At 34.9% G+C, this 202,897-nt stretch overlaps 1 protein-coding gene and 1 long non-coding RNA gene across 2 annotated transcripts; both read right to left on the reverse strand.

Annotated features, from left to right (window-relative positions):
* Nucleotides 1–2,602: 2,602 nt before the first annotated feature.
* LOC126961199 (disintegrin and metalloproteinase domain-containing protein 18) lies at nucleotides 2,603–122,300 on the reverse strand. The gene is made up of 17 exons (XM_050801321.1): nucleotides 122,222–122,300; nucleotides 121,789–121,865; nucleotides 120,643–120,820; nucleotides 102,478–102,543; nucleotides 96,905–96,976; nucleotides 96,538–96,704; nucleotides 95,713–95,794; nucleotides 88,682–88,818; nucleotides 86,411–86,594; nucleotides 65,115–65,210; nucleotides 60,800–60,998; nucleotides 49,727–49,832; nucleotides 47,015–47,204; nucleotides 33,431–33,511; nucleotides 19,464–19,578; nucleotides 8,657–8,809; nucleotides 2,603–2,765 (listed from the first exon to the last, which is right to left on the reverse strand). Exons 2-17 carry the CDS (start codon nucleotides 121,863–121,865, stop codon nucleotides 2,695–2,697), a joined length of 1,974 nt encoding a protein of 657 aa, XP_050657278.1. The 5' UTR covers nucleotides 122,222–122,300; the 3' UTR covers nucleotides 2,603–2,694.
* A 2,347-nt stretch (nucleotides 122,301–124,647) lies between these two features.
* Nucleotides 124,648–145,863, reverse strand: LOC126961228 (uncharacterized). Its single transcript, XR_007728219.1, has 3 exons — nucleotides 145,732–145,863; nucleotides 145,058–145,134; nucleotides 124,648–124,708 (listed from the first exon to the last, which is right to left on the reverse strand). It is a non-coding gene; the product is annotated as an uncharacterized LOC126961228 (long non-coding RNA).
* Between the last annotated feature and the right edge of the window lie 57,034 nt (nucleotides 145,864–202,897).

Below are 202,897 nucleotides of genomic sequence, written 5' to 3' on the forward strand. Positions count from 1 at the left end.
AGAGTAAATGTTTTCATTCTCACCATTACATATGACATTCACTGTGGATTTATTAAATACACCTTTAACTGTTTTGTGATAGTTTCTCTCTATTCCTAACTTCTTGAGGCTTTTTATCATTAAGTATACTGAATTTTGTCAAATGCTTATTCTGCCTCACTTAGGATGACCATGTGGTTCTTTTCTTTCATTCTATTACATGGATTGGTTTTCATATGTAGAACTTCATGATGTGTCTTATAATTGTATTTGATACAAACTCTATAGGAAACGAGCCAATGAAATATTCTGCATTCCTCTTTTATCCTATTGTTTGAGAATAAAGACATATATTTTGCCTTCTACATTCTGGATATCAGGTAATGGTATCACTATATACACAGTTGCTTAAAGCACAAATCTGTATTTCAACAACATAACTTACCTGCACCTTACTCATAATAACAAAAAATGTAAAAAACAAGTTTTATGTACCATGGCTAAATGCCTTATAAAATATCTCATAAAGTCTAACAACATACTCACAAGTTGGCATAACTTTACCTACTTTACTGTTAAGAAAATTAAAGATGCAGAGCAGTTAGAATTGTTTTGAAACACAACTAGAGACTTGCATGTGTCACTTCCTTTAACACTTTTCAGCTTTCTAACCATTATCATACATATGGTATTAATTTTTCAGAGCTCAAGTATCATTTGCTAAACTTTCTAAGAATTTGTATGAGAAAATCTCTCAGCATAACTGTGCACTTTTTTGTCAATAAAGGATCCATTCTACAGGTGTGCAGTGACATCACGTGCATGTGATTTTCATTGGCATTTCCCTGATGATAGTGATGTTGACCATTTTTTCATATAATTCTTGGCCATTTGGATGTCTTCTTTTGAGAAATGTTGATTCAGGTCCTTTGCCCATTTCAAAATAATATTATTTGTTTTCTTGTTATTGAGTTTAGTCACCTATAAATTTTGGATATTAACCCCTTACTTGATGTATAATTTGCAAACATTTCCTGTTATATAGGTTGTCTCTTCACTCTATTGTTTCTTTTGCTATATCAAAGCTTTTTAGTTTAAAGTAATCCCTTATTTTCTATTCTTGCTTTTCTTGTCTTTTGAGGTTCAGAATAAACAAATATATAGAGCTAGCAGGTAGATAAGTGATTGCCTGGGGCTGGTGAGGTAAAGGAGAAGTTAGGTGGAAAGTAGAAGAAAACAATGGGGAGTGATTACTAATGTTTCTGGAGCTTCTTTTCTGGGTGATGAAATGTTCAAAAATTGATTATGGTGATGGTTGCACAGTTCTGTGATCTTACTAAAACCTTTGCATTGCATACTTTCAATGAGTGAATTGTATGATATGTTAGTTATGTTTCAATAAAGCTAGTTAAAATCAAGTTCAAGTTGACTGTTTAGCCTTTTTATGTGCTAGGAATTTGGTATGCTTTCTTTTGTTTTTTCTATTTGAGACTGTATTTTTAAATATTTAAGAATTATTTCCCTAGTATGCATATATTACTTGAAGAATAATGAAAGAAAAAGTTAAGCAAACCATTTATTTTCACTCAGACAAAATGTAAGCACAAAGTAAATATGAGCACAAATATAATTTCACAGATGAATGTGTATAGATACATCGCCATTATTGGTGTCTTTCTTAATATTCTGTGGCCATACAATTTGCAGAAATGGTGTTTCAGAATCCGCAGTAAGGAAACACATGTGGGCATTCCCAGCATATCACAGCATCCTTTCTTCATTCGTCTGCTCATCTTACATCACCATACTTCCAAGCCCCAATACACACACACAAACACACACATACACACACCCCACAAAACCAGACTTTGCCCAATTCCAAGAAGAAGCTCTCCTAGAACAGAAGGAGTATTACCCAGAGTCATCCCCTACGTTCCGGGTCTCGGTGACCTCAACCCAGAATGGCAAAGGAAGTATGGGCTGTAGGTGTCAGACCCCGTCCAGCCTCCCCGCTTCTCCCAGCTCTCCAGGAAATGCACCTTCTTGAGCAGAGTCAGGTTAAGTGAGGAACAGCTGTCTGAGTTCTGGGCTGAGCCCTCCAATTAGTAGGTTCAACCAGATTCCAGTGGCACAGTGGCCCTGAAACTGGGCAGGCTCTGACCGTGTCCCTCCCCAACCTGGCCTAAGGTTCAAGACCAAGGAGGATGATGCCCGCCTGTCCTTGAGGCTCTGGGGCTCTGGAGCAACGGGCTGTTTCTTCTGTCCAGCTTGGCCTGAGCTACTGGAACAGGGAGGGTGACACATGCCTCCTCTCTGGACACTGAAATGCAGTCATCGTACGCAGCAAAATTCTTCACTTGCAATGACCCGCGGAGGTCAGCCGGCCCAGCCCTGAGAGGACCAGCAAGAGAGCAGTGCGTGGCCAGCGGCCTCGCCACAGTAATGGCTGCTGAGCATGGAAGGGGGCTGCTTCTGGCCAGGGCTGGGGAGGCCGAGCGGAGCCCAAGAACGGTGGAGTCTAGAGGGCACGGCCCAGACCCAGCTCTGTGGATCCCAGAGACTCGTGCAACTTGGAGTCAGGGGGCTCCCCACCCACAACCGGATGCATTGGAGGAGGCACATGGGAAGGCACGCAGGCTTTATTTTCCAAAAGTTTAGCATTTACAATGCATTCGGGGATAACATAAGGTTATAAAGCACATTTGTTCCTTTAGTTTATTTGCTACGGAAGTTCTGTGCAATATTAATGTTCCACATCATAGCTTTCTGATACAGCGGATGAATTACTAGAGTGAAGAAAAACAGAAAAAATAGAAATTCACAATAGGTTTAGCAGTAGCCAATGCCTATTTTAAACCATATTTACTACTGAATTTCTACTTTATAATTGCTAAAAATCAAAGATTATTATAGATAAGTTTGGTTATCTATATTATAGATGTTATATTATCTATATTATAAATAAATTTGGTTCTTATCTATATTATAGGTAACTTATCTATATTATGAGGAGTCCAACTAAAAAGCTAAACATAAAATAAATGTATATGTTTTCATACATTAGCATTGATTTATAATTTACCAGGCAAACTATGAAATGACTATGTAAAAACAATCAAAATCCATTTATTCAGTTTTATATACTTTGTTTCTTAGAAAAACCTACGGCTTAGGGAGACAAAATAAAAGGTTAGTCTTTATTTTTTCCCCATTAATATGACGTTCACACATGAAAACAATAGAATTAACATGGAAATAATTTTCATTTTACAGTTAATATTCAGGTTGCTGACTTTAATTTTTTCACAATTTCTTTACTCAGTTTATAAAAATGCTTTATGTAGTAAAATACACGTTCTAACCATTTTTAAGTGTACAGTTCAGTGGTACTAAGTACATTCATATTGCTGTGAAACTATCACCATCTGTCTCCAGGAACATTTTCATCTTGCAAAAATGAACTTCTGTGCTCAGTAAAGAATAACTCCTCATTGAATGATGCGTATTCAACAACTTCCCATCCTCTGTGGCCCACAAACACAAGAAAATATGCTCAATATCACTAATCATTAGGGAAATGCAAATCAAAACCACAATGAGATATCTCCTCACACCCATTAGGATGGCTACTATGTTTTTTTTTAAAAAAGCAGAAAATAACAATCTTAGCAAGAATATGGGCAAACTGGAACCCTTTTGGACGGCTGGTGGGAATGAAGAATTGTAAAACTACTGTGGAACACAATATGGTAGTTCTCAAAAGTATAAAAATGGAATTACCTAATTTCAATTTTGCAATTTTTTTTCTTTGGCCAGACATTCTTAAGTTGTCCTTCTGTGGAATACTCTTGCTTATATACCTTTCATGCAGTATTTAAAAACAAAATCAAATATTGATTATCTTCTCCAGTTTGTAGAAGGAAACAAAATAAGGTTGGCTTTTTTACAATTCATTTTTCCACACTTCCTTCTAAACATATAATATTTGTTTGACTTACAAACAATAATGACATAAAAAATTAACCTCCAAATAGCCAAAATTTTTATTTCACTGAAGTATTTATTTTTTAACCATGTGCTTTTGGTTGTGATATATGCTGTATGTCATATTTATTTAAATAGTCCCATACACCTTAAAGACTTTATTTTTTATATATTTTGTTAATCCACATAATTGATAATGTATCAAGATTTACTGTGTTGCTATTAAAGAATAATGACTTTCTGACTCTCTATGACCTGAACACATTTTTGAAGTCTACTATACCTCACTGAAGGCATGATAAATAATACAGTTACTCATGATTTTATTAAAATCTCTGTTAACTAAAAAGGAGCCAAGTGCTAATATCCAAGACAATGGGGGAAAGGCCTTGAAGACATTTCAGGGACCTTTGTAGTAGCTCTTTCCAAAATATAGAGACGCCATCCTTATGTTCAAGTAGGTCAGAGGCTAATAGGAAACTAGACATATTGAAGAAATGTCATAACTAGAAATACTTTACAAATTCATTTTTAAGATGTATACAACTTTCCCTGAGAATGCAGTTAAAATAATCTATCTTTCTCTATCAAAAGTAACTACAGAAAGAATGTCTCATTTGAGATTTAAGCTAATTGGGTGAGTAAATAAACTTTTTATGAGAGTAATATTAAATTATTCAAAAGTTTTAAGTGTGAGTATTAATCTTTCATCTTAGAAAGATTTTGCAAGATGGCTGTTTGGGAAAGTGGTTGTTAAATAAAATTTATGGGAGGTTATTGTTGAGCTGACTTCTTGCACTAGTCTCCAACAGAACAAACTAAAATGGAGCCATTCATCCTAAGGTGCCATGTAACCAAACTGAAACTAAGTTGTTTATCTGACTTTCCAAGAAAATCAGGAGAGGAATTAAAGCCTAATCCTTACACAGGTCAATGTCAGCTTATGTGATAAGAAAGTGCCCTCTGCTCTAACATTTGCAGGGAAATATAACCTGAAGTCACCTAATGTTAACCAGTCCACTTTTTAATGTCATACTATTTCCTCGTTTCTGCTGAAGGTACCTTATAAAAATTGCTTCCTATATTTTTATGAAGTTCAAATTTTCCTTATGGATCATGATTTGTTCTCATGTAAAATAACTCTTGGTATAGTTCTGGGTCTCCAAAAGTTTTGTTTTCTTCAAAAAGCTCCATAACTTTATCTTTACATTTATGTTCATGAAATAACTTTTTGATTTTCTGTTTTGAAATAGTTTCATATTCATGGGACATTTCAAAGAAATACACAAGAAGGTCCTGTGTACCCTTTACCGAACCTCCTTTATGCTAACATTTTGCCTAACTATAATATAATATGAAAATCAGAAAATTAATATTAATGCAATTCACAGAGATTTGTCATATTTCACCAGGTATACACGATCTTATGCTGGCATGTGTGTAGTTGTGTGCAAATGATCACATGTGTAGTAGCATATAACTATAATCACATTAAGATACAGAACTATATTATAAACACAAGACTTTTTGATGCCTTCCCCCTTTATAGACATACACATCAAACTCTCCCACAATTCCTAGTCCCTGACAATCATTAATCTTTTTCCCATACTGATTTTTTTTCTATTTCAACAACTTTATATAAGTCCAATCACACAGTATGTCAGCTTTTGAAACTGGCTTTGTTTTAGTTAGTATATGTCATAGTATGGATTTACTCTGCTTTTGGTAACCATTCACCTACTGAAGAGCATTGAAGTCATTTCTAGTTTTTCATTATTATTAATTAAAGTATTATGAACATTTGAATTCAAGTTTCTGAGAGAACATAATTTTCATTTCTTGGAGATAAATGTCCAAGAGTAAAATTTTGGTCTGTACCTTTTTGTAAGATAACTTAATTACAACAGAGGATAGGAAAGTGTGAGTCTAAGCATGCTGTCAAAATCAATGGAGACTGTGATGGTAAACAATTAAGAAAAGATGGTATATATATATACACAAATATATATATACACACACACAAACATATATATATATATATATGTGAAACAAGCTAAATTATACAACAGCTAGAAGTTTAACAAAGACAACCAAAGAAAGAGGTCACTAAGGATGGTTCTTTGGGGATTAGAGGGGAGAAATAAGCTTCAAGGGCTAGGTTCAAAGACTATTTTTGCAAAATCACTTGGATTTAATTGATCAGACTATGGAGCAATTTATGCTCCAAGGCATGTTGAAAACCATTTAGCAATCAGCCTGCAATTGGCATAAGCTAATAGGTGGGTGTTACAACCACTGTAAGAAGTCATCCTAATTAGAATGTGAGGGGTGAGCGGTGTGTGCGATAGAAGCAGAAATAAAGTGATTGCATTAAACCAAAAAGCTTTTGCATAGCAAAAGAAACAATCAATGAAATAAAAAGATAGCCTATAGAATGAGACAAAGTATTTGCAAACTATATATCTGATAAAGGGTTTCATAATATCAAAAATATGTGTGGGAGGCCAGGCACCATGGCTCATGCCAGTAATCCCAGCACTTTGAGAGGCTGAGGCGGGAGGACTACTTGAGCTCAAGAGTTTAGACAAGCCGAGGCAACAGACAAGAGACATAGTCTCTACAAACTTTATATATATATATATATATATATATATATATATACACCTACACATATATACACATATATATATTTGTCTGTGTCTGTGTGTGTGTGTGTGTAGATCTCATACAACTGAATAGCAAGAAAGCAAACAACCTGATTTAAAAATTGTCAAAGCAGCTTAATAGACATTTCTTCAAGAATACATAGAATTGAATAACAGGTATCAGAAGGTACTTAATATCACCAATAATCAGGAAAACATAAATGAAGACCACTATGCGATATTACATTCTACTTAGAATGGCTTACTTCACATCTTAGGTTAACATGATTGTTATTGAAAAAAGGGAAAAGACAGCAAGGTTGGTAAAGATATGAAGAAAAAGGAACTCTTGTACACTGTTGGTGGAAATGTAAATTGGTATAGCCATTATGCAAACAGTATGAAGGTTCTTCATAAATGAAAAATAGAACTACCATATGATGCCACAACCTCACTTCTGGGTATGAATTCAAAGGACTTGAAATCAAGATCTTGAAGAGATATTTGCATAACCATGTTCATTGTAGCATTGTTCACAATAGCTATGATATGGAAACAACCTAAATTTCCATCATGGGTAAATAGATAAAGAAAATGTGCCAAATGTATGTAATGGAATATTACTCATCCTTAAAAATGAAGAAAATTCTCTTATTTGTTATCACATGAATAGATGTAGAGGACATTATGCCAAGGGAAATATGCCAGACAAAATTTGTGTGAAATATGTCAGACAAAAGTTGCATGATCTTAACTACATGTGGGCTCAAAAATAATCAAATTCATAGAAGTAGAGAGTAGAACAGTGGTTGCCAAGGGATATGGGAGCAGAGAATGGGAAGGTGATGGTTAAAGGGTACAAAGATTCAGTTATGCAAGATAAATTCTGGAGCTCTGCTATACACCACAGTACCTATAGCTAACAATACTGTATTGTATACTTGATATTTGCTAACAGGGTAGATCTATGTCAAGTGTTCTTACCTTGGTAAAACAACAATAGTAATAAAGAGTTTGGGAGGAAATTTTGGGAGGTGATACATTTATGGCCTTGATGGTGATGATGGTTTAAAGGGGAATACTTATTTCCAAACTCATCAAGATGTATATATTAAGTATGTATACATATTTGTATGTCAGTTATACTTCCATGAAGTGGTATAAAGCTGATAGAATAACTAGACAAAAATAATCAGCAAGGATATAGAAGACTTGAACGACACCATCAACCACCTTGACCTACCTGTATTCTATAGAACTCCCCACCCACGCCGTGGGTATTCACAATAGTAAATATACCTTCTCTTCAAGTGTATTTGGAACAGTCTTCAGGACAGACTATATACTAGGCCATTTAAAAAGTCTCAAAAAATTTAAAATGATTTTAAATTTACAATGATTGAAATCATATGAAGTATATTTTGTGCTCAACTAAGTTGAAAATTAACAAGACAAAAAATATGGGAAATCTATAATATTTGGGAATTAAACAATATTATGAGTTTATTACTCATAAAGAATAAAGAATAAAGTGCAATAATTCAATACTGACCCTACAGACATTAAAATGATTACAAGAAAATACGATGAATAACTTTGTGCAACAAATTACACAATTTTGAAGAAAGGGACATATTTTTTAAGTCACAAGCTTCCAAACATGACTTAATAAAGAACAGAAAATCCAAACAGATTACAAGAATAAATATATTAAAATGGTAAGTAAAACCAACACCAATGTGTAATTAGATCTAACTAGAAGGGCACTTAAAATAATGTACCAACTATATTCTTTTCTGACCTGGTAAGTATTTGGTACAGCATAGTATACTCATGAAGAAAAGTTCTAGAACATTCAGAATTTAGGCTTGCCCCAATATAACAACAAACCATTGAAAAACAAAATTATAAAGATACCACTTACATTAGATTTAAAATAGTATATTTAAGAATTAATATAAATGTTATATAACATGCATGACACTGGTTAACGACTAGGATAATTTAGCCTAATACATTAATCCTATATCACATTTACTGCTTACACTCTGTATTCTCTCTGTTGCATAATTTCCTTATTTCATTTCTCTTAAAGATCACAATGGTGAAAATTATGAAAAACGGCAGAACAATGTAGAAACTCAGAATAAACCAGTTGTTCCAGTGTGCATTGTAGCCTTTTTCAGTATAAAATTCATCTAGAAATGAATCATATCATAAATTAGCGGAGACTCAGTGGATATTTAAATACATTTATATTTTTTTCACCTTAATCATATATGTGTATATATAAAGAGGTTTTAATGCATTGCAAACTACTAGGAAAAAATAGAACATAAATGCAAACTACAGTGCTATATTTTTCATGGATTTCTATTTGTTTACACATATTTATTTAATATTAATCTGCTGTATACATGTTTAGAGTGCTGTTTGCTGTATTCAGCTTATTTGTAACATCAATACTTTAAAAGTTAATACAGTAATAGGGATTAAGTTACAATTTTTAAAAATGTATACTTTGAGAAACCACCATCCCACTCACTTGCTAAATCAGTTTTTCCCTTAGAGGAAACCATTTATAAATGACTCATTTCTCTCCATCGAATGTCTATGTTCTAATACGTATACCTATGCTTGTATCTGCATCTATATCTATATATCTATACATTACATGTGCCTCTGTGTGCATGTGTGTATGTGTGTATCTTTCCACTCATTGACATTCTATAAGCATATTATTCCCTTTGGTTATTTTTTTATACTTAAAAAGTTGAGATATCACACAATTCTGAGAAGTATACAATATGTAAATACATTAGCAAAATGAGTAATGAGTTAACCAAAGAATATACACATTCCCACACTCCAGGTCTCAAAAAAGATCCTGTTATAATTCCAAAGCACTGTGGGACATTTCCTAATCCTTTCTCCTCTCCAAAGGTTACAAAGGTCATGATTTGTTTAATTATTTAGTGAAATTTATTAATGTATATAACATAGTAACAAAAATGTGTGCCATAAAGTTGTACCACTCAAAATACATTTACATTGAACAAGACCATGTAACCAGCAACAAATTTTGGAAACATAACTCCCCAACTTAGTTTACCAGACACTATCTTTCCCAAAGAAAATCACTAATTTTGCCTCTAACAGCATGAATCTTATTTTCCTTTCATTTTGACTTGCTATTAATATAGACATATTAGCTATACTTGTATCTTTTGATATTGCATACACTTAGAAAAATAGATGTAGGATGTGCAAGTGCAGTTTCGCTGCATGGATATGTTGTGTAGTGGTGAAGTCTAGGCTCTTAGTGTACCCATCATCGGAATAGTGTACATTGTATTCAATAGGTAATTTTTCACCCTTCATATCTCTTTCACCTTCCAACGTTTTGGAGTCCCCAGTGTCTATTATTCCACTGTGAATGTCCAATGGTACCCATTGTTTAGCTCCCACTTATAAGTGAGCACATGCAGCATTTGGTTTTCTGATTCTGAGTTATTTCACTTAGGTTAATGCCTTTCCCATGTTGCTGGGTTTTGGTTTTTTTTATGGCTCAGTAGTATTCCATGATGTATGTATAAAGAGATATAAATATAAATATGTATTCATCAATGGAGGACTGGATAAAAAACACATGGTATATATATATACACACACACATGGTATAACCAACAAAGTAGGCAGACAACCTTACAGAATGGGAGAAAATATTTTTTATATATATATATATATATATATGCGCACACCATGTGTTCTTTATCCAGTCCTCCATTGATATATATATATGATATCAACATATATCACATGATAAATGTGTGTGTGTGTATGTTCTTTATCCAGTCCTCCATTGATATATATATATATCAACATATATCACATGATAAGTGTGTGTGTGTATGTTCTTTATCCAGTCCTCCATTGATGGACACTTAGGTTGATTCCATAACTTTGTTATTGTGACTAGTTCTGCAATGAACATATGATGTATACTGATTTCTCTTCTTTTGGGTAGCTAGTCAGTAGTAGGACTCCTGGATTGAGTGATAGTTCTATTTTTAGTTCTTCAAGAAATCTTCATAGTGTTTTCCATAGTGATAGTACTAATGTACATTTCCACCAACAGTATACAAGTGTTCCCTTTTCTCCACATCCTCACCAACATCTGTTGTTTTATGACTTTTGAATACTAACCATTCTGATAACATGATAACTCACTGTAGTTTTAATTTGCATTTCTCTGATGATTAGTGATGCTGATCATTTCTTCATACGTTTTTTGGCCTCTTGTAAAGTGTCTGTTCTTTTGTAAAGTGTCTGTTCATGTCTTTTGCCAATTTTTTGATGGGGTTGTTCATATTTTTCTTTTTGAGTTTTTTTAGTTCCTTGTAGATTCTGGATAACAGTACTTTGTTAATATATAGTTTGCAAATATTTTCCCTCATTCTGTAGGTTGTCCGCTTACTTTGTTGATAATTAGTTTTTCTTTGCAGATGCTTTTTAGTTTAATTTAAAAGTCCCATTTGTCCATTTTTACTTTTGTTGCATTTGCTTTTGAGGTCTTTGAGTTATAAATTATTTGCCTATGCCAATGTCCAGAAAAGGATTTCGGAGGTTTTCTGTAAGAATTTTTATACTTTCAAGTCGTACATTTAAGTTGTTAATCCGTCTTGGGTTAATTTTTGTATATGTTGAAATACATAGTTTTAGTCTTCTGCATGTGGCTATTCAACTTTCTCAGCACCATTTATTGAATAGGGTGAGCGTGGATCATTTTTTGACGGATTTTAAATGTTATATAAATGGAATTATAGTGCATACACATTGTTTTCTGACTTTGTTCATTATTACTGACTTTTGAAATTCACAGATGTTGCTTATAGTTGTAAAATGCTTATTCTAATTGATGCATACTATACCTTTGCGTAGAAATAGCAAGTGTTAATCCCAGCACTTTGGGAGGCTGAGGCGAATGGATCACGAGGTCAGGAGATCGAGGCCACGGTGAAACCCCGTCTCTACTAAAAAAATACAAAAATTAGCCGGGCGTGGTGGCGAGCGCCTGTAGTCCCAGCTACTGCGAGAGGCTGAGGCATGAGAATGGTGTAATCCCGGGAGGCGGAGCTTGCAGTGAACCGAGATCGCGCCACTGCACTCCAGCCTGGGCGACAGAGCGAGACTCCGTCTTAGATAGATAGATAGATAGATAGATAGATAGATAGATAGATAGATAGATAGATAGATAAAAGAAACAGCAGGTATTAATTTCTGATATTCTGACAGATATTTGGGTAGTTTGAAATTTGAGATATTACGAAGAGTGCTGCTGTGAATATTTTACAGCATGTCTTTTGGTCAATATTGTGTTTGAAAATCTCTCAGACATATGCATACATGGGAAGTGTCAATGCTTGCATATTATCGTATTGAACATTAGTAAATATTTCCAAGGATTTCCCTAAGTGGTTGTAACCACTATATTCCTATTAGTAGTAAATGAGTGTCTTCATTTTTACTTATCTTAGGTATCTTTCTTCTTTCCCTAGTTATTCTTCATGTAAAATGAAATGCAAACACCACTGTACAGTTGGATGAAATGTCACAAATATAATCTCACAAATATAAACAAATATTAACCCTCACAAATATAAGGCAAACATTCTAAATATAAGGCAAACATTCTATTTTTTTTGTTTTGATGTGTTAGTTTTTTCACTTAATGTAAAGTGTTTATAAAATTTTATTTGATTAGAATAGGTTTAACTAGTGCCTAAGAGTTGGCAACAAAATAGTGTAAATTCTTTTATAAATTATTTCAATTTTGTTGTTTTAACAGCTTTACTGAGAGATGACTGACATAAAATAAATGCCCACATTTTAGGTGTATAATTTGATAGGTTTTGTTATATGTATACTGCCATGAAACCATAAAAATGCAAACAATGCATATATCCATAATCCACACACATTTCCCATGCCCACTAATCCTGCCATGCTGCCACTCCCCACACAGGCAGCCGCTAACCTGGTCTGTATTCTTTCATTATACATTAGCTTTCATTTTTTATACTTATATGTAAATAGAACAAGACAATATGTATTCTTTACAGTCTAACATGTTTCATTTAGCATAAATGTTGAGGTTCATCCATATTGGTGTACATAACAAGTTTGTTTCTTTTTCTTGTTTGATAGTATTACACTGTATTGAGAGACTACACATTGTTTAGCCATCTGTTGATTTATATTTACATTGCTTCAAGGTATTATCTATTACAAAAATTGTTACTGTATACATTTTGATTTATATGTATTGTTTCCAGATTTGTTACTGTATACATTTATACCCAAGGCTTTGTATGGGCATCAGCATTCTATTCTATTGGGTAAATAGTGTAATAGCTGTATTATATGGTGATTTATATTTACCTCCTTAAGAATCTCTGAAACTATAAATTTTGTTTTAAATATCAGTGTTTTAAATTTTGTTTTAAATATCAGTATATGGTTCCTACCCCCACATCTTGGCCAAAGTTAATGTGGTCAGCCCTTTTAAATGCAAGCAATTTTTAAAGGAATGAGTAGCATCTATTTGTGATTTTAATTTGCATTTCTCCAATGACCTATGATGTTGGGCATCTTTACATATACTTATTTTGTCCCCCTTTTCTATAGAGTTGGTTTTTAAAATTAAATTTCAAGGATTCACTATATATTCTGAATATAAATACATTATCAGGTGTATATTTTACAAATATTTGTTAAGAAGCAGTGGCTTGCCCTTTTATTCCCCTAACAGTGGCTTTTGAATAGCAAAAGTCCTAAATTTTTTATGTTGTCCAATTTATCACATTTTGGGGTCATATTTTTGTTGTCATACCTACAAACTCTGTGCTCAAAGTCACTGAGGATTTCTCTCTCTCTCTCTTTTTTAAATTATACTTTAAGTTCTAGGGTACATGTGCACAATGTGCAGGTCTGTCACATATGCACACCCATGCCATGTTGGTGTGCTGCACTCATCAACTCATCAACACCCATCAACTCATCATTTACATCAGGTATAACTCCCAGTGCCATCCCTCCCCTCGGCCCCCTCCCCATAATAGGCCCTGGTGTGTGATGTTCTCCTTCCAGTGTCCAAGTGCTCTCATTGTTCAACTCCCACCTATGAGTGAGAACATGCGGTGTTTGGTTTTCTGTTCTTGCGATAGTTTGCTGAGAATGATGGTTTCCAGCTGCATCTATGTCCCTACAAAGGACACGAACTCATCCCTTTTTATGGCTGCATAGTATTCCATGGTGTATATGTGCCACATTATCTTAATCCAGTCTGTCACTGATGGATATTTGGGTTGATTCCAAGTCTTTGCTATTGTGAATAGTGCCACAATAAGCATACATGTGCATGTGTCTTTATAGCAGCATGACTTATAATCCTTTGGGTATATATCCAGTATTGGGATGGCTGGGTCAAATGGTATTCCTAGTTCTAGATCCTTGAGGAATCGCCATACTCTTTTCCACAATGGCTGAACCAGTTTACAATCCCACCAACAGTGTAAAAGTGGTCCTATTTCTCCACATCCTCTCTAGCACCTGTTGTTTCCTGACTTTTTAATGATTGCCATTCTAACTGGTGTGAGACGGTATCTCTATGTGGTTTGATTTGCATTTCTCTGATGGCCAGTGATGACAAGAATTTTTTCATGTATCTGTTGGCTGTATGCATGTCTTCTTTTGAGAAATATCTGTTCATATCCTTTGCCCACTTTTTGATGGGGCTGTTTTTTTTTTTTTCTTGTAAATTTGAGTTCTTTGTAGGTTCTGGATATTAGCCCTTTGTCAGATGAGTAGATTGCAAACATTTTCTCCCTTCTGTAGGTTGCCTGTTCACTCTGATGGTAGTTTCTTTTGCTGTGTGGAAGCTCTTTAGTTTAATTAGATCCCATTTCTCAATTTTGGCTTTTGTTGCCGTTGCTTTTGGTGTTTTACACATGAAGTTCTTGCCCAAGCCTATGTCCTGAGTGGTATTACCTAGGTTTTCTTCTAGGGTTTTTATGATTTTAGGTCTAACATTTAAGTCTCGAATCCATCTTGAATTAATTTTCGTATAAGGAGTAAGGAAAGGATCCAGTTTCAGCTTTCTACTTATGGCTAGCCAATTTTCCCAGCACCATTTATTAAATAGGGAATCCTTTCCCCATTTCTTGTTTTTCTCAGGTTTATCAAAGAACAGATGGCTGTAGATGTGTGGTATTATTTCTGAGGACTCTGTTCTGTTCCATTGGTCTATATCTCTGTTTTGGTACCAGTACCATGCTGTTTTGGTTACTGTAGCCTTGTAGTATAGTTTGAAGTCAGGTAGCATGATGCCTCCAGCTTTGTTCTTTTGACTTAGGATTGTCTTGGCAATGCGGGCTCTTTTTTGGTTCCATATGAACTTTAAAGCAGTTTTTTCCAGTTCTGTGAAGAAACTCATTGGTAGCTTGATGGGGATGGAATTGAATCTATAAATTACCTTCGGCATTATAGCCATTTTCACGATATTGATTCTTCCTATCCATGAACATGGTATGTTCATCCATTTGTTTCTGTCCTCTTTTATTTCACTGAGCAGTGGTTTGTAGTTCTCCTTGAAGAGATCCTTTACATCCCTTGCTGGTTGGATTCCTAGGTACTTTATTCTCTTTGAAGCAATTGTGAATGGAAGTTCATTCATGATTTGGCTCTCTGTTTGTTTGTTACTTGTATATAAGAATGCTTGTGATTTTTGCACATTGATTTTGTATGCTGACACTTTGCTGAAGTTGCTTATCAGCTTAAGGAGATTTTGGACCTAGATGATGTGGTTTTCTAAATATACAATCATGTCATCTGCAAACAGGGACAATTTGACTTCTTCTTTTCCTAACTGAATACCCTTGATTTCTTTCTCTTGCCTGATTGCCCTAGCCAGAACTTCCAACACTATGTTGAATAGGAGTGGTGAGAGATGGCATCCCTGTCTTGTGCCCGGTTTCAAAGGGAATGCTTCCAGTTTTTGCCCATTCAGTATGATATTGGCTGTGGGTTTGTCATAAATAGCTCTTACTATTTTGTGATACGTTCCATCAATACCAAATTTATTGAGAGTTTTTAGCATGAAGGGCTGTTGAATTTTGTCAAAGGCCTTTTCTGCATCTATTGAGATAATCATGTGGTTTTTGTCTTTGGTTCTGTTTTTATGCTGGATTATGTTTATTGATTTGCATATGTTGAACCAGCCTTGCATCCCAGGGATGAAGCCCCCTTGATCATGGTGGATAAGCTTTTTGATGTCCTGCCTGATTCGGTTTGCCAGTATTTTATTGAGGATTTTTGCATCGATGTTCATTAGGGATACTGGTCTAAAATTCTCTTTTTTTGTTGTGTCTCTGCCAGGCTTTGGTATCAGGATGATGTTGGCCTCATAAAATGAGTTAGGGAGGATTTCCTCTTTTTCTGTTGATTGGTATAGTTTCAGAAGGAATGGTAGCAGCTCCTCCTTGTACCTCCGGTAGAGTTCAGCTGTGAATCTGTCTGGTCCTGGACTTTGTTTGGTTGGTAGGCTATTAATTATTGCCTCAATTTCAGAGCCTGTTATTGGTCTCTTCGGGGATTCAACTTCTTCCTGGTTTAGTCTTGGGACAGTGTAAGTGTCTAGGAAATTATCCTTTTTTTCTACGCTTTCTAGTTTATTTGCACAGAGGTGTTTATAGTATTCTCTGATGGTAGTTTGTATTTCTGTGGGGTCGGTCGTGATATCCCCTTTATCATTTTTTATTGTGTCTATTTGATTCTTCTCTCTTTTCTTCTTTATTAGTCTTGCTAGTGGTCTATCAATTTTGTTGATCCTTTCAAAAAACCAGCTCCTGAATTCATTGATTTTTTGGAGGGTATTTTGTGTCTCTATCTCCTTCAGTTCTGCTCTGATCTTAGTTATTTCTTGCCTTCTGCTAGCTTTTGAATGTGTTTACTCTTGCTTCTCTAGTTCTTTTAATTGTGATGTTAGGATGTCAATTTTAGATCTTTCCAGCTTTCTCTTGCGGGCATTTAGTGCTATAAATTACCCTCTACACACTGCTTTAAATGTGTCCCAGAGATTCTAGTATGTTGTATCTTTGTTCTCATTGGTTTCAAAGAACATCTTTATTTCTGCCTTCATTTTGTTACGTACCCAGTAGTCATTCAGGAGCAGGTTGTTCAGTCTCCATGTAGTTGAGTGGTTTTGACTGATTTTCTTAGTCCTGAGTTCTAGTTTGATTGCACTGTGGTCTGAGAGACAGTTTGTTATAATTTCTATTCTTGTACATTTGCTGAGGAGTGCTTTACTTCCAACTATGTGATCAATTTTGGAGTAAGTGTGATGTGGTGCTGAGAAGAATGTATATTCTGTTGATTTGGGGTGGAGAGTTCTGTATATGTCTTTTAGGTCCGCTTGGTTCTAGAAGTTTCATATTTTGGTCTGTAATTCTTAATTTTTGAACATGGTGTGAAATACAGCTCTAAGTTTATCTTTTTTTCATATAAATATATTATTATTCTAGCACAATTTGTTTAAAAAGCTAAACTTTATCCATTGTATTGCTTTGAACGTTTATTAGAAATCCAGTTTCCATATATTTGTATGTCTGTTTCTGGTTTCTTATTCTATTTTATTGACCCGTATGTCTGCGTTAATTACAGTACCACACTGACTTGATTACTGTAACTTTATAGTGAGTTTCAATATTGGGCAGTGTATTTCCTACAACATTTTTTTTCTTCAAAGGCATTTTAACTATTCAACATCCTTTGCTCCTGCCGATGCTCAAAAGCGCTCGCCCTGACTCCTGCACCCACTTACCTATGTTCTCCCTCCTTCAAGGTTTGGAACACAGCAGGTCCCAGTGTGTGGAGTTTGCCCGTGCTGGCACTGAAGGAGCCAGCTGGTTCCAGTGCTCATGCACTCCAGTTCCCGCCTCATTCACTCACACACTCCCTCCTGCAAGGAGTTGAGAACTGCAAGTTGTGCAAATGAGGCACCCCTCTCGCAAGTCCCATGAAGGGGTCACGGAAATATCCCGCTTCAACATTGCCTTCATTTATAGAAACAATTAAAGTATAAATGTATATGCCATCACTCAAAATGTGATTGATTTACTATTATTTCCTAAAAAAATGCATGTGTATTTTGCCATATTTTTCAAAGTTCATTGAGAATAAACATTGTATGGTACAGTTTTTTTTAGCAGCCTACAAAGTTTGTAATAATATGGAATGAAAAACATTTGTGTAATTTTTATTATTCTATACGTGAATTTCAAAAATTTTATTGAATGACATTTGTTGAAACTTACTGGTACTGTGTTCTAACTTATTTGAGTTAATTGAAGTTGAGTATCTCTGGGAATATCTGATTATAAATATTATGTAAGATTACAGTAGTCACTCCCCCTTATCTACAGCTTTGGTTGCACAGTAACAACCATGGGCAACCACTGTGTGAAAATATTAAATGAAAAATTCTGGAAATCAACAATTCATAAGATTTAAACTGCATGCTGTTCTGGGTAGCATGATGAAATCTCCCGTCATTCCTTTCTGTCTCACCCAGGACCTGAATCTTTCCAAAAGAATACATACTGTATACGCTACCTGTCCATTAGTCACTTTGCCATCTTAGTTATCAGGTTGACTGTTATGCCATTACAGTGCTTTGTTCAAATCACCCTTGTTTTACCTCATAATGATCGCAAAGGGCAAGATTAGTGAGGCCATCAATTTGTATATGCCAAAGAGAAGGCAAAAATTCTTTCCTTAAGGAAAAGAGTGAATACTTTTGACTTAATAAGGAAAATATATTAATACGTACATATTCCAAATATATGTAAGAAAAAATGTATATGCATACTTACAAATGTATGTGTATATTTATATTTTAATATTTACATAAACATGTTTATATTTATAAATGTCAACATTTGACAAAATATACATACAAAATATACATACATACATATTTTCCTTAATAAGGAAACTATTCATTGCTAAGATCTATGGTTAAAACAAATCTTCAGTCTATAAAGTTGTAAAGGAGAAAGAAATCTGTACTAGTTTTGCTGATGTATCTTGAACTACAAAAGTTAAGACTGCAGTGCATGATAAACGCTTAGTTAAGACAGAAAAGACAGTAAATTTGTAAGTAGAAGACATGAACAGAAAATGTGTTTTGATTAACAGCAACGTGTTGCACCAGAAAACATTTGAACCTGTAGAAATACTTCAGCATGGAATTCCCTGAAATGAGTGAGACATTTATTGCAAGTAAGAGATGGTTACACAGATTCAGAAATATGTCTGGACTGAAAAATAGAAAAATTACTAGAGAGGCTGTGTCTGCTGATGAAAAAACAGCTTCCACATTTCCAGCAGAGTTGATATTAATTAGGGAGAAAGGATATCATCCAAAGCCAGTTATCAATTGTAATGAAGTCAGTCTTCTGGAAGAAGACCAATAGAACCTACAGTAATGAAAGTGCAAAGGAGGCGCCAGGGGATAAAACATGGAAGGACAGTTAGTCATTGCTGTTACTGAGCCTAACTGATGAATTAAACTTTATCATAGATATGTATATGTAGGAAAAAACAGTACATTTAGAGCTTGGCGCTATCTATAGTTTCAGGCATCCACTGAGGGTTTTAGAATGTATCCCCCACAAATAAGGAGGGACTACTGCAATGTAGATGAAGCTACCATTCAAGATAACTTAGATTTCTTTAATTAGCTTTATATAAAACAACCTTGTATTTTGCCTTAGAAAATAAATTTCCACTTACCAGATTTCTGAAAATTTCCATCATCAATACTACCCCCTGGGGAACCAAACTGGAATTTACAATCTGGAGGTTTATGTCCAGGGAAGCATTGACAATTACCAAAATTATTACATATCTGAAACAGAAAAATACAGAAACAGTTTGAATCATCTTAGTCTTTGTATCTGATATAAATACCTAAACTTCATAGAATAATTATTTTTTCTTAAGATTATTATGACTATAAAATATGAGAAATAGGTTAGAAAAAGTAGTAAAAATTTTCACAACATAATGGCCAGATGGCAAAATACCTACATGAAAGTTTATTTCTGGCCTGAGCATGTTTAATGTCTTCCTCAATCATCTTTAAAAAATAAAATTTAATAAACTTGTAGCCTTCATATTCAGAGAGGTTAAATTTTTTTAATGACTGTTATCTTATTTTGTAATTTGAAAACATTTATTGTCACTATTTGGACATTTTCTATTCATGCACTTCAATGTCTATACAAAGTATTGTGATAAAATAAACATCAATCGACTTGGCCACTTTAATTCCTTATCCTAGTCCCTTTTCAACATTTGACATTATTGGTCAATAATGTGCATCTTATTTTTAAGTAATTATATTTTCCATAATAAAATAACATACGTGCAAAGCAAATATTAAAAATCAATGATCAAATACAACTTTATGATAAGCTTGCATTGCTAAAAGTTAACATTTGACAATGTTTCTGTATTATTCATGCCTTTGTATTAATATTTCAACAGTTTAGTATTTTCATTTTAAAATAAAACAAGTACATATTTTATAAAATTCAAACAATAAAAGTGTATAGAAGTGAAATTCCTCAGCCACTATTTCAGTACCATTTCCAGCTGCTAAAGATGTTGTGTTTCATTCATATATATCAAATGCATTTATAAATACATGTACCCACATCCACAAACACACACACATTAATAGATTTTTGCCAAATAATATCCATAACAAGATACCATGAACTTCTTCTCATACCTGTATGTATAAAGAATTCACAGGCACATTTTAAAAATTAGACTCATAATATTCAATAGTGTGAGTATTCCCTATAATTTTCCTATAGATATTGTGTCCTGTCCATTTATACTCATTTGGCTAAATTGTTTATACAGTATATTGAAACTGATTACCTCTTTTCTACATATAAAAAGAGATTTCAATAAAGTGCGTTTGAATTATAGCCCTGAGTTCCATGAAGTAGTATTCTATTTTATATATCTATGTTTTTGTTGTTGAATATTTAGTGCACAACATTTTAATATTAGAATCAGAATATCACTTATGCATTTTTTTAGATGGGGTCTTGCTTTGTTGCCCAGGCTGGTCTTGAACTCCAGGGCTCACGTAATCCTCCTGCATCAGCTTCTCAAATTGCTAGGATTACAGGTGTGATCTGTCCTTATGCATCTTTTTAACTTATTCTTTTTAACTTAATCCTCTTCTGAATTAATTCACATTTATTTAAATACCTGATGACAACAAAGGGTCTCATTATTTTATTTTACTAACTTTAAAAGAAATAGAGCAAAACAATACCAAATAAATAATACAACTTAAAAAAAAATGAAAAAAGTGATATTTTGGAGAATACATAACAATTGACTGTCAAATAGAAAAAAATAACAAGCACAAACCTCAGACACTTGCTGGCAATAATTCTAAGAACACACACACATACAAAAGACAACCTTACAATATTCTGTACAGTGTAAAGAGACTGAATATAGCATCAAATTCTTCCTTGATAAGACTAAAAGAAACTGTATAGTACAACAGAGTTTCAAAGTTTGAAGGTAAACAAAAATATGATAATTTTTAGACAACAAAGGATCCCTTATATGGAAAACCATCATTTTTGCATTTTGATATCAAGATCTCTAAATGTATTTTTCTCATATGTATTTTTTCTCTATATTTTGACAAAGCGTTATTCCACTTCCCCACCCCTCCAATGAAAGTACAAGGACATGATAGAACATTTCATCTAGGATAGCAAATCTAAATATATTATACTTTTAACTGAAAGATAATTTAAAAACCAGAATTAACATAATGTATATAATCCCTTATAATATTAGGAACTTCAAGTCTAAAATTTCCAAAAAACCACAAATTTTAGAGGTTTAAGGTAAAGGGTAGGTACAAGCACAAAAATGGTCACTCCTTAATTCCATGGGCAAGGAGAAATAGGTTTTATTTAAGCTGGGCATATAAATAGACAAATAAGGAAAAAGAAACAAATGTTTGAATTCCCAGGTAACTAGGGTCCCCTCAGTCAATACAAAGTCATATTATAGAATTTACTTTGTATTAGGGCAAGTCATGGCAAGATAAAACATTAAAAATGATCTACAGAAAATTAAAAAGTATGCTGAATTTTATCAAAAGCCTTTCTGCATCTTTTGAGATAATTGTGACTTTTTTGTCTTTAGTTCTGTTTACATGATGAATCACATTTATTGATTTTCATATGTTGGACCAACCTTGCATTCTGGGGATGAAGACTATTCTATTGTGGTGGATAAGCTTCTTTGATGTGCTCCTGAATTCGGTTGGCCAATATTTTGTTGAGGATTTTTGCATCGATGTTCATCTAAGATATGGGCCTGAAGTTTTCATTTTTTGTTGTGTCTCTGCCAGATTTTGGTATCAGGATAATACTGTCCTCATAGAATTAGTTAGGGAGGAGTTCCTTTCCAATTTTTTGGATAGTTTCAGTAGGAATAGTACTAGTTCATCTTTGTACCTCAGGTAGAATTTGCCTGTGAATCTATCTGGTCCTGGGCTTTTTTTGGTTAGTAAGCTATTTATTACTGCCTCAATTTCAGAAATTGTTATTGGTCTGTTCAGTGATTCAATTTCTTCTTGGTTCAATCTTGGGACAGTGTATGTGTCTAGGAATTTATCTGTTTCTTATAGATTTTCTAGTTTATGTGCATAGAGGTGTTTATAATATTCTCTGATGGTTGTTTGTATTTCTGTGCAGTCAGTAGTAACTTCCCTTTTATCATTTCTGATTGTGTGTATTTGAATCTTCTCTTTTTCTTCTTGGTTAGTATAGCTAGTGGTCTGTCTTATCATTTTTTTCAAAAAATAAACTCTGGATTGTTTAATCTTTTGAATGTTTTTGTGTGTGTCTCAATTTCCTTCAGAAAAGACTTCTGATAAAATTCAACATCCCTTCATGTTAAAAACTCTCAATAAACTAGCTATTGAAGGAACATACCTCAAAACAATAAGAGCCATGTATGACAAAACCACAGCTAACATCATCATCAATGGGCAAAAGCTGGAAGCATTTCCCTTGAAAACTGCCATGAGCTAAAGTGCCCTCTCTCACCACTCCTATTTAACATAGTATTTAAAGTTCTGGGCAGGGCAATCAGGCAAGACAAAGAAATAATAGAAAGAGAGGAAGCTAAATTATTCCTCTTTGTAGATGACATGATCCTATATCTACAATTAACCCCATTGTCTCAGCAGCCTCAAAGCTTCTTAAACTGATAAGCAACTTTAGCAAAATCTCAGGATTCAAAATCAATGTACAGAAATTGCTAGCATTCTGATACACCAACAACAGTCAAGCAGAGAGCCAAATCACTAATGAAGTCCCATTCACAATCGTCACAAAAAGAATAAAACACCTAGGAATATAGCTAACTAGGCAGGTGAAAGGTCTCTACAAGAAGAACTACAAAACATTGCTCAAAGAAATCACAGATGATACAAATAAATAGAAAAACATTCCATGCTCATGGATAGGAAGAATCAATATTGTGAAAACGGCCTCACTGCCCAAAGCTATTTATAGATTCAATGCTATTCCCGTTAAATTAACATTGACTTGCTTCACAGAACTAGAGAAAACTATTTTAAAATTCATTGGGAAGCAAAAAAGAGTCAAAATGGCCAGGGCAATTCTAAACAAAAAGAGGCATCAAACTATCTGACTCAATCTATACTACAGGACTACAATAATCAAAACTGCATGGTACTGGTACAAGGACAGACACATAGACCTATGGAACAGAATAGAGAACCCAGACATAAGATCACACACCAACGACTATCTAATCTTCAACAAACTTGACAGAAACAAACAATAGGGAACGAATACTCTATTCAGTAAATGGTGTTGAGGTAACTGGCTAGCCACATGCAGAAAATTGAAACTGAACCGCTTCCTTCCACCATATACAAAAATCAATATAAGATGGACTAAAGACTTAAAAGTAAAACCCAAAACTATAAAAACCTTGGAATACAACCTAGGCAATATCATTCAGGACATAGGCACTGGCAAATATTTCATGATGCAGATGCCAAAAGCAATAGAAACAAAAGCAAAAATTGACAAATGGGATATTATCAAAGAGCTTCTGTACAGCAAAAGAAGCTATCGACAGATTAAACAGACAAACTAAAAAATGGGAGAAAATATTTGCAAACTATGTATCTGAAAAAGGTCTAATATCCAGCATTGCTAGGAACTTAAACAAATTTATGAGAAGAAAAAAAAAAATAAAAACAACCCCATTAAAAAGTGGGCAAATGACATGAACAGAAACTTTTCAAAAAAATACATACATGCAGGCAGCAATTATATGAAAAAAAAAAGCCTAACATCACTGATCATTAGAGAAATAAAAATCAAGACCACAATGAGATATCATCTCATACCAGTCAGAATGGCTATTACTAAGAAGTCAAAAAATAACAGATGCTAGCAAGGTTGTAGAGAAAAAAGAATGCTTATACACTGTTAGTGGGAAGGTTAATTAATTCAGCCATTGTGGAAGACAGTGTGGTAATTCCTCAAAGACCCAAAGACAGAAATCCCATTCAACCCAGCAATCCTATTTCTGGGAATATACCCAAAGGAATATAAGTCATTCTGTTATAAAGACACATGCAGGCATATGTGCACTGCAGCACTAGTCACAATAGCAAAGACATGGAATAAACCTAAATGCCCATCAAGGATAGACTAAATAAACAAATTGTGATACTTATATACCATGGAATACTATGCACCCATAAAAAAGTATGAGATCATGTCCTTTGCCAGGACATTGATGGAGCTGGAGGCCATTATCCTTGACAAACAAACACAGGAACAGAAAACCAAATACCACACGTTCTCACTTATAAGTGGGAGCTAAATGATGACAACACATGGACACATAGAGGGGAACAACACACAGTGGGGCCCACATGCATGCAGAGATTGGGAGGAGGAATGGGTCAGGAAAAATAACTAATGGATACCAGGCTTAATACCTCGGTGATGAAACAAACTGTATCACAAATTCCCATAACACGTGTTCATCTATGTAACAAATAAGCTGTATCACAAATTCCTATGACATGTGTTCACCATATGTACCCTTGATCTTAAAATGAAAGCTAAAAATTAATTCATAGTTAATTTAAAAAAAGAAAAGAAATGTTTAAATGTGAAATACAAGAAATACGGAGCATATAATGTCAGGAACAACAAGCATCTTAATTAATAAAAGGCAAAGATTATCACAATGTATTAAGAAGTGAAAATAGGAAATAGAACAATATATATATCAGCAAATATGAGCAAAAATATACTACAATGAACATATCAAAAATAAGAATAAGAAAAATAAGATGATCGGAAATACATATATTTTTAGAAAAAAATTAAAAGATGTATAAAATCACTGATTTTCATATAAAACACAAATAAACCACACTTACATTAGAATAAATTTTAACTTACGTGGGTCAGTTGGTGGGGAAAAAGTTAAAAATATAATCAATTATTCTAAGTCTTGTAAGAACAGCAGGTCCAAATTCATTATTAGTTTTGAGCAAAAATTTTGGAAGCAAATATATTTACATCACTTAACCTTGTCAACATCATAGAAATAAAATATAAAAAGTGTCTAAATGACTCTATAATCTGAATTTTTCATGTCATGTTATACTCAGAAATTAATGTTTATAATGTACCAATTAGTTAAATAAAAAGAGCTTGGGATAACTTATTTTTATTAAATTTTCATTAGATTTCATAATTGTTTAAGAAAGATAAACTGCAAAATGTTAGGACACATATTTACTATTACATTTAGCTAAAAGTTCTACGTACAATTTTTCAAATTTCAGTGAGAGAATTATTTTGTGAATATTCTCATACCAAATTTTGTGTTTACTTTTTCACATACATCTCCTGACCAAGAAATATTAATGATAAGCTCTATAAAATTCTGAATGAGAAAACTGTTTACACAAGTAAGCAATTATGAAATGAAATTACTGTACATTTAGAATTTGTGGCAATTAAAATTATTTTAAGCTTCAACAACATTCTCTTTTATTTGTTGATAAATTTGATGTTAAAATTTCCAGTCATTATGTGATTGTCTTAAAAATCAATTTTTAATGTCGTTTTCCAAGTAATGCTATAGCTTTAATTTCTAGAATACACACGCACTTTAAGAAAAATCACCTTGTAGTTAATTTAAGTGTTATTAAAGTGGCATAAATTACACACAGATAGAATATTCTGACCAATTCAGTCCCCCATTTCACATTGTTTTACACCCTATGTTCTCTGAGTATCCAGAAAATACATTTCCCTGTCACCTTCTTGTCCCTCCTGTTCACATACATTATACAACTAATTTCTGAGAAAAATGCACAGGTAGTTGTGCACTTCTTTGGATATCCTCAGCTTATTGGGAAAGATCAGAAATTTCAAGATTTTTCTAATCATCATTGCTTCCTACTGGGGCAATAAGGTCCCATTATCACATTCTGCTCTGCTTTGTCACTCCTTGAAGATCCTTGGATGGGTTTCTCATTGAAACAATATTTACTCTATATCCAACCTCATCACCTGCAGGCCATCAGACTCAATATCTTGTGGCGCACTTGTATTCAATTAGCAGTATAAATGTGGTCCAGTTATTAGATGAAAAACTGTGATTTATAAGCATTGCATTATTTTTTATATCAAGATCATGAAACATCTCATATTAGCACAAAAAATTCTACACACAGTATATTTAAGAAAACAAATTCATATATATTATAATATTAACACAACACATCTCACTTGTGTATTAAAAAATAATAAATCAAAACTAAGGAGGGTTTATCCTAGAAATTAAAAGATAATTCAGCTTTAGGAAATTCACTAATATGATTCATTCAAGTAAATTATTAATGGAAAAAAACACATTATATAATTAAATAATAAAAAATAATTCAATAAAATTGAAGTCTTTCTTCCTAAATTTTTCAGCAAGTTAAGTAAATATTGGAAGGTTCCATTAACCTAGAATGAATATGATGTACATTATTAAACTTTAGAATAATTCAACATGCAATTACTAAGCTGAAAAAACATAAAAAGCAAGTGAGACTTGTTAGTTCTTTAAGGAATGATAATTTCAAACCAATGATTGCCCCTTTTCAAAGAAGCCCTTGCCAATTTGGCACATTTAGAAGTATAACTCCAGCTTGACAGTAATAAGGGCAATTTTTAGGATACAAATAAACAATAGAATCATTATCATTTTCTTGAAATGCAGGAGTTGGAAAGTGGAGTTGTGAAGGGCTAGATAATACAGCCATTATCTCCCTAAAGGCATTTTCCATATTCTTAAGCTAAAAGCTAATTCAAAAATTTCTGTAAAGCACTGCTGTAATTCTTAAGAGTTTCTGGATGCTGAGGAGATAAAGATGCTGCAGTTTTTTAGGTGAAAGATTTAGATACTTACACCATTGAAATATGGTGTAAAAGATTTATAAAACTGTGTCTTAGATTTATAAAGCGATGAACTTGTATTTACCTAGCTCAATCCATAAATGGATTTAAAGTAATCAGATCCACACTATTTCTGCCAAGAGAAAACTATAAAGCCTCTCTTGTAAAACTTACCATCGTTGTTAAACATTCCATTGCAAATTATGTAAAGAGGTTTGTAAGGAAATAGAAAGGTATGAAGAAGAAAATCAGGCAATTGAAACGACTGTGAGAGGTACAGAAAATTACTCTAATGTAGTCAACAAAGAACGCTTCTGTGACTCCTGATATGTTGAGGTATTTTCTCACACACCAAGCAATTCACCAAAAGGTTCTCCAGTGGACACTAGCTGGGTGTCAATACAATAAAAGAGAGTACTTAAATTAACAATACCAGGCAAAAAGTGGAGTTATCACTACAAATTATATAGACTTTACAAGGACATAAAAAGAATATGCCAAATAATTACAACTTAGACATGAGATAAATTGATTAATACATTCTAAAAATAGAGAAGACAAAATTTCCCCACACAATTGAAATCTATTAAAACTAAAGAAATTTAAAAATGGAAAAATGATATGATTAAGTCGGGAACACAATACAAGACTGTAAAAGCAAATTAGAAACAGCAGAATAACAACAGAACTAGAAAATAGCTTTAAAACTCCCAGATTGAAGAAGAATGAAAGCTTGAGATATTCAGAATAAAATCTAACATGTATTTTACTCTTTCTATTTCTTGTATTCTTTTCTATGTTTCTGTGTTTATTTCTGTTAAAAATTTTTAAATGTATTTGGAACAGAGTACAAAACCATAAATTTGATATAAATTTAATCCCAAAAGGATTGATAGAGAATATAGAAAAAGCAAAATTAAGTAATGACTTAAAAATTTCCAAAACTTAAGAAAAATAATTCTTAGTAGAATCCAGTAGCTCTGTAAGTTCCGAGTATGATGAAAACTACATTTTAGCAAATCATATGCAAACACTTGAACACTAATGTCAAAAAGAAAACATTAAAAGCAGGTGTTCCTCAAGAAGAAAAGCTAAAATGCATCTGAATTCTCAGAAGAGATCATGTAAGTCAATATAAAACAGATTATTTTTTTAAACTACTGAAAGAAAATTCTGACCTAAAGATAAAACATTCAAAAAAACACTTATCAGAAAAAATGTTAATTTTAGCCACCATACTTTTTCACGCTGAAGAAAATTTTTAACAGAAATAAACACAGAAACATAGAAAAGAATACAACAAATAGAAAGAGTAAAATATATGATTAAGCAAGAATAAATAAATGTTGACTATAGAAAACAGCAATTATTGTGTTTTGATGTTTAAAAGATATAGAAGACAAAATGAATGATGTGAAAAAATTCACTACCTTTTAAAACAACCAATTGTTCAAGAAAGAAATCACAGGGAAAGTTAGAAAATATTTTGAGAAATGCAAATAAAAACACAACATACAAAAATTTATGTTATACAGCAAAATTTTAGTCAAAACAATTAGGCAAGAAAAAGAAATAAAAGGCAATCAAATTGGAAAGACAGAATAACATAAAATGTATTTGCAGATAATATATTCTTGTATGTAGAAAACCCTAAAGATCCCACATAAACATCTTAGGCTAATAAATTTAAAAAGTTGCAGGATACAAAATCAACACGCATACAAAAAATAGCTGCATTTTAATACACTAGCTAGCAATGCATAACCCAAAAAGTAAATTGAGAAAACAATACTATTTGCAATATTATTAGAAAGAACAGAATACTACTTAAGAACAAACTTAAAACCAAGGAGAGACAAGACATATACACTCAAAATTACAAACCATTGCTGAAGTTAAAGAAGACATAAATTTAATAACATCTCATGTTCATGATTTGAAAGACTTAATATTGTCAAGGTGATAATACTACCCAAGCCAATCTACAGATTCATAACAATCTTGATCAAAATTCCAATGATGCTTTTTACTCAAATTGAAAAATGCGTCACAAAGGTCATATGAAATCCCAGTGCACTTCAGGTAGCCTTAAAAGTTTTTTAAAAGGAAGAACAAAGTTGAATAACTTATACTTCCTAAGGACAAAACTTCCTGCAAAGCCACAATAATGAAAACAATGTGGTTTGGCATGAAGATAGACATATAGACAAATGGAGAATAGAGAACCCAGAAATTAACCCTAACATTTACGGTCAAATTATTTCTGTCAAGGCTTCCATGACCATTCAATTGTTTCAACAAATGCTGGGAAAAGTGTATATCCATGTGTAAAAATATAGTTAAGACTCTGATCTCAACCATATATCAACATTAACTCAAAATAGATAAAAGATCTAACTGAAAGAAGAGTTAAAAAGTTAAAGCTCTTAGAGATAAACATAAGGGAAAAGCTTTGTGACATTACATTTGATGATTTCTTTAGTATTAAACAAAAAACCAGGCAACAAAAGAAAAAATAACTAAACATCATCAAAATTAAAAACTTTTGTACACAAAAGCATACTATCAAGACAGAGAAAAGACAATACATAGAATGGAAAAATAGCAAATCACATATATGATAAGGAATTAATATCCAAAATATATACATAATTCTAAAACTCAATAATTCTAAATAAGTAATTATTTAGAACTAAATAAATAATTCTAAAGCACAATTTTAAAATTGGCAAAGGACTTGAATAGAAAATTCTCTAAAGGTATATGGATTGCCAATAAGGGAAATAAAGCTCAATTTTGTTAATCACCAGGGAAATGGAAATCAAAACTACAGTGATATTCCATTTTGCAACTCTTAAGATGGTTACTATTAAAAAGTAAAAATAAATATTGGGCAGGATGTAGAGAAATTGGAACCCCTGTGCTTGCACTGTTGGTGAGACTGTGGCAAAAAATATGGTGACTCTGCAAAAAGATTGAAAATAGAATTACCATATGCTCCAGGAATTCTTCTGGCCATATACCTGAAATAACTGAAATGAAAACAGGGACCTCAACAGATATTTGTGTACCAATGTTCATAGCAATATTATTTACAACAGCTAGAAGGCAGAGGCAAATTCAACATCCATTGACAAATCAATGGATGAACAAAATGTGGCATATGCATACAATGATATATTTTTCAGCTTAAAAAAGAATGAAATTTTGCTACATGATACAACATGGATGAACCTTGAAAATATCATGCTAAGTGAAATAAGCTAGACACAAAAGCGCAAATATTGTATAATACCAATTATATGAGGTATTTGGAGTAGTCAATTCATAGAAACCTCAAGTAGAATAGTGGTTACCAGGGGCTAGGGGAAGGGAATAATGTAGGATTTATTTTTAAAAAAACAGGCAAAAGATTAAGATGCTTCATTATAGAAGATACGCATATTCCAAATAAGTGTAATAAAAGATGCTCAACATCATATGTCATTAGAGAGCTGTAAATTAAAACAACATTGAATTACTACTAAATAATTAGAATGCTTAAAATCTCAATGGCTGAAAACACCAAATGTTGGTGAAGACGTCAAGCAACAAGAACTCTCATTCATTGTTGATGAGAATGCGAAATGATACATCTACTTTGAAAGACAATTTAGTAACTTCCTGCAAAACTAAACAAACATGCTGCTATTATATGACTCAGTAATTGCATATAATACCCAACTGAAATAAAAACTATGTCCACACCAAAACCTGTAAATGAGTGTTTATAGCAATTGTTATTCACAATTGCCCAAAATGGAAAAAAAAAAAAAAAAAAAACCCACATTGTCCTTTAATAGATGAATGATCAAACACACTGTGGTACATCTGTAGAGTGGAATATTATTCAATGATAAAAGCAAGTAAGCCATAAAGCCATGAAAAGACATGGAGGGATCTTAAATAAATATTACTAAGACACAGTAAAAAGTTCATGGGTTTCTAGGAGTTTATGGAAAGGGATGAAGGGCTAAATATGTGGATCACAGGGCATTCTTCCACAGTGAAACTATTCTGTATGATACTGTAATAATGGAAACATATTTTTAAGACCCACATATTTTTTAAGATGCATATTTTATAAGACCCATATATTTTTAGGACCCATAGAAAGTACAAAGAATTAAACCCAATGAACCCAATGTAAACTATAGACTGTAGTTAATAATAACGTATAAATAGTAGCACAGGAATTATAGGGTATCGCTCTAAGGCAAGATGCAAAATAATAAGGGAAGCAGGGAGGGAGAGGGACCGGATATATTGTAGTTCACTATACTTGGTGCTTGTTTTTATGTAAACCAAACATTGCTCTGAAAAATGTCTGCTAATTTTTTTAAAGCTACTATAGAAAATATACAACGAAGAAGCACCACCAAAATAGCATAACCTTGATACAAAATCAGAAACATTAAGTACAAGATATAAAACTATCAAATCCATAAGATAGAAACATTTATATCAAATAAAATACTCAAAAGTTGAACTAAAAGCAGGTCATGGTTGGTTTTATTCTGGGAATTAAAGTTGGCTTACTATTTTAAAAATCAATAAATACATTTGTACATTAACAGATTAAAGGGGAAAATCATATAGTAAAGTCAATAGATGAAGAAAAAGTCTTTGATAAAATTTAACATTTATTCATAATAGAAAACAAACTAGAAACAAAAGAATTATTTTAATAGAAAATTATAATAAAAATATTCTGCAACTATTACACTAAAGTGTGGAGCCTTGAATTTTTTTCTTTCACAGCAAGAATATCCACCACTTATATTGAATCATGCATAAAAGCCTGAATTTAGTATTCTGTTATTTTCTTAACTTCTTGATATTGACGCTTAGACTACTAGTTTTCAGAGTAATAAATTATAACTGTCCATGGCAACTAATGAAAAGTATATCACTAATAAAAAGAGAATGACACTATCATAACTGGCAACATTTCATGAATAATAGAATTTCAGAACACCTACATGCTAATTCAATTGAACTGGAATGATAAATGATAAAGCTGTCTATTGAGAACTGTCATTAGAGAATCTATGCAAATTTGCCTAGATTCAGTAAGATTTCTATCGACTTATAATTATTTTTAAGTAGTTTTTCTTTTTAAACATTTTAACTACAACATATAACATATGTAGAAATATAAATTAATGTAAATACAGAAGTTTTACCTTATGTATTTCCTTTATGAATGTAATATTTCATAGTAAAAGGTTTTATCAAAAAAATCTAAAAAGTAGAAGTAAAATGACTCAATGTAAATAAAAATATATGAAGAAAACAATTGTGTACCCAATGAAATATGGTAGTAAAAATCGATAATGTATAACTTTGTGTTGAGATATTATAAAAAATAATAAGGCTGAAAACCTATAATACAAAAGAGGAAGTGAAAAACTCAAGCCAAAAATTATAATTACAGAAAGAAAAAAACAAAACATTAAAATGTGGCTATTTTCTTTGTTAACAACTGATAGCAAATTACTGACAATGTACTAGCATTTAATACCTGCTGAATCCAACTAATTTAGAGATTATAGAATTAAATATTAATACATTCTGGTGAATTTGAGGTTACTCTTATAATGTTAACTACGTCACGCACTGATTTTCTTTTAGGAAAATAATTTTTTAAAACCCTCAACTTGTAAATTTTAATAAATGGATTAAAACAGACAAACAACTCAGAAGAAATAAGAAAGCTTTTTGCGTGAAGTTGCATTTGCTATTGGAAGTCTCTCCATGAGAAAAAAATATTCCCTGATATGTCAACGTGTTTTTAAGTATACTCTGTAAAATATTGTATGCTCATATGCCTTAATTATTAAATGTATGTGGGAGAAAAAGTATGTTCACAATATAAGTAAAAATGCATTTATTTGTGTTGAAGAAGAGTAAATGTTTTTATTTAAACATATTACTAATTATTAAGTTGTGACTGCTTACAGTTCAATACGTATCTTGTACAATTCACTTAATATGTTATACAGTGTTGAAACTAGGTCAAGTAATTTTCTTTATATTAGTCTACTAGACCTGGGCAAGTTTAAATAGCTTAGACTCTCAATCCTCATAAACAGATGTTTATTTGAATTACCCACAACGATAACATGAAATTCAGATACAAAAGTGACTTACCCCTTTCCCTTTGCATTTTGTGGTGGTATTACAGTTATATCCCGTTAAATGAACTTTTCTGCAGGTTTTATTTACACAGTACTAAAATGAAACAAACAAAATTTTTACAATTCACAAATATCATATAAAACAAGAAAAAACATAAATGGTTTCATATATATGCACAAGAGATGGTTAAGTTGAAAGACTTTTACGTTATGCACATCGATACCCTAAATTAAAGTAAATTATTAAGATAAATATTAATTATATTAAAAAAAAAAAAAAAAAAACAAGAAAAAACATAAATGGTTTCATATATATGCATAAGAGATGGTTAAGTTGAAAGACTTTTATTAATATCGATATGACTAATATTAATAAACTATTAAGATAATATTAATTATATTAATATTAGTCATTAATACAAAAATCTAAACAAAGTAATTGCAAGCAAAAAAACTGAGGGTGCTTACCTTGACGTGGTTTATGTAAAGGTTACATATAGTTTTGGTTTTTGATACTTACAGCTGGGATTGGATTGAGACACTCATCATATGCGTTTTCTAAATTATGTTAATGTTTTGTTATGAATAATTGATTAAATGTTAATGACTTATCTTCTCAAAAAATGGAACAGAAAATCATTTTGTTTAGATTTTAAGTATAATTCATAAGTTATGAATCTTTGTTATAATATTCCTCAAAATAATACGGCAAGAAAAATATGTATTTCTTATAAAACTTTTTTTATTGCAAAATGGGTAATACAGTGGTGAATAATCCTCTAGATATGTGGTGTTTTGCCTCATTTATGTTTTTCTATTTTTTTTCTGACTTTGTAAGCTTCTTTTTTATTTCAAAATGTCACCATAAAATCTGCTTAAGTCATTCACAATATAACAATACCAAACATGAATAAAAATTAGCTTTTTAATTATTTCCTCAAATCTGCATGAAACCAATTTATAGATTATAAGTTGCATATGTCAACCCGGTTTTGCCTCTCATATTCAGCAAATATCAGGTGTTCTGGCCAGAGCAATTCAGCAAAAAATAAAAAGATATCCAAGACTATTTTTAGCTTCCATGTATGAGTAAGAATATATGATATTTATTTCTCTGTGCTTGGCTTAATTCAGTTAATACAATGGTCCCTAGGTTCATCCATGTTCTGCAAATAACATGAATTTATTTGTTTATCACTAAATAATGATTCTGTTGTGTGTATGTGCCACATTTGCTTTATCTATTCACCCATTAATGAGCAATTAGGTTGATTCCATAGTTTGGTTATTGTGAATAGTGCGGCGATAAACGTGGGAGTGTGACTATCTCTTCAACATTAAATACACATGGCAGAAAAAAAGTGGAACAATAGATACTGGGACTGCTTGAAAGGGGAGGATAGGGAAAGGGGCCTAGTTTGGGAGGCTACTCTTGGGTACTATGCTCACTACCTTGGTGATGGAATCATTTGTACACCAAGCCTCAGTGACAGGTAATTTACCCATGTAACAAACCTGCACATATACCTCCCGAACCTAAAATATGATACAATAGAATAACCTTGTCTAATTTAGACCAGTGTATGTATAAGGAAGGGAGATTATAAGAAATTAATAATCAAGCGATGAACTCTTAAGTTAACTAACATTTCTCACTGGATCATAAGTTTGATTTAAAGTTATACATTGCTGATCAGAATAAGAAGACAACAAATTATGCATTGTAAATAATTTTAGGAAACAGAATAAAGTACCATTCATGGCCATTTAAGTATGCATCAAAATTTATGTGAATATTGCATAGACATATTTTGAATGTTTTTGAGATTATTTTTTATCGTATTCTAAGTAGCACAAGAACTTTCTATATATAGGTGCAAAAGGCCACATGGGAATGTGAAAATAGCTTTATATTAAAATGTATACTAATATTATAACTGAACATGTTTCACTTAATATCTGTATTTCTGCAATCCATTCTGGAAGTCTAGTTGGACAAAAGACACTTCAAGTAAAAAAAATAGGAATCTATTTTTAAAAATCAATGTGGTCAACATCCTGTGATGAAGGCACTCTTAGTTAACTTTCAACAAATTCCCCTTAGATCTGTTGGCTCAATATGAATATGCACCAAACAAAGAAATGGAAACACACTTTTAATCACATAATACACTGCAAGTGATGTGCGATAACTGATAGTTCAACAAAGAAGTTTCCAATTGCACAGAGTTCTGATTCCTATGCATTTCTTAAAAGCAAATAATGAATAAAAAATAAGTCTGAAAATAATTTTTCTTAACTATTGTTGTTTTTTGTATGTCAAAAATTGTAATCATTTAAGAACAAAAGAGACAAACAAGCTATTGTCATTTTAGAAATGAAAAACGAAACACTTTAACCAAGATATTAACATGCTGTGGTTGGAATGTTTGTGTTCTCCAAAATTCACTTGTTGAAACCTAATCTGCAGTGCAATCATATTGAAAGGTGGAGCCCTTAGAAGGCAATTAGGTCATGAGGGTAGAATCCCCATGAATGGGATTAGTGCCTTAATAAAAGAGGTCCAGTGGAGCTTGTTCACCATTTCTGTCACGTGACGACATGGCAAGGTACCAACTTTAAAGCAGAGAACCAGTCCCAACCAGGCACTAAATCTGCTAGCACTTTGATCTTGGACTTCTCAGTCTCAAAAACTATTAAGTAGTACATTCCTGTTGTTTGTAAATTAACCAGTCTCAAGTATTTCATTATAGCAGCATGAATGCACTAAGACAGAAATTGGTACTGAGAGGTGAAATGTTGCTATAACAAATACCTAAAGATATGGAAGTTGCTTTGGAACTCACTAATGACTGGAGGCTGAAAAGGTTTGGAAGTGCATGCTAGAAAAAGCCTACATTGCTGTAAGTGGAGAATTAAGGATGATTCTGGTGAGGGCTCAGAAGAGGATAGCTGTAGAGAGAGCCTCAGTCCTCTCACAGGTTACCTAACTGATTGTGATCAGAGCATTGGTAGGAAAATGGATGGTGAAAGCCATTTTTATGAGGTCTCAATTGAAATGAGGACCAAGATACTGGAAACTGAGGGAAAGATGATCTTTGTTATAAAGAGGCAAATAACTTGGCTAAATTGTTTGTGTCCTAGTGTTTTGTAGAAGGTGGAATTTCTGAGCCATGAAATAGGATATTTCAGAGAAGAAGAAATATGTTAGCAGATGGTGGAGGGTGCAACATGCTTTTTTATCAGTTTATAGTAAAGTGTGAGAAGAAATAAATATTAAACATGGAATTTATAATGAAAAGGAAAGCAGAACTAAAAGATTTGGAAAATTCTTATCCCCACCATGTTGTAAAGAATGAAAAAGCACATTTTCGGGAGAAAACACCAAGGATATGACCAAGCCACCTTTTGAAAAAGAGATTAAGAAGGTTCGGAAACTAGGTGATATTCCCCAAATCAATGGAAGAATGACCCTGAAGGCATTTCAGAGATTATCAGTGCTGCCACTCCCATTACGAATCGGAGTTACAAGGCTTCAGGGACAGATCTTTGTCAAAAGAGGAGCTTCATGCACCCACAGGACTTTGGCACTTACTGCTCGTGATGTCTCAAGTCTCTGTTCCCTGCATTCTAGCAAACTGCTTCTCAAGCATACCAGGTGGGGCTCCTGTGGGCCCAGATGGGATGAGGCCCAAGGGAATGTCCTTCTGGAGGGCACATTGTATCAACCTTGGGGGTGTCTCCTTGGTGCCATCTCTACGAGGGCCCAGAGTGAACAACCAATGGAGGCGTGGCTGCCTTCATCTGGACTTCAAAGGATGCCCCAGAGACCCTCAGAGCACAGGCAGAAAACTGTCATACTAGGGCAATGCCCAGTGGAGCTGAGAGCAAGAGTGAGGCCAGCACAGATAGCCCCCACTAGGGTCATGATTACTCAAGCAATGAGTACAGAACTGCCCCCTTAACCTCAGGTCGGTTGAGTCACTGGTGTGCAACTCTAGCCTAAGAGAACCCCAGACATACAACTCCAACCTGTGAGAGGTGTGCATGGGCTGTAACCAGCACATCCATTGAGACTGGGCTGCCGAGAGCCTTGGGGGCCCAGTTGGTGCCCCAGTGTGTCTGGAAGATATGTCAAAAAATTGTTCTCCAACTCTAATAGTTAATGTTTTTTGCCTCATTGGATTTTGGACTTACTTGGAACCCTTTCTTCCTTCCTATTTCTCCCTTTTGTAATGGGCATGTGTATCCTATGCCTGTTTACTATTGTATTTTGTCAGTAAATAAATTGATTTCACAAGTTCAAAGCTGGAAGGCAAAATGCCTTAGGATGAATCATATCTTGAATTGCACCCATATCTGAGTTAGATGATATTTAGATGAAAATCTGGACTTTAGACTTTTGAGTTGACATTAGAATGAGTTATGGATTTGGGGGCTACTGGGATGGAATACATTTTACATATGAGAATAACATGAATTTAGGGGGTCAGAGGTGTAATGTTATGATTTGAATGTTTGTGTTCCCCCAAATTCATATGTTCAAACCCAATACCCAATGCAGGATTATTGATAAGTGAGGCTTTTAGGGAGTGTGAGGGTCATTAGGTTATGAGAAAAGAACCTTCATCAATGGGATTGGTGCTCTTTTAGAAGAGCTCCAAGGGAGCTTATTCACTCTTTCTCCCATGTGAGGATGCAGCAAGAAGGTGCCATTTTTGAAGCAGAGAGTGGACTCTCACCAGACACTGAATCTGTTGGTTCCTTGATCTTATACGCTTACCACTGTTATGTCTCCTAAACAGCCATGATCAAAGTTTTTGCTAATTTCAAGCAATCTCCCCAAAATTTACCATGTAAATTCAATCTCTTGTGCCATCTAATCTCTACAAAGCTACTTTAGTATACACAGAATAAGAGGACATTTATTGTCTTTACAAACACATATTTTTCTTGAGGATCCAGAATATTGAAGTGTCCAAATGCCATCAACGAACTTCCATATACTGTTTTTTAGACAACGTGACTCAACATAATTATAATTCCAAACAAGAAAACTCACATAATTACATCCAGTAACACAGAAAAAGCATGAGACAAACTTCAGTATTCATTTATGATTTTAAGAAAAAAAACCTCTAGGTAAACAAATAATAGATAGGAACTCCCTCAATGATGAAGAAACAGTGAAGGAACATCTTCAAAAACCTATAGTTAACATCACACTTAATTAAGAAAAACTGAATGTTTTCCCAGAAGAGCAGGAAGAAGGCCAGGGTGTCCCCTCCTACCAGTATTTTTCAGCATAGTAGTTATATTTCTAGTTGGTGAAATAAGGCAAGAAGAGTAAATTTAAAAAAACATTATAAAAGAAAACATTAAGCATTCCCATTTTTCATGTGATATAATTGACCACATACCAAATATTAACAAACACATCCTTAAAAACTTTTAGAGCTAAGACGTGAGTTTACCAAGGTTTCAGGACACAAGTTCAATACATAAAAATCACATTTCTCTAACAATCGTATGTGTGAAAATTAAAACATAATACCATTTAAAATTGTTCCAGTGTAAGCAAAATACTTACATTTAAATGTAAAAAGTACATACTGGATCTATATCCTGGAAATTATATACTACTGATAAAAGAAATCAAAGACTACCTATATAGTTGAAGAGACTTATCATATTCATAGATTGAAAGACAATATAGTAAAGATGTCAATTCTCCTCAAATTCATCTACAGTTTTTACACAATTTCTATCAAAATTCTCCAAATATTTTGTCTAACATAAGTTTATTCTAAAATTCATATGAAAAGTTACAGAACTTAGAATAGCCAAAACAATTTTGAAAAATAGTAATACGGTGAAGAGAATCACCCTGCCTAATACTAAGGTTTACTTCAGAATTAGGGAAATCAAGAGTATGCTAATGACAGATGAATAGACATGTAGACCAATTTAACAGTGCAGAGAACTCCAAAATAGACCCACAAAATATACCTAATTAATTTTTGACAAAGGTACAAAAGTAATTCAATGGAGAAAGAAGAGCCTTTCAACAAACAGTTTTTAACTAAATGGCCATACATAGGCAAAAAACAAACAAGCAAACAAAAAAACTCTTAAACTTCATGAAAGTGTTAACTTAAAGTTACACTTTAAGTTACACTTTAAGTTACACTTTAAGTCCACATTGGAATGTGGACTCCAATGTAAAATGGAATATACATTTTTGAAAAACACAGGAGAACAGCTTCATGATCTAGTTCTAGATGAAAAATTATTAGATTTGACACCAAAAGCATGATACATAAAAGGAAACATGATACATAAAAGCTAAACTGGACCTTATGAAAATAAAAAGTTTTTGTTCTGAGAAGAGCTGTTCTAAAGAGGACGGGGGGAAAAAGCTACAGGAATGGCGTTAGCAAAATGGAGTAATGGGAGGTTCAAAGACTGATCTGGCAGCCATTCATGCATGAAATAATCTTCATCAGAACTCTGAAATCTAAGAGAGGGAAGAAAGAACCAATGTGGAGCACAGAAATGAGGAAAGACAAATTGGAAAATGTAGGAAGAATGATTTTACTTTAACCATGTCAATTCTCGCCCAAGCCTAACAGAGCAGATTGGAGAAAGATGCTCTCCACCTGGGAGCTCTCCCATTGGTGAGAAAGAGTGAAGTATGTGTCTGAATTTGCTGCAAATTCCAGCAACAGACTCACTCCAGGAGACCACATCACCAAGCCAGTCGCCATGAACCCAGGCTCCAGATCTACCCCTGCAGACCCAGGCCCCAGTCCTGTGCCAGTGGATTCAGACACCAGCACACTGCTGCAGACTTAGGCTGCAGGATAGCCCCAGAGTCCAGTAAGCTCTTGCAGACACGGGAACCAGAACTGCTCCTGTGTACACAGGTTTCTATACGCTAATAACAAACATTCTGAAAAAGAAAATCAAAGAAGTTATCCTGTTTATAATAGCTCCCAATAATACTTATGAATAAATTTAATCAGGAGGACAAACACCTGAACATTGAAATATATAAAATCTTGATGAAAAAAATTGAATATGGTACAAACAAATGAAAACATATCTCATTTTCACAGACTGCAAATATATTTTTTGTCCATACTATCGAAAGCAACCTACAGGTTCAATGCAATCTGTATCAAAATATAAATGACAATCTTCATAGAAAAAGAAAAAAATTCAAAATTTTTATAAAGCAACAAAAGTCCATTATTAAGCAAACATAACAAAGCTGGAGGCATCACAAAATCTGACTTAAAACTATACTACAAATTGATAGCGTGCAAAATGGCATGGTACTGGCATGAAAACAAATACATGGACAACGGGACAGAATAGAGAGCCCAGAAATAAATTCACAAATATACAGTCAATGGATTTTAGAAAAATATGCCAAGAATACACAACAGGGAAATGGAAATTCCCTTCAAAAACTGGTTAAGAAAACTGGATATTATAGTCAATATCCAGGAAAACTGGATATTATATGTAGAAACATGAAATTAGACCCTTATCTCACATCATACAAAAATCAACTCAAAATGGATTTAAAAACCCATAAGACCTGAAATTATAAAATTAATAAAAGAAAACATAACAGAAAATCTTCATGACATTGGTTTGGGCATGATTTTGAAGGTACGAATTGTATATGCAACAAAAGCAAAAATAGACAAATTGGATTATATCAAAGAAAATCTTCTGCGTAGTCAAGGACACAGTTAACAGAGAGAATAAACAGCCTATGAAATGATAGAAAACATTTAAAACCCATACATCTGATGAGGAGTTAATATCCAAAATATAAGAGGAACTCTAACAAATGAATGGTAAGAAAATGATCTGATTAAAAACTGGGCAAAGTATATAAATAGAAATTTATTTTAAAAAGATACAAATCACCAACAGATATTAGAAAAAAAATACTCAAAATCACTAATAAATCATTAGAAAAATGCAAATTAAAACCACAATAAGACATCACCTCATACCTGTAAGCATAGCTATTATCAAAAAGACTAAAGATAATAAGAGTTGGAGAAGATGTGGAGAAAAGGGAACTGATATGATTTGGCTCTACATCTCCACCCAAATCTCATGTTGAATTGTAATCCCCAATGCTGGCGGAGGGATCTGTTAGGAGGTGATTGGATCATGGGGGTAGATGTCCCCCTTGCTGTTTTCGTGATAGTGAGTTCTCATGAGATCTGGTTATTTGAATGTGTGTAGCACTTCCCCCTTCTTTCTCCTCTCTCTTCTCTCTCTCTCTTGCCAGCCATGTGGATATGTACTTATTTCCCCTTTGCCTTTCACTGTGATTGTAAGTTTCCTGAGGCTTCCCCAGCCAGGCCTCCTGTACAGCCTGTGGAACTGTGAGTCAGTTAAATCTCTTTTCTTCATAAATTACCTAGTCTCAGGTAGTTCTTTATACCAGAGTGAGAACAGACTAATACAGAAAATTGATACCAGAGAAGTGCGGCATTGCTATAAAGATACCTGAAAATGGGGAAGCAACTTTGGAACTGGATAACAGGCAGAGGTTGGAAGGAAGCATTCAGCATGGGAGAAAGATGAAAGCCAGAAGACTCAGCAAGCCAGCTTATCCTAACTTCTTCCTTCTGCTTTTTTTCTAGTCGGGCTGTAAACCACGTTGAGGGTGGGTCTTCCTCTCCCAGTCCACTGACTCAAATGTTAATCTCCTCTGGCAACACTCAAAGACAAACTTAGAAACAATACTTTACCAGCAATCTAGGCATTCTTCAATCCAGTCAGGTTGACACCTAATATAAACCAACACAGGAACCCTTGTACACTGTTGGTGGGAATATAAATTCATATAGCCACTATGGGAAGCAGTACATAAGCTTCTCAAAATCTGAAAATAGAAATACCATATGATCCACCAATTGCGCTACTGGGTAAACATCCAAAGGAACTGGATTCTAAAGAGATGTCCACACTACCCTCTTCAATGTAGAATTTTTAACAATAACCAAAACATGGAAGAAATCTAATCTAAATGTCCATTAATAAATGAATGGATAAAGAAAATATGATATATATATACAATGGAATATTACTTAGCTATAAAAAAGGAATTCCTGCCATTTGCAACAACATGGATGAACCTAGAGGACAATAGGCTAAACAAAATAAGCCAAGCACAGAAAAACAAATGCTACATGATATTGCTTATATGACAAATCTTAAATAATAAAACTTAACAGAAACAGAGAGTGGAATGGTGGTTACTAGGGACTGGGGGAAGGGAGAAATGGGGAGATATTAGTCAAAAGTTAAAACATTTTGGTTATCTGAGATAAGTAATTCCTAGAGATTGACTGAATGTCACAGTTTATATAGTTAACAATAATGTATTATGTACTTAAAAAATTCCTAGGGGATAGATCATATGTTAAATGCTTCTATGAGAAAGGTAACAATAATAAATAAGTAAATAAATAAATAAAAGATTGGGAAAAAGTTTTGGAAGTTATAAATAGCTTACAACATGGAAGGTAGTGATCATTTCACAGATGTATAATTATCTCTAAACTCATCAACTTATTGTTTATTTCTTTATCTTCTATTTATTTATTTATTTGAGACAGGGTCTTGCTTTGTTAACCAGAGTGGAGTGCAGTGGTGTGAAAGCCCCAATCTCCTGAGCTCAAGAGATCCTCTTGCTTCAGCCTCCCAAGTAGCTGAGTCTACAGGTGTGTGCCACCTCACCTGGCTAATTTTTTAAAATATTATTACTTTTTTTAGAGACAAGGTCTCACTGTGTTTCCCAGGCAGGTCTGGAATTCCTGAGCTCAAGTGATCCTCCCATCTTGGTGTTTCAAAGTGGTTTTTGTATGTCAAATAAAACTATACATTCAACCAAAAAAAGTAAGTAAAGCAAACTACAGAGTAGAAGAAAATATTTGCCATCTTGCCTTTATGATATTTAAAAACAAACTGAACTTTAAAAAAAGACAATCTGATTAAAATAGGCTAGACATGATCCAATGCTTTACTCAGGAGGATATACTGATGACATATAAGTTCATTGAAAAAATATTGAATATAATTAACCATTAAAGAATGCAAATATCACTATGCACATATAAAAATGAGAAAATAATAAGTAGTGCTAACACCAAATGCCAGTGAGGATATGGAGAAACTTCTCACTCACACACTGCTAGTGGAAATGAAAAATGGTAGAGCCACTCAATCAAAGATTATAGCAGTTTCTCATAGAACCAAAAACATACTTAGCTTGCAAATCAGAAATTGCACTCTTAGAAGTTTGTCTTTGGACAAGGAAACAATACCCGTATTATCTCAGTTTCTGCAAGTGATGAAAGGAATGGCACAGCTTGGTCTTTTGCTTCAGATATTTGCCTAGACTGGTATTAAAATGACAGCCAATTTCATCTGAAGCTTTTACTAAAATGAATATGCTTCCAAATTTGTCACGTGGTTGTCAGAAGGCTGTTGTATTAACATGCTCATTTCCTCAAGGTCTTTTGGGTGGAGGACATACTCAGTTTCTTCCCATGTATTACTCTTCAATGTGGCAGCTTGTTTCATCCAAGTAAGCAATGAAGAAGGGGCAGGAGAACAAAATGAAAAATACTATCTGTTGTAACCTAATATTGTAAGTTATAGTCCACCATTTTTTCCATACTCTATTTGCTAGAAGCAAGTCACTGTGTCCATCCCTCACATAGTTGGTAGGGAAAGTGTATTATGAAGGGAGTAAGCAGAAGATGGTAAGATACTGGATCAAGCCTGTAATCCTAGCATTTTAAAGTGCAACCCCGTCTCTACTAAAAAATACAAAAAACTAGCCAGGCGAGGTGCTGAGCAGCACAGTTCAGCTTCTAATGTTGCGTATCTTTTAGACATAAAAACCACAAGAATTGTCAAGCTCTCCAGCATTCTCATTTCATTATAGCATCAGTTCAAAGCCTATTTCTTCATCTGAGTTAACTCCATCTGTGGATTAAGTTCATGGGTATACTTCCTTGAGTATTGCTCCTCCATTTGTAGATCTTTGACACTAGAGAGTAATCTGTCCCCAACCCCAACAATATATAATGGTAATAAAGGCATAGAATAACTTACAGATACTTTCATTCAAAGTGTGTGTGTTGGGGGGAGGATTAGAACTAAAAAGGAATTACTAGTCCATAGCAATTCTGAAATATCTAGAAGGGCTCATGTTGGGAGTTCCTTGATTGGCTTTCAAGGTTTGTGAATAATCTCTCTTGGCTCTCAGTTCTGCCTTCTCAGTTCTTATTTCATTAAGTATTCCTTCCTTTTTCAGGAAAGATAGCACGCGTTTGCCTCTGAGCAATTGTCTCAGCCTGCCTCCTCTCAGTAGAATTTTGGGGGTCCAACAGCCTCTTTTCATTTTGTATTTTCTTTACTGGCAGTTTCTCAAAAACTGTGGGTCTCCTGTGAATCTCTTTGGGACTCATTACATTAAACAAAAGCCATGCTCTCAAATATCTTTGAAATGAACCATTTTCTACCTTGGGCTTCTGCTGAGATGGCTGAAGGACAAAGCTCTGAAGTTTCTAGATGCTCTACTTTTTAAAATTAGAGGATTTGTGAGGCACAGTCTTTCCTTCTTGAAAGGACTTTTGTATAACTGAATAAAATTCTGAGCCTTTTATTGTAGAACATTAGTTAAGAGTTGATCTTGACTAATCTTTTGGAACTCTTAACTAGTGTTTTATAGCCTCACTCTTGACCATGGTTTCCTAATAGTTCTTGGAATCCATTTCTTTATTTCAGCATCCTTTGCTGTCTGTAGAGGCTAAGATTTTTCAAAATCATCAATGGTTATGTTTTATTTAACAGTTCCCTCAGCTTATTTCATTTCATATTATATTATAAGCTGTTAGAAGGGATCAGAAGCTAGATCACCAAGTTATGTACATATTCTACTTTCCACATACGTGTAGAAGACAATATGCTAAGCTTTCTGCCACTATATAAAAAGAACCTTACTTCCTCCAGTCTTTAATAATATACTCCTAACTACCACTTGAGCCCTCACCAGCCAGGTCCTTAAACTCCGGAGTTGTCCTTAAGGTCCGTCCCAGGCAATTTAAGCTTTCTGTACCTTGGTCTTCAACATGCTTTTGGTCTCTATCTACTTCCTTGTTCTATATTCCTTCCCACTTTTTAAGGTATTTGTTACAGCAGTACCATATTTCCAGGTATCAAATCTGTATCAGTTATCTATTGCTGCCTAACAAAATTATCACCAAAATTAATGACATTAAACAACACATATTTATTATATCACAGCTTCTGTGAGTCTGAAATTCAAGCACATCTTATCTGGGTTCTCTGCTTCACAGTCTCTTACAAGCTGAAATCAAGGTGTTATCTGCTTTCTGGGACTGTTGTCTCATCTCTTGGTCTGACTTGCAAAGCTCCTCTTCATAGCTTGCTTGTGTGGTTTTGGCAGAATTCAGTCCCTCACAGGCTGTTGAACTGAGGGCCTCAGATTTTCACTGTCCCACAGTTGCTTTCCTCGTGGGATTTTCCAGGAAGGCAGCTTGCTTCAGCAAAGCAAGCAATCTGAGAACGCAAGGGAGACAGTCCATGCAAAACAGAAGTCACTATCTGTTCTCATCTTCTTTCTTGTCTCCAACCTCTAATCTTGTGACATTCCAAAACTTTTGCATTTTATTTGTTACAAGCAAGTCATTAGATACAGCCTACAGGCAAAGGAAGGGATTACACAAAGGAATGAATGACAGAGAGTGGGATCACTGAGAGTCATTACAGGAGCAGATCACCACACGAAGGTTTCTCAAGGGATTAGGGTTGCTGACACCAGATATAACAATTAACTAACTCATCCTCTATTTCTAGGTTTTGTTTTATTTTTACACATCAAATAAGCACCAAATGACATTTAAATGCAACACTCTATTTATAATTATTGTGCGAAATTTCAGATGTCACATAGTATCATGTTTTCTGGAACATGTGCCCTTGTATTGCAAGATTAACCAAGTCTCTAAAGCCTTTTTGTCCTCTTTTTATGTTATGATGACACAGATACAAGCGTTCATATATATTCATGCATGAGCCTGTATATGCATACTATAGCAATGTTTCCCAGTATAGATTGTTTGGTTTCAAACCTTTTGTACACTTGTATTTTGATCAGATACAAATCAAATAATTTAAGAAATATGTAAAGTCAATTAATGTTCTTTGTGAAACAAGGAAAATGGGAAACTTTGTATTAGCATTTTACAATTTAAAGCTACCAGATGTCAGTTAGTAAAATCTTGTGCTTAAAATATATATATATATATATACTCTTTTTACATAAAGACTGATAGTATTTTAATCCAAAAAGCAACGTAATTGGATAATTTAGGCTTGTTTTAATTATCATTTAAACATCACATGGGAAATAAATGCCAGCACAAGTTTAAATCCATTCAATATAATTGTGATAGTCATCATGGAATGCAGTATCTGATAATCAACATAATTTAACACAGCTGAATATAAATTATCACATTTTTGTTACCATTTCTGGACCACACATGGTGCCATCAGCCACATAGGCATTGTCTGTTCCATCTGATCTCATGGAGGACCCAGTGGCTATAGATACACAGACATGGTCTTGAATATATGAATAAACTGTATATTGAATGTCACTTTTATAAGCATTTTTATGCGGCTGAACACAAGCTAATTTTCCACAGAGAACATCCCTGGAAGTGGAAAGCAAAAAATTCCTTATCAGTTTATCTCTTAATGATAACAAGTTCCAAGTGAGTACTGCATAGATGGTAACATAAGTACTGTTAATTGACAGTACAACACTTGAAAAATGCCAAACTAAAACATTATTTTATGGTGCACAACAACTAAATGCAACTGTCTTAATAGCAGAATTGAAATGTATATGCTTAACTCAGATGTGAAGACATGACTTCATTTCCTATTATAGAGCCCAATTTTGGTTCTCTAGGTTCCAGTCGTCTTAGACCATTCACATTTTACCACACTCTGGGAGAATTAGTCACTTGCCCCAGTTTGATATAGCTTGGCCAGCCTGGTCACTTATTACACAAAATTTGCTGAGAGTGGCTAATTGCATTTCTCTTTCTGTACATTTTATTGTGCCTATCATTCTTGTCCTGATGTATGGACAGTACATTTCTGCTGTATACACACCCTTCATTTTGATCCACAATTTCTCCCAACATACAGATATTTCCAGCATATTTAACTTATCTGTTAAAAATTTAAGAACTTTTAGATCCCCTCTATGCCACAAGCATACCAAAGGTTATCTTATCCCACAGATGCTTTATTTCGCCATTTGTAATCTATCATTGGGTAAAATACTGGCTTCTCTATGAGGCTAACAGTATTTCTAGACTATGCTCTGAAAGACAATCTATGTAACTTTTTTTTACTTGAAATTATTGAAATCTAATTATCAAATACCATCCTCAATGAGAATAATCATTTTTAGCCATTGATCTGCGTCTACTGAACATGTCATTATTATTTAATCAAAAGGCTCCTCTTAGGGAATTTTACCCATTTGTCCTAAAAGACCATTTGAGGCTTTTTCAGTATCAGAAGAATAAACTTAATTACATCAAGAAGTAAAGATTGAAATGAGATTAAGAGCTGAAACCTAAATTACATTCCACTTTTGTCTTCTCTCCAGCATAACTTTTCTACTTTCCCAGGTCTCGATATTTCTTTTGATTTTGGCTCCACTCTCTTTCTATAGAATGTATTCTAAACCAGACTTGCATAGTACGTATGTATCCTTCTAGTCTGGCTATCGAGTACAAATTCTTCCTCCAAGTCCATTTTCCCAAAATTTGCACTTACAGTTAAATTCTTAGAACTATTTTTTTCTTTTCTGAAAAGGAATCGCAGTCTGTTTAGATGAGATGACGTATGCTATTCAATTTTAGTTTCATCTAATGATGATATTTCAGGAAAATTCATGTACTATTATCACATAAGACAAAGTCCAAAGGAGTCATGTTTACTAACTTTCACAATTTCTTCCAGGTATCTTTTATCTTTTTTTATGAATAATCTTAAATTAAAGGCAGCAAATGTGCCTCTGAACATCAGGAAGAAGATTAAGTGGGGGCTGTCATACCACCATCTTCTGTCTTTGTGGGGATCCACTGTGGTGTAACTGAGACTGCTGGCCCCTGGTGCTCTGTATTAATATCCAATAGGTGTGGCTCATTATGCAGGGTCTCCTCCTGAGATCCCCACTCATCAGTACTTTCTTTGTGATTCTACCTTTCTTCTTTCCATGTACTAATCCTCCTGTGTTGGGGCAAGTGGGAAGTTCTGCATCTTCTCCACAGCATACATATCCATAGTAATTTCATATAAGGAGGAGGGTGATGGAGGATACTACTTTAGTCCCACCCAACTGGATACCTTCTTCATCCATTTCTCATCTTCATAAAGGAACCGTATTGTTTTTAACAGTACTGATAGTGGTGCTTACCTGAGGATTTTATTATGGTTTTTCCTGGCTATGTCTTTGAGACTAAAAGAAATGTCTGCTTCTCCCTGAATTAATTATATCTAATTTTTTTTATGTTATTCCCATTCTCTTATTTTGTGAATCTGGCTCTGTTACACATTTTTGTGACTCTTTAATTTTCAATGAAATTAAGGAAGATAAAATTAAGGAAATATTCGTTATGGGGTAGGCACTTCCTTTATTAGATTACTGGATTTCATTAATCCCTTTATTACATGGATTATAGTGACACTACGTCCCAATAGTCTGAATTTAGCTATTAACAGATACTTCCATGCTTTACATATTGATGTTTTGGACACAATCAGCAAAAACAAAAATAACTTTCTTCTTCTCAACAATTCTATGTCTTAAAAATCAAAGCTTGAGGTTTGCTTTAAGATTGTTGCTATTTACAGACTTAATACAAAACCTCATTTGAATTCTCAATATAGAGTAGCAGTTCTGATTTCTGGCACTGTGTGTCCATTTTCTTCCTCTGTTACTAAGTATCAGCATTTTTTTTTGTCCAGTCTCATTTTTAGGATGACATCAAGGGAAAATAATATAAAATCCTGAATTTCATAGAAAAAAAGTATGTATTGGTATTTGAAAATATTCCCATGTTACACAATTTAACGTTCATTACTACTTAGTATCTCTTGATAAAAATACATAATTTTTATGATTCAAATAAGTAATCATTTTCTACATACGTACTTCCTTTCACATGGTAATGGTTGTGAATTTTTAAAACCACAGTTTTCAGATGTTTCATGCAGAGAATTAACTTCTTTAAAACAGGCAAATGGAGCACCTTGAGCACCTTAAAATGCAAATATGTCAGTTGAATTATCAGTCTTAATATAAATTAAATGTCAGTAACAGACTAAGGAAATTTAATTTCATAAAGATAATGTACTTACTGATCATGCTTTTGTTCCTATGCATACCCTGTCGATGCAAGTAGAAAGAAATATTGTCTTATCTTACACACACAGAAAATGATTATATCTATTGCAGTAAGTTATTTTTTTAAAAAACAGTATGTTTCTTTTTCTGGTGGGAGCAAATACTTCCTAGTCTAATGAATATTGGGCTTGACCTTGTAACTTCCTCTTCTTAACGAAATGAGAGATTTGAAGCATGTCACTTATGGACAGAAACCTCTGGAACTTACATAGTTTTCCAGAGTCTATCTCCTGTCCTTTGTAGCACATGTGTTTTATTTGGTCCTTCCAGCATGCTGGCTATCCTTTGCTTATTTTGCCTGACTAGTATAAAATCACTGATGGATTGGATCAATGTTACGTTTTATGAGAAGTCCAAATCTCTTCTACTGTATTATGATGGAGGGAAAAAGAGCAAATGTAACCCTGGAGAAAAATTCTAAATGAATCCTGTTATCCACTCTATGTGAATGTAAACTATTTCTAATCTTCTTTTCAAATAGGGATAGAAAATAATACACTTGCCAAGATGGCCGAATAGGAACAGCTCCAGTCTGCAGCTCCCAGTGTGATCAATGCAGAAGACGGGTGATTTCTGCATTTCCAACAGAGGTACCTGGTTCATCTCACTGGGACTGGCTGGACAGTGGGTGCAGCCCATGGAGGGTGAGCTGAAGCAGGGCGGGGCATCACCTCACCCCAGAAGCACAAGGGGTTAGAGGATTTCCCATTCTTAGCCAAGAGAGGCTGTAACAGACTACCTGGAAAAATGGGGCACTCCCACCCAAATATTGCACTTTTCCCAAGATCTTAGAAATTGGCAGACAAGGTGATTCTCTCCTGTGCCTGGCTCGACAGGTCCCACGCCCACAGAACCTTGCTCGCTGCTAGTGCAGCAGTCTGGGATCGATCTGCGAGACAGCAGCCTGGTTGAGGGAGGGGCATCTGCCATTGCTGAGGCTTGAGTAGGTAAACAAAGTGGCCAGGAAGCTGGAACTTGGTGGAGCCCACCACAGCTCAACAAGGCCTACTGCCTCTAGACTCCACCTCTGTGGGCAGGGCATACCTGAACAAAAGGCAGCAGACAACTTCTGCAGACTTAAACGTCCCTGTCTGATAGTTCTGAAGAGAGCAGTGGTTCTCCCATCATGACAGTTGAGCTCTGAGAAGGGACAGACTGCCTCTTCAAGTGGGTCCCTGACCCCCGTGTAGCCTAACTAGGAGACACCTCCCAGTAGGGGCCGACAGACACTTCATATAGGTGGCTGCCCCTCTGGGATGAAGCAATATTTGCTGTTCTGCAATATTTGTTGTTCTGCAGCCTCCGCTGGTGATACCCAGGGAAACAGGGTCTGGAGTAGACCTCCAGCAAACTTCAACAGACCTGCAGCTGAGGGACCTGACCATTAGAAGGAAAACTAGCAAACAGAAAGAAATAGAATCAACATCAACAAAAAAGTCATCTATACCAAAATCCCATCTGTAGGTCGCCAACATCAAAGACCAAAGGTAGACAAAACCACAAAGATGAGGAGAAACCAGAGCAGAAAAGCTGAAAATTCTGAAAATCAGAGTGCTGCTTCTCCTCCAAAGGATCACAGCTCCTCCCCAGCAATGGAACAAAGCTGGATGGAGAATGACTTTGACGAGTTGACAGTTGGTAATAATAAACTTCTCCAAGCTAAAGAAGGATGTTCAAATCCATCACAATGAAGCTAAAAACCTTGAAAAAAGATTAGATGAATGGCTAACTAGAATAAGCAGTGTAGAGAAGACCTTAAATGACCCGATGGAGCTGAAAACCATGGCACGAGAACTTCGTGAGGCATGCACAAGCATCAATAGCCGATTCGATTAAGTGGAAGAAAGGGTATCAGTGATTGAAGATGAAATTAATGAAATAAAGTGAGAAAACAAGGTTAGAGAAAAAAGAGTAAAAAGAAATGAACAAAACCTCCAAGAAATATGGGACTATATGAACAGACCAAATCTACGTTTGATTGGTATACCCGAAAGTGATGGGGAGAATGGAAGCAAGTTGGAAAACACTCTTCAGGATATTATCCAGGAGAACTTCCCCAACCTAGCAAGGCAAGCCAACATTCAACTTCAGGAAATACAGAGAACGCTGCAAAGATACTCCTAGAGAAGAGCAACCTCAAGACACATAATTGTCAGATTCACAAAGGTTGAAATGAAGGGAAAAATGTTAAGGGCACCCAGAGAAAGAGTTCGGATTACCCACAAAGGGAAGCCCATCAGACTAACAGTGGATCTCTTGGCAGAAACCCTACAAGCCAGAAGAGAGTGGAGGCCAATATTCAACATTCTTAAAGAAAAGAATTTTCAACCCAGAATTTTATATCCAGTCAAACTAAGTTTCATAAGTGAAGGAGAAATAAAATCCTTTACAGACAAGCAAATGCTGAGAGATTTTGTCACCACCAGGCCTGCCTTACAGGAGCTCCTGAAGGAAGCACTAAACATGGAAAGAAAGAACTGGTACCAGCCACTGCAAAAAGAGGCCAAATTGTAAACACCATCGAGGCTAGGAAGAAACTGCATCAATTAATGGGAAAAATAACCAGTGAACATCATAATGAGAGGATCAAATTCACACATAACAATATTAACCTTAAATGTAAATGGGATAAATGCCCCAATGAAAAGACACAGACTGGCAAATTGGATAAAGAATCAAGACCCATCAGTGTGCTGTATTCAGGAGACTCATCTCACATGCAAAGACGCATATAGGCTCAAAATAAAGGGATGGAGGAAGATCTACCAAGCAAATGGAAAGCAAAAAAAAGGAGGGGTTTCAATCCTAGTCTCTGATAAAGCAGACTTTAAACCAACAAAGATCAAAAGAGACAATAAAGGCCATTACATAATGGTAAAGGGATCAATTCAACAAGAAGAGCTAACTATCATAAATATATATATGCACCCAATACAGGAGCACCCAGATTCATAAAGCAAATCCTTAGAGACCTACAAAGAGACTTAGACTCCCACACAATAATAATGGGAGACTTTAACACCCCACTGTCAATATTAGACAGATCAACGAGACAGAAGGTTAACAAGGATATTCAGGACCTGAACTCAGCTCTGCAACAAGCAGGCCTAATAGACATCCACAGAACTCTCCAGCCCAAATCAACAGAATATACGTTATTCTCAGCACCACATTGCACTTATTCTAAAACTGACCACAAAATTGGAAGCAAAGCACACCTCAGCAAATGTAAAAGAACAGAAATCACAATAAACTGTCTCTCATACCACAGTGCACTCAAATTAGAACTCAGAATTAAGAAACTCACTCAAAACCATACAACTACATGGAAACTGAACAATCTGCTCCTGAATGACTACCAGGTAAATAATGAAATGAAGGCAGAAATAAAGATGTTCTTTGAAACCAATGAGAACGAAGACACAATGTACCAGAATTTCTGGGACACATTTAAAGCAGTGTGTAGAAGGAAATTTATAGCACTAATGTCCACAAGAGAAAGCAGGAAAGATCTAAAATCAACACCATAACATCATGTTGAAAGAACTAGAGAAGCAAGAGCAAATAAATTCAAAAGCTAGCAGAAGGCAACAAATAACTTAGATCAGAGCGGAACTGAAAGAGATAGAGACACAAAAAACCCTTTAAAAAATCAATGAATCCAGGATCTGGATTTTTGAAAAGATCAACAAAATTGACAGACTGCTAGCAAGACTAATAAAGAAGAAAAGAAAGAAGAATCAAATAGATGCGATAAAAAATGGCAAAGGGATAACATCACGGATCCTACAGAAATACAAACTGCCATCAGAGAATACTATAAACACCTCTACACAAATAAACTAGAAAATCTGGAAGAAATGGATAAATTCCTGGACACATACACCCTCCCAAGACTAAACCAGGAAGAAGTTGAATCCCTGAATAGACCAACAATAGACCCTGAGGCAATAACTAATAGCCTACCAACCAAAAAAAGTCCAGGACCAGACAGATTCACAGTCGAATTCTAACAGAGGTACAAAGAGGAGACGGTACCATTCCTTCTGAAACTATTCTGATCAATAGAAAAAGAGGGAATCCTCCCTAACTCATGTTGTGAGGCCAGCATCATCCTCATACCAAAGCCTGGCAGAGACACAACAAAAAAAGAGAATTTTAGACCAATATCCCTGATGGACATCAATGTGAAAATCCTCAATAAAATACTGGCAAACCGAATCCAGCAGCACATCAAAAAGCTTATCCACCACGATCAAGGGGGCTTCATCCCTGGGATGCAAGGCTGGTTCAACATATGCAAATCATTAAATGCAATCCATCATATACAGAACCAAAGACAAAAACCACATGATTATCTCAATAGATGCAGAAAAGGCCTTTGACAAAATTCAACAGCACTTCATGCTAAAAACTCTCAATAAACTGGGTATTCATGGAATGTATCTCAAAATCATAAGAGCCATTTATGATAAACCCACAGACAATATCATACTGAACGGACAAAAACTGGAAGCATTCCCTTTGAAAACTAGCAAGAGACAAGGATGCCCTCTCTCACCACTTCTAGCCAACATAGTGTTGGAAGTTCTGGCTAGGGCAATCAGACAGGAGAAAGAAAGAAAGGGTATTCAATTAGGAAATGAGGATGTCAAATTGTCCCTGTTTGCCGATGACATGATTGTATATTTAGAAAACCCCATCATCTCAGCCCAAAATCTCCTTAAGCTGATAAGAAACTTCAGCAAAGTCTCAGGATACAAAATAATGTGCAAAAATCACAAGCATTCCTATACACCATTAACAGACAAACAGAGAGCCAAATCTTGAGTGAACTCCCATTCACAATTGCTACAAAGAGAATAAAATACCTAGGAATCCAACTTACAAGGGATGCGAAGGATCTCTTCAAGAAGAACTACAAACCACTGCTCAATGAAATAAAAGAGGACACAAACAAATGGAATAATATTCCATACTCATGAATAGAGAGAATCAATATCGTGAAAATGGCCATACTGCCCGAAGTAATTTATAGATTCAATGCCATCCCCATTAAGCTACCAACGACTTTCTTCACAGAATTGGAAAAAAACACTTTAAATATCATATGGAACCAAAAAAGAGCCTGCATAGCCAAGACTACCCTAAGCAAAAAGAACAAAGCTGGAGGCATCACGCTACCTGGCTTCAAGTTATACTACAAGGCTAGAGTAACCAAAACAGCATGGTACTGGTACTAAAACAGACACATAGACCAATGGAATGGAACACAGGCCTCAGAGATAACACCACGCGTGTACAACCACCTGATCTTTGACAAACCTGACAAAAAGAAGAAATGGGGAAAGGATTCCCTATTTAATAAATGGTACTGGGAAAACTGGCTAGCCATATGTAGAAAGCTGAAACCAGATCCCTTTCTTACACTTCATAGAAAAATTACTTCAAGATGGATTAAAGACTTAACTGTTAAACCTAAAACCATAAAAACCCTAGAAGAAAACTTAGGCAATACCATTCAGGACATAGGCATGGCCAAGGACTTCATAACTAAAATACCAAAATCTATGAAAACAAAAGCCAAAATACACAAATGGAATCCAATTAAACTAAAGAGCTCCTACATGTCAAAAGAAACTACCATCAGAGTGAACAGGCAACCTACAGAATGGGAGAAAATTTTTGAATCTACCCATCTGACAAAGGACTAATATAGAGAATCTACAAAGAAGTCAAACAAATTTACAAGAAAAAACAAACAACCCCATCAAAAAGTGGGCAAAGGATATAAATAGACACTTCTCAAAAGAAGACATCTATGCAGCCAACAGACACATGAAAAAATGCTCACCATGACTGGTCATCAGAGAAATGCAAATCAAAACCACCGTGAGATACCATCTCATGCCAGTTAAAATGGTGATCATTAAAAAATCAGGAAACAACAGATGCTGGAGAGGATGTGGAGAAATGCTTTTACACTGTTGGTGGGAGTGTAAATTAGTTCAACCATTGTGGAAGACAGTGTGATGCTTCCTCAAGGATCTAGAGCTAGAATTTGCCATTTGACCCAGTGATCCCATTACTGGGTATATACCTAAAGGATTATAAATCATACTACTGTAAAGATACATGCACATGTATGTTTATTGTGGCACTATTGACAATAGCAAAGACTTGGAACCAACCCAAAGGTCCATCAATGATAGACTGGATTAAGAAAATGTGGCACATATATACCATGGAATAGTATGCAGCCATAAAAAAGGTTGAGTTCATGTTCTTTGCAGGGACATGGATGAAGCTGGAAACCATCATTATCAGCAAACTATCACAAGGACAGAAAACCAAACAGTGCATGTTCTCACTCATAGGTGGGAATTGAACAATGAGATCACTTGGACACAGGGCGGGGAACATCACACACCGGGACCTGTCGGAGGGTGGGGGGTGGGGACAGGGATAGCATTAGGAAAAATATCTAATGTAAATGATGAGTTGATGGGTACAGCAAACCAACACGGCACATGTATACCTATGTATCAAACCTGCACGTTGTGCACATGTACCCTAGAACTTAAAGTATAATAAATAATAATAATAATACACTTGCTTTTAGGGGCAAGTGTATTAGAGGATACACTTTTCACACATATTTGAGGTCATGCTAATCTGCTCTAGCATGGACATACACTGGCACAGTGAATGCAATCAAGTCTACTACCTGATTACATTTGTAGTAGTTTAATATTATCTTCCAGGATGATCTTGTTTCTGCAGGGATCATATTGAATAATTTAACATGTGTATTATACAGCCAAACATCCCTTCATCCTTTAGATCTTTAAAGGTAGCACTAATTTCTTGAAGCAGACAGTTACAGATACCAAACACACTAAGGTCCCACTGAGGGAATTGCACAAACTATTAAATATGCCAACTCCAATTATATACACTAGGTCTGAGAAATAACAACCAAATGGATTTGTGGAACTAGCAGACCCACTGTAAACTGAAACTTGGCCAGGACTCTATTTAACTTTGGGTGTCTGTAAGTCCTCACTGTCACAGGGAGACCATGATCACATTGGGCTTCTGGATATTAATGCAGTCTGTGTCCACTAGTTTTTAAAATGCTTGGATATTTTCTTTTCCCCAGTCAACAGATATGTGATTAATGGTTGTAAGTCCATATGGGAACATACTAGAGGAATAGTTAACATGTATATTTGCCAAGGTGCTATGGGGTTTTTTCCTACGGCCCTTGCTCCCGCTTAAGTCAATGAGTTCTGGCTCTGAAAATTGGTTTAGATTCAGAGTGTGGACCTAACATTGAGATATTTACTGAAACAACTCTTCACAGCCTCCTAGTCATCTATTTTAATACATTTCCTTTAATGGAACAATCTGAGTAGCACCCTTATTGGCTGCTCACAAAATACAGGGAAATCATGCTGTATTAACTCTCTCCCTGACACTTGGTAGGGAAAGTACCCATATCTACTACTGTGTATCTACTGCTTATAACAACATTATTCATCTGGCTTCTGATAGTTAAGTACTGTTATTGGGTCTTGATTTTTCCAGATCTTATCATATCCATTGCTACTGGTGAGTGTACTACTATAGTGGCATTCCGACTGTGACTTGCAGAGGAGGCCATCTTTGAAATTTATAGTGAATATGGTATCCCTTTCTCTAGCACATTCCTTATGGCCTTGGGCTTTCCTGATTGGCCAAATCATTTGGCCTTAAATACACAGTATATAGATTACAGTATTCCCACTTCCCTGAGCCTTTTTCTTCTTTTCTCCACTATCTGCTATGGAAATTCTGTCATTTAAATTTCACTTAGGGTGAGTCATCATGTTTTTTCCATGCTGCTGGAAGCCATCCTAGTGGAAAGATTTTACTGTCTTCTAGGATCTGTGCCAGTATGTTAAATGCTGTACTTTGGGAGAGTGCTCCCAAAACAATAAATACCCCCCATCCCATGTTGTGTTCCTCTATTCAATCTCATGATCAAGCTCTCAGAATTCAGTCACATGTGTACTTCCCTGATGTTGGCAGTAACTGCTGGCTAGGACCAAATCTTTTTGGGGTATAGTTTCCTTACTGCTTTATAAAGTCTCTCACATCCCTGTCTCTATTATTCTGTGCCTTTTCTCCATTTTCAGCTAGTGGCCATGAGGGATAGTGGGAAGATACTGATGAGAATACACTTTATGTTATGAAGAGTGATGGGGGAGAAATCAGAACTAGATCATTCTATAGGTTCAATAGACTCAAAGAAGCCTGGAGGCTCAAAATTAGGGTGGTCATATTTTCAATTGTCTCCATCCCAAGTGTAGGTCCCATTCTTCTCCCAATTAGAACCCTAATCCTGAAAAATATACCTGATAAGGAATTCAAACTTATATAGAGTTTAACTTCTCAATTAAGTCTTCCTCATCTCCCTCTAACCTCTTTTTTAAACGATGAGGGCGCTTTATAAGTTAGCAGAGGCCCTCTAGACTCACACTTTGCTTTCAAATGCATGCCCTTTTGTTACATTTTCCTAAGTTCAATGGTATTTGGCAATAGCCATTTAATGCCATTACTCTTAGAATTACTATTTGCCCCATTAATTTCAATTGTACCAGCTAATGTATTCTCTCTCACAAGTATACTATCCCAATCTGCTGAGAGAGTGTATTCTGAACTTCCGCCAGTGATGAGGTGCTCGTTGATAGCCTGGCAGAGAGCGATTTGGATTTGAAAACTCATCTTTTAGGCTATATTTACTTATTCCACTGTCATTACCAATTAGTAGTTGGGGCCTCTAGGAGCTGACATCTAAATGAGGTATACTGTAAAGGCTATTTATTAAAGATCAGAATATTCAGAAGTGGAAGGAAGCTGGATGAAGCAGAGGAGAAGTCAAACTGAGATGCAAACCCAAAAGGTCTTGAACAAACCAGTAGGTAGCTGTTTGGTATATAAAAAACCTGCCAGTGTGTGTTTGATTGGGCCAAAATAGGCAGACCTTTTTTATAAAACCCCCACCTCACGTAATTGTTGCATGTGTGCTGGCTTGAGAAGTGTGTGCCTTTGGGCAAAGTGTCTCTTTGCAGTTGAGAAAAATTCTGAAAGAGCTGATAGTTGAAGACTACTTGATGACAGATGGTGGTATTTTCCCTATTCACTACCTTGATTTTCTTTTAGCATTCTATTTTTATTGTTTCAAATGCAAACAACATGGCTATAGGTTTTATATTTCTTTTGTTTTAGTGTCCTTTTATCTTGGTTATAAGCTCCATGAGTATAATAATCATGTGACAATGTCCATCCGGTTGAATATTGTAGGCTCTTTGCATAGACACTCAGTGTATAATTTTGAATAACAAATCTACTTATATTTCAACATTTCTTTAAAAGTTTAAATTTACTTAATAAAAGAATGCAAAATTAATGTAACTACTTGTTAGTTAACATGTCCCATATAAAATACCACCTATGGTTTTTGGTAACAGAAGAAAAATGCCTGCAAGTAAAAAGCTAAGTAAATGAATCAAGGAGAAAATGGGAAATGAATGAATTAATGGATGAACAAAACACTGCATCAGAAGATGAAAGTTTTGACGCATTCATGTTAGTTTTGTGGAGATCTTAGAACATATATTATAGGAATACACAACATTTTCTCAAACATCCTGTTGCAATTAGAACTCAAAAAGATGTCTTGTGTTAAGTAAATGAATTCTAGGTTGAAGGCTTTTTTTTAATTATTAAAAAAAAGAAGAATATATTGTAGACTCTCCTTAATGAATCTTACAGAAAGTATTATTTAATTTTACTTTTAAGAGGTATTTTAAACCCTGTTAAAAATAACAAGTAATACTATTCAAATAGAAATAAGTATTAAAAAAACAAAACATACACACATATAAAAAGTAGCATCCTAGAAACACAGCACACAGAAAATAGCATGGACTTGTGATTTAAGAAATCATAGTTCTGCAGCTTTTGTTGAATTTTGGTTAAGCCTCCTAAACTGAAATTTATTACTCAAATAATAAATTTGAGGAAGGACCTCAAGGAAGGTCCTTGAGGAAGGAAGACAAGATGGACCATACAAAATGTCATTTGGTACAAATTATATTCCTCAGTTTACCACTAGGCAAATAAACCAACTTTACTCAACTAGAAAATAATTATATTTATATGCATTTCATTGGGTAATTTTGATCTGTTTATATTATTTTAATTCCTCTAAAACTACAAAATTATATTTGGATATTATGAATAATTGCTCACCAGAAAAGCAAATATATATGCACAAGTATATTAGAATTACTCTCAAAGCTGTTTGAAAAACAAAATATAAAAATGAATTTTGATCAGGTGGCTAAGACTACCATTATCTTAGCAATTATTCCTCAATTAGGAAATATGATTATTTTTAAATGAAATTCATTCTGAGCTTTGTAAGTTTCATGCCATTAAAATTAGATCATTAATGTGGGGAGTAATAGAAAATTATATAAATTTTAGAATCTACTGATTTTAATCTTTATATAAATGATGAGCTGCAAATATGGATTTTTGCCCAGATAGCTAATCATCAAAAACAAAAATCAAACCACAATAAAAATAATGTATGGTCTTTTCTTGGAAAACCTCAGACACTTTTTAAAAACTAGCCTTCATTAACTAAAACTTAATTTTTATAAATCTTGTGGTTCAGGTTCTTCCATTTCTAGAGTTGTGTGGTATATAATGTATTCTACAGAGAGATGCAAATTTAAGGCAAAATAAATATGAAAGAAAGAGCAATACCTTTTCCAAATATCTTGGCACACTGGTTATCAGTAGTTTGACATTGTCCATTATAGCAATAGGCAGTTCCCAACTTGCACAAATGGCCATTCAATGCATAAGTGTCAGGAACACAATCACTAGAGGTTCCATTGCAGTACTCTGTAAAATCACACTCTGGATCAACACTCTTTCTACATGGAGTGCCCACTATTGACAACTGGGAGGAAAAGGAAAAATAAAATTATGTTTTGTAAATCATTTTTTTTCAATTGCTTAGTGAAAAGATTTAGCACATAAAATGTTTCTAATTATTGATATTTGAGGGAACACCAGAGTTCCCAAGTCCATGAGTTTGCCAAAAAAAAAAAAAATCAAATACAGTATTCATTGTGAACCCCAGAGAAAACTGGCTGAAAGACATGAAAGAATCTCTTTTGACAGTGAGTTTGCAGTTGCTTACCTCCTTTGTGCTCTACATTTTGAAACAAGCTGACTCAAACAGCATTAGAAAACAACTACACAGATCAAACATACCTGTTCCTTGGAACTATAGGAACACCGTCTCTACCTTTTGGTTCTCGGAGAAACTCAGGAGCCAGGCTCCCTGGTTTCAGTCCCTGTCTCTGACTCTTACTAGCTTATTTGTACGGGTAAGAAATACAATCTTTCTGTTCTACTTTTGTCAGCTTGGAATAAAAGACAAATTCTCATAGAGTTCTTATGGGTATTGAACAGGAGTAATGGAAAAAGTTCTTAGAACAATACATAGTAAACGGCATGCACATATGATAGCTATCATCACATCACATCACATCAGTATCTTTTTTCTGAGATGGAGTTTTGCTTTTTTGCTCAGGCTGGAGTGAAGGGGCATGATCTCATTTCACTGCAACCTCTATCCTCCAGGTTCAAGCAATTCTCCTGCCTCAGTCTCCTGAGGAGCTAGGATTATAGGTATATGCCACCATGCCTGGCTAATTTTTGTATTTTTAGGAGAGACAGGGTTTCACCATGTTAGTCAGGCTGGTCTCAAACTCCTGACCTCAGGTAATCCACCCACCTTGGCCTCCCAAAGTGCTGGGATTACAGGCATCAGCCACGGTGCACAGGCTTCAGCCACCACACCCGGCCTCATTTTTATATATTTATTATTATCTGAGAGCATAAAGGCCTCCTTGCATCACTTAGGTGAGGTGTACAGTTATTGTCAAAATTTTGCAGTGACCTGACCTAATAGGTTGCCATCCATAGTGAAGTTCACCATATTGAAATGGTGTCCTGCTATATATGTTGATGTCACACACATGCACATACACACACACAAAAAAACACATACACAAAATACAATCCAGTTTGATGAAATTAACACTTATATGGTTTGGTTGTGTCCCCACCCAAATCTAATCTTGAATTGTAGCTCCCATAATTCCCACATGTGATAGGAGGGACCCAGTGGGAGATAATTGAATCATGGGTGCAGGTCTTTCCCGTGCTATTCTCCTGATAGTGAATAGGTCTCACAAGATCTGATGGTTTTATAAAAAGCAGTTTCCCTGCACAAGCTCTCTTCTCTTGTCTGCCGCCATGTGAGATGTGCCTTTCACCTTCCACCACGATTGTGAGGCCTTGCCAGCCATGAGGAACTGTGAGTTCTTTAAACCCCTTTCTTTTGTAAATTGCCCAGTCTCAGGTATGTCTTTATCAGCAGCATGAAAACGAACTAATACAATACTTAATAATGAAACAAAGATGCATAATAAATAAAAGAAGTGGCAACTTAAAAGTGATGAAATTTAACAACTTTTTCAACTTAGAATTCCATACTCTGTAACTATATATTTCAAAAACGAATGAGATATAAAGGCTTTCCTAGACAAAAAATAACCAAGAAGCCAGGCATGGTGGCTAATGTCTGTAATCGCAGCACTTTGGAGGGCCTAGGCGGATAGATTGCTTGAGCTCAGGAGTTCAAGAACAGCCTGGGAAACATGGTGGAATACTGCATCTCTACAAAAATTAGCTGGGCATGGTGGTGTGTGCCTGTAGTCTTAGCTACTTGGGAGGCTGAGGTGGGAGGATGGCTTCAGCCCAGGAGGTGGAGGTTGCAGCTAGCAGAGATAGTGCCACTGCATTCCAATCTGGGCAGCAGAGCCAGACCCTGTCTCAAACAAAAAAATAACTGGGATAATTTATTTTCAGAGGACATAAATGACAAGAAATAGTAAAGGGAGGTCTTTAGGTACAAGAAATATGATAGTAAACACAAATCTGCAAAAGAAAATAGAGCTCAGAAATGAAACAAATGATGTTAATTCATTTAATTTCCTTTTTCTTTTATTTACTCTAAAAGATAAAAGACTATTCAGCAAAAATAGTAAAAATGTATTTTGTTTTTATAGTATATGATCATGTTCTATTATAAGAATTATTCACTACACATTAAATGAAATAAGAAATTAGCCTGATTAATTAATGATTTGTAAAGCAATGGTTAATCAGTAATTTGGAATCAATAATTTGTATGGATCCATGATTTAAATGATTTTTAAAAGGTACAAACAACAAATCAGTAGCAAAGATAGCATAAAACCATATATTTTATAATTTTAGTGTTTACATTCAGTTTACAAAGCAACTGTAAGTCTCATAAGTGTCTGGTGGGAACTCAAGACAGTACAGTTGCTTTGAAAGACTGTTTTTCAATTTCCTGTAAAGTGCCATGTTTACCATATGATCCAGCAATCCCTCTCCTAGGTATCTAGCTAAGTGAAATGAAACACTATGTTCATACACAAATATGCTGATGAATATTATTTAAAGTAGCCATATTTTCATCACCAAAAATGAAAAACAGCCAAAGTATCCCTCAACTGGGGAATGGATTAATGAACTGTGGTAGATCCTTACAATCCTTGCAATACTACTAGTGTGCAGTCACTATAAAGGAATGATCTGCTAATAAACATAAGAACATGAATGAATCTCAAATACATTATGCTAAGATGCCTAATTCACATTTGCACATATTGTATGATTCAATTTATGTGATATTTTTGCAAAAGCAAAATTACAGCTCCAGAAAACAGATCAATGGTTACCAGGGGCTGAGGGTGGAGTCATGGATTGAGTATAAAGAGGCACAGGGAAATGTGAGAGGGGAGTAATGACATTGCCTACCCTTGATTATGATGCTAGTTATAAGCTTAAATATGTTTCTTCTGACACTTGGGAATATTCACTAACAGAATTTTAGTATATTAAATTACACATTAATAGCTAAATTCAACAAAAAGAATACATAGAATATTTACATAGTGGTGATTTACCAGAACTGGAATAATAAAATATCTTGCTATTAAGGAACTTGTTTTCTTATCCAAATGTGTGTCTTGGACATAATACTATATTACTGCATAAATATTTAGCCCATATTTACTAACTCTTGTACAATATATAGTTATGTAACCTTTCCAATATCAATAAATACTGTTTGTTTCAATTGTATGTATATGATTTGCATTTCAGTTATCAATAAGTGAGAGTTCTTTACACATTCTATATGACGCATATTTTGTCTGCTATTCATGCTACAATTTTTTCCATAATCATTTATCATTTATTTGACTTTATAATTTATTTGAGAGTTAATAACTTTTTGGATGTAGTAATGTGTGTTTTTTCTCCCTTTTATCTGATAATTTACAAGTTGGTAAACTTTGTGATTTTAACCCTGAAGAATAGAGTCATCACTCAGAATCCATGGGCATTTTGTTCCAGGAACCCTCAGGGATATGACATCCATGGGCACTCAAGTCCTTTATATAATATCTTGTAATATTTGCATATAACTGATACACATTTTCTCATATATTTTTATTATCTCTATATTACTTATATTACCTAATACAATATAAATGCTATGTAAACAGTTACACGGTATTGTTTAGGGAATAAAGACAAAAATAAAAATAACAAACTGTGGCATATCTTTACAACATTTGCAATACTATTCAGCAACAAAAAGGAATTATTTGCTAATAGACACCACAACATGAATAAATCTCAAAAGCATCATGCTAACGTGCCTAATTCACGTTTGCATGTATTAAGCAATTCAGTATGTGGAGCCCATGCATATAGTAACTGTAACGGTACCTGTCTGAGATGACTTTTGTATTTTATAGCAATTTTCCTTTAAGCTTGTGTTTGTTCATGTACTCTACATTTTATTTCACTAAATTCCTTATATATTTTTTTATTAATTGCACATTGATTCAGTTAATACAGACTTCTCATACCACAATTCAACTTTTAATGAATGTTGGTAACTTACCTCACACTTTGATGTACAACATGGTCCAGAACCACATTTTACTGAGCCCTTCAGTTTACATGTGTTATAATCACAGCACTTCTTAAATTGACATTCCTAAAATTTTAGAGGAAGAAACATTATTACAGTTCAACCACTTAAGAGCTCTTGTTTCTTAATCTCAATTTCAATTTAATATTCTGTTCTGTACAAACTTGTAATTATACAATGTAATTGTATAATTCCAATGAAGCTGTATTAGTTTACCATTTCTTTTCTTCTTCTTCCTCTTCCTCTTCCTCTTCCTTTCCTCTTCCTCTTCCTTTCTCTTCTTCTTCTTCTTCTTTTTTTTTTCTTCTTCTTCTTTTTTTTTTTCTTTTTTTGAGACAGGATTTCACTCTGTCCCCTAGGCTGGAATGCAGTGGTGTGATCATGACTCACTCCAGCCTCAACCAGTGAGACCCAAGTGATTCTCCCACCTCAGCCTCCTGAGTAGCTGGGACCAGAAGTGCAAGCAATCATGCCCAGACTTTTTTTTTTCCTTTTTCTTTTCCTTTTTTTTTTTTTTTTCGTAAAGACTAGGTGTTTCTATCTTGCCCAGGCTGGTCTCAAACTCCTTAGTTAAAACGATCCTTCTGCCTCAGCCTCACAAAGTGCTAGGATTACAGGAGTTAACAACCGTGCCAGACCCTATTTTACTATTTCTAGAATAGCTACAGGTGCATGCAAGTATAAGAACTGCAGAAATAACATCTAAAATAGCAGTTGGTCAGCAATATTCATTAGCTAAAATATTTGATAATTAACTTGTAAGTTACCAATACCAAAATATATCCTTGGAATGAAAAGGTGGTTTTTAGGAGAATCAACTTTTCTCAAGGGTCTCATGGGTGATTTGTTTACTAAGGATTCCAATTGTAAATAAAGTTAGAGTGAGGCAATAAGTAGAGTAAAAATGTACTTAGTATTTATTTATGTACCACGTTTTACTATAATAGAAATAAACAAAAAAATGCCTATACCTATTATTTTTAAAAAGTAAATGGCAGTCAATTATTATTCAAATTAGGAGCTGGGTGCAGTGGCTCACGCCTGTAATCTCAGCACTTTGAGAAGCCAAGGTGGGCAGATCACTTGAGCTCAGGAGTTCAAGACCAGCCTGGCCAACATAGTGAAACCCCATCTTTACTAAAAATACAAAAATTAGCCAGGCTTGGTGGTACATGCCTGTAATCCCAGCTACTCAGGATGCTGAGGCAAGAGAATCACTTAAACCTGGGAGGCAGAGGTTGCAGTGAGCCAAGGTCATGCCACTGCACTCCAGCCTGGGTGACAGAGTGAGACACCATCTCAGAAAAATAAATAAATAAATTAGGTAAAAACTTTACAGAATGTTAAAAAACAAATATTATTTGTATGTAAATAACACTGCATTTATGCCATATTTTTATATTCTTAACTCTTCTATTAAACAATTTTATTTACTCAGAGATCTAGTTTCAAAGATCTTGTCCTTTAATATGAAGGTAGGATTCTTCTTCATTTTGAAATTCCCATTTGTTCATACATTTTCATGTGTATGCATGTAAATAGATGTATGCTTATACAATCAAATAATATATAAAATGTAGAGCAAAAGTTGAAATTGTAATTACATTCTCCAGATTCCCTAGGGGTAATCACATTGTGTAATTCACTGTTTAACCTTCCAAAGTTAAATAATGCTGTATGAATGTATATGTGTGTATATATATTCTTTCACTAGCAGTTAATGAAGAAGTTCTCCCTGTACCACAATACTTAGCAGTACTAATTATGACCAATCATTTTAATTTGTAACAAGGAATGGAAAAAATGAACTCAAAGCTCTCATTATTACTTCTCTGATTACCAGTTTTGTGAATAAATTTGCATTTGTGCAATTTTATTTATGAATTAAATAATCATATATTTGGACCATTTTGCATAGCAGGGCTTTTTTCTTTCCCTCTTCCCGTTAGATAACAGAACTAGATTTTATATGATATCTTGTTTTATATAGATATGTATATATAAATATAAATATATAATATATATAAATATAATATATATATACATATTTGGTTTTTTTTGTTGTTTTCTTTCGTTTTTTGAGACGGAGTCTCCCTCTGTTGCCCAGGCTGGAGTGCAATGTTGCGATCTCGGTTCACTGCAAGCTCCGCCTCCCAGGTTCATGCCATTCTCCTGCCTCAGCCTCCCAAGCAGCTGGGACTACGGGTGCCCGCCACCATGCCTGGCTAATTTTTTTTTTTTTTTTTTTTTTTTTTAGTAGAAATGGGGTTTCACCATGTTAGCCAGGATGGTCTCTATCTCCTGACCTCGTAATCCGCCTTCTTCAGCCTCCCAAAGTGCTGGGATTACAGGCGTGAGCCACCACGCCCAGCCTCTCTTTTCTACATTTTTATAATGTTTCTTTGCAGTCTATAATTGGTCTGTTAATGGTGCCTATCAATTTGAGTGATTTGTAATATTCTTGTTCCTTTAGGACTATTGGGTTTTATTATTGATTATCAAGACCTCCACCATGCCAAGAATATAAAACAATACTAGTACTTTAATCTTATATTTTATTGCTAATTTTAAGGCTTATAGCTTTACTTTTTGTAAAATGTATCGCTTTATATGCTATTGAATATTTGTTCAAATATTTATTAGCAGTTATTATATATGTGAACACAGGTACAAATAAGGTGCATGCACCCACATTTGTATGGGTGAGTGGGTACACAAAACAGAGCTTCCATTTGTGTAAAATGGAGGATATTTATGAAGATACAGGTGTCACTGCCCTTTCAACAAAGACTACCTAGAACATATCTGTAGTGTTACAAATTAGGCTTATTGCTTGATGCAGCAAAGAACACACACAAGGGGACCATGGAATACTGCAGTAGGAGGGTTTAATGATAAGATCTGGGCTTGTGTTAGGTAATTTTCAGGGAGAATTTAAGAAGTCTGGACTTTCCTCTGGACTGAATGCTGTCAGGAACCAAGGGCTAATTCTGTGACTGGAAAATTTAGTAATTCTTATCTAGAAGGAGGAAATACTGGGCCAATGCTAAAGCTGAAAGTGGTACAGTTGCAGCAACTACTCATATTAGGACAGGTGAGTGTTTAGTCATTTTGGTGCATGTGTTTTCTCTGTTTAGACATAACTGAAGAGTGGCCTTATTTCTCTTTCTTGATTCATCATAATAATAGAATTTCCTAGTCTGATTTTAACCTTTTGAGTCAAAGGTCAAAAGAGCTTTAAGAGAACACCAACACCCATACATGAGGGCCAAATCAGCTCCTAATGCCACCAAAGCCTGATTGATTTTACCAGGTCAGATCCCGGATGTCACAGGTGCTTCTCCCTTTCTCACAGGGAATGCATCCAGTTTATAAATTAATATTTATGAAATTAACCACTTCTACCCTAGAAATAAATGTTATCTCTCTATACAACTTTTACATACTTAGATCTGGTGACAGATAAAAATATTGATGTATAAATAGAAACAGATGTATAAACATCTATACTTCTTTCTTCAGCCAATGGCCCAATAACACTGCAAGTGAAATTAAAGAGCCTTATAGTGTATATTTTGATATTTTTAAGGCAAGTTTTTGCTAAAGTCAACTACTTTTGTAAAAATTCCTTTGCATTCATCCTTAGTTTTCTTTAAGAAAAATGTACCCTAGAATTTAAAGTATAATAAAAAGTAAAATGAAATGAAATAAAAGCATCACATTCAATGAAAAGTAAAAAAAAAAAAAAAAAAAAAAAAAAAACAAAAAAAAAAGTCAAACTTTTGAATAAACCTTCCAAGTCACACTATTTCTAATGGGGTATTCTGAATATACTGGAGTCATTCCTTAGTTAGTGATAAAAATGACGTATTGCTATCAAGATAATTACACTATCCTTACATTTATTCAATCAATAAGTATTTATTGAGCATGTGATATTTGCCAGACACTATTCTATGTGTAGATTATAATAACGACCAAAACATGGACTATTTCTTTCATTTTCTTTATTGTTTACTCTTTTGCCAATACCATATCTCATTAATCACAGCATTTTTTAGATGGTCATTGTTCCAAATTACTAAAAGGGATATTTGGTAAGTTTTTATTTCCAGATGAAATTTAGAATCTGCTTTTGTGTAGAAAAATAGTTCAATTTAAGGAGGTGTTTATGGGGACTTTAGAGATTTAATTGGAGGTAGTTTGATGTTAAGTATTCCCATCCCAGAAAAAAAACTATGCTTTTATTCACATCTCTGTGTTTCTTTCAGTTTTGTTGTATCGTTTAGTTCTTTGAAGCATTTAAAAATATTTATTTTAAAAGTGTTTATTAACTTTACTTGTGATTTTACATAGTTTTAATTTTACTAATGTGAATTTCCTTTTTATTTCATTATTTATTGCATTTTTGGCAATACTATTACTATTTCTCTCCCATTTTTACTACTGTAATGAGTTGAATATTGCATCTTTATTGTCTATCAGTTCGTTTAAATGGGAAGTTCTCCAAATGTATTTGGAAGATTTTGGTGGGGGGCTCAAAATATTTTCAGCAGATCTATGAGGTGAAAACAATTTTCTTAATAAAACTTAGACTTTGCCTTTTCTATTGTGCTGGCATTTGCACTGACCATGCAAATGCAACAGTAGACATAACTGCTGAGGCCATCGTATAAATTAAATCTGATAGTCATTGTATTATTCACAATCATGCACTCTAAAAAATCAAAACTGTCCTTGATAAAGCAATAAAAAATATTTGTTAATTCTTAAACCTTGAATACTCCTCAAGGATAGAAATAGTCCATAGATGCTTTAAACCTTTGTTATATATTTTTGGTAATTTATTAATATTTCAATAATTGTAACACTGCTGACTACTCTCATGAGTTAATACTTCAAATTTATACTATAAAATCACCAATATTATGAAGGCATTAGAATGTATTAATGACATCTTAAATATTCTCCATATTTTAATATCCTCTTTATCATTCCTAAATGCTCCCTACATACATCTTTAGTTTTACATAAATAACTATGCCAATGTTAATTCATCAATGTTTCCAGGGCTCCCAACACCACACACATATGTGATGATTACCCAGAAACATTTATAGGACTTAGAAGACAGTTTCATTCACATGTAAGATTTATTACAACAGCACAGCAAGAATTGGATTAGTAAAGACACCTGGATTAGTAAAGGAAAAATACATATCCGATAAAGTCCGGAGAATTCCTTACACAAATTTCATCTACCCAGTGTAAGAGAAAGTACAATAAGCATGTTCCCTTCTCTATTAGTAAAAAGGCAATATTGCATGTAACGTTTCTGCCTAGGGAAGCCCATTTGAGACTCAGCATTTTTATCTGAGTATGGTCATATAGGCATCCTGATCATGTGCTTAAATGATCAATCACAATAACCAAAATTCTAGAATCCCAAAAGGAAGCAGGCATCCACTATAAATTAAATTGTTCAACATCACAGTCTGGGAAAGCAAACCAACATTATCACCTATGGAACATTTAAAACTTCAAATTCTCAGACCTGAACTGAAGGCCAACCTTAGAAGCAGGTCTTTCTAAAGATGGCAACTTCAGGGCTGGTAGGTTAACTGTTTCTGCACAATATTGCATTAATATTTCACAGATTATAAATGTTTGCATTTGCTATTATTGATTAGAATTACTACCTTTTTATGCTTATGTTATATTTTCCTAATTTCAGGACTGGAATACTCATATTACTCTTTTAAAGTAACTCTTCCAGTACTTTCCTGTTAATTTTCTGTCTGGTTGATATGTCCATTGTTGACAGTGGAGTAGTAAAATCATCTCCCATTATTGTATTGCCATCTATTTCTCCTTTAATGTCTGTTAATATTCACCTTATAAACTTAGATACTTCAGTATTGGATGCATTTATAACTGTTATGTATTCTTCATGAATTGTACCATTTTCATTAAGCAATGTATTTTGTTGTTTCTTGTGACTGTTTGCGACTTGAAGTCTACTTTATCTGTTATTAATATAGCTGTCCCTGTTCTATTTTGGTTACTATTTGCATGAAATACAGTCTTCTATTCCTTTACTTTCAGCCTATGTGGGTCCTTAAAGCTAAAGCTAGTCTCCTGGATACAGCATATAATTTAATCTTTTTAAAAAATCCATTCAGCCATTCTGTGTCGTCTGATTCAAAAATCTAATCCATTTATATTCAAAGTAACTATTTATAGACAAGAATTTACTAATGCCATTTTTTTAGTTGTTTTTTGGTTGTTTTGTAGATCTTTGTTCTTTTCTTCTTCTCTTGTTGTTTATTCTTGTGATTTGGTGATTTTCTTTTGTGTTATGTTTTAATTCCTTTCTCATTTGTGCACCTGCCATAGTTTTTTGCTTTGTGGTTATCATAAGGCTTACATAAAATATCTTATAGTTAAAATAAATTATTGTATACTTATAACAACTTAACTTCAGTCACATGCAAAAACTCAAGACTTCACCCCTCCCCCAGTTTAAATGTATTTAAAAATAAAGCATTTCTTTTTCTTTGCAGATGAATTTTCAGGGACAACATGTTTTAAGTTAATATCCACATTTATTATGTTGTGGGAAGACATGTTTATTTTCAGATTTTTTGGTATCTATAATTATTTTCAGCATGATCTAATGCATGACTGATTTTTAAAATACTCCCATGGAATTTTGAAAATTATGTATATTCTTTTATTCATTATAAAGTTCCTTTGCTATTAGAATATGCTTTTTAGTGACGTTGTTATACATTATCTGGTAATTGATTAGTTGTTTGATAGCCTGAAAGAGGTATATTAAAGCTTTGTGGACTATGGATATGTGCATAGTCCATGTATTTTGTTTTATATATTTCAGAGACACCTCGTTGGTTATATTCAGTTCAATATCTTGCCCATCTCCTTAGTTTTTACATTTTTAGTAACTGTTGTCACTTACATACTGTTCAATATTTATAATTTGGTTTTCTTTCATAATATATCACACACATACTTGCATTTTTGTGCATTTGCTTGTTTTTTTTAAAAAAAATTATTCATTCCAATACCAGGGGATCCTTAGAAAATATGTTTGAAAACTGAGACATCGTATGCCATTTTCCATGTAAAAATCCAATCGATTCTTTTTTTATTATTATTATACTTTAAGTTCTAGGGTACATGTGCACAACGTGCAGGTTTGTTACACATGCATAATTGTACCATGTTGGTGTGCTGCACCCATCAACTCGTCAGCACCCATCAACTCATCATTTACATCAGGTATAAATACCAATGCCATCCCTCCCGCCTCCCTCCTCCCCATAACAGGCCGCAGTGTGTGATATTCCCCTTCCAGAGTCCAAGTGATCTCATTGATCAATTCCCACCTATGAGTGAGAACATGCACTGTTTGGTTTTCTGTTCTTGCGATAGTTTGCTGAGAATGATGGTTTCCAGCTGCATCCATGTCCCTACAAAGGACACGAACTCATCCCTTTTTTTGGCTGCATAGTATTCCATGGTGTATATGTGCCACATTTTCTTAATCCAGTCTGTCACTGATGGACATTTGGTCTTTGCTATTGTGAACAGTGCCACAATAAACATACGTGTGCATATGTCTTTATAGCAGCATGATTTATAATCCTTTGGGTATACCCAGTAATGGGATGGCTGGGTCATATGGTATTTCTAGTTCTAGATCCTTGAGGAATCGTCATACTGTTTTCCACAATGGTTGAACCAGTTAACAATCCCACCAACAGTGTAAAAGTGTTCCTATTTCTCCCCATCCTCTCCAGCACTTGTTGTTTCCTGACTTTTTAATGATTGTCATTCTTTTTTTATTATTATTATTATTATTATACTTTAAGTTCTAGGGTACATGTGCATAATGTGCAGGTTTTTTACATATGTATACTTGTGTCATGTTGCTGTGCTGCACCCCTCAACTCATCAGCACCCATCAACTCATCATTTACATCAGGTATAACTCCCAATGCAATCCCTCCCCCCTCCCCCCTCCCCATGATAGGCCCCGGTGTGTGATGTTCCCCTTCCGGAGTCCAAGTGATCTCATTGTTCAATTCCCACCTATGAGTGAGAACATATGGTGTTTGGTTTTCTGTTCTTGTGATAGTTTGCTAAGAATGATGGTTTCCAGCTGCATCCATGTCCCTACAAAGGACACAAACTCATCCTTTTTTATGGCTGCATAGTATTCCATGGTGTATATGTGCCACATTTTCTTAATCCATGATTGCCATTCTAACTGGTGTGAGATGGTATCTCATTGTGGTTTTGATTTGCATTTCTCTGATGGCCAGTGATGACGAGCATTTTTTCATGTATCTGTTGGCTGTATGTATGTCTTCTTTTGAGAAATGTCTGTTCATATCCTTTGCTCACTTTTTGATGGGGTTGTTTTTTTCTTGTAAATTTGAGTTCTTTGTAGGTTCTGGATATTAGCCCTTTGTCAGATGAGTAGATTGCAAAAATTTTCTCCCATTCTGTAGGTTGCCTGTTCACTCTGATGGTAGTTTCTTTTGCTGTGCAGAAGCTCTTTAGTTTAATTAGATCCCATTGGTCAATTTCGGCTTTTGTTGCCATTGCTTTTGGTGTTTTAGACATGACGTCCTTGCCCATGCCTATGTCCTGAATGGTATTCCCTAGGTTTTCTTCTAGGGTTTTTTATTATTTTAGGTCTAACATTTAAGTTTCTAATTCATCTTGAATTAATTTTCGTATAAGGAGTAAGGAAAGGATCCAGTTTCAGCTTTCTACTTATGGCTAGCCAATTTTCCCAGCACCATTTATTAAATAGGGAATCCTTTCCCCATTTCTTGTTTCTCTCAGGTTTGTCAAAGATTAGATGGCTGTAGATGTGTAGTATTATTTCTGAGGGCTCTGTTCTGTTCCATTGGTCTATATCTCTGTTTTGGTACCAGTGCCATGCTGTTTTGGTTACTGTAGCCTTGTAGTATAGTTTGAAGTCAGGTAGCGTGATGCCTCCAGCTTTGTTCTTTTGACTTAGGATTGTCTTGGCAATGCGGGCTCTTTTTTGGTTCCATATGAACTTTAAAGCAGTTTTTTCCAATTCTGTGAAGAAAAGCCATTGGTAGCTAGCTTGATGGGAATGGCATTGAATCTATAAATTACCTTGGTCATTATGGCCATTTTCATGATATTGATTCTTCCTATCCATGAGCATGGTATGTTCTTCCATTTGTTTGTGTCCTCTTATTTCACTGAGCAGTGGTTTGTAGTTCTCCTTGAAGACGTCCTTTACATCCCTTGTAAGTTGGATTCCTGGGTATTTTGTTCTCTTTGAAGCAATTGTGAATGGAAGTTCATTCATGATTTGGCTCTCTGTTTGTCTGTTACTGATGTATAAGAATGCTGTGATTTTTGCACATTAATTTTGTATCCTGAGACTTTGCTGAAGTTGCTTATCAGCTTAAGGAGATTTTGGGCTGAGACAGTGGGGTTTTCTGAATATACAATCATGTCATCTGCAAACAGGGACAATTTGTCTTCTTCTTTTCCTAAGTGAATACCCTTGATTTCTTTCTCTTGCCTGATTGCCCTAGGCAGAACTTCCAACACTATGTTGAATAGGAGTGGTGAGAGAGGGCATCCCTGTCTTGTGCCACGTTTCAAAGGGAATGCTTCCAGTTTTTGTCCATTCAGTATGATATTGGCTGTGGGTTAGTCATAAATAGCTCTCAATATTTTGAGATACGTTCCATCAGTACTGAATTTATTGAGCGTTTTTAGCATGAAAGGCTGTTGAATTTTGCCAAAGGCCTTTTCTGCATCTATTGAGATGTTTTTGTCTTTGGTTCTGTTTATATGCTGCATTACATTTATTGATTTGCATTTGTTGAAACAGCCTTGCTTCCCAGGGATGAAGCCCACTTGATCATGGTGGATAAGCTTTTTGATGTGCTGCTGGATTCAGTTTGCCAGTATTTTATTGAGGATTTTTGCATCGATGTTCATTAGGGATATTGGTCTAAAATTCTCTTTTTTTGTTGTGTCTCTGCCAGGCGTTGGTATCAGGATGATGTTGGCCTCCTAAAATGAGTTAGGGAGGATTCCCTCTTTTTCTATTGATTCGAATAGTTTCAGAAGAAATGGTACCAGCTCTTCCTTGTACCTCTGGTAGAATTTGGCTGTGAATCTGTCTGGTCCTGGACTTTTTTTGGTTGGTAGGCTATTAGTTATTGCTTCAATTTCAGAGCCTACTATTGTTCTATTCAGGGATTCAACTTCTTCCTGGTTTAGTCTTGGGAGAGTGTAAGTGTCCAGGAAATTATCCATTTCTTCTAGGTTTTCTAGTTTATTTGCATAGAGGTATTTATAGTATTCTCTGATGGTAGTTTGTATCTCTGTGGGGTCGGTGGTGATATCCCCTTTATCATTTTTCATTGCATCTATTTGATTCTCTTCTCTTTTCTTCTTTATTAGTCTTGCTAACGGTCTATCAATTTTGTTGATCTTTTCAAAAAACCAGCTTCTGGATTCATTGATTTTTTTGGAGGGTATTTTGTGTCTCTATCTCCTTCAGTTCTGCTCTGATCTTAGTTATTTCTTGCCTTCTGCTAGCTTTCAAATGTGTTTGCTCTTGCTTCTCTAGTTCTTTTAATTGTGGTGTTAGGGTGTCAATTTTAGATCTTTCTAGCTTTCTCTTGTGGGCATTTAGTGCTACAAATTTCCCTCTACACACTGCTTTAAATGTGTCCCAGAGATTCTGGTATGTTGTATCTTTGTTCTCATTGGTTTCAAAGAACATCTTTATTTCTGCCTTCATTTCGTTATGTACCCAGTAGTCATTCAGGAGCAGGTTGTTCAGTTTCCATGTAGTTGAGCGGTTTTGATTGAGTTTCTTAGTCCTGAGTTCTAGTTCGATTGCACTGTGGTCTGAGAGACAGTTTGTTATAATTTCTATTCTTGTACATTTGCTGAGGAGTGCTTTACTTCCAACTATGTGGTCAATTTTGGAATAAGTCTGATGTGGTGCTGAGAAGAATGTATATTCTGTTGATTTGGGGTGGAGAGTTCTGTAGATGTCTATTAGGTCTGCTTGGTGCAGAGTTAAGTTCAATTCCTGGATATCCTTGTTAACTTTCTGTCTCGTCAATCTGTCTAATGTTGACAGTGGAGTGTTGAAGTCTCCCATTATTATTGTATGGGAGTCTAAGTCTCTTTGTAAGTCTCTAAGGACTTGCTTTATGAAGCTGGGTGCTCCTGTATTGGGTGCATATATATTTAGGATAGTTAGCTCTTCCTGTTGAATTGATCCCTTTACCATTATGTAATGGCCTTCTTTGTCTCTTTTGATCTTTGTTGGTTTAAAGTCTGCTTTATCAGAGACTAGGATTGCAACCCCTGCTTTTTTTTTTGGTCTCCATTTGCTTGGTAGATCTTCCTCCATCCCTTTATTTTGAGTCTATGTGTGTGTCTGCATGTGAGATGGGTCTCTTGAATACAGCAAACTGATGGGTTTTGACTCTTTATCCAATTTGCCAATCTGTGTCTTTTAATTGGAGCTTTTAGTCCATTTACATTTAAGGTTAATATTGTTTTGTGTGAACTTGATCCTGTCATTGTGATATTAGCTGGTTATTTTGCTCGTTAGTTGATACAGTTTCTTCCTAGCATCGATGGTCTTTACGTTTAAAATCCAACCAATTCTTTTAGCTATCAAACAATTAATCAATTATCAGATAACATATAACAACAGCCACTGAGAAGCATAATCTAATAGCAAGGGAACTTTGTAATGAAAAAAATAATATACACAATTTCAAAATTCCATGGTTTATTTTAAAAATCCGTCATGCATTCTAATTGTTCCAAATTTCTCTGAGGCATTCTATATTAAGACTTAGATATTTTCATTCCCCAATACTATTTTAAATGTTTTCTAGCAAGAGATCAAGTTGGAAATGTGAAGTGCTCTTTACATTTATTATTCATCTTGTTCTCAATTTTGAAAAATATATTACTTTTTAAATGTTGATTAGAGAATATAGGAAGTACTCCTCTCCACAACTCAAATAAGAAATGTTGTAATAGAACATCTGCCCTCCAACATTCAGGTTACAATGAAGAGGGGCATGTGAGGTACTCTTCAGAAGCATTATTCCGTTTTCAACCCTCCCTAATGCAGTGTTATTTTTACTTAGATTTCTGGGAAAGAAATCTCCAGTGGTATACTAAGAAACTAGCATAAATAAGCCCTACTTATTACTTACTTTAATTGTGTTTGTTTCGTCTTACTGCTGTAACCTTTAACAGGTTACCACAAACTTAGTGGTTTAAAACAATACAAACATATGATCTAAACTTCTGTAGTGTAGCAGTCCAACACTTAAAATCAAGGTGTTGGTGGGCTTGGATTCTTTTCTGGAAGCTTTTGGGTAGAATCTATTTTCCTGCTTTTTTCAGTTCATAGAAGGCCCCTCAAATTCCTTGGCTTATGGTTTTTTCCTCTATCTTTAAAGCCAGTAAAGGAAAGTCAAATTCTTGTCATAGCACATCACTATCAGCTTTTCTTCTCCTTCCTCTTCTGCTTTAAAAAATCTGAGCCATTGGATGCATCTGAATAATGTAGTGTACTTTCTCCCTCACAAGGTCCTTAACTTAATCACACCTGCAAAGTTCCTTTTGTCATATGAAATAACATGCACACAGGTTCAAGGATGAGATGGGGGCACTTTTGAGAGGACAATATTCTGCCTACCACAATTGTATTAATGAAACAGTTTAAGGGATTTGCCATAGATTCTTTTAAGTTCTTTTTCTTTGATTTATAAATGTTTCATTTCACTCAGTTAATAAAAAGCAACAAATTATTAATATTCACCAACAAGACTGACATCAGTAATCTCAGCTCAAAGATTCCCAAAACAATTCCCTATGTGTTTCGATTGCTGTAGATACGGAAATGTAAACAGCATATAGCTGGATATTTTATAACATAAGTGTCTCTCTTTTAATAGGAAAATATAACCTTTTAATAGTTATGTCCATTCCTGAAATGTTATGTTCTTACTCTGACATCATTATATTTTAATATTTTGAGGTATCATAGGTTTTATTGTTTTGTTTTGCATTTCCTCTCTTCTCATTTTAAAGACTATCAAGACTTTGTTCTTCTATGTCTTTTTCATTGAAAATGCAATTTCCAATATATTCCTTTTTAGATGTACTATTTACCTTTAAAATTAACATATGTCTACAGTTATATGTTGAATACACTTCTAGAAGAGATTGAAATCTACAACATTTCCCCAAAACAATGTGAACAGTGTCATCAAGTCTTGAGACGATTCCTTAAACTCCTTTTTCGTAACTAGGCCAGGCACCATGGCTCATGTCTGTAATCCCAGCACTTTGGGAGGCGAAGGCAGGTGGATCACTTGAGGCCAGGGGTTCAAGACCAGCCTGGGAAGCATAGCGAAATCCCGTCTCTATCAAAAATACAAAAAAAGAAAAAATTAAATAAGCTTGGTGGTGGGTCCCTGTAATCCCACCTACTCAGGAGGCTGAGGCAGGAGAATCACTTTGACCCGGGAGACGGAGGTTAGAGTGAGCCGACATCAAGCCACTGCACTTCAACCTGGATGATAGAGCAAGACTGTCTCAAAAAAAGAAAAAAAAAAAAAAGCAACAAAAACACACTTTTTAGTGACTACTAACCAATAAAGGGAAATGTCATCTTGCCTTTTAACAGTTTATAATAGTTTTATTTTTTCAACTTACTATAATTTTCTTGGTCTAGGTTATCTTGCTCAAAATAATGTTTATTGAATTCAACCACTTTGTTTTGTGCAGCATACTTTATTTTATTGTTATAGCACAATTTGTTTTTCATTTTGCTGAAAAAGAATATTTGGGCTATTTCTCTGTTTGCTTTTCTTTGCTATTACAATATGTTTTATGTTTTATATATACCTGAGAGTGAAATTCTGGATCACAGCTATGAATGTGCTCAACTTTACAATAAAATAGCACAACTTTTCACTTCTTCTGCCAATTTTCACTACCAACAGCAGTGCATAATAGCTACAGTGACTCATCCTCACCAATTTTTTCTTCTTTGCCATTCTCATGGTGTTTGGTTGTTTTCAAATTATGCTTTCAATCTGCATTTTGGGATGTTGAGCATCGATTCACAAATTTATAAGCCATTAGTATATCCACTTTAGAAGTTTCTGTTTAAGAATTAGGTCAATTTTTCTCTCTGAAAGTCTGTCATTTTCTTATTGATTTATATGTATTCTTTATCTAAGTACGTATCTTCTGCCACATTTATGTGGAGAAAACAATCTCCTATTGCATAATCTACCCTTTAAATGTCTTATCTGATATTTTATTTTATCAAAATTCAATTCGTAAATATTAGGTAATTTTGACTTTTAGAGAAAATTATTAGACTACATATTCACTTATGTTTCATACTTTGTTTTGGTTTTTCTTTGCCTTTACACATTTATCAACAATACATCTGGAATTAGGTTCTATATATAACCCAAATAGGTAAAGACTGTTTCTTATGTATATTGAATTGTCCCAGCATCATTTTTTGTAAAGGCATCCTTTCTACACTGCATTCCTATGTCCTTTTTGTCACAAAGCAGTAATTATATTTATGTAGGTCTATTGGAAGTTCCATTCTCTTTCATTTGTCTGTGTCTGTCCAAGCACGTATGCCATACTGCCTTAATAACTATAATTTTATAATGAAAATAGATTTCTGAAAATTTCAGTGGACCAAGTTTGTTCTTTTTCGAGATCACTTTGGCTAGCTTTGTGCCTTTCATGTTTCCATTTAAACTTTAAAATCAGTTTGTCTATTTACACACACCAACACATATACAAACAGAATTCCTGCTAGCATATGAATTGGAATTGCACTTGGGGATGATGAATTTGGACCAAAAATTACATCTTAGTAATATTAGTTCCTCTAATTTTAAAACATGACATATCCTTGCATTGATTAAGTACTTCCATAATTTTTCTCCTAATGATTTGCAGTTTTATATTTAGTAGTCTTATACATGTTTTATTATATATATTCTTAAGTATTTTATGTTCCTGGATATTATTGTAGATGTTGCTATTTTAAAATTTTTTCTTCTAATCATTTATAAAGAAGTATTTGATTTTTATGAATCGACTATGTAACAAGTGACCTTGATAAATTCATTTATACATGCAAATAATTTATTTCTAGATTATTTTGGGTTTTATGTGCACAATGATATGACTATAAATAAAGAAAGTTAAATTCCTCTCTTCCAACTATTATGCATTTTCTTTTTGTTGCTTTGGTGGCTAGTTTATCACATTCAATAATAAGTGTGAAAGATGACAACAGATCTTTCACTGTCTCATTTCTGACCTCTGGGTTGTTCAACTATTATGTGTGATGTTAACTGTAGATTTTATAGATACACTTTCTTAAATATAACGAATTTCCCTCTTGTAACTTTTTCTCAAAATTTATTATCTATCCATTGAGATGATCACTTTTTTTACATTCTGTAAATAAACCACAATATTCCCAACAATAGAACATAATGTTACTGTTTATGTATATGTTGTATCATTATTTTCAATTTGTTAATCATTTAGTGAAGATTTTGTGTTCATGAGAAATACGGACATATCCAACAACATACATTGGGAAAAGAACAGTCTCTTTAATAAATGGTACTGGGAAAATGAACTATCTATATGCAAGAGAGTGAAACTAGATCTCCATCTTTCATCATTTTCAAAAATTAACTAAAAGTGAGTTAAAGACTTAAATGTAATATCTGAAAATATGAAACTAGTAGAAGAACACATTGTGGAAACACTACAGGAAATTGGTTTGGAGTAAGTTTTTTTTAAGCAAGACTAAAAGCAGAAGGAACAAAAGTAAAAATGGATGGGATTACATCAAGCTAAAAAGCTTCTGTACAGCAAATGAAACAATTAACAGAGTGAAGACATAACCTAAATAATGGTAGAAAATATTTGCCAATTACACATTTGATAATAGCTTAATATAAAAGTATATAAGGAACTCAAACAACTGAATAGCAAAAACCAAATAATCCAATTTAAAAATGGACAAAAAGCTCCTGCACTTCTCAAAGTAAGACATTCAAATGACAACAGATATATGGAGAAAATGTTCATCAGTTATCATCAGGGACATACAAATCAAACCCACAATGAGATATCATCTCATCCCAGTTAGAATGGCTATTATCAAAACAACAAAAAATAACAAATACCAATGTGATGCTGAGAAAGGGAAACACTCGCACACTGTTAATGGAAATCTAAAATATTATAGTCATTATGGAAAGCAGTATGAAGCTTCCTCAACAAACAAAAAATAGAACTGCCACATGACCCAGCAGTCCCACTGCTGGGTATACATCCAAAAAAGAGGAAATCAGTATATTGAAAAGATATCTGCACGCTCATGTCTGCTGCAGCAGTATTTACAATAGCCAAGGTGTGGAATCAACCTGAGCCCATCAACAAATGAAAGGATAAAGAAAATGTGGTTTATATACACAATGGAATATTATTCAGCCATGAAAAGAATGAAATCCTGTCAGTGGCAGCAACATGGATGTAACTGGAGGACATTATGTTAAGTGAAATAAGACACAGGAAGGCAAATATCACATGTTCTTAATCATGTGTGGAAGCCAATAAAGTGGGTCTCACGGAGGCAGAGAGTAGAATGGTTGTTACCAGAGGCTGGGAAGGAAAATGGGATGAATAGAAGTTGGTTAATGGGTACAGAAATACAATTAAATAGAAAACATAAGTTCTAGTGTCCAGTAGCACAATAAGTAAATTATAGTTTAAAATTATTTATTGCATATTTTAAAATAGCTAGAAGAGAATTGTAATGTTTCCAACACAAATAAAAGATATCCCAGTTACTCTGATTTGAACATTTCACATTGTATACATGTATCAAAATATAACATGTACCCCCAAAATATGTACAACTATGATATATCAATTAAAAACACATAAAAACTATTCTTGAAATATCTTCATCAGATTTTCGCATCAAGATTATTTTATCCTCAAAGAAGTTAGGGCATATTAGGTTTTTTCCTAAGTCTAAAATCAGTTGAATTCCTTAACTTTTAAATAATTACTTGTAGAGTCATGTGGTATGAACTTCTCTCTGATGAGAGGTTGTGAAATATAGATATGACTTCCTTTAAGGCTATTTATTCACTTTTTAAATATCGACTCATGTTAGTGTTTATAAATACAATTTTAGAATAATTTGTCAATTTTATCTGATTGTTGTTTACTTATATAATGTGTGTGATATTATCTTACCATTTTTTAATATCTGTATAAGATCTTTAGTTATATTTCAACTTTAATGACCATTATTGTTGATTTTTTAAAAAATGCATTTTTAAAAATGAAAAACAAAAATTTATATATTAATGATATACAGCACAATGTTTTGATACATGTATACATTCTAAAATGGCTAAACCAAGCTAACACACCCATGCCTTACCACACAAACTTGTGACTATTTTGTGGTGAAAACACTTAAAATCTACTTTCTTAGCAATTTTCAAGTATACAATCCATCTTTATTAACCATAGTCGCCATGAACTTATGTCTCCTACCTCATTTAAATTCTGTATCCTTTGACTACCGTCACCCCAGTTTCCCACACCCAGCCCCTGGTAGCACCATTCTACTCCTGGCTGGTATATGTTTCACATTTTTAAATTCCACAATAAGTGAGAAGAAGATGTATTTGTCTTTCTATGCCTGCCTGATTTCACTTAACATATGTCCTCCAGTTTTATCCATGTTGTCACCAACTGCAGGATTTTCTTCTTTTAAAAAAGGCTGAGTAGTATTCCATTGTGTATCTCTACCAGATTTTTAATCCATTTATTCACTGATAGACACTTAGGTTCATTCCTTGGCTATTGTAGATGAGGCTGAAATTAAAATGGGAGTGCAGACATCTCTTCAACATACTGCTATTATTTCCTTTGAATATATACCCAGTAATGGGATCACTGGATTATATGAAGTTTTAATTTTTTTATGAACCTCCATACTGTTTTTGTAATGGCTGTACTAATTTATATTTCCATCATAGCATGCAAGGGTTTCCTTTACTTCACACCCTTACCAACATCTGTTATCAGTCATCTATTTTGATGATAGTATTCTGACAGATGTGAGGTAATATCTCTTTCTGATTTTAATTTGAATTACTCAGATTATTAGTGATTTTGAGCATATTTTCATATACCTTTCATCCATTTGTATGTCTTATTTTGAGAAATGTCTATTGAGGTCCTTTGCCCATTTTTAACTGGATTGTTTTCCTGCTATTGAGTGGTTGAGGTTCCTTATGTATTTTTATATTAATCTGTTATTAGATGTATAGTTTGCAAATATTTCCTCCAATTCCTTAAGTTCTCCCTTTAATCTGTTGACTGTTTTCTTGTTGTGTAGAAGCTTTTTAGTTAGATATAATTCCATTTCTCTATTTTTGTTTTTGTTGTCTGTGTTTTTGGTGCCATATTTATGAATCATTGCCAGATCCAATGTTGTGGAGCTTTTTCCTATATTTTCTTCTAATAATTTTATAGTTTCAGGTCTTAGTTTTAAATCTTTAGTCTGTTTTGCATTGGTTTTTTATATTTTGTGAGACAAGGGTCTAATTTTATTCTTCTACATGTGAATATACAGTTAGTAAACTGGATAGTTAGTAGACATCCTTTATTGTCACAAATCAATTGACTATAAATGTGTCCATTTATTTTGGGGCTCTATACTCTGTTTCATTGGTCTATGTGTTTTTATGTCATTATCATGCTGTTTTGATTACTACAGCTTTGTAGGATATTTTGAAGTCAGGTATTGTGATGCCTCCGACTTTGCTCTTTTCACTCAGAATTGCTTGGGTTTTAAGGTCTTACGGGGTTTCTTACGAATTTGAGAATTGTTTTTCTATTTTAGTGCAAAATGTTACTGGAACTTCGATAGAGATTACATTGAATCTGTAGATCACTTTAACCGCTATAGATATTTTAACAATATTAACTTTTCCAGTTCTTGAACGTGGTTTATCTTGCAACAATGCTTTATAGTTTTCAGTATACAGATCTTTCATCTCCCTGGTTAAATTTATTCCCAAGTATTTATTTTTTGTAGATATTGTAAATGAGACTGTGTTCTTGATTTCTTTTTCATACAGTTTGTTGTTAGTGTAGGAAGAGCTACTGATTTTTGTATATTGATTTTGTATCCTGCAACTTTACTGTATTTATTAGTTCTAATTTTTTGTTGGACACTAGGGTTTTCTATAAATATGATCAAGTCATCTGCAGAGACAATTTAACTTCTTTTCTGAGTTTGATACCTTTTATTTCTTAGTCTTGTATAAGAAATTTTTTCTTCACTGCTGTTAGTAGAAACGTATAACTTTATTTATTTTACAAAAAGTCTACAATTGGTTTTCAAAGTGACTGGATATAGAATCTGTGATAACTGTAACAGTGTTTCAGGGCCTCTGGTGTCAGGGGTGTTATTACAGATTCTGTATAGAATCTTTCTGAAATGTCTTGGTTTTCATTTCATTTAACTTTCATATAGTTCAAATTACTCTCTAAATTCCCTTTCGATTAACAAACATTTTTTGTAAAAAATCAAATAGTTTTTCCAGACTTACTTGTCATATAGTATCTGTTGCAACTATTTACCTCTGCTATTATAGCACAAAAGCAGCCATGGACAACATTCAAACACATGGGCATGGCTGTATTTCAATAAAATTTCATTTACAAGAAGAGGCAGGCAGCAGCTGGATTTAACCAACTGGCCACAGTTAAAGAACTCTGATGTAGAAAATGCCTCAGAGAATTCCCTCACAAGGAGAAAGGAATCTGGGACTGACCATCATAATTATCTGATGGCTGATCATTTGTTTCCAAGCACACTGAGCTCACCGTGCTAATGGATGCGCATACCACTGAGGTAACAGGAGGCACACTCCAGCAGAAAGTCTCTGATACTTGAAACAAAAGTACTGCTGGAACAGCAAATATAAAGGGAATACTGATGGGACACTGGCTATATGTGCTCTTAGTGTCAATCTGCCTACATTCTATAGTTGTAGAAACCTAAAATGTGAAGACCTAGACCCAGATTGTATTGCTTTATTTTATGCTTCATAAAAAATAGCTAGTATTTATTGGCAGGTAAATGATACCATATTTAGGGGTAGCAGACTGCAGGATGAGCACAGTACAGCTTATCAGGAAACTAAGATAGCATGGGAAAATATGAGATAATTGGAAACTGGTATATATATACACATATATGTGTGTGTGTGCTATGTATGTACTACATACATTTAAGTGTGATATATGTGTGTGTATATACACATATATAGACACACACAGACTCTTACATATAGGCTTTACCTTGTGAAATATAGGATGACTTAAGAGAAATTGAGAGAATTTAACGGTGTGTTAAAATGTGGTGACAGCTGTTTATGTAGGGAGGAGGAATTCATGTAACTGTTGGGGGATAAATCATGAAGAAACTTTATTGAAATAGAGACAAATTGTTAAATATTATGGGACAACAATTAAAGTGGATTAAGTATGTCATCTCACCTGTTGAAAATAATGTTCATTGAACATTTGATTGATGAAATTATAATCAGGTGTATGCATATATTTTTAAACGAATAAATAAAACAAATTTTGGTCATTCAAAAATTTGCAAATGCAGGAATGCCTGAGAAGGATTTAAAAACCTCATTACAATGTTTAGCAATTCTTGAAAGAACAAGAGATAGGACAAAATTTGGACCAAATTTAGTAGAAGTTTGTAGAGAAAATAGAGAATGAAGCCAAATGAGTTAGGAACTGAGATGTGGATAATAAAAAGGACTTCATTTAGCCAATATATTCAAAATCAATCTGCTGGCATGATTGGAAACGATATGCAAACCTAGTGTTAACGACATACTTGCCTTCTCAATTTAAGAAGTGTGGGAATGTGATTTATACATCTTAACTCATCCTCTTTCTCATATTTCAGTTATAAATTAATGGCATAGTTGCATATATTATATATACCATGACAAACATGTCTTATGTTTTATCAGAAACATAAAAACTGTGCTCGCGTTTCAATCTTTGTTACTCACCTTTTTATTACCACAGTCACATTCTTCATTGGATTCCAAAATCCCATTACCACACACTGGTTGATTTTGATGTAATGGTTGCAAATTTGAAAGCTTCTGAAGGCATTTAGCCTCAAATTTTGAAACAAAATATCTATAGTCATGCATGCTGCAGTTGCTAAAAATCTTTATACCTCTGGCACTCCTAAAATAAAATAATATTCCTCAGGCAAATAAACCTTGCTAATAAAACCACATCTAAACAACACTCCATACATAATCATATAAATCACAAGATGGCCACCCCAAAATCTATACCTTAGCAGAGATTAAACCAACGATAATTCAATTTTAATATTGCTTATCTTTAACATTCTCTTTAAAAATTGCATTGAAAACCTATTTTCAGTGGGGCGCGGTGGCTCACGCCTGTAATCCCAGCACTTTGGGAGGCCGAGGCAGGCGGATCATGAGGTCAGGAGATCCAGACCATCCTGGCTAACACGGTGAAACCCCGTCTCTACTAAAAATGCAAAAAATTAGCCGGGCGTAGTGGCGGGCGCCTGTAGTCCCAGCTACTTGGGAGAATGAGGCAGGAGAATGGCGTGAACCAGGGAGGTGGAGCTTGCAGTGAGCCGAGATCGCGCCACTGCACTCCAGAGCGACAGAGCAAGACTCCGTCTCAAACCAAACAAACAAATTAAAAACGTATTTTCTCATCAAAGTAATGCGATAAGGTATGGTGGTTAAATCTATGTATCCATGTATCTATGCATTTACATATCTCTATATCTAAACATCTATCTATTGTTCCCTTTACATAGTGTTCTCTTCTGTTATACAGTTCAAGCTTTCTTCCTTCATTTCAGTCAGATGTCTGCTCAAGTGTTACCTCCCAGAGAGATCTTTCTTGACAACACTATCTTAAATTGTGCCCCCTCTTCATTTTCCTTCCACTTTCAATATTTTTCTATATAGCACTTTTGCATTATGTAAAAATAAGTTTCATTACTTTTAATTTTCAAAATTTCATCTCATATTACCTAAATTTCACACCAAAATATAAGTCCTGGGGAGATCTTTATTTACATGTTCACAGGTATATTTCCACTAGTATGTCTAGGAGAAATGTCTAATAGATGTACAACAGACATTTCAAATATACCATATGTGGTACTGAACTACTTATCACAACCATGTCTGTTCTCAGTTGCTGAATACTCCATTCTTTCAGTGGCTAAGGCTGATAACATTGGTGTGACCCTGGACTCGGTTCTTTCTCCCACAATCCATACCCAACACAAATACACATCTACACTAGAATAGAACATAACGAATTAACAATTTTTATTTTGGCTACTTGTTAAAGTGATAATATTTTGGATCTACTGGGTTACATAAAATACATCATTAAAATATATTACTGCAATTAATTTCTCCTTGTTAAAGCTTCTAGAAAATTTAAAATTACATATGTGACTCATATTTTATTTCTATTGGACAGCACCATGTTAGACAATCATTTATTAGATGGCACTATAGCACTATGTTAGACAATCATGTCTCAGATAGCAAATACTTAAACTGCAAAATCTGAGATGACAGAGGTTCTGGGTAGTCCTTTAAGCCTCCAAGGAAATTAATGTATAACTTCTAAAGTTTCAGAGTTGGAAGTTTAAGAGCAAAAAGAAATGCTTTCGCTTGTATTAACACCCATTTGTTGTGGAACAACTATGAAAAAGTAAGAGAAATATTACACAGAATAATGTTATTTAATCAAATTGTCTCTACTATTTTAAAATACTTTGTTTTAATAAGAATAAGCATTACCATACCTTTGCAAGACGCTCATGCAAAAAGCTACAAATACTGGGCACTAAAATCTCTTCACACAAAATTAGGGGATAAATAGATAGGGACTCAGAAGATATCTTCTACTTGGACCATATAATTTCCAACTGAAAATTAAAAGTATTGTTTACAAAATAAGACTTTTGTTTAAGATGGGTACAAAGCAATCAAGTTTTGAAACCTCTGCTTAAAAGTTGGGCATGACAAGAAAGAATATGAATGCGATGTCAGTGATGTGTATGTGTGTGCACAGACGTAGATATAGATCAATCTATAGTATGTATCCCTAAGTATAGAAAATTTTTGTGTGATAACTTTTCAAGCATGATATACCTTTCTAGCCATCAATGTGGTGTGGAATATAAAAGTTTAAAAACTTTATCACATTTTGGAAACAACCTTATAAAAATATAAGTGAAATTAATTAAGAAAACATCTTACACTGCTTCATGATTCATGATGCATGTAGCTCTCAGACAGAAACACTGAGTGATGTCATCATATGTTAATCCTACATTAAGGCCAAGCAGTTGAGCTATAATAACCGAAAATCCCTCCAAATCTATTGCATCTGGATACTAAAATAAAGACATTAAAGAGAAAACTATTATGTGTGAAAACAAAAGCAAGTAATAACTTGAAATATTTTTACTATCTTATTTTCTATTTTAATACTTTTTATATCGCACATACTTCACAAAAATTATTTTGGTATACCATTTATTTATCTGCCATAATTTACTGATTAAGAAGCATGAAACAAGTAATCAAACTATGATAGTCTCTGATTTTAAATTTTGCATGCCAAAATTCTAGAGCTTTGAACAGGTGGTATTTCTGATACAATAAAACACATTTATTCCACTTTCTCATTAAATCAGTTCATTCAATGAATAGATATCAATTCAGAGTACTCATGTGTCAGGCATTATGATAGATGGTAGGAATATAATGGCATGTATGAAAGAAAAGGACTTTGTTCACATCTATAGCTTATATTATAGAAAGACAGACAATTAACAGTTATCTGCAATAAACTTTCTATATAAAAATAGACTGTTACAGATGCTTTTAAGTAAATAAAGTACTACAGTAGAAAATTTTATGGAGGGGTATAAAATAAGGCAGTTAACTATGGTAGTTAGAAAATCTTCTTTGTGAAATTTATATTTAGGCTGAGATATAAAGTATGGGAAATGACCCAACATTATGTATATGTATAGGGGGCTTGAATGGGGACCTACCGGAAAGTTAGGTATAATGATTAAAGTGAAGAAATGACAGGTCAGAAGCCAGAGATTCAGACACAATCACAGTGAAGAAATTTGGGCCGGGGCAGTGGCTTAGGCCTGTAATCCCAGCATTTTGGGAAGCCAAGGCAGGAGGATTGCTTGAGGCCAGGAATTCAAGACCAGCCTGGGCAATATAGTGAGACTCCGTCTCTACAAAAAAAAAAAAAAAAAAAAAAAAAAAAAAAATGTAAAATAGCCGGCAAGGTGATGCACACTTGCAGTCCCAGTTATTCGGGAGAAGGCAAGAGAATGACTTGAGCCCAGGAGTTTGGGGTTGCAGTGAGCTGACTGCACCACTGTACGCCGGCCTGGGCTACAGAGTGAGACCCTGTCTCAAAGACCAAAAAAAACAAAAAATAAATTTGAAGTGAGAAGATATTTAAAAATGCTTGCTAACGGTGTGGACTCGAAGTGTTTTTCATATTATTTATCTTTGATATTTATTTAAATCATGATATATTTCTTAACTCTTTAAGCATTACAAACAAAAATCTGAGAACATATCTAATTTTTCTGTATCAATTTAAATGTGTAACTAGAAAATTTGTGTAATGCACAGCTAAAAGAAAAAAAATTGTTTACATGTTTGTTTGTATGTGACTGAAAACAGAATTGGCAGATGAAAAAATAAACTAATAACTATCCTTTCCTATTATCCTGTAATAAATATGTTTAAAAGTTACAGTGTCAGAATTTGAAAGAAGTTAAAGCCAGAACAGAATATGAGGAATGATATCTAGGCTGACCATCATGTTTTGGGGCAAAATATAAAAACCAAAAGCTAGACTTTTGATACTAGGTCAGAGAGGGAAATACGGTCTTGTACTTCCAGTATAAATGGTGCTCTTATAAAAAGAAGATATTTAGATAGTGTGACAGAGACACAGGAAGAACTTCATGTGAACAGAAAGGCAAATATTGGGGTAATGCATCCATAAGCCAAGAAACGCCAAAGACTTCTGGCAAACCACCAGAAGCTAGGGCAAAGGCAGAGAAGAGATTGTTTTCCACAGTCCTTAAGAGAAGCCACTTTGTTCATATTGATTTCAGAATTCCATTTTATCCAGAACTGTGAAGCAATACATTTCTGTTGATTAAGTGCTCAGTTTGCAGTATTTTGTTATGGCAGCCCTGGAAATCTAATACAGATCCCCTAATATATCATAACCCAAAGTAATATATCTTAAAAGTGCCCAGGAATGGGGAAGACACATTACATAGTGAGGAAAAGGTAAGAATTACAGCAAAATTGTCATCAGAACAGTGCAAAAGAGTAAACAGGAAGAATATCTCCTTAAAAGTGGCACTAGATAAGGATGCCCTCTCTCACCACTCCTATTCAACATACTATTGAAAGTTCTAGTACGGCAATCAGGCAAGAGAAAGAAGGCATCCAAAGAGGAAGTCAAACTATCCCTGTTTGCAGATAACATGATACTATCTCTAGAAACCCCACCATCTCATCCCAAATGCTTCTTAAACTGATAAACAATTTCAGCAAAGTCTTAGAATACAAAAGCATATGCAAAAATCACTGGTATTCCTATACACCAATAACAGCCAAGTCAAGAGTCAAGTCATAAATGGACTTACATTCACAACTTTCATGAAAAGAAAAAAATACCTAGGATACAGCTGACTAGGGAGGTGAAAGATCTCTACAAGGAGAACGACAAACCACTGTTCAAAGAAATCAGAGATGATAAAAACAAATGGAAAAACATCCCATGCTCATGGACAGAAAGAATCAATATTGTTAAAACAGTCACGCTGCCCAAAGCAGTTTATAGATTCAGTACTATTTCTGTTAAACTACCATTTATGTTCTTCACAGAACTAGAGAAAAGTATCTTAAAATTCATATGGAACCATAAAAGGACTGAATAGAAAGGTAATTGTAAGAAAAGAACAAACAAACAAAAATCAAAAACAACAACAAAAAAACAAAGCTGAAGGCATAATGGTTGCTACCTGACTTCAAACTATACTACAGGGCTACAGTAACCACAACAGCAGGGTACTGATAGAAAAACAGACATCTAGACGAACGGAACAGAATAGAGATCCCAGAAATACTACAGGCCTACAACTATCTGACCTTCAACAAACCTAACAAAAACAAGCAAAGGGGAAAGAATTCTCTATTTAATAAATGGTGATGAGATAACTAACTAGACATAAGCAGAAGAATGAAACAGGGCCCCTTCCTTACACCATATGCAAAAATTAACTCAAGATGGATTAAGGACTTAAATGTAAAACCCAAAACTATAAAATCCCTGGAAGACAGAATGGTACTAGGCAGTACCATTCAGGACATAGGCAGGGGCAAAAGATTTCATTATGAAGATACCACAGCAATTGCAACAAAACCAAAAATTGACAAATGGGATCTAATTAAACTAAAGTTTCATTCATTAACTAGGAATGGATTAACAGGAAAAGGATTGCCTATTTAATAAATGGTGCTGGGAGAACTGGCTAGCCATATGCAGAAGAATGAACAAACTAAAGTTTCTTACTCTGCACAGCATAAGAAACTCTCAATAGAGTAAACAATCTACAGAATGGGAGAACATGTTTGCCAACTATGCATCTGACAAAGGTTTAATATCTAGCATCTGCAGGGAACTTAAGGAAATTTACTAGAAGGCAAAAACTAACAACTCCATAAAAATTGGGCAAAGGACATGAACAGGCATTTTTCAAAAGAAGAAATACATGTGACCAACAATCATAAGAGAAAAAGCTCAACATTAGAGAAATGCAAATCAAAATCACAGTGAGATACCATCTCACACTAGTAAGAGTGGCTATTACTAAAAAGTAAAAAAATAGCAGATGCTGGCAAGGTTGTGGAGAAAGAGGAACACTTATACACTGTTGGTGGGAGTGTAAATTATTTCAGCCATTGTGGAAAACAATGTGGTGTTTCCTCAAAGACCCAAAGACAGAAATACCATTAGACCCAGCAATTTCATTACTGGGTATATACCCAAAGGAATATAAATCATTCTAAATACTATGCAGCCATAAAAAGGAATGAGATTATGTCTTTTGCAGGGACATGGATGGAGCTGGAGGTCACTATCCTTAGCAAACTAACACAGGAACAGAAAACCAAATACCACATGTTCTCACTTATAAGTGGGAACTAAATGATGAGAACATGTGGACACCTAGAATTATGAGAACACATAGACACCTAGAACACATGGACACCTAAACACATGGGACAACACACACTGACGCCTATCAGAGGATGGAGGGTAGGAGGAGGTAGAGGATCAGAAAGAATAACTAATGGGTACTAGGCTTAATACCTGGGTGTTGAAATAATCTGTACAACAAAATATATAACAAAGCTACAGTAACCAAAACAGCATGGTACTAGTACAAGAACAGACACACAGACCAATAGAACAAAGTAGAGAACCCAGAAACAAGACCACACACCTACAACCACCTGATCTAACAAAAACAAGCAATGGGAAAAGGATTGCCTATTTAATAAATGGTGCTGGGAGAACTGGCTAGCCATATGCAGAAGAATGAAACTGGACCCCTTCCTTACACCATATACAAAAATTAACTCAAAAAAAAAAAAAAAAAAACTAAACTAAAATCCCTGAAAGAGAAGCTATGCAGTACCATTCAGGACATAGGCATGGGCAATGATTTCATGAAAAAGATGCCAAAAGCAATTGCAACAAAATTGAAAAATGGGATCTAATTAAGCTAAATAACTTTTGCACAGCAAAAAAATGATCAAGAGAGTAAACAGACAACCTACAGAATGGGAGAAAATTTTTGCGATCTACTCATCTGACAAAGGTCTACTATCCAGCATCTACAAGGAACAAACAAATTTACAAGGAAAAAAAAAAACATTATAAAGTGGACAAAGGACAAGAACAGACATTCCTCACAAAAAAAATATATGTGGCCAACAAACATGAAAAAAGGCTCAACATCACTGGTCATTAGAGAAATGTAAATTGAAACCACAATGAGATAGCATCTTACATCAGTCAGAATGGCTATTATTAAAAAGTCAATAAACAACAGATGCTGCCGAGGTTATGAAGAAAAAGGAATGCTTTTACACTGTTTATGGGAGTGTAAATTAGTTCAACTATTGTGGAAGACAGTGTGGCAATTCCTCAGCGACTTAGAGGCAGAAATACCATTTGACTCATGAATACCATTACTGACTATATACCCGAAGGAGTATAAATCATTCTGTAATAAAGACACATGCACACATTTGTTTATGCAGCACTAGTCACAATAGCAAAGACACAGAATCAACCTAAATGGCCATCAAGATAGACTGGATAAAGAAAATGTGGTACATATACATCATGTAATACTATGCAGCCATAAAAGAAATGAGATTATGTCCTTTGCAGGGACATGGATGAAGCTGGAAGCCATTATCCTCAGCAAACTAAGGCAGGAACAAAAAATCAAATACCACATATTCTCACTTACAAGTGGGAGCTGAATAATGAGAACACATGGACACATGGGGGGAACAGCACACACTGGAGCCTGTTGGAGGTTGGAGAAGTGGGAGGTGGGAAAGGATCAGGAAGAAGAGCTAAAGGATGCTGGGCTTAATACCTAGGTGATGGAATGATATGTGCAGCTAATCAGCATAGCACACTTTTAACTAGGTAACAAACCTGCACATCCTGTACATGTACCCTTGAATTTAAAAGTTGGAATTAAAAGAAATTAAAATTTTTTCTATCACACAACTTTCGCACAATTTACTTCCCATTTTTCTTTGTCAGTAAATTATAGGAGCTCATTTCTACCAAAATGAGCAAAATATGAAAGAGGGATACATACAATACAAAGGAAACCAGATTGAAAATTCTCAAACCCTGTCTATGCATCAAGTCTAATATAGATTGGTAAAACAGACAATCTCTCCAGAATGTCTCCAAGAAAGGAAAAAGAAATTTCTGAAACAAGGAGAAAACTAGAAGCAATGTATAATTTTATTAAGCAATTGTTGTGCAAATCAGTATAATGCACTTATTAAATTTAGGAAGAACGAAAAGGCACACAATAAAGGCAATTTAATCTTAGTTCATTACTTGGCTCATTAGGGAATAAGACACAATTCAAATGAAGTATATAATTACAGAGGGGAAGTAAAGGAGTCAAAATACGGATATGATGAACTATTGGGATGTTACATTCTAACTTCAATAATAGGAAGTCAATAGATAATACTCACATTTGAATAGTCAGGGCATATTTTTTAGAAATACATAGTAAAAGAATAAATAAACTATTCCTACCCATAAAAACATAAATGATTGTTACAGGCATAATATTGAGCAAAATAGAGCAGACAAGAATACACACTGTTCTGCTTACATAAACTTCAAAAAGAAGTAAAATTAAACAACGGCAATGGGATTGTGGTTTCCTTTGGTACAAATAGTAGGTGGGAGGACACATGATTCACAAGCACCTTCTGAAGTGTTGATAATATCTTATTTCTTGATCTTTGTAGTGTTTACACCTATGTATAAACTTGATAAAAATTAATTGTGCTATATACTTTGACTTGTGGAATTTTATCTATATGCTATATTTTGTACTTCAATAAAACTTTTCTTTAAAAAGAAATTAACATGGAGTTATATGGTTACAAAGATGAAATTTTTTAATTGAGAAAGATGATTTAGTCGTAGATTATGCAGGAAATATTTTTATCAATATACAAATTTTCAATATCCCAAACCAATATATATCATTTACGCATACATATATTTATTATAATAGCATAAAGTATGTGTAAAATTGCAAGCACAAATTCATGATTTTTGCTATTTATTGAACTTGGAGGAAATATGCAGGAGGCTTTAACATTGCTCTAGTGCTTTATTTATTTAAAAATCTAAAGCAAATATTCGTGTCCATTATGACCAGTTGGTGAGTGGTTACACTAAAGTTTGTTCACATAATATTCTTTGTGTTTGAACTTTATAAATAAATAAACTTTCTGAGATTCTATTAATTTTGTCCCAAAAAAATAATAATGAATATACATATTCAGAAAAGATCAAGTGATTATACATTGTTTACTTAAATTAATACTTATAAAATATAATATACAGCTTAAAAATAGTGATGTAACAAAGAATAAAAATTACGTACCATAGCAATACCTGCGTCATAGCTTTCATTGCATATGGTGCCTGGAAATGTTGCTCCCACATATTTAGGATGTTTCCTGTAACTACATTATTATAATTTTTTTATTAACATAGTTAGGCAAAACAATTTGTAAACTTATTTATTAAATTAAACCTTCTTTACATAAAATTTTAAAAATGACTTTGCAAATATATAAAGCTTCAAACTAGGTAATATCCAGTAAACTATACAAAATACTAAAATCATTGACTTTAATCAATTCACTTTAACACCAATGTAATTTCCTTTTGCATCTCCTAAAATGGATATAATTTTATTAGCTCAAATTTAACTTCATTTGGTTACCAAAAGTTAAAGAGAAAATAATTTTTAATTTGTGGAAGAGGCAATCTTACCACTCCTAAAGATAAGCATTTTAACATATTAAATAGTGAAAAGAAAAAACCCAAATCCCTCCTAGTAAAAAGTAGACATGAAATGTATTAATTTATCATGGATAATTTTAACTGAATAGTCTCCATTTTTACATCATTCATAAACTAAGGATTATATGTTTTCTATAGTAAAGTCAATATTGTAGAAGTTCATGAAATGCAGGTTTTTGAAATAATACTTACACTCCAAACTATTCTAATACAAAATTGATTATTGTTACTTTTATTATATCTTTAAGTACACCAGTACCTCCATGGCAAAGGCTACTAATTTTTAAACACTTTCAAAGGGGCTTACGAAAAGTTGACGAACACAATAAATTCACTAAATTACCAATTTAAAATAATTATTTATGCAGATATCTTTATTAATGTAGAACACTGTGCTTACACAAGTAAGTATGCTATGTCATGGGGCCGTAGGATGAGATAGTCCCGTTTCCACGCCAAAAATCTTTGTAATATATCATCAGCATCCCCACTGGTGGAAATCTGGTTTTCATTTGACCACAGTTCCAAGGAAGACAGTGTAACAGTCAATCTGAACTGGGTAAACATCTAAAAATAAATTTATTATACATTTTTAAAGTAACAAGTTATTACATTTAGAAGATACACTAAAAAATAAAGAAAATGTTCCAGTATTTTGAGTATTGAACAAACAAAAAGTATTTAAGTTATTCATTGGCCAAGATAGAACCGAAATTATATTAAAGAAACTTTCATGAAAATGGAAATGTGAAAAAGTAAAAACTTACAGTGTTGACAAGCCCAATAACCTGGACAATTTTATGTGTTACAGCCATCATTTCAGATCCCATATAATCATACTGAAAAAGAAATTTCATTTTTCATAAAAGTATTATTTTGAATCATGTGAATGAAATATTTAGGCATTGTATTAGGTATTATAAGTAATCTAGAGCTGTTTTAAAGTACATGGGAGAATGTGTGTAGATTTGAGCAAATTCTACACTATTTTACATAAGGGACTTAAGTTTCTATGGATTATATATTATGTATATACATATATCTACAATACACACACACCCAGAAATATTATTAAGCCTTGAAAATGGTTGTCCTGTCATTTGTGAAAACATGGATGAGTCTGGAGGACATTATGCTAAGTGAAATAAGCCATACACAGAAAAGAAAATCTACATGATCTCACTTACATGTGGCATCTAAACAAAACAAAACAAATATATTCAGATACATAGAAACAAAGTGAAAAGGTGGTTGTCAATGGGCAGAGGGCAGAGTGTGGGAAGAAATGTGGAAATGGCATTCATAGGATACAAAGTGTGGGTTATGTAGAATAAATAAGTCTAGAGACCTAATGTACAATGTGAGAACTGCAGTTAACAATATTGCTTTATATACTGAAAATTTGCTAAGAGACTAGATTTTAGGTACTTTTACCACAAAAAGGTAACACTATGTATACAAAAACATCATGATGTATACATCTTAAACATATATACTTTTAAAAAGAATAGGCCGGGCGCGGTGGCTCAAGCCTGTAATCCCAGCACTTTGGGAGGCCGAGACGGGCGGATCACGAGGTCAGGAGATCGAGACCATCCTGGCTAACACCGTGAAACCCCGTCTCTACTAAAAAATACCAAAAAAACTAGCCGGGCGAGGTGGCGGGCGCCTGTAGTCCCAGCTACTCGGGAGGCTGAGGCAGGAGAATGGCGTAAACCTGGGAGGCGGAGCTTGCAGTGAGCTGAGATCCGGCCACTGCACTCCAACCTGGGCGACAGAGCGAGACTCCGTCTCAAAAAAAAAAAAAAAAAAAAAAAAAAAGAATAAAAGGTTACAGAGAAGATATAAATTGCCAATATCAGGAATGAAAGAAGATTACAATATCAAAGGATGATAATAAAGTATGAAAATACTGATGTCAAACACTTATTACATTTTCATAAATTTGAAAATATTACTTAAAATGGCATTTGCCAAAATGGCCAAAGGTAAAGTTCAAACAACATATAATCATGTAACTATTAAAGTGGATTCTATAACTTTAAACCTTCCCATAAAGAAATATCAGGTTGAGAGGACTGTAAGGGTTAATTGTTGGGCAGGTGCAGTGGCTCATGCCTATAACCCCAGCTCTTTGGGAAACTGAGGCGTGGACAACATGGTGAGACTTCGTCTCTATAAAAATTTTTTAAAAATTATCCAGGCATTGTGGTTCATGCCTGTAGTCCCAGCTACTTGGAAGAATGAGGCAGGAGGATTGGTTGAGGCCAGGAGTTCGAGATTGCGGTGAGCTATGATTTTGTCACTGCACTCCACGCTGCATGACAGAGTGAGGCCCTGTCTCTCTCTCTCTCTCTCTAAAAAAAGTTAATGGTTACCGATATTTAAATAATAAGTAAAGAATAAGTAAAGGTATTTGTACAAAAATCATTCATTCAGAATGTAGGAAAAGGGCAGACATTGTAATTTGTTTTATGAAACCAACACTACTTTAACAACAGCTTAACAAGAAAAGGTCTTTTTTGGATATTCTCGTCAGACATAAAATGGATTATCAATGTCACCACAAGAAAATTCAGGCAAGTCCAAACTGAGAAACATTTCTACAAAATAACTGGCATGTATTCTCCAATCGTGCCAAGGTACATGAAAGACAAAGATCATAGTAATGCCACAGATTGGAGTAGAAAAAAGAGACATGTCAACTCAATGGAATGTACGATCTTATAATTGAGGACTGAATTAGGAAAAAGACATTTGTGGGAAAAATGTCAAAATTTTTATAATGGTTGATAATAATGTAGAAACATTAACTTTTAAGTTTTGATTACGATATTATGATTATAATAAGAGGTTAACTTAGGAGAAGCTGTGAAAAGAATCTCTTTACTGTTTCTTAACTTTCATGTAAGTCTAAAGTTCTTTCAAAATAATAAGTTTAAAATAGTAAAATGCAGCTAAAAAGCAAAGAGGGATATCCCACCAATATCACTGGTGAACATTAGAAATGCTGATACTACAAATATACCAATTTCTAAAAGACAAAAAGAATGTGTTACAAATTCATTCTAAGAAATTTGATAATTTAGATCATTTTTAAAAATTACTTGAAAACCTATGCCTTAGTCCATTTGCCTGCTAAAAAGAATAACACACACTGGGTATTATAAAAAAGAGAAATCTATTTCTTCACATTTCTGGGAGTGGAGAAGTCCAAGAGCAAGTTGCTAGCATCTGGCCTGGTGAGGGCCTTCTTGCTATATCCTCACATGGCAGAATGCAGAAGAGCAAGCTACACAGTGCTTTTATAAGGGCCTTAATCTCATCCACAAGGGAAGAAGTTCCTCATGCACTAATCACCTCTAAATGGTCCCATTCCTTAATACCATCACCTTAGCCATTAAGTTTTAATACCTGAATTTTGGAAGGAACACATTCAAACCCTAACATTCCATCCCTAGTTTCCCAAAACTCATATCATCCTCACGTACAAAATACCTTCATCCCATCCAAATAGTCCTAAAAAATCCTAACTTGTTCTATCATCAGTTTTTAAGTCTAATTTCAAAATCTCACCTAAACATTATATGAGTAAGACTCAAGGCAAGATTTATCCTGAGGCAAATTAATTTCCAGCTGTGAGTCTATGAAATCGAACAAGTTATACGCTTCCAAGATACAACGGTGGGACAGGCATAGGACAGACATTCCCATTTCAGGCAGAAGAAAGAGTCAAGAAGAAGGGAACAGCAGGTCCCAAACCAATGCAAAACCCAACAGAGCAAACAATATTAAATTTTAGGGCCTGCAAATGATCTTCTTTGACTCCATGACCCACCCATGAGACACACCGGGGTGGGATTTGAGCCCCTAAGGCTTTGCTGTGTGCAGCCCATGCTTCAGCTCTCACACATTGAAAATGCATGCACGCCGCTTTCCCAGGCTGTCGTTCCTTCCTGGTTGCTCTATAGTTCTGCAGTGTTGTGGGTGGTCCAGCACCTATGTCTCTGCTAGACATTGCCTTGGTGGGATCTCTCTGAAGCATCCTTTGAAATAGAGGTGGAGGTAGCCATGCCACCACAGCTCTTGCACTCTGTGAGCCTGGAGAGTTAGCACCAGGTGGACACAGCCAAGGTTCACAGTCTGCACCCTTTGAAATTACAGTCTGAGATGCACCTGGGCCCAGCTGAGCTACAGCCAGGGCAGCAGAGAAGTGCCTGGCTGTGATGCAAGGATCTTAGACCTGAGGTGGCCCCGGTGTGTAGTAAGTCTCAAGGTCCTATAAGCATTCTGGCTTCTCTCTTTAACTTGTCTTGCTTACAAATCCCTAGCACGCTGAGCTTGTAATGAAAGGAATGAGGCACATCCCCCATATATCTCCCAACTTCCTGAGTCCAGCTTTCAAACTTCAGAAAAACATCACCTGGGAGATCTCCGATAAGGAATGCTAAATGTATAATGTTAACCAATTGTAATGCTGTAACCGAGAGAATTACCTTGTTCCCTGTAACTTTACATATCCTGTTTACATCGGGCTATAAAAAGCAAGCACTCACATTGTTCGAGGCCCTCCCGTATGCTGTGGAATGGAGGGACCAAGTTCGAACTTGTAGTAAAGATCCTTGCCGCTTGGCTTTGACTCTGGACTCTGGTGGTCTTCTTTGGGGAACAAACGGTCTGGGCATAACAGTAATAGGAAGGCAGCCTTGAAGATCTCTAAAATGTCTTTGGGGTTATTCTCCTCTTGTGTTGATAAATAGCAGCTGACTTCCTCTATCCACATCAATTTTCTTTAAAGGTCACTTGACACACTCTTGCTATTCTACCATACATACTTACCCCACCCCCACTCCTGCCTCCACCGTTTTTTTTGTTGTTTGTTTTTTTTGTTTGTTTGTTTGTTTGTTTTTACAGGGCCAGGCTGCGAGTTTTTCAAATTTTTACATTCTTCTTCCCTTTTAATTATAAAATCTATATTTAAACCATTTATCTTGTCTCAAATTTTACTATAAATAAGTAGAAAAAGGCATGCAGCATCCTGAACACCTTGCTGCTTAGATTTCTTTTGCCAAATACCTGAGTTCATCATTCTTAAGTTCTGTCTTCCATAAAGTTCAACGGCATGGGCTTAACTCAGCCAAGTGATTGGCCACTTTATAACAAGAGTGGTCTTTCTCCCAGTTTCCGGTACCTTGGACTTCACTTCCATCTGAGCTCTCATAAGAATAGCCTTTACTGTCCATATTTCTACCAGCATTCTGTTCATGACCACTTAAGTAATTTCTAAAAACTGTTCATAACCACTGATCTCTAAAAAGATTCACAACTTCCCTAATTCCCTTCTCTTCCTCTGAGCACTCATCAGAATCACCCTTCATACTCCATTCGCAATAATACAAGCTTTTTCCATTATTTACTTCAAAACAGCTCCTGCTTCAACCCATTGCTAGGTACCAAAATTACTTCCACATTTTTAGACACTTGCTATGGCAACACCTACTCCTGATACCAACTTCTGTGTTGGTCCATTTGTGCTGCTATGACAGAATATGACAGATTGGGTAGTTTGTAAAGGACACAAATTTATTGTTCATAGTCCTAGAGGCTGAGAAGTCTGCGATCAAGGCACCACAAACTGGTCTGGTGAGGACCTTTTTGCTATGTCCTCATAGGGAGGAAAGCAGAAAGGCAAGCTACAGAATGCTACATGAAGTCTGTTTTATAGGAGACTTAATCCCATACATGAGGGAAGAATCTTTCGTGGCAGAATTGCCTCATTCCTTAAAGCCATAACATTGGCCATTACGTTTTAATACATGAATTATGAAGGGAACACATTCAAACCATAGCAATCTAGCTTGTAGAAAGTAAAACAAGTTTAAAGAAAATCTAAACTTCCCTATGTATATCATATGTAAAGAAATTTAATATGTACTTTAAAATATTTACCCAAAGAAAACTTAAGGTCTACAGGGTTTCAGAGTAAATTCTTTCAACTATATGTGGAAGGAGTCATACTCATAACATCTAAATTCTCAAAGAGACTATAAGAAGAAGAAAATTCGTTAACTTATTTGATGAGGCTAGGATAATCTTCATAACAAGGAGAAGAAGGGGGGGGAACAAAGGGAGAGAGTGAATGAAGGAGGGGTAGAGGAAGGAAAGGGAAGACAGAGGGGAGGGGAGGAAAAGAGAGGAGAGGAAGAAAATAGGGAGACAATGGAGGAAGGCAAAGGAGGAGGAAGAGAGAAAAGAGAGAAGACAGGAAGGCAAGAAGGAAAGTTCTTTCTTGAAAGCATACTTAGCTCCTTTTTGAAAGACCTCTTGAAAGCATACTTACCAAAGCTTTTTCCACTATAATGTATATTTCCAGATATTGGGGTAATAGTTTTGAAAGATTTTTTTTCTGGAAAGAAACAACAACACGGATTTATAAAATGTTAACATGTATTGAATTTAACAGAAAAAATGGCATGTAAAGACAGCAAAAAATTGCATATAAAATTTTCATAAGGACTTAAATATAAAAATTAATTCCAATGTAGAAAATTCTACTTCAAAACATATTTCAAGCTTAAAATATTTACAATGAACCTACTAGAGTAATGTAAGGGTCTAGTCTCTGTTAATGCTGAATGAGGAGAAAAAAACATAAACATAAAGATACACCTTCTGCTGTCTTCATCTGCTGACAAATCTACACTTTGAACATTTTTCACTGACTGTCTTATGAAGGACTAAGCAACACTAACTGTGGCATACTGAAAATTGTCCATTCATAGAGATATAGGAAATATTTGAGAACACATAGTCTATACTGAAATTCAAGTAAATACTGTGAATTGTCTATTAATAATAATTGATGATTTATAGATTATCTTCTTACACAATCAATAATTATTGCATTACATCAAATGACACACAAAGCCTATGCTCTGGAACAATTGAATTATTTCTGATATTTTATATTCTGTTCTTCCCTGTGTACCCATATGATTATCTCCTATAAATCATCACTTATTACATCCTCATTGAACACTTTATTGATAATTTTACATGAGCTTTATTTCTAACAAACTGAAGTGCCTTCTCACACATAGAAACTTCAGAGAAATTTCTTCTTTCATCTAAGCATATTTACTGGCCACCAAATACAAGAGTAAAGAGGGTGTTGAATCTGCAATAGAATAGTCCGAGTTAAAATAAGTAAACAAGCAAACGAATAAGCTGACTGGATAGAGCCTCTATTTAAATAGGTTGGTTTATATTTCCATGGGAAAGTAAAGTATGCCTCATCTCATATATCTATCATTGTTTATCTATCTATCTATCTATCTATCTATCTATCTATCTATCTATCTATCTAATGGACCTATCAGACTATCTATTCATCATCTAAATCTATCAGTCTATCATCTATCAAGACATATATGTTTATTTATCTATCCATCTATTTATATATCCTCTCCTTGTGTATACATGTATATATGCAATTTTGTAAAAAAGGGGACTCTCATTTTTTTTCAATATTCTAAAATATGTGAGTTTTGTCTTTTAAACTTTCTGTTATTGGTGTGTTTTTTGTGATCATACTATTGAATGACCATGCAACTTATTGCTCAAACTGAAATAACGTTGAGTGAGAAAAGGGTGCACTAAAATAATCAAAATTATAGAATTATTAAAATCGATACTTAATGACTAAAAAGTTTAACTTTCTCAGCAGCAACCTTGCAAACAAGAAGGGGTGACATTCATCTTTAGTCTCTTTATAAAGAATAACTCTGCCAAGAATTTTGTAGCCAGCAAAACTAAGTTTTATAAATGAAGGAGAAGTAAAGTCTTTTTCAAACAAGCAAATATTAAGCGAATTTGTCACTACTAGATCAGCCCTACAAGAAATGCTAAAAGGAGTTGTACCTCTTAAAACAAAATTTCAATACACACCAGAATAGGACCTCTTGAAAGCATACAATGCATAGGACCTATAAAACAATAACACAATGAAGAATACGAAGTATCTTTGTGACAATCAGCATGACTGGAGCAGTGTCTCACACCTCAATATTAATGTCGAATGTAAATGGTCTAAATACACCACTTAGAAGATACATATTGGCAGGATGGTTAAACAAATTCACAAATCAAACATCTACTGGCTTCTAGAGACTCACCTAACATGTAAAGATTCTTATAGACTCAAGGCAAAGGGGTGGAAAAGACATTCCAGACAAATAGAAACTAAAGGCAAGCAGGAGGTGCTATTCTTAGGTAAAATAGACTTTTAAGCAAAACAGTTTTAAAAGACAAAAGGATGTTGACATGCTTTGACTGTGTCCCCACCCAAATATTGTAATAACCCCCATCTGTCAAAGGTGGGGTTAGGTGGAAATAATTGAATCATGGGTGCAGTTTCCCCCATACTGTTCTCATTGTAGTGAATAAGTCTCATGAGATCTGATGGTTTCATAAATGGGAGTCCCTGGCCCAAGCTCTCTTGCCTGCTGACATGAAAGATGTCCCTTTGCTCTTCCTTCATCTTCTGCCATGATGTGAGGCCTCTCCAGCCATATGGAACTGTGAATCCATTAAACCTTTTTCCTTTACAAATTACCTAGTCTCGAGTATGTCTTTATTAGCATTGTGAGCACAAACTAATACAGATGTCATTATATAATGATAAAAGGATCAATCCAACAAGAAGATATTACAATCCTAAATATATATGCACCTAACTTTGGTGCTCCCACATTCATAAAACAATGACTACTTGTCCTATGAAAAGAGATAGACAACAACACAATAATAGTGGATGACTTCAACACTCCAGCGACAGCACTAGACAGATTTCAAGGCAGAAAGGTAACAGAGAAACACAGGACTTAAACTGTACTCTAGAACAAATGGACCTAACACATATTTACAAACTATTCTACCCAAGAACTACATTCTTCTCATCAGCACATAGAACATTCTCCAAGACAGATAATATGATGGGCCACAAAATAAGTCTCAATAAATTTTTTTAAAATCAAAATTATATCAAGTATCTTTTCAGATACGATGGAGTAAAACTAAAAATCAACTCCAAAAGGAACGCTCAAAACTATAGAAATACAATAAAATTAAACAATTTGATCCTGAATGATTTTGGGGTTAGCAATAAACTCAAGATGAAAATTTAAAAATTCTTCAAAATGAATGGTAATAATAATACAAATTATCAAAACCTCTGGGATACAGCAAATGCAGCGCTGAGAGGAAAGTTTATAGCACCAAATGCCTACATCAAAAAGTCTGAAAGACCACAAATTGACAATTTAATCTCAACCTCAAGGAACTAGAGAAATAAGAACAAACCAAACCCAAAGCTAGCAGAAGTAAAGAAATAACAAAGATCGGAGCAGGTCTAAATGACATTGAAACAAAAATATTAAAATGATCAATGAAATGAAAACTTGGTTCTTTGAAAAGATAAACAAAATTAATAGACCATTAGCTCCATTAGCCAAGAAGAGACAAGATTAAAAGAAGATTTAGAAATAAAAATGAAAGTATTACACCTGACATCACAGAAATACAAAAGATCATCCAAGACTACTACGAACACTTCTATGCATACAAACTAGAAAAATCTGGAAGAAATGGATAAATTCCTGGAAACACACAACCCTACTAGCTTGAATCGAGATGAAATAGAAATCCTGACTAGACCAATAACCATCAGTGAGATTGAGTCAGTAATTTTAAAAACCTGCCAAAGAAAAGCCCAAGGCCACAGGAATTCACAACCAAATTCTACCAGACATTCAAACAAGAATTGATACCAATCCTACTGAAACTATTGCAAAGTATTTAGAGCACGGATGCAAAAATCCTCAACAAAATATTAGCAAATAGAATCCAATAACACATCAAAAAGATAATTCACCCATGATCAGAAGGTTTCACCTCAGGGATGCAGGGACGGATCAATATATGCATGTCCATAAATGTGATTCACCACATAAAAATGGAAAACAATTATAACAATCTCAATAGATGATGCTGAAAAAAGCATTCAATAAAATCCAGCATCTCTTTATAACAAAAAAATTCAACGAACCAGGCATAGAAGGAACATACCTCAAAATAATAAAAACTATATATGACAAACCCACAGCGAGCATCATACTGAATGGGTAAAATGCTGAAAGCATTCCCCGAAAACTGGAAAAAGACAAAGATGGATACTTTCACTACTTCTATTCAACGTAGTGCTGGAAATCCTAGCAAGAGCAATCAGGCAAAAGACATAGACAAAGGAAATCCAAATTGGAAAATAGTAGGTCAAGCTAACTCTGCCAATATTATAATCATATACCTAAAAAACCCTAAAAGGCTCCTCCAGAAGACTCCTACATTTGACCAGTGAATTATGTGAAGTCTCAGGTTACAAAATCAATGTACACAAATTAGTAGCACAGCTGTACACCAACAATGACCAAGCTGAGAATCAAATTCAGATCTCAATTCCTTTTACAACAGCTGCAAAAATAAAATAAAATAATTAGGAATATACCTACCCAAGGAGGTGAAAGATCTTTACAAGGAGAACTACGGAACACTGTGTAAAGAAATCCTAGATAGCACAAACAAGTGGAAATTCATCCCATGCTCATGGATGGAAGAATCCACATTGTGAAAATTACCATACTGCCAAAAGCAATCTACATATTCAAGCAATTCCTATCAAAATACCAAAATCAGTTTTCACAGAATTAGAAAAAAATAACTAAAATTCACATAGAACCAAAGAAGAGTCTGAATAGCCAAAGCAATTTTATTGGTCCATTCTTGCACTGCTATAAAAGAATACCTGAGACTGGGTGATTTGTAAAGAAGAGATTTAATTGGCTCACGGTTCCACAAGTTGTACAGGAAGCATGACAGCTTCTGGGAAAACTCAGAAAACTTTCAATCATAGTGGAAGGCAAAGGAAAAGCAGGCATGTCTCACACGGACAGAGCAGGAGAAAGAGAGCGCAGGGGAGGTGCTACACACTTTTAAACAACCAGATCTCCTGAGCACTCTATCGCAAGAACAGTACTAGGAGGATGGTGTTAAGCCATGAGAAACCACCCCCATGATCTAATCACCTTCCACCAGGCCCCACCTTCAACACTGGGAATTACAATTTCACATGAGATTTGGGAGGATACAGAAATATATCAGCATTCTTTTTTTTTTTTTTTTTTTTTTTTTTTTTTTTTTTTTTTTTTTTTGAGACGGAGTCTCGCTCTGTCCCCCAGGCTGGAGTGCAGTGGCCAGATCTCAGCTCACTGCAAGCTCCGCCTCCCGGGTTCCCGCCATTCTCCTGCCTCAGCCTCCCGAGTAGCCGGGACTACAGGCGCCCGCCACCTCGCCCGGCTAGTTTTTTGTATCTTTTAGTAGAGACGGGGTTTCACCGTGTTAACCAGGATGGTCTCGATCTCCTGACCTCGTGATCCACCCGTCTCGGCCTCCCAAAGTGAGCATTCTTAAGCAAAATAACATATCTGGAGACACTACATGACTTCAAACCACACTACAAAGCTTTAGTAACCAAAAGTGCATTGTACTGGTATAAAAGTAGATACACAGACCAATGGAATATACTAGAGAACCCAGAAATAAACCCAAATACCACGAACTGATCTTCAACAAAGCAAACAAAAACATAAATTGGGGAAAGGACTCCCTATTCAATGAATGATGCTGGGAATACTGGATAGCCACATGTGGAAGAAGGAAACTGCATCCCTATCTCTCATCATATACAAAAATCAACTTAAGATGGATCAAAGACTTAAATTTAACACCTGAAACCATAAAAATTCTAGACGAAAGCTTAGGAAAAACTCTTCTGGACATTGTCCTAGGCAAAGAAGTTAAGACTAAGACCACAAAAGCAAATGCAACAAAAACAAAGATAAATAAATGGGACATAATTAAACTAAAAAGCTTCTGCACAGCAAAAGAAATAACCATCAGAATAAACAGGCAACCTAAAGAAGGGGAGAAAATATTTGTAAACTATGCATCTGACAGAGGACTAATATCCAGAATATACAAGGAACTCAAACAAATCAGCAAGATAAAAACAAATAACCTCCCACACACAGTAGGCAAATAACATGAATAGACCTTTCTCAAAAGAAGATACACAAATGACCAACAAACATGAAAAATGCTAAACATCACTAACCATCAGGGAAATGCAAATTAAAACTATAATGATAAGCCAAGCACTTTGGGAGGCCAAGGCAGGCAGATCATGAGGTTAGGAGATGGAGACCATCCTGGCTAACAGGTTAAAACCCCATCTCTACCAAAAATACAAAAAATTAGCCGGGCGTGGTGGCGGGCGCCTGTAATCCCAGCTACTTGGGAGGTTGAGGCAAGGGAATAGCGTGAACCCAGGAGGCGGAGCTTGCAGTGAGCCGAGATCGCCCCACTGCACTCCAGCCTGGGCGACAGAGCGAGACTCCATCTCAGAAAACAAAATAAAAAACAAACAAACAAAAAACTATAATGAGATACCACTTTATGTCAGCCAGAATGGTCATTATTTAAAAAACTGAAAAAAAAAAAATAGATGTGCAGATGTGGTGAACAGGGTACTTATTTCAACTTCAGGAGTATATGTACATACTGCTGGTGGGAATGTAAATTACTACAACTACTATGGAAAAGCAGTATGGGGATTTCTCAAAGAAGTAAAAGTAGATCTATCATTTGATCTAGCAAACCCACTGTTGATTATCTATCCCCCAAAATAGAAATTATTATATCCAAAAGAATGTTGCACACATATGTTTACTCCAGCACAATTCATTATTCCAAAGATATGGAACCAACCTAAATGTATTTCAATCAGTGAGTGGATAATATATACACCATGGAATTCTCCTCAGCCATAAAAAAAAATGAATTAATGTCTTTTGCAGCAACTTGAATGGAGGAGGCCATTATTCTAAGTGAAGTAACTCAGGAATGGAAAAACAGATACTATATGTTCTCACTTTTAAGTGGTATGCAAAGACATACAGAATGGTATCATGGAAACCGGAGATTCAGAAATGGGGAGCGTGAGAGGGGGAGTGAGGGATTAAAAGCCACATATTGGGTAGAATGAACACTACTCAAGTGACAGGTGGAGTAAATCTCAGACATCACCACTATACGATTCATGCATATAACTGTTCACTCATACCAAAAGCAATTGAAATGAATATATATATATATATATATATATATAGAGAGAGAGAGAGAGAGAGAGAGAGAAAGAGAGAGAGAGAGAGAGAGAGAGAGACAGAGACTGGTAGCCTGGAAAACTAGAAAGTCTTAGAGGTTTACAAACAGCAGTGTGTGTTGTGTATGACTCCTCTAAATCTTTTATCTCCATGCCTCCTGTTAAGTTATGTAACTTATTATAACCTCAGTTATGTATCTGTAAAATAAGTATGACAAGCATGATTGTAAATAGCATTAAATAAGATATGAAATGAAAAATTAATGTTTGTATTATTTTGATATAATCAAAACTAGTTGACAAAACTAGATGTTTTTCTAAACAAATATAACAGCATACAAGACAAAATTATATTCTCATTGATTAAAAATTGCATAAGTAAAATAATTGCTCTTGATAGATTCTCATGTGCTTTATTTTCTTAGGTGTCTCTCCTTCTAATGCTATATTTCTGATATTTTAGAGCAATGTGTTTTTCAATATTATCTTAATATTTTCATTACATTGCCTATGATTATTTTCAAAATTGCATTTCATGGTTAATACATTTAAAATTGTGAACATTTTCAATAGAATCTTTCCAAAGGCCATTATATATGTATTATATTATATATGTTAAATTATGTATATAATATACACAATATATTACATATAATTTTCCTTATGCTATTTTTAATCAATGAGAACATAATTTTGCCTTGTGTGTTGATGTACTTGTTTTTAGAAAAACAACTAGTTTTGTCAACAACTTTTAAGTAGAAGTAGTTAAAAATAAAAGTTGGAAATTGAATATATATATATATACACACACACATTTTTTTAAATCTCCAATTTTTATTTTAAGTTCAGGGGTACATGTACAGGACATGCAAGTCTGTTACATAGGTAAACATGTGCCATGGCGGTTTGCTGCTCAGATCATCCCATCACCCAGGTATTAAGACCAGCATCCATTAGCTTTTCTTCCTGATCCTCTTCCTCTTCTCATCCTCCACCCTCTGACAGGCCCCAGTGTGTGTTGTTTCCCCGCATGTGTCACGTGTTCTCATCATTTAGCTCCCACTTATAAAAGAACATTCAGTGTTTGGTTTTCTGTTCCTGCTTTAGTTTGATGAGGATAGCAGCTTCCAGCTCCATCCATATCCCTGCAATTACATGATCTCATTCTTTTGTATGGCTGCATAGTATTCCATGGTGTATATGTACCATATTTTCTTTATCCAGTGTGTTACTGATCGGCATCTGGGTTGATCGGCCAATCATCATGATTGATCGGCCATGTCATTACTATTGTGACTTTATATTCTTGTTAGTCTCAAAACAAAAATAAATATCTTTAGTATCTGAGTTTTCAAATAAATTTAAAATAATATTCACAATATTGTTGGATATGTTACCTGCAATAAAAGTAACTCCCAAAATTATTATAATATTAATAGATTATTTTTATTTTCCATATTTTATACTTAAAAATAAAAAAAATTGAAAAACTAGAAAATACCAAAGAAGATCAGGGAACTCATGTGTCATTCATCCAGTTTTCCCCAGTGGTCATAAACTTATCAAAACCAGGACACTGACATGGGTACAGTCTCTGTGTGCGTGTGTGTGTTTGTGTGTGTGTGTGTGTGCCATTTTGTCATGCATGTATTCATGTCACATTTAAAAAACTCAGCTGCTCTATTAAGTATGTAATAGTAACTGATAATGTTCTTAATTTGCATTTTTCTAATGGGTGGTGATGATGTAAATATTTTAATGTATTTTTTATTTTGTTTTGTTTTGTTTTTGCCATGTCTATATCCTTTTCAGTGAAATGCCTCTTAATGTTTTGGCTATTCTTTAATTGTATTTTTTAAATGTTGACTTTTGAGTTATTTATATAGTCTCAATATCAGTCCATTGTCACATTTCACATCTGTAGCTTATCCTTTTGGGATACAAATGTACATAATTTTGTTCTATGCATAGATTGTGTAGTGGTGAACTCAGAGCTTTTAGGGTATCCATCACCCAAATATTGTATATTGTATCCATTAAATATTCTCTCATTATCTACCTGTCTCTCACCTCCTCACCCATTCAAATCTCTATTGTCTATCATTCCACACTCTACACCCCCATGTGCACAGTATTTATATCCCATTAATAAGTAACTACATACAGTGTTTATCTTTCTGTGTCTGACTTGTCTCATTTAAGATAAAGGCCTCCAGTTGATCTGTGTCGTTGCCAATGATAGGATTTCATTCTTTTTTAATATAACTGTTGGCTACTTATATGTGTTTTTTTTTGAGAAAGTATGTTTACCTGTTCAAATATCTTGCCCATTTGCAAGCAAAAGCTTTTTAGTTTGTTGTAGTGTTTTTGTTTGGTTGGTTGGTTGTTTTCCATTTTTTTGTTTGTTTTTGTTTTTTTGTTTGTTTTGCTTTTGTTGTGTGTGCTTTTTAGGTCCTGTCTAAAAAAAATCCTTGCTCAGACCTATGTCATGTAGTGTTTCGCTTAGGCTTTTCATCTAATAATTTCATGGTTTGGGGTTTTAAGTTTAAATCTTTAATACATTTTGATCTTTTTATATCAGTTCAGAGATAGGAATTTACTTTCTCTTTTTTGTGTGTGAATACTCAGTTTTCCCAGCACCATATATTGAAGAGACTGTCCTTTCTCCATTGTGAGTTCTTGGCACCTTTGTAAAAAAAAAAAAAAAAAAAAATGCTAACTGTAAATGCATGCTTCTATTTCTGGGCTCTCTATGCTGTTTCATTGATCTATGTGTCTGTTTTGATGCGAATACCATGCTGTTTCAGTTACTATAGCTTTATAGTATATTTTCCTCTTTTTGCTCAAGATTGCTTTAGATATTTGGGGTGTTTTCTTGTTGCATATACATTTTGGACTGACTTTTTTCTATTTCTGTAAAGATTGATATTAGAATTTTGATAGAAATTGCATTGAATCTGTAAGTTTCTTTAAGTAATATGAACATTTTAACAATATTATTCCAATACAGGAACATTAGATATCTTTGCATTTACTGTGTCTACTTCAATTTCTTTCATCCATGTTTTATAGTTTTCATTGTGGAGCTCTTTAATCTCCTTAGAAAAACTTACTAAGAGTTATTTTATTTTTTGTAGCTATTATAAATGGAATTGTTTTGTTGAATTCTTTATCAGATAGGTTACTATTGGCAATAGAAATGCTACTGATTTTTTTATGTGGAGCATGTTGCTTTTAATTTCCATGTATTTGTACAGTTTCCAATGTTTCTCTTATAATTCTAGTTTTATCCCACTATAGTTAGAAAAACTATTCAATACTATTTCAATTTTTAAAAACTTTATGAAGACTTGTTTTGTGTCACAGAATGTGATTTATCCCAGAGAATGCTCCATATGCAGTTGAAAAACATGTGAATTCTAAAGTTGTTAGATCAGATCTCCTGTAAATGTCCATTAAGTCTCTTTTAATTTTGAGTACAGTTAAAATGTGGTATTTCTCCGTTGATGTTATACCTGCATGTTTCCTCCTTTACTGAAAGTGAGGTGTTGAAATCCCCTATTATTGTATATGTGTCTATCTTTTCCTTTAGATCTATTAATGTTTGCTTTATATATTTAGGTGCTACAATTATTGGGTGCAAAAATATTTGTGATAGTTAAATCCTTTTCCTGTATTGACCACTTTGTCATTATATAATGCCCTTGTTTGTCTTTTTTTTTTTTTTTACACTTTTTTCCTTGGAGAATATTCTTATCTAAGTACAGCTACTCCTAATTTATTTTGGTTTTTATTTGCAATAAATATATACTTTTCATCCATTTACTTTCAGTCTATGTGTATACTTAAAGATAAAGTGAGTCTTTGGAGACATCAAATATTTAGGTCTTGTTTTAGGGTTTCTGGTTTTATTAACTTTATTCATTTCCAATTTTTATTTTAGGTTTGGGGGGTACAAGTGCTGGTTTGATACATAGGTAAATTGCATGTCATAGAGGTTTAATGTACAGATTAATTTGTCAACCAGATAATGAGCATTGTAACCAATAGGTCCCCACCCTATACCCACCTTACACTCTCAAGTAGGCCCAGTGTCTATTGTTCCCTTCTTTGTGTCTATGTGTACTCGATGTTTACCTCCCACTTATCAGTGAGAATATGTGGTATTCGAGTTACTATTTCTGCATTACTTTGCTTAGAATAATGGCCTCCAAGTCCATTCATATTGCTACACAGAACATAATTTTAGTATTCTTTGTGGCTGTGTAGTATTCCATGGTGTACATATAACAGATTTTCATTATGCATTCCATCATTGATGGACATCTAGGTTGATACTATGTCTTTACTATTGTGAATAGTACTATGATAAGCATATGTGTGCATGTGTTTTTATGGTGGAATGATTTTTATTCCTTTGGGTATACACCCAATAATGGAGTTGCCGGGTCGAATGGTAGTTCCATGTTCTCTAAGAAATTTCCAATCTGCTTTCCACAGTGGCTGAACTAATTTACATTCTCATCAGCAGTGCACAATTGTTCCCTTATCTCCACAGCCTCATGAGCATCTGTCACTTTTTCTTTTTAGTAATACCTATTCTAACTGGTGTGGAATGGTATCTCATTGTGGTTAAGATTTATATTTTTCTAATGATTACCGATGATGAGTATTTTTTCATATGCTTGTTGGCTGCATGTATGTTTTCTCTTGAAATGTGCTTGTTCATGCCCTTTGGCCATTTTTAAATAGGATTCTTTTTTTTTTCTTGTAAATTTTAGATATTAGGCCTTTGCTGGATTCATACTTTGTGAATGTTTTCTCCCATTCTGTAGGTTCTCTGTTTACTCTGTTGATTGCTTCTTTTGCTGTGCAGAAGCTTTTCTGTTTAATTAGGTCCCACTTGTCAATTTTTCGTTTTGTTACAATTGCTTTTGGCATCTTCATCATAAAGTCTTTGCTAGGGCCTATGTCCAGAGTGATATTTCTTAGGTTTTATTTTAGAGTTTTTATAGCTCTAGCTTTTACATTGCCTTTTATATATCTTGATTTGATTTTTGTATATTGCGAAAGGAAGGAGTTCATCTTCAATCTTTTGCATGTGACTAGCCAGTTATCCTAGCACTGTTTATTGAATAGAAATTATTTTCCCAGTTGTTTGTTATTGTTGATGCTGTTGAAGATAAGATAGTTGTAGATGTGCAGCTTTATTTCTGGGTTCTAACCTGTTCCATTTGGTCTGTGTTTCTGTTTTTCTACCAGGACCATGCTGTTTTGGTTACTTCCTTAAAGTATAGTTAGAAGTTGGATAATGTGATGACTGCATCTTTGTTCTTTTAGCTCAGAATTCCTTTGGCTATTCAGGCTCTTTCTTTGGTCTCATATGAATTTTAGAATAGTTTTGTCTAATTATGTGAAAAACTTTGTTGGTTGTTTGATAGGAATGGCATTGAATCTGTAAATTGTTTTGGGGTGCACTGACATTTTAACAATTTTTTATTCTTTTTGAGAAGGAGTCTTGTTCTGTCACCCAGGCTGGAGTGCAGTGACACCATCTCGGCTCACTGCAACCTCAGCCTCCTGTGTTCAAGCGATTATCCTGCCTCAGCCTTTCCAGTAGCTGGGACTACAGATGCACGCCACCACTCCTGCCTAATTTTTGTATATATATGGTTTTTTTTGTTTGTTTGTTTTGTTTTGTTTTGTTTTGTTTTTTTGGTAGAGATAGGGTTTCACCATGTTGGCCAGGCTGGTCTCAAACTCCTGATAACAGATCATCTGCCTGCCTCAGCCTCCCAAAGTGCTCAGATTACAGGCATCAGCCACTGCGGCTGGCCCATTTTAACAATATTGATTCTTCCTTCCTAACCATGGGCATAAAATATTTTCCCCATTTGTTTCTGTCATCTGATTCCTTTCAGCAATGTTTTCTGATTCTCATTATAGAGATCTTTCACCTCTCTGATTATCTGTATTCCTAAGTATTTTATTTTTTGTGGCTAATGTGAATGAGATTATGTTCTTGATTTGCCCCTCAGTTTGGTTGTTATTAGCGTATACAAGTGCTACTTTTTTTTTTTTTTACATTGATATTATATCCTGAATCTTTGCTGAAGTTGTTTGTTACATCTAAGAGCCTTTGGGCGGAGACTATGGGGTTTTCTAGGTATAAAATCATATCATCTATGAAGAGAGATCGACCTCTTCTCTTTCTATTTGAATGCCTTTTATTTCTTTCTCTTATGTGATTGCTCTGGTGAGGTCTTCTAGTACTATGTTGAATGGGAGTGGTGAGGGTGGGCATGCTTGTCTTGTTCTGGTTCTCAAGGGGAATGCTTCCAGCTTTTGCCTGTTGAGTATGTTTGCTGTGGGTTTGTCATAGATGACTCATTGTTTTGAAGTATGTTCCTTCAATGCCTAGTTTAAGGGTTCTTTACATAACAGGATATTGAATTTTATTGAAAGTCCTTTCTGCATCTGCTGAGATGCTCATGTGGGATTCTGTTAAACAACCTGCTACTGAATGAGATTCTGGTATGTTGTATCTTTGTTTAAAAGAATTTCTTGATTTCTGCCTTAATTTCATCATTTATCCAGAAGTCATTCAGGAGTAAGTTGCTAAATTTTCATGTAATTGTATGGTTTTTATAGATCTTCTTGGTGTGAACTTCTATTTTTATTACACTGTGTTCCAAAAGTGTGGTCCGTGTGACTTTTTTTTTCTAATTTGTTGAGAATTGCATTATGGTCGAGCATGTGGTTGATTTTAGAGTACATGCCATACACCCATGAGAAAAAATATATATTCTGTTGTTCTTAGGGTGGAGTGTTTTGTAGGTGCATGTTAGGTCCATTTGGTCAAATGCTGAGTTTAGGTCCCAAATATTTTTGTTAGTTTTCTGCTTTAATGTTCTGTCTACTGCGTCAGTGGAGTGTTGAAGTCTCCTAATGTTATTGCGCAGTTATCTACATCTCTTTGTAGGTCTGCAAGAACTTGCTTTATGAATCTGGGTGTGCCAGTGTTAGGTGAAAATCTATTTAGGATAGTTAAATCTTCTTGTCTACCTGAACCCTTTATCATCATGCAGTGCTCTTTGTCCATTTTGATTGTTGTTGGTTTATAGTTTATTCCATCTGAAATTAGAATAGCAACCCCTGCGTTTTGTGTTTTCAGTTTGCTTGGTAGATTTTTCTCCATCTCTTGCTCTGAATCTGTGGGTGTCATCGCATGTGAAATGGGTCCCTTGAAGAAAGTATACAGTTGGGTCTTGTTTCTTCATGCAACCTGCCATGCTTTTATGTGGGGTGTTTTTCTCCTTCACATTCAAAGTTAATATTGATATGTGCAGATTTGATCCTGTCATTGTGTTGTCAGCTGGCTGTTAAGAAGATTTGATTGTGTAGTTTCCCTATAGTGTCAATTGTCTGTGTACTTACGTGTGTTCTTGTGGTGCCCTGTATGGTTTTTTGTTTCCATGTTTAGCATTCCCTTAAGAGTCTCCTGTAAAGCAGGTCTGGTGGAACAAATTATCTCTGCATTTGCTTGTCTGAAAAGGATTTTATTTCTTCTTTGCTTATAAAGTTTAGTTTGGATAGATATCTAATTCTTGGTTGAAATTTATTTTCTTTAAGAATGCTGAATATAGGCTCTCAATCTCTTCTGGCTTGTAGGGTTTTGCTGAGAAATCTACTCTTCACCTAATAGGGTGTTCTTTGTAGACGGCCTGCCCCTTGTTTCTATTTGCAATGTTTTCTCTTTCACATTGAGTTTGAAGAATCTGATGACTATGTGTCTTGGGATGGTTGTTCTTGTATAGCATTTTCTTGGGGTTCTCTGAATTTCCTAAATTTGAATGATAACCTCTCTAGTAAAGTTTGGAAATATTTTGTGAAAAATATCCTCAAATATGTTTTCCAAGTTGCTTGCTCTCTCTCTTTCACTCTATTTCAGGGATGACAATCATAGGTTGGTTCTCTTTACATAATCCCATATTTCTCAGAGGTTTTGTTCATTCTTTTGCATTTTTTCTTTGTGTCTGACTGAATTGATTTGAAAAACCAGTTTTTGAGCTCTGAAATTATTTCTTTAGTTTTGTCTATTCTGTTGTTAACACTTCTGATTGTACTATGAAATTCTTTTAGTGAATTTTTCAGTTTTGTTATACCAGTTTGATTCTTTCTTTAAATGGCTATATCCTCTTTCACCTCCTCATTGTTTAACTGGATTCTTTAGATTCCTTGGATTGGGTCTCACCTTTCTCCTACATCTCAATGATCTTTATTGCCACCCAGATTCTGAATTCTAAGTATGTAATTTCAGTCATTTCAGCTTGGTTAAGAACCATTGCCAGAGATACACTACAGTCATTTATAGGTAGGAAGACACTCTGGCTTTCTGAGTTGCCAGAGTTCTTGTGCTAGTGCTTCCTAATCTGTGTGGGCTGCTGTTTAAAGTTTTTGTCCTTTGGGTGAGGCTTTTTGTTTTTATATTCTTTGATGCTTTGAGGGTTTGACCATGTTTGTAAGTTGGGTTCAGTCAACTGACTTTGTATCTGGATGATTTTAGAGGGTTCATGCTTGGTTTCGTATTCCTGGGCTGCATGCTGTAACCCTGGGGGGCTGAAATCAGGCCCATGGTTTTGTTCTTTAGTTAAGCACCTGCTGTGCTTGAGGGGCCAAGATATTCCTGATATGTTGGCAACAACATTCCATTTGAGCGTGCTATCAAAAGTGCTCTGTCATGGTGATGGCAGCAGCGTCTGCACTCCTTCATGCAGACCAGCAGTGGCTGACTGGCGGTGCAGCGGGGTCTCCATGCATGTACATGTAGTAGTGGTAGCGGCATGTTGGCTTCCATGCATGCACGCATGGCAGCAGCAACAGGGAGACATGCTGGAGTCCACGCATCCAGGTGTATTCCAGCAGTGGTAGCTCTATGGAGTCTGCATGTGTACATGTACCGGCAGGGATGAAGCTGCAACAGCAAGGTGCATGCACAGATACCAGAAAAATAATGGGGGAGGCTATGGGTGAGTGTGCACCAACAAAGTGGTGGGAGAGGCTATTGGCACATGTATGATGGCAAGAGTCCAAATTTCTCCAATGGTTAGGTAGGGTCTGCTGGTGAAGGAGCTATGGTAGCAGAAACAGGGAGGCATTCAGGTTGGGCAGCTGAGGTTGTGCTGCAAATGAATGTAGCCAGGGAGGAACCCCAGAAGAATACGTCAGATAGTGGGGTGCTCAGATCAGAATGGCCTTGTCCCTCCAAGCGAGGCAGCCCTGTTTTGTCCAGGTCCAACAATCAACAAAAGCCAAAGCCACCTAGAGGAGTGTGGGGAGCCTTGGGGTATGAGTGCTCCTGGCTTTACTCCACTGCAGCTCTTCCTGAACCAAACTCCCTGGGTTCTGCACAGGCTGGGGTCCTGTCCCTGCCACTTCTCCAAGCAGCTCTCCCTGCCAGATCAAGTGTCTGTGGGGGTCATGGGATTGCCTGCAGCTAGAATTCTGGAAGTTTTTATAGTGAGAGTGGGCTACTCCTCTAACATTTAACTCACCTCTTCCCCAGGAGCTGCTGGGAGCCAGGGATGAGTCCTGGTGCTTAACAGCCCTGTGCAGGGTTCCCAGCTTCCTCCCCATTCAGCACAGGGTCTACATCCTCCCTCCACCCACCCTCAATTTCTTCCTTCCAAAGATCTGCTCAGAATGTGTTGGTCTTCTTTGTCTTGTTTTCCAGTGGGAGATAACCTTCCTGGCTGTGTCTAGTTGGCCATCTTTGCTCTCCTCCCTCCCATTTTTTTTTCACTAATTAAGCCACATTATTTCTTCTAGTTGAACAGAATAATTCATTTACATTCAAGGTAATTATTTATGGGTAAGAAGTTGGTATTACCATATTCTTATTTGTTTTCTAGTTGTTTTGTATAAACTTCTTCTTTTTTTTTTTTTTTTCATTTCTTGCTATCTTCCTTTGTGGTTAAGTGATTTTTTCTCTATCAAGTATGTTTTGATTTCTTGCTTTCCACTTTTAGTGGGTCTGTTAAAAATGTTGCTTCGTGGTTATCATGAGGCTTACAAAGAACATCTTATAGTTGTAGCAGGTTATTTTGTACTGATACCAAATTAATTGTGGTCACAAAAAAAAGGAAAAAGAAAAACTCTGTTTTTTATACATTTGGTTCCCATCACAACCTATAGGCACTTTTTTCCTCCACATATTTGTTAATGGTTTAACTTGCAATCTCAGGTTTTTGATGTATTCCATAAAAATCATTAATGTGCAGTTGGTCTAAATTTTACTCTGCTGTATATGTGGAAGCAATGCTGTTTCCAGCTTTCCATATCTCACCTGAAACCAGAAACCTGAGAAGAATGCTTTTTTATTTATCTCAGTAAATACTTTTGGCAATAATGAACTACAAAATCGAGACAAATTTTAAAGTAGCAAAAAAGTGTGAAGTCTCTAGGAATCATACAGATAGTTGGTTTCATAGCTTCACGGATTTTTTTTTTTTTTTTTTTCAGGATTCACACAAGCTAATTTAATTTCAAAACACATCCATTTACAGACCCAAGAAGTGCTTTGAGCGCCAAGTATGGTAAACACAAAGAGATCCATTCACAGACACATGATAAGCACACTGCCATAAGACAGAGGCAAAGAAAGAATCTAGAAAGAAACAAAAGAGAAGCAACTCATTTTGTCCAAGGAATTCTCAATAAGAATAATAGAATACTTTTATCAGAAAAAAACAGAGGCCACATGGTGATGGATTGAAATATTCGAAGTGCTGAAAGAAACTGTCAAGCAAGAATTCTATACCTAGTCTATCAGCAAATTAAGAGCACTGAGCAACATGCAAATGGCTGTGTATTTCAGAAAGATATGTTCAGATAATATGTAAGATAGATATCAAAATATTAAAATTAATTTTACCAAGGTACTGGAATAACAGTGACTGTTCTTTCTGCATTTCTAAACTTTTTCAATAGTATCCATTTGGCTTGAAAAAAATATAAAAATTAGGGCTACAAAATACATCATAAAATATTAAGCTTGAAATATGTAACTTTCCAAGTATTTTAGATGAAGTTTCAATGTTTTATTTAAAGGTAGAAAAATATATAAAATGTAATATTCCTACTCAGTAGCTAACTAAATTCCTTTCATGATTTAAAAGAAAACTACACAGGCAATTTTCTAGTATGTCATAACATCAGAATGATGATAGTCACCTGTGAGTTTAAAGGAACTTTGTAGGACTGGTCTTTCTGCCAAATATGACTGTAATTTTCTGCTAAAATTGATACATTTGGATCATTATTTTTCATTTGATAAATTATATGCTCAAATCTTGCTGAAGATTCTAATGGTTCAATTCCATAACTGACATTTTCAAACTGGAGAAATCCCCTGAAAATTTAGAAAGCATAAGAAAATAGTTATAAAAATCCCACAAATGATCCCATCAAAATGATAATCTGAAATGGCTTAAGAAATAAAAAACTATACTAAAGAACACAATTTTAAGCCCATTTTCTTTTTCCATTTTTTTTTGGGGGGGGGCAGTTTATCATTAGTAAGAGCCACCATATTTGGCTTCCTTTTGCTTACATTTTAAAGATCTAAATGCAATGAAGAATATTTTTGTAAGGCAATCATATTAATTAAGGCCAAATTTGCCACAAACAAATATATTTGTTGAGAATCCCAGGAATACTGTTCCTGTTCTTACAGAGGTTTGATAAGGGACAGCATGTATGTAGACTATATATCTAAATAGGTTGTTATCTATAAAAACCACATTCAGAGAATGCCAAGTTTCTGAGTTGATGTGAACAAATTCTGGAAATCAGGCAATTGAAACCAAAGGAAAGTTAGAGGGAACATTTTTTCTCTGCTCTGGATCCTTCTTTTCCTGATGAACAGATCATAAGTGAGTTTCCCAGAATCAGTAACAAAAATCACTTTTCCCTATCCTTTATTCCTGAGGGATCTTCTTAATTAGTTGTTTTATATCTGGTACTAAGATGAGAACATACTATATTTTCCTATTATATTTATATAACTAATTAATGCCATTTTCCATAACTATTTGAGAAAACAGATGCAGAATACAACAATCACACTTAAGGAGATATTTTAAAGTTTTCTTTCATGAAACTATTCCATTTTCCATGATATCCCTAGATTGATTTCATGGGAATAGGTCCTTAGTCTAAGTATTAACATTAATATAAATAGAATAAAGCTGTTATAAAGAAAACTTCCCATTTTGATTTCCCTTAAACTTTCGTGATTTGCATCTGCTAGTCACTAAGCTTTGTTTTAAAGTATATCTTAAATTCTCCATCTATAGATTTCTTATAAGGTGCTATTACCTGAGACCAGAACATATACTGAGTGTCACAAATGAATTTGGAAATTCGGCAGCATATCCTTGGTAATGGCAATGCATCTGAAAAACAGTATAGAAAGGCAAGTACATAAATTTGTTGTGAATAAAAAATGTATTGTCAAACATCAGAAGATTCAAAATATTAAAAGATTTAATAAGATCATGAATCATGCAGAATTATTAATGCATATTTTCAGAAAAAAAAAGATTTGTGACAACTCTCTTTACTTTGCACCACCTAGGCCTCTGTGAGTATTCTCTTGTACCTGGGTTTCATCTCTATCACATGCCATTTCTATGTACAAAAGTCAGTAACATGTCAGTAAGCATAAAACATTTGTATTAAACTGTCAACATGAAACACAATCTAATGGTAATAATATATCCACTTTAACAAAAAACATAAGGTATCTTACTTTACCATAAAATATGGAGACTCAGAATGCAAAGATCCAGCTTCATTATATGTATAAACCAAAAAGTTCTGGGGTAAAATGATCTAAAAAAAGCAAGAAATAATAAAAAAATTTGAGTCATAATTTTAATATAAATGTTAAAAACAAATATTACATTTTATATAACATGATTTAATTAGCTTTATATAATTGCATGATTTAATTAGAGTGACTCTAGTGAGGTATAACACTTGAAATTCACAGAAGTGGTGAATCAAGGAGTTTAGACTTTCTCAGCACTGGGACAGACTCTGGGACTCCTCTGCACCAGATATATGTGCGTATGGCTGTGTATGATGACGTTCAACAATTGTACTGAGTGTTCACTATCTGACAGACCCTCAGGTAGGTGCTGGGATTCAGCAATAAACAAGAGACAACAAGCCTTAGTCTTTGTGACAGCCAGGGGCACACAGTATTAGTAATTAGATGATAATAGATAAGGTCTGGGGAGGGTGGTTACAAAATGTAGATAAGATGGCATGGAAAATCTCTCTGAATAGATGATTAAATACCTGAGGAATAAACCACATGGATTTTCACAGAAGTGTTATTCTAGACAGAATTAATAGAAAACGCAAGGACGCTCAAGCAGAAATATGCTTCGTACAAACAAGGAACAACTAGGGGGCAATATGACTGGAGTGTGGAGTAATAAAGACAGACTATAGTAAGAGAAGGTGTAACAGAGGTGAGAAGCATTGGAGGGTTTCAGCAGATAAAGACAGCATCAGACCAATGTTTTAATAAAATCAGTGCTGTGTTGAGAAGAATCTGCAGGACAAATAAGCAGAAGAAGCAGGGAAACCATTTAGATGTAAGATATGACGGTGCTTTGAACTAAGATAGCATCAATGGGGGAGGTCTAATTCTGGATATATTTTGTAGAGCTTAGATATAGATACAGATATATTTTGAATATATGGGTTTATAATCCACTGGAAATAGGGGAAAATGACACAAAGATGTCAAGTATGACTCCGACTTTTTAAATGTTTTTTTTTTTCCTGAAAAACTGATATATTTGCCAATTCCTGACATGACTGTGGGAAAGACAAATTTGAGAAGGAAGTCAGAATTCCACTTGGACATGTTACCTATGAGGATCCTAGTAAATACTTGGTTATCAACTAAGTACTCAGGTAAGTGAATATGGCGTTTATTGAAGAGGAATAAGGTAGAGATGTTAATTTGGGAGCAACCAATATGTGGATGGCATTTAAAGTCACAAGAATTAGACAACCAGGTGATTGAATATAGCTAGAGAAAAATAAAAAAACAGAATGCAGAAATAGTACCATGGAGTCCTTTAAGATTTGAGAGATGAGAAAGAATTTAAAAAAAAAAAAAAAAGATAGAGAAAGGAGAGACAGAGAGAGAGAGAGAGCACTGAAGTACCCACAATGGGTAAAATCAGGACCAGGAGTCTGTGGTATTCTGGAAGCCAAATGGAGACAGTATTTTATGGAGGAGACACCGGTCAACTATGATCAATGCTGCCAACTGGTTAAGAAAAATTCAAACTAAAACACAAACAGGGCATTCAAAAACATGAGGACCACTGATGATTCTATCAGAAAACACTTCTGTGCAGTTGTACAGGAAGAAAAGTAAATGTGATTTAAGTAGCGTAGTCATGAATTAAGTAAGAATAATTTCGTCTAGCCTTGTTCAATTACAAGGAAGCAGGCAGACAAGGGACAGTTGCTATAAATATATATGTTTGAAGATGCAGACAGAGAAGAGGCTACTTAACTTATCTTTATAAAATTTTGAGAAAATATAAATCAAGATACAAACAGTAGATTGTTGCCTAGAGTTGTGACTGAGAACAAAGACTAACTGAAAAAACATGAGGGCTCTTACGTGGGGAAAGAATGTTCCAAAACTGATTTATATTTGATGGTGGCAACAGTGCATAAAGTCACAAAATTATTGAATTTTATACTTTAGAGAATTTTACATGTAAAGTAGCTTGTATAAACTTATTAAAAATAAACACACATGTAATTAGCACATCATAAAAACTGTGTTACTAGTTGAATTTCCCACCAATAATCACTTGACGTGTAACTATATTTGACTTCACACCAGATATACTTACTATATAACTTGCAGTTCTTGGGTTCAATGGCTTACATGCAACCAGAGATTTTACAAGTATGTAATTTATTTCATAATTTGAAAATACCAAGTGAAAATTAAAATGAAAGAGCTCTACAGATCTGATATTCAAGACCTAGTGAATCCTAAATTGGGAAGTCAACCGATAAAACAAGTCTACTTTATACAGCATTCCTGAATTTAAATACTGCACAAAAACTTTAAGGCTGTAAAATCTAAACTTAAAGATTTTCCCTTTTCCTTAATGAAAAAAAAAATCACATCTTACTGTTTTCTGAGATGTAGAGTGAAAGGTTGTCCATCAATTGTAATGATGTAAATCATCTAAAATAAAACACATCAGTAAAGATGATGAAGGAAATCAGAAATATATAAAATAAAACAATATTCACCCAAGTTAATAAAAATGAGTCACTCTATCCATTAAAAATGAAAATCGTCTTTAGAATTTATTATCCTAAATAGTAAGAGTTTAGTATCTTAATAAATTCAGGAACAATGTGACCAATTTAATGTGCAGGGGTGACTTTTTAAAACAAAAGTGAAGAGAAACTGGTATATATACATGATGGAATACTACTCAGCCATAAAAAGAAAGGAATTAATGGTGTTTGCAGTGACCTGGGTAAGTTATATTATTCTAAGTGAAGTAACTCAGGAATGGAAAACCAAACATCGTATGTTCTCACTCATAAGTGGGAGCTAAGCTATGGATGCAAAGGCGTAAGAATGACACAATGGAATTTGGGGACTCAGGGGAAAAGGGTAGGAAGGAAGTGAAGGACAAAAGGCTATTAATTTGGTTCAGTGTATGCTGCTTGGGTGATGGGTGCATCAAAATCTCACAAATCACCACTAAAGAACTTACTCATGTAACCAAATACCACCTGCTCCCCAAAAACCTATGTAAATAAAAATAAAATGAAATAAAATAAAAATGAAGAGTACATTTTAGTGTACATATATATATATATAAAACTTTAGCATTATGAACACTATATTAATTGCTTCTATTTAGAAAAAAGCATGCATTTTTAGTCAAGATAAATTAGACATGATTGTAGGCTTACATGCCACACAAAATATAATGAAGCACTAATAAATTTTTTATACATACATATATGCAGTCATACCTATTCAGAGACATTTAGCATTTCTCTCTCAACATGTAAAACTGAGGAAAAAGAGCTAAGAGACTGAAAGCAGACAAGAAGCCAGTGAGGAAGACCACACCTCCAGGGATAAGAGTTCTAAACTATCACAAATTGGGTACTAACAATGCTCATGATCTTATTGTGACAGCATCCAGAAACAGCAGGTGATGCCATGAAATTCTACAGGGACCGTAACTGGCCTATGTCTACAGATGCAGCCAGAGGTCTATCCTACTAAACCCACCATTTCTCTCCCAAGGCAAACCAATGCCAAGAGAGATCTCTGATTTTAAGCTGGAACAGTCTGTGAACTGGGTAGAAAGAAACAGGGCAATACTGCCTATGACTGGAAATGGCAGAAAGAAACGGAGCACACAGGCTCAGAAGGCTATCTGCTCATCACCCAGACTGGAGGCAAATCTCATCCCATTATTCCCCTGAAACTAACGTAAGCTACTACGGTAAATTCAATGCATTCTTCCAGATTGAATGCAAAACAGAGATAACAAAAGGTCTGACACAATCTCCACTCCGATGGCAAGTCCACAATAAAAATCTAACTTCCATCAACTCGTCAGCACCCATCAACTCGTCATTTACATCAGGTATAACTCCCAATGCAATCCCTCCCCCGCCCCCCCATGATAGGCCCTGGTGTGTGATGTTCCCCTTCCCGAGTCCAGGTGATCTCATTGTTCAGTTCCCACCTATGAGTGATAACATGCGGTGTTTGGTTTTCTGTTCTTGTGATAGTTTGCTAAGAATGGCACAAGTATACATATGTAACAAACCTGCACGTTATACACATGTACCCTAGAACTTAAAGTATAATAATAATAATAATAATAATAAATCTAACTTCCGAGGTATCTACACCAAGAAGGGACAATAACGAATTCAACAAATAAAAGGAGTGATTTCTCAAATTACTCCTGAGAAAACTATGAACATAATGTGTTGTATTAGGCTGTTCTCGTGTTCCTATAAAGAACTACCTGAGACTGGGTAATTTATTTAAAAAAGAGGTTTAGTTGGCCCATCGTTCTGCAGGCTCTGCAAGCATGGGACCAGCATCTGCTTTGCTTCTGGCTAGGCCTAGGGAGTTTTTTTTAAACTCATGGCAGAAGGTGAAGCAGGAACTTGCACATGGTGAAAGCAAAAGCAAGAAGGAGAGTGGGGGTCAGGGGGAAGTGCCACACACTTTTATATGACCAGATCTCAGGAGAACTCACTCACCATTGCAAGGACAGCACCAAGCCATGAGGGATCCACCCCATCACCCAAACATCTCCCACCACACCTCACCTCCAACACTGAGGACCACGTTTCAACATGAGATTTGGAGAGAACACATATACAAACCGCATGATGTGTGAATAAAACAGGACCTTAATATAAGTATATTTAATATCTTTAGAAAAATAAAAATAGGTATTACAAGGAGTAGGGATTGAGTGTAATAAGAAACTAATTCTATAATTTTCTAATGCTTAATGAGGGCTTATCAAATGCCTAGCATTGTCCAAAGCATTTTGTATGTTTTTTGTAACATTTTTATCCTCAGAAAAGTTATTTTTCATTTCAAGAAAAAGAGATTGAGTAACTCTCCAAAGATGACACACTGAATGAGTGTAAAAGCCCAGGAGAGAAGCAATGTGCTTTACCACTGTGTGACAATGCTAGCGCGTGGTGAAGAGCAGAGAGTTCTTAGTGAAGAAAAGACAGAAAATTGTATAAAATGAATCAATTATAGATCATATAAATGATCATATAACTGTTGATTCTTAAGTAAATCATTATCCTGAATAAGAGTCTGGCTATATCTGAAGGATTAATTAGTGAGGTTGAACATCAAAGCTAAGAAAGTTTCTGTGAATTAAACACAAAAGTGTTTTAAAAGTGGAAGATCTGAAAGAATAAATAAGAAACAGAGAAGCTATTTCCAGGACTTCCAATATCAACTAGTAAGAATTTAAGAAGGCAAAAATAAAGATAACAAAGTGAAAGAAATATTAATAGTTAAAAACTACTACTTCAAAATTGAACACATAAGTATTATCATTTAATGTGCTCATCAAGGGTCATATAAAGATTTTAAAACACAGACCTCAGAGATGCTGCAGGCTTATTTCCAAACCATTGCAATAAAGCAAATATTTCAGTGAAGCAAGTGATATATATTTTTTGGTTTCCCAGTGCATATAAAAGTTACGTTTACACTATATTATAGTTCATTGAATATGTAAAGCAAATTATGTCTAAAAATATTCAACCTTAGTTTAAAAAACGCTTTATTGCTAAAAAATGCAAACGCAGATACAAAACGAGCACTTGCTGTTGTACAAGTGGCACAGGTAACTTGCTTGGCACAGGTGTGAACTGCAATTCAGTAAAGCACAATAAAATAACGTATGTCTGTGGTGAGGGACATAAAATACCCATGAAAATTTTGAGAACAAAGAACCAAGATGGAGAAATTGCCTTATCTAATTTAAAGATTTCCCTCTAAAGCTACCATAAAGAAGATAGAATGATATTGGCAAAACAAAATGGACATACAGACAAATGAAACAGAAAAGAGAGCCCAGAAATAGACCTTCAGCTGATTTTTGAAAAAGATTCAACAGCAATTCAATGGAGAAAGGGTCGTCATTTCATAAGAAATGGTCGTCATTTCAATTGATGGTGATAGAACAATTTGTCCGTAGGCAAAAAGATGAATCTCAATACAGACATCACACCTTGCACAACTGTGGAAAGAAATCATAGACTTAAAGGTAATACATAAAACCACAAAATATCTAAAATGAAACACAGGAGAAAAACCTCTGTATTCCTGGTGTTGGTGATGAGTTTTTAGATATGAGAGCAAAAGCATAATCCATACAGGAGAAAAATAATAAGTTGGACTTCATTTAAGTGAAAAAAATTAGCTCAAAGAAAGACATTGTTAAAAGAATGAAAAAAAAGCTATAGACAGGGAAAAATATTTGCAAATCACACATCTTATAAAAGACTTAACTAGAGTATATAAAAAGCTTTTGAAACTCAAAAATAAGAAACAACTCAGTTTAAAAATGAACAAAATTTTCGAATCTTACCAAAGAAGATATACAGATGGAAAATAACAGGTATATTTTTAAAATCTTAGAACAGAAGAGGGATTTTGCAAGAGATTGAAGGTCAAGAAAGCACACAAGAGTATGGCAGAAATTACCCTAAAGTTCTCATCTGGATTCAGGGCAGTTCCAGTAAAGGTGGAACTGTGACTTCCAGTCTATTACATGAGACATGGTCAGCTGTAGAATCATAAGAGTAATGCAAATCAAAACCTTAAACACTATAGAATGGCTTCTATCAAAAGAATAAGAAACAGCAAATGTTGGCGTGTACCTGGAGTAACTGGAATCCTTGTTTGGTGGAAATTTAAAATGATGCAACCATTACAAAAAATAGTAGAGAGGTTCATACAAAAAATCACATAAAAATAGAATAATATAAAATACAGAATTATTATATGATTTAAAAACCCCACTGTTGGGTATGCATCCAAAACAATTCAAAGCAGAATCTTGAAGAGGTTATCTGCACACCAATATTCTTTGTATCATAATTAACAATAGCCAAGAGGTGGAAGCAACCCTAATGCCCATCTGGGTGAATAGATGAATAAAATGTGGAATATGCAATAGAATATTATGCAGCATTAAAAAAGAAGGAAACGCTATTACATGCTAAAACAAGGTTGAATCTTGAGGACACTATGCTAACTGAAATAAGCCAGACATGAAATAAATCATGTATGTTTGCACTCATATAAAATATCTAATGTAGTCAAAAGCACGGAAACAAAAAGTGGAAAGATGGTTGGAAAGGGCTGGGGAAGGCCATCAAGGAAATTAGTATTTAATGGGTATACAGATTCAGTTTTCCAATATAAAACAATTCTAGAGATTTGTTGCGTAACATTGTGAATTTAATTAATAGCATTGAATTGTATACTTAAAAATAGTTATGGTGGTAAATTTTATCTTATGTATGCTATTGTACAGTACATTTTTCTAAAAGACAGATAATGTGAGATTGGATAGAAAACCAAGACCCAATTATATGCCCACAGAGACATGGGTTGATTAAGAGAACAAAGAGAAATATATCATCCAAATGCTAATCATAAATAAACTAAATGTGTACATTAAAAACTAAGAAGGCAAACCACGATAATAAGAAATAATATTAGGAATAAGCAGAAACATTTCATAATGATAAAAGTGTCAATTCATCAAGAAGGCAATATAAATCCAAATGTGCATAAAGCTGTAAAATGCATGAAAAACTGAAATGTGGAGGAAACAATTAACTATAAATGGAGATTTAAACACTTTACTGAGAGCAAAGTGCCACCACTTGGCCCCTGCCACATTTGGGCTGGAAGACAGAAGATAGTGCAGCAGCGATGCGGTTTGCGTCTGTGTCCCCACTCAAATCTCGTATCAAATTGGAGGTGGGGCCTGGTGGGAGGTGATTAGATCAGAAAGGCAGATTTCCCTTTCAGTGCTGTTCTTGTGATAGTTATCGTGAGATTTGGTTGTTTAAAAGTGAGCAGCATCTCCTCCTCCTCTCTCTTCCTCCTGCTCCTGCCATGTAAAGCATGCCTACTTCCCCTTCCCCTTCCACCATGATCGAATGTTTCCTGAGGCCTCCCCAGCCATGCTTCCTGTACAACCTGCCCAACTGTGAGCCAATTAAACCTCTTTTCTTTAAAACTTACCCAGTCTCAGTGATTTCTTTATAGCAGTGTGAGAACGAACTAATATAAATAGGAATTGAGACTGTGGGCATTTGGGCCACTTCATCATGTAACTTAATACTGCCTTCAGGCACATTCAAAAGCCCAGTCATGTTTACACAGCTTCCATCTGATGGTGAAATCCTGTTGTGCATTCGCCACCATAAGCTTCATAGGTCAGATAGCACCCAGTTACTCATGGGCAGCTCAGGTCCCAGGGTAACCTGGTGCCCTGATTAAGCATTCAGTCTTATTAAGTCTCATTAGCAAGTCAAGAACTGTTTCTCAAACTGAGAGCAGTTATCCACAGAAATAGTATTAGTGACAGAAAATTAGCAAGAACACAGAAGATTAAACACTATCCATCAACTTGAAATAATTTACAGTTATACCATGCAATCCACCAAGATGAAATAAACACATTTTTGAAATCCACAAAGAACAATGATTAAGATATACCTTATTTTAGGCCAAGCCTCAATTCTCTAAAAATATTTAAGTCACTGAAAGCAAGTTATTTGGATCCAATAAAATTAAAATATAAATCAGTATCAGAAATATCTAGACAATTTCTCAAGTTTTTAGATATTAAATAACTCACTTCTAAATATTCCCTCAGTCAAAGAAGCAATTCTAAGAATTTAGAAATAATTTTAAACAAATAATGATAAAGTCATAACCTATAAAACTTTGTGGCCTGTAGAAAAATAAAAAGTGATTAAAAGAAACTTTACAGACCTTTCTTTAACAGTGCTTTTAAAAATTTACAAATGTAAATATTTTTATTAGCAAGAAATAACCAAGAACAGATGAAAACTTTCTTAAATTATTAAAAGGCATTGAACAAAATCTACAGATAACGTCAGACTTAATGGTGAATAATTGAATGCATCCTCTCTGAAATCTCAAGAAATAAATATTTATTGACAATTTATTTCACACTTTTTATTGAATATTGTACTGCAGGTTCTAGTCAGTGCAGTACCACAAGGAAAAGGAATAACTGGTAGGCAGAATTAAGAAAAAAAAAAACAAATTTTTTAAATCTTCAAAACACGTGATAATACACAGAAAAAATTCTAAGTAATATATGAAAAAAGCTACTAGAATTAATGGGTGAATTTGACAACATGAAGATGGAAGCTCAATATTTAAAATTTAATTTAGTTCTACATAACAACAATGGATAACAGGAATATGCAATAAAAATGGAATTTACACAAGCATCAAAAACATGAAATATTTTTTAAAAGTTGTAAAATATATGAGTAATATCTGCGTCTAGAAAGCTTCAGAAAATGATTAGTGAAATTAACAAAGACATAAATAAATGGATGTGTGTGTATATACATATATAAAGCCATTGAAATACATCTATTAAAGACATTGAATCGATAACCTCCTACAACAGGAAGCACCGGGCCCAGATGGATTCACTGGTAAATTCTACTAAACATTTAAGAAATAATTTATATTAATTTTCTACAATCTCTTTCAAGAGATAGAAGCACAGGGAATACTTCTTTTTCTATAAAGCTAGATGAAAAATCCTCAACAAAATATTAGCAAATCTTATTCAACAATGTATAAAAATAATTATTTTGATACATTACTTTATACAAACTATTTACATATTTTATACAAATTATTTTATTTTTTATACATTACAACCAAGTGAAATTTATCCTAGGTGTGCAAAGGTAACTCAACACTTGAAAATCAATTGATGTAATCATCACATTGTCTAAAGGAAAAGAATCACAAGATCATTTCAATAGATGTGGAAAAGGCATTTGAAAAAATCCGGCCCGGCTTAGTGGCTCACACACATAATTCTAGCACTTTGGGAGGCTGAGGTGGGTGGATAACCAGAGGTCAGGCGTTTGAGACCAGCATGGCCAACATGGCAAAACCCCGTCTGTACTAAAAATACAAAATTAGCCGGGTATGGTGGTGGGTGCCTGTGATCCCAGCTACTCAGGAGGCTGAGGCAGGAGAATCGCTTGAACCCAGGAGGCGGCAGTTGCAGTGAGCTAGAATCACGCCACGGCACTCCAGCCTGGGTGAGAGACCAAGACTCTGTCTCAAAAAAAAAACAAAGAAAAAAGAAAAAAATCCAACACCCATTTCTTTTTTTTTTTTTTTCTTTTTTTGAGATGGAGTCTTGCTCTGCTGCCCAGCCTGGAGTGCAGTGGTGTGATCTCAGCTTAGGTTCAGGTGATTCTCCTTCCTCAGACTCCCGAGTAGCTGGGATCACGGGCATGTACCACCACATCCTGCTAATTTTCATATATTTGGTAGAGACTAGGTTTTGCCATGTGGGCCAGGCTGGTCTCGAACTCCTAACCTCAGGTGATTCACCCACCTCGGCCTCCCAAAGTGCTAGGATTATAGGCATGAGTCACCGTGCCTGGCCAACACCCACTTTGAGTAATAATAATGATGACGATAAAAATTTTCAGCAAACTAAGAATAGCAGGCCACATTCTCACCTTGATAATGAATATCTATTTTAAAAAAATCTAGGGCTAACATCATACATAGGTTTTGAAAAACTAGACCTTTTCATGCTATGATCAGGAACAACGCACAGATAGCCACTCCTTTCAACATCACACTACCAGTCCTAGCCAATGCAATAAGAAAAGGTATAGTCGATTGGGATAAAAAGAAATGAAACTGTCTTTGTTCATAGATAAAAAGATTGTCTATGTAGAAATTCTGAGAGAATTGATGAGTAACCCCTCTGGAACTAAAATACAATTATAGCAAGGTCGCAGGATAGAAGGTAAACATACAAAAGTCAATTGCTTTTCTACATACCAGCAATGAAGGAAGGGAATGTGAAGTAAAAACAATGACATTTACATTAGCATCCAAAACTCAAAATAGATAGATTTGCTAGATAGATTTGCTAGATACAAATCTAGCAAAAATATATACAAGATCTATGTGAGAAAAACTACAAAATTGATGAAAAAAAATTAAGAACTAAGTGAACTATTCCATGTTATGGATAGCAACACTAAATATCATTAAGACATCAGTTATTTCCAACTTGATTAATAGATTCAAGATGGATTCAAGATAGTTCCCATCAAAATCCCACTTAGTTATTTTGCAAATATCGACAAACAAATTCTATAGTTTATATGGACAGGCAAAAGACCAAGAATAGGCAACACAACACAATACTAAAAGAGAAATACAAAGTTGGAGGACTGACACTACCCGATGTCAAGACTGAACTATAAAGCTACAGTAATTAGGAGAATGTGGTATTGGCTAAAGGGTAAACAAATAGAATAATGGAACACAATAAAGAGCACAGAAATTGATCTATATAAATAAACTACCTTTGACAAAATTGCATAGGAAATACAATGAAGTAAAGATAGTCTTTTCAATGAATGGTGTTGGGACAACTGGATATCCAAACATAAAAAAAAATAAATCTAGACACAGAACATAATAGTTCACCAAAATTGACTTAAAATTAATAATAGACCAAAATGTAAAATACGTAACTATAAAACTACTTGAAGAGAACATAGGAGAAAATCTAAGTGACCTTAGCTATGGCAGTGACTTTTTAGTAGAGCCCCAGAGGCATGATCCGTGAATAAATAATTGATAAACTGGATTTAATTAAACTAAAAATTTCTTCTCTGTGAAAGACATTGTCAAGTGTATGAAGAGATAAACCACAGATTAAAAGAAAATATTTGCAAAAGGCCTATATGATAAAGGACCAAAATATGTAAACAACTCCTAAAACTCAACAATAATAAAATGAACAACCAGACTTTAAAAAGAAACAAAAACCTAAACAGACATCTCATCTAATAAGATATATGTCAAGCAAATAAGACATATGTCAAACAAACATGAGACCTGATAGGGAGGCCGTGCATCCATAAGGACAGTGGCATATTGAAAAATTCTGTACTTTCTTCTCATCTTTTCTCTGAACCTAATACTGCTCTAAAAAAATTAACCCTTATATATTATTAAGGAATTGCAAATTAAAAATAAAATACTATTACACAGTGATTTGAATAGTCAAAACCCAAACACTGACAACCGCAATTGAAGTAAAGATGAGGAGCCACAGGAACTCTTATTCCTCGTTGGTAGAAATGCAAAATAATAGATCAACTTTGGAGGATAAGCTGGCAGTTGCTTACAATACTACACATACTCTTACCATATAATCCAGCAATTGTGTTCCTTGGTATTTGCTGAAAAGAGCTGAAAACTTATGTCCATACAAGTACCTATGTAGAAATATTTATGGCAGCTTAATTCATAGCTGCCAAATCTTAGAAGCAGCCAACACATTCTTCAGTAGGTAAATGGCTAAATAAACTGTGGTACAGCCAGACAATAGATTATTATTCAGTGATAGAAAGAAATGAGCTATCAAACCATTAAAAGACATAAAGGAATCCTAAACACATACTAAATGGGAAGAAAAGCCATCTGAAAAGGCTACATACTTCAAGATTCCAATTATAACACACTCTGGAAAAGGCAAAACTATAGAGACTGTAAAAGAATAAGTAAATGTCAAGGATTTGGTTGGTGGGGAGGGATGATTAGGTAGAGCACAAAGGAATTTTAGAACAGTGAACCTATTCTGTATGATACTATTAGTGGGTATTTGTCATTACACATTTGTTCAAACCCACATGGCACACAGCACTAGAAGCGAACCCTAAGGTACACTATGAAAATTTGAGTGATGATGTGTCAATATAGATTCATTAATTGAAACAAACATGTGAGACCTGATAGTCAGCGAGGCTGTGCATCCATAAGGACAGTGGTAAATTGAAAGATTCTGTACTTTCTTCTCATCTTTTCTCTGAAGTTAATACTGCTCTAAAAAAAAAAAAAAAAAAAAAAAAAAAAAAAAAAAAAAAAGTTTATTTTAGAAATTTTTGAAATTAAAAATGAATAAGATCAGATTCCAGCCAAGTTCCAGCCAAAATGGAATAGCCTCATTCTTCCAAGTTCTTCCCTCTTAAAGCTAAGAAATCCTGGAAATATAACAGAAAAATAAAAATAAAAAATTTTGGAGAAATGGAAACAAGAAGGTAGACTAACCAGTGACATAAGGACTTGAGTGATGACTAGTTCAGGCTGGGCCTGGTGGCTCACGCCTGTAATCCCAGCACTTTGGGAGGCCGAAGTGGATGGATCACTTGAGGTCAGGAGTTTGAAACCAGCCTGGCCAACATGGTGAAACCCCATCTCCACTAAAAATACAAAAAAATTAGCCGAGTGTGGTGGTATGCACCTGTAATCCCAGCTACTTGGGAGGCTGAGGCAGGAGAATCGCTTGAAACCTCTGAGGCAGAGGTTGCAGTGAGCCAAGATCATGCCACTGTACTCCAGCCTGGAGTGAATCTCCAGAGTGAATCTCCTGGAGTGAATCCAGTCAGTGTGAATCTCCGTCTCAAAATAAACAAACAAACAAATAAATAAATAAATATTTTTTAAAAACAAAATAAAAAATAAAAAGTTAGTTCACTGGTTTTCTTTTGACTTCTATGCATTGTAAATGGTTTTGAGAAGATAGCAACCTGGAACTACCAACAGGCACAGTGTCAACAGGGTCCAGCGCAGAGCTGAGATTGCAGTCCCTCCTTGTAGTGATGAGGCACCACCCTCCATGGCAGTGAAAGTCAGCCCTGTGCTCACCTATTGAGGATTCCAGTGACATATAATGAATAACACATGAAAGCAAAGCTACCAAAATAAAAATCTAAGTGGAAAGGCTCAACCACAGAATGGGGTTAGGGGAGAAAATATTGAAATGGGAGACAGAAAAATAGAAATTACCCAACCTGAAAATTGAGGAAACTTACAAAAAATGTAGAGAGGCAATGACCAAAAATGTACAGAGCTTCAGGGACCTAAGGTACTATAACAAAAATTATATCGGTTGTGTCATTAGAATCCCAGATACAGATGGAGGCTAGAGTTGAAAAGGTATTCACAAGAAATAGTGGATGAAAATTTACCAAATTTGATAAAATCATAAACCTATTCATTTAAGAAGCTAGAAACTATTGAAACTATAAAAAAAAAAAAAAAAAAACTTCACACCAAAATGCATCATAGCTCAATTTCTGAAAACTAAAAGAAATTCTTAAAATCTTGAAAGTAATGAGAGAAATGACAACTTACGCATTAGGGGGAAAAAAAACAATTCAAATGACAGCAAATTTCTCATAAGAAAACCTGAAGATCAAAGGAAATGTCATAACATAAGTATGATGAGAAAAAAGACTCATACATCTAGAATTCTATGAAAATCCAGTTTAAAAAATATCCTTCAAAAATGAAGAGATAATCAAGATATTCTCAGATCAGGAAACTAAGAACATTTGTCTCATATAAACCTATACTAAGAGAATGACTAAATAAATTTCTCTAAGCAAAAAGGTAAAAATAAAAGACGAAGGATTGAAACACCCAGAATGAAGAAAAACACAGAGGGGAAAGTACAGGTAATTACAAAAGTTTACCTTTTCATATTGAGTTTTCCAAATTAATTTGAAGATTGAAGCAAAAATTATAACACTTATTTCTTTGTGTTCCTTTACTTTAGCCCATTTATAATTGCCTTAAATATTTCCTCAACATACATTTAGAAACAAATTAAGGTTTAAACACTTTGCTTAACATGGTGAAATGATGACAGTAGGCTTTGAAAAGTTATGTACATGTAATGTAATATCTAGAGTAACCACTAAAAGAGCTCTATAAGTATATATTCTTGAATCGCCACCACAATAAAATACTATATTATTCTGGCAATTTCTACAAAAGCATGAAAAAGGAAAATAAAAATTAAAAGCAAAACAAAAAATTACTTGGTAGATGTAACACCAATAGTTACATTAAATATAAATGGTATGAACAGGGGAAATTATAGATTGAGTGGATTTAAAAATTGACAAAGCTATATTCTGTTAAAAATAATTTCACATCAAAGACAATTGCCTAGGCTGGCTGAAAGCAATAATATTGAAGAAAGCTTATCATGCAAACATAAATCAAAGGAAAGTAGAAATTGTTATATTAGTATCAGATAATACAAAGATATTTATCAGAGAATGAGAAGGGCATTAATGATAAAGGGTATCAATCCAGCAAGATGTAATAATCCTAAATGGGTATGCCCCAAACAACAGAACTGCAAAATATGAGCAGCAAAACCTGACAGAAAGGAAAGACTATCCTTCTCCATTGTGTCCTTTTGGTGAACTTGTTGAAAATCTGTTGACTGTATATGTTTGGATTCATTTCTGGGCTCTCTGTTCTGTTCTATTGGTCTACATGTCTTTTTTTTTTTTATGACAGTACCATGCTGTTTTGAATATTATGTTTTTTAAATACAATTTTAAATCAGGAAATATGAGGCCTCTAACTTTTTTCCTCAGTATTGCTTTGGCTACTCAAGGTTATTTCATGCTTCCATACAAAATTTAGCATTGCATTTTCTATTTCTGTGAAGAGTGCCATTGGAATTTTGATAGGGATTGCACTGAATCTGCCTATTGCTTTGGGTAGTATGGACATTTTAGCAACATTACCCAAGAATAAAAATCAGTGGCCCCATAACATAAAAGCAAACAAGCTATTGCTGATATGGAGGTTTCCTCAGTCTGGATAGACAATCAAACCAGCCACAACATTCCCTTAAGCCAAAGCTTAATCTGGAAAAAAGTCCTAACTTTCTTCATTTCTATGAAGACTGAGAATGATAAGAAAGTGAAGAAGGAAAGTGAAGCTAACAGAGAGGTTGGTTCGTGAGACTTAAGAAGATATCTCCGAAACAAAAATGCAAGGTGATGCAGCAAGTCCTGATGTAGAAGCTGAAATAAGTGATCTGTAAGATCTAGCTAAAATAATTGATGAAGACTGCTCCACTAAACAACAGATTTTCAATGTAGATAAAACAGCCTTTTACTAGAATATGCCATCTAGGACTCAGCTAGAGACTTTCACAGCTAGAGAGGGGAAATCCATGCATAGAATTTTTTAAATTGTTATTTTAGATTCAGGGGTACACATGCTTGATTGTTACATGGGAATTAAATGCATGATGCTGGGAGTTGGGCTTCTAGTGTACCCATCACTCAAATATTGGACATTGTATCTAGTAGGTATTCTGTCCCCATCCCCCATTTTGGAGTCCCCAGAGTCTATTTTCTTCATCGTTTTATGTCCAACTGTACCATTTATTTAGCTGCTACTTATAAGGGAGAACACGCAACATTTTATTTTTCACCTCTGGGTTATTCCACATAGGATAATGGCCTCCAGTTCCTCCATGTTGCTACAACAGACATGATTTCGTTCTTTTTATGGCTGCATAATATTCCATGGTGTATATATACCACATTTTCTTTGTCCAGTGAACTGTTAGTGAACATTTAGATTGGTTCCACGACTTTGTTATGGTGAATAGTGCTGCAATAAATATACAAGTGCAAGTGTCTTTTTTATATGATCTATATTCCTTTGGGTAGATACCCATTAGTGAGATTGCTGGGTCAAACATCAAAAAAAGTAAAAACAGAACTATCATTCAACCCAATGTTAATGTCTTGCTTTAAAAGACAGGCTGACTCTTGTTAATGCTTATTACACAGATAGTGACTTTACATTGAAGCCAACACTCAGTGACCATTCTGACAATGCTAGGGCCCTTAAGAATTACGCTAAATCTACTATGCCTGTGATGAGAAATGTAACAACAAAGTCTGGATGAAAATATAACTATTTATAACATGGTTTACTAAATATTTGAAGTTGACCATTGAGACCTACTGCTCAGAAAAAAAGATTCCTTTCAAAATATTACTGCTCACTGACAATGTACCTGGTCACCCAAGAGCTCTAATGGAGATGTGCAAGGAAATTAATGCTGTTTTCCTACCTGCGAACACAGCATCCATTCTGCAGCCTAGTCAAGGAGATATTTTGACTTTAAAGTCTTATTACTTAAGAAATACATTTTGTAAGGATATAGCTGCCACAAATAGTGATTCCTCTACTGGACCTGGGCAAAGTCTATTGAAAACAGTATGGAAAGAATTCACCATTCTACATGTCATTTAGACCATTCACGATTCATGGGAAGAGGTTAAGATATCAACACTAACAGGAACTCAGAAAGAGTTAATTACAGCCCTCATGAATGACTTTGAGGGATTCAAGACTTTAGTGGAGAAAATAACTACAGATGTGGTCGAAATGGCAAGAGAACTAGAATTAGGAGTGGAGCCTGAAGATATGACTGAATTTTTGCAACCTCATAATAAAACTTGAATGGATGAGGAGCTACTTCTCATGGATGAGCAAAGAAGTTGGTTTCCTGAGATGGAATCTACTCCTGGTAAAGATGCTGTGAATACTGTTAAAATTACAAAAAAAAAAAAAAAAAAAAAAAAAGACCAGTTCAGAATATTACATAAACTTAGTTGATAAAGCAGGGGCAGGATTGGAGAAGATTGAGTCCAATTTTAAAATAAGTTCTACTGTGAGTAAAATGCTATCAAACAGCATTGCATCCTACAGAGAAATCTTTCACGAAAGGAAGAGTCAACCAACGCAGCAAACTTCATCATTGTCTTATTTTAAGAAATTGCCACGGCCACCCCAACCTTCAACCACCACCTTGATCAGTCAGCAGCCATCAACATCAGGCAAGGGCATCTATCGGGAAATGATTACAACTCACTGAAAATTGAGATGATAGTTATCATTTTTTAGTAATAAAGTATTTTAAATTAAGGTTTATACATTGTTATTTTTAGCCATAGCACTATTGCACACTTAATAAACTATAGTATAGTGTAAACAAAACTTTGGTATGCACTGGGATACCAAAAAGTTTGTGTGACTTACATTAGTCTAGAACCAAATGTAAGTCAGAACCAAACCTGCAATATCTCCAAGATATGCCTGTAACTTTCAATTTTGAACAATAATAAGCAAGGACATTATAAGTCAAAATAAGCAGGAAAATAACTAGAAGGAATCAGGAGAGAGTTTGTGACTGCTCCTTATGTTCTATTTTTGAATCGAGTGCTAATTTTGGAGGCATGTCTACTTTGTGAAAATTCATTGAGATATATGTGTTATTTATCAATGTAAAATGTTATTTTAGTATAAAAAAGAAAACCTAGAAAAAATTTATTCTGGAAATTAAAGGCAAAATGTCCTCTTCCCAAAATACTTGAGCCATAAAGGAATGATAGTATTCATTTTAAAATACTGAAAAATGAATAAAAAAGGGTAGAATATGACTCAAGGAGTACTTAAAATGAAAGTGTAAAATTTTTAAACATATGTTACAAAATTTGTAATTAAAAATTATTTATTATTAATAAAAAAAATAATAATAATATATACATACATACACACATGTTGGTGTATATATTTGTATATATTTCTTCATGTGTGTACATAATCATTGACATGTTTGTGTGTGTAAAATATACGTGTCAAGGAATATATACATACATCTTGAAATACATAATATACACAATCATACATAATTTATACATAATATGTAGTTACATATATTCTTATATTTTCTATTTATATTAATATCTATAAACAACAATCATTTGGAATAGATATTCTGCATAGATGGTTCTTCTCAACCTTACCATGACAACTTAATTCACTACAAAATATATATATATTTGTCTTGTGCAGACATTTATGATTCCAATGCTTGCTTCTGGCTATAGTCTGAGTAAGATATAATGCGCCTAACATAAATTAATCACATAAAGAATAAGAAAGGGGAGAGCAGCCAGTAACATTAAAGAGTTGGCTTAGTACTATCAGCTAGCCTTGGAATTCTTCTGTTGAATATAATCACTTTAAAAGGACATCAGTGTAATACAGGACCACTGTGAGACAATTATGCATCAAGACAAAACCAACACTACTTCATAATCATGTGTGAACGCCAACAAAATGTAAGCCCTTCCAAGTCAAAAAAAAAAGAAGAAAGAAAGATTGAATATGCCCTTATTGGGCTAGTGTGAATGGCTGCTGCTTCTTAACTAATGACAGATTTAGGAATCTTCTGGTCTTCCTGTGCCCTAGATAAGACTTACTAAGATACACAATCATAGTATTATGCCTACTTCCGGACCATATCTAAACCAGATCGAAGGCACACGTCCTAAAACTTCCCCCAAATTCCCAAAACACGCCAATGTCTTATAAGTGCTTTAACAACCTCCTAAAGAGATGTTCCATGGCTCCCCACGGTGCGCATTCTCCCTCACTGCAATGTGTAATAATTCTTATTTGTTCAATTGCTGGTGTGTTCACAATGGTCTTTGACAAGAAGGCATTGATAGCAGGAAACAAACACATCCTAACTGAGGTCAGCTCTCCCCAACTGGAGAGTTGTTTCCCTGTGTTGAACCAACAATGGGTACTACAGCTTCCATATGTATACTTAGATAAAACAGAAGGTTTGAAACTTTCTTCATAGTTCCTGTAATATCCTAAAATTTAAGCCATTGTTTTATGGAATAGAAGAATATATTTTCAAAAGATCTATATGACAAAGAATTAATATCCAAAATGTCAAAAGGACCTTCTATAACTCAACAGCCAAAAACAAAACAAAACAAATAACCTGATTAAACAATGGGCAAAGGACCTGAATAAACTTCTGTCCAAAGAAAACATACAAATGACCATCAGGTATAAGGAACAGTACTCAATATCATTAATCATCAGAAAAATGCAGGATCAAAACCACAATGAGATATCACCTCACAGCTATTATAATGGGTTTTATTTAAAAAAACAAACCCACACCCACAAACAAAAGCAAAAGATAACAAGCACTGGCAAAGATGTGGAGAAGTTGGAATTCTTGTACACTATTGGTGGGAATGGAAAATGGTGCAGCCATTATGAAAACCAGTATGGAGGCTCCACAAAAAATTAAAAATAGAACTACCATATGATCCAGTAATACAACATCTGGCTACATATCCAAAAAAAAATTAAAGCCATGACCTTGAAGAGATATCAGCAGCCCCATGTTAATTCCAACATTATTCACAATATTCATGGTTTGGAAGCAACCCAAAAGTTCAATGACATTAACTCATAAAGAAAATGTAGCATATAAACATATTGGAACACTATTTAGCTTTAAAAAAGAAGGAAATCCTATTTGAGACATGAATGAACCCACAGGACATTATGCTATGTTAAATAAGACGGTCACAGAATGACAAACACTATATGATTCCACTTACTTATATGAGGAATCTAAAATAGCTAAAATAGGTGGGCTAACGCCTGTAATGCCGACACTTGGGGAGGCTGAGTCTGGCAGAACACTTGAGTTTAGGAGTTCAAGACCAGTTTGGCCAACATGGTGAAACCCCATCTCTACTAAAAAAAATACGAAAGTATCCAGGTGTGGTGGCACGCACCTGTAATCCCAGCTACTCAGGAGGCTGAAGCACAAGAACTGCTTGAGCCTGGGAGGTGGAGGTTGCAGTGAGCCAAGATCACACCATTGCACTCCAGCCTGGGCAACAGAGAGAAACTCCACCTCAAATAAATAAATAAAATAGTCAAAATTATAAAACCAGAGAATAGAATAGTGGTTGCCACAGGTCTGGGGAAAGAGAGAAATGGGGAATTGTTGCTCAATGAATACAAAGTTCCAGTAATGAAAGATGAATACGTTCTAGAGATATGCTGTATAACATAGTACCCATAGTTAACGATACATCATTGTGCACTTGAAAATATGTTAAGAGGATCATTCTCATCTTCAGCATTCTTAGCACAAAATACAAAATTAAAGTATGCAAGGACATTTTTGGAAGTGATGGATATGTTTAGTACATCGATTGCGGTCATGATATCATGGGTGTATGCATATACTCAAACTCATCAAAATGTCTACACTAGATAGGTGCAATTTTTATATCAATTATAACTCAATAAAGTTTTTAAAACATGAAGAGAATACCATATACAATAAAATATAACTTCAAGAATTCCATATAAATAATACCAAATGTGTAGACAAGGACTGAATACTGCATGTCTCTCATAGTAAAACTATTTCATCAAGCCCTGCGTGTTGCTATATGCTTCTTGACAAGTAGTAAGAAATGTGAAGTTTACAGTGATTATACAATGACAACATGCAATAGTAGTAAATCAGGGGAAAAAAACAGAAAGATAGATAGATAGATAGATAGATAGATAGATAGATAGATAGATAGATAGATAGTTGGGGCTTTTTGTTTGTTTTTTTGTTTTTAAGAGATGAAGTCTCGCTCTGTTATCCAGGCTGGAGTACAGTGACACAATCATAGCTGACTGCAGCCTCCAAACCCTGGGCTCAAGAGATACTCCTGCCTCAGCCTCCAGAACACCTCGGACTACTGGCGCACACTACCACACCCAGTTAGGTTATTCTCTTAGAGATAGGGTCTCACCAACTTGCCCAAGCTGGCCTCAAACTCCCGGGCTCAAGCGATCCTCCCACCTTGGGATCTCAAAGGGTTGGGATGGGATTACAGTCATGAGCCATTGTGTTGGCAGAAAATAACTTATGCAAATAACTTTTCAACAGAAAGCAGCTTACTGTAGTGGAACTGGAGTTACAAATTAAAGATTAGACTCTACATGCTGACACAGATTTGATGCCATTAATATTTTTTAATCCTCTGTCTTTTAAAATGAATATATATAATAAATAATTCCACTTCAGGAGGATAATGTGATAAGATTTATAAATGAAAATCCTTTCCAACTTCTCTAAAGGAAAGTATTCATTTTACTGTGATTCCTAAACACAATTTGACATATATTTTATTTATTATAATTGTTCACTAGTAGAACATAGCCATGGTAAGTCCCAATATTGTGTGCCAAAATAGAATTAATGGATTAATCTTTTCCTTACTCATAATTTTAAAATCACTCTTTCAACCTGAAACATTTTCAGAGTTGACATATATTGTGCACCTTTTGACTGCATAGAAATATAAACCCCTATATTGTAACTTCCAGTTTGTAAAATAGAACATTTTAACTATGTCGATTTCAGGTATTTTAATGAAGCAAATATACAAGACTGAAGGCCTTCAGTTTAATAACTTTTTAATCTAGCAGGTTAGTAATTTTCCAACTTCTTTTTCCAGTTAATTTTTACTTATTGTAATATTTTTCATCATAACAGGGCAAATGTGGCATTCTTATTTTTTCTTCACTTTTTACAAAGTCTTTGTAGGTTACATGCTATTAAGACTGATGCCTGTGGATCAAATTTTCCATGTCTAAATTTTGCTTATGACCAATTTCTACATCATTTAGTGGACAATAAAAAATTTGTTAATTTGTTGGCTAAACCATGGTCATGCATATTTTATATTGGTTTCTTTTTCCTACCAGTTTGATTGCTGAACATTTCTTGGAAATTGTGGACAAGTAGTGTGTTAGGAAGAGATGAAGAGAAAAGACAGGGAAATAAGCAGCAGAAATGGGGGAGAAGAGGATCAAAACATGGCAGGAGACAAATAGCACAGGCAAAATATTATGATTTGGCAATGAATACAATTGCGTATGATCTGACTTAATATAAGGGTAAATAAAAATTGCCATAAAACTTTAAATATAGAATAAATATTCCTCATCATTTACCTTCCTCTCTGAAACTTCACTGTCATTTGACAAAATCTTCCTTGGAACTGTGACATGCAGAAATATTCCTTCAGAACCTGCAGTAAGGAAATGTGCTTGTTTTCGTCTTTGTTTTGCATCCACAATCGTCTCAGTCAAGCATGGGTTCTTATCCTGACTGCATGGTGGCGCCTAAAATTTTAAGTAAACGTTTTTACATGTGCTCACACTCTTTCTAGTCCACAAATTTCACTACATAATTAACAGCACATTGAAAATGGCTAAGGCACAAAAAAAGAAAAAAAAAAAAAGTAGACATTGCTGTTCTACAGGCCCCTCTGGTTCCCTTTTAGAATCGCTGCGAGGCTTGCTTCCTCAGGACTCTGAGGCATTCGCTGAAGGCAGTTAGTAGTCCACCACCTCCATCCTTCACAGAGTGGGAAGATCCCAGAAGGCGCGCTGCGTGTGGGCCACTGAGACCATGGGCGCTGATGCAGAGCGCTAACAGCTCCTCCGTTAAGGACCTTGCTTCCCCTGGCCTGGCGTAGAAAGGTGTCCCTGACACACCGGAAGCACCTGCTTGAGATCCCAAAGGGGAGCGGGGGAGGGTCCCAGAATAACAAGAAACTGCTCCCAGGAAGAGCCCAGGCCCGCTCTAAAGCCGAAGAAGAAAGGGGAGGCTCCCGGGGACTTACCTACGTGGGCTTGCAGCCTTCCAAGCTCAGTGAGAAGGGCAAGGAGAAAGAACATGGCTCAACCAGAGCGCAGGAGGCACAGCCAAGAACAGAGACCGTTGAGCAGCGCTGAGCTCGCGGGCAGGCTCTTGGCCACCGGGCGCCTGGGCCAGGGAGGACCGTGTGCTGCCCCAGGACCCTGGGGGTGAAACCTGAGAAGCTCTGGGGGCTGGGCCACTTCCGCAGGCCAGGGAGAGGAAATGCCAGATGGAAGCATAGGTTGCGCAAAATTTGTTGCAGAGAAGTTTAAGTTGTTTAAAGCCCTCAGTAGTTACATTGGGGTAAATAAGCCAGATTTTCCTTTTTAGTGAGGTTCTTGGTAATTTTGTTTCTCCATATCACGGTTTTATGGCAGGTTTTATTTACTAAGGTGGAAGAGAAAGAGGAAAAGAGAAATAACAGCTATTATTATTAGCTATTATTACTAGCAATTTTCTACATGCTACTGCAGACTTAAATATCTTTGCAAATACCGAAAAATCAAGAAAATTGAACTTTTTTAATGCTGGTACAATTTCACCATTATTCATAATACCAAGACATGGAATCAACCTAAGTGTCGATGAGGAATGAGTGAATAAAGAAAATGTGGTACTATACACAATGGAATAATACACAGCCTTAACAAAGGAAATTCATTTACAACAACAGGGATGGAACCAGAGAACGTTATGCTAAGGGAAATATGCCAGGCACAGAAAGATAAATACTGTATGATCTCATTTGTATGTGAAATCTAATAAAGTCTATCTTATAGAAAGGTGATTACCAGAGGCTAGGGAAGGTGCGATGAGGGATGGGGAAAGGGAAAATGTTGATCTAAAGGTACAAAGTATGAGTCAGACTGAAAGAATAAGTTTTAATGATCTCTTGCACTACATGGTGACCACAGTTAATATAATAAGCATATTTCAAAATTGCTAAAATTTATTTTCAATGTTCTCGCCACAAAGAAATGATAAATTGATGAGGTGATGGATATGGTAACTAGCTTGATTGAAGCATTCTATAATGTATACATAGATCAAAACATCACACTGTACCCTATAAATACACAAAATTATTTGAAATATATTTGCAAAAAAGAAAATGGAGTTTATCCTACTATGACCATCAAAAAGCACTTTTCTTCAACTGTGTATTTTTCTCATAAAACTATATTATAATCAGTGGAGGAAAGAGAAAGGAAAGCTTTAATATTTAGTGTTATTTTTACAAATAAAAAGAATTCAAGAAAATGGAACTTTATCTTGAAAAGACAATCAGAAAGCCCTTTACTTCAACTGTGTACCTTGCTTACTACACAAGATTATAATATAGTGTTCTAAGGGAAAAGAAAACTTCTGCAATGCAATCTGACTGTTTTGTTAACAGTGACTCTAAGCTCTGAGTAAGAAACTCTGGAGACAGGAAGGGCAGCAAGGCAAGGGGAGAGAGAAAAATTGAGACCAATGTAGAAGACTATGCAACTGCCTCCCTTAGCTTTTTGACAAATATCTTTTAAAAAAATGGCACATGTCCAAAACCTAATTCATCTATCACATTCAAGCCTTTTACTCCAGTACCCCCTATTTCAGGGATGAATTGTGTCCAAATATGTGTGCAAAAATTGTGTGCAAAATTGTGTGCAAAAATAAAACTGATCAGGGCCGGACGTGGTGGCTCATGCCTGTAATCCCAGCACTTTGGGAGGCCAAGATGGGTGGATCACCTGAGGTCAGGAGTTCGAGACCAGCCTGGCCAACATGGTGAAACTCTGTCTCTACTAAAAATACAAAATTACCCTGGTGTGGTGGTGGGCACTTATAATCCCAGCTACTTGGAAGGCTGAGGCAGGAGAATTGCTTGAACCCCAGAGGTAGAGGTTGCAGTGAGCCAAGACCGTGCCATTGTGCTCCAGCCTGGGCAACAAGAGCAAAACTCCATCTCAAAAAATAAAAAACAAAATAAATAAAACACATGAGGACTAAAACTTGGATCTGCCAGGTACTGGTACACCTGAACAGATAGCTCAAAAATTATTATTGACAAGAAGCAGGCCAGTGAACACAATGACCCAAAATAAGTTAGTGGAAATGAAGATGAGAGAAGTCTGCTAGAATTATCCCAGGTTGTATTTTCTGGTAAAATTATCCCAGGTTATATTTTTAAACAGCTTTACTGAGATATAATTCACATGCCATGCAGTTTACCCATTTAAAGCATACAATTAAGTGATTTTTAGTATGTTCCCAGATATGTGTGACCATCACTATAGTCAATTTGAAATTAGTTTCATCGCATCATGAAAAAACTCTGTGCCCATTAGCCATACAGTACCCTTCCACCCCCAACACAAGTTCTTTGTCCCACCCCTCCACTCCCTAAATAACCACTAAACTAATTTCTGTCTCAAGAGATGTCTCTATTCTCGACATTTCATACAAATGAATATGTTATAGGAGGCAGAAAGAAATTATTTAGGTACACAGGGTAAAGTGAGTCCCTGGCAGAAATCTTTCCTTTTAACAAAAAGCAGCTCAAAAATAGCCCCCTTTCTCACCTCAGGCAGTTCAGAGAAGTCACTTCTCTTCTAACAACAAGCAGACGAAAGTTCAGGCTGTAAATCACAGATCAGCAGCTTGGGCACAGAAAGAAGGGGAAAGTCTCCTGGGTAATCACCAAACTTCACACTTACACAATGGGCCCCAGTAAAACAGCAGACTTTAATAAGCACATTCCTTTGCCTTTAGGCACACTAAGATAGGGAAGCTAAAAGCAGACTTGGTGGGGGGAGGGAATGCCTGCAGCTGCAAGAAGATGTCTGGGAACAGACACAGAAACTCTCCCTCCAAGATAAGCATAACAAAGTGGCGCAGACTGAGATTCTGCCTATGTGGGCAGGGAATGGAATGAGAACTGACAAAAAACTCTGCGCCACACAGATAGCACACCTGGTCTCAATCAAATCGTCTGGCCCTAGGAGGACAAGACATCCCCTCCTCACGAGCCCCCTCCTCACTGGCCCATTTATAAAAACCCTGACAACTTGGCAACCCGCTTGGAAACCCTCTCTGTCCTTCCCTTTTGTCTATTAAACTCCTGCTCCAAACTCTCTGTGTGTGTGTGTGTGTGTGTGTCTGTGTGTGTGTCCACGACCTCAATCTCCTTGGCCATGAGACAAAGAACCTTTGTACTTGCCCCAGACAACGAGGCTGCTTCAAATACACATGTAAATATTTGATGCTTGTGACTGGCTTTATTCATTTAGCATAATGGTTTCAAGGAACAATCATGTTGTACCAGTGTCCGTGCTTCATTCCTTTTTAGGGCTGAATAATATTCCATTGTTTGGATGTACCACATTTTGTTTATCCATTTTCAGTTGATGGATGTTTGGAATAGGAAACTCTGGACCTCTGTGGTGAGGTTCCTCCACTCCTGTCCAAGGAGCATCTTGGTTTGTGATGAAGACTCTGTAAGTCCTAATTGGACTCCATGTGGGCTAATGGATCCCTAACTCATGTGCAATGCTCTGCGATGTGTAGAAGTGCCCCCATCTCAGCAAGAGGCAGAGGGGAGGGGAGACCAAGGCAAGAAAATCTTACCCAGAAAAGCCCAACTTCAGGGAAGACAGAGCAGCAAGTTTGGGTTTTCCCAAAGGACAGAGAAATCTTCTAGATCAGTTTATACAGGGCCAAGGAAGCATATGTACCTGATGGTACGATTGAGGAAGAGAGAAACCCTCTCATATTGTTTTATATTGTTTTATACTCAGTACCTGTTTTAAGAAAAAACAATGAAGTAAAACCAAAGACAGGCAGCCCGGTGCCAGCCCCGGAACCAGGCCTGGGTCTGCCTGGCTTTATCCAGTAGTTAAAAATCAACTCATGACTTAGAAACAGATGTCCCTGACATTGTATAGAACGTTGTGAAACTCCCTGCCGTGTTCTGTTTCTCTCTGACTACCAGTGCATGAAATCCCTGTCACGTATCCCCTAGATTGCTTAATCAATCACAAGCCTTTCATATGAAATCTTTAGTGTTGTGAGCCCTTAAAAGGGACAGAAACTGTGCACTCGGGGAGCTTGGATTTTCAGGCAGTAGCTTGCCCATGCTCCCAGCTGAATAAAGCCCTTCCTTCTACAACTGGGTGTCTGAGAGGTTTTGTCTGCAGTTCGTCCTGCTACACTATGTCCTCAAACTCAGCTTGAGCGATTTCCTTAGAAGAGATACTAGTGACTATCTGGGGGCTGTGAGAGTGAATACCTAGTAATTCTTCCACTCAGAATCCTAATGCCTGGAACAGACAGGGCAGGGGAATCATGAACTATCAGAGAGGTGTGGCTGTTGGTGTCCTCTCTTGAGACGGCGGCAGCAGTCAACATGACCGTGGGCATCTGAAGAATCTGAAAGTTTTCAGTTTAGGATGTAACAAGTGTCAGGCCTCTGAGTCCAAGCCTGCACCTATACATCGAGATGGCCTGAGGCACCTGAAGTACCACAAAATAAGTGAAAATGGTCAGTTCCTGCCTTAACTGATGACATTCCACCACTGTGATTTGTTCCTGCCCCATCCTAACTGATCAATTGACCTTGTGAAATTCTTTCCTTGGACAATGAATATCAGAAGCTCCCCACCCAGCACCTTGTAACCCCCGCCCCTGCCTACATGAGAAAAACCCCCTTTGACTGTAATTTTCCACTACCTACCCAAATCCTATAAAAACTGCCCCACCCCTATCTCCCTTTGCTGACCCCTTTTTCACACTCAGCCTGCCTGCACCTACGTGATTAAAAAAGCTTTCTTGCTCATACAAAGCCTGGTTAGTAGCCTCTTCACATGGATGCGCGTGACAACTGGGTGAAAAAGAGGCAAAGTGTTTTTTTCCTAAAGATTCATGGCAGGTAGAATAATAGATACACACTTGCATACTTTCTGTCATAGAATTTATTTTGTCTGTGCAATTGAAAGCTTTAAGCCATAATGAAAGGAGAAAAAAGGCAATTTTTGTTTTCATTGTTGAATCAAACTAGTTAATGGTAAATTTCTTGGTAATATCCTTTCTCTGTCTTATGGCTTTTGATGTTGTCATGTAGTTACTGTTGTAAAAGAAATACAGAAAAATAGAAATGTTAAATTTTCATTGTTAATAAAATTTGTCTACTTTTATAACGCAACTACAGGTATAGCAATTAATTAGTCAAATAAGACACTGCTTGTTATACTGTTGTATTAATAATTTGTGCCTGATACTCAAGACATTCATAAAGCAAAGTTCCTTATTCATGAATAATGTGTGACAGTCACATTAAAAGTAAATGTTGTAAATTCGTAGTCACGTACGTTTCATTAACATGGTCTCTAAATTTACATCGATAATGGAAATCACCAACAAGAAAACAGAAAGGGAAAGAGCAATGTAAACCTGTGAAAAAAAACAGAAAAAAAAGTTCCTATTCATTTCTCTATTGTATTATGTATCTGCAGAGGGAGAGAATTTTCAAAAACGCTCAGTGCATTTCCAACAGGTTTCCACATATACACATTCAAAACCATACTCATCATTCACTCCCCTCCACTTCCTCACCCCAACCTAAGACAGTTCTTTCCCTACTATACAGTATGTCCTTGGTAAAAGGTTTCACTATCCATTCTGCCAGAAAAGTAGAGGTCTTTATAGTTCTCTCTTTAATTCTAATTCAAATACATCCATTCAGTAACCAATTCACCAGATTCTGCCTCTGTCATATTCCTGAAAATAGTTTTGTGCTTTTCCTCCTCTCTAATCCTGCCCTTGTCACATCTTTCCTGTGCATTCAGTAATCTCTTAGCTGCCTCCCCAGTCTGCAGTTCTGACAGAATCCATTCTCCCTACTTTATCCCAATGAAATAGGTAAAACGCAAAACATGTCATGCCAGATCTCTCTCTTACAACCTCAAAAATACTTTATGCTCTGCTCATATACAAAAACATTTAAAGTCCTTATTGTAGCATACCAGTTACTTGTCTTGGCTCATGTTACCTATGTTTTTTTAAAAAATATCTCAGTATTCATAGATTTGCAAATGACTTTTAAAAAGCACAAAGAGCCCAAATTCTAGAAAAAGGCCTAGTTTTACATTTTAGCCTTGCTGTTTTCCTGCTTTGCATCAATAGTCATATTATTTAAGCACTTTTTCTTACATTCTGCATCCAAACTGTCAATGCATTCTGTTGTGTCACCTTCAAAATGTATCCATAAGGTTATCCTTACCACTCCTGACTTGAAGTACTATCTTTTCTCTCATGTATTATTGCAGTATTTTCTTTACTTCTACTCTTGCGATCATACAGACGGTTTTCAACAAGTCAGCCTTTTAAAGAGTAAGGCCATGTACCGGGAATCTAAACTATTCAGTAATTCCTTCCTTTCACTCAAAGTAAAACAGAGATGGACTCCAAAAGCTCCAAGACCCTTCATGGTGTTGTTTTTCTGACCTAACCACAACGACAGCCCTCTGACTAACTCTGCTCCAGGTGGACTCACGTCTTTGGTATTCTTCAAACATTCCCAACTTATTTTGTATCATATCATTCATGTGCTTGGAAATATATTGCCTAGATATATGCATGAGTAATTCTGCCAATTCCATGCCTCTGTAGGATAGAGTTGATTTACAGTTAAAATCGAAAACTCAATCTTTATCTCCAGGAAAGCCTGGGTGTCTGGTTTTGACTTTTTGTTGAGAAAAAGGCATTGGGATTGTTAATGGGCTATTTAAAATCTACAATAAGGAACCTTGGAGCCCCTTGTTTTTCTGATCCCCCAATGCTTGCCTGCACACTCTCTTGCTACACTGTACCCTTTGCATTTAAATAGAAGCTTTTTGTGGGTTCATCCTTTGAACTTAGGTCACTCCTTTCAATGATCAAAACTGAGTAACTATTTCACCTCCTTCATATTACTTGCTTACAAATCACTTGTGCTATATGACCTACTGAGAAAAAAATATGTAAAATTGTTATCCAATTCCTTCCTCAACAGCAACTCTCCCACTCATCCTTGCTGCTATAATCTTTTGTATATGATTAATCATGTTTCAATTTACTATATCATCACCTTGTATGTCTATTATTTATGGGCTGATAGCCTAACCCTCTATCTCATATTATTGAGGCAAAACTTCAATGCAACCAGAAGCTACTGTTGGCAGAAGGAAGCTGTGAAAAGAGAGAAAAAGGAAAGCAAGATGTTGCATTTACGACTTATGAGTTGGAAGAAATCAGGGAAATGGTAAGCTCTAGGAGAAAATGACTATGGTTGGCCGATGGTGGTGGTAGGGAGTTCAGGTGAAGACACGCAACAGGACGGTGAGATTCTGATTGAAGGACGTGAGAAGAAGGCAGTAGCCAAGTGCCAGAATCCTCAGGTAAGACATAAGCTTCTAATAAAGTTTTTAATGAGGATGTAGAGATTGGTCTAGGCATGAATAAAACTTTTACATTGAGGTTACAAGTTATAAAGGTTTTATTTGGTGGCAGATAAGGAAATAGAGACCCATGGACATAATTATTACTCAAACTCTGATACAAAGGAATGGGAGATAACCAATTGGATGAAATCTTGATCTTGCTCTATATTGATTTTTTGAATTTTTCAGTTTACTGCCAGTAATAGACCTAACATCAAACTTTATTATTTTTCTACCCATATGAATTTGAACAGTATATGTGTATGCCTATTTCAAGCCATTTCATGGTAAATAATTAATTGTCTTTCTGCCTTGGAGGGAGAGTGTATTTAGCATTTTGCTTAGCATCAACTAGGTCCTCAATCCATGTGTATTCTATTCCTTATCCCTAACCACATATCAGGCTATGTTTTAAGATTGTAAGTTTCTACTCTAGAGTTTGATTGCTTTAAGTTAAACCCCAACGGCAAAACTTACTAAAACTCTATGCATATGAGGAATTACTTAAATTATTTACATCCGTATTCTTATTTCTAAAATAAGGATAATAATACCCATATAGTGTTATTAAGGAAAAACTGTAAATATAGGGAAACAATCTGTGTAAATCAACTAGATTTACCAATTTCTAAACAAATTAGAATCTTAAATGAAGGAGTAGGAAATATGATTATTCATAAATAAGAATGTATGTAAAATAATTTGGAAGTCATTTCTTTTTTTTTTTTTTTTTTTTGAGACGGAGTCTCGCTGTGTCTCCCAGGCTGGAGTGCAGTGGCGTGATCTCGGCTCACTGCAAGCTCCGCCTCCCGGGTTCACGCCATTCTCCCGCCTCAGCCTCCCAAGTAGCTGAGACTACAGGCGCCCGCCACCACGCCCGGCTAGTTTTTTGTATTTTTAGTAGAGACGGGGTTTCACCATGTTAGCCAGGATAGTCTCGATCTCCTGACCTCGTGATCCACCCGCCTCGCCCTCCCAAAGTGCTGGTTTTTAATAAATATCTGGCTGATATCAGTTACATTAAAATATTTCTAAATTAGCATAAAGCAGTAATAACATAAAATACTTTAGTCTTTTCTTAGCATATGATATTAAAATGTAGAAGCTGTGATGATAAAATATGGGAATAACAGCTTTCTCAAACTAAGGTACTGTTAAAAATTTTTAAATATGTATGTATTATGAATTATATCACTTACCTCTATGACTGGTTGCTGTCACTACTGCTGTTACTGTTGCTGCTAGTACTGCTGACTTCTGATGTAGAACTGTACAAAAGAGATTAACATTGGTTTTAGGGTTAATAGCTGTTGTAATCTCAAGCAAAATCAAGAAGAGTAAAAAAGCTATATTTGTGATAGCTAATTAATAGGTACCGATACCACACTTTGCTTTCCATATACCTCTCAGAGAGCATACATTTTTGTGTTTGGCCTTTATCTAATGTTGGTCTAACATTTTTTACTTTCCACTTACACTTTTTGCTCAGTGCCAAAATCCCTTCATTTTATTCCATTTAAGACCAGTGACGGCAATTAAAATGAGGAAAGGTAGAAAAATGTAGGAACTGATGAAAAGGCCATTTTTCTGAGGAAGAGCATGTTGTTTCACAAACAAGGGTATACTTTTTCCTGAAAACATGAGAGGGACTTTTACAAACGTGATATTTAAAGCGTACTGCTGATTTGAATTTTAAAATTTGAAATTCAAATACAGTTATAGAATAAATACATAAATTTGAATTTAAAAGTGTTTTCAAATCTTCTATGAACTGTGCCCCAAAGTGCATTATATGTTTATGTCAACTCAGTACACTTACACATATCTCTGACAATATACAGCCATTGGCAATATGCAATATTATTGACAAATTTAGTCTTAAACTTTTAGCTATATTTAATCTTTATTTACATGATATATTCTAATCTATGATATTCTAACATATTCCCTTCTATGAATGGCTATATATAACACATTAACTTAATATTATCTAATAACGTGTTCTTCAGATTAAAAATGGAGCAAAAAAACTGTTTCAAAGTAATTTTATAAAAAATTATTGAGGGTGAATCATAAAAATTAATAAATGATAGTACTTAAATTGAAATAATAAATAGAAAGATATGTGTTCATATGTTCATGAATTAGAATTAATATTGCTTAAATGTCCATACTACCCAACGTAATCTACAGATTCAATGAAATTTTTATAAAAATATCAATGCTATATTTCATATAAATAAAACTTTATAAAATTCATATGAAATCATAGTATAAACATACATGGAAAAAGTAGAATGGTGGTTACCAGAGGCTAGGGGCATAGCAAAAATGAGATGTAGGTCAAAGGATGCAAAGTTTTAGTTAGATAGGAGGATTAAATGATAAGTATTCGATAGGATTGACATGCTAATTAACTTGATTCAATCATTCCACATTGTATATATATATCATAACATATCATAATATGTCATGACACATCATAACATGTCATGACACATCATAACATCACTTCTTACCTCATAAGTATATACAATTATAAGTTGTCAGTTAAAATTACAAACATTTAAAAGTAAATTTTAAAGCAGGGCTATATAAGCAGTTTCAAAAATAATTTTATGAAAAATTATTGACATGCTTGGGAACTAATTTTAAAGTGAGTTAATGGCAAAATTTTTATGGAAAATTTCCACATTATTTGTATAATGTAACATTATTCTACTTTTGACTGTATTAATTAGAAAAATAGATACTTCTCTAATTAATATAAAAATGAGTATCAAGAGAATTAGAGAGGAATATAAAATCTATGCAAAAATATCTATACAATTAAATGAAAGAAATAAACCAGACAAGTAAAATATCAATGTAATGAATTAAGCAATCAGTATTGCCACCAAAATATTATGATATTAAATGTAAATAGATTTAGTGACCATCAAAAAAGACAAGGAAACAGTAACTTTAAAACACATGCACATGCATGCACACACACACACAGGCAGACAATATAATGATATCTTGATTTAAAGTGATTTGTCTAAAGAAAAGTGATTCAGAATGTTTTATATAAGAAATGAATTGCAATGCAAAACTGTTGAAATTAAGCAAATATGCAGCAACCTTAAAGTATGGTAGAGCTCAACGCTTTTAAGGTTCTTCACTATCTCATGTATGAGAAAAGGTTATTTCCGTGCTATTTTGGCTATTGGAAATAATGCTGCTATGAAAATGGATGCAAAAATACCTGTCTGTGTCTCTGCTTTCAATACTTTTGGGTTTACATGTATATGCAAATTGCTGGTTACTATGGTAATTCTGTGTTTCTTTTTTTGAGGAACCACTAGAGTATTTTCTACAAAGCCTGGATCACTTTACATACCATCAGTTATGTGCAAGACTTTCAATTTTTCCACACTCCTGTCAACACAATTTTTAAAAAAAAATTTTATACTAGCCATTTTAGTAGGTTAAAATTGTTATCTCCTTATAGTTTTGACCTGCGTTTTTCTAAGAGTTAGTGATGGTAAATATATTTTCATGTACTCATTAGCCATCTATATATCTTCTTCATGTACTCGTTAGTCATCTATATGTCTTCTTTCATGCACTCATTAGGCATCTATATATCTTCTTTCACGTACTCGTTAGACATCTATATATCTTCCTTCATGTACTCATTAGCCATCTATGTATCTTCTTCATGTACTTGTTAGTCATCTATATATCTTCTTTCATGTACTCGTTAGCCATCTATATATCTTCCTTCATATACTCATTAGTCATCTATATATCTTCTTTGAAGAAATGTCTGTATTCAAGTCCTTGGCCCATTTTTAACAGGATTTTATTGTTTTGAGCTGTAGGAATTTTTTACATATTCTGAATATTTATCAGATATATAATTTTCAAATATTTTCTCCCATTTCACACATTTCTTTTTTTACTCTGTTGAATGTGTTCTTTAATGCACAATTCTTAATTATTAAACTCCAATTATCTATTTTTCTTTTGCTTTCTGTGGTTTTGGTGTCATATACAAGAAATTATTTTCAAATCCAATGTCATGAAGATTTCCCCCTGTATTTTCTTCTGATATTTTTATAGTTTTAAAACTCACATTTAGATCTTCAATCCATTGTGAGTTTGTGTGTGTGTGTGTAGAATACAAGTATGGGTACAATGTCATCCTTTTGCATGTGATTATCCAGTTTTCCCAACACAATTTTTTGAAAAGATTGCCCTTTCTCTATTGAATAGTTTTGTCAGTGTTGTTGAAAATTATTACAACATATATGAAAGGATTTATTCCTGGGACCCTTTTTTATTTCTTTGTAAATCTTTCATTTTCTTAATTTGTTTACCAAAGTAATGTATCAGTTTTCAAGAAGGTACAGAAGAGCCTTGAAGACAAATTGTCTTTTTATTTTAGCTATTATTGAACACAAGTGAGAACTCAGATTTTTTTGTACTGCCCATAATGATTTTTAAACATCAGTACAAGAAGACATTACACAATATGAATCAGACAAATCCAAAGAAACATAAAGCTGGATTTTAATCTGTAATGATAATTATCTTACTCTGTTTAGGCTGCTATTACAAATTATCATGGACTTGGGGGCCTATAAGCAACAGAATTGTACTTCTCACAGTTCTGGAGCTAGGAAGTCCAAGATAAAGGCGCTGGCGACATTGTGTGGTCAGGGCCTGCTACCTCATTCATAAATAGCCATCTTGTTGCTATAACCTCACTTGTGGAAAGGGTGAAGAATTTCACTGGGATCTCTTTTACAAGTGCACTAATCTCATCTCATTCATATTGAAACACAGTAAAAATGTAGACTATAAAGTTGATTTTCTATGTTTAAATTTCAATGTAGGATTTTATAAAGCTGATTTTTGCTACTTTTATTCCTACTTCTCTAAATAATCTGTGATATAATTTTTAAAGTACACAAAATAAGGATTTAATGGATCCCAGGTTAGAGATAACTTCTGAGGGTTATTTTCAGATTAAGTAGACTTCAAGACAAATATGAAGAAATAAATTACAGAGGTAATAAAAGAAGCAGTTCCACACAAAGATATTAAAATCCAATGAATGCAGCAATTAATGAAGATTCAAGATGGAATGAAAAATAGTGAAATAAAAAATACGGAAATAAATCCATAATCATGCTTGGAGCTTTTAAAAACTTCTGTCTTAGTATTTGATAGAAGTAGAAAAGAATTAGTTACATCAATTATTCAGAAAGTACAAACCACTCAACTCAGCTAATATGAAATTGATGCGATGAATGGCTATATATTTATTAAGAAAATAAATATGTGTTCTTAAAAATGCAAAGAGAGCATATTTAAAATGTTCTCATGACCAAAATGATAAATATGTGAGATGTTGTACATGGTAAATATATGCAATTTTGTCTTTCAATTTAAAAACGATTTTTTAAAAATTCAAAAACTCCCTGAAAAGAAATTTACCAGCACAAAAGAATTACCTGGAAAATGTACTATTAGAAGCAATGATGTCAATTTTAAGTAATATCGAATATAGAATTAAATACTTCCCATGTGATTTTGTGAAGCTAGTATTACCGATACCTAAACAAGATAAAGACAGTACAATGAAGAAATAATGACAGATATAAACCTATATATATACACAAATATCCTCAACAAAGTATTAACGAGTCAAATTTAGTAATGTACAATAAATAATAGACAATAAAAATAAAAAAAGCAATAATAAATAACAATATTATCTTTATAAAAATACTACTAATAGTAAAATAATAGATTATAGGCAAGAAGAATTTATTTTAGATATTCAAGACTAGGTCAGTATCCAAAATTCATGTGGATATCCAAATCCATTATGTCAACAGACAAAAAGGCAAAATCATATGATCCTAGCCATTGAAACTAAATACATTCATAAAACCCAATGCTATGTATATGAAAACTATCTCAGAAACTAGGTATTGAGAGCAACTTCCTCAAACTCATAAGGTTATCTCCAAACAAAACAAAGCAAAATCCCTGCAGCTCGCATCAGACTTGATAGTGAAAGACTGAATTATTCCCCTCCTAAAATCAGTATTAAAGGTAGAATGTTAACTCACTTTAATTCATTTCTAGCCAATATAATAAGAAATAAAAGGGATTTATATTGAAAAAAACCTCTGTTTTTAAAAATAGCATGATAGTCTACACAGAAATCTGAAGGCACTTACAAAAAAACTCAGAATTAAAAATGAATATATTATGTTGCAGAATCCAAGATCAACACACCCAAAATGAATTGCATATCTGTATACTTACAGTGAACAAGTCAAAATTTAAACACCCCCCAAAAAACTCACATAATTTATAATTGCTCTAAAGAAAACAAAGTACTCAATAATGAAACAACAAAACATGTAGTATCTTGTGAAAATTACAATATTTTGATGAAAGCAATCTAAGAAGACCTATATAAATGGAGTGATATGGTTTGGCTCTGTGTCCTCAACCAAATCTCATCTCTAATTGTAATTCCCACATGTGGAGGGATGGACCTGGTAGGAGGTGATGGGATCATGGGGGCGGTTTCCCTCATGCTGTTCTCATGGTGGGCTCTCATGAGATCTGGTTGCTTGATGAGTGTGTGGCTGTTTCCCCTTATCTCATTCTCTCTCTCTCTCTCTTTCTCTCTCTCTCTCCTGCCATCTTGAGAAGAAGGTGCCTGCTTCCCCTTCATATCCACCATGATTAAAAGTTTCCTGAGACCTCCCAAGCCATGTGAAACTGTGAGTCAATTATTCTCTTTTGTTGGTAAATTACCGAGTCTCAGGTAGTATCTTTATAGCAGTGTGATAACAGACTAATACAGGGAGATGCATGTGTCCATAGATTGGAAGATGCACTAATAGAAGAGAGGCAAATTCTTCCAAAAATGATCTATAAGTTTAATATAATTTATATCAAAATCACAGCAAGATATTTTATAAACATAGATGAGCTTATTCTGCTAATTCTAAAATTCATATGAAAAGGAGAAATTCTAAAATAGGCACAATGCCTCTGAAGAAAAAGAATTATTTTACAATGTTAAAAATTATGACATAGCTATAATAAGCAGTGTGGTACTGCTGTACTGGTGGAGACAATGACACAAAGATCAAAAGATAAGAAGAGAGGATTGAGAAACACACCAACAGAAATCTGTCCAATGTTTGTGACAAAGATGAGAGAAGAAATTCAATGGATGAGTAATAGCTTTTTCAAAAACTGCTGCTGGAAAACTTGGACATCCATAAATTAAAAAAAATTACTGTTGTCTTAATATCTCCCATCTTTTATAAAAATAACTCAAAATATACAATGAACCTAAATGTAAAATAAATAACTTTATCTTTTAGAAATATCATTGCAAAAAATCTTTAGGACTTAGGACAGGCAGAGAGTTCAATATATTTGACACCAAAAGCATGATCGTAAAATGGAAAAAAAAATGCCCTATCAAAATAAAACTTAAAAAATAACTAATCTGAAAAAATAAATTACAGACTTGAAGAAAATATGTGTGAAGCAACATATTCTCAAAAAACTACTTGTATCTAGAAAATGTAAAATTTCTCAAAATGCAACATTAAAAAAACACAATCCAATTTTAAAAATGGACAAAATATATGAACAGACTTTTCACTGAAGAGAATATACAGATACCAAATAAACACAGTAAACATGTTTAACATCATTACATATTGAGGAAGCACAATTAAAACCACAATAGAGATTAATATACTCCTATTAGAATGTCTTAAAAAATAATGATGCTATCTAATATTAGTGAGAATGCCAAAAAATTGGGTCATTCATATATTATTGGTGGGAATGTCAAATGACACAGCCATTCTAGAAAATGGTTTGGCAGGTCCTTTGAAGTTTAAATAAATAGAAATGTTCTTGGGACCTCAGTTAATAATTAAGGTGAGGAAAGGATTCTTCAAATGTTGACTTTTGGGTGAAAATTAAGAGTACAGAAAAGTTTGGTTGACAGTATGATCTAGAGCTGCACTATCCAATATACTAGCCAATAGCCACAAATGGTTATATAAATTTAAATTAAAGTAAAGTACAGTTGAAATTTCAGTTCCTTGGTTGTACCATCCACAATCAGGCGTTCAATAGCCACATAGGACAGTAGAGATGTAGACCATTTCTTTGAGAGCAGAAAGCTCTATTGGAACATAGATCTAGAGACCAACCTAAAATCTATAACCCATCATCAGTACTTCCTCCTGGTGACGAACTGTCTTGCCTACAAGTTGGAGAATATCCAACATCACACTGACAATTATTCAGAGTATTGCAAACCTAAAACCAAAAGCAAATAAAATAAGAGCATTATATATACACAACATGAACATTTAATGAATTATTTGTGACAGTTAATGTAAATTATAATTTTATATTAAATTATATATATTTAATTATATATAAATTAATATATAATTAATTATATACAATATAAATTTTCATTTATGAGTATTTTATAATTTATATTTATAATATAATTTATTATAATAATATAGTATAATTTATTATAAGTAGTTTTTATTTTCATGTGAAAAAATACTTTTTTAAATAAAAAGTAATACGATAAATATTCATGCAATACCTTTCTAAGCTTCATAAAGTTTTCCTCTTGTCTCTTGTAATTTTTTTTTCCTCGCTCTCTTGCCCAGGCTAGAGTGCAGAGGCACAATCTTGGCTCACAATAAGCTCCGTCTCCTGGGTTCAAGCAATTCTCATGCCTCAGCCTCCCAAGTAGCTGAGATTACAGGCAGTGCCACCATGCCTGGCGAATTTTTGTATTTTTCGTAGAAACAGGGTTTCATCATGTTGGCCGGGCTGGCCTCGAACTCGTGACCTCAGGTGATTCACCCGACTCAGCCTCCCAAAGTGCTGGGATTACAGAAGTGAGCCAACACACCTGGGTTTGTCTCTTGTATTTCTAAATAAAAGTAGATAACATTCTTGATACAAGTGAAATGGCTTATACTAGAAAGGCATAGAAATTATGAAGCTAGAAACTGCTGGGATTGAAGTAAAAACGTATTCTGAATTGTGATAGGTTTAAGTAAAATAGCTGCAATCAGAGAAAGCTTTTATGAAAAGAAACAAGCAAACAAAAACAAAGGGCAAACGTGCTTTCGGATACATATGCCAAAATTTATATGAAAGACTAAAAAATATTTTAAACATGATGTAGTGAATGAAAAAGAAAATGATCACTTCCATAGTTACCTGTATCCCTAGGTATTTTATTCTTTTTGTGGCAACTGTGAATGCGAGTTCACTTCTGATTTGACCCTCAGCTTGACTGTTGTTGTTGTTGTATAGGAATGTTGGTAATTTTTCCTACTGATTTTGTATCCTGAGACTTTGCTGAAGTTGTTTATTATTTTAAGAAGCTTTTGGGCTGAGACTATGGGGTTTTCTAGATATAGGATCATGTCCTCTGCAAAAAAGGGTAATTTGGCCGGGCGCGGTGGCTCAAGCCTGTAATCCCAGCACTTTGGGAGGCCGAGACGGGCGGATCACGAGGTCAGCAGATCGAGACCATCCTGGCTAACACGGTGAAACTCCGTCTCTACTAAAAAATACAAAAAAACAGCGGGGCGAGGTGGCGGGTGCCTGTAGTCCCAGCTACTGGGGAGGCTGAAGCAGGAGAATGGCGTAAACCCGGGAGGCGGAGCTTGCAGTGAGCTGAGATCCGGCCACTGCACTCCAGCCCCGGCTACAGAGCGAGACTCTGTCTCAAAAAAAAAAAAAAAAAAAAAAAAAAAACGGGGGATAATTTGACTCTGAGTCTTCCTATTTGAATGCTCTTTACTTCATTCTCTTGCCTGAATGCACTGGCAAGAATCTTTTTTTTAATTATACATTGTGTCACAATTTATATAAAATATGGATCAGAAATGACCATTTTTGATGAACTTTCATATAACAGAGATACACAAAATTTACAGACATTAGTAATACACATTCTGCAAGTGGAAATTAAGATTATAATGGAACTTTTTTTTATTATTATTATTATACTTTAAGTTCTAGGGTACATGTGCACAATGTACAGGTTTGTTACATATGTATACATGTGCCATGTTGGTGTGCTGCACCCGTTAACTCATCATTTACATTAGGTGTATCTCCTAATGCTATCCCTCCCCACTACCCCCACCCGACGACAGGTCCTGGTGTGTGATGTTCCCCACCCTCTGTCCAAGTGCTCTCTCATTGTTCAATTCCACCTATGAGTGAGAACATGCAGTGTTTGGTATTTTGTCCTTGCGATAGTTTGCTGAGAATGATGGTTTCCAGCAGCATCCATGTCCCTACAAAGGACATGAACTCATCCATCTTTATGGCTGCATAGTATTCCATGGTGTATATGTGCCACATTTTCTTAATCCAGTCTATCATTGATGGACATTTGGGTTGGTTCCAAGTCTTTGCTATTGTGAATAGTGCCACAATAAACATACGTGTGCATGTGTCTTTGTAGCAGCGTGATTTATAATCCTTTGGGTACATACCCAGTAATGGGATAGCTGGGTCGAATGGTATTTCTACTTCTAGATCCTTGAGGAATCGCCACACTGTCTTCCACAATGGTTGAACTAGTTTACAATCCCACCAACAGTGTAAAAGTGTTCCTATTTCTCCACACCCTCTCCAGCACTTGTTGTTTCCTGACTCTTTGATGATCACCATTCTAACTGGTGTGAGACGATATCTCATTGCCATTTTGATTTGCATTTCTCTGATGGCCAGTGATGATGAGCATTTTTTCATGTGTCTGTTGGCTGCATAAATGTCTTCTTTTGAGAAGTGTCTGTTCATATCTTTTGCCCACTTTTTGATGGGGTTGTTTGTTTTTTTCTTGTAAATTTGTTTGGGTTCTTTGTAGATTCTGGATATTAGTCCAGATGAGTAGATTGCAAAACTTTTTTCCCACTCTGTAGGTTGCCTGTTCACTCTGGCGGTAGTTTCTTTTGCTGTGCAGAAGCTATTTAGTTTAATTAGATCCCATTTGTCAATTTTGGCTTTTGTTGCCATTGCTTTTGTGTTTTAGACATGAAGTCTTTGCCCATGCCTATGTCCTGAATGGTATTGCCTAGGTTTTCTTCTACGGTTTTTATGGTTTTAGCTCTAACATTTAAGTCCCTAATCCATCTTGAATTAATTTTTGTATAAGGTGTAAGGAAGGGATCCAGTTTCAGCTTTCTACTTATGGCTAGCCAGTTTTCCCAGCACCATTTATTACATAGGGAATCCTTTCCCCATTTCTTGTTTTTGTCAGCTTTGTCAAAGATCAGATGGTTGTAGATGTGTGGTATTATTTCTGAGGGCTCTGTTCTGTTCCATTGGTCTACATCTCTGTTTTGGTACTAGTACCATGCTGTTGTGGTTACTGTAGCCCTGTAGTATAGTTTGAAGTCAGGTAGCATGATGCCTCCAGCTTTGTTCTTTTGGCTCAGGATTGTCTTGGCAATTCAGGCTCTTTTTTGATTGCATATGAACTTTAAAGTAGTTTTTTCCAATTCTGTGAAGAAAGTCATTGGTAGCTTGATGGGAATGGCATTGAATCTATAAATTGCCTTGGGCATTATGGACATTTTCACGATATTGATTCTTCCTATCTATGAGCATGGAATGTTCTTCCATTTGTTTGTGTCCTCTTTTATTTCATTGAGCAATGGTTTTAGTTCTCCTTGAAGAGGTCCTTCACATCCCTTGTAAGTTGGATTCCTAGGTATTTTATTTTCTTTGAAGCAATTGTGAATGGGAGTTCACTTATGATTTGGCTCTCTGTTTGTCTGTTACTATTGTATAAGAATGCTTGTGATTTTTGCACACTGAGAACTTTCAATATTACATTGAATGTGAGTGATAAGGGAGGGCATCCTTGTCTTGTGACAGTTTTCAAGGGAATAATTCCAGATTTTTCCCATTTAGTATGATGTTGGTTGTGTGTTTGTTACAGATGGCTCTTATTATTATGAGGTATGTTCCTTCAATACCTAGTTTATTGAGTGTTTTTAACATGAATGGATGTTTAATTTTATCAAAAGTGTTTTTTGCATCTATTGAGATAATCATGTGTTTTTGTTTTTAGCTCTGTTTATGTGATGAATCACATTTATTGATTCGTGTATGTTGAACCAGCCTTGCATCCAGACATAAAGCCTAGATGATCATGGTGGATAAGTTTTTTGATGTATTGCTGGATTCAGTTTGCCAGTATTTTCTTGAGGATTTTTTCACTGATGAACATCAAGGAATCACAATTGTCAAGGAATACAATACCTAAGGAATACAATACCTAGGAATATACCTAGGGAGATGAAAGATCTCTACAAGGAGAATTACAAACCACTGCTCGAATAAATCAGAGATGATACAAACAAATGGAAAAACATTTCATGCTCATGAATTGGAAGAATCAATATTGTGAAAATGGCCATACTGCCCAAAGCAATTTCCAAATTCATTGTTATTCCTATTAAACTACCATTGAGACTCTTCACAGAACCCTAAAATAAAACTATTTTAAAATTTGTATGAAACCAAAAAAGAGCCCAACTATCCAAGGCAATCCTAAGCAAAAAGAACAAAGCTGGAGGCATCACACTACCCAACTTCAAACTATACCACAGAGCTACAGTAAGCAAAACAGCATGGTACTGGTACAAAAACAGACACATAGACCAAGGGACAGCATAGAGAACTCAGAAATAAGACTGCACACATACAACTACACACCATGGAATACTATGAAGCCATAAAAAAAAAAAAAAAAACCTATGCCATCTCCTTTGTGGGAACAAATACCACATGTTCTCACTTATAAGTGGGAGCTAAATGATGAGAACACATGGACACATAGAGGGGAAAAATACACAGTGGGGCCTATCAAAGAGTGGAGGTTTGGAGGAGGGAGAGGATCAGGAAAAAATAATTAATGTGTACTAGGCTTAATACCTGGGGGATGAAATAGTCTATGTTAACAAACCCTGAAGACACGAGTTTACATATGTTAACAAACCTGCACATGCACCCCTGAACTTAAAAGGTGAAAAAAAAAAATCAGTGGCAGAATTGGGAACACAGAAATAGGCTTATGAAAAAATTAAGTAAAAAAGTAAATTAAAATTAAATAATCAACAATAAGAAAAGAAACTCTAAGTAATAGGATGTATTAGTAATTTAGGAGGAAATTCTGATCCAAGACATGCAGATAGGCCCCTTTTTTCTTATTTACTATATAAATATGAAATACCTGTATGACAGAAGACACTGGCCCCAAAGTGCAAGCCAAATGCATTCTGAAGAACCCAATTATCAGTTATCAAATAAATTCAAATTAACAATTGATTTAGCACATTTAGAATGTATTTAATACACTGATAAATTAGTCTGGCCAGAATGTATTGAAGTATATATTTCTGTATATGATAGGTCTCAAAAAAAAAAAAAAAAGTCATGATATTTCTTGAATATAATAATACTTATGAATATTTAAGTGGTGCACATATTTGGATTATCACATAACTAAAATGTTAAAGTAACCAACAACAACAAAAATTTTAAATGCAAAGTCAAGAGTTGAGCAACTGTATTTTGTACAAGAATTATATCCATAAGATATAAACACAACACATAAATTTGGATTTGATGACTTTTGTCCATTGTAGTAATAGAACCTGAAGTCGTATCAAAATGATATGTTATTACTTTGTAACTTTATAGAAAAATTAAGTAATTAAGTAAATTAAAATTAAATACTTTATAAAATATTAAATATATTTATAAAATACTGAATATCATATTTACTTATGGATACTTTGTAAAATATTGAATATCATATTTACTTATAGTCCTGTGTGTAAGAATAAGTAAAAGAAAGGCAGTTAATGTTATTTTTTAAATTCATTGACAAGCTTATCAGTTTGAAAAACTCTCTGTTGATTATCTCATCAATATGCCCCAAGCATATTCCTTTTCAGTTATCAAATGATTATACTTACATTTTTTTATCTCTCCTAGCTCATATACATGAGCTAGAATCAGTCTGATAAACTCTTCTCCTGTTTTATAAGTAACAAATTCAAAGGCACTTTGTATCACAACCAATATTAAGCAAATTTGCCTAGCTGGAAATGCCTATTTACATGTAGTATACTCTTGACTTAATATATTACTATGTTAAATCTATGAGTGTTTTATTTATAACCTCTATTCCAATTAATAAGAAAGATATATGTATATTGATATCGACAAATAAGAAATAAAGAAGAACTGTCTAAAGTCATATAGGTATAGATGTAGATGTGGAAATATGTTAAACAAAATGCATTTATCTTCTTATATAGGTATGGATAGAGGTAAATATAAATATATGTTAAATTTAATTTTTACAAAGGACCCACATTTCATGAAGGTGAGGTAAAGAAGTCTCTACTTTCTTATATCTCTGAAATCAATTGAACAATGTTGAACAGCAAATGAAAACAAAGCGCATCTTTGATGAATTTTTTAAATAGCCAGAAAATAACTCCAATTTGAATTGACAGAGCTGGCGAACACAAAAGCCCTCTTTTTCCAATAAAAGAGAATAAAGGATAATCAAAAAGAGGCAAAAGAAAGCAGAGAGATGTAAGAACCTCCTGGAATACCGAAATAAAAAGGAAGATCAACAATGGATAAAATGAAGTGGAAAAGCAACCATATCAAAGAAAATGGCAAAGAGGAGCCTCATTGATTAACCTGGCAATGCTTTCAAGAGCTACAGCCTCAAGATTATAAGGAAAACTGAGGGAGAAGAGCTGAAAGGACAGGAAGGGGAGGGATGGCTAAGGTGTGGACTTATCCACAGAAGTCTGTCCACGAAACCTACTTTGCTCTCAACATCGACTACTCACTTCTGAATGCAGTTCACACAGCACTTTTATCCCAAAGATTTAGAAGGGTATTTTGTTTCCCAAAGCAACTAGACTGATAAGACTACAGAATTCGGGCTTCTAGAATGTTCTGTCCTCTGGAATAAGCGCTACCCATTTAAACCAGTGGTTAGTATAGTATCATGTTTAGTGATCATGGCCTAAAATCAGCTTCCAAGACGAAGGCTGTCATTTGATAAACCCTAGTCACATAGAGAAAGCACGCAATTAGATTTTCAATATCTCTAATCATCAGAGAAATGCAAGTTGCAACCACATGAGACATCACATCAAACCTGTTAGATTAGCTATTATCAAAAGTATTAAAAATAACAAGTGTTAGTTAGGAGGTGGAGAAAAGGGGATGCTTATACATTGTTGGTGGCATTGTAAATTGATACAGCGATTTTGGAAAACCAGTACAGCGATTCCTCAAAAAACTAGAAAGAGAACTATCATAGGATCCAGCAATCCCTCTGCTGTGTATTTTTCTAAGCAAAATAAAATTAGTATGCTAAAGAGATATCTGACTCCCATGTTTATTGTAGTATTATTCACAATAGACAAGGTATGCAAACAACCTAAGTGTCCATCAACAGATGCATATATATTTTTTAATGTGATGTGTGTGTGTGTGTGTGTGTGTGTGTGTGTGTATACACATACAATGAAATACTATTCAGACTTAAAAATAACAGGAAATTCATTTTCAACAACACTGGCGAGCCTATATGACATTAAGTAAAATAGGCACAGAGAGAAAAATATAATCTCACTCACATGTGCAATCTAAACATGTTAAACTCATGCAATAGAGACTAGAATGGTGGTTACAAGGAGTTAGGGAAGGAGTAAACAAAGAAAAGAAAAACATGTCAGTGAGTAAAAGCTAATTATGAGTTTGGATCTTTTATTGCACAGCAAGGTGAGTATACTTAATTATAATATATTGTATATTTCGAAATACCTGAAAGGGGATTAAAATGTTCTCACAGTAAGGAAATTATAAATATTTGAAGTAATGAATATGATAATTATTAGACTCATTTGTTTGTTTCACAGTATATACTGTTTCAAAACATCATATTGTATACCATGCAAATACACAATTGTCATTTGTCAATTAAAAAGAAAATAAAACAGTAAAAAAAAGTATAGGAGTATAAAGGTGTAACTCAGGATCAGCCCATTGGAAGAGACATGTTGGGCAAGGTATTTGATGGGGACGAAGTGGTACAGGCGGAGCTTCCATGCCCCTCTCCTGGCACGTCACCCTCCCAGCAAGTCGTTGTGTTCACCAACCCAGAAGCTGTCTCTGAATCTTTGTTGAGAAGTTTATTCGTTTGCTTGTTTTTAGACATAGGGCCTCCCTATGCTGCCCAGGCTGGAGTGCAGTTGGGTATTCACAGGCACAATTCAAGCGCACTGGAGCTTCCCTCGAACCCCAGTGCTGAAGCAGTCCTCTTGCCTCAGCCTCTCAAGTAGCCAGGACTACAGGCATGAGCTACAGGCATGAGAGTCTATATGGAGCTCAGCCACCAGCTTCACCTCGTCCCTTTCCAAAGGTCATTGGGTAGGACTGAGAGTGTCAACCTTCTAATTACTTGGTCCTTCTGGTGACCAGCCCCATCCTGAGGCTATCTAGGGGTCCTACGCTAAGTTACTACATTAGCATAAACTCAGATATTGATTGAAAAGGGCTTATTATGAATAACAAATGACAGTCCTGTCACTCAGGAAATTCTGATAGTTTTAGGTGCTCTGCGCCAGGAACCAGGGACAAAGACCAAATGTCTTCTGAAGTATAGCACATATACACATCATTTGTGTGCTTTTTCTTTAATTAATTGATGATTAAATTAGCTGTGAATTATATATTTACCCTGTCATATTTATAGTAAACATTTTTGTCAGTTTATTTTATCAGTTTTGTCATCCTTTGAAAGGATGACATATTCCTTTATAATGTAGCCAGCACAAGAATGTATCTTTGTCATTACTTCATTATTTTTATGTGGTAACAACTTTTCCCATTCTGAGATAATTTTACTATTAATTTCCATTTTCCTCATTTTTCTTTTGTTAAAACATTGGATCTATATAAAAATTATGTAAAATGTGTGATAAGTTTGTACTTTTTCATCAGTCAACTAATTTTTCAATGGCACTGGTTCAAAAATCCTTCATCTATTATGTCTTTCGAAAGTAAGTAAAACTTAAATTCTATGTTTTACTGTTATGGGAGAGACAAAATTTTAATAGGTATGTCATAATTTTGGAGAACGAATTCAGAGAGCAGGTCGATAAGCAAATAAATATTTTACTTTCATTATAACTAAACAAGTTCTTGTCAATTACTAAATATTTGGGTTTTTTTTCTCTATTTCTTTACTGTTCTAATTATTCAGATTTTCTGATCTTTTTTGGAATGTTGTTTGATTTTATTTTTTGTTCTAGGTTTAGGCATATTATTTGAGATAAGATTCTTGCCTCACAGAGAGGCTTAGTTCTCAAATATGAGAAAAATTTAAATATCTATGGCAAAATTCAAAATAAAAAATGACAGGTAAGTAAAGGCCTTTGACAAAATTCAACAGCCCTTCATGATAAAAAATCTCAATAAATTCGGTATTGATGGAACATATCTCAAAATAGTAACAGCTATTTATGACAAATTCATAGCCAATATCATATTGAATGGGCAAAAACTGGAAGCATTCCCCTTGAAAACTGGCACAAGACACGGATGCCCTCTCTCACTACTCTTATTCAACATAGTGTTGGAAGTTTGGCCAGGGCAATCAGGCAAGAGAAAGAAATAAAGGGTATTCAATTAGGAAAAGAGGAAGTCAAATTGTCCCTGTTTGCAGATGACATGATTGTATATTTAGAAAACACCAATGTCTTAGCCCCAAATCTCCTTAAGCTGATAAGTAACTTCAGCAAAGTCTCAGAATACAAAATCAATGTGCAAAAGTCACTAGCATACTTATACACCAATAACAGACAAACAGAGAGCCAAATCATGAATGAACTCCCAAATACCTAGGAATCCAACTTACAAGGGATGTGAAGGACCTCTTCAAGGAGAATTACAAACCACTGCTCAATGAAATAAAAGAGGACACAAACAAATGGAAGAACATTCCATGCTCATGGTTAGGAAGAATCAATATCATGAAAATGGCCATACTGCCCAAGGCAATTTATGGATTCAGTGACATCCCCATCAAGTTACCAATGACTTTCTTCACAGAATTGGAAAAAACTACTTTAAAGTTCATATGGAATCAAAAAAGAGCCCGCATTGCCAAGACAATCCTAGGCCAAAAGAACAAAGCTGGAGGCATCACGCTATCTGACTTCAAACTATACTACAGGGCTACAATAACCACAACAGCATGGTACTAGTACCAAAACAGAGATGTAGACCAATGGAACAGAACAGAGCCCTCAGAAATAATACCACACATCTACAACCATCTGATCTTTGACAAAGCTGACAAAAACAAGAAATGGGGAAAGGATTCCCTATGTAATAAATGGTGCTGGGAAAATTGGCTAGCCATAAGTAGAAAGCTGAAACTGGATCCCTTCCTTACACCTTATACAAAAATTAATTCAAGATGGATTAGGGACTTAAATGTTAGAGCTAAAACCATAAAAACCGTAGAAGAAAACCTAGGCAATACCATTCAGGACATAGGCATGGGCAAGGACTTCATGTCTAAAACACCAAAAGCAATGGCAACAAAAGCCAAAATTGACAAATAGGATCTAATTAAACTAAATAGCTTCTGCACAGCAAAAGAAACTACTGCCAGAGTGAACAGGCAACCTACAGAGTGGGAAAAAAGTTTTGCAATCTACTCATCTGGACTAATATCCAGAATCTACAAAGAAACCAAACAAATTTACAAGAAAAAAACAAACAACCCCATCAAAAAGTGGGCAAAAGATATGAACAGGCACTTCTCAAAAGAAGACATTTATGCAGCCAACAGACATGAAAAAATGCTCATCATCACTGGCCATCAGAGAAATGCAAGTCAAAACGACAATGAGATACCGTCTCACACCAGTTAGAATGGTGATCATTAAAACGTCAGGAAACAACAAGTGCTGGAGAGGGTGTGGAGAAATAGGAACACTTTTGCACTGTTGGTGGGACTGTAAACTAGTTCAACCATTGTGGAAGACAGTGTGGCGATTCCTCAAGGATCTAGAAGTAGAAATACCATTCGACCCAGCCATCCCATTACTGGGTATGTACCCAAAGGATTATAAATCACGCTGCTATAAAGACACATGCACACGTATGTTTATTGTGGCACTATTCACAATAGCAAAGACTTGGAACCAATCCAAATGTCCATCAATGGTAGACTAGAGTAAGAAAATGTGGCACATATACACCATGGAACACTATGCAGCCATAAAAAAAGGATAGGTGGGAATTGAACAATGAGAACACTTGGACACAGGAAGGGAAAATCACACACCAGGGCCTGTTGTGGGGTAGGGATAGTGGGGAGGGATAGCATTAGGAGATATACCCAATGTAAATGATGAGTTAATGGGTGCAGCACATCAACATGGCACATGTATACACATGTAATAAACCAGCACGTAGTGCACATGTACCCTAAAACTTAAAGTATAATAAAAAAGAGAAAAAAAAAAACAACTACAATTAACAATAGAACATATCTACCTTAAAAAAAAAAATGACAGGTAGTAAAGTAAGAGTTCCTTTGACCAACAAGAATTCTGAAGTTGAATCTCAAGATCACGCAGTAATAAAAATTTATAACAGTAATACAACAGTAAAGATGACTATCTCTCTCACACTGTTATGCATATGCACACACACACCATATAGTGTCAAGTAAAATCTTTATTTACCTTTTCTGGACCACATAAGGTACAATTTTTTACATAGGAGTTATCCTTTTTGCTACCACTTGAATTTTGTAAAAATGCAGACACACATATACGGTTTCCAAGGTAAGAATATTGAACATTATAATCTTTATGTGATATTAAGTCTGCACTTTTCCAGTGACAAACTAGCCTTGCACAAAGGACATGTCTGGGAATATAAGGCAGAAAAAATTAACCATTTTTCACTTAGGGACAAAATATACTAGGTAAATAATAGCTCAAAATATAATGATAATTCAAAATGTTACTAGGATTACACCACCAAATATATTCAGAACCTATACCATTTTATAAACTGCAAAATATAAACTCACCTGTATATGCTAGTTTCATCTCTCATTTGTATTAAGTGACCCTCTGAAATATACACACACACATACCAACATTAGAAAAATGTATACATTTAAAAATACGTACTCAAAATTACAGGAACTAGTTTTACAGTTTTCAAAATCGTCAGCATGTAAATTCACTTCTTGTGAACACAGGTAAGGAGCACCCTGAGCAACTGAAAACATAAATAAAGAAGTTCCAATTATTCATTTAAAAAAATAATTAAAAGTTAAAATGTAGTAAATTAATATAGAGATATCTAGATAGCAATAATGCCCATTCAGTGTCATCCACCACAACTTTTTGATGTAAGTACTGTCTATACACAAAGGAGAAACACCTGCTAAAAACTACCCACTTGGGAATAAAGAGTAAAAGTGTTATTTTAATGCAGATATAATTGAGAGATCAGTCATTTTCTCTCTTTTCTACTATTCTAATAGTGTTCTCCCTTTCTACCTGTCATCTGATATTTGACTAATGCTCTATTTTTTTTGTCCTGTGATTATTAAGTCTATTTTACCTCTTGATATAGTTCAAAGTTACTTTAAATTGCAATTTTATTTTTAAATTTGGATTTAGAAAAACAAAACTCTTTTACATGGTTATAGAATGGATTATTGACTTCAGAATAACTACAGTTTAAAAATGAACAATTACACGCACTGTCCATCCCTATCTTGGCATATTCCTCTAAGACAATAGGCAGTCTTATTGCATAGTTCATAATCAGCAGATTTCACATCAGGTACACAAAACTCAGATGTTTCATTGCAATATTCTGTAAAATCGCACAGATCTATGCTTTTCCTGCAAACATGTCCTCTTTTATGTATCTGTGACACAAATGGAAGCAAAATGTGTGTGTATATGTCTTTGTATATATGTGTGTATATATATGTGTATATATGTGTGTATATATGTGTATATATATCTGTATATATGTATATATGTGTGTATATATGTATATATATGTATATATACACACACATATATGAAGGGGTTAATAAAAAATGTCAAAAATTTCAAAAGGTACATTGTATTAGCATCTATCATTTCTATCATTTAACAACTTAGTGTTAAATTATGGATTTACTAAAAATTTATAGTGAAATAAATTGGAAAGGACCCAAATATCCATCTATTGATGAAGGGATAAATATATTGTAAATGTACATACAATAACATACTTTCAATCATAAAAAGAAATGGAGTATGGACACATATTACAAGGAGTATGGACACATACTGCAAAAACACTACGCTAAGTGAAGAAAGTCAGAGGCAAAAGGTCAAGTATTGCACAATTCTACTTACATGAAATATCCAGAATAGGGGACTCCATTGAGACAACACAGAGGGGCGGTTTCCAGGGTCTGAGGGGAAGGAAGAATGTGAGCAATTGCTCAATGGGTCAGGGGTTTCCTTTTGTGTTGACGAACATGTTTTGGAAGTAGATAGAGGTACAACATTGTGTGTGTACTAAACGACGCTGATTTGGCCACTTTAAAATGGTCAATTGTATGATTTGTGAGTTTCACCCCAATTTTTAAACAATTTTTAGTGAAAGCTCTCATAGTTAAAATGCATCCCATTTTCTTCAAAATATCTATTTTCTTCAAAATAACTAGAAAGTATTTATGCTTAATGAAAATAAAATGTCTAATAGACATCTTTTTCATTTTGCAGTTCAAGTAATTTTCTTTTCAGGATCTGTTCCACCTCCACTATAAGGGGGTTATAAATCGCATGAATCTGCTTCTGACACAGGGTGATAATCTGAACACTCATCCTCAGATACAATGACAGTACAGTGGTGGGAAATTCAGTTTCACAAGATTGTTCATGTTTTCCTCCACTACCAAGTATTGAAATGAATGTTGGAAAGGAGAAGCTTTCTCTACTCTTCTGAAATATTGCACACTGTGGACTAGGAAAGCAGAGAGGTAAAATGACCTATTGCTATCATATATGAAAGCTTGTTAGAATTGTCAGCCACAATGCAAAGACACCCAAGAGATGCATAGATCAAAAATCTTGTTACTGTTTGAAACAAAGATTCACTTAGCAGGAAGCTAGACCCATCTTCCACCTAATCTTCTGCAGTGTTTTCCTTGTTTGGCCATTCATCATCAAGATAAACTGACCAATACATTACTAATATTATCTAGTACCAATCATATTTTTTAGACATTATAAAGAGGAATATCTTAATAATGATTACAAACATGTTAATCACTGTTATGTGTTAGCAAAGCAGCTGTTTCAACAAAGCAGCTGTTTGTTTTTTATCTTTGAATTTAGGGTTGCGTCTATTAGCAAGCAGGAAATGTATTTTTAAAAATTGCATCAAATCTTTAAATTTAATACAAACTTTATTGAAACTGGTCTGTTAGAGAGTATACAGAGAAAACAAAAACAGAAAGTTTTTTGTACTTATGGCCAATAGTAAAAGAGAGCAATAAAAACTTGCTGTCTTATATTTTGGGTTACTCAGAAGCCTACTTGAATTTTTCTCCTGGTTAGGCTATAAATTTTCCGAACTTCGATGCTCTGCTTTTCTTTTAAATAAGTTTCAGCTTTAAGTCATTTCTCTTTTCTTGTGTATGAGCATAGGCTGTTAGAAGCAGCCAAGCCAAACTTAAAAACTGCTTCCTAGAAATTTCTTCTGCCAGATATTATAAATCTTCACTCTTTAATTCAACTTCCACAGATCCCTAAGACATGAACAGAATGCAGCCAAGCTCTTTGATAAGGCACAAAATTTGTGACCATTGACCCAGGTCCCAATAAGTTCCTCATTTCCATCTGAGAGCATCTCAGCCTGGACTTCATTGTCCATATCACTATCAGCATTTTGGCCACAAGCATTTAAGCAGTCTCTGAATAAAGCTCCAAACTTTCCCTCATCTTCCTGTATTTTTTGTAGTCCTCCAAACTCTTCCAGCCTTTACTTGTTACTCAATTCCAAAGTCATGTCAACATTTTCAGGTATCTTTATAGCAATACCTCACTTCTGGTACCAATTTTCTGTATTTGGCCATCTTGAATTGCTATAAAGAAATACGTGAGACTGGGTAATTCATAAGAAAATAGGTATAGTCGGCTCATGGTTATGCAGGCAGTACAAGAAGCATAGCAGTATCTGTTTCTAGGGAGACTTCAGGATGCTTCCAGTTATGGCGGACGGCAAAGGGGAAGAAGTCCATGACATGGTGAAGAAGGAGCAAGAGAGCAAGGGGTGAAGTGCTACATGCTTTTAAATGACCAGATCTCATGAGAACACACTCCCTAGTGTTAGAACTGTACCAAGGAGGATAGTGCTAAACCATTCGTGAAAAATATGCCCCCATGATACAATTACCTCCCACAAGGCTCCACCTCCAACACTGGGGGGTTACATTTCAATATGAGATGTGGGTTGGGACACAGGTGCAAGCTATGTCAATATTTTAATATATAGATCTTACATAGATTTGAATTATCCTACATAGGCACAACAGACCCTTCAAAATCAGGAAGTAATGGTGTGTTACAAACATTTATATACATCACAATATTGACATTTTGTAGCAAAATGATGCAGTTCAGAATCAAACATCACATGTAGTTCTCACATCTCCTTAGCTTACATTCGTAAGAGTTTTTTTGGATTGGTTTTCATGATTTTGATAAGTTTGATGATTACAGGCCAATTTTGGGGTAGAAATTACCCTAATTTAGGTTTATAATTATATATTCTTATGATTAGATTGAGGTTATGCATCTTCACAATATTATTATAGCGGTGTTGCTTTGTTTCATTGCAATACAAAAAGTTGTTAACAATCTCGATATGTTATATTACTGAGAAAAGTCACTTTGATCAGTTGATTAAGGTGTCCATGCCAGTATTCCTGGAAAATTACTTTTTTTTCCTTTGTCTGTTGATAATTCCTTGGAGAGAAACCCTTTGGTTTTATGTAAACAATCCATTTCTAATTATATTTTAAATACATTAATATATTTATATCAGTTTGGAATCATGTTTTCATATTTTACTTAATGGGTTGTAATCCATTAGTACCATTATAATTTTTGACCTGCAAATTGTCCCAGGTTTGGCCAGTTGGAGCCCTTTCTAACTGGCCTTTGTGTTATCTCCATGATACTTTGTGAATCTCCTTATTTTTTATAGAAGGCATTCCAGGCTGATTTTTAATTTTCTCTGTCTGAGCCTTGGAATCAGTCATTTCTTCCAGATATTCATATTTCTTTTAGTGGAAAATAATATTGAAAAAGTGTGATCTGGATGAGACATTTGCTCATTTTTACCAGATTTTTTCTGCACAGAGACCAAGGCCATATCAGCATCTTAAGTAATGTTAATAGCTCTTTTCCTCTCACCCACAACTTGCAAAATCTCCACCAATTTTGGCTCCCATAATGCTATGAACTTACAAATAAACATTCTTCATGGGAACAAAATCTTTTTGAGGTTTTTATTAGTTCAAAATTTCTGAGTTCCCAGTCTGTATGATTTTTAGATTCCCATTGCGTTCCTTCTATTTCCTCCCACACCACTACTTATTAAATGCAGGTTTTATTTTGGCAGTTGATTGGCCCCACGTGCTGGTATTCTGTTTATTTCAGTTTTGGTGATCTTGCATATGCTTTTGTGTATGTGTCTGTGTGTCTCTATGTGTTTGTATGTATATACATATGTTTTTACAGTTTTTCCTTCTATTTCATAAGATAATTTGGAGACACAAAACTACCATCCTGATGTTTTTACCACTTGGCTCCCAACCCTTCCCTTATTTTTAAAACACATTCAACTCTAGGTAAAATTACACTTTAACATGGTTGTTGTCCTAATATTTTCTTCCTTTCTGATCCTCCATATTACTGATTTTCCCTCAATTTTTCAGCCTGTAAATATAAGCAATTTTCAAAGCTTTCTCTTAAGATACCTCTTCTAACTTGATAACTTATTTCTAAAAGATTTGTCTATGGTTTTAATTGTTACCCATATACTGATGGCTTGCACATTTTATATCCCTTGTTCTCTGAGATCTGGAACTATATAACTCACTCTGCATTTGAGAACTCCAGTGGATTACTTAAAATACTCCAAATAAAATGTATATAAAATGTCATCAAGATTTACTCTCACTATTCTCATTTCCTAAATTAATGACCTCTTAAAGTATTTGTTAATAAGTTATAATATATGAAAACTTATGGATAACTCTTGTGCATCTCCCTTTATCTAAATCATTATAAGCCACTATAGATTATTATGGAAATTACCATCTCCAAAATATTATTGTTTTTTCCTCTGATTTATTTTACATTGATTTTATGAGTTTTTTTATTACTCATACTGAATAAATTCATTAAAACATGTGTGTGTGTGTGTCTGTGTGTGTGTGTGTGTTTAAAATGAAATTCAAACCCCTGTATCATGATTGCATGATCAGGTGCTTTCCTACATTTCTTATATTAACTCCTGGATGTCTTCCCCGACTCAAAGTTATTCAGCCTGATGGTACTTCACTTTATTTTCACTATGTCTAGAATATTTCTATTTATAGTGCCAGCCTTCCCACTTTTTTAAAAAAAAATTTACTTACTGCAATCTCCTTATTGCAGATCTATTAAGCTTTCCAAGATTCTTGCTAGACAATAACTTTTTTACTTGCTAAGCTTGAAAAGTTTTTCAACAACAATAATCTTCAATAAACCCAAATATGTGATCATCAACATCTGCTCTCTATATATACTGTAACGCTGAAGGCAAAACTATTAAACATGGTTTCTACAAAATCCCATAGTCAAACTTGTAAAGTCTTAAATAAGCACATATATATTTAATAACATTCTTACTCAAGTTACAATGCAAGCAATCATACATCAAGGAACAATGCCTACATTTTCCAAGAGAAGACATATATTTGACTAAAAAAATAACACCTTACATTGCTTTGGAATTCATTATGTATGTAGTTCCTGGACAGTTACAGTTGTAGATGTCATCATATGTCAATCCCAGATTAATTCCAAGCAACTGTGTCATAACAACTGAAAATCCCTCTAAAGTTATTGTCTTTGAATACTAAACAAAGAAACAAAGAAAAACATAATGATTGACTAAGTTATTTCTTTACCTCATTGATCTTGTCAAGCAATTCTGGCCATACTACCATATGAAAATACAAATTTAAGAAACTGGTATACCTAAGCTAATTACTTTCTTAGAAATAAAAGACAAAAATTTTTGAGTAGTAGCAGTTTTAATCCAAATAGTATTGTCATAATAAAGTAAGATTAATGCCACAATATGTTTTATGACATTTTAAATTAAATTCTAATAAACTTCAAAAACGTTTTGAAAAGTAGAAGTATATTTTTATGACTATATTAATTTTCAAGTGAACACTTGGAAAATATACACAGATTTTGAAGGTTTGGATTGTCAATAAGTTTTGACTTCAGGAACAGTTTATGATAGTTGAATTTTTTTTTTCTAAAAACATAGTAGTATATCTTGTGAGTAGCATTTATTTGGCCTAAAAAAGTAAAATGTTAGAGGGAACTATGTCAGTAAAACACAAATCCCTGGCAACCGATGGTTTTTCAATAGTTTTACCTTTTCTAAAATGTGACATAGTTGGAATAGTACAGTATGTAGTCTTTTCAGATGACTTTACTTAACAGTAGCATTTAAACGTCTGTCATATCTTTTTGTGACCTAATGGCCCACTTTTTAAATCACCAAATAATGCCCCATTATGTCTATGTAACTAACAGTATGTATTCATTTGCCTATTAAAGGGCTTATTGCTTACTTCCAATTTGTGGTAATTATTAATAAGGCTGCTATAAACATTCATGTGTATGTTTTTGTGTGGATATGATTTCAACTCATTTGGATATATATTTGCTGAGCTTGAAAAGTTTTTCAACAGCTCATGTGCATTAACATTCATGGCCATGTTTCTGTGTGAATTTGTTTTCAACTCATTTGGATATGTACCAAGGACAATTGTTGGATCATCCTGGAAGAGTAAGTTGAGAATTGTGGGAAACTGTCAAACTGTCCAAAGTGACTGTATCATTTTGCATTCCCATCAACAATACATTTGGTGTGGTTTGCATTTTGGATTGCAAACATGATGGCTCATAGCTACATTCTTGCCTTGTTCTTGATCTTAGTGATAAATCATTTTGTTTCTTACCATTAAACCTAATATTAGCTGTATTTTTCTAGATATTCTTTCTCAAATTGGGAAAGTTTTCTTATATTCTTAGTTTTCTAAAATGTTTTATCATAATTTGGCTTAAATTTGGTAAAAGTTTTTTTGCTTCTATTGATAAAATCATGTCTTTTCTTCTTTAATCTATTGACATGATGTGTTACATTAATTGATTTACAAATCATGAGCCAGCTTTACAACCTGGAAGAAATTGTATATATATATAAAACAACAAGAAAATGGAAGTTATAAAAATAAACAACCAGGATTCCATGCTTAAACATTTAATAAATGAACTCAAACATTTATTAATAGGTTAAAGCACACTTGATCACGTAAAAGAATCAGTGAACTTGAAGACAGGTTATTTAAAATAAGTCATGGAAGCAAAAAAAATGAGAAAATGAAGATTGTCTGTCATCCTATGAAACCTTACCAATGGGTATTTCAAAAGAAAAAGAGAAAGAGAAAGAAAGGGAAACTTAATTTGAAGAAGAGGAAGAAAATGGACATCGATTTTCAAGATTAACAACTTTAGGAAAAGCTCAAAGAGGTATTCATGGAGACACATTATAATCAACCTGTCAAAAGTGAAAGGCAAAGAAAAACCATACAAGCAGCAAGAGAAAATTAACTAGCTACAAAGGATGGTAATAAGAGAGGAAGAAACAAAGGATCTACAATAAATCAGAAAACCATTCACAAAATGACATAAGTTCTTACCTGTCAATATTTGAAATATAAATGGATTAAATTTTTTAACAAAAGGCATAAAATGGGCAAACATATTATAAACCAGACCTCACTATATGCTGCTTACAGGAGACTTACTTCATTTATAATGGCACACACTGGCTGAAAGTGAAGGGATGGAAAAATATATCCCATGAAAATGGTAAACAAAAGAGAGCAGACATGGTCATATTTGTATCATTAAAACATAGATTTCAAGTCAAAAACTGTCACTAGAGACAAAGGATATAATTACATAATAAAAAGATCAATACCTCAAGAGGACATAATAATTATAAACATATAAACAGTTAACATTGAAACAACTGAAAGTATAAAGTAAGCATTAATGCACGTGAAGGGAGAGAGAAATAACAATACAATAATAGCAGGGGACAATTAAATATTCAATTTTTAAGAATGGATAGGACATTCAGGCAGAAAAGTAATGAAGAAATATTTTATTTGAACAGCACTTTAGAACAAATGGACCTAACCAACACATATAGAACATTCTGTCCAACAGTAGCAGAATACGCATTGTTTTCTAGCTCACATGGCACATTCTCCAGCATAGAACCATATGTTAGGTTACAAAACAAATTTTAATAAACATAAAAAGATTCCAATCATATCAAGTATTATCCTTATCCATAATAGTATAAAAGTACAGAGTGTCAAAAGTAGGAATCATTAAAAATACACAAATATGTGAAAATTAAATGAAAACTAATGAGACAAATAATAAATTAAAAGGAAAACTAATAATTATCTTGAAAAAAATGACAAAAAAACCCAAAATACCAAAACATGGGAGATGTAGCAAAAGCAGATTTAACATGCAATTTTATAGCAATAAATCTCTGCATTAAAAAAAGAAAGATATCAAATAAGTAGCCTAACATTATGACTCAGGAAACTAGAAAAAGAACAAAACCCAAGTTTAGTATAAAAAAGGAAATAATAAAGATCAGAACAGAAATATTCACAAACAGAACTTAAAAACATTTAAAAAATCAACAAACCTTAATTTTTTGTTTAGAAAATCAACAGACAGCTATACCAACTAAGAAAAGAAGAGAGAAGACACAAATAAAGAATAGCAGAAATAATAGTGGAGACAGTACAATGGATGCCTCTGAAATACAAAAGTACTCTAAGGAGCTATTATAAAAATTGTATGACAAAAAAACTGGATAACCTAGAAGAAATGAATGAATTCCTAGAAAAACCTACTGAGATTGAATCATAAATAAATAGAAAGCCTTACTTGACCAATAATAAATAGATTAAAATGGTAATTTAAAACCTCCCAAAAATGAAAGCTCAAGACTGGATGGCTTTATGGCAGAATTCTGCCAACCATTCAAAGAAGTCTAATGCACTTCAATTTTAAACTTTTCCAAAAAATACAACTAGAGGGAATACTTACAAATGCATTCCAAATCCAGGCAAAAATGCCACAGGAACACAAAGCTAAAGGTCAATATTTCTGATGAACACTGATGTAAAAAGCCATGATAAATTATTAGCGAACTGAATTCAACAACACTTAAAAGGAATTCTACACCATGCCCAAGAGGCATACATCTCTGACATGAAAAGGTAGTTTAACATATGTAAATCAATGTTATACACCACATTTACAGAACAAAAGATAAAATCACATTATTAACTCAACAGATGCAGGAAGAGAATTTGACAAAATGCCATGCCCCTCCTTGATAAAAACTCTCAATAGTTTAGGTAGGAAACTGGTAACCCTGCATGGGGTTGCTGCATGCCAGGATGTATTCTAGCCCCTGAATGACTCCTAAGGAAGGGGTGGTTCTGAGATGTTGAAGCTGACAGACCTTGAGAGGGCAGAGTTGTCTTTGGCAGGGAACAGGAGTAAGTCTGATCTGCTCACATCACTGTCCACCAACCCCTCCCAGAGTTCCTGCCTGGCCATGACTGCATGCAGTGAGGTGGCCACTGCCATAGTGCTTTCATCAGCACAATGGGACAGCCACTGGAGCTTTTTGGCTGACAGATTTCTGCTGGAATGTGATTGCATGCAATTCCACTGCCACCCCTTCAAAGTGCATTAGGCCACAGCACTCCAGCTGACCCACCAAAGTGCCTCCCACCTGCAGTGCTGACCACCCCCACTGGAGCACCACTCATCTGTGGTGCCCCTGCTAGAGCACTTCCTGCTTGCAGTGCTCCCACTTCCCTTCACCAGAGAACCTCCAGCCTGAAGCAACCCTGCCACTTCCTCCAGAGCATTAATGCCTGCAGCCCCCATCCTGTCCCCTAAAGAATGTTGCTACCAGTGCTATGGAAACAGCTTGGTTTCTCCAGCCCAGCTGGTGCTTGACCTTGAGAAACCAGAGGACAAAGCTGTGGACCCAGTCCCAGCCACCCAGAGTTAGATTATGCAGCCCAGGATCGTGGAGTTGAGCCATGGACCTCTGAAAGCATCCAGAAATGAAGCCATTTGATTACATCCAACTTGTACCACAGTCTAATTTTCAATGACATTAAAGATTATAAGAACAAAAGGTACCATCCAAAGGACGGTTACCTCACAGGATAAAGGATCATCAACACTCATAGATTAGAAAGAACCAGCAAAAGAACTGGCAATCTTAGAAGCCAGAGTGTCTTCTCTTAACCAAACTGAAATGGCTGAAATGTCAGACTCCGAATCTGAATGACAAGGAAGCTCAAGAGAAAATTTAAATCCAATCCAAAGCAAACAGTAAATGATTTAAAAGTTGAAAAACTGGAAATAAAAAATTTACTATAGAAATTTCAAAATACAATTGGAAGAATTAACAACAGAATAAACCTAGCTGAGGAAAGAATCTCAGAGCTTGAAGACAATTCCTTTAAAGTAACAGGCAGATAAAAATGAAGAATGAAGAATATTAATAAATGAATAAAACCTCTGTGAAATATAGGATTATGTAAAGAGATGAAATGTATGATTTGATAGCATTCCTGAAAGAGGTGAGAGAGCAAGCAACTTAGAATATATTTTAGAATATATTCACAAATTTTTCCCAAATCTCATTAGATAAGTTGACATGCAAATTCAAGAAATTCAGAGAACCCCTGTGATATATTATGCAAGATGACCATCCCCAAGACACATAGTCATTAGATTCTGCAAGGTCAACATGAAAGAAAATATCTTAAATGCAGCTAGAAAAGCACCAGGTCACTTACAAAGGGAAGACCATCAGGCCAACCATGGATGTTTCAGCAGAAATTTACAAGTCACAAGAGACTGGGGACCTATTTTCAATACCTTTAAAGAAAATAAATTCCAACCATGAATTTCATATTCCACCAAACTAAGCTTGATAAGTGAAGAAGTGAAATTCTTCTCAGACAAGCAAATGCTAAGGAAATTTGTTACCACTAGACCTGCCTTACAAGAGGTCCTGAAGGGAGTGTTAAAATGGAAAAGAAAGTACAATACCTGTCACCACAGAAATACACTTAAGCATGTACTACATTGACACTATAAAGCAACTATACAATCAAGTCTACATAACAACACAATAATAGAATCAAATCCTCAATATCAATATTGAGCCTGAATGTAAATGGGCTAAATGCTCCACTTAAAGGACATAGAGTGGCAAGTTAGATTAAAAAAGGAGTATGCAACTGTCTGCTGACTTCACGAGAACTATCTCATAAGTAATAATACCCATAGATTCAAAATAAAGGGATGGAGAAAGATCTATCAGGCAAATGGAAAACAAGAAAAGCAGGAATTGCTACTCTTGTATCAGATAAAGCAGACTTCTCTAAACCAATATAATCACAAAGGACAAAAAATGGCATTACATAATGATAAAATGGCTCAATCCACAAAGAAAACTTAATAATCCTAAGTATATACATACCCAAAAATAGACTATCCAGATCCATAAAACAAGTTCTTAGAAAACTATGGAGGGATTTGGACAATGCCATAGTATTACTGTGGGACTTCAGCATTAGGTCATCAAGGAAGAAAACTGACAAAGATATTCTGAACTTAAACTTGACAGTTGGTCAACTGGACTTAATAGGTATCTACAGAACACTCCACCACCAACAGCAGAATATAGATTCTTATTATCTGTACCTGGCACATACACTAAGATCAACTGCATGCTCAATCATAAAACAAGTCTCAACAAACTAAAAAAAAATAATAATTCATATCAACTATGCTCTTGAACCACAGCAAAATAAACATAGAAATTAACATCAAAAAGATCTATTAAAATTATTCAATTACATGGAAGTTAAACAATCTGCTGCCGAACAACTTTTGTGTAAACAGTGAAATTAATCAGAAATCAAAAAATTATTTGAAACTAATGAAAATAGAGACTCAACATATCTGAATCTCTGGGACACAGCTAAAGCACATGAGAGGAATATTTATAGCACTAAACACCTAACCTAAATCAAAGAGTTAGAAAGTTCTCAAATTAACAGCCTAACATTGTACCCACTGAAACTTGAAAAACAAGAGCATACCAACTACAAAGCTAGCAGAAGAAAATAAATAAGCAAAATCTGAGCTGAACTGAATGAAATTAAGTTGGAAAAATCCATAAAAACAAAAGAAAAAGTTGGTTCTTCAAAAATTAAACAAGATTGATAGACTGCTACCTATATTAATTAAGGAAAAAAGAGAGAGGATCCAAATAAGGACTATCAGAAATGACAAAGGTGACATTACAACCCAAACCACAGAAATACAAAAAAATCCTCAAACATTACTATAAACATTTCTATACACACAAACTAGAAAACCTATAATAAATAATTTCTTGGAAATACATAGCCTCTCAAAATGGAACCAGGAAGATATTAAAATCTTGAACAGACCAATAATGCATTTCAAAATTGAATCAGTAATAAAAAGTTACTGTCAGAGGTCTTCACAGCAGCCCCTCCCATCACGAAGTAGGAGGCCTAGGAGGAAAAAAATGGTTTTGTGAGCCAGGCCCAGAGCCTTGCTGCTTTATGCAGTCTCAGGACTTGGTGTCCTGCATCCCAGCCACTCCAGCAATGGCTAACAGGAGACAATACAGGGCTCAGGCCATTGCTTCAGAGCGTGCAAGCCCCAAGCCTTCGTGGTTTACATGTGGTATCGGGCTTGTGAGTACACAGAAGTCAAGAATTGAGGTTAGGTAACCTCTGCCTAGATTCACAGGATGTGTGGAAATGCTTGAATGTCCAGGCAGAGGTGTGCTGCAGGGGCAGAGCTCTTATGGAGAACCTCTACTAGGGCAATGTGGAAGGAAGATGTGGGGTGTGAGCCCCAACACAGAGTCTCACCTTGGGCCCTGCCTAGTGGAGCTGTGAGAAGAGAGCCACCGTCCTCCAGACCCCAGAATGGTAGGTCCACTAACAGCTTACACCATGCACCTAGAAAAGTGGCAGACACTCAACACCAGCCTATGAAAGCAGCCAGAATGGGGGCTGTACCCTGCAAAGCCACAGGGGTGGAGCTGCCCAACACCATGGGAACTCACCTCGTGCATCAATCCATATGAGATACGCATTGAAAAGAGATCATTTTGGAGCTTTAAGATTTGACTGACCTGCTGGATTTCAGACTTACACGGGGCCTGTTACCCCTTCATTTTGGCCAATTTTTCCCATTTGGAATGGTTGTATTTACCCAATGCCTGTACCCCCACTGTATCTAGGAAGTAACTAACTTGCTTTTTAAATTTATTTTTTATTTATCCACAGGTTATTGAAATAGAGGTGGTATGTGGCTACATGAGTAATTACTGTTGCTTTGTAAGATTTTGGTGCACCCATCACCCAAGCACTGTAGCACTGTACATTGCACCCTATTTGTAGTCCAATTTTTTTTTTTTTTTTTTTTTTGAGATGGAGTCTCGCTCTGTCGCCTAGGCTGAAGTGCAGTGGCAAGATCTCGGCTCACTGCAAGCTCCGCCTCCCAGGTTCACGCCATTCTCCTGCCTCAGCCTCCAGAGTTGCTGGGACTACGGGTGCCTGCCACCACGCCCTGCTATTTTTTTTTTTTTTTTTTTTTTTTTTTGTATTTTTAGTAGAGACGGGGTTTCACCATGTTAGCCATGGTAGGCTCCCGGTACCCCCCTAGGCCCCGGTGTGTGTGTTCCCTTCTCTGAGTCCGAGTGATCTTCATTGATGGTCTTGATCCCCTGACCTCGTGATCCACCCACCTCAGCCTCCCAAACTGCTGGGATTACAGGTGTGAGCCACTGCGCCCGGCCCCTATTTGTAGTCTTTTATCCGTCGGTCCCCTCCCATTCTTCCCCACAAGTCCCCAAAGTCCACTGTATTATTCTCATGCCTTTGCATCCTCATAAGCTTAGCTCCCACATATCAGTGAGAGCATACAGTGTTTGGTTTTCCGTTCCAGAGTTAGGAAGTAACTAATTTGCTTTTGATTTTACAGGCTCATAGGTTGAAGGGACTTGTCTTGTCTCAGATGAGACTTTGGACTGTGGAATTTTGAGTTAATGCTGAAATGAGTTAAGACTTTGGGGGACTGTTGGGAAGACATGAATGGTTTATAAATATGAGGATATGAGATTTGGGAGGGACCGGGCTGGAACAATATGGTTTGGCTGTTTCCCACCCAGATCTCATCTTGAATTGTAGCTCCCATAATTCCCACATATTGTGGGAGGGACATGGTAGGAGGTAATTGAATTATGGGGGTGGGTCTCTCTCATGCAGTTCCCATGATAGTAAGTAAGTCTCACAAGATCTGTTGGTTTTATAAAGGGAAATTTCCGTACACAAGTTCTCTTGCTTACTGCCATGTAAAACATGACTGTGCTCCTGATTTGTCTTCTGCCGTAATTGTGAGATCTCCCCAGCCATGTGGAACTGTGAGTCAATTAAACCTTTTTCCTTTACAAATTACCCAGTCTCAGGTATGTCTTTATTAGCATCATGAGAACAGACTAACAGACGTCCGAACCAAAAACAGCCCTGGACAAGATGCATGCACAGCCTAATTTTACCAACCATTCAAAGAAAAGCAAGTACCAATCTGACTGAAATTATTCCAATGAATCAAGGAAAAGGGACTCCTCGCTAACTCATTCTATGAAGCCAGCATCATTCTAATACTAAAGCCTGGTAGAGACACAACGAAAAGAGGAAATTTCAGGGCAATAACCCTGATGAACATAGACACAAAAATCCTCAAGAAAATACTAGCAAACTAAATCCAGGAGCACATCAAAAAGTTAATTAACCACAATCATACAGGATTTACTCCTGGAATGCAGGGTTAGTTCCACATACATGAATCAATAAATGTAATTCATCACATAAGAGAACTAACAACAAAAACCACATGATCATCTCGATAGATGCAGAAAATCCCTCCACAAAATCCAACATTCCCTCATGATAAAGACCTTCTACAGGCTGGACATTGAGTAAATATAGTTCAAAATAATAAAAGCCAATCTATGGGAAAACTACTGTCAACATCTTAATGAATGAACAAAAGCTAGAAGCATTGACAACTAGAACAACACAAGGATGCCCACTCTCACCACTCCTATCCAACAAAATATTGGGAGTACTAGCCAGAGCAATCAGGCCACAGGAGGAAATAAAAGGCATCTAAATAGAAAGAAGGAAAGTCAAACTATCTCTCTTCACAGAAGATATTATTCCATACTTAGAAAACACCATAGACTCCCCCAGAAGACTTCTAGAACTGATAACTTCACTGAAGCTTTGGGATACAAAATAAATGTACAAAAGCCAGTACTACTTCTATACACCAATGATATTCTAGCTGAGAGCAAAATCAAAAACTCAGTCCCATTTAAAATAACAAGGAATAAAATTCCTAGGAATACAGTTCACCAAAGTGATAAAAGATGTCTACAATGAGAATTACAAAACACTGCTGAAAAAAAAATCATAGATGACACAAACAAATGGAAAACATTTCATATTCTTGGATAAGAAGAATCAATATTATTAAAATAGCCATACTCCCCCCCAAAATTTACAGATTCAATGCTATTATTAAACTGCTAACACCATTCTTCCCAGAATTAGAATTAGGAAAAGCTATTCTAAAATTCATATGCAACCAAAAATGATCATTAATAGCCAAAGTAAGCCTCAGCAAAATCAACTAAGCTGGAAGCCTCACACTATACTGACTTCAAACTATAGTACTAAGACTACAGTAACCAAAACAGCATGACACTGATACAAAAAAAGGACGCATACACCAAAGGAACAGGACAAAGAACTGAGAAAAAAAATCCACAAACCTACAACCACTTGATCTTCAATAAAGTTGACAATGGCAAACAATGGACAGGACTCCCTACTTAATATGGTGCTTGGATAACTGGCTAGCCATATGCAGATAATTTAAACCATACATCTTCCTTTCACCATATACAAAAATTAAATTAAGATCGATCACATTTAAATGTAAAGCCTAAAACAATAAAAACTTTAGGAGAAAACTCAGGAAATATCATTCTGAACATTAGCCTTGGTAAAAATTTTATGACTAAATCCCCAAAAGGAATTTGCAACAAAACACAAATTGCCAAGTTGGACCTAATTAAACTGAAGAGTTCCTGCACAGCAAAAGAAACTAACAGATTAAGTAGACCACCTACAGAATGGAAAAAATGATCACAAACTGCACCCAACAAAGATTTAATATCCAGAACCTATAAGGAACTTAAACAAATGAACAAGCAAAAATAAATAACCCCATTAAAAATTGGACAAAGGACATTAACAGACTTCTCAAAAGAATAAATACATACAGCCAAAAAGCATGTGAAAAAATGCTCAACATCACCAATCATCAGATAAATACAGATCAAAACCACAATGAGATACCATTTTATACTAGTGAGAATAGCTATTATTAAAAAGTAAAGAAAAACACAGATACTGGCAAGGCTGTGGAGAAAAGGGAACCCTTATATGCTGCTGCTTGGGATTTAATTTAGCTCAGACACTGTGGAAAGCACTGTGGAGTTTTCTCAAAGAACTTAGAGCTACCATTCAACCCAGCAATCTCACAATTGGGTATATACCCAAAGGAAAATAAATCATTCTACCCAAAAGACACATGCACCCATATGTTCATTGCAGCACTATTTACAGTAGCAAAGACATGGAATCAACCAAGATGCCCATCAACAGTGGATTGGATAAAGAAAATGTGGTACATATTCACCATGAAATACTACATAGCCATAAAAAATGAAATCTTGTCTTTTACACCTCCATGGATACAGCTGGAAGACACTGTCATAAACAGACCAATGCAGGAATGGAAAACGAAATACTGTACATTTTCCCTTAGAAGTGGGAGGTAAACATTGAATGCATGTGGACACAAACATGGGAATGATAGACACTGGGAAATGCTTGAGGAGGAAGGCTGGGAAAGGCCAGTGGGTTGGAAGGCTACATATTGGGTATTATGGTCACTGTTTGGTGATAGGGCAATTTACACATCAAGTCTCAGTTACATGCAACTTACCCATGCAACAAACCCACACATATACTCCCTGAACCTAAAGTAAAAGTAGAAAATATTAATTTTCCAGATAAACCAAAGTTGAGGGAGTTCATTGCCAGCTGACCTTTTGTGTAAGAAATGCTAGAGAATCCAGTCTCCAACTCCCAGCACGAGCGACACAGAAGACCGGTGATCTCTGCATTTTCAACTGAGGTACTGGGTTCATCTCACTGGGGAGTGCTGGACGATCGGTGCTGGTCAGCTGCTGCAGCCCGACCAGCGAGAGCTGAAGCAGGGCGAGGCATCGCCTCACCTGGGAAGCGCAAGGGGGAAGGGAATCACTTTTCCTAGCCAGGGGAACTGAGACACACAACACCTGGAAAATCGGGTAACTCCCACCCCAATACTGTGCTTTAAGCAAACAGGCACACCAGGAGATCATATCCCACACCTGGCCGGGAGGGTCCCACACCCACGGAGCCTCGCTCATTGCTAGCACAGCAGTCTGTGATCTACCAGCAAGGCAGCAGCGAGGCTGGGGGAGGGGCGCCCGCCATTGCTGAGGCTTAACTAGGTAAACAAAGCTGCTGGGAAGCTCGAACTGGGTGGAGCTCACAGCAGCTCAAGGAAACCTGCCTGTCTCTGTAGACTCCACCTCTGGGGACAGGGCAATAACAAACACAGCCGAAACCTCTGCAGACACAAACGACTCTGTCTGACAGCGTTGAAGAGAGCAGTGGATCTCCCAACACGGAGGTTGAGATCTGAGAAGGGACAGACTCCCTGCTCAAGTGGGTCCCTGACCACTGAGTAGCCTAACTGGGAGACATCCCCCACTAGGGGCAGTCTGACACCCCACACCTCACAGGGTGGAGTACACCCCTGAGAGGAAGCTTCCAAAGCAAGAATCAGACAGGTACACTCGCTGTTCAGAAATATTCTATCTTCTGCAGCCTCTGCTGCTGATACCCAGGCAAACAGGGTCTGGAGTGGACCTCAAGCAATCTCCAACAGACCTACAGCTGAGGGTCCTGACTGTTAGAAGGAAAACTATCAAACAGGAAGGACACCTACACCAAAACCCCATCAGTACATCACCATCATCAAAGACCAGAGGCAGATAAAACCACAAAGATGGGGAAAAAGCAGGGCAGAAAAGCTGGAAATTCAAAAAATAAGAGCACATCTCCCCCGGCAAAGGAGCGCAGCTCATCGCCAGCAACGGATCAAAGCGGGACGGAGAATGACTTTGACGAGATGAGAGAAGAAGGCTTCAGTCCATCAAATTTCTCAGAGCTGAAGGAGGAATTACGTACCCAGGGCAAAGAAACTAAAAATCTTGAAAAAAAAGTGGAAGAATTGATGGCTAGAGTAATTAATGCAGAGAAGGTCCTAAACGAAATGAAAGAGATGAAAACCATGACACGAGAAATACGTGACAAATGCACAAGCTTCAGTAACCGACTCGATCAACTGGAAGAAAGAGTATCTGCGATTGAGGATCAAATGAATGAAATGAAGCGAGAAGAGAAACCAAAAGAAAAAAGAAGAAAAAGAAATGAACAAAGCCTGCAAGAAGTATGGGATTATGTAAAAAGACCAAATCTACGTCTGATTGGGGTGCCTGAAAGTGAGGGGGAAAATGGAACCAAGTTGGAAAACACTCTTCAGGATACCATCCAGGAGAACTTCCCCAACCTAGTAGGGCAGGCCAACATTCAAATCCAGGAAATACAGAGAGTGCCACAAAGATACTCCTCGAGAAGAGCAACTCCAAGACACATAATTGCCAGATTCACCAAAGTTGAAATGAAGGAAAAAATCTTAAGGGCAGCCAGAGAGAAAGGTCGGGTTACCCACAAAGGGAAGCCCATCAGACTAACAGCAGATCTCTCGGCAGAAACTCTCCAAGCCAGAAGAGAGTGGGGGCCAATATTCAACATTCTTAAAGAAAAGAATTTTAAACCCAGAATTTCATATCCAGCCAAACTAAGTTTCATAAGTGAAGGAGAAATGAAATCCTTTACAGATAAGCAAATGCTTAGAGATTTTGTCACCACCAGGCCTGCCTTACAAGAGACCCTGAAGGAAGCACTAAACATGGAAAGGAACAACCGGTACCAGCCATTGCAAAAACATGCCAAAATGTAAAGACCATCGAGGCTAGGAAGAAACTGCATCAACTAATGAGCAAAATAACCAGTTAATATCATAATGGCAGGATCAAGTTCACACATAACAATCTTAACCTTAAATGTAAATGGACTAAATGCTCCAATTAAAAGACACAGACTGGCAAACTGGATAAAGATTCAAGACCCATCAGTCTGCTGTATTCAGGAGACCCATCTCACACGCAGAGACATACATAGGCTCCAAATAAAGGGATGGAGGAAGATTTACCAAGCAAATGGAGAACAAAAAAAAGCGGGGTTTGCAATACTAGTCTCTGATAAAACAGACTTTAAACCATCAAAGATCAAAAGAGACAAAGAAGGCCATTACATAATGGTAAAGGGATCAATTCAACAAGAAGAGCTAACTATCCTAAATATATATGCACCCAATACAGGAGCACGCAGATTCATAAAGCAAGTCCTTAGAGACTTACAAAGAGACTTAGACTCCCATACAATAATAATGGGAGACTTCAACACTCCACTGTCAACATTAGACAGATCAACGAGACAGAAAGTTAACAAGGATATCCAGGAATTGAATTCATCTCTGCAGCAAGCAGACCTAATAGACATCTATAGAACTCTCCACCCCAAATCAACAGAATATACATTCTTCTCAGCACCACATCATACTTACTCCAAAATCGACCACATAATTGGAAGTAAAGCACTCCTCAGCAAATGTACAAGAACAGAAATTATAACAAACTGTCTCTCAGACCACAGTGCAATCAAACTAGAACTCAGGACTAAGAAACTCAATCAAAACCGCTCAACTACATGGAAACTGAACAACCTGCTCCTGAATGACTACTGGGTACATAACGAAATGAAGGCAGAAATAAAGATGTTCTTTGAAACCAATGAGAACAAAGATACAACATACCAGAATCTCTGGGACACATTTAAAGCAGTGTGTAGAGGGAAATTTATAGCACTAAATGCCCACAAGAGAAAGCAGGAAAGATCTAAAATTGACACTCTAACATCGCAATTAAAAGAACTAGAGAAGCAAGAGCAAACACATTCGAAAGCTAGCAGAAGGCTAGAAATAACTAAGATCAGAGCAGAACTGAAGGAGATAGAGACACAAAAAACTCTCCAAAAAATCAATGAATCCAGGAGTTGGTTTTTTGAAAAGATCAACAAAATTGACAGACCACTAGCAAGACTAATACAGAAGAAAAGAGAGAAGAATCAAATCGACGCAATTAAAAATGATAAAGGGGATATCACCACCGACCCCACAGAAATACAAACTACCATCAGAGAATACTATAAACACCTCTACGCAAATAAACTGGAAAATCTAGAAGAAATGGATAATTTCCTGGACACTTACACTCTTCCAAGACTAAACCAGGAAGAAGTTGAATCCCTGAATAGACCAATAGCAGGCTCTGAAATTGGGGCAATAATTAATAGCCTACCAACCAAAAAAAGTCGAGGACCAGATGGATTCACAGCTGAATTCTACCAGAGGTACAAGGAGGAGTTGGTACCATTCCTTCTGAAACTATTCCAATCAATAGAAAAAGAGGGAATCCTCCCTAACTCATTTTATGAGGCCAACATCTTCCTGATACCAAAGCCTGGCAGAGACACAACAAAAAAAGAGAATTTTAGACCAATATCCCTGATGAACATCGATGCAAAAATCCTCAATAAAATACTGCCAAACCGGATTCAGCAACACATCAAAAAGCTTATCCACCATGATCAAGTGGGCTTCATCCCTGGGATGCAAGGCTGGTTCAACATTCGCAAATCAATAAACATAATCCAGCATATAAACAGAACCAAAGACAAGAACCACATGATTATCTCAATAGATGCAGAAAAGGCTTTTGACAAAATTCAACAGCCCTTCATGCTAAAAACGCTCAATAAATTCGGTATTGATGGAACGTACCTCAAAATAATAAGAGCTATTTATGACAAACCCACAGCCAATATCATACTGAATGGGCCAAAACTGGAAAAATTCCCTTTGAAAACTGGCACAAGACAGGGATGCCCTCTCTCACCACTCCTATTCAACATAGTGTTGGAAGTTCTGGCTAGGGCAATTAGGCAAGAGAAAGAAATCAAGGGTATTCAGTTAGGAAAAGAAGAAGTCAAACTGTCCCTGTTTGCAGATGACATGATTGTCTATTTAGAAAACCCCATTGTCTCAGCCCAAAATCTCCTTAAGCTGATAAGCAACTTCAGCAAAGTCTCAGGATACAAAATTAATGTGCAAAAATCACAAACATTCTTATACACCAGCAACAGACAAACAGAGAGCCAAATCAGGAATGAACTTCCATTCACAATTGCTTCAAAGAGAATAAAATACCTAGGAATCCAACTTGCAAGGGATGTAAAGGACCTCTTCAAAGAGAACTACAAACCACTGCTCAGTGAAATCAAAGAGGACACAAACAAATGGAAGAACATACCATGCTCATGGATAGGAAGAATCAATATCGTGAAAATGGCCATACTGCCCAAGGTAATTTATAGATTCAATGCCATCCCCATTAAGCTACCAATGAGTTTCTTCACAGAATTGGAAAAAACTGCTTTAAAGTTCATATGGAACCAAAAAAGAGCCCGCATCTCCAAGACAATCCTAAGTCAAAAGAACAAAGCTGGAGGCATCACGCTACCTGACTTCAAACTATACTACAAGGCTACAGTAACCAAAACAGCATGGTACTGGTACCAAAACAGAGATATAGACCAATGGAACAGAACAGAGTCCTCAGAAATAATACCACACATCTACAGCCATCTGATCTTTGACAAACCTGAGAGAAACAAGAAATGGGGAAAGGATTCCCTATTTAATAAATGGTGCTGGGAAAATTGACTAGCCATAAGTAGAAAGCTGAAACTGGATCCTTTCCTTACTCCTTATACGAAAATTAATTCAAGATGGATTAGAGACTTAAATGTTAGACCTAATACCATAAAAATCCTAGAGGAAAACCTAGGTAGTACCATTTAGGACATAGGCATGGGCAAAGACTTCATGTCTAAAACACCAAAAGCAATGGCAGCAAAAGCCAAAATTGACAAATGGGATCTAATTAAACTAAAGAGCTTCTGCACAGCAAAAGAAACTACCATCAGAGTGAACAGGCAACCTACAGAATGGGAGAAAATTTTGCAATCTACTCATCTGACAAAGGACTAATATTCAGAACCTACAAAGAACTCAAACAAATTTACAAGAAAAAAACAAACAACCCCATCAAAAAGTGGGCAAAGGATATGAACAGACATTTCTCAAAAGAAGACATTCATACAGCCAAAAGACACATGAAAAAATGCTCATCATCACTGGCCATCAGAGAAATGCAAATCAAAACCACAATGAGATACCATCTCACACCAGTTAGAATGGCGATCGTTCAAAAGTCAGGAAACAACAGGTGCTGGAGAGGATGTGGAGAAATAGGAACACTTTTACACTGTTGGTGGGACTGTAAACTAGTTCAACCATTATGGAAAACAGTATGGCGATTCCTCAAGGATCTAGAACTAGATGTACCATATGACCCAGCGATCCCATTACTGGGTATATACCCAAAGGATTATAAATCATGCTGCTATAAAGACACATGCACACGTATGTTTATTGCAGCACTATTCACAATAGCAAAGACTTGGAATCAACCCAAATGTCCATCAGTGACAGATTGGATTAAGAAAATGTGGCACATATACACCATGGAATACTATGCAGCCATCAAAAAAGGATGAGTTTGTGTCCTTTGTAGGGACATGGATGCAGCTGGAAACCATCATTCTTAGCAAACTATCACAAGAACAGAAAACCAAACACCGCATGTTCTCACTCATAGGTGGGAACTGAACAATGAGATCACTCGGACTCAGGGAGGGGAACATCACACACAGGGGCCTATCATGGGGAGGGGGAAGGGGGGAGGGATTGCATTGGGAGTTATACCTGATGTAAATGACGAGTTGATGGGTGCGGCACACCAATATGGCACAAGTATACATATGTAACAAACCTGCACATTAGGCACATGTACTCTACAACTTAAAGTATAATAATAATAAATAAATTTAAAAAAAAAAAAAAAGAAATGCTAGAGAAAGGAGGCTTTTAAGTTGGAAAACAAAAGAAAATAGAGAGCAACACAAAGCCATATAAAAATTATAAAGTTCTCTGATAAAGGTAAAAATGTGATAAAATTGTCATAATTTTGGGACACAAATTTACTTTTAATTATTTCATAGAATTTAAAAGACAAAAAAAAATTCTCCTGAGCATCTATATAATGGGTATCCAACATATGAAGATATAATGTGTTACATCAATAACATAAAATGGAAGTGAATGTATAAATAATAGAGGTTTGTATTTGACTGAAGTTATCAGTTTAAAAGAGACTATTATAACATTAAGATGCTTTATCTAATTGCAATGATAACCACAAAGAGAATGTCTAGAGATTATACACAGAAGAAAATGAGAAGGAATTGAAATCATATAACACACAATAATCAATAAAACACAGAGGGAGGCAGTAATAGAGAACCAAAAATCTACAAGGTATAAAGAAGGCAATAAAATAGCAGTGGTAGGTTCTTTCCTATCAGTAATAAATTCAAATCTAAATGGAATAAACTCTCATTAAAAAACAGATTAGTGATCAGATGAAAAACGCGTTCCAAGTACATGTTCTCTACAGGAGAATCACTTTAGATACAAGGACACATACTAACTTAAAGGGAAAGGATTGTAAAACATATTTCATGCATATAGTAGCCAGAGAAGAGTCAAAATAGCTATATTAATATCAGACAAAATATGCTGTAAACCAAAACTGTTACAAGAGACTAAAAAGGACACTAGTTACAGATCAAAGGGTCAGTTCACCAAGAAGATATAACAATTATAAGTACTTATACATCAAATATCAGAGCTTCTAAATATAGGAAGCAATCTTTAAAAAATAATTGAAGGAAGCAATGGAAGCACAATAGTAGGTGGATACTTCTATACTCCACTTTCAACAATAGACAGAATAACTAGATAGAAGATGAATAAGTAAATAATGAACTTGTACAACAGTATACACCAATTAGACCTTACAGATATTTACAGAACATTGCACTCAACAACATTAGAATGCATGTTCTTGTCAAGAGCAATTGAAGATTCTGCAGCATAGAGTATCTGTTAGACCATGAAATAGTCTTAAAAATTTTAAAAATATTCAAGTTATGCAAAATGTATTTTATAGTTTCAATGTAAAGAAACTATAAAATACAAAGAAAATGGAAATCAATGAGAGATGGAAAACTTGTATATCTAGAAATACATAGAAATCAAACAAGACAATCTTATATGATTGGCGAGTCAAAGAAGTCACAAGGAAAAGTAGAAAATACTCTCTCAAATCAAAATGAAAACACAATAAACCAAAAGTGATGAGGTCCAGTGAAAACATTACTAGAAGGGACGTCAATACCTCTAAACACGCACATTACAAAGGAAGAAAGATCTAAAATCCATAATCTAATGTTACATTTCAAGGAACTAATAAACTAAACCCAAGCAAGCAGAAGAAAGAAATAATAAAGATTAAAGCAGGGACAAATATAATAAAACGAGAAAACCAATAGAAAAAAATCAAGAAACAAAGATTTTGGTTTTTTTGAAAAGATGAGCAAAATTGGCAAACCCTTAGCTAGATTAAGAAAAAAAGAGAAAATACCCAAATAGTTAAAATATGAAATGAAATAGAAGGATTACAACTGATGCCACAGAAATAAAAACATAAGATAACTCTAGGAACAACTGTATGCCAAAAAAGTGGATAAACTAGAGGAAATGTATAAATTACTACACATTCACAAACTACCAAGATTGCCTCATGAAGAAATAGAAAATCTAAAAGACACAGAACTAGTAAAAAGATTGACATAATATTCCAAACTTTGAATACAGAAATCCCAGGATAAGATTTCTACAGTGGAGATTTCTATAAAACACGTAAAGAAGATTTAACGCCAATTCTTCTCAAACTTTTTCAAAGAATTAAGAAAAGGAAATACTTCTCAACTCATTCTATGAGGCCAGCATTACCTTAATACCAATGCCAGACAAAGGTTTAACAAGAAAAGAAAACTAGAGACCACTATCCCCATTACCCACTGACGCAAAACTCCCCAACAAAATAATACAAAAACGAATTCAGTAGCACATTAAAAGGATTAAGTATCATGACCAAGTGAGAGTCAATCCTGAAATGCAAGGATGACTCAACATATGCAAATAAAACAATTTGGTACACTATTTTAACATAATGAAAGACAAAAACCATGTGATCATCTCAATTGTTATAGAAAATACATTTCATAAGATTTCACACACTTTTGTAATAAAAATATTAAATGAACTAGGAATAAAAGTGTGGTGTATAAGATGTGAACAATTATGTACTGTTGATGGGATTATAAAATGGTGCTACTGCTATGGAATATGTATGGTGATTTCTCCAAAAATTAATGATGTAACTATTGTATGATCCATCAATCCCACTCTTGGGTATATATCCAAAAGAATTAAAATCAGGATTTTAAAGAGCTATCTATACTCCTATGTTTTCAGCATTATTCAAAAGCCAAATTATGAAATAACCTAAGTGTCCATTGACATGTGAATGAATAAAATCACAAGCACACAATACACACACAGTGTAATATTATTCAGCCTTAAAAAGGAATGAAATCTTGTCACACACAACAACATGAACAAACCATAAGGACATTATGTTAAGTGAAATAAGCCAGTTGCAAAAAGAAAAATACTATATAATTCTACTTATATAAATAACCTAAAGTTGTCACATTTGTAGAAATAGAAAGCAAACTGGTTGTTATCAGAGATTGGGGGCAGGGGTAAAATGAAGGTTGTATAACAGGTTTAGAGTTTCAATTTTGCAAGACAAAAAAAATTTGAGATTTCTTTCAAAGCATTGTGAATATACTTAACACTATTGAAGTGTGGACTTAAAATGGTTAAGATTGTAAATTTTTTATGTTTCTTATCATAATAAAAAGCTCTTTAAAATGATTTGTGCTTCAAAATCTAAAAATGTATACTTATGCTCCTTCAAGTAGATATTAAGTTTCAAAATCTGGTATTACCCAAGAGATAGAAATAAAATGTACAAAAAAACAAAGTTATTCCTGCAGCAAATGTTGGATCACATGCCACTCCATAGCACATTGCTCCCACATAAGTAGGATGGTCCCTATAACTGAATTAAAATTTTTTTCTTGTTAAAATAAACATATTTTAATTTATTAATAACTTAATCGCCTTTCATAAATTGGGTACCCCAATTAAGCTATACTTTCCTTAAAACATGAATATTGCAGGTCGTGTCTTATACTTTCAAGCATTTTCTATTTGGATAATCTCCCATAGTTTCTATAAAGTTAAGTTCTAAGGGCTATTGAACATTTTATGATACATAGCACAAAATCTAGCACTGTCTAATCTTTCCCCAAAATTAATTATTACTGTCATCATAACTGGCTGGATAAAATTCTAAAATCTAAAAGTCAGGGTTATTTACTGCCATAATTTTCACATAGTAAACCAACACTAAACGTTGTAAGGAATGTTAAAGGCGAGAGAGAGAGAGAGAGAGAGAACATGCAGTACATTAATTACAAAAAAGAAAGAGATGATATAGTACGATATCCTCACACATTTTAGTCATTTGTTAATGTTGCTTCTGAATTCCCAAACCTTATTTCTGCTTCCACAGTAGACACCATAGATTTGCAAATTTATTACGTATTGCTTAAGATCTTTAGGACTGGGTTTTGGGCCCTAAATAATCAAATTAGTAAAACAAAAAAAATCCATGTAAAGACTCTTCAAAGATACACAGCAATTTGTTTAATAGCTATATATTAGATTATCATAGAAATGCCAGAAAAACCACAGGGATCATAAAGTAATCCATTTCAGTTATTTACTATTTTAATGTTTTGTGTTATAGCCAGCATCACATGCAATTTTTGTATTCCATTATTTTTGCATATTTTGCATGCCATTGGTTTACATTTTAAATAATGATAAAATAATGGTTTTAACTATTTATCACTGAGAAGAGCTTTACAATTATTAAGGCGCCACGTTTATCCAAAAGCTTTACATTTTCAGCTCATTACATTTTCAGCTCATTACATTTTCATAAATAAATGGTCCACTTTAAGAACAATGTCCTACTATGATTTAATTGGTGCCTTATATGGTTGTCAGATTTTTATATTCTGCATTTTGACAACACAGTATTAATAAATCTTTTTAAGGTGTCTTAGCATTATACATATAATAAATTTTGTGTATAATTTTGATAGTGAACATATTAAATATTTGAAAACCTCCCATCAGTGTGAATAAATTGCTTACATTAATAAATATGCCATGATATTGGACTTTTGAAACACAAATTTTTGTTTCCATGACAAAAACCTTTGTAGTACATCACCAGCATCCCCATTAGTTGAAATCTTATTTTCATCTGACCAGAGCTCCAAAGAAGATAGAATAATAGTCATTTTAAGCTGAGAAAACATCTGAAAACAGAAGATATATGATATACGGCTTTGGGTGACCATAAATATAACATTACATCTCCATACATAATGCTAATATGTTCAATTTACTATATTTTGGAGAAGAATCCATTGGTGGATGAAACTAGTTAGCACAACTGTAGTTTTTATAAAAGTGAAAATGCTATTTATATAAATAGTGTTACTGCATTAAAATAAATGTTTCTTGTTAAATACTAAAGATAAATACTTACAGTGTTGACAGGACCAAAGATATAGACAACTTTCTCAGCTGCAGCTGTCATGTCAGAGCCCATATAAGCATACTAAAAGACAAATTTTCTTTCTTAATCCCTAGTGAAAATGACTGAACTATCACATTGTAAATGTATTTAAATATAAAGTGTTAGAATAATGCAGTGCTAAAGTGAAGAGACAAAAACAAAATTAAGTGCTAAGTTTGAGGCATAACCCTAGAGGCTTTATACATTAATTAATGATATTAAAATGACATAGTTGTGATTATCTTCCTTACATATATGTATGTATGAAAGGTCAAAAAGTGAAGTTTCCAATGTTGCAGGATATTTTTAAGGAATCAGAGAGACTGATGGGGTTCAGGAGGATATTTATTAATTATTTAGGTGCACCAGCCCAATCAGATTAACATCCAAAGGATGGACTGAGCCCTGAACAACGAGTTACGTTACCTTTTAAGCATTTCGTGGCGGTGGGGGGAGATCTGTGCAGGGGGAAGCATATTACAGAAATGAGAAATAAAGACAGTTATTTAATTAATTGTGACATGCATTACATCGTTTCTTACTTTTAAAAGAAAAACATGTTTTGCGACTTGAGTTTATCTGTCTAGTGACCTTGCAACTGCACAGCTAGGGAATCAGGGTCTTCACAATGCCTGGGAAAGGAGGAGCGAAAGACTCACTAGCCACAGTAAAACAGGCAGTTAATTTTTAAAGGACTCCAGCTCTTTCTCTTTCTCAGGGGGAACTGGGTTTTCTTACATACAACTGAGTTTCTGTTTATACACTCCTTAATTTCTTTTAATTCCTGTTCCACAAGAGCACATATTCATTAAACACCAGATGGAATTCCATCACAAACACAAGTCAGTTGATGTAAAAATT

This window comes from Macaca thibetana, chromosome 8 (assembly GCF_024542745.1).
Source record: "Macaca thibetana thibetana isolate TM-01 chromosome 8, ASM2454274v1, whole genome shotgun sequence".
Lineage (NCBI taxonomy): Eukaryota > Metazoa > Chordata > Mammalia > Primates > Cercopithecidae > Macaca > Macaca thibetana.

Bases quoted from the DNA above. Each gene is read 5' to 3' on its own strand.
- LOC126961199 (XM_050801321.1), bottom strand. From the start codon at position 121,865: ATGCATTGCCATTACCAAGGATATGCTGCCGAATTTCCAAATTCATTT. The intron at 86,595-88,681 runs GTAAGATGTTTT...ATTTTATTTTAG, and splicing joins ATCATGAATCATGAAGCAGT to GAGTGCCAGAGGTATAAAGA. The intron at 19,579-33,430 runs GTAAGTCACTTT...TTTCTGTTTCAG, and splicing joins CAAAATGCAAAGGGAAAGGG to ATATGTAATAATTTTGGTAA.